The following is a 252,959-nucleotide window of genomic DNA, read 5'->3' as shown; positions in this document are numbered from 1 at the left end:
CAAGTTACAATAAAGAACCACTAAAACCACTAAAAATACATATTTAAAGGTTTTGCTTTCATTCACTTTTCTCCCTAGGTTTCAGCTTTAACTGCTGGAGGTTAGTGGGTTGGAAATCCAGATTTAGTGAATGAACCAAGAGTCTGAGCCAAAACAGAGAAGTTCTGAAAAATGGTGGAATAGAGCTGAGGATCCTGCAGAGTTAGACACAAATTTTTTATGTGATCATGACAAAAAGGCAAGATTTTCACACTGTATTCCATCATTCCCACATATGAATCTGTGTGTATGACTATGTTTCATCAGATTGTGCATCGCTTTATGCATACTTTCTGTTTACAGGTAAATTTGGTGTTTTGGTAACATTGTGGATACCTGTAAGTAAATGACTTAAAATATAGGTTTTATTATTATTACTACATGCATTCGTTTCATTTTCTGTGTGTGTGTGATCAAGCCCAACTGTCTCAAAGAGGTAATACATTTTTATGATTGAAAATTCATATATTAAATATTGATTTTATTCTTGCTCAAGGTTCAGGCATGATGATTTATTTCTTTGGTGCTGTTTGGAGAGAATTAGCTGCAGTCAGAAGTCATGCCATGCAAAGCTTGAGCTTTATATTTGGGATGTCATCTTTCATGATCATTGCTAACACCAGTGTCTCCAAATCTGTTGTCTTTTTTTTTTTTTTTTTTAATCCAGGAGTTATTTTCAGCCACACCATTATTATCGACTTAACAACTGCAGCCAGACTGTTATTGTCTTCACTGCCCACACATCCTGAATGAATGAGTTAATTGAGAAAGTGAATGTGAAGTGAATAAGCAATAATGCTGTACATCAACCAGTCACGACTGATTGTAAGAGCTGCAAATAAATGACTACTCAAACTTATTTATTTGGTGTAGACAAGCATTTGTGCATCTAGGAATTAATGTGCATGTAGCGATTTCTGTCCGTGTGTGTGTGTGCAGCAAATACTGAGCAGGTGCAGAGTTTCACCCATCTGGCCTCAGGAATGATAATGTCAAACACAGAGGGATGGGGGGGGGGGGGTCTCTGAACATGAGATCAAACAGTTTTACAGACCTAGACAGTGAAAAGAAAGAGGAACAATTTACAGAATCACCATTGAAAATGAAACAACCCCAAGCACTGTTAATGGGAAGGAATATCACACTGTGCACAGAAGGTTTTTCTTTTTCAAAGTTCCCACATCTTTTCTCAAGGAATGAACATGTTTTATGTCCAGGAGCAATTACAGACGGCAAGGCAAAGCTTTCATCTAGAAAATATGCCTAAAGTAAGAATACAGTACATTTTAAAAATAAAAGACACAATCGTTCAATATCTGGAACAAGGTAAGGAAAAAAAATGATGTGAAATTAATTTGCAAAAGATCAAATAAAATAGTAAATTATAGCATTACATAGATTCCAGTGGAGCTGAGTAGTTTAGCATTGATAACGTATAAATTATGGAAATGAATTTACCCAAACCAGTAAAGAAACTGAACCAAAAAAAAAAGCTGTAATGTAATCTAGACAAAGGTTTCTGTTACAGCAAACCTCCGTTAGCCCTCATTAAAGACAGAAAAAGAAAAGATGGAATGCTGGGGGAGAGAAGGATAATTGGCTCTCCCTCAACCAGCAAGCAGCCAACGTGATTGCACAGGGTTCTGCTGGTACTGGGAAACACCCTTGTCAGCACAGGGAAGAGAGCAGCTTATTACACAGGGAGCAGCACTGAGTGACATGTACAAAGGTAGAGATTCAGAGGAGTGATAATTATCTTTTAAAATGGGAATGCTCGAAACAAGCTCTTAGGGCCCGGGGTAATGAAAGATTGCTTGACAGTGTGAATACAGCGTTCTGTCAGCGAAGGGAAGCAAGGAATCACATTCCTCTTACACCTGCATGACGATCTCGACGTGAAAATTACACTGGAAAGGTGACGCACTATTGAAATGCATCCTCATGTGTAGCTGAGTTGAGGTGTCAGTACATCTCATGTCGTTGTTTTTACAGAGAAAACTGTTGATATGCAGTGATAATCATTTAGAATTGACTGAAATTAAATTTTTTTTTTTGCTGCTAAATCAGTATGAAGTCAAAATTGAAAAAGAGGAAGTGAAGATAATTAAAATCAGTTTGACTTTTAATGAAAATTAATTGTGAAGACTAAATAATTGATTGTTTTCAGGCTCTCAGCCATAAAGTATTAATCACGTTTGAATAATCTCCATTATTAGCAAAAAGATCACATAATGTACAAACTACATGGAAAGAAAAGTTGCTTAATGTGCTTTACAAAGAAGGGAAATAATTATATTATTCTTGACCTTGGGAACACAAGCAGCTTTCTCCAAAGTCAAAAATCAACTTTTAAGTTAACACGGACAAGAATCCTTAAAGTGCTCTGAACCAGCCTAAATCAATTTGAACATCTTTGTGCTGATGCCCTTGACAGCAACATGTAAATTAGATGAATGTGATAAAAAGTTAGAAGAAACTACAGAGAATGAAAAACAAGATCAGACAGAATCAAAACGCGTGACACCTGCATGACGTGCAAGTACATAAAACATGTTTTAAATTGTGGTGTAAATGATGATAATTACCTTCATTTTAGTTGATGTGAGAAGGGCCTATAGCTTCTCACAGCAGACGATGTCCCTGTTCCATACCACACAAGGATTCTTCTGTAAGGAGGTTCAGTGCTCACACTGAAAACAGAAACATTAATTATATAAAAAAAAAATCATCGTGCATACTGAAAAGATCATTTGACTTTGAGTGTACTGTTGTGTACTGTTGATGTGAAGTGTCCCACAGTGCAAAGGAGATAGAAGAGCTATTCAAAGCTGAAAAAGAAAAAAAAAAAAACAGTAACGAGTCTATAGGTGGTGATCAGATACACAAGCCATGGAAAACAAAAGAAATATTAAATCATTAGAAAAAACATTTTCTTTCTCTCCATGAAAGTCACAGTGTGACATTCATGGAGACGCATATCGTATCATTTCCTGTATTGCAAAAATAAATAAATAAAGAAAAATAAATAAAGTACTTACAGTATGTACACTTAGCATGGAACTGGGAAACAGCACGGCGTTTTCCAGCAGGAAGAGCACAGGTGTAACCAACGCCATAAATGATACCTCCGTTACATTTAGCTGTGGCAGTGAGTCAACATGCACAGTGCACATCTGAGTGGAGAGCAGCCAATGTTAATTAGTTAGTTATTAGTTTCAGCTGTGTCTGACGAGTCAGGATATCTTCTGTGAGACAGGCCCGTTCCTCTCTGACTGTAAGGAAAAATGATCCTTCATCTCAAACTGTACATGGTCTGTGTGGATTACAATCCACCTCAACCTTAACCAAAGATAAATGTCTTGGATTGGTTGTGAGAGAAAATATAAATTTCTACTGTATTTCTTTTGGTCAGTAGTTGTGGTGAATGCATGATGCAGGAAAAAATTGACTCACCAGAAGAAAATCCCTGACTGTCAGAGGAATGGCTTTAACCTTTATTCATTAAATGGGGAATTTAAAAAGTAATTCCCAGTTAAAAAAAAAAAAAAATGATTACAGTGACAGGGTTAAAAACAAATTTGTCACATAAATTGAAAATACATAAAGTTATGCTCTGATTCTGAATGTGAAGGAAGAAGTGCACAGAGTTCTCAGCACAGACCACAGGTCTTTCTCACAAAGGATAATGTCCCAGATCTGTGCTATGTAATGATACGAAGAGGGTTTTGAGCTTGAAGCGTGTTCGCATTGGAAAAGTGACTAAGTATCAGTTATTTAAATTAAAAATAATTCATCTGAATTTCCTTCACATTGTTTAAATATGTATTACAGTGTGACAGTGCTGCCTGTTTCTGCAGAAGTATTCTCTACATCATTTCCACTTTTCAATGCAGGAAATTATAGTTCTCTCATTTCTTACTCATAGCGCTGACTGTTAAGTCTCAGCTCTCCTGAGTATGTGTGGAAGGCTCTGGACAGTGAGCCAGGAAAGGTAACCAATGTGCTGATACAGGATTCTGCACTGTCACTGGAGTGTGTCATTGTCATTTAATGGTAAATATTTTGAAGATTTATCACTGTAGCCCATAAAGTTGGAATAAAATATATATTTGACCTCTTCTCATGAAATGACTGTGACAATGTGATTTATTCTTGATAGATAAAGTGTATATCTTCTCAAAGCTTTATTGATCAATCTCTTCCAATGTGATTACTGATGTGTATAAATAGGAATAAAAAGAGGAATTTGTCTGAAAAAGAATTATTCCAACTTTATGGGCAACAGTGTTTAAGGAGAGAGACTTTCTGTAAAAGTCACCACATGCCACTAAAGAACATTTATAAAACATTAATGAGAAGATAAGATGTAGCCTAGATATTTGGATGTCTCAAGTGCATTTCTGAGTTATATTTCAATCCAAAATTACTCCAAAGTGTGTGACCATCAGCTGTGTGCTGGTAGACAATGAAGATTTCCAAAGATTGTGGTACCAAAAAGCTCTGAACTCATTGTGTTGCAATTTCTCTCTCTCTCTCTCTCTCTCTCTCTCTCTCTCTCTCTCTCTCTCTCTCTCTCTTTCTATCCTTCATAAAGCATAAGCAACTAAACAAACAGTGTCTTTGTGAATAAAATCAGAGAACACGTCCCTCTTGGTCCCACAGCACAGTGTTTCTGAGCTCCTCTGGCGGCTGTCAGGAAGCCCGTCTGGCTCGGACTGGACGAGCGCTTTCTGCTCTCCATTAGAAGTGTCAGCTCCGCTGAATGACTCTCTTTAATCACTTCAAATATCATTTCACACAAGGAATTTCAATCCCCTCCAGAGCAACGGAGAAGACAAAGGCACATCAAGAGAGGCCTTGCAAGAGCATTTGCTGGCTGGCAGCTGGGAACGTCACACATGCAAGGAATTGTGACTTTTCAGAAAGAAAGTGCGAGGCAGTTTTGGTGTGAAACAGCTAAATGAGAAAAGATGAAAGAATCTGAATTTATTACCGTAAAATCACATTGAGTTTGACTGCTCCTATCAACACAGCACAAGTATCCCGCCTTTGATTCATGATGTGCTCTTGCATGCATAACACATCCTTTGAGCCATGATTTTGATATGACCAACTGATCTCTCATGATGGAACTGATCAAAGACTCAATTTTCTGCTTGTCTGATATTTCAATGTCAAAACTATTTGCCGGGAAGCTTTGTTTCAACGTTCTTGCAGGCTGACCACCCACCAGAATAACTATCTGCCCACACTGATGTTTGCCACAGACGAACAGTTTCTGTAAATCCTGGGGTTTATATCATACTCCATCCTGTATTTATACACTTCCCCAAAGTGAATTCCAACCCAGGCACTACCATAAAGCCTAGTGTTACATGTTCCGCTTGCGATTGCTCTATTATTGACCTTTAACCCTCACTGAGGGCAACAGTCACGAGGTTGAGGAACTCGCTGATGCAGTAGCTTTTCTCCAGGGGCTATCAGCTCCAGCATGCACTCTCTTATTTACACAGCAGCAGGGTAGAAAACTTGCATTGGTCTTTTTTCTTTTTTTTTTTTTTGAATTTGAGAGAGGTCAGAGGAGAGGGTTGTGTGTAGAGAAGCCGAGGCGTTGTTCTTGGTTAACTGAATGTTAAATCACATCTAGTTTTTCCCTTTGTTTTAAAACAGCAACTTTAAAGACGTTTTTCCCTTTTTCGAATTGAACTGTGGTTTCAAATACAAAACATGAACTCTGTGACTCTCAGACCAGTCTCTTGACTGAATGCAGAGACCAAACTGATATCAACCAGTCACCAAAACTCCCAAAAGATTTTCACTTTTTAATCGCTTCCACTTGTTCCTGAAAAAAAGTAATTACATTACTCTAACATGTGGCTAAGTAAAGCCTTACTGCCCAACACTGTGTCATAAAGTCAGTGGCTAATGTAAGTTGTACAGCAATAAGCTGATCCTGCTAGCTTCTAGAAAAATGAGCCCAGGTAAAGAGACATGCTTTTTGTTGCTTCTGAATTAAACCTTTTATTTGTGTTAGGAAGAATGTGTCATTGCTGCTTATCTCGCTTTAACTGAGAGTAACTGCACTTCTCGAATGAGAAATGATAAATGTCATAATGTCTGACTGACAATTGAGTGTCAGTGGTGGTCTGGGTTCTTCCTGTCATAAACCGGAGCTTGCAATATCTATTACCTCTGTCCTCTTCAACCTTTGAGGAACGATGGCCCGTGTTTCTGTGTGAAAGGACATGGCTCCAGCATCAGGTGGCACATTCCTCCCTGTCTCTGCAAGGCCTGCTGGGACCTCTTAGGTGACAGCGTCACTCGAGCTGAGGTTGAGGGCTTCCTCCAGCCGGCTGCTTGGCTGCCTGCCTGCCCCTCTTCCTCCGTACTCAATGGACATTGATCCCCCAGCAGCGACACCGTGTCCCAGGGAGGGGTAAGTAGATCCACCTCATTGCCTCCAACAATCATTCTGCCCCTGTAGGGACAGGTCGTGGTAAATTAATAGTGTGCTTGCAGCGACTAGATATTGTTAATGTATTTGCTATTGATGGAGTGAGATAACATGAGTAGCTTCAGCCTTACTTAACACAAAACATAAATCCTCCAAGGCCATAGAGGAGGAGCAGCATGGGCAGTGAGTTATTTCAAGCTTTTAGCAAAGTACAGCACAGACACATTAATTTAATTCATGACAATATTACCACAAGCAGCATAATAACAGGTTTAACTTATTGATCTTCACATGATTTTCATCATAAAACCAAAGTCAAGTGTTGAATAAATACAGTGCTATTTTAGAAAATGTGGCTTCATTCAGGGTTTTTTGCTTTCTTGACAACTGAACAGTAAAGTGGCAAAAACCATTTAGTGAAGAGGAGTGTGCAGGGGAGAGGGCAGGAAGTGCTGGGAACAGTGAAAATAACCCACTAGACCTTATAATTCTCTACTCAAAATCATGACAATCTTCTGTTCTGTTGAATGGATAAAAGTGCTTGAAAGCAAAATGAAAACACGCTCATGTTTAAAAATGGAACCTTCACTGTGTGACTGAGTGCTTTATTCATTGTCCACATAACGCTTAGGAAAGGTGGTGGTATTTCTCCTTTATGAGACTGTTAGCTAAACACTCGTTTGCAAAAACACCTACAAGACACATTTTCGTATTGCGGGCAAGAAAAAAAAAGAAAGCACCTAGTCGTTCAGTTCATGAAAGGTGCACTCCAGCTAAAACTGGGGGCGTAATCCACTTGATCCTTCATAAGAGCTGTCACAGAGCTGCATATACACTGTCTAAGCCCACTTTGAACTTTTGGATTTGACAGGCTTTGGTGTGCTGTAACATGACTGACTGATCAACTTTAAACTGGCTTGCAGATGACGGAATGAGAGACCCCTGGGTAGGTCCATCACTGCTCACTTGCTCCATAGCAGGCTGTGTGCCCTAATGAAGCAGCTACTGTATATACATACACCTGGGCACCAGCTGTGTTTTGATATTAGGCTTTTGTCAGCCACCTTTGTCAGGATCCTCTAGATCCCCAGCTCACCTGAAACCAAGCTGCATCAGAAAAGGCATCAGGCATAAAAGCTTATGTTAAATCAAATACGCGGATGACGATCCAATGTGGTGACCCCTTAATGGAAGCAGCCAACAACATTGTCAAGGTGCTCTATATGTTGTCTAGAGGTTTTTAAAAATGTGAGAATTTCTCACACACTCTGAAGTCCAACCAGTCCGACTCAGTATCCCATAGGAATTATCTCCATTGGGCAAGTCTGCACTTTTTATTTACATCCCCCTTTTTTTGCAGAAGCAGTAAAGTAAGAACGTAGAGGTCAGGATCTCATTTACTGTGTGTAAGACAGTCCTGAAAGGTCCCATTTCTATGTAAAACTGAGAAATACTAACTGCAAACACTTATAATAAAGCATAAGTCTAATCCAGTTGTTGCTTGTCAAAGTTTGTTGTCAAGTTCCAGAGTGTGTTTTTAACCTTCTGGTCTCAGGGGGCAGTAACAACTCTATTGGTGTACCACAGTGAGGCAAAGAAGACACCACATTTGAAAACATAGTTTGAAACAGTAGATGGGACAGTCCTGAACTGAGCTAAATGGCACTCTGACCTAAACCAAGCATTCTATTTACCTTAAAGCTTCTGTAATCAGTGTGTATATATTACCAATGTAAATACGCGTATGATGAACCCTTAGAGACCTCTGCAGTTTCCCTCAGCTCTGCTGAGCATTTAGTGTCTTCCATCAAATTATTTTGGTTTTGGCAGCTGCTGTTCTAGGTCACCCTCACTTTTCTCATCAGCCTCTTTTCCAACAGCAACAAGCAACTAAAAAATCTGATTAACCAACTGGACACTAATAGTCCGGCATCAAAAGGCAGAGAGGCAAAGTTAGCCACTAGCTAGTAAACACAGCGGAGCATTTAACACCTAAAGAACCAGATATTTCCCTTAGGAGTTGGTGAAGAGCAAAGCAGAGCTAAAAGGAGAGTGACTTTAGGACTTGCACTCCTCAGGTGGCCGGAAACTTAATTCCAAATGAACGCTAAATGTCACTCTGTGTCTGCTAGATATGTAACTGTCCACAAACATATTTGCTGTAGCAACGGTAGACAGTGATAATGTGTCAGTGTGGTGTGCTGTGCAGGTTTAAAGTAACCAACCAACACTTAGAGTACTGATGCTTTTGAACCACTGTCTGAGGTTGTAATGTTTCTATCTCGATTGCTGGAATTTAGCTTAGTAGTACAAAACTTGGCATGAAAGGTTTGTTAGTGTCTCTAAGCCTCAGAGTGCAAGGCTGTGCTATTTCCTGGAAGAAGTACACACTGAACTTGAAAAAGACACCTACATGAGGCCTCTGTGCACTATTATGTCTGTTGGGTCACAAGGTCTGTAAGTGGTTTTCTCTGGTTGTATTGGGAATGAATGTATACTGTAACTCCCTGTTCCCTGAATATGGCCCAACGCATCCCACTCCCCACCTAGCCCCCAAGTAACCCACTTTCTGTGAAGGAGACTGAAGGGTACACAGAGCAAAAGGAATGAACACCATGGCTGATATGTGTGTTAACCAATCAAATTTAATGGGTGAAACTGCCCAGTGTAGAAAAAGCTCCCATAGTCCTTTGGGTGTGATTCTAGAAGTCCACAGAGTGTCTAAAAACACACTGTGGCTTGAAAAATGCCCCAGTGGTGGGCACTGTGCAGGATGGAAATCAACCATTATGACCATTACGGCTATATACTACAAAATGTAATTGTCAGTGCTGTTTCCATGGTAACCTTGACTTTAGGGTGAACATGAAGAGGTTTGCATTACATATATATTTAACAGGTCAGTCAAATACCATTGTGTGATGGCACACAGCACAGTGCCTCAGTGATCAGCACTGTCCCCTCAGCTAGAAGGTTTTCGCTCCCCACCTGCCTATGAGGGTGCTCCTGTTTCAAAGTCCAATGACAAGCACATCAGCTGAATTGGATACTTGGAATTGTCCATAAGTATGAATGTACTGCATTTGTCTCTTTGTGTGTGTCAGGTGTGTGATAGACTGGCTCGTCCAAGGCGTAACCTACCTTTTTCTCAGAGCATGCTGGAATAGGCTCTGGCCCTGACACACTGAACAGGATGTAGAGGATGGTTGAATGGTTTATAAATTTTTCAGATATTATTGAATTGCACTTTTACTATAAATACATGGAAAGCCGTAGGGGAATAGTTGGAGTAGCTTAGCCGAAACAGGCAGTGAATCTTCCTTTTTAATAACAAGAAAAAAAAAAACCTCTTAAGCAAAATTCTTTGCAGGACAAGACAAGACAAGCACATGCACAATCAATGATTACAAAACACACAAAAAAGAAACCAAGATATAAGATAGTGTCAGCATTGCCAGGGCCCCTACTGTGTACTAATAGACAGGAATAAAATGCATCACTGTATTATTCTGCTTAATCATGTAAACCTACAGATACTTTTGACTGAATGAGCACAGCTTAAAGTCAGTTCAGAGCAAATATGCAATCTAACTGAGGAAACAAATATTACACTGTGTGTTCATAAATACTAGGGGAAAAAACCTGAAATTATAAATTGTGAGTGAGCTTCAATTAACACTGACTGGCAGGACTACCTTAGTTTTGAATCATGGTCTATAAATGCTGGTAAACACTACCATGCCTCTATAAGACTATAAATCTCTACAGTTTCTACAGAGAACAAAATCCTTCTGTCTTTCCTTGAGGAAAGCATCCCGGCCTTTGAAGCTGCATCCTAACAATGATGTTTTTTGTCCTCAGGTGATCATGCTTACACCAACAAATGCTGAAACAGAAATTCAGAAAAAAAAAAATACTACTGGCTGAGCTGCTGTAGCTAGAAAGCTTAGTCAGTCACACTAGTCTGTCACAATCCTGTAATTTCTCTTTATTTTCTCTCTATTGCTTTGCCTACTGTACTACCATGTTATGCATAAGTCTATTTTCTGATTTGTTACTAAACGAAATTTCTCAGTTATGTGTGTGTGTGCTCTACAATCAGGCTCAGTGTAACTGGTATACAGCATTTTCAGTTTTCAATAAGAACTTTGATCTTGACGTGACTCCTTTGTGTATGATTGAGTAGCACAGAACTGAGGGCTTGCCTCTTCTAGGCTTATTTCAGGCTTTAAGATTTAAGTCATCCTTGCGTCACTCAATTATGTGCCAGGCCCACCATCACAATATTTCTAATCACACTACTGCTAAAAAAAGAAAAGAAAAAAGTGTGCACTGTGTGTGTTCTGAGCTACAACAAACACACTTCCAAACATCTCTATTGTCTTTCAAGGTAAAATAATACACAGAACTAAGTGGGAGCATGGAACTAAGGTGTGGGGAAGCAGTAACTACCATAGCTAAGTGTTCAAGCTTGAGAGACCTGTCCAAAATATACATATGCCCCCGAAATACACATTTTTGAAGTCCTGATAGCCTAAGTAATTTCTAGCCTCCAGTAAAACCACCCAGCCACATAAATAAAATGAACTTTATGAGGAACATTATGGAAATGAATGAGCCATCTGTCTATCAATCTATATACATATATGAAGTCCACCTTTTTTCAGAGACAACATGGTTAAATAACGTTAAATCACTCCACAGAGTGCAACATGTTTAGGATATCTGGCTGAAAGCACATGACAACATACCTCTTTAGAAGTGCTGTTGCTTATGAATCTGTTCACATCTCGCAAAAAGCTCTACAAGGAGAGAATGTTCCACTCCACTGCACAGAGAAAATCAGTCTCTCTCATAATAGCTCTGGGCAATTTCAGACCACACAGAATGACAAGGGAATCAATTTCCCTGGTTAGGTTATAGATGGATTTTCTTCACCCGGTCTTCTCATAAGAAATAACTGAGATATGTTATATGAATTATTAAGAAATCTTCAGCAGTGTTACATACTGAGGGCTACACCACTTCTCTGAAACCTAATGAATATTGTTATTATTATATATTCAGAGAGAATCTTAGAAATTTGCATTTGCTGATCTTGCTTTACATTGCTGACCGGGTACTTAGAGTAATCTACAGTAGCAACACATTCACGTGCACTGAATATTAAATAGTGAATAAATGTATTGTAATCCATCACGGGACTTCACAGTGAACTTGGTTCCACTGCATAAGGAACTAATGGTGAGAAGATGGATCCAGCCTGACCTCATGTGGAAGATACTGTTCCATGCACTTTACAAAAAAAAAAAACCCAACTCAGTCCAGACAGAGACTTGATGGTTTTCTTACAGTATTTCTCTGATGATATCAGTCTTGCACTCAGAGCACTCTCTTCGTCAGTGCGTCCTTGAGCAAGGCAGCATGCTCATGACAGTGCCCCCTATGGTGAAGTGTGCGTGTCTACAAAGACACATGCCAAGGAAAAGGGGAGACACAAAGTGTCCACACTGATCACCCTGATGCTTAAAACACAACAATTTGTTCTAATTAAGTCGTTAATTAAGCTAATGAATTCCCTACTTATCAAATATGTCAAAGTGCTTATCATCATTTAACACAGGGGTGGGTTAAAACATCAAGGAGACAGCCATTAGCAGGGGCACATCAGCCTGGTGAGTGCTCAGAGCTACAAGGTATTTGCCAAAGTACTTTTCACCCAGGTGGCATGTCAGAGGGATGTTAACTGTTAGTGACTGTTAGCTGGTTATTGACAGACTGCATAACTATGTCAGACTGAACTGAACATTTCCCTCCAGCACTGATTGAACCAAACAGTGGACTGCATTAGGTAAGTACTGGAAGCTAAGGCAACATGATCAAATATAGATCACCGTGCAGCCACTAACAGAGTTTGAATGCAGTTATATTTCAGGACACTTTTGTTCCAAAGCTCACGCAATAGTGAGATTTGAATGAAGACTACACGGAAGAATTATTTTCCTCTAATTTGTCTCTAATATAATTTAATTTAATATAATATAAATAAGGCTGCAGCTAACATTTTTATTATTGATTGATCTAACAATTTATTAGTGAATCTACTGATTATTGTCTTGTTTAAATGATTAATCATTTAGTCTATAAAATGTCAGGAAATATTCTACACTGATTATAATTACAGAGTATGTTTCCCAGCTGTGTAACTTCACAGACATTTCCCATACTGTTTCCTGCCCCCGTGAAACTGACATCTGCAGGCAGAAGCCCACACAGTTTTTAGCTTTGATAGGGATAGAGGCCTTCAACTTTTGGGTCCTGTTCTTGCTGTTAGTTCAGATTTTCCATTACTTGTCAACACTGTGTTTTTGTCTGCTATCATGTAATTAGGGCTGCAACTAATATTTTCATTATTGATTGATCTACCAATTTATAAATGAATCTAGTGATTATTGTCTTGACTAATTAATTAATAGTTTAGTCTATAAAATGTCAGAAAATTGTAAAAAAAAAAAAAAAAAAATCCAAGATAACTTTTTTTCAAATCCCTTGATATGTCTGACCTACAGTCTAAAATCCAAAGACAATCATATACAAGAAAGAAAAAGCAAATGAAATTTTTATATTGTTAATATGTTCATAAGCAATGGTGAAATGTACACTTATTCCAGTACTGTAGATAAATACAATTTTGAAGTACTTGTGCTTTACTGCTTTAGTATTTCTATTTTTTAAATTCAATACTTGCAAATTACATAAAGTACATAGAGTACAGCACAAATATGAGTTTATTATTATGTCATTAATCATTAAATGATTATGTTAATACATCGGTGATAATAGTATTTTAACACATTTTGCTCACAATTATTTTTTACTTCTACTTAAATATTGTTTTGAATTCAGTACTTTCTTCTACTTGAAATCAAACTTATTTACACTGTTGTGTGTCTGCTTTTACCTGCTAACAGGATCTCAAATTGAGATACTCAGTACTTTCTTTGACCATTGCTCACAGCCAACTGGAGTTCCTGATCTGGTGGCTGCAGCTTTGTATTTTCTTGCCACTGTTAAGCGTTTCACCTTCAGAGCACTGTATTTGGTGTAAGACGCAGTTCATCAGTGTAAAGTGAAAGGCTAAATGTCCGGTGGAAAATGTAAATGCAATTATTGCCCTCTGTCCAGGCTCTGGGTAGGCGGGACTCTGTTGCTATGACAATGACGTCAATGTTGGTGTCGAGTAACCAAAGGTCAAAATAAAGACAAGTGAATGAAAACGGAAGGAAACTTAACTGGCTGCCCAGAATAGGACAGAACAAGACTAAATCTGCTCAAACTTCAAACTAATTCATTGTAGCGGGTGTCGACCTAATGTTGTCTGGGAATGATCGTTTTATATGCGGGTAAGGAAACGTCAGACAGCAGAAGGTTAGGGTCACAGACAAGCTAACAGAAGCTAGCTATGTCATCGAGCTAGCTATAGCCTAGGTCGTTGGCTAGCAGGAGCTAGTGCTAACAGTTACCACATTATATTGTTTGCTTTGGCCGGCTGCCTGACAAGTCAAAGTTACTTAAAGCGTTTCGATAGCGATTCCCATGTACTTGCGGCATTTGACGCGTGTTACTACAGGCTATTTTGCTATTTAAGTTAGCTTTTTCAGTGTTGCACTCAGTCAGGATAGGACACAGTTGCTGGCCTTGCAACAGAGTATGTTTTCCAGCTGTGTAACTTCACAGACGTTACAGTACCGTTATAAACTGCAACTCGCTGTCTAATAACTATGAAATTGAAAACCTAACCATAGGATCATAGCTATTATCATTTAACCTGTGCTCAAGTTAATATGTGACAGCAGGCTTAACATGTTAATCTTTGAAAAGCAGTGCACTGAGTCGAGATGAAGTAAGTTTAGGTCTTTTTTTTCTAAATTGACTTATAATTCATGCTTTGCAGTGAGCTTGCAGTTGAATATCCTTATGTGTTGTTATTGAAAGGTGTCTTCAGGACCAGTATGATAAGAGAGTTAGACTTACACTATAATGGAAATGAAGTCAGGCAAACTTTTCTTCTTCTTCTGTGTTTTTTATTTGTAGGGAAATACAAGGCTGCAGACAATGATTCCTTTGATGCTGGAGTCTGGATTCACTACAGGCATCATCTACATCTGCAGTCTGTATGTCACCTTGGTCAGATGACCGCTTCCCATACCATTTCCTGCCCCTGTGAAAGTGACACCTGCAGGCAGAAGCCCACACAGGTTTTAGCTTGTTTGATAGAGATGTCACAAGTTGGAAAATATGAGGGTAGGCCTTCAGCTTTTTTTGCTGTCCAGATCTTCCATTACTTGTCAAACACTGTGTCTTTGTCTCTGGCTGTGCACCTTGCTGACAGGGGCTGAGCTTACAACCACACTAGGTAGTTTGGGGCTGTAAACATCCCCGACTGGAAGCTGTCTATCCACAGAGCTTTCAGTCTGATGTTTGCTGCTGCCGACTGCCTCCAGCCCCACAGAAATGGGCAAATGTGCTTTGTCCACTTATGTAATCGGCTCTTCTCCAAATGTGTCTGTTGGGAAACTTTGTATTAACCTGTTACTTTGTTTTTTTTTTGGTGGCCTGTGTCTTCAATAACAGTTGTTCAGACGTAGTTCATGTAAACATCCTACACTCAGCTGTAATCAGTTGCAGCAGAGGCTGAGAGAAGGTTGTTTACTTGAACTGGCTGGAAGTGACACTTTGACATAAAGCGAACTAAGCGATGAGCCTCCACATCATCACCGTCATACATCACAGGTCTATCCCAGCTACCCAACATTTGCTGGTCATGACCTCTTAAACTTATACTTGTGTACATTTAAACTCCCTTTCAGTGTGAAGAAACCTCAAGCAGAACCAGGTTCTGGGTGGGCAGCTGTCTGCCGCTACGGGTTTGGTTGAGAGAGAGCAGGAGGAAAGTCCTCAAAGAGATGTGTAGTAACAGTAACAGTAATAATAATAATAATAATAATAATGGTAATAATAGACTAACCATAAATGGAGGGATCTCTGTCCGTATTTCGATGCTCCTGAGGCGCAGATAGCTGCAGAAAGCTACAGGAGAAAGAAGAAGCAGAGTTAGTAACCTCAAGTGAGCCCAGTCTTCTAGGGCCCAGTATTTTGGATTTTACAGTTAGCTAAAAGAAGAAGCTAAAATTGGAGAAATATGATCTTTTCCTAGTTCCTGTCAGCGCTTGCACTGCAGTATTCTGTATCAGCTGGAGAGTATTTAGACACTAGTTGGGGCAGATAATAAGGAACCAGGTAAAAATCCAGTAAAGAAGTAACCAACACATGGAACCGTTTTTCTGCAGGTTTTTGAGAAAGGATGTGCCTGGTTTTTACTTTGGTAAAAAAGCAGTCCTTGAAGTTTGTTTTACATGGGAGTTAAAGTACTTACCCTGATCAAAGATAACTGAGGTTCCTTGCGGTGGTGCTGGAGGGCAGGGCAAAGCCATCTAGAATAACTACTGTATTATTAGATAATGTGTTTCTGAGGTGTCTGGGGCCAAGTACAATAACTTCAGTTTTGGAGTTTAAGAGAGCTTAACAGCAGGAAATTGCAGGTCATCCAGGTCTTTATGTTCATGCTTGAAATTAAGTTAACTGATTGGTTTCATCTGGCTACACTGGCTAAATATAATAGGGTATCATGTGCATAACAATGAGACTTTATAGATTGTCTCCTGATAATATTACCTAAATGAAGCATATAGAAGGTAAATAGAATTGGTCTAAGCACAGAACCTTGTGGAACTCCTTGACAAATGTTTGCGTGCATAGAGGATTCATCCTTCACAAACTGAAATCTATCTGATAAATAGGACTTAAACCAGGCTTGTGCAGTTCCTTTAATGCCAATTAAATGTTCCAGTCTCTGTAATAGGATGTGATGGTCAGTGGTGTCAAATGCAGCACTGAGATTTAACAAGACATGTATAGAGACCAGTCCTTTGTCTGATGCAGTTGGAAAGTCATTTGCTACTTTCACCAGTGTTGTCTCTGTGCTATGATGCACTCTAAATCTTCAGAGAAGATCCTCAAATACACTATTGTTATGTGGGAAGTCACACAACTGATTGAAGGGGAAGGTTAGATACAGGTCTATAGTTGGCTGAAACACCTAGATCAAGAGTCTGCTTTTTAAGAAGAAGTTAAATTACAGCCGCTTCAAAGGACTGCAGCACAAGGTGCTTAGGGTAAAACTTCCTGAAGCAGCCTTGGAATACATGGATCAACATGACTCTGATATGACTCTCTGTGAAACGCCATACCCTTTCACGTTTTCATGATGTTTGCTTTCATTTCTGGGTCTGGGAGTTCAGCCATGGAGCAAACTTTTTTTGTTCTCTTATTATTTAAAGCGACAGTAGAGTCAACTGTGATTCACAGTAAGCCTGCAGCACTATCAACAACATGATCAATTTAGGATGGACCAAAGTTAGCTTAGGAGTCCTCTGTTATATCGAGATATGGCATTGAATTAAATGCTGATGTAATGATTTGCTTAAATGTAGCTACAGCACCATCAGATCATCTAAAGTTACTGAATAATGGTCTGATAAAAGAGGATTCTGTGCAAAGGCAGTGTTTTTCATGCTATATTTTTACCCCATCAGGCCTGACAAATGAAAAGTTAGTCTTAGTTCTTAGTCTTAGTTTAGAGGATGTATTGAATGTTTATATTGGCATGAAAACTATACAAACCTGTTTAAAGATCATCACTAGTATGATCACGTCTGAGAGAATGTGTCTTGTGTGGAAACAGCATTACTGTCAATGTGGTACAAGTGTTTGGACATCCAGTAACCTAAGATAAGATGTACTGTTGGTGGAAGATAGGAAAACATTATGTTATGAAACAATGCCCTCATAAGCATTGATGGCCCTGGTTATCACTACGAGTAGAGAGGATGAGCTGCATTTCAGCTCCACCAGAGTTCCTGTTCCTGCTTTCATGTTGATCTCTTAAATAGAGTTCTATAAATAGAGCTCCTGGTGTAGGGCCTACCAGAGCAGGATTCATCCATTAATCAGCAAAAGTAGGTAGGTTATTGAAGAGAAGAGTTTATTTTTACCACGTTTTGTTTGTGTTACTCCCGTTCACCACTTAATTGTAGACAGTGATATACGATAGATGTGGTCAGTGTTATCATCATGTGCATGTGTGTCGTTTTGTGCTGCTGTGCCAAAGGAACAACACGTCATTATCTTTCTTACTGAGGAGAACTCATGAGTAGATTTTGTAAATGATAGAAATATATTGACTCAAGATTGATGTGCTGTGCTCACTGAAGTAAGTTGGAAATGCTGAAATTAATAAAACAGTTTGGAAATGGAAAACTTGCACATCGTCTGATTTCTTGAACAGATCATTATCAGTGAAATCATAAAGTGTAAAAACTGTAAAACCCTCCATGTATCAACACAATGGGATTTGACTAAACCAACGCATACTTGGGAGAGTAGTGATTTTTGTAACAGTATAAACCAAATGATTACATGAGCATGAAACATACTAGTGAATGAGTTTCTTTGACTTAAACAAATCTGTGTATCTATGAATAAATACAAATCTGTGTATCTTTATTTATGCATAGTTATTTACTCACATTTTGCAGTTTTAAATGATCAGTGGGCTTGTTGGTCAGGTGAGATACTGTACTTGCAACAAACTGAGGATTTGATTTTCAACATTCACCACTAGATGTCCCACTTGTGCCTCTCTTTGATCAGAAGTGGGTTAGTTATTCTTACAGCTGGTAAAACTCTAGCTACAAAGATCATTGCTGGGCACTGTGAACATGAGCATGGGTGAGATGTGTTGACATAAAAACGATAACACTGCATTATGTCTCTGGGGCACAGTTACTGTGACAGCCTAAGCTGACTGAATGGGCTCTCGCCCAATCAACAGTGGCTTTGACTCATCTATGAATGTAAAGCTCTGAGCTCAGTGGGTTTCATGACTGGACTCTTTGTCGCCACATCGTGGTAACAAGTACAAACAACACTAGATCCAGTTTGGTCTTGCTGGTTTGTAAACACTGGTTGGTCTACAGGCAGTGACACACCTCAACAGATGTCTGAAGTTATGTCTATGTGAAAGGGCTCACGTAGCACCTGTGTATCCGTTATATATCTGCTTATCAGTAATACATAAACCCCACAAAGAGTACTTGCTGGGTTGGAACAGTTCTTAATCATATTGTTCAAGTTGATTAGCTAGAAATAAACTCTGTAGAGAGGAGCTACTAAGCTGGGATTTGTAGTTTAAATTATTTGGAAAACAGTTTTTTGCTGTTGTTGTTATTTGATTGTTAATTTAATTTTTCTAGGTTTTAAAGATTCTAGTTGGTAAATTTAAAATGTACTTGTTACCAGTGGTGAGGATGGTGAAGTGGTGGCTGTAACATACAAACCCATCAGCAGATGTCAACCTTGTGCCTGTATGTTCACAGAGTATTATCCCCTGTTGATTGACGGACTCAAACGTGAGAGGACACAATGTAGTTAATCAATGAATAAATGTCCCCAAATATGATGTCATTCAAACTGTAAAAAAAAAATCTGAGGTGTAGCTGGAGGTGAGGTGGTGTTGAAATACATGAAGACTCTACGTGAATTCCCTTTACTGATGAAGAAAAAAATGTACCTGTGGTATTTTTCAGGAAGACGTGAAATACACCATACCAGGAAACTACTATTTCACAAGCGCCACTGTAGGAAAGACAGGTGTCCTGTGAGGTAATACCCACAGTCCACAATGTACGGATTGTTACCTGGCATACTCGCTTTTACATGTCACTGGGTGCCGTTCCTCTTTCCTTTTTTTGTTTTTCTCCTCATCCTCTTTCATGCAGAGGCTTGTCCTGCGCTGTCTTGCTTCAGGACATGTCTGGTTAGTTGAAACGCCTGATGTTTGGCACGTCAGCACAGAGGGAACTGATTCAATTTCTCAGCATTTCTGCTCTGTTTACCATCAGGTGATGAATGAAAGAATTCAGAGACATCAGACCTCTGTGGTTATTTAGTGACTATGGTGACAATGCAGGTAAAATGCTAAATGAACTTCTTCCTTGCGTTGTGTAATTTAACTATTAACAATTGACTGTGCTACTCTGAGTATAGTATAAAAATCTGGTCAATCAGACATAAAGGCGTACTTAACTTTTCATGTTTAGGAGGCCTCATTTTTAAATAACTGTTTTGATGATAAATATCATTTAGAAAACATCCCTTAGAATTTATGCTAAAGATTTTCACACTGAAAAAAATTACACTGCACAGAAAACAACATATCTATTTACATTATGACTAACCATGTGCAGCCAGAACCCACCATCAACTACAGTTAACAAAATGCCTGTGATTAATATAATTATGTGTATTTGCATCTGTATCAGCATGTCATGAGACTGAATTGTAACAATAAAAAAAGCATTGAAGTATTGATCATGGGAGGAAAAAAAAGGTAAACTGAACCATCACACTTAAAAGAGACATCAGTGTAGTAACACTGACAAAGCATAACCACCACTGATATCATAACTGACTCACTCTGATCAAGTATCGCTCACTTGCTCACTTGCGTACTTTCCATGCATGGGTTGTGCCTGCTCATTTTTACAATCAAGTTAATCAACTTAGAACCAGTTTTATATGGAAAAGGTAAACATCATGTTTCATGGTCTGAACTTTGCAAACTCTAAAAGAAAAAGGAAAAGGAGAATTTAGCCTGTCTAATCCACCCCATATCAAAGGGCAGGTACACAGTTTTCACATCTGTATTAAAACAACAGGTTTCATTATGAACGCGGAAACAGGTTTTACTAGCTGTATTCCTTCCTCCTGGTCATGTTGGCTATTAAGAAAACTATTCCTGATGGACTGTCAGGACTGAATATGAGAAAACAATGGGGAACAAAATCCACAGTTCTTATTCATTCCAACGTTTGCATGAAGCTAATGTGAAGCTTCTGTTGTCTCAGCAAGACAAATCAAATGTTTGTCTTCCAAAGAAATAGTGTTGCTCCACACACATCTATTTTTAAAGCTTTTGACCAAGTCTGTCCTGCTGTTTTTCCCCCTTTTCAAAGCTATACATCCCATCCTTCCCGGTTTGTAAGACACAATGGAAAAGCAAGGCAGATTGCCTTCAAGTTTCAAAAAGGTTCAGGTTGTGGGTCATCAAGTTCCTACAGTAGAAAAGAACTATATGATGCTGGATGGTCCCCCTTAACTGTGAGAAAGGAAAGGTGACAGAGTTAAAATTGTTTTATGGAACTAAGACATGTTGACACATCTTGTTTTAAGTTTTCACTGATATGTCCTTTGTTACTGTTTAGTAGCAGAATTTTCAAATAAATTATGAAATTAATGAGAAATTTAGGGATTCATTAGAGAAAGTCACCAGAGACCCAGGTGCCAAAGAGATTGCGCACATATAGCTATTTCTGTAAATGTCTTATTGTGTCTGACAAAGCCACAATGTCCAAATGACAAAAGTCCATCACTGTTGCGTGCTCCCTGTCTGCAAAGAGCTGTGATGTCCTACCAGGGAGCTGCTTGCATGCTTTGCTAAGCTGGTGAATCTGTTCCTATTTTTGCACATGGCAAACTAAGGTCTAATTTGCATTAACAGTATGGGCCAATCATCAACATTAAACTGAGTTCTGTGACAGTTTGCTGATGGGCATGATAATAGAGAGGTCACACTGATGTCATGACTAGGGCAAGGACTGGGACCCAAACGCACGACCCCACAGACGTAATCAAAAATAGTAGTGTTTATTCTAACAAAGTTTCAAACAAGGATTACCCATAAAGGGGAAAAAGGCACAAAAAAACAAAAATACAAAACGTGAACTCAAAATCACTCTTAGAGAGGAAAAAGACTGAACAACCTGAGAAACCAAATCCAAACAAGAAACAAAGTAACAAATGATACACAACCTGACTTGAAACACAATGACTTTATCACTGGATAAAAGACAAGACATGAGACGAGAACGAACCAACAAGAACAGATGGCAACAACTAGACTTAAATACACAAGGCAAGGGGCAACAGGTGAAACCAATTAGGGCGGGGCAAACAATCACAAATGGAGGGAAACAAGACAAAGACAGGAAGTAGAACAAGACAACATACACAAGGGCAATGATTTCAAAATAAAACAGGAACTATGAACAAAACTTAACAAACTGAATCTGAAAAGGTCCACAAAAGAGATCATAATATAAAAGGGCTCAGAAAACAGCCCCCTTAGGGGCTAGTCATGGTAACTGACAGACCCACAAAGGAAGCTGCCAAAATGATCATCAGACATGCCTGTGTGACAAGTCGCTTTTGTTTTACTCACCAGTCCACTCAATACACTCACTGAGCACTTTATTAAGAACCCCACATTGGTACTGGGTAGTTCCTCCCTTTGCTCTCAAAAAAAAAATTAAAATAAAAAAATAGAGAAAAACAATATAAAAAGAGTTGTATATGAGATATATAAACAGGGTGGATAAAGTGCAGAGAGTGTAAACTGGATTTAAAGGGATTATATATTTACATGTTATTGCAGAGGTAGTATGGGTAATAAATAGTCACAGAAAAACAGGTGCTTGTAAAGAAGATGCATGGGGTGGGGGGGTACAGAGCAAGAGAGTGGGGGGATGGTATGCTAGAAGTTGGAGTTGAGGAGCAGGATAGCATTGGGGACAAACGTGGCCCTCCTCCTCTGGGTTTTGCAGGCAGGGCAGTGGAGCCATCGTCCAGAGGGGAGCCACTCAAATGCTGAGTGGAATCCCAAAGGGGTTCTGCTGGAGTCAGGTCTTGATCTTTTAAAAAAACAAAACAGAAAAGGTGTTTGTGTTTTTTTTTGGAGGGGGGGTGGACAAGTCTTTACAAGGTAGAAGGTGGAGCATGTAGCAGGAAAAAGGCTGCATCCTAATGTTCTATGTCAACATGCAAACACAATGTGAATATGTTAACAGGGTGAAAATGTTATTTGCCAAACATCAGCATGCTACCATCCAACATCCAACACCAATCCCCAGAGGGGACCTGGTGGCTCTGTTATGACCAACGTATCAGACACTTCTCTCCACAACCATCAACAAAACACCGTTGGCACAGCTTTTTTTCTTCTGTGTAAACAACTCATTTTTTAGATAACGCAGAAGAAAATAGCTTTTGGCAATTACACTACTCACAATAAGTGCTGGCGGAATTTCCATGGGGGAGCACCAAAGTGTTTAATCTCAAGTTTTTATTCAAAAGACAGACTTTCTAATTTGTGTTGGATTTCTTTAAAAGAGATTCTATGCTAAATGCTAAATAGCCGTTCAAGTTGTAGTGGTGGTGGCCGATAGCATGAAATTTTTACCATCAGCCAAAGTTTCTAGGCATGTGTACTGGGTGGTTTTCCCACACTCTGGGCTATTCCCATATATTTGCCTCTCCAGTCAAGCACAGTTGAGTCAGTCACTAACCTTAATTTGTAGAATAACAATAAACAACAGCAATAGTACCAATGGCTCTAGACAAATATCTCAACATAACAACATTCCTACTGATCCCCCAACTTTTCCTCTAATGTTTTTTTTTCCGGTTTACTTTTGGATGGACTGCCATGGACTTTCCTTTCTTTATTGTACTTAACATTGTTAGTGGGTTTATTTTGTCTTTACATTTACAATGGGTTTATACAATGGAGGAGGTAATCCAGCCTTACAATTTGTTGCTGTTGCTTCAAATTAACAATGCTCAACTGGCAAAACCCACGTGGGCTTTTGTTGTAAAGCAGTTGAGGGAAACACAGTGTGTTTGTCACTCAGGCCAGCGCTCACATTGACAGCACCTTTCATGTTGTTCAGTTACGGGTGCTATCATCACAGTAGTTTACCTTTCTTACACTAAGATGTGTTTTGATTCTGTTTATTAAACATCAATAAATAATTTTAAAGTAATTCTTGTATTGGGCTTAATTTGTTCCCATGCTCTTGACTATTAATATGTAATTTGATCCATTCACCTGTCCTCTTAGAAAATGTGGATCCTGCCCTAAACCAACCTGCCAGCAGCTACTTTTCTCCAGCAACGGGCTTGAAGTAGGCTATTGGACATTACTGACATACACTCACCAAGCCTTTTACCAGAAACGCCGCACTAATACTGGGAAGTTCCTCCCTTTGTTCTCAAAGCAGCCTCAGTTCTTTGTGACATGGATTCCTAAAGATGTTGAAACTTTCCTCTAAGATTCTGCTCCATGTTGATGTGATTTCATCACGTCATTTCTGCAGATTTATCAGATGAAGATTCAAGCTGCTACTCTCTTGTTCTACCACATCCCAAAGGTGTTCTACTGGTTTCGGGTCTGGTGACTGGGGAGAATGCTAAAGTTCACTGAACTCAGTGTCATGCTCATGAAACCAGTTTGAGATGACTTCTGCTTTGTGATACAGTGCATCATAAGTAGCCATTAAAAGATGATAAACTAAATCCATAAAGGAATGAACATGGTCAGCAACAATACTCAGACTGTGACATTCAGACCATGACTGATTGGTATTAAGGCCTAAAGTGAACCAAGAAAACATTCCCCACACCATCACACCACCACCACCAGCCTGGACTGTTGACACACGACAGGTTGGGTCCATGAATTCATGCTGTTGACTCCAAACTCTGACCCTACCATCTGCAGCCTCAGCAGAAATCCAGATCCTTCAGACCAGGGTATATTTTTTCAGTCTTCAGCTTTGAGCCTGTACCCAGTGCAGCCTCAGATCTCTGTTGTTGGCTGACAGGAGCTGTTTTCATGCATCCTCAAAGTGACTAAACTGGACTATAGTGAAATGATTTCAGTGCTAACAATGCAGTAATCACAGGAAAGCTATTTACATTCTTTGTTCCTGCCTGTTTTAGTTTATTGTACATATGGGGGTTAGGGTCAAACTTTATACTGCTGCTTCCTTCAGCCTGTGGGAGTGACAGTAGTTCTGCAGGTGTGTGTTTCTGTATGTGGTTATTTGGCCCGTGTTGTCAGGCTGTTATACTATTGTGTTCAGTGGGCTTGTTGGTGTTTTTTCCACATGCTTTGTTTCCCATGGCAATCTGTGCATGAGGTTGAACTTAAGTTGCAGTGCATCTGCCAACTGCGTGTGGTTTGTTTTCCCTTTCTTCATTCTGGTTCCAGAATGTGGAAATGTGCTTGGGATCCAATAAGTAACTCTGGTGCAATAGTTGCCAATTTTTGCCCCAACAAAACAATTTCTGAGTGCGCTACTAGGCACCGTAAATAAAATACAGACATGTCTGTAGGTGTCTTCATTTTAAAACTGCACAGGGATGTGTGCTATGATACCATGTTATTGCCAGCAGGTTTTCATGACTGGTGCATATGGAATACAGACACAGACCAGGAAGGAACAGTTCAGAAACAGATTAATGAAAGAGATGGTAAAGGCTTGCACGCAGGCAGGCAAGTATCAGATAACAGGCTGACACGAATGGAAGTTCATGACATGAACAGCACAGATGACAACATATATTACTTTATTCAGTCTTCATATAATATAATAATAATAAATAGAAAGGTCTCCTTTAAATATCTAAATTCAATTCAAGCTTAAAATTGTAAATTGTAAATTGTAAAAATTGTCTCAAAGTGCTTTACAGAGACCCAGAGCCTGACCCCAGAGCAAGCACTTAAGGTGACAGTGGCAAGGAAAACTCCCTTTTAACAGGAAGAAACCTTGAGCAGAACCTGGCTCATATGGGAGACCCTCCTGCTGATGGCCAATTACAGTTATGATAGGAAACAGAGCACAGAAGCAAAAAACTGTCATGATTGGTAATTATTTACATTCCAGTCAGCATAGAATATTAATCCAAAATGTATCTGAAGCAAAGTGGAACATTAAACATAGTAATGTGTTAGAAATGGATAACTGAAGAAAATAAACAGTAGCAGGTGGGTGGAGCCAGGACCACAGACAGAGAACATGCAGCTCCGGAGCCAGAGATACCTGCAGGAAGGTACAGAGAAAGAGAGACCAGAGAGACACAAGCACAGGACTACGGGAGAGAGAGGACACAGAGTTAATGACATGTAATAAAGGTTAATAAATGCCCACTCTGTGACATAAATTCATAGTTCTTATTTAAAGATTTTGTTATTCTTATTTTCTTGTGTGGGTATGTGTGTATACATCTTACACAACTGTTTAATTCTTCATTTTCCATCCCTGAGTAAGTCATTCATTTATGTTGTGCTTTGCATTGCACACTACTACTACTACTGCTACTCTAATAAGAGTTAGTGCACGGTTAGGGAGGGAGTCAGAGCAAAGTTGTCGCTTGAGAGAGATCACCACCCTCTATAAAACTGGAGTTTTTCTTGCTCCGCTAGCTGCTGGATGATTTCATACTCATGAGTTCCAGGATGTGGTCCAGTTTTTAAGTTTTTGTTGCTCAGCAGCTCCCAGTAATGGCTCCAGTTTCCCTCTTTGTCAGCTCCAAAGCCAAACACATGGACCTATGGAAAAAAAAAAAAAGGCAGACCATGCAAATCATGACTGTTTTTCCACAGAAGCTAAGGCAGATGAACAGTATGCTGTCCGTCTTTCTCTTACAGTGTAGTCACATTAGGATGGCATCACTCCAGGGCCAGTGTGCACAGGAGGTGCTAAATAGCACAAGGTTATTTGTCTTTTTTATTGGTTATTGCCAATCATTAGTGTGTTACAGCTAAACAGCTGGCATACACAAACAGACATCCAAATTAAAAATTAACTCACCTCATCACAAATGTGCAAGGCAAGAACCAAAGCCATGAAGCCAGTGGATGGATACCTGCCCTTTTTTTCCAGCCATGTGTGATGAACATACATCATGAAAGCTGGGCTGACCACCATCACCTGTCATAAACCACAATTACTTTGAAGTTACATTTATGAACCAGTACCTTTGCAGCTAATAATATTTATTGTTGAATGCATTGAAAATAACACTCACCAAGTCCTTGTTAGCTTTGATACTTGATTTTACTGGCACATATGACCTTTAGGAGATAATATAAAATGTCAAAATCAAACTAAAACTTTATTATAAAGTTTATCCTATGATGAAGTTCTGTTTCACCTAAGCTACACCAAACTCTGTAGACTTTTTTGAAGAAATTTACACAATGAAATTACCAAAGGGCATGTGGATGAGCTTTTTCCCTCATGTATGCTGGTCGTTAATGGCTCAGATTGGGAGCAACACCAATCCTCAACACTTCCTTGATTAATAAAATTCAAACTATTAGAAGCACCTTGAGGCTTGTCGCAGCTTGTTGATGTGCTGCTTCTCTTGAGTATGGGAATAGTTCATGGTTGTGGCACTGGCATTGAATGTTTGCATTGGATGCAAATTTTATTCTGCAGGGTTAGCTAATAAGTAATATCATATAGTATAATCAGTATAATCAAAAGTTTTAGAAGACCCCAATTTTTCCAGCTATTATCAAAATTTAAGCAGCTCAAGTCCGGTGAATGATATATATATATATATATATATATATATATATATATATATATATTTTTTTTTTTTTTTTTTTTTTTTTAAATTTATAAGTGTGTGTGTGTGTGTGTGTGTGTGTGCGTATGTATGTATGTATATTTAATTATGCCCTATTTATTTACTTAATTACATGATCACATATATAGAACAATAAAAACATGACTCACGATCCAGTAAATCCTGTAGTGAAGGCTTGAGTGAGCCACTCAATATCTTGTATTTTAAATGGAACCAACACAAGATGAGTGGTGTTGTCTAAGTCTACAGCACTCTCTGGATAAATGACACGATGGGTTGTTCTGTTCCCAACATCTGCTTCGTAGCCTTTGGTCCTTGCATGGTTAATTCTAATTAGCACAGAAGGACATATGTCATCTGTTAGTGTACATGGCAGAAGTAGACTGAGGGATTGCTTGAATGTATTTTCTGACAATGAGGAAGAAATGTTCAGAATTTGTCCCAGTGTCTCTAACAAATACTCAAAATGTTGTTCAAAGACTTAAACAGCTTTTCTAAAAACGTACCTTATGATAATGTCATGGAAATCTATCAGAGGTCCATAATGTGATCCCTTCAAATTACCAGAGTTCCCCACCACAGCACAAGTCCTGCAGCGTTCAGGGCTGGGTTCTACAACATCTGGAATGGGTGGGAACAGCTTAAACAGGTTGCCCACTGCTGTGCTATAGGAAATGAAGTTGCGTTTTTCAGCCTGTAAGCCCTGACCAAACAAACATGAAATGCTGTTAGATCAGTCATCACCAGCTGCTACATTAGTTTTCTTTTAAGTTGCCAATTTACCTTCCACCATGTGAAGACATCCTCTGAGAGGTTGCCACTTGCTGACAAAAAGGGCTCAACTGATTTGTTGAAACGCTGCTGAAACCACAGGTCCTCTTCTGACAAACATTTCTCACAAGCACAGGGGCTTGTGTCCTGGACCTGGATGGTGTTTGAAACATGTTCCCTCAAAAACACACAGACACTGGAGATACAGAGCAGGAAAATGAAGCCCAGTTGTAACCTCTTCATGGCTGTGTGATCTTGTGTTGGCTCGTGAGTGTGAAACTGTTTCAATCTGAAGGCAAAGTGTGCAGTAAAATACGAAGTGAGTCTATAGTCATGAATCAGAACAAAGTATAGTATCATATTTATTTTACAGCTGACGACAGCTGAGAGCTGATTACATAAAGTCCACTCATATACACTCACTACATGAACTCATCTCAACTTCAGCAAAATACAGCTGCCAGTTATGAAGAGAAGTGAACATCACAGAACACATTAAGGTCTGAGATTTTATACAAGCAAAAATTGTATTGCTATTTTATATTATAATCAATACTGCTACCTCTAATAACAATAATGATGATCATCATCATATAATAATTAGTTTTTAGTGCTAGTATTTTTCTTGATTCTTGTTCATTTATGAGCCAAAATATACCTGAAAGCTATGAAAATGACCTTCTCAGTTAAATTAAAAACAAAATAGAATCGTCATTCATTCTCTATTAATGTTGAATTTAGTCTTTTTTTTTCCTTACCTGATCAGAGAGTAAATCCGCTTCTGTTCCAGTCAAATGTAGCAGCCTTTTATGCCAGTAAAGAGCACAGGAGGATGATGACAAATGATTAGTGAAATGTCCGTTGACCCATCTTAAATAAATTCCAGGGGGAAGTAATGCGAGAGTGAAGTTACCACATCTGAGGCAAAGGTGTAGGAAGGTGTGGTTTCTAAAACGGTGTCCAAAATACCTGAATACATTAATAATTATTATTTTCACCCTCTTCTCTCTTTTTATGCAGAATATTTTAGTCCTCCAGAGAGAAATTTGAACGTTGTTAAAAGCTATGATTTTTTCTTTTTTTTTTTGGAAGTTTCGTAAACTGTACCGACTCCACCACCTCAGATCTCAGTTTGTTCTGACAAATAAACTCAGATCTGCGCGACGCAGATCCCTTCTAACGGAGTTCGTTTCATCCCAGAGTAATAGACTCTGGGATAGTCAGATCACACTTAATTATCAACGCACACAAAAACTGTGTGCAAACATGCATACAAACATACATAAAATAACAACAACAACAACAACAACAACAATAATAATAATAATAATAATAATAATAAAATATAGAAATAATGTAAAAATGGTAGTAGGACGTGAGAAGCTTTCTGCCAGTAATCAAGGTCCTAAAGAGTCCGGTTCCATGAGGCGGCTCAGAGCCCAGCTCCCCGCTCTGCTTCAAAATTTGACAAAGACAATAAGAAGGAAACCAAAATATAATATGAATTCCACCGCGTGTACTTTAAAAATAAAGCACGTGTAAGTTGATTAAATTCATTCTTTCCTTCATCAGATGACTCCGGGGGATAATAATTCACTTTAACATTAGGAGCTGATGAGATGAGTAGCGAAACTGCAGGAGAAACTGATTCCTACGGATCAATAGTACGTTCATTGATAAGATGATTGATAAGATTATCCTGACATATCAGAGGGGGAAGTCGTGTGATGCGCTTCAGTTGAAGCCGAAAAACTTAAAAACAAAATGATATTTTAAAAAAAAACGAAAACAAAATATAATGGCTGTGGATCAACAAACTAAAGAAGCATGTCGGAAAACAGTGGGAAGTACACACAGACCACTGCTCACAGACACACGGAGATGATGCAGCCGATTGGAGAAGACGCAGCAGGTGAACTTCATTTTCGAGAGCGAGTCTTACACTGAATATTCCGGATTTACTGCAAACACTTATGCGTCTGCAGTAAGTCTGGCATATCCAGCGTAAGGCTAACTGCAAACACGCATGACGCACATGATAATTCCAAATACTAATAATAAGAACAATTATGAATAAACATTATACATCTGTCTGTGAACTTTATGGCAATCTTTTTTTTACTCTTATTTTGCTCAGGAAGTAAGGATTTTCCCAACTGATAAAGGAGATATGAAAATGTTTATTATTGGTTCTGGCACACACTGACATCATTTTCAGCATCTTCATCAATGCAAACACAGGACAATACAAACACTCCCCAGTTAATTAGATGTAATTTTATCCAGTGTCAGCTCATGTGTCCAGCTCTCACTCTAAACAGACATGTAGCTGTTAGTTGGTGCAGATATTTAGAAACTACCTATTTTAATTTTGCAACATATAATTAAGTTCTTTTACTTTACCTATTATAAATTATGAAGCGCATTATGAAGATACAGGGACTCTTTCATCCTTAGACCTATACTGTGCTGAAAGTCTGGATTAAAGAAAACTAGTCTTGTGTAAATAGCAGCAACATGTGGACTCAAATGCTCATTCAGGCTCTTGCAAGGTTTTATTGACCTGTAATCACAAAAGCCTACTTGGCAGTTTACACAGGAGATACGCTTCACGTTGCTGAGAGGACCACACTTGAACAAGATTAGTGTACAGAGTTCTGGTAGCAGACTGTAAATGTACTTTGTCCTGAAGCATCCTCTTCCTGTTAAGTCCTTTGTGTCTCTTGTCATCAGTGCACTCCCTGAATGATGATGTGGTCAATGCTAATTTACATCTTGTGCTGACAGAGCGATACTTTAAAACACATAGCACAAAATGTTTATTAGCTATTAAAAGCAAGTAAAGAACAAACCAGAATGAATCCATGATAAATACCTGTTATGAGGATAAAACAATACAAAATAAGCCGAGAGACATCAGAGGTGAGACTCACCACAGCAGAGACGTCCCTCTGCTTAAACATCATCATTATTACACTGGAAAAACTAAAAGAACAAAATCTCACTTTCAAAGTTAAATTCATTCATTTTCTACCGCTTAATCCTCTGTCAGGGTCGCGGGGGAGCTGGAGCCTATCCCAGCTGACTATGGGTGAGAGGCGGGGTACACCCTGGACTGGTCGCCAGTCAATCGCAGGGCTGACACACAAAGACAGACAACCGCACACGCACACTCTCACACCTACAGGCAATTTAGAGTAGCCAATTAACCTATCCCATGCATGTTTTTGGGATTGTGGGAGGAAGGGAGGGAGAACATACGGGGTCAAACCTGGAACCCTCTTGCTGTGAGGCGACAGTGCTAACCACTGCACCACCGTGCCACCCGCAAAGTTAAATTGTAAAATGTAAAATCAGAACACTCAGCTAAGGAAGCCATTACCACTCACAGAAAATACAGTGATCACCATCAGACTGCACTGAGGCAAATACCAGCCTCTCGACAGGGAATACCTCCGCTCACTGCCTACCCCAAACTGGCGAAATCTCAACCCTAGTCTTCATGTGATACTTATGGTGGGTATTTACTCACTGCATTGCCCGCAATAATCATGCAGGCGATGACTTAGCCCAACAGCCCGGTAAAGCAAACATAAACTGGCGACCCACCTGCAGCAGCGGATGTGCCCCCGAGACAACTGCTCTCGCCACGTTCTCACCACAATATACCTCCCCCCAAAAAAACCCCTAAAGGACCCAATCCCTAAAGGAAAGTGCCCCACAGCCTGCTGGAGAATTCCCTGTCTAAAAGTCGGTGACACCAATTTCCTGATCAGTACCAACAAAACACGAATCACAAAATATGGCTCTTAGAAAGCACAGGGTGTAGCTCCCACAATGAACACAGACAACAGATCAAAACATGCTCACAAACTGCCCAAGTATTAAAGCAAAACCAAAACCAGCATGTGGCTGGACCAAAACCAGCTGAACAAAAAAAAAAACATACCACCCCAGGTCCACTTCCTAAGGCAACAAACAAAACCTACCTCAAAACAACCTTAAATGGATGAACCTACATTTGTCATGACCTGGCTCAAAGTGTCACGACAAAAAGGGAGAACACACCATGTAAATGTTCAAATAAGTACTTTATTGAACCAAATGAAACCAAATTGAACCCAAATTAAATGATCAAATCAGATATTTACATTGTGGGATGTGGAAAATCAGTGGAGTCAGCAGTGTAAAGTATGCATGAGTGAAGAGTGTGAGTATACAGATGCTGAAGGATGTAAAACAGGAGGAGACGGATGCGTCCTCACCTGTTTGATAGAAACAGAAAACATAAAGGTAGGAAGCAATTAATCCAAAACAGAAGGTAATGAAGTCAACTCAGTCAGGAGCAGTAACTCTTCAGCTGTAGAAGGAGCAGAGGGTGGTTTAACATGAAAATCTATATGAAGGCAGTTCGGACACATTTAACCACCACCTTACACCACACACTGAAGACGAAGGGAAAAATGGACCAATCAGAAACTGGACAGTGTTTAAAGAGATTCTATTATCTTCCTAATTTTTTTTTCCTTTTCAAATTCTGACTACCTGTAGGTGTCCCAAGAACTGATGCTGAATCAATCCATTTCTCCACTGCACTTCCCTTTCACTGGAATTTCATAGGTGCCACAGGTTTCACAATGTGATGTTTGAATGACTAGAAAAAATGTTAATGAATAAAAAGTTAACATTATGAAAACAATGACTGTGCTACACAGCAAACTCAGTGAAATATTAACAGTACAAAGTTCTGGTCAATACTGCATTGATGTTCTGGTGACTCTCAATAGTGATAACAGTATTTAAACGCTTAAAATCAATACAGAGATATTGTTAAATGGGAACAGGAAGAAATACTTTCAGAGGACATTCAGGTTCACCCGGTTGAATCCTACATGCATTTAGCTTCAAGAGCTAATCTAGGGGGGCTGCTTTCTTGCAATAGATTGCTGCAGAACTGCAACTACTCCAAAAGGTCTGTTATGCTCACAGACAAAACTTATTAAGTAATTACAGTTTGAATTTTTTTTATTTTATTTTCCCACATTAGATTGAAAGTTCACATTTCAAATAAGTGGTAAGAGCCCACACATCAAATTTGTGAAAACAGATGGCATGGCGTACTGCAGAAACATGTGAATGTAAGAGCATGGATCAGACATAAACGCAAATATCTGCGAGAAAGTAGCATGCATTGAGCTGGCCATCCATTCATGATGATGGATTAATAACAGTAGTGGCAGTCAACTGGTCTGATCATGTCAGGCTACGTAAAATATATATTTGTGCACTTCACATGATTTGCATTGTTTTTCATCAAATTTAATGATAAAAATGCATATTATGTTGAAAACTTGATATTTTGCCATATGACTTTTTAACTGAGTGTCACAACCCAGGTCATGGACCATGACAAAGATGGAAATGCACACAGTTGTACTGGAGGAATCAGTGACATTTATTTACAGAAATAAAATCAGAATACATTAACTAAATGTATGAAATGGTCAGGCAGGAGACCAGTAGTATCTGTGATGGATCATAAATGCATTCAGGATGGACGGACCAGGTGCACTAATGTAAACTCCAACTCCCAGAACCTGAAAGGAGACACAAAACAAACAGCAGCTAAGGACAAGACATAGCCCTAACCAGACAGGGAACCACAAAGGGCAAGAACACTTTCACATTGGGCTCAACCAACTAACATGCACAAAATATGGTGAGGATTTGGTTGTTGGCTTTGCCTACCAGTTATCTGATATAAGGCATGTCATTTTAACTGTGGCTAAAATAAACGCCTTAACACACAGTTGTAGGTTTTCCTGACATCAGAGTGTCCAAATTCTTCATGTGTGTGTTTGAGAACAGCCTCAAAACTTGGACAGAAACCTTTTCAACCTCGACAAGCAACACCTGCTCAAATAGACCTTTGAGACAGACCATTGAAACAGACAGTGGCAGGACAAACAACTAAACATGAACATGCTTCTACTGTTTTGGTGATTTTTCTCAGAGTGGTGTTAGTGAGTGGATGTAAGATGAAGAAAAACACAACTAACCAAACAAAAGAAAGTATGTGGTGCAAGGGGGAGAATGAAAGAGAGAAAACTGGGTTGGCTGGTCCTTAATGCATTCTGGATGGATTGGCCAGGTGCTCCCACTTTCACTAATGTGAACTCCGCCTACCAGGACCTGAAGGGAGACACAAAATACAAGCAGAAGCCAAGGAGGGGGGTTATGACCCAGACACACACACACGCACACGCACACACACACACGCACACACACACACACTATGGCACTGCATCTAAAAACTTTGTATGAGAACAGACATTTATTTACAAAAGACCAGATTTTTTAGAGACTTACTACCCGCATAATCTGCTCTGTTACACGAGAGTGTCAGATCTTATGCTGTTTTTTTCTGTCAACATTAAAGCAGTAAAAAGTTTGTTTGAGAAATTGAGAGCTGAGAGACTTGACTTCGGTCACTCAGCTGTGGTGGAGTTGGCAGCCCAACACAGGCACAGGCTGAACACAAGTGTATCCAAATTTCCTGCCTTTCATCCTCATCATTTGTTTTATCTAAATAAGTAGCCCTGCACTCCAGTATCCCAGGAGTACCCACGGCAGGGCAATGCAGCAAAACATCTTCCTTGGAATCTGCTGTCATGTCACAGCCACACTGAGCTGAACGAGTGCAGGCTCTGGTCATGGATGACAAACTAAGCTTCTCTTTGAATGAGTGGTAATATCATTTCTTTGGTAAGATGAATGATACGGTAATTGTTCACCACTGATGGATGGTGATGCAATGGCCACGACTGATGGAGTTGTCAGTGTGGTTTAGTGAGCACAGCCATCTGTCAGCCCACCGCGGCAGAGCCCATTCCTCACAGACGCACAATGACAACTTTTTATTAGGTGATAAATAAGCTTTAGCTAACTGTTGTTTTACTGGAGATTTGCTGCAAAGAGCCATGGGCCAAATTAGTTTCTGAGATGGTAAAGATCCATGGATCACCCCAAAACATGGATCACCTCAAAGATCTGCAAGAGCTATTCGAAGACCAGGGAGTCCTGACTGTCGTGGACTTCCCACATTAGTGGGGGCATGAAAGACTGTGCATCCTGTGACAGCACAAAAAGCTCTCAACATCTTAAGCTCCTATTATCATTTGTAATGAAAAAGATCAATATTACATCCAAAACAAATGCATATGTATGTATATAGGCGAGGTGTCTTTTCACAGAATTGCATACAGTCATACAACAGCACTGTAAATGGCACACAAAGGGTATTTTACATAATTCTCCAGTGTTGTGCATACATGCAAACAGAGCAGGCTGATGCAAGGGCGTAGTGTGAGCAGGGCTGGAGCACGGCAGTGAAATGGGCTAGGTGCTGTGAGGTTAGTGTGCCTGTAGCGTGACTCAGCACATTGGCGTGACTTGCTCCATTGTTTACAGGCACAATACAGGCTCTCAATTTTCAGTTTCAGTAATGGTTAAAGAAAAGGCTCACCCTAATCATCTTAATATAACACAACACTTGTACTTGATTTACATCCACTGGCTCCTCTCGCTTACACCTTCACTGCACTCTGCTTGTCATATTCTAGTATAACGACAAATAGCATAACCTTGAGCGCTAACATGGGCTGGAGTTGTTTATTTTATCAGTGTCCAGCTCATAGTACGATAAAGAAAGTAAGCAGCATGTGCAAACCTTCACCTGAGGGAAACCAACTCACCTAATAGCAGTCGGTCACATCAGGGGTGATATGTGCATGTGCATTTTCGTGAAATCAGGCCTTGCTGTTCGTTCAGCCTGAGACACTGGTGGTGGCTGAATTAATAAAATCAGAAAAGCTTCCACTTGCCTGAGAGTCTTTACTACAGAAACATCCACCACAGCACTCACGGCAACCGTGACACTCATTAACCTTAACCTTAACAAAATACAGAAGAGGCGTGTCATTGAAAAGGATGAAAAACAGTCGCTTGCTCGCATCGTTTCTTTTTCTTTTTAAATGTAAAGGGAGCTTTGGACGTCAATGACAGGCTTTTAAAAATACACATCAACACTGTAACATTGTCATAGTGAACAAAATGTTATTTCTGTAATGATGATAAGGGGAATATGGTGCATTTGTTGTGGTTTTGGCCACATATTATTACCTTTTGGGTGGAAACAAGGAAAACAAAATGATTGTGATGTTGTTATTGTTGTTTATTTGTTTCTTCTTTTATTACTATTATTAGTATATCTGTATCTGGGGTATCATGTTTTAGAATTTGTCCTCAGTATGTCCAGGTAGACATAGGGTGAAATACTGAACTGTGCCTGAGGAGCTCTGTAACCAGAAACCTGCCCAGGTTGTTTACCAACGTTTTGCATGAGAATCCACAGCAATGTTGAAAAAAAAAAAAAATGCAGAGTAGGATTAAATCCTACTCCTCTCAGCAACCCTTGGCTCCTCCTGGTCAGAAACTGCATGCTGATGTACTGGTAATGACAACAAAGAGGAATCTCTTTAAGCACATCTTTTAATAGAAAATTAAAGTGTGACAATCTTAGATAACAGTAATATGGCAAAGGGATTTGGAGGAAGGTGTAACATAGACTCATTGCATGAAAAATATATATATATTACTTGGGAATGTTATATTATAGAAGGTCGTTCATTACAGTATGATAATATAAAATCAGTGGATCAGTGGATAAAGCTGCAGTTTTGTCAGCAAGGCCTGACTGCTGTCTCAGACCATCAGTGAAATGATTAGAGGAAAGCCTTATTGTGCCCCCACCCCCCTTTTTTTTAAAATACACACACATTCATACTTTTGATCAAGCTGAGAGTGTGGTCCAATGGATATTATTAGACAGAGTGATTGTAGCAGAAGGGCCAGGCTCTTCCTCTGAGACACATCCATCAGTCACGGAGGGAGAATCGCCGGAGTCCAGCAGGAGAACCAGCCGTGCTCAATTAGTTCTGGCTCCAGCTCTGTCTACCTGATCTATGGGACGCATTTAGAACAGAGCCCAGTGAAGACCTAGTCATTTCTTTCTGCCTTGCCAAGTGCACCAGTGTGACTGCCTTGTCATTGCCTTATTATAAGCTATAAGCTGAAATTTCTCACTAAGAGGCCTTTGGTGGCAAACAGGATGTGATTCATCTTTCCACATACAATCATCTCTGAGGAGAAGAGATGCAGCTAACTAGACCTGAATGCAGCAGAAGTTAGTGCGACAGGTTGAGCTGGTTTCAGCCCCGTAGCCAGAGAAAACTGCTTTATACTGATTCTAATATTAATCACAAGATTTTTTTCAGTGTCATTTTCCTGCGAAATCAAATAACCACAGCATTACACTTGGTTACATTTCTCAGGCAACGTTCATGCTGTCCCTGCAGCATAGTCAATCACATCGACTGCCATAACATCATCAACAACATCACAGAGAAACAATATCTATAACATAGTGATGAAAAAAAAAGAAAACAACACTGACTGAGTCTTCAGTCGTGGCAAAAACCATGCTTTTAATGTGCTGCTGTTGGTTGATTTGGATTTGAAGAAGATGTCTGAGTCTGGTCTAAAACTTCTGACACAATAGATAAATAGACTCACAGACACATTGCTGTGTTGTTCACAATGATATAAAAAAGGACATGTCTATAGTGGGTGGCAGGGGCAGGGAGAGTGGGGAGTACCATGACAGCAAAACAATGATAATAATAATAATAATGATTATAGAAACAACAACCACCTGAACATGGGGTTTAGGGTTGCTGCAGCACATTCACCACTCCTGCCTCCCACAGGGTGGGGATTGGGTGGGGACTGCACCCCAGTCTCCCCCCAGAGGATGAAGCTGATTGACTTTTTGGGTAACCCCTGACTTTTCATCTAACGCCAATAACCGATCAGCATTATGAGTTATATAGTTGTGTTTAGTGCTAATAAGCAAATGTGGGCATGCTAACGTGCAATACTAAGATAGTGATCACAGTGAATATTATCTGCTAAGTATCATTGTGGTAGCGCTGGCATCGAGAGCATGTTGCAGTGCTGTCATTTAGCTCAAAGCATCAGTGTTCCTGTCACAGAGCTGCTATTGTAAGTGTGACAAGTCTTAAAAAGCTGCGATGGCCTACCTGACGAAGGTTTCTCTATTCAAATATATACCCGCTTTCACCTCATTCTCGCCTCGGTGGCATGCAGTGTTGATTATTATCCCACAAATAAGTGCAAAATGAGCTCCAATTAAGAGATAATTGGAGTTTGAGCAGTGACAAGATGCTAATGAAAATCCCAGGCTTATGATGGGACCTGGAGATTGCTTTTAAAATTAGGCTGCTTCGCCAGTTTTGCTCTCTGTGGATGAAGGAATTAGACAGCATGGGTCTGGTTAAGGGAAGTCGTGGCTAATTACTCTGAAATCCCAGTGAAGTCCATTTGTGGCAATAATGGCCCTGTGGTTGCCTTTGTACCCTCTCATCTCACAAAGCTGCTCACAGTTTCTATTTGAATTTCCCACAGACAGTGGGATCAACAATCAACAATACTGCCATACCTACAAAAGTAAAGGACAGAACAGTGTCAGAGCAGACAGAGAAACATGGCTTCAATATGTTATCTTGATTATCTCCTCCTCCTTCCTTCTGCAGTATTTTTAGGACACGATCACCGATCGATTTCTTTGTTCATGTGAAAGACCAAACATAGTTTCTTTTGGTTTTAATGTATCAATGGTCTCATAGTTTGATGTGTCATTGGTATATTATATTTGACATCAGGGTGTTACAGCAGTTGACGCTGATCCTAATCTCAGTGTTTGCTCAGTCCATGGCTCATTTTCCTTTGAATCAGATAAAAGCAGAAATATATTTCTTTATTTATATTTGTTGAGCTTTCCTCACCACAGACTTGTTCAAAGCATTGGCCCATAAAGAAGTAGTTGTTGATGTTAATATCCTGGTCCAGACCACGAATGGTATTCCCCTGTCATGAATGGCATGTAACCAGTCATCTTTAACTAGACCTTTTTCACACAGATGTGAGGCATGAAGCTGGGAACTCTGCCTAAACATGCAAGGTAGCAGTTGAATTGTTTTAATGTTAGTTAGTGGCACCTGAGGCACACCTGTTTTGTTTGTTTGGCACCACCGCCCACTGTTATGTACTGATGGAAACAATAGTTTAATGAGTGATATAAAATGGAGGCTGACTTTTCTGTGGAAATGTTTCACCATTCAACCCGAACGAGCACAATTATTCAGAATTTTGCTCTAAGCAGCTACGTCTCCTTCATCCCCACTGGGAGGTGTGTCAGCCATCTGAGTCAGTCTTCACCATTCGGTGTAGCAGTGCCTCTGGCTCTGAGATAAGCTGATAAAGTGATGGGTATAGGTTCTGCTGTAATCAACTGATAAATTGTGGTAAGAATTTATAGGCAACAGACAAATAGGAAATTTCCAAAGCAAAGTGTTTAAGTCACAGTTATCTGATGTCATGCCACCATAATGCAAAGCAATATAATATAATGTACCTAAAGGAGAGAAGACAATAATCTCATTGAGACCTAGATCACAGTATGAGGAAGTGCAGGTCTGGTCATCAGAATAGATTTGGGTATAGGTTTGTGTATTCAAATTGTAATTAAAAAAAGAAAAAAAAAAAGACAGGGAAATCTCCCTTATCGGTGTCAAGATGTTGCTGAATTGTGCCCACCAGTATTTTTACCAATCTCAAATGATCCTGCCATTTTAACTCCACATGGTAAAATCCATGCAGGTTATTATGTTAAAGAGTGAAACATTTTGAGATGAGGGATATTCAAAAATGATCTGGCAACCATCAGATGTCACAGAATTAGAAAAATCGTCACTGAACAAAACAAGCATCAGCTGATATTAAATTTAAATTTCAGGGTTTTAGTTGTTGTCAGCTCGTTTGTGTGATTGCTACAAAAACATGTCAGTTTGTGTGTGAGAATGCAAACAGATGAAGACATCAGGTCCTTGTGTGGTGTTCACATTTTTGTTACTCAGCCAGTCTTCGTGGGTCTGGTGGACCTGCTGCATTTTTGGGTTTTTAATTCAACACAATCAAACAATTTTATGTTAAAATACTCAACAGATGTTTACTTCATCTCAATTACAAGCAATATAAACAGCATATATGGTTAATATATTTGCCTTTTACTTTTGTTAGAATTAAAGTGCTACTCGCTTTTTGTTTGTTTTTTAATAAAATGTAATAAAAAAAAGAAAGTCAGTTACAATCAAGATATGAGTGGAAAAAAATTCAACAAATGAAACAAAGTTTTTCATAACTACCGATTTGTATTTGAATTTCTCTAGAAATTCAGCCCATTCAGGTTAGTTTACACAACAGAAGCGTGCTCTGTTCCACAGTCTCACTTGGGATTTGGTGACAATGAGTTTACAGTATTTCATGCTCTGTAACAATTAGTATTTGGTCTTTTTTTTTTTTTTTTTTTTTTTTTTTAACAGAAGTACCTTAAATGCTATGAACATTAATTAACAACACTAATCATATAAAACAGATTGTATTGAAGCAGCAGGTTTGGTGTTACCTGTCCTCACAGTGGAAGTGTCCCCCATGGGAATCCCCACTCAACATTGTGCTGGTGTTTTTTATTTATATATTGATATTTTTTTGCATTTGCTTCTTACATTTACATGGGTAGATAAATACATACATACAACAATTAAAATAAATACATAAATAAATAAAAAGAAAAGGTCAAATTATATAGATTGACTAAAATACACTTAGGATATAAAATAAAAACTAAGTGCAGAGACTAAAGATAGGATTATAACATTAATGCTAACGTGCACTGAATATAAACTGTGCAATGATAATAATGCTGTACTGTAATTACAACTGTAATAGTTATAATAGTAATTATTGCAGTTGACCTCTCTTTGCTTACCCTCACTTGTTGACACGTAGGTAGGTTGACAATAGAAACATTACAGTGAAAAACATTACAGGTCACTGAAGTTACAAAAAAAAATATATTGGTAAATACAGTTTCACATAACAGTGAATTTAATGATTCATTAAGAATCAGTCATTTAAAAATAAAGAAAATATAGACATTATAGAGTCAGTTAAGTATGTCTATGTTGTTTTTTATAAAGCATGCCAGTCTTTTTTATATATTTCATTATCTCAACATTATTTCTCCTTTTAGATGGAGTGTGTAACACACGGTGGAAGACGTGATGGTAGGCAGTGCTTGCACTGTCCTCTGGTGGTGTTTGGTGCAAACAGCAACAGAGTGCCGTTTTAATTTAAGTGCTTCCCACATCTACACACAACAATAAAGCTTTGTTAGCAGGTCCAATTTAACCAGTACCTAGACTTTTATGACTATGACGTGACCTCAAATTGTTCCTGCGGGAAGGGAGGGGAGGCAGGGGGTAAAAAGGCATTCTGGGTAAACACAGTTAATCATAAAGTATTTCCGAGGGTGGCATTTTCCTTTGCGGTGAAGTTATTCTTGCATCTTTAATAATCTGTGCCTTTTCGCTGATGAGCTCGGATGCACATGCAAGATTTATGATATTTGACAGGGTATTTACCTTCCAAATGTCACCCAGTCATGCAGGTTATTCTCAGAGGTGGATACGTTTGTTTGAGCACTTGAGACTTCAGGAGATGTTTCAAACAGATTCTCTCTTACTGACTCTTAGACAGGAGGCAGCGTGGTTACGTGAACATGGATTTCAGGTTTCTGGTTTTTCATCAGATAGTGCGATAAAGAACTCATTTTCTCTCTTCACCTCTTCTGCCCTCATTCTCTCATCTCGCCTGACCAGCTTTTGTCACCAGTGCCATCACTGTCACACAAAACTATGGCTTCATGGCGTGCACATTTGTCACGGCACATAATAAACTTCACTAATGACAGTGAGATTATTGTCTTCTGCCGCTTTGTTGCCTCTAAACTAAGCAGGAACCTTGATGTCTACACAAACAGGTGGCCCATCGGTGGCAGGTAAAGAGTTAAATTTCTAATTAAGGCAGCGCTGATAGTGTTGTCTGAGAAATACAAAGCACTGGAACTTTTACTATTGCCATTTAAAGTGCAAGTCTCCAGTTAAACCCTGCATGCGTTTAATTAAATAGCAGTCAGGAACTCATCATACTAATGTTTAATTTTTTTTTTCTTTCCTTTTGTAGTCAAGGTGATGACAAGCAGAAATGGAGGGAAAAAAAGACATGAAAATGATTACATAGGCTGCTCCTTCCTGTTTTATTAAGAAACAGTCAAGTGAACAATCAAGGAAACTTGCAATGGATGTAGGTGTCTGTTTAATTCAAGCATCACAGCAGCGAGTGCGTATAGGGCTGAGCTCCTAATTTAATCACATTTAACAGAGTTGATTGTAAGGCTAATCACTCTCATTAAAAATTGAAACTTTTTTTTTTCTGTAACACAAATACATTTATGATGGACGTCCGTATACATGAGATACTTTGAGTACTCACTCACTCCTGATGACCTGAGCCTGTGCACCTGCTGAGACTCAGTGACCTCTGTCACTGAGTGCAGCATGAGACAAGCCTAAACATACAGAATTTGTCAGTTTATTTTCAAAGGTTTCGCTGTTATTTTGCCAAGAAAAAAAATCAGGGAAATCAGCCCAGCTGCACATAAGGATATATATATTTAGTTCTGCTTTGATTTATTGCTGACAAGGCTGGTTTATCAATCAGGCAAAGTAGGCAACAGCCTCAGGGATCCAGACCCTAAGAGGCTCTGAAGTGTTCAGTAGATGGCAATTAGTATGTGGTAATTTGATTAACTGCAAATTTATGGGATATGCACCACAGGTCCTGCATTTTCTTAGCAGCGTGGTGCATCTTTTAGGGACGAAAGTGTTGGTCTGCTGATCCACCACTTTGGTCCATACTGAAATGTTTCTACAACTATTGGATGGATTGGTACAAAATGTTGTACAGATATGAGAAGTATAGTAGCAAGCTAAACTAAGACAGTGACAGTGTCCCTGTAAGCATGTTGGCATGTTCATGTTAGCAATTAGCTCAAAGTAACTTGCCTGGCTTGCCCAAGTACCCAAGGCTGTGATTCACATCCTGAGTTCCATGTGTGATTCCATTTAAAGCAACAAATAAGCGCTTTGGTAAGGTTAGGGCAAGGTCGTTATGTTTTTATGTTGATTTAAAAAAAAAACATAATTGGAGCAGCATAACATTTTTTCTCAAAAGGCTGCAAATTGAGCATGAGTAAGAACGCACTTTCTGGGATAGGCTACAGGGTTGGATATTATGCTTACAAGGGATTAAATTACCTCAAACAAACTGGCACAAAGAACAGCGAGAGGTGTGTCTCATTACTTTGCTGATGGGTACACAAAGGCAACGGAAAACTTGCAAAATGAAAAAAAGGATGTGATTTGAGGACATGCACATCAGGTTTTAAGTGGTTATTCTGCGGCGCTCGTATCAAGTTTTTAACCCGTGTGGATAAGAACAATCACAAAGACTTCACACTCAGCGTACATGGTCATGCATACATATAAGGAAATGAGAATGAGTCAACTTTGACTAATGCCACTGCATACTGTGTCATCTGTACATTAATGGTCACGCTGTATGAAGGTTACTGAGGCTGAGGAGGCAAAAGAGAGCCAAGATTTTAATAACCGTGGAGCTGCAGCAGTGGCTACTTGTGTGCAGAGAGACACTTGATGCAAGGTCAGAGCCAGGAGTGCTGTGACCGTTACATCGATGGCTTTACAGAAACAGAATTAATTTACTATTTCAGGATGTCAAGGGCTACTTTTAACTTTTTCTGTTTGGAAGCGCAGGCCCCATGATTCAGATGGTGGAAGGTCACATTGACACAAATCAAATATGTGTGATTTGCTTTCAGTCCACGTAAGTGGTCTGAATTAGAATAAAAAATGTCAGCTCCTGTCTTTCTGGGTTTTTTTTTTCCTGCTTCTGAAATCTGTTCGCTGTGACAGCGACAGGACCTCACAATATTCTTTCTACTTTAAATAGTCAATCACCATTCACTGTCAAATAAGCAGAGAGCCGTTCCTAAACAATACTGAACACAATGTCACTTACATTCGAACACAGATGCATTGTGCACAGTTGCAAGAACGAAGATGAACTGTGTGATCAGCCTGAGACCAGAGAGGAGGACAGAGCAGCAGGTGAAAGAGAAAAGGAAAATTACTCATCTAAAAGACAAACTTAAATTCAAGTCGTGTTCCTCTGCTGGAAACATTAAGTGACAGGAAGACCTTTACTCTTTCATTTAGCCAAACAGTTTTGACACATTGTTCCATGGTCCATCACAAACGATCATTTCATTTGTTGTGAGGCTGGCACGAGTCATAAATCAGTATTTATGAACATGCCGTGTAGCTGCAGTCAGGCCTTATGAATGTGTTAATCATCAGGTCATTAAGAGAGCAAGTTTAATTCCAGGCTCAAGGGACATTTAAAGAGCTCCTGCCTTCCTGTCGCCCATTATTTATAACTGTGCTCTTAGAATTAACAGCCTCATATCATCCATATTATATATCAGATAGTGTTTTAAAGGGCGGACTTTCCACTTTAGGACTGGGTCTTCATTTTTCATTGACCTCACCCTGACGTGAACTTATTTGCTCCTAGAGGGTGGGTGTGTCTGCCAATCATCAGCTTTTTTTTTTTTCTTATAGATGTAAAGTAAAAAAAAAGCTGCAAGCATTAGTTGCTGTTGACTCACAGACCCCAAACCCATATTACACAAACTCCCCCCCAAAACAAACTAATTAAAATCAGGTTTAAAACTGAGCTTGTTTTTTGAGGAGAACGCTTGGTAATCTTGTTGACATTTTCAGCAAAGCTCAATAATAGCTAAAGGAAATATCCAGTCATCTCTGTTGCAAATTACAGTCCTTATGGCAAATTCTCAAACAATAAATTGTGAAATCCTCCAGAGTGTGAAGTGTTTAATTGAACATTTGCTCATCCAGAGGTAAGTACCAAATCTTTTTTTTTTTTCAATGAAAGCTTTTGTCATGTTTACGTGAAATTATGAAAAATGGAACAGCTGCACAGCGTGTTACAGCACAAGACCATCAAACAGCTTCAGGATCTCCACAGTGAAAAAAAAAACACAGCTACCCTCAGTCCTGGAGCATTTTATGTACTCTTTAGAACACTGTATACAATGATGAAGGGGAGCGTTTTTTTTTTTTTTTTTCACCCTTTAGTCATTCAAGACCACATTGGCTTTGGCTGCGCTTTTATAACCTTATACCAGCCAAGTCCCCTCAGATAGATGATTAATGTTCCACTGACTTCCTTTGCCAGAATAGGGCCATCTACATAGTGACTCCATCACGTAAGACAGTTAAGGGCAAAGCCCAATAACATATGTTGCAGTATCAATGCAATGGCATTCACACCAAGAGTGTGTGTGTGTGTATATATATATATATATATATATATATATATATATATATATATATAGTGGTATTAAAAACAGTTTTAATAAACCACAGTATGCTACCTGCCCAATGCCAAACAAAAAGAGAAGACAAAGGTAGAAACTGGCTGGTGGAAACATTTTTTTTTTTTTAGGTGTTGGTGGAGACTGAACAGCGCTCAAAGGGAAGTGAGAATTTATCTGGACTTTCATTTGCTTACCCAGACTCCACAGTTCCCCTTAGCGCTTAGCTTTGTTTCGGTTTTACTTCCCACAGATTTACTGTTTGTTTCACTCTCGCTGCTCTGAACATCACCGCCAGCAACCGGCAGCTGTTTTCAGTCATTTTCGACATTTAACAGACAGACAAAGTTAGCATTTAGCAGCTGGAGAGTCAGATAATTCCTTCAGGAGCTGATGGAAACCAAAATAGAGCTAAAAGAGGAAAGTCATTCACTTGAAACATGACTCCAAATGAATGCCAGTTTGTCAGCTGGGTCTTTTTTTTTTTTTTTTTTGTTAACATGTTGACCTCAAAAACTTGTAATAATGTGATGATATGTCAGATGTTGGGCTCTGCTGCCCCAAAGTGACCAAAAGAATCAGTTACTGCTGCTTGAAGTAATAACTCATTGTTCTCTCTCCACAAGTTTCAAAAATGGAAACAACAGTTACAGGCTCCCTTGTGTAAGTTACGCTCGCATTTCCACACTAGACAAATGTAAAATGTCATCAAAGATACAACAGAAATGTATCATATTCCTAAATACCAAAATAGCAACACAGCTGTCAGCTGTAAACTGACTACCAAGCATGCATGTTGAAGCTGTAGCCAGCACAGACAGACAAAAAAAAAAAAAAAAAAACATGAATGGGGGACTGCCACCATGTGCTGCATTCAATGATGCAAGAGAATCCATTAAAAATGAGCTCATGTTATGCTAGTGCATGCTTTCTGCTCTCTGCTCTCTCTGTCTTTGTTTCTCCTCCAGCCTCTGCTGTTTGGTCAGCGCCTTCACTCAAAGTGGCAATGTACTATATTATGAGGTATATTTCCGGGAGAGTCGGTGGGGAATGATATGAAATGACCTGTGTCCATCGTCTGACACGAAAATTGCTCAAGTAATTGGTTTTGTCTTCAAAAGGCACTTTCCTTACTTCATCTTTATGTATTACTTGCAGCTGGAGGCTGATGCTTCCTTCCACAGCACTGTATTCTCAGGTGAGCAAATGAGTTATTAAGTCTGGTAAACACGTCCCACCTCCATGCAGATGGGGGTGGAGGGGCTGGCAGGGGGGTGGTGGAGGGTTAAAAGTGACAGATAACAAAAGAGATTAAAAATAAACAAACCTTGGGTACCGCATGCCTAAGAATGTTTGTTTCATTTATGGAAATCGTTCAAGGCGTATTTGGGTCCTCTCAAATGAAAAAGCTGTGCTATTCATTTCCTGCTGAACAAGCGCTGATTATGCAATATCCTTGAATATCAGTGCTTTCCATGTGGTGATTCTAGACGTGGATTACAGCTACTGTGTCAGTCACAGAATCGGCCGTCGCCGGTAGGACGTTTGTGGCCTAGCAGTGCAGAGGGAAACAGCATGGCATTGCCTGCTTTGATCATGATGGCTGCGAAATAAATTATGCACATGCTCCACATCAATTATTCCTCTTGTCCCTCCAACCTGTTGTGCTGTAGGATTTTCAAGCACCAAAAGCAACAACAACAACAACAAAATAAAAAAACACTCACAGTAAACAATCTTGAGATGCAGGATTTCACCAGCCAGGGCCTTGCATGTCAGCTGTAAACACAGTGGGAAGGACAGAAACCCATCTGCCAGAACCATCGCAGCTCAACACTGCAAACTTCTTTCACTTGTCAATTGAAACTATTTTTCACTCCTGACATCTGTGTTGGCTTTCCATCTTGTCCGTAAATTGAATCTCAGATCCTCCTCCCTCCCTCCCTCCCGGTTTTCTCTCTGTAAAAATGAAAGACACACATTGAATCCACAAACAAGACTGAATCCACAGCACCCAAGGATGAATTTCTTGTCCTGTGGTGCAGCAAATTGTATTTTTTTTTCCTCTCCCAGCTCAAGGATATATTGCTTGTAATTAATAAACATGAAGCAGAGCGATTTCTTTCTGACATCTGGAGACATTTTGAAGAAGAGTTTACTTTCTTATGATTTCTAATTGGAGACGAGTGCTCTAAAAATAGAGACATACAGGGAAGGAGAGAAATGAATGGACTGTGAATCTCACTTATAGCAGAAAGCAAAAAACAATACAAGCATGCAGGTGGACTGTCTGTCTTAATATGTACTGTGAATTGTATATTTCATTCTCCCCTGCAAACACTATGCATCAGATTGGATGTGCTGACAGTTCTTGTTGTCTGGCTCACCTGTGCCTCCAGTCATACATTTATTCCAGAGCTGACACTGAATCACGGCGGAGTTAAAACTCAAAGAGAGTTGGTGATGCACCTTGGTGCTCTCCATCTGTGAAACCCATTTCGGGGAGCAAATAGGAAAAACAGAACCGAAGCCACACACCGGTTCGGAATGAATGAAGTTTCACATTGTTTATCAAGTGTTTTGATAACTAATGAGGTGTGTGAGGGGTGGGGTGGGGGAACGGGCAGTGGGGATGGGTTAGGAGACAGACCACAGTAGCCAAATGTCAACTCTGGGTGTTGAATTAGTGCATTGACAGAGTGGAAGTGGGGACAGGGACAGCTGTGGCGCCTGAGGATGGAGCTAGGACTGATGGGAAGCGCTGAGGCGGTTCACTGCTGCAACAGGAAGACAGTTAGAAAAAATGGACGTCCCTCTTTACGGCGGTGTAAACCAGGGCGATGCAAATGACTTTATTACTCCTGGGAACGTAATTCATACAATCAGTTGACTGGTGAACCGTTGAAAATGCTTTTCATAATAAGTGAGAATGACATTACAGCATTGGATTGAGTTCTCTCTGCGAGCTCAGCTTTCACTGAGGTGCAGCCTGTGGCCCTGGGCTGGCGTTTATACTGTCACATTATTCAAAAAGGATATTTGTTTGCATGTTTGTAAATGGAAAACTGCATGAAAACTGATCTCTGTTTACCCTTGAATGAACAATGCACGTCCCGAGCCTTCATTGTGACTCACAAGGCTTTACATCACTATGCAAAAAAGAGCTCAGAGTAAAAAAAATAAATAAATACCACCCACTTTCACATCTCTTCGAGACTGTCATCCTAAACCAAAGACTATTTTCTTGCTGCCAGTCATGTAGGGATAGCACTTCAAGGTCTGCCAAGGTTGAAAGCAAAAGATGTAGCAGATGTAAGGGGCCTCTCACGCGCTTCTTTGTTGCTCTTGACAATGTGTATAACCTTCTAGTCTCCTTTAATTTCACTTTTACAAATGGGCAGATCAGTGCTGCACATAGAAATTGTGCAGCACTGAATGTGTCACACACACTGCGCACTTTGAGAAAAGGTCACCGGAGCAGTCTGTGATGTGCACAGATCTGGATCTTTATTATAAGTGACAATGACATCAAGCCTACGTAATGAAATGGATGGAAGGGGGAGGTGGGGGGGGGGGGGGGGGGGGTGTAGCGGCCGCTGTTTATTTCATGGCTGTGTAAAAGGACTGTTGTGTTGTGTAAGTTGTGTAAGGATTCTGTAACAAGCCCTGAAGCATAGCTTTCCCTTCCAGCGCTGCGGCAGCGGCAGTCTCTCCGCACATCACGCCGAGGATTGATTATAACGTACAGTAAGAGCAGACTTTAGAGCATCATTTTTCTCACAAGCTTCAAACAGAAAGAAACAATCACAGGAAAAAAAAATGTGGGTCGCACATGACAATCTTGCACATGCAGATCATTAATTCATTATTGTGATGTAGAGGCTGCTTTTGCAGTTATGTCTAAATGCATAATTAATCAGCGGCGCTGAGGCACTGGATGAAAATTCGACTAATGAGAAACAAAGAATGTATAAACCGTATTGAAATCAAATGGCGAACGAGTGAAGAAAAGGAGAAAGGTGAACATCATACATGCACAGATTTCTGAGGGACTCTGAGGGTAGGCACGATTTATTTGCAAGCCAAGGTCCTGCTTCGTAGTCTTCTCTCCGGTTAAAAAGGGAAGTCAAGTAGCATGACAAAATTACACGGTTCGAGGGGATTGCTTTTCACACTTGTGGAGCCTGAAGCTAAAATATGCAGGTATACAAAAAAAATCCAACTCAAAGTAAAGGAAAAAGAAGAAGAAGAATTTCTCCCAGCAAGAATGGCACTGGAGTAAGAAAAAAAGACTTGATTTTTGCTGTGATATGCTAAAGCAGATCAATGTAATACTGAGAAAAATCATTGGCTTTGGATTACGTTCTCTCACAGTTTACGCTTTATTGATCTGCTGCCTCATGTCTGAGATACAAAAATTAGAATCTCTGGTTAGATTGGAGGGTAATGATGTCTGCTATCATTTGTGTTATGTCAAAGGGATCAAATAGTCACATTAAGGCATGAAGTTGTCCCTGCTTGTGGTGTATAATGGAGGATGGATAAGCCCTCGTCTTGGTTCTATTTTCACGTACTCAGTCCCAGATCCCCAGAGACCAACAGGCAGGGATATAACCCCCCGCTGTGGGAATGCTCCCATAAACCCTTGGTGAGATCCCGTGCTTCTCCTTCATCCAATCTACTTCCCCCCAACTACAGATGTGGGGAATTAAGAGATAAACAGAGTAGAAATAATCCAATTACCTCTAATGGGCATGTATATCTGAGGAGGAAGTGACTTGAATCCTCCCAAAGCCTGCTCTAATTTCTGTGGCAGTGCACCAGTGTTTACACAGAGACACGTCCAAGGTGAGTTACAAAGTAAAGCATGCAAATTTTTATGGAGCAATAAAGCAGTAGCTCAGCTGTTAAAGTTGCTTTTATTATTTTATTACTATTGTCATTATTATCTTCTGTATCTTCACAGCATCTTTGTGTTGATTGGTGTTGCATTTTTTGCACAGTATTTTTTACAGTAAAAGATTAACCTAGACTTTAGGCGTTCGAAGTTAAGGTATCCCTAAAGTTATTACAATTCATCCTGAGGGAGGTGTAAGCATCTGTGAAAAATTTCACAGCGACCGTGGCTAAAAACGTTATGAAGGCTTTGCTCCGGGGGTTTTTGGAGCTGGGGCATTTCTTTCCTGCATATGAATCAGTCAAGCTAAAAGTTACACTTTAACTTTTTTCTTTTTTTTTTTTTTTTTTAATTAAATTTTTAATTTTAATAGATGAGGCTGACATTACTCTGTGTTTCTCTGGCTAATTATTTCTCAATACTTCCCCACCCTGTATGTGACACTAGTGAAAAATACGTGGTTTCATTTTTAAAAAATTGTCAGTAAATTTCAGAAAAAAAAAAACCTGTGCACTGCAGTTTTGAGCAAACGTTACTCAAATAGCTGGAAACAGTGTAAATATGTTTCCTGGTGTGAGACATTAGACATTATCCGGCTTTGGAAACGTGCACAATACTTGTCAGTGTTATCGTTTCATTGTCGGGTCTTTTTGTAGAGTCTGCTGACAAGAACAAATCTGAATATTTTAAGCCTTTTCCTTTAAATTCTGTTACTAAACCCACATGCTGAGTGAACCTGTGCATCCACCCCCCCCCCCCCCACACACACACACACACTGGCTTTTGTTGTTAGGCAGGAGGTGATCACGTTGACACACTGGTCCAAACACATTATGACCAGCAGCCATCAGGTAGCCCAATCCTCTCTGTAATGCTATTAGGACAGCATGGGACACCCAGGGTGATGCACACATCATTAGCTTCTACGCAAATCTCATCCAGCAGGACGGTAAGCAGAGACCAGGCAGGAACTCTTTACTGACTAACACAACTGCTTCATATTTTAAGGCATTTCACAAAGACACCTCGGTCTGTTTAGTTCTAAAAAACCTTTTCACATGGTAGTCATACAGTAGATCTCAGAAGGAATCTTTGAATGCTTCAACAATGACGTGGTTAGCTAAATAAAATACAAACCAAAGCTCAATTATTTTAGTAGTTTTCACTGGAGGATTTTAATCCTGCAAAAACACATAAAATGTTTGACATTGCTTCTCCAAACAACACGATGGCCATTGTCTGCTGAAACCTTCGGTAATCCTGCTATTAAAAGCTTTGTTCAAAGACTTTTTCTTGTTATGTTCACATTTAGGGGGATGAAAAGAGGATCAAGTGAAATTGTCTATTGACCATTTTTTCCCCCTGTGGTGTTTGTCCTCCACAGCCAGGTGTTCAACATGAGAAATAATAACTACAATGTAGAAAACCGCTCAGACAAGGGCGCACTGCTACCAGGGACATGCTCACAACACTTATTCATAAGAGCCTTGTGTGTCATTATGTGCTGAAAAACTGTTTCTGTTCAGTAATTTACCTAACATTTATAAACCACTGACACATCCTTCACATCTTAGAACGAGGGACATTGCTTTATACTGACCAGTTCTCCCCAGTGGCATCACAACAGTTAGTTAATATAACAGTCATGGTGAATTTTGAAAGCATTTGGGATATGGTGAAGGTTGCAAAGAAAAATACCTTCAGTGAGAATGGAATTTTTTTCATATTCAATACAAGTATTTTGAGTTTTTTTTTCTATAGTGTCTTTGGATGGCAACTACTCTAATCAATGTTTTTACACTAACAGTGGATCGAATAATTGTGTGTACTATGTAGTGTGTTTTGGTTCCGTCTCATCGATTTCATCAACCTTGTTTCTGGTCGCAGCAGGCAGCTGTTTTCAGCAAAAAGTTATAAAAACTCACTGTACACTGCCACCAAACAGTGGATAAGCAAAGTTAGCAACTAGCCAGTAAATGAAGTGTAGCATTGAGGATGGGTTTATATTCATCATGTGGCTGGTAAAGTGTTCTTCACCAGCACTTACAAATGTTTATCACAGAATCTGAGCTCTGCTTTCATAGTACGCTACCTCCTTGATAAAAACCACATAAACAATCATCATGTGATAAACTGTTGCAAGGAAGTGACCGCTGAGTTATTTGTATGGTCTATGTTTGTACTGAACTGAACTGTTGCAGTTTGATGTAGCAACAAACTACTACTGAGCTTCTTTGAATCAACACAGTGATTTATAATTTACACCTTATTCATGATTTTATGAATAAGGTTCTGACCATGAAAAAACAGCTCCATAGGATGTTGGTGCAGATTTTACCACCCATCTGGCCTCTGTGTTAGACAGCTGTCGTCTTTTCAGTAAATGCCCCAAAACATGTTTACGTTCAAGTGACAAAGCCCTCATGCGGCCATGGCAAGTACAACAGGAGTAAAGGAGGAAGTCCGCTGAACTTGTCGTGTAGATCCAATTGGGAAGAAACTGTATGGTTTAAGCAAACACCATTTGTTTGACTGTAGTGGGATATAAGTTTTAGGATTCTGGGAAGTCAACAAGGACAAAAAATGTTGGGGGGGGGGGGGGGGGGGGGGGGGGGGGGCGGTTGGGAGTTGCCAACTTTTGCTTACCAAGCAAATCACAGAACTGATCAGAACGCACCTTTAATTTGACAAGTACCAATAGTTAAAAACCACTTTTAATTTGTCATATCCTCAAGCCCACCACAACTTGGACATCCATCCATCATCTTCAGGCTCATTTATAACATTGGAAATTAAAAATATAAGTCATTCTGTTTCTCAGAAACATAAACAAAATTTTGAGATTAGAGATTTTTACTGAAGTATAATATCTCAGTGTTTAGTGAATCCATTACTCATTTATGCTTTATCTAGTTCTTAATCCACTTCTCTGCACTTTTCATGTTTTACAGCCCTCTTGAGTATTGTTGTAAATTGAGAGTTGTGACCAGTCAGTGTGGGGGCTGCAAAGATAAAAAGACAAGGCAGAAAAACCCTGGTGTATCGTGATGAAATAAAAAGATCTCAAGTGCACTGAGAGGATTGAAAGCTTTTTCTATGCAGACTTGTCATCTTCTGTGGAAGAAGTGCTAAATTAAATACTGAACAGGCATAACCCCCTTTAAAACATCCGCTGTCGGGAAAAATTAAGGCTTGCCCTCTCAGTGCCTCTCCCAAAAGAAAAGGCACTTCAAATTACAAAGGACAGACACAAACATGGCAGCCGGAACAAAAAGGTGCCTCCAGTGTGTCAAATGTCAAACGAAATGCCAGAAAGAGTTCCTTAATTCATATGTAGGCTATGAAACCTTTGTCTTAACACTCCTTGTCTGCCAGGCACTGCAGTATAACCCACAGTATATTACTGGAGCTGCTGTGACAGAGATGACACATATTTAATTGAAAGGAGCAATGTAAAAGTCAGCAAAGCGCGATCTCCTTTGAATGTTAATAGTGCAGATACACACGGTGCTTTTAAGACCCGTCCTCAAGTCTCAGCGTGAGACACACTCACTCCCAGTGAGGGACTCCCAAGTGTACATGTCAAACACACTTTGAAGTTCTTAGCAATCTGGCAAAAGAGGCTGTTAGTACCTCGGCAACACCGCTGCACACTCCGGCTAAGAAGTTGAGAGGGGAAAAAAAGAAAAGAAAAAAAAAAACAGGAGGAACAGGAGACGGGGTGGAGGGGATGGGAGGCTGTGGGGGGGAATCTGGTCCCCAGAATCCCCACAAAGTTGTTTTGATCCTCAGGTATATGTTGGGGTGTGGGGGGTGCTTCTGTGTGTCTGTGTGTCAAAGTGGTTTTGTTTTGTTCTGTAACTCTGACCTTCTATGCATACTACATTCAGTCTACTGTCAAAATAACAGCTGGATAAACTTCTAATAATTAGTTGTTGTTTGTCTATGATTATAAAAAAAAATATGACAAGATGTGTCTAATACACAGATGCTGATTTACTGAATCTTTGAACATTTTCCTTCATATCCTTCATATCATTGTTATGTTGTAGGGTTTGGGGATTGATTTCCCTAAAGTGAACCCACACTACACACACACTTTTTTCTTTTTTTTTCTATATTATTGACTAAATGTTGTTTCAGACTAAACTATTCAGAACACTTTTCTTTTATTCATTTTTGTTTTTTTTTTTGTTTTTTTTTTTGCCTAAAAAGCTGGTAATAATCTAACAATCCACAATTAATACAACCAACCATGTGTATTGGGGCATATAATTGTAGAAAGTGAGCTCCTCCTTTTATCATTAGAAGAGCACTGATTTAGCATTTCACTCCTTTAATAATGTTTGACTCTTGATGGACAAAACAGTCTCAAAATCAATGCAGCAGAATTGGAGATATTGTCTTTTTTATTCAACACATTCTTCTTCATTGTAAAAACCTAAATGAGTAAGAATGCAATGAAATGAGGGTGGGGATGTGTTACAGTGGTAGCAGCTGATGTAGCCTTGAGCCATGTGCCTCAAGCAGAGATGAGCAGAGGACTTCAGAGGTCTGGTAAACTCTCTTCTGTCTAACTCCACACCCCTAGATTTTTGTTCACCTTCAAACTTGTGGTCTTCAGACCAAGCAGACTTTTCTAAAGACATGACCTCAGTTTCCTCACTCGTATGTGAGTGAGTTTAATAATGCAGAGTGGACAACTTGGTGTGGAGTGGCAGGGAGGGGGAGGTGGTGGTGTGTGGCCGACATTTTGACTGACTTGCGAATTAGGGAGCACATTCATGCTCCCAAGTGGATAAACTCTTTTGATTTTAATGAACCCATGGTTTTACTTTAGCTCCACCCTGAACAACAAACATCACATTTTAGTGCCATTAACAACAAACCTGTACAGACCAAACAGGGCTTCTTCACACTTTTCAGTCTTGTTTCACATTAACAGTTAACAGTCAACTTAAATTTCCACAATAATAAACAATACTGCACAATCTCAGAGAGACTGACACATGGCAAGTGTCACTCCATGCCAGTAACCCACGAATGCCCACGCTGTGATTCCAACGCTGAGGCGCTTTCACTGATCAACAACACCAGCCTTCAGGAATAAAAACTACTCTGAGATCAAAGATAAGGGGACCTCTGGATCAGTTTTCACAAGACAACACAAAGACACCTGCTGCTGTAGATGGAGTTGACAGGCTGCATGTTTTTAATACTTTGTCTCTGGTCACCCGTGCATCTATACTAGCACCACACTGGTAGAAATAAATGTCATTTAATGTAGTAACAATCCATTTTTTCTCCATACTGCAGGAATTAATTAACCCACAGATTTAATATCTATCCAATCTGTTGGAGGTTCTGTCGGTCGTAACCATTTTCGTGTTACAATTTTCTTGCTGGCGGCTAAAAATATCTTAAGAAATGTTTGTCTTGCACCTGCAAATGAGTTGCTATATTGCCAAAATAGATTGTAAAAAAAGACCAGTAAATTCCATCACCAAAAATGTTGTGTATTGCTCATATTGCCTCCTGCTACTATGACCGAATGGCTGGGCAGCTCCAAAATATATGAAAATAATCCGCCAGCTGTTCTCCACATTTCCTCCAACACAGATCCCATCCCAACTCACCCGTCTGTGCACATTTTATCTTGGGGGGGTTACAAAATATCTGTTCAAATCCCACCAACTGAATTCACTCCAAAGACCCGAACTGGTGGAAGTGAACTGTACAGAGCACATATTCAACCAGTCTTCCCCTGAAAAGACAAGTCCAGACTTTTTCTCCCATGTTAGTCCTAACCGTATTTGTTGGCTGTTTCTTAATGAATTAAATACTGGAGTATGATTTTGAAATAAGCTTTCTGCTGTCCTTATTTTTATCCATGTTAATAAATATGTCAATTACATTGGGATCATATTTCTCTATAGATTTTATCTCATCATTAAAATAAGCCCTGGTTTGTGAATACCTGAAAAAAAAAAAAAAAATCCAAACCACATTTGTTCCAGGCTTTCTGAAAGCTTTGCATTTCTCCCTGTGATGGGACTGAACAGTAAGAAGTGATGCCAATTCTATACCAATGCTTAAAACTCCCATCAGTCCTTGCTGGCTTGAAACTGGGGTTAAAAGTGACCCATGTCAGCAGTCTAGACTGTCTCTCAAGTCGTGGTGATTTGCATTTCTTAAAGGAGACTTTGGTCCATTGATTTAAGCTATGAGAGAGCTTCCCACGCTCAGTTTTGCTACAAAATACAGACTATAATGGTATATCTGTGAGAACTGTGACAAACCTTCAGCTCCAGACATCTAACTGTTCTTCCTTTTATCACCTGCTCATCCCTTATTGACAACGCTAAAGGGTTTAATAAATAAATAATAAATAAGAGAAAAGCATGCAACACCCATCTAATATTATCTTATGTCTGTGTATCATGTACACTAAAACAAACAAAACTGGGTGGCTGTTATATTTACTAAAGTGTTGCATGTATTCTGTGTGAAATAAATTCATGTTTCCAAGATGAACGTGATTACATCTGGTAGTATTTGCATGAATTTCAATAACCCAGCATGTATTAGATTGAATCACATTCAGGTGAACTGAGACTAGTTTCTAGTTTCTACACATAACCGGGGAAATCAAGGCCTGTTGTATGATGCATTAAGTATGAAATATAAAATGAACGATTTGAACCGAGGGCGGATTGTGAAGGACTTTGCGATGCATGAGACACAAAATGTTGTCGAGACAGGTGAGAGCAATAATAAACTCGCTTTGACTCTCCATCCTGACAAACGTTAACAACCACTGCTTTGCCTACCGACATATTGCTTTGCATGAGTGTGCCATAACAAAGTCCTTCTAGGTCTTACCATATAATGTCCCTGTTGGTATTTGGTGTGTAAAAACTGCAGTCTCTCAGTTGCTTTCCTATGTGTGTGTACTGTTAATTCCATGAGAAATGTCAGGCTGATTCATTTATGTGAATAATACCTGTTGCACTCACCATGGTGTCCATAGCTCTTTTTATTTTTTGTGTCATCTTTGTTTAACTGAGGCTAGACTGAAGAAGGTAGTTGTTTATTTATAAACTGTTGTGTGCACCAGCTGCAAAGTGCTATATGTAAATGTAATGTATTATGTTGGATACTGTTAGAGTTTGCTTGCTAACCACATCAGTGACTGTGGGAAATTAGAGCAACTTAATATCCCAGTGTAATTTTAGGAATATAAAATTAGTTGGACCAACCCTATTAAATTAAGTTGGACTTAACTCTAGCAAATAAGTAGTATCAACTCTAAGAAATCATGTTGACTCGACCCAAGTAAATCAGGTTGAAGCAACAGAACGGCTTAATGCTGAAAGAAAGCCATTTAATTGTGTGGAAACACTTTCCATGATTTATTTAAGTTCATTTAAAGAGTTTGGTCTGGATGCACCAGTTCTGGGATTATATGTTCTAATCTTTCAGAACACATACAATTTATAGTCTATGTTCAATACTTGGCTTAAAAATTGGCTTCAGTGCTCTACACTCTTTTCTGTCCTTCCCCTCTTTAGGAATAACTGAAGGTACTGACTTCCTACATGTTCTTGGTGGTTCACCTTCCTTAAGTAATTAAAGTAATCAAAAAGTATGGGCACTATTTGATCTTCACAGGCCTCGTACCCTTTGGCTGGAGAACTGTCCGTTCCCAGGGCTTTTTTAGCCTTTAATCTAGAAATTGCTTTCGCTATTTTCTCCTTTCTAATCTCTGCCTTTGGGACTTTATTCTCTTTTTCAACAAAGGAGGGTAAATCTAGTTTTTTTTTTCTTTCCCCCTGAGGGATAGTTTGGATATTTGGTTCCTTATATACTGCAGGTCTCTGTAGTCATTTTCAAAAATGTGTTGGGTATTCTCTCGTGTACGACACACTTTTTTAGTTTTAGGATCCCTAATTTATAGAAGTCTCTACCTGTTGCTTCCATGGCTTCGGGGCCCTTTTCATAAAATCTCTGCTCAGCAAATTTGGCTTTTTTTGTCTAATGTTTAATTTAATGTCTCCTTCGATGTGTTCCTTTTCTGAAACCTTCAGATTTTCTTATAAATCAAACAGCTTAGGGTTAGGGTTAGAGTACCTTTCCTTTATTCTGTGAGACATGAAGGCTATGAGGTTTCCTTTGATTACTGATTTTGTAGTGTCCCACAAGACACTTCTCCATTAACGTTGTTACATACATACATTACATTGCTTACTTACATATATACATAGAGTCTTTAAATTCTTCCTGCACATATTGCTTGCATCTACTATCATTCAGGATACTTGTATTAAGTTGTCAGAGCTTGTTCTTTTTCTTGTCTAGATGCAAAGTTAAGTAAACAGTGAGTGGTCAGAGAGATGCTGCTTGAGATCAAATTCCCTTCTCCCCAAGAATCTAATCTAATCTGTGCATATGACTTCATTTTGGATAGCGTCCCTGCCGAGTAGTCCTGACAAAGTAGATCCTCCTGTCGTGGTAGTGAATCTTTGTCTGCTTCTATGTAGAGTGAAACGCCTCTTAGGGTGGTTTTGAAGTGGGTGCTCTGTGGCACCTCTGTATTCACAGTTCAAGTTCAGCGAGAGGTTCCAGCACTTTTTTAATAAAATTATCAATAAATTGCTGAATGTTATTTTCTTCAGTTCCTTCTGGGATGCCATAAATGCAGACATTGTTACGCCTCAAGCATGCTTCCAGGTCTGTTAGCTTCATCTGTACACTTTCCTGGGCTTGCAGTGTCTGACTCAGCGCTTCTGTCCACAGTCCACTCTTCAGTGTTAGCTCTCTGACCCTCTGCCTCACCCACTCTATCAGTTGAAGTTTTAAGATCCATTAGCACTTCCCTGAGCTTTTGTTGAATTTCCTCTCTGATGTGTGTTAAGTTCTTTTTCAAATAATCTCTGATTCTGTTTCAGAAATTGCCCAGTTCGGACTTCATCTCCATGGCCATCGTCTGTATGTTATTTAAAGATTACTTGCATTTAAACTGGGGAATAAACTCCATGTGCCATGTGCTTTTCAGCTCTCCACCAGAAGAACACAGGCTGTGTTTTTGTCTTCACACTCGCTGCTCTTAATGCTTTTGATTATGATTTTTCCATCAATAAGACAGATTCTGACACCGTCCTCAGGGACCCTGCCTCTCATCTCTCTTCAGAAGCCATGCAGCTCTCCAACTATCTTTACTGACTGCGAAACACTTACTAGTACTGATTATATCCCCAGCACTCAGTGTCCTCCTCTCAAGCCTGCCCAATCAACCTGCAGGTATTGCATGTACGCGCACACGCTCACACACACACACATACATACACATTGCCCCTACAAGCGTAATATAATTGGACAAAGATTTGAAATAACGGCATCTCCCAGTAGAGAGATAGTTTTTCTCCTGGCAGCAGTGAATTGATAATCTGCTCTGCAAAATACTCCTGGGGTCCTCGCTCTCATGTGGAGCTGCTGCTGCTGAATTGGTAGAGGCAGCATTCAGGGCCGCAGCACTTGATTCTCCATATCTCACATCGTCTAATCCTCATTGCCCGTAGCTGCACAAAACAGCTACATGCCAATAAAGCAATTAATTACATGACACAAAGTTTAATGTATTTGTTACAGTATTCACAAATCTTGAGTAGTTTGCCGCTGCGAGGCTCAGCCGGAAAAGTTTTGCTCGATAATCGGAGAGTTTTTCTCCCCAGATCACTAATGTAATGTTGCAACTTTCACAACAGCAAAGATTACCTGCCTCCACAGTAATCTTTGGAAAAGGTTGCCGTGTAGATTCTTCTCCTTAGAGACCATTTTATCATCCCAGCTCCGAGACGGATCATTTTGTTTGACTGTACTGGAAGAGAAGCTTGAGAAAGAACTACTGGGAGGAAGTAATATATATGAATTCAGCACCTGACAGTTGAATGTACACTGTTGGAGAAGTGAATGAGAAAGAGAAGGAGTGGGAGGAGGTGAAAGACCCATCCTTGGAGAACAGCCAAAAAAGCATCCTGGTTCATTTTTTTTTCCAGAGGTGTAATTAGGTGTGCATCTGGAAAACACAAGAATGAGAGCAGCACTTTACACACTGAATAACGAAGGACACGCAACCTCGGCGTCGACAGCCTTTCATGATGAAGGGTGTGTTGAAGAAGAGCGATAGTGATGAAGCGTTCCCCCACTAGAGAATAGCCCAACAAACTGGTAGTCCTTTTGCATTGTGAGATGAGATACTGTAGTTAGCCAAGTGACCTTGGCTCTATGTGAGAAGGATATTGCCAGAGGGCTGTACGCCTCATGCTGGGAGATATTGCTATTTGGCGCACAGATACTGCAGCTAAAGCCCAGCATGAATTTCACTCTTCTGAAAAAAAAAAAAACACAAGCACATTCTTGTGAGAGTCTTTTATTCTGGTGTTCTACACTGTAAACAGCACAGAGCATCTTTTTTATATTTAATGTTATTTCAGTGGTAATTATCCATCTGTTATCATTCTCTCATGGTTAAACCAGATTTGCTCCAGTCTCAGGATGTTCAAAGCCCATGTGACCCAAAATTACCGCCGCAGATTTTGAAATTAATCAACTTATGCTTCATCAACCTGCCAGACACTGTACCAACTTCAGACATGGAAAAATTGCTAGCATTAGAAATTTAATCAAATACTTTGGAGCTGTTATTCTGCAAGTATCCTGAATGTATATTAATTTTTCCTTAGGATTGGTCACACAAGTCTTCAGTACACTGACTTACTGCCATACCATTACATTGTAGATTTATACTCCTGTGCCTTCGGATACTTTGGTCTGCATAATTGACTTGAGACAAGTGTAAAAATATTGTCCTGGCTTATAATCTATGATGTGTAATGGCAAAATGAAATTATGAAAATGCTGACTGCAAGCTGTGCTGTTTCTGTGGTAAACACACACCCTAATTCACAACTGATAGACATAATAAAAAAATCTGTCTCATTTGAAGGTACAAATCCTGACAAAGTTTGAGACCACAAAATCTATCTTCCATTCGTTGTCAATTGAACATCTCCAGGCTAGCATTTGGAGAGAATTGTTAATGTTCATAGTATTGATTGGCCCCTTCTGGGCCCTCAGAGTAACACTGGCAGCCCTGCACAAATCCAATTTTGCCCCTTTTTTGGTAATTACGAGCTGACATTATCCCCTACATTAAAATTTCATGACCTAGGGACAAAGGCATGCCACTGAAAAATAAATCAGCCGAGGCTGTCAATCGAACAATGAGCCAGTTTAAGCTAAATTCTAAAAACTTTTTGAAAAGGTAACCTTCAAAGCGACTTTGCTGTATGCACAAAGTTTTAACTGACAATAATAATCTCCAAGATTAAGTAATCCAAGATACGGTTATGTTTGCCAAGCATATTTATTAGTCCTCATCTTTTACACTTTTTCTAGGGTAACACTGAAGTGAAAACAAACTGTTTATGAATATACGATCAGCTACATGATTAAGCAGACTTAAAAGTCTAATCTTATGGCCTATGACTAGTTCCGCACTGTAACACAACAACAGTGTTCTTCTACATGGATCATCAGCTGATAAGGATGCTAACTGTTTTCCTGCGACTATGTAGATGCACAGTCTCATGTATGTGATGTCTTCGCAACTCCAGATAGCAGAGAGTTAGAGTTTTATTAGAGTTAGAGTTTTATTTCTGTCATAAATATAAGAATTTAAGTTACAGGTACAAGAAGTCATAGTGAGAGCTGTTCAAATTTATAATACGATATTTTGAGCCAGCGGCTGCGATCGGTGTGAAAACCATGGCAACAGATGTCACCAAATCACACCACCATCACCACCACACAGATTTTACAGTGCATCACACTGCATCCAGCTCTATTTCTACTGCCCTGCTCCCAGTTTAACCATGTTGTCTGCTCCTCCCCACACACACTCCATTCTCACCAGCCCCCTACACACACACACACACACACACACACACACACACACACACACACACACACACACACATAACACACACTGCCAGCAGCTATCATTCCCCCTGTATGTTCAGCTGGCCTGTCAAGTCCCCTTCCAGCCAAGAGCCCACCCATCTGTTGAGCCAGCATGCAAATCTCAACTAGAGAGGAAAGGTTCTATCAAATGAACTTATCTGCATGCAAACAGTGGCTTTCAGGGGTCTCTGGGGGTCCAGGGCCCCGGGGCAAGCTGCAGAAATGCAGGCATAGGCATCTCATTGCAATAGAAAATTACACCGATGTAAGAAGGCTAGATTCTTGCCCTTGGTTAAGCAAACCATGCACTGCCTTTCAGTTTAATATATTGCTCTTTTCATCTGCTTTTATGGTAACTGATTCAAATTGCAAACAGGGATTAATCCAGTTTGTTCTCGTGTGTGTTCAGAAAACATCTTTAACTGAAAAGGTGGTTTGTTTTTTGAACAAACTGTATTTCATGTTTCTGAAAAAATGGTCAGTCAGCTTCAATCACAGGCTCTGTAAGGACACAGGAAGAGTATATTTCTTGACATTCACACTTGACAACTTGACAACTCACTATGGAAACAAAACAATTTCAGGTACGCCAGGGCCCTGAAATACCTCTTAGTGTTAGATAAAGGCGGCGTGTAAAGGCTGATCGAAAGAATTAGTGACATTATAAATCAATCCCTCGCTGAGGATTTAGTCTGAATGTTGCTGGTTTTCATGAAGCAACCACATTGTATATTAAGAGCAAAATGGCTTTTCAGTGGCCTCGGGGGATAAAGGTAAGCAGTCACCTAGCCAAGGGCATAAATCTGACCAACAGGTCTCTGCAGGCCCCAGGCTATTATGGCTGAGTGAACTTTAGCTTGAGTGAGTTCACCCAGCTTAGACTCACTGTAGTTAAGCTACCAGTCACCTCTATTATCCTATTAGTCTACAGCACTTATGGAAACAAGCTGTAGTGATCCTGTAAGCAAACGGACCAAAGACGGACCAAACCTGATCTAAATATGACTATAAACTCACACAGTCCCATTGGGGACATTATGGGAATAATATAGGGGGCATGTAGAATATTAGCTTTTATCAATCAGAGCTCCTAATCAAAGTATAATTATTCCCAGTTTGTGTTTAATAATAATAATATAAGACCGTTGCAATTACAGTAAAAGCAATGAATGTGAGATATAAAGGTGGCTATTAAACAGAGATAAATTCTTTATTACTGTATAGGAAGTTATTGTTCTTTCCTGCAGTAATAAGCTGGAGGCTAACAGCAGGACTTGGTCACGCATGCCAAAAAATCCTGATGTGCATGTGCGTGTGTGTGCGTGAGTGTGTGCGCGCGTGTGTGTGTGTGGATGCTGAGGGGCGTAGCAGTGTTGTGCCCCTCATGGTCAGCGCTCAGGAATTAAAATGCATGCCTCTCATTGCCTGGGAGCGAGTAACGGTATACGCGAGGAAACTGTTCCCGTCCTCCTCCTTCTCCTTCTCTTCCTCCTCCTTCGCAGAAAAAGAAAAAAAAACACAGAAAAGAAAAACACAAAAACGCATGGATGTGCTTGTTGCAGGAGGGGAGTGAACCTCCTCCCGGTGTTTTCATATTCAAACAGGCAGCGGTGTGAGGTTGCCAGTTTGGAGCTTGTTTTCCTCTTCAAATTGGAGCCTTCAGGCTGTGACGGGGCTGATTCGCTCGCTTTTCGCTCTCTCAGCGGAGCCGCCGCTGCCACAACCGCACGGAAATAACGGGACTTTCACTGGCAGCCCGGGCTGGACTTGAAGTGAGTACCGAAACACAACGTATGCTTTTAACTCTACAGACCCGCGCTACTATCACCTTATATTCTAATTATAGCTTTTTAATCTCAGTACCTTTAACAGAGTAGCTCACATGCGGGCTTAAAGTATTAAAGTGCTGCTGACCAGGTGTTGTACTGTAACTTTCTTCTGCAAAAAATCTGTACAGTTATTGATACTTGGATGATTAATGGAAAGCAGCTGTTGTTTTTTTTTTTTTGTCACATCTGCAGATTAATAAGAATACCCCTCAATGCTTATAATTAATCTCAGAATTCATAGCCAACGCTTTCAAGATCTCAGTATGCGCATGTTTGCGCCTGTTTCTCTTCATCTTTGAATGTTTTCAGTCGGCCACCAGCCTGTACTGTGGTGCCATGTTGAGAAAAAGCAACTTCTCCCTTTGGAGGACTGGTTTTGATTTCTTGCCTTTAGATTCTTTGGTTGGGGGTGGTGGTGGGAGAGGGGCTGGCTAACTCGTGCACTGCTCAGCTTTCAGACTTCAAAAAGACCATATACCATCCACTATGTTCAGCTGTGGACCGAGCCTGAGCAACTGTTGAATATACAGCAGATGTGCAGAAGGCAGAGATATCTGTGTTGTACACATTTTACAGTAAGCCTCTGATGTCCTGGAAGCAGCATCATTAAGTAAAACAACAATTTCCTGTGACAGAAGTCGTTTTTATTTGTTGTAAACATTAATCACTCTGTGTTTTATTGTCGGCTTAATATCCCAGCACGAGTAAACACCGGGTTTACGGGTTATGAGTTTTGTAATGATCCCCTCTGTTGTGTACTTTGTATTGGATGTCACCTCTTTGCTAATGAAGGTGTCTGCAGCGCGCTGGTCAATTTTCCACTGAATCCTCTCTTCTCCATTATAAATAATAAGCAAGTAGAATACATTAGCTCCGTCAGTTCCTCATCACGTCTCCAATCAAATTGGATGGCGTGACCTTGGGGGACTGCGCTGCAGTATTTAGAGAGGAGGGTGGCAGAGATGGAGATGGGGTGCTTTGGTGGCGTCCATTATCAAGGAACCCAATTACATCTGGAAATTGTAGTTACCACAAGCAATTGCCATTTGTTACACTACACAATCACGGAGGAGCTATTTTGAGAGAAATATGTGTCATTCTGATAATGTGCACTTCAGTTTGTCTTCAGTGCAGGGTTTCTCATCTGTATGTACTTTGTAATTTTAAAAGATCTGTGTGATTCCTCTGAACGGAAGTCCTTTGTGGGATCTTTTTTAACAATGCAGAATGGAAGCAGCAATGAGTCACAGTGAAACATGGCAACTCTCAGCAGCTGCCAGCCAGATGAAGACATGCTGCAAGGAAAAGTCTGATGAAACTGCAGTCGCAGTTGTGCTGCTGTTTCCACTTCAAAGGACGCCACGCTGAACAAGAAACGCATGGCGTTCCACAAGGGCGACTAACATCTCATTCAAAGTTTGTGCAAGTTTCTCTAACGATCCAGCTTCCAGTTTTAAGATCTATCCTGCGAGGTATTTCCTCTGGTCTTTAGGTCTTCGTGGCACGAAAGGCTGAGTTAAGTCAGTGCAGGCTTTGCCGTAATCAGTTATTCAGCTCTGGCATTCAGACTCCAGACAGAGGAATCCCCGTGGCTCACCACAGCCCCAATCAGACCCTTTAAGTGCACGGCTTTACAACAGGGTCTGCGACCAAGACTGCAGCAACAACAGCAGAACTGTTTCTAGTCCCTCGGGTGGTGGTCTGCATGTGTCTATAGCATGTACAAGTATATTTCACTAATAGTTAGTGTCTTTTGTTCCGGCCTCTCGGGTCGGTCACACACTGTCTTCCTCCTTCACAGTATTCCCCTTGGGCTTCTCCGTGGCTTTTTGATTTGCCCTCTGTTTCCATTTAACAGTCCTGGCTATTTTCCAAGAAACACCTCAGCACCATTCTTTTTTTTTTCCATCCAAGCTTGAGCAGACTTCTTATACTCTGGACACACTCTGAGAATACATGGCATTTACTGTATGTGAGCATTTACTAAATAACATCTTGCTTTATTTTGCTTGCATTTGCGCCCCCCCCCCCCCCCCCCCCCCACACACACACTTGGGAGGTTATCGCAGATGATTACAAAATGACAACTTAAACACGGCTGCCTCCTGTGATTGCTGTCGTAATCTTTTCCCAGTGCAATCAGCGACGTCGAGACTACACATCACTCCTGCAATTAGGCTTGTCAAATTACTGCGCGGCTTTTATCTGCAACTGCGTGTTTGATAATGCTTATTGGCAGGTGCCTTTGGAGGAAGCAGAGAAAGGGAATCCACAGCTGGTGCATTTGAGGAGGGATGGATGCATTATGTAAAGCCATACTGTACTGTGCAGCAGATGCTTCTTCCATACATCTCCATATCACGGCGTCCTTAGGAGTTTTTCTCGTTTCTTTATCCAGTGTGATGGACACGGGCGGTGTCCTTGACTTTCACCATTTTGTCGTCAAAACAAAATCAAATTGTGCCCTGCACCCCCGCCCCCTTTGCTATCCTAATCGTTTTCTGGTACAATCGGTTAGGTAAGTGTGCGTCACTCCTGCAGTGTCATCATCAATGTAAAGCATCTTCTGTACCATGTATTCTCCTTACAGCCATGTTGACAGGCCTGCGGCATCTTCGACCTTGTCGGGAAAGCTGCCTTCATTCTTTACTCAAATAGACTCTCCTATACAATATGTATGCAGTTCATACACTCTCATTCTACAAGGCTTTGTGCAGGATTACTGTTACTTCCTGCATGTCTTTTTTTAGATGCTGCGAATGTCTTCAGCAGGGTATTATTTGGCAGCTGAAAAGGAAAAAAGGATTTTGTCAGTGGGCTTGACATGCATCCTATCTGTGGGTTTATTTGAAGGAAAGGCTAATTGTTATGCCTCGGAGGTCCATTGTTAATTAGAAGTTATCTCGGGCAGCTCTCACATGGTCAACGCTCTAATTGGCAGTCAAAGCTGTGTACCACCTGGCCTAGCCTTTAACTCACCAGGTGCTCCCAGCAAAACCGTCGGGCTTGGCATTATGTGGCTATGGCCTCTTAAAAGAAGACAGGCAGCAAGAGGGAGAGCAAGAGAGAAAGAGGGAGAGAGAGAGAGAGAGAGAGAGAGAGAGAGAGGCTGGAAAGGAGAGGACAAGACACTGAAGTGTGTGCGACATGCTGGCCAACTTTGCTAAAATGGTGGTACAGCAAAAAAAAAAAAAAAAACAGCAGTAAAAGGCTATTTCATGCTACGTAGCTAAACAAGCCTTTTGAAGCCGGCATGAAAAAAGGGTTCGGAGAAATTAGTGTAATCTTTTGATACACACATCGTTGTACATCACACCTCTCTGGTTCATTTTTCTGAGACCGCGGGGGATGTGGGGTGGCAGTACAACACTCATGAAGAGCCCATGCAGGGTTGTTTACCTGTATTTTCTGGGAAAAATAAGTTTAGCCTGTGAATATGAACAATAGCTGGCACTGGAAAGATATTTAGTGAGGGGTTTTTTTTCAGCGTCTGTGTATACAGGGTAAATTAGGGATGGTGGAACAATCAGGTGATTAAGTCTTTTTTGCCATTCATGAGAAGGATGAATGTTAAAATCGGTTCAAGTTAAAGATTTTCACCCTAAAACAGAATCCACATTAAGTCTTTTGTTCTGTGCACTTATAACACTGAGCTGGGAACTGTGGTGAAAAGGCTTATTTAAGGCTGATTTAATCAAGAGCTAGTGCAGCTGCTTTTCACAATGAACTGGAAACTCACACCAGAAACTCACAGGGTAACATGAATAGTGTGAGATTGTTCCACATGTGTATGATTGAGACTCATGTTGTGTCTCCACTGTGGGAGAAAATTCACCGGTGACCTTCCTAAGTCTTGACTAACTGATCCAGAAGCATGGGAATCATAATGTTTTGTCCTACACAAACAAACCTCAGATAAAATGTGCCTTGTGCTCGTGAGGACAAAGGACCTTTGTCTTTTCTCTCCACAAAGTCGAAAGATTTGTTTTGTCCTGCCGCTCCTGCATCTAAAGTTCACACAAATTCCCGCGTGTGCCGTCCCATTGTTCTCCAATCACAATGGGAATCTGAAATGTAAAGCGGATTGCAGCAGTGTACTATATCTTGATGTGTAGAGCAGAGAGTGCTTCTCTAAAAATGCTTTGTAACTGTGTGTTGTGTTAGCAGCCCAAGGCAGAATGTGTTAATGTAGTAGAGCAGAGCAGAGGATGATCTGGATCTGTGTGATTTGTTGTTGCCATTTATTTTTCCAGGAACTGTTGTGTTTAGGCCGCGAGCTTTGGCAGCATGTGTTTCCTCACTTCAACCTGCATGTATGTTACTGTATATACTACTACTGTATATACCATGTACTGCATACACACATTGAGACACACAGTTCATTAGCCAGGAGAAAATACATTTTTATACATATACAGTATTTTTATCAGTAAGTCAGCAGCAGCCACAATAATAAATATTAACGAATTTGCAAACATCAATTAAACAATATATATAAAATAATAGACCGGCCAAAAAGTATAACAGAAATAGTGGATCACTGGCTTATACGGACTAATCATAATAAACAGGCCTATCACTGCTATAATTACTGACAGTAGAATCATTACTTCCCCTAATGCTCCACTGCTACCATCGTTAATAACGGTTCATTAATTAAACATACTATGGAAAACAGCAGCTCTATTCTGTGAGAAGGACTTCTCCTTGACTGGACCCACAGTTACTGAGTGTAGCTTAATTTTGCTCTGGAGGTCATTCCAGGAATAATGAGAGGGAGAAATGTAAATACTCCTCTTTGCTTAACTGCCAGAGCACTTAGAATACCTAAGACAAGCCAAATTTGAGATTTAGCCTGATAATGAGCTGCTTATTTTAATATAAACCAGACCAGTGGAGAGAAAATGAGACTTGTAAAAAAAAAAAAAGAAAATGCTGTGGAAAAAAAATATTTTTTGCAAGTGTTGTATTGATGAATGCAGGTTTCAACTGTGCATTTTTTTTCAGTAGTTTTGGGAGACACTGCAAGGATAAGACATTTTAATTTAATTAAAGTAATACGTTTTAGTAATACATTTCCTGAACCACTTACTTGCATTAAGCGAGATAAGGATATGTCTGTGTATTAAAAGAGCACTCAACTGATTTAGCATTTCATTCCTTTAACACTGTCTGGGAGGCCTGTGGCTCAGGTGGTAGAGCAGGTTGGCTGCTGATCTCTGGGTCTGCGGTTCAGTCCCTAGCTGCCAAAAGACAACAACAACTCCTGTAACTCTGTGTGACTCACGATGGATAGTCAAAAAAAAGAGAGATTTTTTCTATGTGTAGTATCTACTATCCAAGACCAATAAACAAAATTTAATGTGTACAATACAAATAAACAGGAATATAGCAACAATTTGTGGGTTTAAAAAATGGGTATTTATTGTGCGTTTGCCCGTACAGAGACCAAAACCAAAAACCTTGCTCACTGGCTGTACCGCACAGAGGTGCAGAGTGGATGGATAAACTACTGTTCATTGAGAAGAAGCTAAAAACCATTACTTACCTTTAGTTTTCCCTCTTACATTTGTATTAATTAGATTAGATTAAACAGATTAAACAAAATTTTAGAAAGAGCCCTGCTAGTTGTTCCATCAGCGAGACTGAACCAAAACAACAAGCTCAAAGACACTAAAATGTTCTACAGCATTAAAGCTGAGAACTGAGGGGGAAATCCAGAGCTGGGTAATAATCTTCTGTGGATTCTTCACCACCCAGCGACCCCTTTGATATATATGTAGTCATGTGATCCGTTGTTAATATGAAAATATCGATTATAGCTGCCTTCCTGCACAGACATAAGATTGATATTGATTTTCTCATTTGACTCTTGGAAAGAAAGGAAAGAAGTGCATTTCCCAAAATGTTGAACTGTTCCACAAAGCTTCACCTCTACACACATCCTGTATACACATTCACACTGAGGCAGTTGTTTTCAGATCGTTCATAATAATACTGAGCGTTAATCGTTTCTCCAAACTACTCAGAACTGTGTGATAACTGAATAATGTTTAATTGACTGAACAATCTTTCTGTGCACAGTCCAGTTGGGTGCTCTTCTAAAGACGAGACTAGAAACACATCAGAAGCGGTGTATGTCTTCATCAGAGCACCACACACATGCTAGTTGGCTTCTGTAATGGTCATGAATAATTACTGTCTTCAGTAATTCTGTAATCAGTATTGGAAGTGCATTTGGCTGTGTGGATATACCATGGATATCAGACGTCTACAGACTTTGTCTAATTTTCAAGTTTTTATTGCCTTGAAGGCTGAAATGAAAACCTATTAAATCAAAGTCTTTCCATTTTCGTTTGGATGGGGTGACGTAACAAGCAAACGGTAGAAGTGAGAAGCAGCTAATTTCTGAAAATGAATAAAAAATGGAAAATGAAAATCTTTTTGGTCATGCAGTGATGACACCCGTAACCTTTCTGGATAAGTTTCTACCACGTACATGTGAGTATATCTGAATCTGGGAATGGTTCCTCATTCTTCAGACTGAAAAAGATTTCTCCGCACACACACCTCGTTGGACTAATCCACAGTTTGTACAAAAGTCCAGGATAAAGATCTTCCTTTTGTCTCGGACAGTGGTTGATTTGACTGTGCACTTTGGTTTGCTATCAAGTTGAAAGATGGGATTCTTCTTTGACTTGAGCATTGTGGTTTTGTTCCAGAGGGCAGCTGATTTTTTTTTTTCCCCCCAAAAAATATCTTGTTTTTTGGAGCCATTTATCATCGTCTCTGCCCCGACCAGTCCCTCTGTCCAGCCTTGTACATGCAGCAGCAGTGCACTTAAAGAAGAATACCGCTGTCATTTAGGTTACAGTTATAGATTGGTTACCGGTGGCTGGAGTTCACTTACACCCAGTCATTTTTTTTTTTTTGAATATTTTCAGCATGTAATCTTTCATTTGTTTGCTCACACATTTTTTCAGTCGCTTTTTCCATCACTGTGTCCCTGGGCTCAGTAGGAGGCATTGAAATGTCCACAGATGACACACTGACCGAGGGTCATTCACTCAGCTTCTCCTTGCAGCACTGCTGAACTGTGTAGGGTTATTGGCGTCTGTGGCATTGTGTGTCCTTGCTTACTGTTTCTTCATTTTTCATTGTGTTTAAAAGACAACGCCAACCCAACAGAGGCTCCATGGAAGAATCCATGGGATGAACGATTAACTGCATTTACATTCATTTTCAAATCAGGACTAATTAACAAGCTAAAAATGTCTGGAAATTTCAAACAACAACTGTGATTCCACCAGCTAAAGTGACACCTGTCACCTGATTGTGTACTCAGCTGCAGTCAGTTAGCGTTTAATTACATGAATTAACAGACAACAAAAAAAGGTATCTCTCGGCTGTCGTCTCGAGAAGAAACAATCTGGCTCATAGCTTTCCATAAAACCACAGTGTACGTCGTCTGTGTCAGTGTCAGTGAGCTTAAGTGCTGGTAGGCAGACTTTGTAAACTAACTCGTGGGAAGAAAGCGAATCAGTGTATTTCCCCAAATGCCGAAATATCATATAATAAGCACAGGATCCAGAGCTGTGAAGCAGTCTGTCATGTCACTCTGTGAAGCTCATATTAACATTGGCATTGCAGAGCTGTCAACGGTATTATTAGCTGTCTTCCATCTGGTATCAAAACATTTTCAGATGTGACTTACCAGCAGTCATTAATACAACCACTTCCCAGCTATGCAACTGTTATCAGTACATATATTTCCACTTTTAAATGTCATTACGGTATTTCAATATTATCAAGTAACTGTTATTTATCACTATAGTAAGGTCTTAATACATGTGAGCTGTTCCCAACAGAAAACTAGCCAAGTTAGAAGTAAACTTCTATACTGGGTACAAAATACATCTTCTTTGTAGACCACAAATTCAAGCCTGAGATGTAATAAATTAATCGTAGTAGAATAATATATGTAGTATGAAAAAATATTGAAACAGTATATTGGTCAGAAAAAAAAACTAAAAACTTTTTATTGCTTCACACCGGCTGCTGTATTCTTCAGGGGTAAGGCAACATTGTCTTCACCATCAAATCTTTTTCAGACTGAAAAGTTAAAACTCCAGTTTCGTCCGACCCTAAGACGCATTTTCACATCATTTCGAGACACTGAGTGCATCCTCCTGCATAATTAAGATGAACTGAATGTTATTTTTAGGAGAAAATGGTGTCTGTCTTGCCACCTGACTGCACAGCCCAGAAACCTTGCAAACATGCAAATGAGCAGTTACATCCACAGAACGAGAAGACTCCAGCTCACAGTATGCACTGTCTTTAATATTGCTTCTGGCCTCTTTGGCTCCCTGATGAGCTTCTTTCTGCACAGTCATTCATCTCAGAGGAACCTCCTGATCTTGGCGAGATCCTGCCACTGTATTACCTCCAGCCTGTGATTGCAGTTTGTGTTTGTTGTGTTTCAGGCTGTGATAACAGACTTAGAAATCTTCTAATTTCCTTCTTTCAATCCTTAAAAAAAAATATTTAAGATCTGTGAAGTCATAGTTTTAATTAGAGTATTTAGGACCACTGTTGATGCCTCATAATACAGCCAGCCAATTATAGTGTAATTTTGGTGTATTAGAGAATGTAAATAAACCAAACATACAGGGGCACAGTAATATAGTTCTGGGGTTGATGCTTATTGTCAATTTGATAACCATCAATTGTCAAACACTGGCTAGTCAACCATCCGCCTCAACCAACCATCAATCACCTCAATTCCATCTGCATTTAATGTTTATTTCCCAGTCTTTATTAGCATTAGCATGTTCATCTTTGCCACAAACAAAAGGCCAAACCTGAGACACAGCCAAGTAAGAAGACAGGTGTTACACTGACAAGATGTCAACACGTGGGCGATAGCCTACTGTTTCATTTCCAGTTGTGGCCATAAAACTTTAATCCAGTGAGAGAGCGAGTGAATTCGCAGCTTGTGGTGTTTCTGCACCTTTGATTCACTTTTTGTGCTGGACTCACCCACCGAGTTTCACAGCGTGACAGACTTCATCTCATTTCTTACAAATGGAAGCACAAACTAGTGCCCGTGTGGCTTTCAAACTGTGTGGTTTTCATTTTCACTGATCAAGAAGCTGAATTTGTCTGTGAAGCTCGTGTCACAGATGTTGCTATCAAAGCTGAGCTGAAGAGAAGTACACAGAATGAAGGAAATGAAACGGACAGATCCTCACCTCCAGTTAATCAAATGACCTGAGTTCTTAGAAAAGGGAAAAAAAAAAAAAAGTTACTTTACTGTTGGATCCAGTAATAAATGAATCACACCTATAACTTTCTCATCATCCAAGTAATCACACGCAGTCTCTTTGTCAGTTTAGGCCAAGCCATCTCCAAGGGGCTAGTAATCAGCTTAAAGGATAATACCACCATTATTGAGTTTTTCCTTATCTCTGGTGGCTAGTGATCCTCTGTATCCACCCCTGACGATTTCACACCGCTTTCTACAAATTTGAATTAACTTATTTTATTGCTCCCGTTGCCTCCTGAGTGCATCAAAAGAATCTGTGGAGATTTAATATTTTGTAGTTACCCGCCAGAGTGAATGTGATGGAATTAAGCAAAAGAGAAATCACCAGTCACTCGAGCTCTTCTTGACCGTGCAGCGCTGATATTCTCACTTCCCCCTCATGAAAGATGTTTTTCCATTTGAACGTGACCTGAGGGTGAGTTGCTGTTTCATGATATATAATAATAACTGTGACAATTAATATATTGACACTGATGGAATCGGGCATCGACATGCAGAGGATGTATGGGGCTGACTGAATGAAACAAATGCCATTTGTGTATTTTATTACACCATAAATGGAGTTTATGTCCCCAAACTGTTAGACATTTGACTTGCATATATTGATTGCGGGTAAATAAAAGCCTATAATGCACATGTGCTCATCTGCCAGTACCTTTTGCTTCCATCGGGTTTTTCCTCCTCTGAATCTTAAGATCACCACATTTGATCACATCCTTTTATCGACAGAAATCTTCATGATTAAAACACAGATATCTCTATACCTACCACACCAACAGTAAATGCAAACTGAAGGTGTCTTCAACAGAGGAACGAGAGCGGCGGCCATTTGTTCAAATTCCCAAATGACCTACAGTATAAGCAGTAACGTTCAGTGTTGACCTTGATACGAGTAATGTGACAAAACAATCATGCATGAAATCATAACAGCTGCAGAGCACATCCATCTCCATGACAACCAACCAAACACCTATTGCTTATAAATATTAAGTGGCATGACTGAAAGCCCCCAAAACCACTTGCAAGTGGACCTTGAGTTATGATTCTTTTGTCAAACAACCTACAGTATATTTACATTTACCTGGCAAGGTCTTCTTTTGGCAGTGTAGATTGGAAAATAAGTTGACACTGTCATAGCACAGTAAATCGTCTTGGAATTGGAAGACTGTGTTCCCATGTTGTCTTTCACCAATACTCAATACTGGTTTCTCCTAACCATGAGTATGATTTTCCCCTGAAGCTCAATCAGATCCGAAAGATATTGACAAATGATGTTGTCCTTTTGATCCTTCGGAACACATTGAGTAGTGTGTCCTCTGTGTAGCATAATGAAAAGGAGGGGCAGGGAGGTCAGGTGTATGGGTGAGGAGCACGTCTGACTGGAGTAATGTTAACCTTTCTTATTAACTGTAGACATGTTTGTCCTTAACCAGCTGACTTAGTTACCCAACCCTAATTATAGCAAAACCATTGTTTATTTGCCAAACTGCCTCAGACTTTCCAATGTCAATGCACAGACCAGGGGAAAATAAACATGTGAGTGTAAGACAGGTTTTTGCAGTATATTGATTTGGCCATAGGGCTGAATAAAGTATTCAACCCTATGAGTAGTATTTTAAAGTAGTATTTTAAATGTTTTAGTCTTGACTGAGACTGAGGCTTCACTGCAGAACAAACCATACTGTCTGCATCTGTCCAGCATTTTCCACTTCATAGTCCTCTGTTTTATTTATTTATTTATTTTTTAACTTGCTTTATTTTAAAATGTAGACTTGCACAAAGAAACAATACCCCCCTCTTTCTTGACAACATTTTTGATGAATAGTTAATGCACAGAATCATTGGTTCCATGTTTACGTTCATTGTAAGCAAAGAAGTTGTAAGATTATTTTTGTGCAGAGAGGGTGATTAAAATGCGTAGTGAGAGTTAAAGAAAAAAGCAGGCAATCTTCTACATTTTTTGCTATTGTCAACAATTCTCATGTAAAGACTAAAACCAACAATGTGTTCATCGGTCTCTTAATACATTCTGTCTTCCTCAGCATTTCTTTGGCTCCCACTGTTTTTGTTTTTTGTTTTTTTTTTTCACCTCTTCCTACTAAAGACATTTCTTTTAAGACATGTGAAACAAGCGAACAATACATGGTATTTATTTATTTTTTTTTAAGAAAAGTAATGTTCTAAAACAGCTACACATACAGTACATGCTACTACATGTGTGGAGCTGATATGAAAGAAACTGCAATGCCCAGGTTTATGGTAATGAAGAAACATGTCACAGTGCAGAGGTGTAGCTCTCTGATGAGCTCTATGGCACAAAGGAACAGGAGATAACAGGATGTGCATCCACAGACAATACTTGTTAAAGGCATAAATACATTGTTGGTTTTGGTATTTTCATCCATTTTGGTTGCAGAAAAATATAGAATATGAAATTTATCCACTGTACAAGATTAATAAAATCTTAGTGTTTGCATAGTTTAAGATGCTGTGCTTCATAAGCACCCTTGTCCATTTTTTAAAAATGCATTATAGTGCAATTAAAAACATACATATTGAGTGCTGCTAATCAGTCTAATCAACACAGGGAGGTACGATACTGATGCGAAAGGCAAGAGCAAAAAACATCCTCTTCATCTTCGATATCAGAGAGAGCTCAGTATGAAGAAACTAAAAACCAAATGACACAAATTGATTAATCTAAGGAAAAAAATAATACTTGCTTCTACATTTTCTCATTAATACAGAGTGTATAGCTAATGAACTGTGTTTACATCCATCAAATAGTCTTTCAAATAATCCGGTCGTCATGGACCTCAAGGCAAGCATTAACAATACAGACACACACTGCTGTTTTGATCCTCAATTTTCACGCACACGAAGCATGATCGCAAATACTGCAACATGATCAAAGCCTGTCAAAGGTTCCCTGTTGCTCAGGACTACTTATTGATCAGAGGTATGGGATGCGCATGGCTGCACATTGGAGTGGGTTGAAGTGTTGTCAGTGGACGAAAAATATAAAGCCATGTTGTGTATACTGGCGGCAGACATGTGCTACAAATTCAAATTAACTCCATGTTTTATCTGCAGAATCCATTTTCTCACTGGATTCCAGGCTGATTCGTAATGATCACAATATGCATCTGTGGGGTTCATGTTTTAGAAGGACAGGATCTCTGACAAGGGCCTAAAACCCAGAGGAGGTACACATTTAAAACAAGACTGCCATACACCGGAATACATCACTGTGAAACTGTGTGGGATTGAAAACCCATACAGATAAACTGTTGACTATATATTCAAAAAGCATTTCCAGTGCCCTGTGGAGCTGTATTAAAAGTTAAGTGAGTGGAAAGGTGAGCAAAAAAGCAAACCGTCCTTCAAACAACTGGAGAGGAGCCTCAGAGGGTTCCTCTTGGAACCGTCACAGCCCCCCCCAAAAAACCATTGAAGCACCCTACTTATTACAGGTACACTGAGGTATACATTTACTCAGAGTGTATATGTGCCAGGAAGCTATGGCATGCCAAACAGAGACTGCTGACAGAAACTGGCAAAATACATTTCCTGCTAAATATTAAAACTGTCTTCTCCAGAGGATAATACCTGCACCTCGAGCTGAAAGAAATCCCCAGAAATTCCCCCTTTGAGCTGAAAGGTAGATTATATAAGATTTATGTAAAATAGCACCCCCTGCAGGCACAGCAAAGAGTGACGAATCAAAATCAAAACAAAGACGGCCTCCCACTCTGTGCTCTACATTTATCTAGAGGACAGGATACAAGAGGCTAAATAAATACACAGTCAAAATCCAAGTCCTCGGCTAAGACTCTCTCAACAAGTTACTCTGCTGAGCATAGACACAGTTAGTGCAACAAAAAAGACACAAACTCGGATGGTTCAAAGTGACAGTATGAAGATGGTTTTCCTGCCGTTATAGCGGTAGCTACACAACAGCAACAGGCTTAGATGTCAACATCTGTGCCATTGTACCAATAAACCCTTACAACGTTTTCTAGTTTTACATAATCTTGTGTAGAACCAGACATGAAAACTGGCTAGGCCATTACATCACTTGTTGGAAATATACCTTTACCAGTGTACATGTCAGCTGATACCTAATAAGAAACTGAATAATTGTTAACACATTACAATGCAGAAATGTGATTGTGGCCTCACCATGGCATAGATGTTTTTGGATTTCCTTTAAATTTTGTACAGCAGTCATGGTCCTGAGGGGATGAAGTCTACTGACTTAAGTGATTCCCCAACAAGGTTTTCACTTTCCGGTGAACTATCGCAATATCTGTTAGACAGGTTTTGGGGCAAAATAATTGTACAGACATTACCGTACAATTTTCTACTTTACCATGTTCTGCTAACACTTAAAACAAGTAGAACTTATGTTTACAGGCAAAACGGAAAAAAAGAAAAAACACCACTACATACATACCTTCATACCAATTTATTAAAAATAAAAATAAAATCATTGGTTCTCAAGGTTTAGTTCAAAAGGTCTTGGGATCCATGTGTGACAGCAACCAATAGAATATGCCTCAGACACTGAGTCTGACAGACAGAACAGATCATGGTATTATCAAATAAGACTGGGTGAAATAGAAAAAAAAACACAATATCAAAAAACACCATTTGTTAGATAAGCAGCACATACGTTGCCCACCCCGCATGTTGAGTGAAATATTATGTAATGATACCATAATTTTACAATCAAAACATCAGTAATGAACAAATCGTGCATTAGGTCTCTAAAGTGACCAGTTTAGATGCATTTACAATCTAATTTTAAGTTTTGCAGCCCCCTTAAATTTGGTTGTACTGGTGTGGTTAAATTTACTTGTGTTGGTGGCCTGCACTTCTTTCTTTCTTCAGCCTATAGTAGGAATAATTTGCTCTCAACATCTAATAACAAGTACTCTTAAAAAGGCTTACATAGTCATTTTTGGATTATGGATCCATCACACAAGGGAACATTTCAACCTTGCCTCTGGCATACATCTCTCTCACACACCGTCTGTCAACAGCAGACTGAATTTATATTAATTTCAATGGATACAATAAGTTTCAGAGCAATTAGAATTAAAAGAATGACACTTAGTAAATGCTGGCGTTTTCCCCACAAGCATGGAAGAAAAGTTTGGTATAAAAAAAAAAAGGCATCTGAATTACCCAAGTGTTCTAGTCATGTCTGCAGGGAGGATGGAAACCATCTGTTAGCCTGAGGAGTCAGTCAGACCCAGCGTCCAGTTGTATTCCTTGACAATAAGGTCTCCATCAGATTTTTTGGTTGGCACAGATTCATCCAGCTATAAAAGGACAGAGTAGAAGACAAGCCAATATTCATTAAAAAATTAAACAAACTGGAAGAATTGACAGTGAATACACCTAAAAAAAACCCCATAACAATCATCAATCTCCTGCATTCAATCCCCAGCAAACCCCAAAGGAAGCATTCCATGGACTGTCCTGAAAGAGATGGAAATCAACCGTAGCTAAATCTGATAGTCTGTGCTAACTCCTCAAAGACGTCTGCATCCACCTTAGTTCCTGGCTAATCGTAAACTCTGATGCCAGGTGGGATGAAGAAGTTCGTGAAAGCTTAGGGAAAAAACAGAAACAAGGAGTCAGACCATATGGAATGATCAAGATTAACAGGTCACAGTGTCTGACCTACCAATTTTCAGTCAGCTTTAAAAAAAACAATGGTCTTTAGATATTACACCAGTCAGGTGAGAAAGAAAACTCAACAAAACAAAAGTCAGCCCTTGATTAATAATGTGCATAACAAACCCTGTCAAAACGTAAATATATAGAGTGTCAAGATGTTACAGTGTCTTTAAGCTTAGATAATTCCAGTATATGTCATGAACAGTCCCTAAGTGGGCTGTTTTCTGAACTCTTCTGGTTTGTTTTTTGAATTCTTCTTCTCTTGTTTAGTTTCTTTTGTTCTGTCTGTAGTTTCTTTAGTCAAGTTACTCTTGTTTTGGGTTTTTGAGTTTTGGTTGTGTATTTCCTGTTTTATGTTTAAGACTTGTCCCTAGTGTATCTGTCTTAGTCTACTTCTTGTCTTTGTCTGGTTTCCCTCCTTTTTTTGATTCTGGCCATAATTGGTTTCACCTGTTGCTTGTTACCCTAGTGTATTTAAGTTATGTGGTTCTGTGGTTCACCTGTTTGTCAGTTTGTCTGTAGTCATGCTGTCTGTCTGTGTTTGCTCTGTTCTCCTGCCTACATTTCCTCCTGGACTTGTCCTCAGTACTTTTTGAATTCTCTCTTGTTGGTTGACCTAAAGTAAGGAATTTTGAGTTTTTTGGGACTGGTGTTTGTTTGTTTTTTTTTTTCTCCATTATGGATGACTTTTGGTTGCTTGAGTTTTGATTTCCTGCCCCTGGTCTTGTTCCAGTGACTTGTGTTTTGCAATAAAAGACATTAGTTCACTCATATGTTTGTCCTGGGGTTACTACATTTGGGTCCTCTCCTGAGTTTGTGGCAACTGCCCCCTCATTATAACAGTATACTTGTTGCAAGTTCCAGTTCATTTTACTTACAACCACAGATCAGGTGTGAGCCCCCGCCCCACATCTGGAGTGTATATTGAACATCAGTATAAAGTTATTCTATAATACTGCTTCTGCTGAAATGCCGCAGTCTTTTGATGAGAAGGAAATAATGATGTGATAATTGTGGTCGGTTTGCACTGACATTGAGGTGGGTACGTACTTTGTACACCTGGCACTCAGGGGCATCTTACCCTTGTTGCTGTTGCAATAACTCTGAAAGAGTCCACACACTCTGACACTATAAACTTGAGACCATGTCTGGTATAAGAGCCCACTGTCTAAACCTAGTTTTAAAACCTTGAGCACTTCAGCTGTCATGCGGCAAACCTGTGGCCAGGTAGTATCCACAGGAGTGTTGGTTCATTTCTGGGGCCAAAGGCAATATATAATAAACCTGCCAGTCAACTGTGTGGACTGTGCTGTACGGGCACTTGAAGGTGTTAAACCGCAAGCCTTGTTAGTGCAGAGTTAGAAGTGTAACTACATACTGGATGTTCCTCAGACTGTTTGTTATGCAGCTAAATTACAGCTGGTCCGTGGGGTGTGATGAGGACATGTCCATAGAATTTGGTGCACAAGAAAGGTAATTATCCAGAGGGATTAGAGCAGAGCTAATACTCTGGAAACGTGCTTATTTGTCCTTTTGGTTTAAGACATGGAAAATGGTTGAAAAAACAGTATTAATAAACAGAGACAGGTGACTTATTTAACTTATTTATTTGCTCCTCTGTTTGTTTATGGCTTTTTGATTGGTTATCATGTTTGGAGAGCAGTGAATTGAAATGTGACTGCCTGCTGTTTGTAGATGGTGTTTGGATAAATGGACTGGAGTGTCAGGCATATGGAGCTGCTTAAAGAGTTTGTCGTTATTATCGCTAACAAGACAATTCTCAGTTCTTATTAACCCAGTTTGGAATATTCATGTAATTCATCATATTTCATAATTACTAACATCAGTGAACAGAACAGAACAGAACAGCTTGACAGACTTAATGCAAAAATTGAAAGAGTAATAAAACAATATGCACAGTGCAGAGTTTCATCATAAAGCCTTGTCACTGTCTGACGCTGAGCACTTTGAAATTTTTAAAGGATTAGAAAAGAGAATCCAGGGCATTTATGAGAAGAAGACATTCAAATATTACTTTGTCAAAACCAAGTAACATGAACACACTCAAAGTTTGTCATGAATAATTTTGTTCGAGAACACATACATAAGACAGAAATGTGTAAAAAGCACAGTGGTCTTCAGCACATCCAACATTTAGATGTCTGCCCTTTTTAGGTATCAGCTCTGTCCTGATCCCCCATTTTATGAGAGATATGTCTGCCTGAAAAAAAAAAAAAAAAAAAAGCTCTGGAGAAATTGAAATGGTTGAAAATGTATCCTGTAACCTCAGCTTACAGTCCCATAGCTCAACCAGAAAAAAAGTGTTCTGTTTGCACATTGTCTTGTGCCACAGAATGAAATACATTTGACTTTTGGTTTGACATTCAGGCAGAGTACTCCATCTGAGCCGAGAGGGGGATTCGACAAATTTAGGTGAAAAAGGAGAAAAGTGGATACAGAAATATTCATCCACTTCAGTCCATCCACAGAAGGGGGGCTGAAGTGGCTTGCTGGCAAATCACTTAGCACCGCTTGATCATTCTCCATCTGTAGTTAATAATAAGATGCTCCTCGTGTCTTTCCAGGATTGCTCTGACCTTTGTGGCACTGTCAAGCGTTACACCAGAATATTGAATGCAGAGTTTCTCTTTTCATTCAAATGAAAAAACATGAAATATCATGACTTATCGATGATAGACATTAAACCTTTTCTGAACAGAGTCGGGGTTCAGTTTCATAAAAATCCGAATCCAGTGTTGAGCCCACTTATCCTGTCTGAATCCTCACTTTTCTCTTATCAAATCCACTTAATAAAAGCTTAATGAAAGTTTTACCGGAAGGTTCCAGCTCCTAGGACTGATACGATCAGCGAGATCATTTCCAAAGAGGAGACTCGCCATTCTTCTTGTTTTCGGATTTATTGAATTGCGGCAACACAAAGCCTGCCCTCGATCATGGAATCATGTTAGAGAGATGTGCTTCTTTCTCTGACAAATGATCTCTGTTAGAGTTCAGCCACTGGATGCGGCTGTGTTGCAGTGTGGTTGTGTGTGTGTGTCGCTTCTTTGTTGTGGCTCTGTTATCTAAGTTTAGCATCTCCAGGCAGGCTGTTCTTCAGCAGCCACCTTTCCAGTACTGTCCACAGCTGTTTTGCCTACATTTCTCCTGTTTTACAAATACATTCATTATTTACGACGTTGAGATCTATGAGTTTGTGCAGATCCTGATAACAATCTGGATCTGGTGGAAGAAAATGCTGAATCTGCGTTACATACAGAAAGGTACTTACTATGTTTATTAGAAGAGTCAGACGGACGTGTGGGATTGTTTGGCCTGAGCTGAGTGCCATTCTGGTTTTGTATCTGTGTTTACAGATAAGAGTATGTTATCTGAAATCAAATCATATTCCTTTTCTTTTTTCACAGACTTTGGGAGAGAAATGACACAAACAACAACAACAACTGTTTTTTTTAAGTTTACATAAAGATAAGTCAGCAAAAAGTCAAACAGAATAACTAAATATTCATTTGAAAGGCTATAAAATACAGAGGGTGCATGTATTAGTGGATGTTTAAAAAAATGATTCCATGGTTTTACTGAAAGAAAACTGAAGGAATATTGATTTACTGTTAGCAAAGAAAAATGTGCTGGAAACTAAATGGTTGTGAACTTTGTAAAGTAAACAAGACTGTTCTGTAAACAGAGATATCAAACATCTCCAGTGTGCCAGCTCGCTGCACTGAGCCCCCTTGGTGCATTTATACAAACACAACTTTGGATTAGTGGGAATCACTGGGATCAATGTGATTTCTAATCCATTGATTTGGTTTTCTAATAGGTTCATGTAACTGAACCAAAGGTCTGAGAGGACAAAAAGATTAAAAGCAGTTTTACCAGGACTTGCTAATCATAGTTGTTCTTTTTTGTTGTATTTGTATTTCTATGACTTTTGTTTTGCGCCTTACTTTAGAAATAAGGTGCATTCCTTTGTCATGCTCAGATAAGCCTTTCTTTCTTACTTTGTCACTGTGCGCATTTTTAAAGACTGAAGTTCAGCTGTGATTATAATGGAGTGCTTACTCTAATGAAGCTAATCAGATAAAGAAATCTAAATGATAATGTTGCAGCTTTATTAGGTTAACATTGATTATTTGAGTGTATGCAAATCCACTCAGTGACTGTAGAGCACTGGTTCGTTTCTCCTTGACCATCCCAGACCCCTCTCGTGACTTTCCCTGGACGCCCTTCTTCAGTTTGCCTGCCAGGCTCAAACCCCGATGGATGATGCCATCGCCCAGCTGCTCCACAGTTCGTCCTCCCATTTGATAGCGAGGCCTGTGCCTTTAACAGCATATTGGCGCCACGTAGGGACTCCTGTGGCGTCCTGGATTACAGACTATCTTGCCAACAGGCCGCGGTTGATGTGATTCCAGGGGCCACCTCAAGGCGCCGTCCTGTTATCTCTCATTTGTCTTCTTATCGCCAATTTGAGCTTCACGTCGTCCCAGATTAAAGAAGGACTCTGTCTCTGGACCTCAGTCACAGGATTGAACACTGATGAGAAGGAGGATGACTCTAGGTGGTGTCTGCGTAGACTCATATTAGTCATCCAGGTAGTAAGATGTCAAACACAGTTCAGAACAATCCAGTGGAGTAGTTATTAAATGGTTGAATGGCTCCTTAAAGGCTGCTGTCAGCTGGGATTCCTCTGCATTTGTCTCTGCAGAGGCACCACGCCTCCTGATGAATGAGAACATGTTTGAGGAAGGAGGCACTTAATAGCGATCAAGTCGCTTCCTCCTCAATTGCATTTGTCCCTTTTTACTAAAGGAATACACTAAGGTAACGCACGAGTGAAATGACAGAACAGCCGGGTTAGAAATTGTGTGTTTAGGCTCATGCAGTATGTATTTTAAGGCGTTTGTCTTCAGAGGCTCAACTGAAGTGTGATGTCTAAGAAAAGCTTGTTTTATTGTATATACACGCAGACAGAAAGAAAGAGACGAGTGGAAACCAGGTCTCTGAAAGAGTCAAACAGTGAGTCAACATCATTCAGACAGTGGAAATTTTGGATTAAAGAATTTTGCAGCAAATTAAATAAACACATCACAAAGTGACTTTACAGTAGCTTTCCACTCCAGTGACAGAAGAATAAAGAGCAGCAGTATGTGACATATGGTTTTACATATGATTTTACTGCTGTTTCCTTCAGTGACATCCTGCTTAAAGTTTTAATATTTATTCCGACTTTTAATGACAGTGTAGCCTTCATCATGCATCAACAACACTACATTGTAGTTCCAATACTGTCCTGTCTTCACCTTGTTATTTGTTGTTTTGTGTGACTTTGTGGTGGTTTTGCAGCTCTTCGTAGTTGATTTGCATCTTGTAATACTTATATATAAGCAACGATTTGTGGTCTTTTTGGGACTTTTGTTTTTTTGTCTTTTATCTGAGCTCTGTTGCTTTCCAAAACTAAAATATTAACAGCTACTTCAACATATATCTATTGTTGATGAAAGTCAGTCAGCCCTGAAACTGAACTCAAACAAGAAATGTGAAACCTAACATTTCATTCGAGTCAACGATCTCTCGCGTAGGAGAAAGTTAGAAATAATTATCATGCGTGAATAGTAAAATTATATCTAGAGGTAGCTTATTTGTCCCCTAGATGGAAAAATAACAGCCCTCAGTAATGATACTCATTAGTGACGATGATCTTGGTTGTGCGCTTTTCCAAATTGCATACACCTGCATAATGATTAAAACACACATTTCAGCAGCTGTTTCCCTCACAATTAATGCTCTTAAAGTGCTTACACTGTAACTCTGTGGGTTTTCAGAGAGGCCAGAATACTTCAGGCACAAACGTTCTTTATTGTGTCCATTTGAGGCCAATTTTTGATGCGTCAGGAGTTTGAGCAACAGCTACCTGGAGTGACTTTAGAAATTTCATATGTGTAAGCACAAAGTGGTTTTTAGGCTGTAGTGGTGAGGTGTGAGCTTGTGTAAGAAGCATCTTGTATTTTTTTTTTTTTTATTTTGCATCAGGTTCTTCCAGTGCATCCTACATGTACCTGTGTGCAATATGTATTTATTTGTTTGTCATGTCCTCGTTGTGCAGCATGTCAGGAAGTTATTGCTCATTGATAACTGAAATTGCAAAAAGAAAATAATGTTTGGAATTAACATTCACATGCCCATGACATTAGACACTATCAGTGTTTTTCTAGGAAACTGCATAGTACAAAAAGACCTCTCTGTGGCGGGTTGAACAGACAAGGATACAACACTGATCTGAATGAATCCATTCCACATCATAATTAGAATTATATTTATAAAAATTAGAAGAAGAATTGCTGATTACACCTTTGTACTTTCATGCAAGTAAAATTTTGACTGTAGGAACTGACGGAATCTTTTTACAATATGGTGTTTATACTTTTATTTAAAGACACAAATGAAACTGTAAAACTGGAATGTTGGTCAGGAAGCATAGCAAAGCACCCAGCTAGAAATGCAGGGTTTGCAGCTCACCAGCCTTGTAGGCGGACTGCTCGGTCTTTATTAGTGGTCCATGGTCGGCCTGTTCTTAGAGTGTCACTCAGAATACAAGCACAGGTTTTAGATGGAGCATGAGAATTTAATGGGGATAAACTGAAGTGAAATTGATGTCATAGGTCAATGGCTTGTTTATTTTTTCTGTTTTTTAGTTTAAGATCGGCCCTGAAAACGTGTATATCAGTCTGTTAAAACTGGGCTTAATTTTTTGGGACATTCTTTAGATTATAACCTTTATTTCAGTGGCATTTGATGACTATATTTTCTACTATATTATGTAACACTGTTGCTGTGATTTGTACCGGTCCGTAAAGGTCAACAGATATCGTACTGAATGTTAAAACACTGTTCATTAGCCCTTGACTAACACATTTTATTACTGACTCACACACACAGATTCCACCACTCACTGATCCCAGCACTGCCACCACGCTGGGACACAAACAAACTTGCTGTTGGCAGATTTCTGACACAGCCAGAAGGCTCCAAGTCCATCCAACAATCCACATGGAAGCCCAGTCCCAACTACGTGGGGGGGGTTCACATTATTAACAACCTGCAGTGGTCCGATAACACTGTGGCAATAGATTAGACAGGGCAGAGCTGGCTGTCCTGAGGAGGTTCAGGTTATTTAATGCAGCCTGTCTTAATCCCACACACTGTAACGGAAAAGTCTGCCAAAAAAGTCCATCTGTTCCCTGCATATAGGCTTCTCGAATGTATAAACTTCTGAAACTTTGAAAAAGTTTTGGGGTCCTTTTATGTTCCTGATTTTGGATGGGATTACAAAAAGAGCATCGGTGATGAAGAAATAAATATTTGGACATTAATTCTCCAAAAATATTGTCATTATACTGTCTCTGGAAATCAAACCGTTGTATGTAGTGTTCATCAATTTCTCTTGGGGACCAGAACAATTTGTAACAACACTGTTAGAAACGATCTCCTCCTACACAAGCCTCTACACTGTCTCATCCATACCTCCCTCCTTTGTTACTGGCACACATACTATGTCAAATTTTCATACAAGGAGGAGATGAGGACGCTGGAGGCCTGACTGAAAGTTCTCGTGAACAGCTTGAAAAATACTGTAACTGTTTTGGCTTAAGAGCTTTTTCTTATGGGCACGCATATCTACAGTACTGCTACAAATCCAAAACAGGAAGTCAGTAATATTCATTGGCAGCTTACTTCATGTGAAGACAGCAAAGAGAGTTTGTTGGTGATATCTGCTAAAATTGAAAACTATAAATTCTTGAATAGTGGTCTTCATGAGACTGTCCTCCTCTAAAACAACGACCCCACAGGTCGTCTGTGCAAGCAGCTTATTATGACCCATAGGTAATGTTTTATTGTTAGGCCACCTCTTGCGGTGGAAGTAATTATTACGGGGGCAAAGGAGGAGGAAGTCAGGTTACGTTGTATAAAGAGTGACAAAATCCACATAGGGAGGAAGAAGTTGAGGTGGATGGATGTGTTAACAAAACACAAGACTTTGACAGGAAAGGTTGCTGTACATTTCCTGTTTCCGCTCCACAACCTGAACCACGTATTTATTATTGTAGCCAACGTTAACAAAGTACTTATTTTAACCCAATCCACAATCTTTCCCTGTGCCTAACCAAACTCTTCCCGTCAGTGAAGGCTGGTGGGAATGAATGTCTGTACAAAAATGTCATGATGCCTCCTGATGCTGGTAGAGGAAAAGTAAGGGCATCGCGAAAGCCATCAGAATACATCTTCAGGGGACACTGAATGTCTGTGCAAGTACTTAAGTACTCTCAGTACTTAATATTTCAATTTGGATGGGCAACTGAATGAACTGACTGCCATCCCTGGAGCCATGCAGGCTGCATGGCTAACCAAATCAAAGAGCCCAACATGGCTGAACGCTACACAGAAGCACAGGTTATTGGAGCGAATTCAGGATTATACGCAATGATTTCAGCATTAAAGTATAAGCTAAATCTTAAAAGAGCTTTACCACTACAGTTTAGATGTGTTGCCTACTGATAGCACTGGCGTCTAGTAGGTTGGGAGAGAGGATTGGGACCTTTGTGAGCAGTGAAAGCTGAAAATGTCAGCACTCAGACACATAATTGTCAAGTCATTGGTATTGATCAATAACGATATCAATTCACTGGTCACTGGGCTGATTGACTCTGTAACTGCTGGGTGGAGGGTTAGAGTCAGTCAAGTACTTAAACCCTGAACAACAGCATGTACTGTTAAGCCCATGAGATCTGTCATCTCTGTATTTAGAGGTAAAAACTGCTTCATTCGGCTTATAGGAAAAAATCATGGTTAAATGAAACCACTACTGAGTGTTGGTAGAAGATATGATGCCGTGTTGGTCCTCTGAGTCAAAGTCAAAGACTTTGTACCATCCACCCAGGCCTCCACACGCTTAATTTTCAATCCACTTTAAGGACATCACACCACCTCCTGCTGCGCTACACTGCTGAACATAAACATAGGTTCTTTTAAGTATGAACAAACAACCAATGCTGTCGACCTCTGGAGAGGAGAGTCTCCTTTTCATGTTCTTTTTGACAGAAGTGTTTTTTTTTCCAAATGCAGAAGTGGATCTGGAGCAAGATCAGAGACAGACTGAACTCCTCAGTGGATCTGACTGACATGCTGATAGAGAAATCACTCAATACAGGGGAAAGAAATCCGCCCTGCTCATGTACTGTAGTGACAGATCTGCCATCCTGCCTGATGTCTGAATAAAGATTGTCAGAAATTAAACAAAGACAGCGTCCTTTTTGCCATGCAGTTGAATAGAATCGCTTGCACTTGGAAACAGGTTGTTTGAAATGTGTCTCCGAGCTGTGTGCCAAATCTCTGAAATCCCTGGAGGATTCCTCCACCCTGTGAGCTATTTCATTGCAACGTGTAGTCAGTCCTCAGTAAACACACTGCCTTGGCCTCTGATCTCCTTTTGTGGCTCATATTTTCACATCTACATAAAGAGGAAAATGTATCCCTCTGGTGTGAAACTGCTCTGAATAAAAACCTTCCATGATCAAAAACTCTGAACATAAAGAACCATCAGTATCATGGGAGACATATTTATGTTGACAAAAATGCAAATGGACTGGTTTATTTCATTCGAGGTTTCCCTCCCCTTCCCATGATTAATGGGACAGACACTGCCTTTTGGATAGAGAACTTCCTCGACTGAACACATTAATACTGAGGCCTGTTTTACACTCTTTCCTGGCTGCATCGAGCTATCAGTGGAAGTGCAGGAAAAGCATTTGTCTGCATGCAAAATGGCCTCATCAAAACAGAGAGATAAAAACATAGGGAACTGGGAAAAAGAAATCGCCGGTATCATGGGAGCACGTATTTTGTGTTGACAAACGTGCAAACTGACTGCCCATTTCATTCCATCGGAGGCATCCCACATCTTCCGCTTTGTTAATGATTAATGAGACAGACGTCTCATTTTGGACAGAGCGCGTGCCTGACAGCACACATCAATAATCAGAGCTGCTTTACATTCTGTCCACCTTGCTATCAGTCAAAGTGCAGGAAAAAACATTTGACTGCATGCAAAGCAGTTGGAGATTTTCAATTCGAGAGTAAATATCAAAACTGGTTTTCAGGAGCTGCAGCTTCCTTTACCTGCATTTTGGTTTTACAGCATCAGGGGATTCTTCAATCTAAAAATCACCAGCTTTGAAAATTGTGCTCTTTCACATTTCAGTTTGCACAGAGCTTCACCACCTTGAGACTTTGTAAATTTATTTGAATTACGTATCATCTACATGCCATCTATGTATAAGTTCCCCGACACATAGGGGAAGAATTCAGCTTTAACTGCGTTAATTAAACGCTTCGTGTTAGATCAGCATTTATTACAGCCTGGTTGGTAGTAACACGTTTTAAACCTGGGTGATCCTCCAGTGGGTCGGTCATTACAAACTTATGCTGTGCACGTAAACTTTGTTCAAACCTGACAGAATTTCATTTTGTATTCCAGTGGAGATGCTGAAGTATCCACAGATACCAAACATGTCTGAGTAAAATTTGGGGAAATGTAAATTAAATACACAAGACAGGAATATGATGGAATAGAGCAGATGTAAAAAACAAACACTGTATGCTGGTTTTAAATATTTCACCAAACATCACATAGCTGGAGCTGGAACATGATGATATATAATATACAGTATATGATAGTGTCAGACAGTAGGAAATGAGATAGTTTTTTTTTTTTTCCCCAAAATTAGAGCTACTTAAGGAGGGAAAAGAATGGGGGCTGTGTGTTAAGGGGTTTAAATGCTAAGCCTGAGCTAGGGGAATTGCTCAAAGTCATAGTCTGAAGGTTCATCTCAAACTACCCTTCTCTGTGCTTGCATTCAGCAACATGGGCCTGAAGTGAATAAGGCCGCCTCACAGGGAATTAACGCACCGGGGAAACTTTATTGCTCCTGGCAACTGCAGGTACATGGATGGATGTGAAGGACGTGATGAATAAGAGTCAGCAGTAATCAGCGGAAATGCAATAAGAGAATGTCTAAGTGAGTAATACAGTTTTACAATAATAAAATTAGAGTTATAATCAACTGCTGAGCTAGGAGCAAATGAGTAAAGGTCTATTAGAGTTATGTTAATAACAGTAAAGCTAACAGCAGCAAGGACATAAAGGAAGCAGGGGATGGTGTAAATGGAAAGATCAGTGATTCATTTTTTTTTCTGCTATCAATGTAGCGATCACTACAATCATTCACACAAATAAAATTTACAGAGAAACAAGGGCACGGAGAGCATTTTTCTTTCCCCACAGATGATCCCACGCAGCACTTAAAAGCATCATTTCATCATCATCCTCGTACAATACCAGCCTGTGAGGGAGCATGTGAACATGGACACAGGACACTGAAATGATGGGCTATGTGCCCTGACAGGGAGCATCGTGTCATTTGGAAAATGTCACAGAGCAGTACTTAGGTTCTCTACATTTCAGCTGAATGTAGTTCAGCAAATGCTGTGCAGGCAAAACAGATCCAAAACCAGAGTCTTGACTACTAACAACAACAGAAATAAACAATAAAGCACGATTTTCAGTCACATGTAATTTCACATGACAGGTGCTCTGTCTTTATTTTGGTTTTGGTTTGGGTTTGATCAGATCAAAGAATACCCACACAGTCCTGATCAAGCCCATAAGCTGTAGTTTTAATTGTTAAACTCATAATAACTAATACTTGAGTATGTTTTTAGTCCAAACTGTAACTATGTTGTTTACGTAGTCATGAATTTTTAATATCACTGAGAAAAACCAAGTTTTCAGAGGCTTTAAAGTTTTTCCACAAACCAAAGACAGAATTTAGCTGGAGGTTATTGACTATGTCGTGACTGGCACACTGGGGTTATTGTTTCTGGAATAACACATAAGCAGTGAAATCATAATACCTGTAGTAAACCCTAGGTGTAATATATTTTCATATATTGTTCTTCATATATTGTCAATAAAGCTCATGACCAAAACCAACAATGCATTAGTCAATTCCTCAAAACTATCTGACTTTACTACCCTGTCTGTGGCTCTCAGTTAAACTCCACTGGTTCCTACTGAAGGAAAAATTTAAGTTTCATTTTCAAAAAGAGGCTCAGTAATTATCTAAAACATCTGAACACTACAAACATTTTTCATCCTGGAGTAAATAATGTATTTGTTGGGAACTATTTTCAGCTGCGGATTAATGCACATGTTGTGCACTTGTGGCAGGATAGTGTGTGTTGATTGATTTACCATAAACATGTTCATGAAGGAATAAATCATCGATGTGTTTTTTAATAGTTTTTGGACCACAATGAAATGATATCACACAGAGGAATGAAGTGTAGTTCGTTCCCTCTGATGACCCGTGCGAGGATGCTGGTCACATACACAAATCCGGACGTGTAAACATCGAAAGCGAGGAAAAAGCACATACTCCACAGCAGTTTAAAAATGTATAAATAACACAGCGCTGTTGGGCAAAATAAATAAATAAACAAACAAAATAAAACCTCTCACCTTCGATAAGCCAGGACCTGGGTAAACAGCCACGTTTTAAATTTCCACCATCCGCTGGATTGTGAAAGGGTTTCATGAAACCAGGGGTCACGTGCTGTTTCAGTGAACATGGCTTTAAGAGCTCAAAAATGAATGCTTGTTATTTCATATGGATTTTCACACTATCCCTGTTCAGTTTAATGAACTACGTCTAACAACTGACCCAGTGTTATTTTCTGCAATCAATCTGTGAATTGATTGCAGAACCATTTCTTCGTCTATTTAAATGTTGAGAAAAGACCTTGCCTGCACCTTTCAGTCTCTCCATGATCTTCAAATCCTCTTTATGTGCTTGAGCAGCAAACATAACCATGTCTTGCCTTTTTATTAAAATAAAGCTCTGACTGAAAGTCAATGTCTGTGAAAATGAATTACTTTCCACCAAAGCCAGAGACCAGACCATGAAGACTCGTCGATGTGATGCCATCACATGTAAAAAAGAATCTGGAGCCTTTTCATTTTATTCTCTGAGTGATATTATTAGTTGTGGAGCAGGAATTTCACAGAGAATCCCTCTGGATTTCTTCTGGGTTGCCTTTAACATCTTTTCTTATTCATCCCATCTGGTGCAGTTTCAGATATTGAATGTTGATGATAGCAGAGAGCGAGATTTTCTTATTTCCAGCTTTCACATAGTATTGTTCATATTGAGAAAATGGCCAGTCAGGCTACTTCATTTCTACATTAAAGCATCTCTGAAGCTCTTTTCAGGCACAGAGTACATAACATTGCTGCTTTCATCTGTGTGTAAAAGCAATGCTTTCTTTGTTGCTCAGACTTTGTCGGTTACAAAAATCCTCTTCCCGCCTTTAGGCCACGTCAAGACCGACTTTTGCCACTCTGATAACTCAGCAGGGATGCCAGTGCAGCGGTGATTCAACAAGTAGTCGCTGAAAAAGAATGTTTTCTCTTTTCTCTAACAAGCTGCATGAGTGATGGATTTTAAAACTTATTCTAATTTTAAAGCCTCAATCAATGACTGCTGTGAATGTGATGGACGTCCAACCTCATTTCTCACCATTGTCTCCCATAATGATTTTATCACATCGTTTCTTTATCAGCTGCACATTCAAGCTGCCAATCTCCTGTTCTACCACATCCCACTGGTGTTCAACTGGATTCATGGATCATGAAACCAGTTTGAGACAACATTTGCTCAGTGATATGGAGCATTATCACGGTGGAAGTAGCCATTAGAAGATAGTGAAATGTGGCCATAAAGGGATGAACACGGTCAGTAACAGTAACAGTATTCAGACATGGCATAGCATTCAAACCGTGACTGATTGGTATGGAGTCGAGAAAATATTCTCCACACCATTATACCACCACCACCACCAACAGGGACTCCATGGATTCATGCTGTTGACTAGCATCTGCACCCTCAGCAGAAATCCAGATGCGTCAGACCAGGCTATGTTTTTCCAGTCTTCAGCTGTCCACTTTAAAGTGAGCCTACTTTGTTTTGGCACCACTCTGAGTTAAACTCTAGAGACTGTTGTGCGTGAAAATCCCGGGAGATCAGCAGTTTCAGAAATACCCTGGCACCATTAATCATGCCACGGTCAAAGTCACTGAGATCACATTTTTCCCTCATTCGGATGTTTGATGTGAACATTAACTGGTGCTCCTGACCTATATCTGCATGATTTTATGCATTGCACCGCAGTGCTATTATTAAGGCGAACAAGCCGTGCATTTAATTTCTATCTGCTTTCGCCGCTAATATGACAGCGCTCGAGTCAGACTGTGCCATGTTTGAAGTGTTTCTAGGACCGACCTACTGAGATTTCCATCTCCTTTGATGTAAAAGACATGACGCTGACATATTAAATTGCCGTCGCGTTTATGTAACAAGGTGCATGTCTAACTGAAAAGGTTACTCCTGAGAGTTAACTCCCACTGAGAGGCTTGGTTCAACTCAGCAAGCCCACTCTCTCAGCTCAGCAGAGATACCTCTCTGAAGTGTATAATACATAGGAGTCTTCAAAACTGCAGATTTTTGATTTCTTAAATTGCTCACAAGTATCAGAGGTAAGCTGGGGAGAAAAACAATTTCCACGAAACATAAACTGAAAACACTTTACTGTAGCTACACACTGAAAAGTTGATGACTTCTCAAAATGGAAGATTAGGGTGAAAATCACAGCTCACACACTGCTGCTTGCCACCCCCTCTCTTCCCCTCTCTCCCCCCTCTCTCTCTCTCTCCCTTCTGAAGTGTGAACAGACGCTTTGCTGTCTCAGCTTGGCGAACTTTGATCAGCGCAGGGTTGCCAGCCTTCAGTCGGACAAGGTCAGGGGAACGAGATGATGGTTGGTGTGTTGTCAAAAGTGGGGAGTCGCCACCTGTTTGAGAATATATTCAGCTTGCTCTCACATCTACCTGCAACCTTAATGCCAAGGGGCTTCAAACTGAGTGGAGTCAACAGCCCGCTTTATAGAAGTAGGCGTAGTCATTGAAGTGTCCATTATAAGCGTCCCCAGGTATCCTTGTCAAACTTGCTGCCTTAGACAATGACCAACCTTGAGCTGCATGCAAATCTGCAGCCCGCTGTGAGTTATGGAGCTCCACACAGCAGACGGGATCACTTATAAGCCTTCCCGTGCATTGGCCTGTGTCAGTGCTGCTGATAAATGGCTGTACAGTTTGTTTTTCTGCTCTGATAGCGAGAACCAAATCAACAGGCAAGCTGTGTCGCTGCACAGTCTTTCTCAGCCGGTCTTAAACCCAATCCTCTTTGCTTCCCTCCAGGGTGGAATTTGAATGACCTGATCAATTTCTAATCAGGAAAGTCCCACAGCCTTTCTCCCGTCATAATGGAGTTTCCCACAAATCTTCTGTATGGAGGGCTCACTCAGAAATTGTTAAGAGCAAAGGGCAGGTAGCATTTTTGCAGGGTTCATTTTTCAGATATATTTCTGTGCGGTGTGCAATGATGATAGCGCTTTATCTCCAATGTGGATCTGCTGTTAGCTAAATATAGAAGTATTTGTTGGATCCTAAGCACAGCTGCACATCTGAATTAAATCCAGGCCCCGTTTAAAGGCAGAGGTAGCCTTTTCATGTTGAAAATGAAACCCCAGGAGGTCTGCTCGCTTTGTCAGTTGTGAAAAGCCAGGGTCTGAAAAGAACATTCCCCTTCCTCTATTTTACTCTGGGAATTTTGTCACAAGCGTTTCTACTAAAGGTAGAAACTGTATAAGTTCTATAGTAGGTCTGACATGGTTTAGGGTTCCCAGCCCTTTTTGTTAAATGTTCCCCTGCAGCCCTGTAAGATGAAGTTCAGTATATACCACCCATCATGTTCCAAATGTGGCAACTCATTACAAATTGGATGTGATTTAACACTATTTCTATAGTGTTACAATACTTTTTTCATACAATAGAAGTGACAGTGTTGTTGGTCGGTTTTGTTTGCTTTCATACTGCTTCCCTGGAGTCGTAAACGCTGGACATTTCTGTTCGCTATTCAACCAAATCCATTATCTTCAGCTTTGCATTTCACTTTTGTGCTGTATTATGTTAAATGTTTAGATTTTCCTGTTTGTAGACTATCTGGTTTTTCATGCATTCTCAATCACAGCATGTAATATTCAAGCGTTACACCAGACTCAGTATATGTATTTTATTTTTCTTTTTTACATCAAATTGTAATTTCTGTTCTTTCACATTAGTTGAGCTACTCCGCAATCTTTCCACATACCTGTGGCATTTGCTGAAGTACACCCTTGGTTATGAATCACTAGTATAAGTTATATAACACAAGACATTTGAATTGGGATGTGTTTAAAGTGGAAGACTGGGTAAGAAACTGTTTCCCAAATGTTCACTTTCTGAACTTGAATTTGTGAATGTGACACTGGATCAATGGCTCATTTCAGTATTATCCCAGTTAGTCAGTGATTTGTGCATTTGGTCTTTGATTTTGTCTCAAATAACAAAGACAGTTTCCAGTTACTGACATATTCACAACAGTGGGATGGAAGGATGATTAACGCTGTTTTGTTCCAGGAGAACAGTAATGATTTACACAATCAATCAAGACTTTTCTGGAGTTTGATGGTATTTTTAAGAGCTGAGAGACTGTGACACATCCTGTGTAATTTGGCTGTCTTCAGAAAAAAAAAAAAAAACTGAAAACAAAACACTTTCCACAGTCATGCACAGAAATTGAAGGGTGATATTACAGAAACTTCAACAGTTTCATCTTGGAACTATTAGTGCTGTGAAACTGCAAGAACACTGAGCAGCTCTGAGTTTCCACTATCTGTGTGCTTTAACAGTATCCAGGGTTCATAGGCTGCTTTCCCTGAGTTTTCGTGGTATGTGTGTCACAAAGATGTCCTTTTCTCTGCCTTCTAGGTGGATCATTAAAGAATGGATGACACATCAGTCACTCACCTCACAGAGTCAACATGTGAACAGTCAGTAAAAGTGGCTGAATCTGATTAACCGGGAGCCGTCAAGCTGAAAGAACAAGGCAGTGGATCCTTTGGTTTTTGTGAATCTGTGAAGAAACCGCATGGATGGATTTTATTAAGGATGTTCATTTAAGCAAGGACTGTGTTTTCTGAAAGGTAACAACAACAGGGTATGCTCATTCAACAACAGTGAGCCATTTGTACCATGTGGTCAACAGGGTAGTTTTTTTCCTCACACTTTCAGGACTGTAGATTTATCATGATGCTATTTTTGTCCATTGCGCTCCCAAAGTTCCCAGCCAACTGATTTTGACTGTGACAGCATGTCTCTACTCAAGCGGAAGAAAATGAGGACTTTTGCTCTGCTGTTTTGCATCATTACATTTACAACCTTCCTGTTCAGTTACACTTTCCGGGACCCGTCGCTCTACTTCTTCAAGTACGCGTTTCACCTTTCGGACAATTTTTTCTCCAAAGGGCTGTGCGCCTGTCAGCAGTGCATGACGGAGCTGGAGGACGACCCCTGGTTCACTGAGCACTTCAATCAGTCCGTCCACCCTCTGATGACCAGAGAGAACAGCGTCCTCTCTGATGAGACCTTTAAATGGTGGCAGGTAAGATTCTGGGTTTTTGTTTAGGGGATTTGCAATGCTATGCTACAGAGGACTGAGAAAAAAACATGCACATTCTGCTTCTGAGAGCAGACGAGGTGCTGAAAACAAAGATCATGAATAAGAAACAGAGATCACACACTGCTGCAAAGCTCCCGAGAAGTGTTTGTTTTCGCCACATTGATTGTTTCAAATCCAAGGGACCTTCACCAGGATCAAGTTGTGAAGCAAACTCCCACGCACAATTTGTTCTCATGTAACAAGCGAGATGGTGGATATGGAAATTGTTGCTTTCTTCCAGCATCTCTCCCAAATCTGTAGATGAAACGAGCTATATTCCATCATAACTTCAAAGAATAGGTGAAACCATATCCCTTAACGCAAAATAACCCCCTGTAATCTGTCTCCATTCCAACAGAAATGATGCTAATATCCTGCAAATATTATGCAAACATGCCCACTCTTCATAAATATGTGTTCTGACAGCAGTTATTCCCATTAGTATGTCTACAAAGGGAAAAAAAAATAACCTGTAATACCTTTAAACTTTTTTGAGTCATGAAAACAACACAAAGTATGCAACACATAAAGCATAACTAGAGTATGACACTGTTTTTGGCTTCTCAGTGGATGTTCTGTATTAGTTCTATCATGTCCATGGAAAAGTCTTGACATTTATGAGTCAGAGAGGGTTTAGCAAAAGACAGAAGACACACAGCAAACTGTTTAGATTCGAAGCTAACAGGATAAAGCATTTTCAGTCTTTGCTTTACAATTTATTAAAGGTAGAAAAATGAATATCCACGAAAAAGGCCATCAACTGTGCTCCAGTGTTTACTCCCACCTGACACCACAATCAGCTGAAGAGTTGTTATTTCTGCCTCCCCCCGTGATGGATTTTGTCACCTGTATGATTCCTGGGTGTCAGTGTTAAATGACTGCTCAAGAGAGAAACCTTTGGATTTGGAGTGACTGTCACAAAAAAAACAAAAATCTGACATTTACTGTTATTCCCTCACAGTGAACGCCAGCTGAGGTCCACTGGAAATGTCTTAATGGATGCAAGTCCGAGTACATTTGGCCTGTCATCCACATCATAAAACACATTAAAATGAACCCAGGATTTTTTTTTTAGATACAATAGCCATTAAAATGTTTTATGGAGGATTTCTTTTTTTAAATCCACATTCTTGAAAATTAGAATTCGTGTCAGCCCTATAACTAATTACACACCAGCCTTAATTTAATTCTATCAAACCAATATATACTGTACTTTCTGTACATCCCATTATTAGAGTACAGCTCTCTAAATTAGAAAAGCCTATTCACAAAATTTATGTCACACAATTATCCTACCATTGTCTGGAAGGTATCCAGTGCCTTAGGTATTCCCACATTCACCTCACACCATGTCCAATTAGAGGCAAGAATAGAAAAATTACTGCAAGGTTGCCTCCTGTCACTACTCATTTCAGGAAATGCTTCTCACAGGGAACTTGATGAGGCAAGTGTCACGTTTCAACGGTAGCCCGGCCAGATGGTTCGGGCTGGGCTCCTGCAAGGCAAGGGCACGACCTCCAGGTGTACCCAGGCTCTTTGTTCCACTGAGATGTCAAAGCTTACATGTTCCATAGCTAAGTGTAATATCTGTAAAGGGGAGATTCTCATTATATGGGAAATATCATATCTGATGTGTGCTGAGTAATCTGGGTTTTAGTTTTAGTATTACTATTCAGAGCAGTATTTCAACATAATTACCCATATTCAATGTCAAATAAAATTCAAAAATGTTAAATGGTATTTACCCAGAATTGTACTGGCATGGTGGAACGGGTTTTATAAAAAAAAATATTTAGACCATGAGTCACTAAAACTCTGCAAATAAAACTCGTGAGACTGTAGCAGAACATTCTGTATCTGTTCTGTTTTCCAACTGCCACAGCACGATATATAGCAGCATACAGTGCGCACACATTCCTGCATTTATTTGCTGTCTCTCTGAGTTCAAAGCCACCAGAAGAAGGCCAGGCCAAAAGAGCCCCTGCAGACTTAGCTAAGCTGCCCCTGAGGTTATTTCAGAAATGTGCTCAGTGTCTCGAGCTTCGCTGCCCTTGTTCAATCACTTCTACTTAAAGTGGCCTTGGAGCCGTGGCTCTTTCTGAGGCCTGTCTCTGCTGTGTCACCAGTGGTTGCAGTCAGAGAGGCAGCCGGCCAACTTCAGTGAAGTGGTGGAGGAGCTGTTCCAAGTCATCCCTGATGAGGTGCTCTACATGGACGCCAGCCGCGAGCGCTGCAGGACCTGCTCCGTGGTGGGGAACTCTGGGAACCTGAAGGGCTCTCAGTACGGCGGCCTCATCGACTCCAGTGATTTCATCATAAGGTCAGTTGACACTTCTTGAGGGGATATTTCCTCTCTTGGATTTAAGATTCAATTCCATTTTCTCACATATTGGGTATTTTGGCTAAAATAGAATGTGATGACACTGTTCCCACTACAGTAAATAATAATTTTGAACAGTTAATATTAGTTATATACAGCAGGATTATTATCTGTGTTAAGGAATATGGACGGAAGTGGAACATTTCTAATATCCTGGCTATTACCCCGTCCTTATTTCTCACACCTATTTGATAAGACTGAAATCATCAGTCATTGTTTGGTATTTTACTTTTAAAATGGTTTAAATGATTATCCAGATTCTCTGTCTCCTAATAGGATTAAAGATGTATCCTTTAACATTGATGCTTTACCAGTTGTGCAAGTGTCTTGAGCATTTTTTTGTTAGGTTTTCTATTTCTCTTGTGGGTTTTTTGCCTTTATTCAAAGGCAGACAGTGCAGAGTTGACAGGAGACGATGGGAGTGACATAAAATAACGATTAGAATTGAATCTGGGGTTCCTGGTGTATGCCTCTAAACCGCTTAGTCACCTGGACGGCCCGTATACTGAGCTTTTACTGGACCTGACCCAACTAAAAGAAAAAAATATGGTTTTCATCTCATTCAGTTCACTCATAAGTTTCAGTTCGTAGGTCTAGACTGCAGGTGGTTGTGTGTGCCTTTATTTTGTCTACTCACTGTAGCACTGATGAGGTCTGAGACAAATATGTAATCAAACCAGCTTCATCATATCCATTATATTAAATGCATACAACTTGTTTTCTGTTTAATAGTTAGTTAATTCAGTGGCAGAGATGTAGTTTTTTGTGTACTGGACTCATCTCACTCTCACATTTATTTTCTGCTGCCTCCCAGCCTGCACTCTGCTCAGAGGTGTGGTTAGAGATTTGTCTTCACACATCCTCGTTCTGCGCTCGATAAACATTTGAGAAAATTATCTTAACAAAGCCGCGGATGAAAACAATGGAGCGTAAGCATTCAAATGTTTATCCTGCTGCCTTAGGGCGGCAGGAAACAAGACAAGAGTTTGTCGCTCCCTGTAATCTGTCACACCGATTGCAGCTCTGCAGAGAATGAATTGGAAAAGATGGAAAACACGACAAGGAGATTTTCTCAGGGGGCCTGTCGGTGTCCTTTCTGCAAAACTGTTGGCTTCGTGATAAAATTAAGCTAATTGGGACGTGAAAGGGTAAACAAATCTTTTTCAGACTTCAGTGTTCATGCAGTATCTCCAGGCTGGACAAATCACAGATCTGAGTCTTGGCCGTCTTGTTGCAGGTTTTGTTAAGACTCAGAATAAATACTGATCTGTAGATTGAGCTGAAGGCTTCAGGGGCAGAAAATGCAAATTCTTACAGAGCTGACTGGTATTCCCTTCAGTTGTTTTTATAATGTTATATAACAATTTTCGACAATGTGACTACTACAAGAATAAAATAAGAAACAAAGACAAAATCAGTATCCTCAGACTGTTTCTACAGGGTGTAGGATGCTGTACATGAATATAGAGTGCACTTATCATGAGCAACAGGAGATGACACCCTTTTTTAAACTAAATGTTTCAAACCAATGACAGTGATAGGATATCAGCTCAGAAATTATATGGGAACACAGTCCAGTTGCTGTGAGCAGAGAATGAAAACCAGTGCCTTTCAGATATCCACAATGCTTTTCACCCAGATCCTCTAAAGCCTTCTTTATAGACTATTATGAATATTGAATGGTATTGTCCTATCGGATAAAGCCTCTTGTTTGCTCAGCAGATTGTGGTGGTAAAATAGATTTGAGTCATGAAAAGAGCCTTTGCGTCTGCCTGTGACAGACAAAAGTAAGCTCTGAGGCTTTTGAAAAAATCAAATTTTAAGAAGGACATGTTGTTTGATGCTCTACTAAGTCACCATAGCTATTAAAATTAATTGGATTTAAATTATGATTGTTGTTCTTCTAAAATATAGTGCTTGACAGACCTATCCACACGTACACTAAAATATTCGGACATCTTATCTTAAAACTCAAAAGTGCACACCATATTCATTTCCAGTTTGTATCTGATTGCAGAGAGAAAGTACATTTGGACAGAAAATCAATGTTTTTATCTTGTAAATGTGAAAATGCAGCTAAGTTTAAGGAGTGTAAGACTCCAGAGATAGTGGAATCACACTTCACCTCTCAGATAAGGGAGAACAATCTGGACCAAACAACAAACCAAACTGACCCTGTAGATGCTCGATCATGATCAATTAAGCGTAATGGAAAGTGGAACATGGAGGTGAAGAACATGACCAAACTGTAATTGTGTATAAGTACTTGCATGAATAATACAGTGAAAACAAATGAGACTTAATTACATGATGCAACACGGTGGAGATGAAAAAACAACAAAGAAAATAAATATGTGAGTCACTGTGCAAACTTAATCCTTCAAATACTTGTACATGTGACATGGTAATATTTGCCTATGCAAAGAGTCTTTGAAGGAAGATGTTACAGTACGTAGGGCTGTGCAGGATATTTGTGTTGTTCACACAGAGTTGAGTTTTTGCTGATGGAAATAGATGTAGTCAGTGTTAATTTCATCAAGGAAAACTACACTCAGAATTAGACAGCTCCAAAAAGGTGAGCTGATGTAACATAATCAAGGCCGTGGATGTGGGTGTAGTGTTAACCTCATTTTCAGTTAGCTGTTTTTCGTGTTGTTATGCTGTCAACAGGAATGAGTGCTGTGATTAATAAATCTAAATCTTCACCTAGGTGCTTACTGAAGGAATACTATTTATGAATGCTGTGTGCAGAGCTACATTAAATACACACAGTGCATGTTGATTGATGTGTGTAGCAAATATGGGCTGATTTCAGACTCTTGAATCAAAATCAGGTGCCACCTTAACACCAGATACAGCAGTCTGAATGCAGGATGTAGATGCTTTAAAGAGGGCTGAGACAATCACTACCCTAACTGCTTCTCTGAGTAAAACGAGGTCTGTGTTAAGATTGATGGCAAAATGGCTACATGATGATGTGGCTGACACAAAGATCTTATCAAGGACGGTAACCAAAGCGCTGCTTAAATAACCGAAAGCAAATTTCACGCAGTATACTTGCATGGCTCTTAATTTATCACAGCATGGCTTCGTCAACCTGCCGTGACATGTTGCCACTGCATAAAGCCACATTACTGCACTTATCTTCTTTGTCAGCCCCCGCTGTGACAGCAGCATGGCATTGTCTCCCAATTCAATTATCGGATGACAGGGACAGTACCAAGACAAGAGTTATTGCTTTGCTATTAGCAGAATAGTTTCCTGCACGAGCGTGCCATGGAAATATGCTGATTTCTTTTTCTTTATTCTAGCCTGAGCATCACATTTGGAGTCATGCTTGGATTGGGAGGCAAGGTGCTAAACCAAAAGGTCACCCTGGCTCCACAGGAACAATCAGTGTAACACTAAGGCGTGGAAAACATATTTCACAAAACTTGGCCAGCAAATTTGAGGGCACCAATCTGTCCACAGTGCATTTTTCAGGAAGTAGAATCACTCACATCTCTTTTGAACCCACTATATCTGATCACATGCATTTACGCTCTCTCAGTACATCTATATGCTCTATGGGCACATCAGCATACTTTATTTGAAAAGAAGCAGACTGTCATGGATGTATGATTGTCTCATCATTCATATTTACTCTGCTGAATTGGGGATCAGTCAAGCTTATATTCTACACGATGATGTAAGCCCTTGCAAATAACTTCATTAAGATGGATCTTAAAGCCAGGAGCATGTAATAGGTAGGCGCATCACATTTGTGACTCAAAATCCCCGTTTGAAAATTGGCTTTTAAACAGGGATTTTCTCACAACTAATACTCAAACTCTCTCTCGCTTTTCTGTCTTCTGAGTTTGCCTCGTAATGATGGTCTTTAAACCTGTGAGCACGATTCAGAAAATCAACTTTTGTGAGTGAGAGTGTTATTACCATGACGATGTGTTCCTGGGGGCCGGTGAATGACCACAGTGCGCCTTACAAGTGCCTCTTACCCGTCAACAAGCCTCTGACTACGGACAGATAAGCTGCACTTTGTGTTTGTAATCAGTGCCCTAAAGCCTGAACAGAACTCAAGTACTGAGAGCTTGTTTTGAATAATTCCTCCTACTATGATGATGATGATAGCACAATGGGAGCAGGACTTTCATTACTAAAATTTCTAATCAAGACTTCACTTTCATGTGTGTCCAATCCATTCTACAATTATTCCTGTCCTTTGCTCAGTGAACCTATTTGTTATAGTGACACAAAGAACAATGGAGTTCAGGAGCTTGATTGCCTCTTGGGCTACCTACACTACAAATGTGTGTCACCGGGGCACTGTAAGAAACAAAGACCATCCATCAAATGTCCACTTTGTGACGTGAATTCAAATTATTATTTTTTTTCAAACTGCACAGAAGAGAAACAGGAATAAAACAGCAACCCTGACATTAGTGTCAGTGAATTTTCCTTCAGCTGGAAATTAGATTGGCCTTGATAATTGAAGTGCAGAGGAACATATGGACGCTTAAGGTGGATTTATACTTGACGTAAGGGGTTAAGGGGAGTGCCACCATATTTAACCCACGGCTTAGGTTTTGATTCATAGGCAGATACAATTCTGTGCTGTAGTGCGATTGCTGTTTTGTTTGATTTGCTGTGATGGAGGAATTAATGGAGTTTGCGGTGGAAATGGCTTCACTGGATCAACAATTTCCCACAGCATTTGAAAAATGTAGAAGAAGACACAAGCAGCCAATCACAGTTCTTGCAGTCTCCATGTGTTATCTCCCCCATTGCCCTAACGTGAAGAGGGCACACTCCAGCTTCACAGCAGCACAGGATGGCAAAAATACAGGGATTCGCAAAAAACTCTGACATTAATTACCATTGGCACAGAGAAATGTACAGAACATACATGTAGGCAAGCAGCTGATTGTTTTTAGCCAGCACTGCCCGTCACTTTCACAGGATAAAATGATTAATTAGCATTCATTAAACGTGTCTGTTGTCTGACAAAAATCCTCTCTGTGGCCGGTGTCTGTATCACTCTACAATCAGAGTGGACTGAGTATTTTTGTGGCTCCATAAAGTCCAACAGAGTGATACATCTTCTTTCTAGCTGATGACGTCAGGTCAGCTTCAGAAGTCACATTCCCCGGTTAAGCTTTCATTTAACATTTTAATAATTTAAACTTAGGAACTTAATATTTTTTGCACCAGGGCCATCAGTATTTGGATTAAGTGTGTGTTTCAGAATAAGTAGGCTACAGCTGTTGTTTCAGTGTGGCAGATACATATGGAGTCAACATTTAAGTAAATACAAGTATCAGATCAGACTCAGTGTTGGCAGATACCCAATATTAAAGATTGGGGCGGACTGGGGCCAAAAAACATGATTGGGATCATCCCAATCATCATTAGTGTTTCATAAAACCTTCACTTTAACCATATTGCATAAACCATTTTTTGAGAGGGGAACCAAAGATGCCCAAAATATCGGCAAAAACTCTCTCTGTCTCCACGCAAGAGAACATTTGTGTAAAAATACAAGATGAGCAAGCACTCGTCAGAGTTCGCTTAACAAGACTGAGAAGTCCATACGTGTTCACACATTCTATCAGACGAGGGCTCCTTTAATAAGATGCACAAGGTAAGACAGGCCTGCACTAGTGCGTTTAATTATAGGGATTCAGGCAGCCAGTAAAAAAAAACATTCATTACTGTCGGCTATCCTACTTGGCAGTCTGACAAAGAGCTAAACCTGCAATGAGTTTACTCCTCCAACTCTTCACTGGAGAACGATTAGATCAAGTATCGATTGCAGCCATCCTGCTGTATACCTACAAAGCTTACATTATATTAGACAACCTTTCTCTTGGTCTCTTGGTCTGCAGAGTGGGGCTGCTTGTGTTACATCAGTTTACATTTATAAAGGGAATAGATAATGTAAACTGTAGTTCCAGGACAACTGGAAGCTGTATATCGCAGAGGCAGGCAGTTAACCACACTGAGTGCAAATGAAGTATTCATCCTGTTAATTACAAAGCCTCAAGCTTTAAAGGGGAAGTGTGTTAGAACTGGTCAACTGTCAAAGCCATACTACAAACAAATAGATGTCAGCATATTACTAGAAAGCTAGCATGTCTACAGCTGTTAGAAACAGTGGCACACAGTCTTTGGTACCTCGTCTCCCCTCCTGTTTCCCTGTGCCATAGTCAGACTGGCCATTGGTGTAGTGAGATAAATCCCAGTGGGCCAGATGACCATCTCCAGCCTGCTCTGTGAGCCTGTCATTCGGGCTGCACATGAGAGCATACTGCATTCATGTTCCAGGACTGGACTCACTGACTGATCACAACCAAGTCTGAACCCATATTTTCATGCTGACCTAATGCATGTTGCCAAACCTACCGGTACATGGATTGGGGAATAATGTTTTCCACTGAGGTTTAGCTTGCAATCATTTGACATCTTTGACATGTCAAATGTTCACACTCTGTTGATGGTCTGTTTATATTTTGTTTAGTTTAGTTTTAAATTAAAATACCTGCATATTACCCTTTAAAACCAGACCGTCATCTCATCTGTTGCCTCATTCTGGCCCTGCCTGATAAAAATGTGAACAGTGTTTATTCCTCATCATGATTATTCCTCAGCTGGAACTCTACAGGCATTTTGAAAATGTACGCACTCAGGCTTAGAAAGGAGAGCGGTGGTAACAGCAGAGAGCACGTGAGCATGTGAAGAAAAGAGACAGGACTGAAATACAGCTGACCTTTAAAGTGTTAGTTGGCTATTACATGCAGCGTGATCTGCCTGCACCTTGAAGCACGGGCCCGTGTTATGGAACATCATGGTTCTTGGCTTTGAGCATTTTGAGAACAAATGAATAATAATTAGACAAACAATGTCCAACACCCTGCTGGTAGGCAAACAGTCCTGACATTAAAGATGGTATTAATCATTTATTAGCATCACACTCACACTTTTGAAGAAGAAGGGGGGGGAAAAAACAGAGGTCTGAGATTTCAGACCAAACCCAACTGTAAAATAAATGTTGGCCTGAAATCTATGATCACTGATCAATAGCCCAATAATCACACTGCATTGCCTTTTTTTTTTTTTTTTTACTAAATTCAGCTCCACACGTCGTGTCCGTATCAGCTGATTTCTGTATTTTGTTGCCAGGAATGGTTACATTTCTTTTTAAGTTTTAAGGACCCTGTCTTACACCTGATGCAAAGCTGCACCAAGCACGATGCCAGTGTCTTTGTTTGTCTCAGCACTCGTGCTGTTTACCCTTTGGAATCATACACCTGGACCTTTTTTCTGCTATTAAACTAGCTAAATTGGATTTGGACATGTCCTAAAAGCACTTGCTCCATGTGATTCAGACCATACACTCAGATTGTTAAAATAGAGCCCCAAGAGTTTGAGAGTTGCTATTTGTGCAGATCGACTGACAACAACCTGTGTCAGTCTCATGCAGTCATGACACTATTTTTGTTTCCATTTTCTGTCTGTCATGATTAGCCCCTAAGGGGGCTATTCTCTGAACTCTTTGGGACTCTGGAACTCTTGTTTAGTTTAAGTTTTGTTTATAGTTCCTGATTTATTTTGAAATCACTGCCCTTGTGTATCTTGTCTTGTTCTACTTCCTGTCTTTGTCTTGTTTCCCTCCTTTTGTGATTGTCTGCCCCGCCCTAATTGGTTTCACCTGTTTCCCCTTACCTGTTGTGTATATGTAGTCTGCGTTTCCCCTTGTCTGTGGTCAGTTTGTTTTTTGTCTCATGTTTCGTCTCATGCCATGTTCCATGCTTTTGTATCACGCTGTGTCCCATGTTTTGTCTCTTGCCCTTGGCTCATGTATTTTGCTTCATTTTGGATGTCTCGTCTTCATAATACCCCAGGTCAGGTTTTGTATTAATTTGTTACTTTGTTTCTTGTTTAACCTTTTCTCCTCGTTAAGAGTGATTTTGTGTTCACGTTTTGTAACTTTTGTTTTAGTGCCTTTTTCCCCTTTATGGGTGATCTTTTGTTTGTTACTTTGTCCAGTTGGTTTGCCTTCCTCCTTCGTGAGTGATTTTCTCTAGTTACTTTGTTTGAACAAATAATTATTAGTTTGGACTACATCTGTGGGGTCGTGCATTTGGGTCCTAGTCTTTGCCTCCCATAGCCGTGACACTGTCCCTCTCGCCATGGATGTGGTTAGGTACCTAACAAGCTATGTTGGAAGATGACGTCCACTGTCTTGATTGTCTTGACACCGATAAAGCTAGAATTTTATGGGTATGGTTAAAAGTGATCGAGTACACTTTGCATGGCTCAGCAATAAACTGGTTCATAAATCAAAAGTGATTCACTACTTTGCCACGGTGTGAGAAATGGAAGCCGGATCACAGATATTCCACAAATCACCAACTAATGGCTAAATGATCAAAGAGACGTTTGTCAATGCACATAGTGAAATTTGCCAAAAGTTGTAAGAGCATTCCTACTGAAACCCAGCACTAATGTTACTGTGAATGATTGTTTATGCATATCATTAGGTCCTAACTTTCTGTTGGTTTCATCTGAGTGTGAGAGGGATATCTGTCACTGCCTTCAACCAAATATTATAAACAATAGAACTCACCACTTAATGAGAGATTTGAGCATATAAAACAACTTTAGTGGAGGGTGTTTCTCTTTAAAAATTCCATTTTTATGGCGGCCCAGAGCTGTGGAGTTGTGAGCAGGAGTTGGCAGCAGGGGACAGTGAATAAGAGATGTCCATTCTAGTCTAAAAACAGAATTGCCTAATGGTAACCATCACAACATGGACCATGGAACAGTTTGCAGCTCGGTCGCTGCTGATCACTGATCAACCTTCAAATCTGCCATCAAATCCGCAAATAATTTACACACAGGGCCACAAAACAAAAACTGAAAGCAGCCGCACTGAGTAGTGCGGCACTTAAAACCACAGATCAATTAAATTGATTAAATTGATAATAATTATTTCTTAAAGTTATTAATCATTTCAGCATTTGAAATGCTAATCTGACTGATAATCCTTCTGCCACCATCCTCACTCACCCCTGATTCCCATGTCATTCAAACACCTTTTTATATTATGTGTAAATAACAAAGCACTGAGGCATGATACTAAGGCAGAGTGTAAACGCTCAGGCTTTGCACAGACAGCAGCCTATAATCCACACTGGCAGGTGGACTGAAAGTTATACCCACCCTAGTTTACACAAGAGTGACACTAAACTGAGCAATGATACACTGATGTGAAATCTAATGAACAATTAAAATGTCAGTCTCAGTGATATTTCCGTAATGGATGTTTCTTTCTTTCTGATCTGATCTGATGCAGGTCCATGATGGTATTCACCCACTGATGTACTTAAATAAATTCTGAAGAACATAAGGGGGAAAATACAATACATTTATTCATTTATTTATTTTCATTCTCCTTTTATAAAGGTAGAAATCCACATAGGCTATCCATCAAACATTTTGTAGACCATTGCACATTTCAGTCTGAGCTTTAAGAGCACATTTAAATTCAATTTGATTGATGCTTAAAGTGCTGGCACTTTATATTTGCAGCCCCATGTAGTTCTGCCATAAATCACCGGTCAAGATATCTGTCATTAGCAAAAAGACCTGCATTCTGAATTTCACTCTTCCACTTAAATATCTTATGAGCATCCTTCATCTGACACAGTTGTAGTGCGTGTTTTTTGAGTGGTTGTGTACGTAGGGTAAAAAGCCTTGAGCAAACTGTCTTGTTAGCGAGATGGGCTTTTCAAAGGCTCAATACATCCGCTCCAGTTTGTTTCAAGTCCATCTGGTACAAATTTCCAGTGCCAGGGTGGGAGTTGGAGCAGAAGTTGAATATTGATCAGACCAATCTGAAATATTCGCCTGCTTAGAGCAGTTGACACCACACACCCCCACAAGATTAAGAGAATGAGCAGCTCACTGAATCCACTTAGCAACTTAAGTTAACTTCTTGAGTGCAGGAACCAAACAGTCTTCTCAAATCTCAAGAGGAACTTTAGAGTAACATGAGAAATGGGTAAAAAAAATTTAAGAAACATTCGAAGATGTGTCCGTTCAGTTACACAAAAGCAATAGATTGGTGACTTTGGGCATATAGAAAAAGAGTAGAAGAATATATATATATATATATATATATATATATATATATATATATATATATATATATATATATATATATATATATATATATATATATATATATATATATATATTTTGTTGGGCAAATGTGGGTCAAAAATAACATTTAAATACAACAGATATTTATATTGGTGATAGCAGAGGCGTAGATGAAGAGCTAAGGAAAGCTAACCTCACCTTTAAGCACTGACACAAAATACGCTGGTGTTACAGTGGAATATCTCTGAATGTGCTGCAGTAGTGATGAATTCCTCGCATTGTACTCTTTGATATGTGGCGTGGTGTTCCTCTGCCCCCTCCGCCTCGCTTTTTCATTTGCTTCAGACAGTAAGAAACCATTTGCTGAACAATTTTTAAATTCCCAGATGCTGTAGTTACCACGAAGGGAGGAACCCAACAATGTAGTCCTGTCAAAAGCTGTTCTTTTCTACTGAGATACTGCACCATAAAACCTCTTGCCAACATTTTCTTTCTCCATACATTGCAGTTTTAGCTCAGTCAGAGCCCTGAACCTGGTTGGTTTCGAGGAGTGTGCTCATCCCTCAAAGAGACAAAGCAACATGCTGCGGTGGCAAAAGCTGGTTTTACTTCCCCGAACAGCTGACAGAAGAAACACAACTTATTACTCAGTAATGGCGAGTAAACCAATCGCTCTTCCTCCTCCTTCTCTCAGTTTCTGATGTGGACTGAACAGACTGTGCTGTGAGTTTTGTAGATGTGATCATGTAAAATGACACATTGTTATTCTGTAAAGTACCCGCTCCTTTTTCCCTCCGAGGATGAAACAACTGATGACGCTGTATCATAATAATTTGCTGCTGTGTCGATGATCACCACACACGCACATCTGGTGCGGCAGCTTTATTACAGGTGACATAACACTTCTGTCCTCGAGGACTGTCTGTCCTTCCTACCATTTCACAGCTGTAGCAATGCTTTAGTTAGCGTTAAAGAGAACTGTGCATCATGTCTCTACTTCCATAAGATGATTTATGATATTTTAATAAGCTGATTTAATATGTTCTTAATTTAGTTTGTGTTTAATTCAACCTTTGATTGATAGAAAAACTAAGACATTAACCCTACTCTGGAGTTTGCCTCTGCTCTACAGAGCGTTTCAGCAACTTTCAGCTCTTTGTTTTGGTTTTTATGGCACTCAGCTTCACCCGTCTTGGTTCACGATCACTGCTCTCATCAACTTTGTTTCCAGAAGCAGCAGACAGGCACAGAAAGAGACAAACTGGTCAACACAGAGGAATGTCTAGGAGCTCAAGAGCCAGCTGTTTTTCCTCAAGAGTTGGCAGAGGGCAAAACAGAGCATACACACACAACTCTAACTGAATGCTAATGTTGCTCCATGTCTGCTGTATGTGTAAATAAGCAATTTTTAACACGTTGCCAGCTGTCATGTCAGCCATATCAAGGCATTAATATGGCCAAAAAATTAATGCAGATTTAATTAGAGAATTAACTTTAGTCTAAGAATTGATATTGTGACATTATTGTGTTGTATGTAGAATATAGCAGAACAATAAATTGCACATTTTGTGCATATGAATAAAATTGACCAGAATGATGAAACGTAAAGAAGAAACATACAGAAATGAGAGCTTACAAGAGGGGAAATTTGATCATTATATTTATTTTGTTTCATTTAACTTTGGTTCTATTTGCCTAAAACCCAAGAGTTATTTCCTAGTGTACAATTTCATGGCAATTCTTTTGAACAAAAGAGGCGAAAAAAAAAAAAATCTCATCAACCGTAACAGAGTAGAAACAAAATGCTTCTTGCAGGAGGTCGTTTTGAGGCCTGACAGGCTCAGGCTGGAAATGTCAAGTTGTTATATAGCTGTCATTTCAGAGTCAGTAATGAGGAAGATAATATCGCTCAGACCGGAACACCCACATAGGTGATGCTAGTCACACGGGGGGTCAGCTTCATGATTTTCCTTCTCTGTGTCACCTCCTTCCACTGACCGAAGCCAGCTGCCACTGTCAAACCATGTTCCCACCAATTACTGCTCCAGTTTGAGTGAGCATTGTTGGACATAATAATAGGGATTCCTCGTCTAGCCTGCCAAGCGGTAATTGTTGCATCGTAAATGGACACTGGATTGTTCCGAATTGCTGTTTGGATGTCCAAAACATGTTGAAAGCAGGACAAATGACAAATTGTGCTTTTTTTGTTTTTCTCTTTCTCTATATTTAATAGGGTTTTTTTTTTTTTTTTTTTTTTTTTTTTTCAAAAAAAGTGATATTATACCAAGGTTTGCACATCTCAGTGTCATGTGGCTTGGCTGACTTGGAGGATTTGTTAAAATGAAACACATGGTCCATTACTATATCCTGTTTGTAAATTATGAGGATTAGTATAACGAAAGTTAAACAAACAAAAATCTCCTTGCAGAATGAACCAGGCTCCCACCAGTGGCTTTGAGGAGGATGTGGGTACCCGAACAACTCATCACGTCATGTATCCAGAGAGTGCCATAGACCTGGACAACAACACCAGTCTGGTCCTGATCCCTTTCAAGACTCTGGATCTGCAATGGATCATTAGTGCTCTCACCACGGGAACCATTAAACAGTGAGTGTACTTAGTAAGGTGTTGCTCGCAGTGAAGAATCCCTGTGCAGTTCTCCTCAGCTCTGCAGAGCTTACTAGCATGTTTCAACCTGTTGTTTTGGGTCGACTGTCTGAAACTATTGTTTGGTTAATTTTCAGTGCTTACATCAATATCATTTCCAGCTGTGGCAGACAGCTGTTTACAACTTCTAATATACTGTATGCCAGCCTCCCAATTTAGCATTTAGCTGGTGAGAACAGCAAAACATTTAGGCTGATATTTGCTTCAGCACTGAGTAGATAATGAGACAAATGATACTGGACTTGGAAACATGGTTATAAATGAATCCTAATGTTGCTCTAATGCTAATGTTTAGGAACATTTCAGCCATATTAACACAATAAGGTGATGATTTGTCAGAGTTATTGTGCAACTTGTTGCACAGTAATACAAATAAATTCTACAATCGAAAGAGGCCCTATTATGTTGATTTATATATTTTTTTTCCCAAAATATGATCATTGGGGAAAAAAATAAATGTGCTTTTATTCTCATTTGGAAATGTGTGGAGCGGAAATGCTTCATTTACCATCCCATTTGTCGATGAAAGCAGAATTCAAAAACTTTTACCGTCCTAGAATTTTAAAAGTGGTGAAGGCATTACGATGCATCGAGCCCGGATTCATTTCCACTCTTCAAATACCAGATTACCACAACAATCACGCTCACTCAGTATTCCTATTTGTCAGACTGCCATAACAAGGATAATCACTCAGTTTTAATCTTCCAGTACATTTCACCTTCAGCTTATTCATTCTCAATGACCCGTAATCATTAGCTTGATTAGTGGACATCCAGAAAAAAAAAGAAAAAAAAAAGAAGCCTCTGCCAATTAATGGCGCTGCCAATAACTCAAACACGCCAACATGTTAGATGGTAGAAGGACGAGTAAATCCAAACAAATGTTTCCTATAAATGTGCAGTTGTCCTCCGACTCTGCCAAAGCAATCGTTCTGCATCATTAAATTTCACTTTAGTGATAGTCCTGTCAGCTTTACCCCTGCAGCCATTTGATCTTCACTGAGAGTTGTAAATGATTTCTGTTGCATTTTTTTAGTCTTATTAATTAAAATGGGGATCTGTGAGTGAACAGACCTGTGCGAAGGGAGTAACTGTATTCGATACGAATTCACACTCCTGACTTTAGACAGCAACACTCCTGGAATTTAAGCACATGAAAAAATGTCCAGCCTGTGTGTGTTAAAGGATGTATTTTTTAACATTAGTGTGTATAATGTACTGTACTGTACCAGTAAGACAGGTCATTTTGATTTCCTCCTCCACAAATCAGAGGTGGACTGGATGGGCTGTTACACTGTACAGCACACACTAACAGCATTAGACCAGTCTGTATAATCTTTGAGTTCTAATTATTGCTGCAGAGGCAATAGCCTTGATAAACCTCACTTTAATTGGAAACATTTGTCTGGATTGTATCTTTCTGTGCAATCGTAATTTTTCATCTCAGTCGTTAGTGATGAAATCTCCACAGGCTCTATGTAGAATTTGCACGTTTAAATTCTTATCAGTGTCATATGATTTGTTTTCACACACAAGTTTTGCATGTAGGGCTCTACATCTGGCTCCTGTTGCTGTCTATGCTGAGTCTTCTAAAGCCACTTTTCATATGCAAACTGAAAGGCCGCCTCACAGGAGCTGCTCGCACCTTTATTCAAACAGCCTCTCTCATATGTATTTGAGCTTTGCCCTGTCTTCACCAACTTGGACTGCATGTTCTCATGTGATGAAAGATACAAAATACAAAGAACATGACAGTGAGCGTGTTGCTTGACGGCCTTTTAACATGACATGACCTTGAAATCTGCCCATAATATTTAACCATCTCTACTCAGACAGTTGTAATGTTCCTGATGCTGGGTGTGACATGTCCTCAGTACTGTAAAATGTGGTTCTAGTGATTTGTAGAGAAACAAGCGGAACTGTGTTCAGAAGAACAACATTTCCAACTATTTTTAAAGCAGTCAAAGCCCAGACTTTAAGTCCCTGATATTTTTTGTGTTACAGCACATACATACCTGTCATGTCCAGGATAACGGCAAACAAAGATAAGGTAAGTTTAAAAACATTATATGTACTAATCTCATATTTTTTAAATATATTTTAAAGTAAACTTTTGTTTGCTTATGGTGTATTTAAAAAAAAATCCAAAGTTGGATGAAAACATACATGGTCAAAGGTATGCGGACTCCTGAACTTTACACTTAGGACTTAGGTTTACGTGATTATTAAACATCTCATGTGATAGACCGTCCCCGGTGTACCCCGCCTCTCACTTAGTGTTGGCTGGGACTCTCTCCAAATTTTGTCACAAAGAATTGGTATTTAAAAAAATAGCAGTATAAGACAATGCCACTTAAAATTAGAGTGGCACTCTTCAATCTATGTGCTAGCATAGTAGACTGTGTTCTTTACTTTGAACTAAGGAACCCAGTCCAAACCATTAAAAACAGCCCCAGGCCAAAGCTCTCAAAAGTACACTATATTTTTGACTGATTATGGGTTATAAAAGAAAAATAAGAAGAAAAGGAAGAAGAAGACTGCCCCAGTGTGTTTTACACACACAGGAAATTTGACTTCTGCATTTAATTTTTAATTTAAGTAGTGAATACACACACACACACACACTAGAAGGAGTGGGCACACACACTGGGAGCAGTGGGCAGCAGTGCTGCAGTGACCAGGGAGCAGTTTGGGGATTAGATGCCTTGCTCAAGGGTACTTCAGCTGTAGATGATGTGGGAGCGGAAAGCACTGTTAATTCACTCCCCCCCCACCCCCCCCCCCCCCCCCCCCCCCACCCCACCTCCCGTCTTTCTTCCTGCTGATCCAAGGATTCAAGTCAGCAACTTTTTGGTTCCAGACTCGCTTGTCTAACCTCTAGGCCATGGCCGCCCCCCACCCCATGAAGCTGTAAAGCTGATATGCAACATTCATTCTATCTGATATTTCTTTTTCATTGCCTGGTTATTTATGTTACTGTAAAATAGTGCAAGCAACTCAAACCTGAATCTTTTTCTGCTTTCTCATTAAATTGCAAAAAAAGCTGAAATCTATACAATTCTTTTGCAGGTATTAATTTACAGTCCCACATTTTTCAAGTACGTCTACGAGTCTTGGCTCGAGGGTCACGGACGATATCCTTCAACCGGCTTCCTCAGCTTACTGTTTGCTATCCACATATGTGATGAGGTAAAGTGTGAACTATTGTGTTAAGTACACACAGCACATGACCCTGACAAACAAGAGCTACTTAAATTCCTCAGTAAAGTGGGATACCTATACAAGGACGACTTCCTTGATATTTTATTGTTGTTGCATTTTCAGAATAATGCTAAAATGTGTTTTGAAGAATAAATCAAAAATATGTGGATCAGAACTGCTGTGAAAACTGAGCAAAATCCACAGATGAATAAAAGCATAAAGCTTGTGTGCATGATGTTTTGCTGTGGTTGTGACACAGTGGTTTTGTTTCTTGTCTCCTCCAGGTCAGTGTGTTTGGATTCGGGGCCGACCAGTATGGGAACTGGCACCATTACTGGGAGGAGAACCATTTGGCCGGAGCTTTCCGACACACGGGCGTCCATGATGGAGATTACGAATATAATGTCACCCTGCTGCTGGCAGACAAGCACAAAATCCGAATGTTTAAAGGCAGATGATACCAAGCCACCAACTGAACCTCAGCAGCCTTTCAGTGATTATTTTTACTTCACCCCACGCCAGAAGAACAATTTGTCATGATTTCCTTAGACATTTTCCCATGAACTCTTGCAGTCTGTCCAGCTTTCTGTTTGTCACTGAAGCTACTGTTTGAGAAATGTCACTCCCATTGACAAAGCAACTGTTCTTCTCTTTGTATCCCAGACACAGACCATGACAGACTGTCGAGACGAGACAAAAGCAACACTGCCATTTGTTTCAGAATCTGTAATCCCAACTCAAATGTGGGACAGGGAGTGAACAGACAAGAAGACAAGAGACACTGTCTTGTCAGCAAGCATGCTATACATAAAGGCTTTAGTATTATCATAGAGTATGTGTACACACTTTATTTTATTTTCACTGGCAACCATTGTGGCCACCTGAAGCTTTGTATGTTAATGGTCCCACACACTGACACAAAATAAGCTGTGCTGACAGCAGTAGTCAGACAAAGTGCCATAATCACAGTGCTGATGTACAGACATAGAGAGGGGGATTTTGTACAAAATTCATCATTGTCATTTATGAATAGCCACTCAGAAATATAAAATGTGTAGGCTATGTTGGAAGCTTTTTTTTTTTCAGTACAAAAGGACAGGCGACAAACTTACTGTTATAAGCTTCACAACAAAACGCACCACTGACTATGTTGTATATATCACTTCAGTATCATTTTCCACCATATGGCAGTGAAGGTTGTTTCCATTATAATAATGGCAGGTATGAGGAAAATCAGTTCTCTTTTTCATCACTCAGACTGATTCTGAATCTCATAAACTACCTGCACGACAGAGCTACTTGCGTCTTGCTTGTCTGATTGCAGCTGTAAAACACAGCTGGACAAGGCCCAGGGACATTAAAATCAGGCCTAAAATAAGCACCAAAGAACATACACTCGCCGAGCACTCATATTAGGAACACCATACTTATACTGGGTAGAGCTTCCCTTTGTTCTCAAAACAGCCTCAGTTCTTTCTGGCATGGAGTCCACAAGATGTTGGAAACCTTCCTCTGAGATTCTGCTCCATGTCCACATCATTTCATCACATCATTTCATCACATTCAAACTGCCAGTTTTCTTTTCCTGATCGTTCCAAAGGTGTTCTTCTGGATTCAGATGTGGAGACTGGTGAGGCCATTGAAGTTTACTGAACTCTGTCATGCCCATGAAGCTAGTTTGAAAACTACCATTAAAAGATGGTAAATTGTGGCCAAAAAAAAGGGAACATGGTCAGCAACAATACTCAGAAAGGCTGTGCCATGATTGATCAATCAAAATGATTGATGCTTTTCTGCTCAACCACAGTTATTAAGAGTAGTTTTCTGAGTGGCCATAGTCTTTTTGTCAGCTGCAACCAGTCCTGCTGTTCTCCTCTGACCTCCGTCGTCAACAAGGCGTTTCCATTCACAGAACAGCTCCCCATTGAATGCTTTTTGTTTCTGGCTCCAGTCTTCAGCAGTTACAGAAATACTGCAGAAGAGGAAGAAGAAGAAGAAGAAGAAGATTGCCTGAACCAGCCTGTCTGGCACCAATCAACAATCATGCCACAGTCACTGAGATCAGATTTTTCTTCATCCTGATGTTTGATGTGAGCATTAACCAAATTTTCTCACCTGTATCTGCATGATTTTGTGCACTACCCTGCTGCCACGATTGGTGGATAATTTTATGAATAAGCAGGTGCACAGGTGTTCCTGAGAAAGTGTTTAGTGAGTGTATTTTACAACGTTACATTTACAGATTACCCACAATGCCGTAGGCAGGGTTTTAGAAATACTGAGGTTATGAATCACCCCAACACACCAACAACTTCCATTTGGAAAACCTTCACCACATGAGTAAGTGTTTAACATCACTCTGATTTATCATATTCACAAGCTGTGACAGCATGGCTGGTTTTGTTTCTACCTTGTGAGTCAGTGAGTGTTATCATGGCAACATGTGGACCTGGAAACACCTACTGTGGCTGGAACTACCTCAGAGGCAGTTTTGAGTACTTTGGCAGGTGTTTCTATGTCTGTCTGTCTGTCTGTCTGTCTGTCTGTGGACAGATTTTGTCAACACGGAGGCATCACAACTCCTGTAATAATATAATGATGACAACAGAGTTCTCATGGGTCAGAATGTTGACGGGCATCGCAGCTGGTGTGATCCCATTACAAGTTTATTTATTCATCAATTTGTTCAATTGTATCTTCTTTAAATTGTGTCTATCAACATGAAATGGTGTTTCAAAGCCATCTCACACTTCCAGAAAGGAAATTATCGTGGCGATATACTGAAACCCTTGTTTATTAGTTTCTTGACCTAAAAGTTGTAAAATTTAAATTGATGTTAAACTGATATGACAATTAATTTGTCCTTAGTGCTAATTAGCAAACGATTGCTTGTTAACATGCTAAACTAAGATGGTGAAAACAGTAAAAAGTATACCGGCCATCTTCACCATATGAACACTGTCACTGTGAACATGTTAACATGCTGACATTAGCATTTAGCTCAGAGCACTGGCATGGACATGACCACAGTGCCCTCAAAGGCAGTTTCTTCCCTGATCTGATTAACCATGACCTGTTTGCTTCAGAGTGAGCTATCAGCACAGTGTAACAAAGTACAGCTAAGGCTGTGTCAGTGTCAGTATTAACTGTTCAAGGCATCTAAAAGTGAATATGATTTTTTTCCCCCTTTAACTGCATGTCTCATTACAAAGTGAGGAAACAGTGGTGAAAAGAACTTGGGGTTGATTTTTTGAGTGTCCTTAAAGGAGACGTGCAATGAAGTGTGGATTGGGAGTAAAGCTATAGTGAAGCAATTATTATACATACCCATGTATACATATTATATGTGAAGCATATTATACAGCCTACACAGGGGTGCCTTATCATTAAAGTCAATGGCATACTGGATATTTGTAATGTACACGGTGACATATTTTTAATGAAAAGTAGGTGTTAAGTGCCTTTAATGGAAGTTTTTGTAAGACTTAAGTTTACCATCAATTGTACTATTGTAATTATCTTTGTTATTTCTAGACTTATTGGTAAAATTTATGTTATTGTTGTGTAAACAGTGTAAATTTTAAAGAATCTCATGCATGATACATACAATGGAGCCATTTCAGAGATTCTCAGAGAAAAATTTGGGTACGTGTGAGGTGGGTATGACAACATCTCGGGTTTTGAAACACAGCCACAGTGGCTTCGGAAAGCTAGAGCCACAGACTTTGTGTTGTGAATTTAATTTTAAATTGATAAAACTGCCACTTTCAAAAACCAAAAAGCCTCATTTACAAAAGTATTCAGCCCCTTTGCTATGGTCCTCCTGTTTAGTTTGCTTTTACTTTTTTAAGTCTAGAACTTGATTGAAGTCTACCTTGGACATAGTTTAGAAAAGGACACACAATTTACAGTTTGTCGGATGACATTTAAAGGACTCAGAGAGCATGAGGAAAAAGATTTTCTGGTCTGATGAGACAAAATTGAACTCTGTAACAATAACTCCAAACTCTTGTTTTTGACCAGCACTGGACAGTGCTCATCACCTGGCTAACACCACCCCTGGGGTGAAGCACAGTGGTGTCAACATCACAACAGCAGAGACTGGTCAGAATTGAGGGAAGGGTGAATGCAACCAGATATAGAGACCTGCTCCAGACTGCATGTGAAACTAGGGCAACGAGTCACCCTTCAGCATGACAATGACCAAAGCATACATCCAAGAAAATGCTGGAGAGGCTTCGGGACAAGTCTCTGACTGTCCTTGAGTGGCCCAGTCAAAGCCCAGACCCAGACAAACCCCACAGAACGTGTGAAGATATCTGAGGATGACAGCTCACAGATGCCTCCCATCCAATCTGACCAAGCTTGAGAGGATCTGCCTAGAAGAATGAGATAAATTGTCCAAAGCCAAACTTGCAGAGACTTACCAAAGAAGATGCTATAGAAGAAGAAGAAGAAGAATCTATAATTGCTGCCAAAGGGGGTTCCACGAAGTACTGAATCGAGTGTGTCAATGCTTTTGTAAATGAGAGATTACAGTTTTTTAAAACATTTGCAAGAAATTCTAAAAACATGTTTTCACTTTGTCATTGTGAGTTATTGAGTGTATGGCAGTTTTATCCATTTACAATTGAATGGGTCTAAATACTTTCTGAAGCCTTTGTCTGTTTAGTCCAGGCTTGAAATTATTAGTTGCACTTGCTGAACTTGTAGATGTGTTAATTCTGAATGTTTCATAGCTTCAAGAAACACGCAAGCACTTGTCCTGCCCTCAGATTATCATCTTTACCAACAAATCTCTGATCTGAAATGTTGCATCATTTCAGATTCGTCAGGAGCTGAGCGTGGCGGTGCTTTTCTAATAGGCTATGATTTGCTCCATGTGCCTTGGTACATAATGGGATATTTGCCTGGTCAGTGTCCTCATGATCTGTGTCCTCTCCATGTGAGAGCAGACCGATAAGAAAGAAAACCACAATATTTGCTCTATTCAAATATGTCAACCACCTTGTATGTATAACATTTGACACAAAAGATGACAGTGATGAACATTTGTTCTGCAGGGGACACTGTCACCTAGTGGACAAGAACATAAATCAACATGTACATCACTTGATTTGTCCTTTACAAGACTGATGTGATGACTTAGTACTAACTCTTTAAAAACTGTATTCATTGTTTAATAAGCATAATTACAAAGCCTGTTGCACACCTGTATTTCATCTGCTTTTCCAGCCAGCTGAGATCTAAGGTCTTAATTGTTGAGTAGTTATATTAAAACCATTAAAGCAGCACCTTCAGAAAACTCACATTTTCATTTTCATTGATTATTTTTCTCAGTCAGAGAAAGTTCGGGTCACTGATTTGGTACTTGGTACTGTCTTGTGTGGGAGACGTGAATAATGAAAACCTTGCATTATTCAGTAATTCAGTTATACTCACACAATACTGTAAAATACAATTGGAGCTCTTTCGCTGAAATGTGTGAAAACGACACAGAGGTTAATAAATTATAAATAATGCATCTCACAAACTTTATGCAAATTTGGTGGAGGGAGGGGATTATCTGGATGGGTAGTAGCTTGCATACTGAGTGAAGAGAAATGCCTCCCAAATCTATTTCACATGAAAGAGTAAATGAATTAATCTTGATTGCACTGGACAAATGCAAAACAAGATTATTATAAATAAAATATGTCCCTCATTTGAAGAGCAATGCATGCCGTTTGTGAGGTACATGGACAGTGTAATTGTTTCTGAACAATATCCAGCTTCTATATTTCATGGCAACAACTTTTAACTTATTTCTCCTGCTTCTGCTCTTCGGAGGATTCTGTTTTTCCTTGTGGATACTCATCTCATTTCTATCGTTTCATTTGATTTAAAAGATGAAATCAGGAACATGGTCATTAGTCAGCATTAAATAGTGAGGGGATGTTCATTTGAGTGCCCTTCTCTGTGTGGTTGTCAGTAATAAGTTTGTTCATTCTTCCATTGAATAGATGTAATAAAAATGTGTGAATGCCAGCAGGTTCTTATTTCTTCTTCCTCTATAATGCAAAAGAAAACAATTCTCTGCTTTCACATCAGTGTTTTGCTGAGAGAATCAACATAATTGCATAAACACATGATGTGATACCATCGGGATACAGCGTCTGAAAATAATGACTGATAAATTGTTTCAATAGGATGTTTGTTTTTTAAAATTGTGCGTTGAAATGAGATTATCTAAGCTGCGGTTGTTATCCCTGAAGAGTCGGCCCTGAATTCTGTTACGCATTTACTGTCTTTGCTTATTTTTTTTTTGTTCATGATGGAGCAGCTCAGCTTTTCACAGCTTGACTTCACAGTGCAGCTGTTTTGAGGCTGCTGTGGGAGAAACTCATTCATTTTCCCAAATTAATGCAATTAGTGTGGTTGCTGAATCAACACTCACACTTTGTATTAATAACACTTAAACTTTTAAAGGTTTTTTTTTATGCCCTAGACACATTGTTCTCCATAAAAGCACAAACCCTCTTATGAGTCATTATAAGATGAAGAATGCATTGAAGGCTCTGGAGTCCTCTTCACTCCCACTGTATTTATAGTTATATATATATTATAGCCTTTACGCACTGTACATGTTACATTAAATTTTCAGTTTGGCTTACTGATTATCTATGTATAAGATCATGACAATGGACATAGAAAGGTAATGAGAAATAGAATGCACTGCACTGTATGGAGTCTACTTAGCCACCATTTAATTTCTATCTCTTCCAGTGAATAAGGACACACATATATTTTATTTCATATTTCAAAACCCTCAGTGTTGTACACTAATCAGCTGCATCTGAGCACATACTGACGACATTTATAAGTACTCACATGACAAGCTGATCAATCATGCTTACGTTTATAGTAAAAACATTTAGTTAATGAGATTTAAAATAGATCTGAACTTGCTGAAATTGTATTAGATCCCGTTACATGTACACAGTTTAAAAGTACTTGACTCACGGGATGCTCTGTATTGGACAGAATTCAACCACAAGTAACATGTATGGTTCATGAGTATGACTTGGATTACAGCCAATAGGGTCTCATTCAGTCTGAGTGTTTATTATACACTCATAATATATACAGTATGACAGTTGGCACTTGGAATTAATCCATTATATACAGTGTATACTTGTAATATTATGTATTATGTATTATGTATTATAGTGCGTGGAGGTCTGTGGGATGTGCAGCCATTGTATGTATAATCATATAAATCACAAAATCCATTCAAATTACTTAATGCTCAGCACTGCATACTGATCAGCTATATCTTTTTATAGTGATAGCACTCACATTGAATTATAACAGAATTAAGATCACACAGTCTGTGCTGTTACCATTGTACTCGCACTTTAAATCAGTGGTTGGATACGATACAGTTTAAACATCTCAGTGTGGCATACTGATCAAATGATGACTTTTAAGTGAGCCATAAAATGCATGTAAGTGCTAAAGAGCCTCATTCACTCCTGCCTGTAACTAAACCATTTTATGCAGCACAGATTCCATTCAGATTTTACAAGCGTCATAATCATATGGTGCTGACATGTGCTCATGTATATTCTGATCATGTTCAATCAGCGGTGATAGAAAAAGTACTCAGATACCACAATGTAAATTCAGTATAGACTTTTACAATTGAAAGTCTTGCTTTAAGAATTTTACTTACTGGTAAGTAAAAGCACTGAAATATTATCAGAATAATGTACTTAAAACATCCCAGAAGTAAAGTGCTCACTATACAGAGCTGTCCCCTCCCCACCTAAAATTCTGTGACAACAGGATAAAGTCCATTTGCTAATAAAGAGCATGTCATATGATGAAAAACTCCAAAAGATCAACTGAAAAGACAGTGACATTTTGTGATTTTTTTTGACAGTTTTGAGGTACTTGTGCTTTTATTTTTATTTTTATTTTTATTTTATTATATTTTTTTTCTTATTTATTTATTTGCAGATTCAGGTTAACTTAACTAAAAATATAATCAATAAATAGATTAGGATGTATTATTATGCTGTGAATTACGCATGTTGATGATGATGCTTATAAATGCATCGGTAATTATAATCCAAAAATATTACATATATTATTCTGAATGGGATCATTTGCATAAGGAGTACTTGTACTTTGGGTACTTTGAGTATAATTTGACGCCAATACTTTATATATTGTATTAAAGCTATTGAAGCAGGGACGTTGAACTATATATTCATCTATGAATGAATCTGTTGATTTCTCTTAGTAACTGACAGACGCTGTGGTGATGTCATCACGCTCAGGTGCTGACGCCACGCGCCGTTCAACAGACGGAAGTCTTGAGTCTCGAGTTCAGCCCGTTTTATACGGAGCGAGTTTATGAGTAGATGTTTTTCTTATAGCACAGGTAAGTAACGCTCTAAAAAAACATTCAGGTCTGTTGTGTTTGCCTGTTCTGTCGCCAAAATGTAAATGTGTCAGCCTCAGTGTCTAAACGTGGCCGCTGTCGCCTCTGGTTTCACTTTCACGCTGGGAACACACAGAGCAGACAGGTCCATGAACTTCAGCAAAACTGCGCAGTAAAAGAAATAAACAAATTACAGAACAAACAGGGCTACAGGGACTGTTTGGAAACCTGCAAGGAAAAATATGTCTTACAGCATATTTAATACAGCGCCGTGTCGTTCTGGATCTGCTATATTTTGGCTGAGCTTCCTTTAAGGTAGCCACATTTAGTGTATAGTGTAGGCCAAGGGTCATCAATTAAATTTGTTTGAGGGCCAGCTTGTTTCTTCACAGGTGCTGTGGGGGCCGGACTTTCAAACTAAAATATAATTAAGTAAAGTTGAATAAATACATAGTTATATACATACTGTACATGCATACATGCTTTGGTTTGACCAACATATTTTTGTTTTGATATTTGTATCCTCCTCGAAAATGTATGTAGTTTTTAGTAAGATCAGTCTCCATCACCTATGCTGCCACCAGCCAGAAGGGCTCGATTGAGATGTTTAAGGTACATATTTCTCGACCTGTTGGATCATCCATCACTGATGTTGTGATTGTGACCATTGTGATTGGTGAAGGAAATAGTTTTTGGTTTGATTCTCAGAGAAACAAAATGGCACTCTCAAACAGCCTGAAGCGTAAAGCTGATGCAGAAAACCATTGTTTTAATGCAGAATGGACTAATAAGTCCATTCTGGTGTGGTGAGCAGACTAAAGACTGTGGCTCCTGATGTGAATGCGCTTCACTGCATCATTCACCAAAATTAGCTCGATTTCAGTAGTTTTTGAGTCATTTTAATAACTATGTTTATGTTTGAACTCTACCTATTTCCCCCCCTCATATTTTCTGATTTTGATAATGTGCTGGGGGGGCGGATGGTATTGAATGTAGATTGATGAAGGGTTTCATCAATATTCTCTGAACACACTGTACTTTAGTAAAAGTAATTATTAACAGTAAAAATGTTATGTAAAATGTAACCTGGTTATGATCAGGTTTTTGAATTACACTGGTTACTTGTGCATGTAAAACACCATATCCTGGTTTTGAAAAATATGAATATGCTATCTGGAACTGGCAGCAGAAACCTGCTTATCTGCCCTGATAGCACATGTGCCATCAACCCAAGCTGTGTAATAGTTAATGTTAGTAAGCAAAACAAGAAATACGTGAATTATTTCAGTAATTAACAATAATCAGATAAATCCACAGAGTTGAGACAGACAGAAACCAAAATGTGTTCTTTCTTCATGCTTGAGGTAAATAAATTGGTGCAGAAATAAGTGGTTGAATACAGGGATGTGATCAATCAGATTTCCTTGTTCCATGTAAACACTGCATCCCAAATATGATCACACCAGAATAAGACTCAAAACCAGGATTCTCATGCACATGTAAATGTGCTCATAGACTGAGAGCCTCTTTTCTAACAAGAGAACACAATGTGATCTTTCCTATATGTTAATACTTTTTAAAGTTTAATGACATGTTAGATTAAAGCCTCATTAAATTGGATTTAAGCAACACAAAATGTAATAGGTTCAATATGGCCGCTTATTGATCAATATCAAATTGATCCATATTGATATATTATTTACACATATTTTCACAGTGCATATTCGAAAACACATTGTGAAAAAGAAAGATCATGGCTGCTCTATCCAACCATTCAAACTTTTCATGTTTTACCACAATAAAGTCCTATAATTTTCCAAAGAAATAAGTTCATGAGAATTATGAGAATTATGTAAACATGAGAAACTGTGTCAACCATGATTCCTGATATGAACGTTTGGACATACAAATGTCAGAACATAGTGAATAACAATAGTGAATAACGCTCCATCATGATTTCCCAAAGCTCAGGTTGTCATATTTAAATTGCCACCTTGTCTATTTTTTTTTCTTGACTAACATTTCAAAACCCAAATATGTCCAGTTTACAGAGACATAAAACAGAAAAAGTACACCTTTACATTGAAAGCAAATATTTGAGGAAGTGGCGTCTTCCCTAAAACTCAGGCTTCAGGTTTCACATGTAGTTCGGGAGATGTAAGCAAAATCTTGGGACATGTTGGAACCACCTTAACTGACTAAGGACCTACGTGTATGTTTCGGTGTTTTTCAGGATGCCAGTCGAAAACCCGGAGGACAGGACGGTGGAGGTGCAGCTGCTGTCTGAAGGAGTGAGTGAGGAACTGCTGTGTCTGTACTTTGAGAATAAGCGGCGCTCCGGGGGAGGCCCACTCGTCTCCGTGGAGTTGAAGGCTGACCGTGCCATACTGGTGTTTGAGGACGCAGAAGGCAAGTAGAATTTTTGTGATTTCTTAAAGTTTGACTTGGGCTGATTTCAAAATCTTTCATTTTCTTTACATAATAAAAACAACAACAAAAAAAACATACTGAGTAACAGCTATAGGAATAGAAAATGGTGCAGTAATTTGCTGTAAACATACTCTGTACTAAATATTTTATTTATGTTCCTATCATTCTGACAGCTGCAGCCCAAGTGCTGTCTAAAGGGCACCACGTTCTGCATAATGTCGAGCTGAGTGTGAGAAAACCTGCCTCAAAGGACCCGTGTAGGCTGCTGCTGCGGGGGATCAACCCCAGCACCTTCAATGAGATGATAGAGCTCTATGTGGAGAACTTGATGGGGCTGAGCCCGACAGACTACACCCTGTATCCCTCACCAGGGAGAGATCTCATCCTCATTCACCTCAGCCGACCCCTCTCAAAAGGTGGTCTGTTAAGCTCACATATTTTCTTTTTTTCTCAAAAACATATTGATCCAAATATTCAGGTGGTCATTTTCTTTAATATTTCTCTTTTATACATCTGTTTTTGCTGTACAGATTTCGAACAGCTTAGTGCAAAGATCTCCAACAGGAAACTGGATGGGGCCATGGTAACACTTGAACAGATTGAGCAAACTCGCTCTGTTTTGGTGGAGAACCTGAACCCTGGCATCACTCCAGACCTGCTCTCTCTTTACTTTGAGAGCAACAAAGGTGGAGATCAGAGGGTGAAGGAGGTCACCATGCTGTCGCAGGGTACAGCAAAGGTGTCCTTTGTCAACCCTGAATGTAAGTTTTGCGCTGTGCAACCTTTAGAGCTCTTGTTGCATCATTACAGTTTTCTTAATACACAAACTGTCTGTATTTCTTGAAACAGCTGTGGGCCCCGTTCTGGATCTGCAACACAAACTGGACAATGCTAACCTCGTAGTGAAGCCATACTTTGACTTTCTTCAACCACCAGAAAACATCACATTACAAAACTCTGAAAGTGGAAGGCAAGATGTGACGGAGAGAAGCTCAGAGGATCTGAGTGATACTCAGATGCAGACCAGTCCTCCCATGGTGATCAGTGCCAACTGCCAGTCCTCCTCTGAGACGACCTCTGAGCCTCTCACTGCCAGCAAGGTGGTTGAAGAGGCAGCGGAGGAAGTTATGGAGGATCAAACAGAGGATGCAGATACACTATCAAGCCACATTGCTATTGCTGATCCAACAAAATGTGCTTTGCTTCAACTGAGCCCCCTCCCACAGAACATTGAAACGGCTCACCCAGATTTCACCGTTCAAATTAAAGATGGTGGTGTGCACATTGAAGGAACTGACAGACAAAAGTTGGAGCACATAAAACACACTATCTTGGACTTTCTTGGCAATATGGCAGAAGCTGAGTTCACTCTTGAGCCAGAAATGGCTGAGTTCCTTGCAAGAAAAGATGTAAAAGAACAACTATTACAAACCCTGAATCAAACTGGGTCACCCACTACGTACTCTGTAGCAGATTCTAAAATCTCAGTTACATCGCTTTCCCAGAACTCGGCTCAGCAGGCATGTAGCTTTTTAAAATCCCAACTGTGTCGCTTCAGCATACCGTTGAACACGGAATATGAGAGCATGTTATATTGCAGAGAGTGGTCTGAGTTTCTGCAGGCTCTAGGCTTCTCCTCTGTAAAGGTGTCAGAACGAGGAGGGAATATTGATGTGTTGACTCTGAAAGGGATGGAAACTGAGAAGCAGACTGCAATTCTGCAGTTTCTTACTACGCCCATTGAAAGGGAGACAGTCATCTCGATGGAGCCAGGCATGCTGAAATACATCCAGATCCATTGTCATCAGCTGTTGGCTGACATGAACCAAGTGTCTATTTTTCCACTAGAGGCTGAGGACGTCTGTGGGTTTAAGGTATGTGGTGCATGAGCATCACATGTAGAAGCAGAGATTTTTAACTGCTGTGGTTTTGAAGCTTCAGTTTCATCCATTTCTGTCACAGTTTTAAAATAGTTTTTGTTTCATCTTTTGTCACACTGATAGATCCATGGCCCTGCTGTTGCTTGCCAAATGGCTGAGGAAGTGTTGCAAAGCGTGGTCTCCTCTATTTGCACCAGAACCATCACAGTGAACGCTCCAGGAGTGTCCCGGTTTTTAGGCGAGGAAGAGTGCAAGAGCATCCTGAAAGAGATGGAGTCAAAGTTTCAGGTCTACATCAGCCTAAAGCAAGCACCCTGGCAACCTCTGCCTCACCAGGTAATGTAAAGATGACAAACAACAAAGCAAAAGTTTTGTTATATTTTGTCCTTTTGTCCTGTGCTTTTTTTTAAACTATGAAATGCATCTTTATTCTTCCACATTTCCTCTCAGTGGGCCAGTTATTCCAGTTGTCATTTATCTTCATAAGCTGTCATGTCATCATGTCATGTCATCATCTGCTGCTTATCTGGGTCCAGGCCCAGGTCGCGGGGGCAACCTTCATAAGCTGTCTACCTTGAAAATGTATGGAGTTAAACCTGAAGCTAAGTTTACCAGAATACACAGGACTGTAGTAAAATGTCTTTCCCCAGCATTTACCAGCTTCTCAGGCCCTGTTTCAAAAAAAAAACCTAGTGACAAATTTGGTGAATCCTTGGACAAACCTTGGCTACTTTCTGTAGAAGAGAGTCGCCAGTCACCCCATGAACACGAGGTCGGCTTTTCTCTCTGCAGGGACAACTATCTATGCATTTCATAGACAGTAAAATAACACTTGAATTTCTGTAATAATTCATTGAGAGTATGAGGAGCAAGGACTGACATCTGACAGTCTGTTTTTGCTTATCTATTGTATGTAAATCACTCTCTAATCTCGTGTCATACTTTAGCTTTACAGAGCTTCCTTACTCTCACTAACAAGGAAGAGTTTTAAAACCCTCCCTGCTTGCAAAGGCTTTACCACACAGTGATGAAGTGACCCTGATAAGAGTTAGTGTTACGGATATCCTGAACCAATAAGCAGGCTTGAGAACGGTGCCAGTACCTGCATTTTTTATGGGAGTAGTTTAACATTTTGGGAACAATGCTTATTTGTTTTCTTGCTTAGAGATTCAGTGCTCCTGGCCAAGAAAAAGTCTAGCACATAATTACATGTAAAAGAAATGATAGCTTTTATAGTGTGGTATTAAATAAGATCTAATATGTTATAGAGAGTTTTAGGATAGACAAATGCCAAGCTACCGGGTTTCCCCCTGTTTCCAGTCTTTATACTAAGCTAAAGTAATCAGCTGCTGGCTTCATGTTTAATGGACCGATATGAGACTGGTACTGATATTCTCATCTAACACTGGGCAAGCAAATAAGCACTGTTCCTTTCATGGCACTGTATTTCTACATAAAGCCAAATCCATTTCTGATCCTTTGTTCATTGTAATTATTGAACTCCAGGAACACCAGCTGTTAAAAATGCCTCATCCTGATCAGCTGAAACACTCAAATCACTCTCTCAACTAAATAAAATGAGAAAACAGCAGCCAGTTGTTAAGATGAAATATCATCCACAGTAAATGTGGCACATCATGGAAGTACACACACTCTGGGTTTTAAAAAAAAGAAAACAAGGTCATTCTGCCCAGTTCACCAAAGATTTTTAGACAAACACTTTTTGTACAAATACCAAAGTCATTCCATTTTTCAGATGTATTATTCTCCTCAACACCAAAATGGAGCACATTGAGGTTTTTCCTTTTTTTTTTTTTTTGCTACCTTCATAACAAAAAAGCAGAAAGTCCTATGAAAAATGGTCAGCAGTTATGAAGTATTCTCAATAAGCAGTGAATGGCCTATTTTTTTGTAAAACCACTTATGGCCCTTTTAGTATGCAAGAAATATTTATTACATTTATAATTATCATAGCATTAAGTCAGAATCTGCTACTTAGCATGAAAATGTGAAGTAATTTGGTTTCCCTGCAGCAGGAAACATGCAGTGTTCCCAGAAACGTATTTATGTATTTATCATTCCAGGACATTTTTGAAACTGCATGGAAGATGATGTCCCACAGAAACTTTCAGAGAGTGTCTGCAGATGGCCCTGCACCGAAGATCAAATCAGATTCTGTGCAAACTAATCATAATAGAGCTCCTGACAAAGGTACAATCAAGCTCTTCAATAATTTCTCATATTGCTGTGCAGTTTCATAGAATCTGTTTACTTCTTTGTAGGCCTTTTAGAGGAAGCAAAGAGAATCGTCTCATCCATTGATGAAAGACTCGAGGACAATGTGTCCAATTCAGACCAGCTCGATGACATCGATGACATGGACTTGTACACAGCAGGGGAACTGACCAGCCAGAAGGACCAGGACTCTGATGTGATAGCTATCGATGTCTCCCAGGCCTCTGCTGAAGGGAACACTGTGGGTGGGTTGGCCCTGAGCCTTCCCAGCAATCTAGAAGAAGAAGCCCAACTGTCTCTGGCCATCCAGTACTCGATGGAGTCGAGTCATTGGTCCCTGGAAGATGAGCAGCTGGAAAAGGCCTTGGAACTGTCCAGGAAAATGATCCATCAGGAAGAACCTTCTTGTTGTACTGACAGGAGCCTTCTCCATCTGCTCCTGATGGATCAAATGGAGAGGGGCGTCGATGTGGCCTTACAGGATGCCATCAAGGCGGCCAACACCATCCAGATAGTTGTGTTTGCGGGTTATAGCTGTGATCTGATTCGGGTGGACATAGCCTTCGGGAAGAAGGTCGCCCAGAGACAGGCCGAGGAGAAAATCGAGCACAGGAGCGTGAAGAACATGTCCGAGTATCACAGGAAGTGTTTGGAGATGATCAAGAGGAAGCATGCAGTCGAGATTCAGGTTGAGGGCACCATAATCACTGTTTCTGGATTCAAAGACTTTTTGCCTGGAGGAGTTTGGGATGTGAATCTACTGCTGGAGAAAGTCATGACTTCTGTATCCGACCAGGAAATCTTGAGGACTGTCCAGTGGGTGCTACATGATCCAACCTCCGCAGACACAACTCCATATTCACCTGATGCCACAGTATTCATCGAGGGAGCTTGGAGGATGAAGCTGAATCAGGTTGATATCTTGCTAGACAATCAGCCCCATATTATCAACTTTGAAAAGATGCAAGAGTGCAACATAGCCTCTGGGAAATCTGTGAAAATCTCCAGGAAGCTGCTTGATATAGGGGATTTGGATGAGGGTGTACCAGGTAACTGAAAATTTAGTTGTCCAGTGGTTTCATTATTCTGCAGAATGAATGCTTGTGTGTATGGAGCCCAGCAACTGATAAAATGTAGTAAAACATTGTCATACAAGTCAAACATATACCTGAGTGCAGTCAGACAAAAAATATAGCTACCCAACTCAGACCCCATTTAATAACATATTCACATGTATTCTTGACCTGTCTAATAATCCTTTTCCCTTCTGTCAAATCAAACTGAAAAATTCTATAATGGTAAAAGCTCTATCATTTGTTGACAGAAGAGGAATTTTCCCTGCTGTCAAACCTGCCCGAAGCAACCAAAGTCGACGAGGAATCTGATGAATTTCAGAATGTGGTGAAGAACTTCTATGCGACCATTCAGAAATACCACAGCAAGATCAGAATCATACAGGTGAAAAAAAAAATTACCTGCATATTTTGCAGTAAATTATGAGGTGTGTCTGTAATAACATGGAAGTTTTTCTCCAGGTGGAGAAGCTCATGAACGGACTGCTGTACAATCAGTACAAGTTAAAGAAGGCGAGCATACTGCAGCGTGCCTTGTACCCAGAAGTTGAACGGACTCTATATCACGGCACAAGTGAGAGCAGTGTTAAAGAGATATGCGTTCATGGATTCAACAGAAGCTTCTGTGGAAAGAATGGTAAGTTTTGGAATAACACCGTTTTGCTTTTTGACTGAGTTCGTCACATCTTGATGAGCAATCTCTGACATGATGATTTCTCCCCACACAGCCACCGTCTATGGTCAAGGAGTGTATTTTGCTGTCAACTCTGCACTGTCTGTCCAGGATCAGTATTCACCCCCAAACGCAGACGGACACAAGTTTATTTTTGTGTCAAAGGTTCTAACGGGAGACTTCACCAAAGGCTGCCATTCAATGAAGACCGCCCCGCTGAAGGAGACCACTGATATTCCTCTCAGATACGACAGTGTGACAGACGACATTACCAATCCATCGATGTTTGTCATCTTCAATGACACGCAAGCTTTTCCAGAATATCTCATTACATGCCAGAGAATCCACCGCTGAGGAAGCTGATTATCCTTTAGATTATAACCTTTAAATTTGGAGAAGAGACTTTTTTTTGTATTGTGCCTTTATTTAAAAAAAAAAAGTGCATTTGATTTATAAAGGGCTAATGTGTTATAGTGTACAGTTGTTTTTTTTTTCTTTAATCAAAGTTTTATAAAGTAATTTGCTGTTGACTGTCATTAGTTGCTCTACTTTCAGTTCTTCAGTTTAATCAAGTCTGATCAAGAGAAATTCAAAAGGCTGAACTCAAACACATTTTCATTAAGTAACTTTAAACATTCCCTTATAGCACAATAAGGCTCATTGTGCCGATCCTTTAAACAGGTGTGACTTAACACTTATCAAATGACATTGTACTTGTAGTAGTTTCGTGCTGTTTGGCAGTGATCATATATTCCAGTGTTTACAATCTATATTTAAAGTTGGAAGCATCCAAAATATGTTGTAATTGGGATTTTAAACTCAACCATTGACAATTTTGATTTGGAGTGAGCTGGAAATGCTTCTATCTATCTGTTTTTACCTGTAGGAGGTTAATGTGAACTCTTATTTTTTACCAGTTCATTTGTGTTTGTGCATCTAGACAGATTGACGAGCTGAATGTGACCTTATACATATTTTATATGTTTTCTTTCAGGTTCAGTTATAGTTGAAGTTGTCAAACTACAGCATCATTACTCTATTGTACCTTCCTCATTTGTCGCACCGTGCACTCTGAAAGAATGTGTGTTGTTATTTAATAAAACAAAATATGATGGAGCTTGAGTCTCATATTCCAGTTCCCCTATTCCTTATTCTTCATCTTGAAATGAGGAACCATTAAGAGTTTCAAGGGAACATTCTGTGGAATCAGTCTTTGGTGATCGATAGACAGATACTTTATTGATTCAGACAGAAAATAAGGTGTCCAGTAGCTTATACTACACACAATCACATACAAACAATAAAAATTTTGCAAAACACAGTAAAAATGAGCCTGTATAGAGCAACTGCTCTATGCATAAACATAAGCATAACATAAAGACTTGAACTAAATTCAGCTGGAGTGCATAATAAGTAGAGTTAATATAGCCAGAGAAATAAAGCAAAAACAGAGCAGAGCTGAGAACATCAAGCCTCGTGCTCAACTTTTCCCCCCGCCCCCACGGTAAGAGTTGGAAGAGTCTAATGGCTGTATGGACAGAGGATGTCCTGAGTCTGTGCACTGAGCAGCTCTGTGACAGCAACCTGCCACTGAACACAGTCCTCTGCTTCATTATGGTGGGTGTGCAGCGGGTGACTCACTGTCCATGAAAGACAGCAGTGTGCACAGGGCCCTCCTCTCTGTCCTTGTCTCCTTGTCACCACAGAGTCCAGCTCACCTGACCAGCTTGTTTAGCTGTATCTCTCTTCTTAACTGTAGATATAACGCTGCACTGGGCCTGTGGTTTCACTACTGTTATTTGATTAAATTGACTTCACATTTTTACACACTACAAGCTCTAAATAGGAATGTAGTTAGATTAAATGAAAATGTGACTTTTATGTACAGCTTTTCTAGGCATTGTTTCTATATTAAAGAAAGGTACACTTATATGACAGGTGCATCATACTTAATTGTTTTGTGTGTGTGTGTGTGTGTGTGTGTGTGTGTGTGTGTGTGTGTGTGTGTGTGTGTGTGTGTGTGTAAAATGGACAAACCAACCAGTGAAAAACAACTCTTCTCAAAATGTTGAACTGTGGGGGCAGCAATGCGCCTCGGAGCAGCCAGTCTGCCGGAAAAACAAAGGCCGAAGAAGAAGAATCGCGCAGCCGCAAGACAACGACTTCTAGCTGCTAGCTTACTTGGCTATCGGACAGATAGCTTAAGTTATTAAATCACAGAATGACACCCTAAACGTGAACAGAGGAAGGAACAATAAAGCACCAAACTCTGATAACGTGTTTGCTATAGGTACGTTGACAAGTTTAACTCGTGAATTGCAGAGACGTGGTAATAAACTTGAGTCCGGTGCAGGCGCTGTGCCATGCCAGCTAATATGCTAGCTACAAACAGGGACACTAGCCCATAGCTAACATCGCTAAGGATACCGGCTTTTCCATACATTCGTTATCCGAAGCTAACTGATAGCTGTGCTAGAATCACACACTGGTCATAACAATGTTATTGGGCGGCTGGTGCTACTTGCACGTCTCTTTAAATTAATTAGCTATGAGAGCGAAAGCTGATAATCTAACTTGGACAAAATTTAACGCTAAGGCTACATGTAGTAGAATAAGCTAGCGTGTATTTAATGTTGGAGCATGTTTTTTCATCAGTGTCAAGAATTCTTAAAGGATGTTTTAATATTAGTGTATCAAATAGCCACAGCTAAGGATAATATAATGTAGTATATCTTTATGTGGAATCTGAGAGAAGTAGACTGATGAAAACGTTAAGCAAAACGAAACAACAAAATATAAAAGTTTACTCTGTGTTTCAGCAACAACACGTGGCAATAAAACAAAACAACGTTTCTTGAAAGGTGGAGTTTTATGTTATATTCGGCATATAGGTTACTTACCTCAAAGTTCATGAAATAACTCAGTCTCAGTCAAATCTCAGTTCAACACTGTTTCATACTGCTTCCCAGTTACCTCTACCCACTCCAGTTTACTGTGGAGGAAGATGTGGGGAGTGAATGTTTGGTTTGTTCTATGTATAAACTGAACAGTGGCAAACTGTAGAAAACTTGACATGAATGTTCTTACCTGTCAGATGCTGAGAGCAACCATCCAGGATGTATGCTGTGTACAGGCAAGCCCACACCCCCACTGCAGTGGAGTTTTCTGTGTACTGCAACTTTATATCCAGTAAGGAGAAGAACTTGGTCGTTGCTGGAACTTCTCAGCTCTTTGTCTACAGGATTATCCACGATGTGGAGGTAACTACAAGTATTGGCTTGTTTCATTCTGTCTAGTTTTAAAATATGAGCTCAAATAGTTTAAGATTGATAGGTTTAACATTTCTGTCATTATTTCAGAGTACATCAAAGGCTGACAAGTCTTCAGGTAAGTCTGGTCTTCATTCTCAAAGCAAACAAAATTTACTCCTGATAAATTACAAAAACTTACATGAGTGTATCTGTGGTTCAACTTCACTCTGTCCTCCGCCTGCAGATTCCAAATCTCGAAAGGAGAAGCTGGAGCAGGTGGCATCCTTTTCTCTCTTTGGCAATGTTATGTCCATGGCCAGTGTGCAGCTTGTGGGAGCCAGCAGAGATGCTCTCCTTCTCAGTTTCAAAGATGCCAAGGTATCACCATCTAAGCTGTGCACTGAATTGTCAACTGCCTAGAATTGTTTTTGACTTATCTCTGGGTGTGTTTGTTCTCTCACCAGTTGTCTGTAGTGGAGTATGACCCTGGGACACATGACCTGAAGACGCTGTCCCTTCATTACTTTGAGGAACCAGAGCTCAGAGTATGTAGAAACATGAACATAGAGAATATGTAAAATATCTCTCTGAACTGGGGTAAATATTTAAAAGCACACGTGAATGAATTATTTAACTAATTTGGACTCTTGTTAAATTTTCAGGATGGCTTTGTACAAAATGTACATATCCCCATTGTCCGTGTGGATCCAGAGAATCGCTGTGCTGTAATGCTTGTTTATGGCACCAAACTTGTGGTGTTGCCATTCAGAAAGGACACTCTAACTGATGAACAGGAAGGTGGAGTTGGAGAAGGGTGGGTCTGCATTCCCCTACACGCTCTGCTCATTGACATCTTTTAGTGTCTGATGGGCTCCTGTGTCCCAAAAACGAAACTATTCCTCTTTTATCCTGCTGCCATTAGAGTTTACTCTAACACTAACACAACACTGTCTCTGTGTCTCATCTGCAGACCCAAATCCAGCTTCTTGCCCAGCTACATTATTGATGTCCGTGAGCTGGACGAGAAGCTGCTAAACATCATAGACATGAAGTTCCTGCATGGCTACTATGAACCCACGCTGCTCATCCTGTTTGAGCCCAACCAGACGTGGCCTGGGTCAGTGCAGCACAACATTAGCAATAATAAAAAAACTTTATGTTTTTATGTGATATTCTGAGCTGTTAGCAAGAGCGAGTTTCTGTTTGATTCAGCATTTAACTTCTGTTGTTTGTCACTCTGCCAGACGTGTGGCTGTGCGTCAGGACACTTGTAGCATCGTCGCCATCTCCCTCAACATCATGCAAAAGGTCCATCCTGTCATCTGGTCTCTCAGTAACCTGCCTTTTGACTGTACGCAAGTCATGGCTGTTCCCAAACCCATCGGTGAGCTCAGCGAATCCTCTCTTTTGTGTCAACCATGTGGTCTTGAAGTTCCCATTTTACCATAAAGATCATTCTGTTGGAGTGTTAGAGATAAATTTACACTGTGTGAAGAAGTGTGTTGTGTTGTTAAAGTGTGTTCCTGAAAAACCTGATCTCATCATCAAATCTTTCTAGGTGGTGTGGTGGTGTTTGCTGTGAATTCATTGCTGTATTTGAACCAGAGTGTTCCACCATATGGAGTCTCTCTCAACTCTCAGACAACTGGGACCACAGCCTTCCCACTGCGTGAGTATAATGATCTGAAAACACACACCTGTACTATATCTGGCCTTGTTAATATGTGCAGCATTTTCTATTTTTTGATGTTCACGTGTTTTGGCTGCACAGGTATACAGGATGAAGTGAAGATCACACTAGACTGTTCCCAGTCTGACTTTATAGCCTATGATAAGATGGTCATCTCTTTGAAAGGAGGGGAAATGTGAGTCATTGTAATTACCAGTAAGACACACATGAACAGTGTTGATAGTTTATGTTTCCTCTCTGACTATTTTCTATTTGTCTTGCAGTTACGTGCTAACCCTCATTACCGACGGCATGAGGAGTGTCCGAGCTTTCCACTTCGACAAAGCTGCCGCCAGCGTCCTGACAACATGTGTAAGTTCTCTCTGTAGGAAGTCTCTGTCTTAATCAAACATCTGTCCCTTGTGTTACTGCGGACAGACATAAAAGGCTTTTAGAGGATTCATATATAGACGTTCTGTCATACTGATGTCTTATCCTGTGACCTTTTCCTCCTCCAGATGGTGACCATGGAGCCCGGCTACCTCTTCCTCGGTTCCCGCCTTGGAAACTCTCTGCTCCTGAAGTACACAGAGAAGCTTCAGGAGACTCCACCCGAGGAGGGCAAAGAAAAGCTGGACAAAGAGAAAGAGAAAGAGAAGGATAAAGACAAACAGGTGAGTTCTTTTTACTTTGGTCTGTTGTTGTTGTGAAGCATTGCTGAAGTGCCATCTTTATTTTCATTTTGCTTTATGTTTTTTTAGTAGCAGCAGTTAGTGTAGATCAGGTACTTGTTGGTTTTTCAGAGTCAGTGTGTACAGCACACACTGTATGTGGAAGGATTCTTGTTTCATTTGACAGTTTGTCATGAACATATTCTTTGCTAATGAACTCCAGGAGGAACCGCCAAGCAAAAAGAAACGAGTGGAATCTTCCACCAACTGGACCGGTATGTTCAAATTTCTATTTTTGACATGTGCATGATCTGCCAATCTGTGTGTGTGTGTATGGTATTATAACATCTTTGTTTTGACAGATGAGGTGGATGAGATTGAAGTGTATGGAAGTGAGGCCCAGTCAGGCACTCAGCTGGCCACCTACTCCTTTGAGGTAGCAAAACCCTGAAGCATTTTGGCCTTTTTTGGTAAATGCAGATCTTTGTGGAGTGTGACTGAGAGGTCTTTGGTTACAGGTGTGTGATAGCATACTCAACATTGGACCTTGTGCCAACGCCTCCATGGGTGAACCTGCTTTTTTGTCAGAAGAGGTACAGACATTTGAAACGCCTCCGAGAGTCTCTGTTGACAGATCTGGTTAGTGTTGCTAATGCTTTAGCAGATAACTGTATTAGAGGTTGCTGACTTTGATTTCCTCCTACCCACAGTTCCAGAGCAACCCTGAGCCTGACCTGGAGGTTGTAGTGTGCTCTGGTTACGGCAAGAACGGTGCGCTGTCTGTACTTCAGGTAAATCCTCCCCATTGAATGTGACTGTTTCCATGCATGTGTTCTTGGACAGGCGTGTGCATGACTATTGTTACCGCACCGTCCTAAAACCTGAGGTCGTGAGGACCATCTGCCGCAGGTCCAGTGACGGTGCTATAGTGAAGTCTGGGTCTACCAGGGCTGCCTCAGAGATCGACGGAGTAGCCTGTAAACACCCCAGACACAAAGTTGTCACATTTAAATGCACAGAGCGAAATCTTGTGCGAGTCACAGCACTAGAATTTTGTTTCTGTTTTTTTCTTTCTTTCTTTCACATGATTTGATTTGTTTCCATTCTGTTCTCAGAGAAGCATCCGACCCCAAGTAGTCACTACATTTGAGTTGCCGGGCTGCCACGACATGTGGACGGTCATCTCAAATGAGGTCAAGGAGGACAAAAAAGTACTGAGTATTTCTGCTTAATAGCTTAAGGTTTTCACAGTGTTCAGTCATGTATAGTGGCACCTTCTTCTTTTTTTTTTTTTTTTTTTTTTTTTTATAACTGATGTTTTTGATCTTTTCCCAGGCTGTAAAAACCGATGAGGCAGAGGACGGGGCAGAGACAGAGACCAGTGAGGATGGTGAAGAGGGAGAAAAAGAGAAGGAGGAGAAGGAAAAAGAGGAGGAGGAGAAGACTGAGCCTCCCCTGGAGGATGATACAAAGAAGCATGGCTTTCTCATTCTCAGCAGAGAAGATTCGACCATGGTAAAACGCTCACATCATTGCACAGCTGATGTCTTGTGATTTTGATAGGAACAAATACAAAGATAAGAACTTGTCTGTGGTTTTGTGTAAACTAGAACTGTGCTTTTTGTGTAGATCCTTCAGACGGGTCAGGAGATCATGGAGTTGGACACCAGTGGTTTCGCCACCCAGGGACCCACTGTGTTCGCTGGAAACATTGGTGACAACAAGTACATCATCCAGGTGTCACCCATGGGTATTCGACTGCTGGAAGGAGGTAAAATGAGACTGAAAAATTAGAAAAACTTGCAAACAAATGGTGAAAGCTGAGTGATCATTTGATTTTTATGCTCGGTTCTTACAGTAGGATGATATATGTATAAGTAGCATTAATTAAAATGCTGGCAGCCTGTTTCACTGACATGCTTTCTTTCAATTCTGCTTTCAGTGACACAGCTCCACTTCATCCCAGTGGACCTGGGCTCTCCCATAGTGCATTGCTCCGTGGCTGACCCTTATGTGGTAATCATGACTGCAGAGGGAGTAGTCACCATGTTTGTGCTGAAGATTGACTCATATATGGGGAAGACACACCGGCTGGCTCTGCAGAAACCACAGATCCCCACGGTGAGCAAATCACGCTCATCACTCTTTACAGTAGGGTTTTATTAGTCAGACACGCCCCCTGCTGGCCACACTGAAGCTATCAAGAAAAAGTGTCCCGCTCAGCTACAGCTAATCACACTAATCACATCACTTATTTGATTTCTGTGCTTCAGTAATGGCAATATGCATAAACAGAGCATCATTACACTCCGACATTTGGTCCATTTGAGTCTTTTAAATAGCTTTTAACAGAAATAAACTTGGCTGAAAACTGCTTCTCGTTCCACAGCAATCCCGTGTGATCACACTGTGTGCGTACCGAGACGTGAGCGGCATGTTCACCACAGAAAACAAAGTCAGCTGCTCCGTCAAAGAGGACACCGTCATCAGGAGTCAGTCCGAGGCAGAGACCATCATCCAGGACCTCAGGTACCTCACATCACGTCCTTGCTTTAAACACTCAGCCAGCTGCAGGACTTCCTATTAATGTAAGGGCTGATTGTTGTGAAATGTGTGTGTAGTAACACAGTGGATGATGAGGAGGAAATGCTGTACGGAGACTCCAACGCCAGCTCAGCACCCGCAAAGGAGGAAATCAACCGCAGCTCCGTGGCACAAGCTCCCTCTGGAAGTGAGGGAGGCTCGAGTAAAGCAGAGCCCACACACTGGTGCTTGATCATCAGGGAGAATGGCGTCATGGAGGTACGGCGTATACGTAACATCATAAGATTATACACAGTATGTTCTTTAGAGATGGCTTGTTTTAATGTTATTCCCACGCTGACTTTTTTCCTTGTTTTTATTTGAACAGATTTACCAGCTGCCAGACTGGCGGCTGGTGTTCCTGGTGAAGAACTTCCCAGTTGGTCAGAGGGTGCTGGTTGACAGTTCCTCCGGCCAATCAGCAACACAGGGGGAGGGTAAAAAGGAAGAAGTAACACGGCAAGGAGAGATCCCATTAGTCAAAGAGGTGACTTTGGTTTCCCTGGGCAACAATCACAGCAGACCATATTTGCTGGTGAGTTTACATTTGAGGTTTCACTTGACTAAAATGCTTCATAAAAAGAAAATAAAAAACGAAAACTGAATAAACACAGGAGACGATTTAGCGTTTGCTTGTTTTCTAGGTTCATGTGGAACAAGAGCTTCTGATCTATGAGGCGTTCCCGTATGATCAACAGCAGCCACAAAACAACCTGAAAGTCCGCTTCAAAAAAGTAAGAGCTAAGGCTGATAAAGGTGGGCTAAATCGAGTGAGCTCTGGATGAAGTGAACCTTAACAGTGTTGCTCTACCCCTGCACAGGTGCCCCACAACATTAACTTCAGAGAAAAGAAATCAAAGCTCAAGAAAGATAAGAAGGCAGAGGGCGGCGTCACCGAGGAGAGTTCAGCTGTGAAGAGCCGGATTGCCAGGTTCAGATACTTTGAGGACATCTCTGGATACTCAGGGGTAAGGAGGGCAATTTAAAAAAAAAAAAAAAAAAAACTTTTTTCAGGACCAACATCTACGCTTCGAGGGCTTTGACATCCCTGCCACGTATTTGATAAGCTAAGTCGTTTTCTACATTTTCATTTTTGTTGACACAGGTGTTCATCTGTGGTCCGTCTCCTCATTGGATGCTGGTCACCTCTCGGGGAGCGATGAGGCTTCACCCCATGACCATTGATGGCTCCATCGAGTCTTTCTCCCCCTTCCACAACATTAACTGCCCCAAAGGTTTCCTCTACTTCAACAAACAGGTACACAGATGAAACATTCTCACCTCAGTGAGGATAACGTGGGTGTTTGGGCCTTGCAACGCTCTCCTCTCAGTTGGGTCTCTTAAAATTAAAACTCCAACTCTGATCTGAAACAGAAACACGAGAATTTGGATAAGATTTCACACACGTATGACTGAAACCCATCAGTGTTCTTAGTAGCAGTGATCTCATTAGACTTTTAGATTGATAGAAATCTCGAGCTTCTAGTTCTTGAAGGTCTTGAAGTTTAAGCTGCTGTTTTAAAGCAGCTCAGGAGTCATAAGTAATTTCTCACCTTACATTTTGTGGTACCCCTGTTTTTTTACTTAAAAAAGCAGGTATTTTCTAACTTGTTGCTGTAGTGATTCAAGCAGGAGAGATTTATCCAAGATGTGACGGAGCGCCAACGGTAAATCGCATGAAACTGAAATTGATAGTGAGAAAATTAGCTTTAACATGTGGAACTAGGGACACTAAGAATTGCTCCCCCTTCTTGACTACTTTATATCTGTTATCCAAGGTATTCAAACAAGATGCAAAAGCACTTTTAGAAAGTACCTTCTTCTTGTAATTTTCATCACTGATCACCTTGTAGGTGCTCATTTTATTCCTTACCTTTTTTTCCTCTTTTTTTCTCTTTCTGGTTTCTTGAACAGTTCTCATTGTGTGTGTTTTCCCACAGGGCGAGCTGAGGATCAGCGTCCTGCCCACATACCTGTCCTACGACGCCCCGTGGCCCGTCAGAAAAATCCCACTGAGGTGCACCATCCACTACGTCTCCTACCACGTGGAATCGAAGGCAAGGCTCCTCTCCCACGTGCCCACGTGGCAATAGAGGCACCAAAGCAGCAACATGACACAAATTCAGGCTGAGACACATTCCCCGGACTCGCACACCTCCACTTGCATAACGCGATGCAAAATAAAAGCGAATCGATCGGGCTGCTTTGAAAAGTTGAAGATGAAAGCCCTCTGGCCTTAAAGTTTTCTTACTGAAAAAAAAAAATCAATGAGGGTGACTTTGAAAGGATTAGTCTTTGATGTGAGGTTTTTGTGTGTGACTGTGGATTTCCTCCCTCTCAGGTGTATGCTGTGTGCACCAGTGTGAAAGAGCCCTGCACTCGCATCCCCAGGATGACCGGAGAGGAGAAGGAGTACGAAGTCATCGAACGAGGTCAGACAGGAAGATACACACATAATTAAGTTGTTAGCTAAATGAAATGGATAAATGGACAAAACAGTAGCTAGAAGCTGTTAATAAATGGCTAAAAGTAACGAATAAATGTTTGAAATAGTGGTCAAAAGTAATTTCTAAGCAGAGGAAATAATTATCTAAGTAACTTAAAAAGTTGAAACAGATAAAAGAAACCGACGAATGATTGAAAGTCGTTCAGCTAACCCAAGTAGAAGCAGTATGAATGAATACTTTGATGAGTCAGTCGTTTGTAAAGATGCATCGATTTCTAAACCTTTTTAGCTGTTAGTTTATTTTCCTTCTTCACATAATATGTGAATCTGTTGCTGTCATTCTGCAGATGAGCGTTACATTAATCCTCAGCAGGAGAAGTTCTCCATCCAGCTCATCTCTCCTGTCAGCTGGGAGGCCATTCCCAACACACGGTAAAAGCTCTTTCCTTTATACGTCGCAGGCCTTTGAAGAACAGTGCGGCGCAGTTTGCCTTGATTCAGCGGCCATTAGGCGCCTATGAATAAGGAAGTCCACACAGCCTCGTGCCAGCATTGTTTTCTCATTTTCCCTGAATTAATTGAAAATCTTGGGTCATTAATTTAAGCTGCAGACAATTAGTTTAGTCTCACACGGCTGCTCTCCCTCATTTCAGTGAGGATCCGTTGGAAATGTTGGGTCATTTGTCCAAGTCCCTGGTCATTTATCTGCTCTGTATTATCATTAACTACCGAGGGCCTCTCTGTGAGCAGCTGAGGCACATCAGTAAGTCTGGGCTGCAGAGTTTCAGCATCACATGCACTGACTGTGTGGGAATATGTAGGCGGCTCAGTCTGAGGCGGTTTACTGACATGTAATATGAAGCCAAATGTGACAGGCACTGCCATAGATGCAACATGACAGCTCAACCAAAACACATCAAGAGCCAAATAACAAAACATACTAAGTCTGAAGTTGTCTGTGTACAGGATGCTGCTAATAACATGTCACTAGGTTTAGGTTTGTTATTGAGTGGAGTAAACTATCAAATTTAGATGACTTTGCAGCCTTGGGCAGGAAATCGTTAGGCGTGTAACCACAACCCTAAACACCCTTTGTGTGTGCTGGACTTTACACTGTATAATCCTAATAATCTAACACAGGAACACATTGTATTGTTGCTAGAAGCTGGTAAGTGTGACTCTACCCTTCCTCTCTGTCTTCATAAGGATCGACCTGGAGGAGTGGGAACATGTGACCTGCATGAAGACGGTTGCACTGAGGAGTCAGGAGACAGTATCGGGACTGAAGGGCTACATCGCAGCAGGGACGTGCCTGATGCAGGGGGAGGAGGTCACCTGCAGGGGCCGGGTGAGCAGCACACACACACGCGCACGCACGCACACACACACACACACACTCTCTCTCTCTCTGCTTGTGCTGTGGAGCCTCAAACTCTCGCGTCTGTCATTTTAAAGGTTTGATTCTTGTATTCAGATTTTGATCCTGGATGTGATTGAAGTCGTGCCAGAGCCAGGCCAGCCCCTCACCAAGAACAAGTTCAAAGTGCTGTATGAGAAGGAACAGAAGGGACCGGTGACGGCTCTGTGTCACTGCCACGGATACCTGGTCTCAGCCATCGGACAGAAGGTCTCAACATCACAGCAACTGCAATTCACTTAGCTGTAAATAAGTGAAAACGCTGCTGCGTCAAGCTACAGAACAGTATGTGATTCAGGGTGTAATGGCCGCTGTGTTCCCACAGATCTTCCTGTGGGTCCTGAAGGACAACGACTTGACAGGCATGGCCTTCATCGACACCCAGCTCTACATCCACCAGATGTTCAGCATCAAGAACTTCATCCTGGCTGCCGACCTGATGAAGAGCATCTCGCTGCTCCGCTACCAGGAGGAGAGCAAGACGCTGTCACTGGTCAGCAGGGTGAGTGACCCCCACACCACTGTCACCAGCTGATGAAAGACACAATCATGGCTGAACTCAGACCCATAAGTTTAATTCCTCCTTCTCGGAGTTAGAGTTGAGGCCGGGAGAGTTTACAAACAAGCATGTTTAAGTGTTGTATTCAGGAGCAGAGAGAGATTAACCTGTGGGCTGCCGTAGAAGCAGTGGATTGTTTATTGATTAAGATGTACAAGTGAATATTGATGAAGTGCCTCCTGTGGGTATTTGGATTCAGAGCAGTTATGGCAGCTGTATTCAGAGAGCGTAGCTGCCTTTGTTGGGATGTAAGTGTTTTCTTCTTGTTTTGGCACCAGGATGCAAAGCCCCTGGAGGTTTACAGCATCGAATTCATGGTGGACAACAACCAGCTTGGATTCCTGGGTAATGTTTGGAATGTCTTTTGTAGGAAAATTCAATTAAACTTCCAAAAAAAAAATCCCTCTGTTCTAATTACCTTTTATTTATCTTTCAGTGTCAGATCGAGACAAGAACCTCTATGTATATATGTATTTACCTGAAGGTAAGTGTCGACTAAAAGCTGAGATTTGTTGTGCAAAGTATATTTAAGTTACAACAACAAGTTTAACTTCTGATGGACAAATATTACCATGATCACTGTGCTGAACTGCATATTCAAATGTAATGCGAGTCAGCATCAAATGCACATTGAGCCATGTCGTTTGTGCTCCGCGTCCGCAGCTAAAGAGAGCTTTGGAGGCATGCGTCTGCTGAGGCGAGCTGACTTTAACGTGGGCGCTCACATTAACACTTTCTGGCGGATGCCGTGCAGAGGAGCGCTGGACGCTGGCAGCAAGAAATCTCTGACCTGGGACAACAAGCACATCACCTGGTTTGGTGAGACTCCTGTTTCACATGGCTTTGGCGGCACATGGCTACTGTTGACACTTTTTTTTTTTTTGTTTGTTTTAAGGATGTGTTGTGTTGAGATAGCATCTGAAAGCAAGTGTTTCAAGCCAAAAGAGTTGGCAGCACCGTGATGCTGAAGGAGACGGAGCTGAGTCAGGAGGCAGAGCTCAGCTCCTGTGGGCTCTGACCCAGTTTAACCCCACATCTGATGATTAGAAGCTGCCCTGAGTAGGATGTAGAGAAAAGTAGATAGTTTTCTACAGTGATTTGGGAAAGTTAATGTTCTTTCATGTCTGTGTGAAACAAAACTCCATTCAGCTGTTCTCAAAGCACATGAAAATTATAGAACTGTTTATTTGTGTTCCCATAGCAACCCTGGATGGAGGAGTCGGCCTGCTTCTGCCCATGCAGGAGAAAACTTACCGACGACTGCTGATGTTACAGAACGCTCTGACCACCATGCTGCCTCATCACGCTGGTCTGAACCCAAAGGCCTTCAGGTTCATATCTGCCTACTGCACCTTACCAATCACACATTAGGTGTCACTGTTCAAAGATGGGATCATATTTTGATTTGCATAAAGAGGCTGCAAAGGGAGTGTTACTGTGTTACCGCTGACCTGATATTAATTGTCCCCCATGTGTGTCCCGTGTCCAGAATGCTGCACAGTGACAGACGAAGCCTGCAGAACGCCGTGAGAAACATCCTGGATGGCGAGCTCCTCAACAAGTACTTGTACCTCAGTACCATGGAGCGCAGTGAGCTGGCCAAGAAGATTGGCACCACTCAGGACATAGTAAGTAGACTAACAGACAGAAGACAGAATGCAGTCGACTTGGTTTTCTTATTCTGATTTCATTTTATCCGTCCTTACTCTCTAGATCCTGGATGACCTTCTGGAGATAGACAGAGTAACAGCTCATTTCTGAGCCACATTCCCACGTTTCCTCCACTGAATGCTGTTTTATAATCACTGTTTTGTTATAGTCATCTCTGTGAAAACCTCATTTGTTTTTCTTACTCATTAGACAAAAAGAAGAGAGAGGGCAGTTGTGTTTTCTTAGAATATTTTGTATAAAAGTAAATCAGTAAAAAAAAAACCCCAAAAAAACAAAACACAAGCCTGGTGTGAGTTTTTAATTTGTTCACGTTGAGCTTCGAGTGATTCAGACAGGAATGTTTTACAAAAAGGAGGTAGAACATTTCATGAACATTATTAAATAATTTAAAAACATGTAACCTGCACAGTGTACTCATGGCTGTTGTGTTTTATGGCCAAAGTTCAGCCAGCATGATACAGCTTCTACAAAATAAGGGAAATGTTTCCAAGTTTCTCTGAAACGAACTGTACTTTAAAACATCTCAAATTTTGATTTCAAAAGGATTTAAGTTACTAAGATGACACTAAAACAAACTGAATGATGCAGATACTAAAAAAAAAAAAAAAGTTTAATTTTCCTTAATTTAATTTAAAAACATTACAATAGGCTTTTAAGTTCTGAAACTCTGGCATCTGGGAGTCAACACTGGAATGGGTTTGGTGTTTTACAGACCTGAAGATCAGTACATTCTCACCCATTTTGAAGACGTCATGTCTGAGACAGCTCCGGATGAGATTTGGTGTGGAAAACACTTGAGCAGCACCATTACTAGCAGCACTCGGAGCGGCTACATCAAGTAAAGGCTCCTTGCTGTTGGATTGCATTATCTTATGCTCTTATGCTCCTTCAGAGTGGGAGAGCTGTGCATTACCTCAGGTACTCATACATTTCAGCGTCCAGAGAAATGAGGCCAAAGTACGACAGCAAGCTCAGGAACGAACGGGTCAGACGCATCACTGCCATCTCCGACCTGTGGAAGGAGCCGTATCATTTATTTTGGATGGCTTAGTCACAAAAATATAAAGATTAAATAAACATTTACAGACATTCTGACACAAATGAGTGTTTACCTCAGAGCCAGCTCAAACTTGAGGTTCTCCCATGTTGTCCTCACCCAGCGGAGGACCCAGAGCCTGGGCAGTATCCCTGCCCTCTCTGCCTGAATCTTCCCCCAGCCTCGAACAGCACTGGAAGAAAACATGTCACATATATGAAACTAATATTTGACGATGCTTGTGACATTCAGCATCATATTTTTAGCAACAGGGTATCCACGTTGCCAACGTGGTGGTCAACCTGCTGCTCTGAGTCTGACCTCCTTGACTCAGCAGTCCACAGGAGCTTTTACCCATTAACTGCTGTAATGTAAAGACTGGCTGTGCAAACCTCTTGGCCATGACAAAGTATCGGTCCACCGGTGCTCCCAGAGTGATGTTGATGCTTCGGACCGTGTTGATGTTCCGGAAGACCAGCAGCATGGGCCGGGGCATGGACTTCAGCACCTGCATGATGCTTTCGAAGCGGTGGATGGCCATCTCGCGCATGTAGGTTGTCTCCTCTCTGCTCAGGATGTTGGACAAACCCAGCTCCCGCATGTTGATGGGTCGCTGCAGCAGCATCTCGCAGAAGAGGAAGTACTCTGCACAGCAGATGAGGAATGAGATGAAGGCAGAGTATTGTCATCATCGGGAGACAACTGGATTCTCTGATGCTGGATTTTAATAACCAGACTAATTTTTTTTTAGACTTAACAGGGGAATCTGTAACGTTTACTGGCATAGAATAACGTCAAGTTTCCTCACCTTTGACCCCGAGTGCATTAGAGTATTTCTTCATTGCCGCCTCATTGCGTAGGACGATGGACCTCCACAGTTTGCAAAGGGCCACTCTGTTGCTAAGGTCAAAGGTCACAGTTAGAGCTGACAGCAACACATTCTCAGAGGTTATTACTAAAGTGACTCATGCAGCTCTTACTGTTGACTGAGGTATTCGTACAACCCGTGATCCAGCAGCACCAGCTCCGCCTTGTTATCAGGACCTCGTCTCACTAGAACTGTCAACACAAAGAAAACTTTCATACTGAAAAGGAGGAAGATGGCAGATGGGATTTATTTCAGTAAAACTGGACAAACTGTGTAAAAGCACCACTGGTTCTAACCGATTTATCTCCTGCACGGCAACTCCTCGTTACTTACTGGCCAAATTATTTGCAGTAAAAAAAACATTTGATATTGTCCAAGCTGATATTAGTTAGGCTCTGCTGGCTTGTTAATCATTACTATGAAGTTTGACTTTGAGTCCATTGCACAGGGGTGTTCCAGAGACCGGATGATGGTCTACTTAAAAGCAATTGTTAGAAAATACAAATGCAGATGTGCTTGTAGCCAATGCTAAATCTGATTAATAGTATTCCCTTTCATACTGTAACACGTTCATACACACACATGCTGATGTACTCACCATTTCCTGGGTGAGGATCAGCGTGGATGAAACCAGTGTAGAAGATTTGCTCAGCAAATGTTCGAATCAGCTTATCTGCAGTCTGCAAGAAACATATGTAATGAAGCATTTCGGCCAGCATTTCTGTGATAATACTCTTAATATCATCTAGAGAACTTCAACTTACATCTTTCAGACTTAAGCCTTGTCTTTTAATGTCTTCCACATTGTTGATTTTGCAGCCATGGCAAAACTCTGCTGTCAGCACCCTCTTTGGACGTGAGAGAAAAACATGACAGTGATTTAAAGAGAGACATTATCAACGTCCAGTTATTTTGTACCATAACTAATAACCTCACCTTACTAGTCTGCTCCCAGAAGACTTTCGGCACAACTACAAATTTGAAGTGTTTCAGCTCCTGTGCACACCTCTCTGAATTCCTGGCCTCGTTCTCAAAGTCAAGCTCTTGAGCCAGCGTACCCTTCAAGTCCTGCAGACATGAAAACAATATGAACACAAGGTGAAACGTCTTTCTCCTAGACATATACACTATGTCAACAAAGACACCACACCATATCCTGACCTTAAGAACCCAGCGGAATCCAAAACTGGGATGCATGAACTTAACAATGTCCAGCAGGATCTCTAGTGTTCTGATATCACCATCAAAACGATCCCTGAGGTCAATGTACTGCACCTGAGGGAAGCAGAAATGGACAAAAACAGGATTTTGAAGGATTATGTTGGGAATTTTTGACTGTCTACCCCCCCCCCCCAAAAAAAGACCAGAAATAACAACACATTGAATTCATGACTGGAATTGTGTTTTTGGTCTCAGTGCTTACCTTCACTGCGACAGGAGTCCCATCAAACAGCTCTGCCTTATGAACCTGAGCCAAGCTGGCGGCAGCTATGGGCTCATAGTCAAATGATTTAAAAAGCAGCTCTGGGGTTTTGTTGAAGTCTTCTTCGAAGATAGCATCCACCTGTTAAGAGGCACAAACACAATCGTGAAAAACCGTGAGATTGTCATCTCTCTCACTGAGCCCTGTGTCTCTTCTTGTGGCGTAGTTCTCACCTCTTTGTACCTCCTGTTCAAGGCCTTGTCTTCTAGTATCTGCAGGGTGTGGATGTACTCGGGGGGTAGGAGGTGGTTGAAGGAACATAGACCTTGGCCAAGTTTGATGTATATTCCTCCGTTCCTGATGGCGCCCTCCACCATGCACTCTGCTGCCCTCTGGTGGCAGGCTGACATCTCAGCCAAGTAGGATGGGCTGCTCTAGCAGTGGAGGACAGAGGTAAGACATGATTGTCCGGATGACTGACCAGACCAGGACCAGTAGTAACAAAGATATAACACTACCTCTTTCTATGTTGCCTTGAAATACAACTTAAGCTATAAGTAAGATATAATTAAACTTAAGGAGCTTCACATGATGAAAAGATTCATCAGCAGTCACATTCAGGGTCAAACCATACTGATTAAACCTACACTGACCTTATACCATGACATGGAACTTACCTCATCCAGGCCACGGAGAGCCACATTGGTGGTCCACCAGTAGTCCACAGAGATAAGGATTCCCACAGAGAGAGATCTGAGGACACAGATAAGAAGCTCACGGTGACTTTAAAAGCTTTAGATTTGACTTGTAAAGTCAAGTTTGCTGTACAATCATTCATAAACATTTAAGCATTTACTATATAAAGATATTGACGAACCTAAAGAAGCGACCAAATCCTTCAATCACAATCCTCATCTTCCTCCTCTCTCTGGGTTCTGACGCAGCATACCGGACACCCACCGCCACAGGTACGCCAACAGAGATCCCAACAAGTGTCTTCCATAACAGGCCTCGGCGCTTACCTACCCTGGAAAGGAGCAAACCATCCCATTTCATCAAGACAGCAACATCATCACCATGGACAGAAGTTGACCTGGGATTATGGGATGGCTGGTACTTTTTACCTGTGTGAACTGAAGAATCTGTTTTTTTGGAATGACGAGCCAGGATGTGAGTACCTTCGGAGCAGAGCTGTGTGATGCAGGCACAACCCTAACTAAAGAAAACAAAACCACTGGATGAGAATCTCCCCAACACACAAAAAAGAACTGACTTCATGTCAGGTTTTACTCTTATCTCTGCACTGCTCATAATGTGTAATAAGGCCAGATTCTAGTCTCAACCCCAGTTTAGTCCACTGAACTTTGGACTTAAGCCTAGAAATTGATTTTCACAGTGTTGTCTTATTTTATAACAGGAACATCTTCAGTGTAAACTGAACTGCTGACACCATATCAAATCCAAAAAGCCTGTAAGCCCTAATAATCATTGCATTTCCAGTCATAAGGCGGCAACAGTCGGAGCAAAAATACTAACAGTAAACTACCACTGGATAAATCATCAGGAGTGATGCAACATATGTACAGTGTCAGCGCAGTTTTGACAAGGCCGTGAGTACAAAGTCTTTTTACAGCCTCAAAGACAATACCGTTTGTATCCATGACAAGGAATGCCAACTGTGTCAGCATGAGCAGGGAGCAGAAAAACAATTCATATTTTCTTTTCCAAAAGCTGCAGCTTTCTTCCTACACTTCTTTCTGGTCTTGTCACTTTTTAGTACTCATTGTGATTATTGTGATCTGGATTACAAATTTTTATTAATTAAAAATAATTTGCTCTTGTATAGAGGACACAATTGCTCGTGATTGACTCATTTTCCATAACTCGCACTTACAGAGTCTGCTCACCCTAAGCAGTCCACATTGTCAGCTGCCAGTATTTGAAAAACCCATACTCTCTTCTCTGTTTTATTTGTTCCTAATTTTTGTGTTAATGCTAGTTGTGAGCTTGTCTTGTGATCGCGTCTCCCTGCAGAGTTCTACGGCTTTTTGGTGCTACTGTGATGATCTTATTGCAATGCAAGATAGTCATCATATTGCTTACAACAGTGAAGAAAACCCCAAGTTTTTTTTTATTCAGTTTACAGTGATACAAAACACCTGTAAGTACTCACAATTAAGAAGCTGGAACTCAGGCATGTTTCACATTTTTTACTAGTAAAATCTCTTACAACAATTCAGGTGGTTGTCAAAATAGCAGGTTATTTAACACCTGATGACTGACTGCCAGACTGAGTTGACAGCCAGACAGTCACTGACAGTTCAGAGGAGCCAGATCCTACTTAAGATCCAACACCAAGCTACCTTCCCTTAATAGACTTAGATACTGTTTGCGTAACAGTACTAGTGTGCGTGTGTGTGTTGGGAAAGAAACAGGAGGAGGAGGAGGAGGATGGGTCTAGATCAAGGCCAACATAACCAGCCAGGCTACTTTGCTGTTTTGTTTGTTTTTGCTGTCTGCATCTGAGGGACAAAATGTCTCCACAGTTGACAAATTGATGTAGAAATAGCAGTAATGTCAGGGACCTGAGCTCTGAAACAAACTCTCTGTTACACACACACACACAGAGCAGCACAAGTCTGATGACTGTTCCCCAACACCACTATGACTGACACAGCAGTGAATGAGGAGGAACAGCTAGCTGTGTTGGTCCAACTTTATAACACTATGTCATTAACTGTTGACATTAATATAAAGACACAATGCCGGGTCACCTCTAAATTGTAGCTGCCAACAGTACAAGAAAACTGTGAAATATAGCTTAGCGATCTTAATATACATTCATTTAAACGTGAAAATAACCATACTCGCGTATCGGGTTTACTAAAAAATACATCTTAAGCTCTTTAGCACCTTTTACACCAGTCCATTAGTATGTGCTGCCAACATAACCAGCTAGCACCGTTAGCACTTAACTACGGTAACTGCAGATAGCTGTTGGCCAACTAGCTGACTTCATAGTGATTTAGGAATATCGTTATTTTTACCACTCTGGAGGCTTCTCCTGTCATGTTCCCGAGTTAATCAAATAGCTTTGCTCACAGTGATAAATTAATGTTCGAAGTGTCCGTCCAGTTCAGAACTTGTACCGCCTCCTTAATTACTGGTCAGCTACGAACTAGCATGACTCTTAGTTGCCGAAGAGTAGAAAGCTAGAGCGAGTGGGTCCTCCAGCGTACTTCCGCTTTCGCTTGAATCCTGTTTCCGAGTTGGGGCTTTATTTTGTGCGTTGGTCGAACTTCTCTTGCCAGACACTCGCACATTGGACTGGTGTGTGTCCCTCAGAGTAATTAGCATTAAAAACAATTTTTTTTCAATTGTCAGTTAAAAGTAGATTAGATTAATTTATTAATTTAAAAAGTGTAAGGGATTATTTTTACAAAACATATTAATTATGCAATTAAAACTACTTGTAAAAAAGAGTTAAAACTGAACAATTAAAACTGAAAGTATTTAGTGAAAATTCCATTTCATTATTCTCCCTCTGTATGATAAATACACTTATGAGTTATTATGTGGATACCAGAAGGTGATGTTGTGTGGAGCCTGTGAAGTAACAGTGGCTGGACATGCGGACTGGGCAGAGCTGTATCTTGACAGTACACTACTCTCTGGTACTGAACTAATACGTCATTGATGATATGGAGTGGACCGATGTATGCCCTTGTATTGTTATAATTGTTTGATATTCATGTCTCGTCCTTCCCCTTCAAGTCACAACTTCAACACTATAAAACTAATTCTAAAATAAATTATTGACAGTAACCGACAATGTAAGATGTAAAATAAGAAAATTAAAAAATTAAAAAATGACCTTGTGAGTATGTAATAGTAATAAACTTGCTTTAGCTCGGCTGAGTCTAATCCACCTAAATGAAGTTTAATAACAGGCTGGTGTGATTGTAAACTGGAGGGGAATTGCGTGTTTAAAAAAAAAACAGCTCATGGCAGTAGCCTACAATTGTAAAGCTTTCACATATAGTGTACCGCCGCCGACGGTGCGACATGAGACATTAATATAGTATTATTTCTATGTTACATCATCTTACATCATGTAGGTCTCTGTGGCCTCCATGGTCCTCATCTCAAGCTTATGTAAAGTTGCAAAGGAAAAAAAAAGGAGAGGTATTGGATGGCTCGAGAGGATTTTGTCATAATAGCCATATTTTGTTGGTATTAATTACATGTATAAAAAGCAGCTTGTTTTGTGCTTGTCTTAAGTACTGTCAGTACAGAGAATCATGAGCTCTGTCCAATTAGAATAAATTAGCCAGGACGAAACGGAAACTTGGGTTGGCCTTCAAAAGAAAAGTTGTTAAATTGCTCAACTACAAAAAAAGAAAGATGTGCAGGTAATGTCTGTCTTCGTATAGCACTAGAAATATTAAGGTAATATTCACAACAAAATGCACTCCAAATAATCAATTGGATAATTCCATGACATACGTAGTGAAGCTGTAGTTGGTAAACCGTTTCAATAAACAACGTCGCGCTAGTATTTTTTTGAGGGGATTTTATTTTGAAACCTCAGTGGAAATTGTGTTTCTCATGTAGCTGGCTGCGTGGTCTACCGGATGCTGAAGCGACCCGTGTCGCTGCAGTATTGCGCTTTCCTGTTTACGGGCGGGAAGAGCGAACATAGCAGAGTGTGGAAGCTACTGCATTTAAATCGGAAGCACATTTGTTTTAATTCCCCTTGATTCTAATGGTTTGCACGTTTTAATGATTCACGGGGGATAACGAGGTCTAGTGGATACGTTTTAAGTGGACCATTGCTACAAACTAAAGGGATTTTTGGAGAGCGCGGGGCAGATGGAGGATCCTCCTGCAGATTCTGGCGGTGGTGGCGGCGGTACATCAGCGGAGGGCCCCGCGGTGCAGGTGGTAGATATCTGCTGGCCGACCGTGGCTCCCCCGCTACGGCTTCTAGAGTGGAAGGTCAAACCCGGGTCTCTTGTTAACGTTGACTCTGTGCTAGCACTGTGTGCTCCCGTGCCTCAGGAGCAGGGGGCAGAGGCTTCCAGGCTGCCAGAGAAGAAGGTGAAATCGGACCGTGCTGGAGTAGTGAAGGAGCTATGTTGTCAACTTGGACAAGTCATTCCTCCCGGGTGAGTCACACTGCTTGCTATAGCTCGCTAATGTTAGCTGACCTGCCCCCTGCTTGGAACGGGTACAGGTAACATGTCACCTGTAATTTTGTTATCGCAGTGCCAGCTACTGACTTCAAGCGCAGTATAACTTTAGCTAGCTAACAAGCTAACATTGCTAAGTGTATGTGCTAAGTTAATGTTAGCTTGTTTGCTAGCTGTACTCAGACCATCACTCACAGCATTTGCTCTAACCTGTGTCAAGCGAGTCGAAGTAACAAGCAGACCTTTGGTCTGGGCCTTCAAAATAAAAGCGTTCTCTTTAAAAGAATCTGTTTCTGAACATTTTTACTCGTTGGATTTATAGTTGTAATCAACCCAATTGTTACCGAAATTGCGGAAAACATTATATGATTTTATAAGTGGTTACTTTGATAATCTTGCAGCCATTCTTATAGGACAAACAATAAATTACGTATTTACTTTGAAGGCAAAACCACGAGAAGTTCTGTCTCGTTTTGTTTGCCTTGACTCAGCCGTCCCTCGCGTGCACGATATGTGTACCTGTTGACAGGTAGATGACTGGCCTGAGGTTGCTGCTGTCCACGTGAATGGGAATCGGCCGTTGTTCTACCTGCTCGCCTGTTATTTCAGAATAAGGGAAGACTGATGTTCAGCAGCCATTTAGGAACAAGTGGTGTCTCCCGCAAATACTTTATTTAGCGCTATTCAGTTGGTCTTGTACTTTTTAAAAAAATATATTTTGCCTTACAGTAATCCCACTTTGTTTGTGGACTATATATATATAAATATAAAAGAATCGATTCACTCTGCGGTCATTTAAAACTATACTTTTTATTTTCACTCCTTTCATATCGGTGAATATTGACAGTGTTGATTTCATGTCACACCTGTCAGAGTAGGAGGGCTTGTGCTGCCTTCAGGTGCGCCTTGTAAAATCTTACTCCCGACTTTGAAAATCCCTGCTACTCGCTTTGACAGTACACTACTCTCAGTCTGAAATAATATTGAAGCAGACCGTGTGTGAAAAGTGACTGCTTTTAGAAATCAAGTGGAAGCCAGATACTTGGTCCGCAGCAACACAAGGAGGAGGAGAAAGTTTGTCTCAGGGAGGCAGCAAAGTAATTAGACTGAATAACAAAGGATTAGCTATTTATAATGTTTTATAAAGGGTCGCCCCCCACATTTAAAGCATGTAACAACAGAAGAAGAACTTCTCTCAAGTTTGATTTAACACGCGTTTTAATACACAAACTAATAATACAACAGCAACTTATTCCAACTTAGTAATGTTTTCCACTGCTATAAAAGGTCTGTTTACATCAGTAGTGGCCACTGTGGTGCTCTAATGACAAAACAAGCAGTTGTGTGAATTGTGCCAAGATGTTTAGTTGACTGGATTTACAGCTTGTTTTCTGAAGTGATAACTTGACCTGCAACTAATGATTATTTATTATTATATTCAGTTTACAGTGACATAAAACAGAGAAAAGCAGTAGGTCCTCACACCAGAGAGGCTGAAACAGACAATTGTGTGTTATTTTAACTGTATTTCTCCTGACTTACATACACAAGCCACAAAGCCAACATTTCATTTAACATGCTCTTTATATGTGAATCCTGCCAAAAGAAGGAAATAATGCACTATTACTGGTTTACTGTTGCATCAGTAAGTATTTACACTCATGTTTCTATTCTTTTTTTTTCCAGGGGGGTCATTGTCAGAATAGAAGAATGCAGCCATCCGATAGTGATGAAGGGTTTATGTGCTGAATGTGGCCAGGACCTGACTCAGTAAGGAAATACACACAGACCTACACGGAAGATATCTATGTTTGTATTTTCACATCCCTACCATGAAAAAAATGTTTACAGTTTCAACTGCAACTTTCCAGCATCAGTAACTGTAACTGACCAAGAATATTTGTGGGAGATTGTGTTTTATTTGATGCCATCAGGTGGCACCAGAGATCATACAGAGAGAGAGCTGAGTACAACTCAGGTCACAAATGAAGTGTTCACACTCACACTCTGCCTTGTGTCAGTTTGATAACTATGTAAAATTTACAGCTGTCATGAAGAATCCCTGCCAAGATACATTTAGGAGAGTTCACGGATTTAAAGCAACATAATCCCAGGGTATTATAATTATTGCAGTTAAAGTTGTTGCTGGAAAGATAAATGGAAAGTTGTTTTTAGGTTCCAGGGTTTGCATTGATATACAAAAAATGTGAGTCTGAAGTAGCTTAGAACTGCCAACAATCAGCCAAATCACTTGCTCACTGGAGTTTTTTCTGCAAACGTTTGCTCAGATCAAACCAGTAACCAGACCTAAGTCTTACAAATTCAAATGTGCATGTTTGTGAAAGCTGCTTTTCTTCTCAGTCGCAATATGTTCAAGGACCTAAGAGATACACAAAATGCATGACTCCCACTCTTCTTCTTTTTTTTTTTTTCTCTCAGGCTGCAGAGCACGAATGGGAACCAGCAAACTCCCATCTCCACAGCAACAGTCTCCATGGTGCACAGTGTCCCTGAGCTGATGGTCAGCTCAGAGGTGAGTCATATGATGGAGATACCTGGAAGACTGGGCTAGTAGGGCAGATACGCTTCACATTCATTCAAGAGCAATGCACACACAGAGATATTACAATATAATATCTCTGTGTGTGCATTGCTTTTAGAAGCACAATGTACTCACACATTGAAATGTCCTTTATTTTATATTGACCTTTTTTGAACTGTACCTGTATTTTGTGTCTTCAAAATAAACTGGGTTTTATGCCAAAAATTCATAAATAAATACTCAATGTTCAGTCTCTTTTATTTCATTTCTGCTTAATAGATTGTTATTAAAAAAAAAAAAGTACAGAGGCCTTGCACAGACATGAAGTGTGTGGTTGCTCTGATTTTCTAATATTCAATGTTTTATCTTCATTCACTCCAACAGCAAGCAGAACAGCTGGGCAGAGAAGACCAGCAGAGACTCCACCGGAACAAAAAGCTGGTCTTGATGGTGGATCTGGACCAGACCCTGATCCACACCACTGAACAGCACTGCCAGCGTATGTCTAATAAGGTATAATTCCGTCTTATCAGCATACTGTTACCTGGACTGTGCTGAACATAGTAAGGGCGTTTAATTGATATCAATATGAATTAAAGTATTTATTTGTAAGAGGGATAATTCCTCTTACATGTGTAACATAGTCTCACTTTAGTGCTGCCATAATGTCAGTGTCACAAATCATTGTTTCTGTACTCAGACCTTTTAATTTGTGTGCTGGTTGTTACTCGGTGCTGGTTTTGGCTCTTCACTGTTTACACGTCTGCGTTTACGTAACATGTGATGTGGATGGATTCAGAGTTATTCTCCTGAGCAAGATCAAACTGCTGTCTTGTTATAAATGCAAAATCTCAACAGAAATGATTGTTTTTAAGTTTACATTAGTACAGGCATTTTTTCATCTCACATTAGAAACAAGGTCTAGTATTCATAGTCTTGACTTAAGACCAAATGTTTCATCTTAAATCTGTTTTTTTTTTTTGTGTGTGTGTGTTTGACTTTTTTTTTTCCTCCAGGGAATTTTCCACTTCCAGCTCGGGCGAGGAGAGCCTATGCTCCACACACGACTACGACCGCATTGCAAAGAATTCCTGGAGAAAATTGCCAAACTCTATGAGTTACATGTCTTCACATTCGGGAGCCGCCTTTATGCACACACCATTGCTGGTAATGAACTCAACTCATTGTTTTTCACTGTACCACTCTTTCCCCAACATTAGAGGCACTGATAACATTAATCCACATAGATTTATTTATATCAAAATGTAGTAGGAAGTGAAGTATTTAGATTTTGACTGTTTAGGAAATTTTGTGCTGCTTATTTGTGTCCACAAGAGGGAGATGTCTGCTCACGTGTTGTAGTCCATCTGGTGCTGTGTTGGTTCATTGTTGTGCATCCAGTGTCTCCATGTGTCATTTGCAAGCAGCTGGGGTGCTAAATTTTAAAATGCATATTATGCCAGTTAATGTTTTGCCTGAACACTTTGTCTGTTTACATGCTGAATGTGCATATTTCCATTTCCAGCCCAGTGTTCGCAGCGCGTGGCTGCTAGCTGACTGGCTTTGGTTTCCTCCTAAATGAAAATATTTTTATGACAGAAGGATGGATTCTACTGAAGTGTAGGTCGTATGTTTATATGCTGTCTTTTTGGTATTCAGCCTGCAGTATTTCATCATACTGTATATAATAGAGGCAGCCCAGGTCCAGTACCGCTCTGCCTCCATATGATGAATGTTTAATGCGTTTTGAATTGGATTTTACTATTGGCCCTGATTCAGGGAGGTCGGCATGTTTCAGAGCAGTGCTCCAGCTATTGACAGCTTCTCTGTTGGTTTAAGAATCCTATACTCTGACTGTCTTGCTCAGCCGGGGTAGGTCCCTGTTTCTATGCAAGATATCACCAAAGAAGACTGTATATTTCTTTTCAGGCAGTCTTAGGCGCACTCCGAATCTCTCATTAAATGAAGTTTTGAAAACTTTGTCAGGCTTTCTAAGAGAAAATGTCTTAAAATGTGATAAAATGCTGTTTTCTTTGTAGGGGGAGTTTTTCTAATGTATCTAATGGTATATTAAATTATGTTACGTTTCAGCGCAAGAGAAATATCCATTGTGGTCCTAGAGAGGAAGAGCTGAACTTGCATTTAAATATGCCAATTGTTTTCTTCATATACTCTTTTATCCTTTTGTTTTTTAGGTTTTCTGGATCCTGAAAAGAAGCTTTTCTCTCACCGGATCCTTTCTAGAGACGAATGCATCGATCCTTACTCCAAGACGGGGAATCTTAGGTGGGAATCTGCTTCTGCTGAAGATGACAACTACATCAATTGTTAATAGTTCAGTCTGTGTTGATCCTCCATCTGTCTGCTCTCTAGACATTGTTTTACTTTGTTTTGTTTCCTTTTTGTATAGATATAAATTATAGAAAGTCGTCTTCTTCTTACAAGGTTATGGTCGTATGATCAGCACCACATGTTGGCAGCAGTGAATTCATCCATCTCATCTTCTGTAACTGTTTGAATCAGTCATTATTGTCAGTGACTGTGTTGGTAGAGTAGCACAAAGAGCAGAAATCTGTTATTTTCTCAGTGTCGTTTATGAATGGTTGTCAGTGACATTTCCTTACAAATAAAAATAAAAAGAAACTGAAAGATTGATGTTAGAAATTGAAGTTCCCCTCGCTTTGATTCATGAAAAACAGTCACTAAAACAACTCTGCAGCCAAAGACAGATAAATAACGGCTCGTCTGATTTTGGACATCTGTCAAAGAGCTCAGCACTTTTACCAGTGTCTTGTGCATTTTTCCTGACAGGAACCTTTTCCCTTGTGGGGATTCAATGGTCTGCATAATCGATGACCGAGAGGATGTGTGGAAGTTTGCACCTAACCTCATCACTGTGAAGAAATACATCTACTTCCAAGGCACAGGGGATATCAACGCTCCCCCCGGATCACGGGAAGCTCAGATGGCCAAGAAAGGTAAAGTACTCCCACATCTTTGATAAGCTGATGCATTTGTAGAAAAACCCTTTCACCACAAAGTTCCTAACAGTTTATGTAACACAGAGGGTTGAATGTACAACCAAGGAATGTACTGTACCAACCAAGTAATGTTTCCAGTACCCTGCTCATCCTCCTGTGAGAGGCACTTTTAACAAGCAGGGCAGTCTCACTGATCTTAGGCTGCTCTTATAAGTTCATAGTACTAATACTGAATGTTACACAGTCCATTATATAGTTGGAAATAAAGTCTCAGAGTTCACTGTACTACATCTCACTGACAGTCAGCTCAGTTATTTGTGTAACCAATAAAATATAATAGATAAATAGTTTCTCAGTAAGAAGTGTAGTTTCAGATATGTCTAATGTTTGCATGAATCTGGACGTCTGAATAGGTTAACAGTAGGTTGAAGGAAAAGTGGATTTATAGCATCGGCTGCTTTGAAGCTGCAGCCTGTGGGTCTGAGAGCTGCAGGGGTAAGGAGAAGGGAAGTGTAACCAAGGGTCTGGATATCTAAATTTGGTTATTGCAGTTTTTGTTTTGCATGTGTAAAGAGTTTTGTTTAATTTAATGTTTAACAGTGGAACAGAGTTCATTAGTTTAATTATTTTATATGTGTCTTTGCCTGCGCTTTTGATTTGAGATATGTGTTGGTATTGGAAAAACATGATTTTAAACACATGCAGCCCTAATGTGCATTAATTTGGATGTGGAATCTAAATACAGTTTTTTTGTTTGTTGAGGTTGAAAAATGTCTTGGTCATATCATTTATTACAAACACCCAGGCTGGACAATAAATACTCATCAGCACTGCGTTCATGTTCAGCCAGTACCCTGAATTCACATAATGAGCCTACACAGACACATGTCAAAGAACAAGGACAGACCCTCTTAAAGGTTTCCAATACTTTCACCTCTGTACGTCCCCTCTGTGCTGAACTGCTAAGTGATGGCCCCTCATAAAGGGAATCCTTTGAACTGCAGCGTACTCTCTTCATTATCATAGCAGGAAACGTGCTGCTTGGAGCCAGCCAGTGTGTGTGTCCTTGGGGGCTGTTTTAGCCCCACCTCCTTTACACCCACTCTCTCAGGCTGTCACATCAATTATCTGATAACTCCTGGTTGTACTGATCCCATGTTACAACAGCTGCCAGGCTCAGTAATAATTGTTAATATTGTTGCTAAATTCAAAGAGTAAAACATAAGCTCCGACCTCAGTTGAAGTATGTGTAGAGCCCACTGCGTATAATTCATTCATCAGAGACGACTTCTTACCGATTTTAATGCTGCATGTTAGACTGAAGCTCAAAGCAGATTTGGTCCAATGTAAATACAAACTCTTTTTATAAGGTATTTTCTGCCAGGATACTCTCTCGCTGCTTTGAACAGTTGAGCAAAAGTAAAAATAAACTACATTTTCATTCATTTAAATAACATAAAATGTGGTTTCTGATTATCCATAACTGACACCATGTTAAATATTATACCACACTATCTATTAATACACTTTAGATCGTGAGCCATTCTTCATCTTGAGATGATGCGGTGTAAGTCTAAAAAGGTTCTTTGTTTTTGAGAATATATTAAGCAGCATTGCAAAGTTTTGCCCTTAGTCTAAGTCGCTGCCTTCCTATTCTGAAGCCTGGCGTCCACTGGCCCGCGCCCGCTCTGGCGTGCCCTGCCTCCTCAGATTATTTAGCTGCCCTCTCATCTCCGTCCAGCCCTGCGCTTCCAAGTGACCTGCTTCCATGAATAAGCAAACTTCTTATTGTTGATGGAAGTGTATGTTATGCAGAGTTTACAGCACACTTCCAGCTCACTGAAAAAATTATTATGCCTCTAAATCCTTAATTCTCCCCCTCAGGTTTGCCTGTCTCAATGTCAGCACTACTGTATGGGTAAACTCTCTGTGATGTTGACAGGTTATCATTTGGCAATTATATTTCACGCTCAGAGTCACTTGCACTGGAGTGACTCGATGTACCCAGAGGAGTCTGAATAGCCTCAGTGGAAGATTCTGCATGGAGAAGTAGCTTCCTGAGCTAAAATCTGGGTTATACCCTGGGTATTATGTACTAATGTGAAAAGTTAGGAAGGTTGTCACTGACCTTCCAGAATTCATTAATGCTTTTCTCATGGTAAAATCTTGCTAGACAAGATTTGTTCTTTTTGCACTCGTGACATTTTTATTGTTTAACTAATACAGTTAATGCTTCCAGTTATGTTTTTGGCTTGTCTGATAATCTTTTCCTGTCTGTTGGTAGTTTCAGAACATTATATATAAGCACCTCTGTGCAAGATAATATTTGCCAACCACTGGCTTCAACCAAGTTTTCAATTAGACTTTCCATTTCAGTTGTCAGGATAGGGAACTCTTATGTACATTGGCCCGACTGACACCAGAATCCTTTAATCTTAAACTAATCCTGCCGCAGTCTCACCTATTAACCAGTGCGGTGGCCCTGCAAAAGGTGACACGATTCTGATGCACTTTAATTTCTTGTTCCAGCAGGAGGCCCCTCAGGCCGGCCGGCAGAGAGCACAGAATCAGCAGGGACGCTTGGCGCAGAAGAGCATAATAATGGCCTCAGGAAAAGGGCGAAGGACCACAGTGTTTCTGGAAAAGATGAACCCGCAACATCTCAGTCTTCTCAGGGAGTACCAACAAATGAACGGACTCATCCCACAGGGGCTGTGGAGGACGAATCAGGACAAAGTAAAGAGTCAGTGACTGAGGCAGTGCCTGGGGCAGGGTCAAAAGAAAATCAGGGCGGTGACAGAACAAATGTAAAGGAAGATGATAGCAACAGGATACAAGAGGCGCAGGAAGGTGCAAACTCATCGGCACCGAGCCACGAGTCCAATAATTTGGACTTTGACCTTTCCAGTGACAGTGATAATGACTCCATTACAGAAAAGCCTCCCTCGTCAGAGAGTGATAATGAAGGAAAGTCTTGCCAAGGAAAGAAGCATGGACAGGAAGGTGTTACACAAGAGCCCAGTGATGGGGAAGGGGCAAGGTTGGGGGACAGTAAAGGTCGGGGGGAAGGAGAAAACACCTCTGATGTAGCTGAACCTTCAGGAGTTCTTCTCCCAGACCCCGAGCTGGGAAATGGCTGCTCAGATAGGAGAGAGCCAGAAACAGAGTCCCAGAATAGTGAACAGTCTGGGGTCACCATGGGGGAGGAGCTGCTGGACCAGAGTATGGAGGACGAGGAGGAGGAGGAAGAGGAAGCCGATAACGATCAGGACGATCACCTGGTCTACCTGGAGGAAGTGCTAGAACGGATTCATGCTGAGTACTACGCCCGCTACGAGGCCTACCTGAGAAAGGAGGTCTCTGAAATGCCGGACATCCGCAAGATTGTCCCAGAGCTCAAAGGCAAGACACTGGAGGGCACCATGATAGTGTTCAGTGGTCTGTACCCGACCAACTACCCCATGGAAAGGACCCGTGAGTACTATCATGCCAAGGCACTGGGGGCTAAGATCGGCAAGAATCTGGCTCTCAGCTCACAAGATGCTAATCGGACAACACATCTCATCGCAGCAAGAGCTGGTACGTGGTAAATGCATAGAATTTAAGGGTCATGTGAGGCTTGTTAAAGTGTCGGGCTTCCTGACGTGTTGGCAGATTTGTGTGTCTGGGCCTCGTCTAAACTGGCTGAGCAGAGATAATTGAGATGGAGTACGCTGTCATCACAATTAGTGTATGTCAGAGGTCAGCCATTTCTGTACGATGAGCTAACATATGACAGTAAGGGTTTACGGGTGAGCCTCTGTATACCCCTGCTACATCCCCAGCAGCAGGTGTTACCTCTGAAGCAGCAGCAGTACGATGTTCTGTTTGCATTATCAGCAACTTAACACAGCTCTGATATGGTTAGAGTGTAAACAGGAAACACTGAGATTAATATCAGAGGTAAAATTTTGCTGTAGGACATGCATGTCGTTTCCTGTGAATCTGTGGTGAGAAGGGAGGCAATCTGAATACAGCGTGGTAATGGTGGATACTGCCACCATATAAGCCCTAGTATACACTGAACCAATACTGCAGAAAAAAAAATCTCTAATCTCTAATCAAAAAAAGTGTCAAGAAATTTTCTTTCTGTTTTTTTAAATTGTTTGACAGTGGTTACAAACAATTAACCACTAGTGAATCTGGGCCTCTGTCCTCCTCCTCACTTTGTTTTGAAGTTCTCCTGCACAGGAGTGGCCAACAATGGATTAATGATTTAAATAATAATGCTTAAAATTGATTTTCTCATAGTTCCCTGAGACGGCTCCTTCTCTGCAATTAGGTCTACTTGATTGACAGACACACGGTTCACTGCTTCTGAGAACCATGTGAATGCTGGAGACTGTGTTTGTATGTTTTTGTTTTTCCCCAAATGGTGAGGACTTGCACTTGTCAGACCTGGATAACGCTGAGGCTTAAAATAATGTACTGCTGTGCTGGGCTCAGACCATCACGTGTAAACATGTTGGCTGCAAAATGTCCTGTTTTGCTGTGGTGTTGGTCAGGCCAGTTATTTATCAAGCTCCCTAAGCACATAACTGTCATCAGCTGTTGCTGCCATCTGCAGAAACATGCATAATGTCCTTATGCATTTTCTGGTAGTTCACAAGATACAAACAATACATCACAGGGCTCTTCTCCATGGCTCTGGAAATGATGACTGTATTGCTAAGAATCCAGATTAGCTTCTGAAAACAAGCACAGGAAGTGGCACCGTTGCCTTGGGAGCCGGCCCCGCTGAGAGCTGCACTCGGCAATCACTCACCTCATACATCAGGAGCGAAAAATCAGCGAGAGATGGAATAAGGGCAATATGAGCAGGAGGTTGCTTTGACCGGAAAAAGAAAATGTCTGTTTTCTTGCCAGAAAAGCAAAATTGATAGATTAAGATATTCATCACTTGCATCTCACAAAGGTAATTGATTAATTATAGTGTTTAACAACCAGGTCCTCTTCATCTTTAACTCCATGGATCTGTTAAAGAGAACTGGCATAAGATTTTGGACATTATTAATGGTGCGCAGGGGATGAATCCTAGTGTGTTTGGTGATCCCATGACTTTTCACAGAGCGTCACTGGCAAATCAAAATTTAACCAAGTCAAGTCTTTGGTGTTATGACCACAAACTAATAACATTCCCAGCAGCCTCAGCTGCACCTTGACTATAATGCTAATTAGAAAATGTTTGGTGAACATCTTCAGCATTGTACCTGCTAAATATATATAAACTAATAAATAAACTATACAGAGCTGTTAGCATTACTGACTCTTAGAGTATATAATGTTTTTTTTTCTTTCAGCACATTTAAATCATAATGGAATAATGAATAATTAGCATGATGCACATGTTATGTTTTGCTGCTTAAGTTGATGGAAAAACACTGAATATCCAGTTTGTCCAGTTTATGGCAAACAGCCACTCTGCATACTACACCAGCTGAATTGAAAATGTGTCCAAACAGCAGTAGTCAATATCTGAACAAGCATTTGATTGTGGGCCATGCATGGCTAAAATGACCCAGGGTAAATGAGCCTCTGCACTCAAAGATTTATTTTGGTGTCTTTGTGTCAAACATCAATAAGTGTTATTCAAGCAGAAACGCATCTCTCTGTGGATTTCACCCAAACAAAGCACCGCCTTTTGGATTTCTTAGAGAACTGTTGTGCTGGCAGAAGAGTGAAAGGACGCTGGCTCCAAAAGACAAATCCTCCTCGCTATCTTTCTAATAATATTGACCAGGCGATTATTAGACCTCTTTTCTCTTCCAGGAAAGAAAATCTGAGCATTGATCTGAATTATTCAACAGACCCAGAGAGTGTGTAATTGGTAATAGCTTTTGTTTGTAAGGTCAAAACCTTTCCCTCATTCACTCCTGTCACCCAGGCACCGAGAAGGTTCGTCAGGCACAGGGCTGCAAGCACCTTCATGTTGTCAACCCCGACTGGCTGTGGAGCTGTCTGGAGCGCTGGGAGCGGGTGGAGGAGCAGCTGTACCCACTGAAGGAGGACTACTCCAAGACGCCAAGGTAAAGGAGCTGTCTAGTGAGCCGTGGTCTTACAGGCCCCACCAGACCTAGTAGATGTTAACTTATAACTTAAAAAAATACTACAGATAATCCTTTCCAATTCTCTCTCTGAGATCTGTTTTTCTTGTCTGTTAAAAGGAGCAACAGTCCAGCAACTTTCCCTGACAACCAGGGCTCCCTGCAGAAGCCTGTTTTCCATGCAGCTCCCATCCACCACAGACCTTCACCTCCAGCCCTCGAGATTCGGACCTACGACCCCGTCACGGGGAAGCTGATCCGCAGGGGCCCTCAGGTGTCACGGCCACCGCCCTACCTCCAGGCATCAGGGTCTTTGTTGCTCTCTGATCACAGGGAGCAGTCTTCTCTCAGGTACTGCTCAAGAACTGAGTCAGATTTGTGTGATACACATACGCAGTGAATGAGACTAACTCAAATGGGGCTGGATTTGTGTAAATAGGTTTTCTGTTTGTTGCCCATTTTCAGGTTCCGAGTCTCCTTTTTGAAAAATGTAAACCTATTAAATGATATTAATAAAAATTTCCCAAATCATCAAACCATAACAGCCACTGCTGCTTATTTTCAGATAATCCCACATCCGTTCTTCATTATAACTGTGTATTAATCCACTGTTGAACATACTCTCCAGTGAATACAGTTTTTACTCCCTTTGCTAAAAACTACAGTTCACGCTGTTTAGGAAAATCACTGAAACTATACTTGTGAGCGGTTTTTGAACATTTACATCTTGACTGGGGACAGATGAACTTGGGGCTGAGACCGACACGACCAAGGAGTCTGAAAGTATTTGTGTATAAAAGTGGGTGTTATGCTACTGATGTTTCTCTGTTTAGCACTGACTGCAGAGTAACTCGTAACACATTCATTCATGTCATCTGGGCCACATTTCCATCCCTCCCACTTTAGGTATGTTGCTACTGAACTATATGAATTACCCCCAGTGGAGACATGCGGTGTCTTCAGCTAACAACTGAGGACCAATAAAAAAAAAAACCCCAACAAACCTTTTACTGTATGCATCCTTTATAGCGTTTGGTGGCTGGGGAAACCTGTCAGCCTCTGAATGTGAGTGCGTTGCTCCCAGACGAGCCTCAGAGCCCGTGTTTCACATCTTTTCATCTCCTCGTTAGGTCTTAAATAAAAGCACAATAAAATCCAGGCTGCATTACACTGCTAGGGGAGAAGGTTTCTCTTCAACAGTGTAAAATACTCATCTTAAAAATGTTTTATACTCTTCCAGTCATATAAATATTTGATTTTGTAGTCATGTCCTAATTTAATTTCCAACCTCAGTTTGATAAGAATAATGTGGCAGGTGCAAGAAAAGCCTCACAGTTCGTCAAAGTCACCTTCGTGTTTTTCCATTTGATTTGTCGTTCATGTGTCAGTCACAAATGCTAATGAAGAGTGTGTCCTCTCTGTGTGTGTTTATAAACTCCTTCTTCACATCTCTTTACTGGACAGTCACGCTGGCTTAAATGTTTTGAATTGAATATATCAGTGATGATACACTGCAATTAATACTCACAGCATGAAATGAGCATGAAATTGTCCCACTTTATTCATGGATTAGAGGCAGTGTGGAGGTTTAAGGGAGTTGCATAAACTTGGATTTAATCATCAAAGAAGATCTGTTCAATTAAGCACTGCCAAGAGGAAGCAACATCCTTTTCCCTCTTGCATAAGATTTGCATCTAATGGGTTTTTGTTACAGAGATAAAGCCTTTGCAGCTCCTATCATTGGTCTCCAGGTCAGCCTTCACTCTTCCACCCTGCTCTCTGCAAATTGTCTGTGCGGTGAAAAAAAAGTGCTGATTCTGTACAGTGTTTGCAAATGAATGCAGTTTCCTTACAGTTTCTGTGAAGAGTGCTTTGAAAAACAATGCATTGGAAAGCGGGACAAACAAACCAGCAAAAATCCCCAAAACAAAGTAACTATCTCTTACTTCTTATAACAAAACATAAATAAATATTCATTTTCAGTGATGTAAGTGGATTTCTTGGTTGACTCAGCCGATGACAGACTTGTCAGTTTAATTAATTCAGTTCATTAATTGATATGGATGATTAAGAGGCAAAAAAATGGCCTCCTTACGATTTCAGCCAGATTGTGATATGATTGTAAAAACAACTAATATAATAGATGTCACTGCTCAGGTCACAGAAATACCTGATATCTTCAGCTATCTTGTCAGTCCCTCTGTTCGGTTGCAATGAAGCAGCTTGCCTTCGTAGTGTTTTAAGTTATTTGTCTGTTATTTTGCCACAGGGGAACCTCAAAGAGTCAGCAGGATGACGGGGCAGGGTCCAGCCAAGACGACGAGCAGCCGGGACCGTCTCGTCGGAAACGACAGCCGAGCATGTCAGAAACGATGCCTCTATACACACTTTGCAAGGAGGATCTAGAGAGCATGGACAAAGAGGTAAGGAAGGAGGAAACGCTACTGTTGACTCATCCTTCTATTAATTTGCAATTCCAAGAAAGATCACAAAGAGGAGGAATAAAAATGTCCTGAGAGGCTTGGAAATAATTTATATGGTGTACTGTAAAAAAAAAAAAAAAAAGTTAAGGACAGGCAAAAAACCAAAGACTTCATATTATACAGTAATCAAGGTGTTTGAATACTCTCGTCTCAGCAGTGAGTCAGTTATTTTTCCATTGCTACCTCACAGTTTGAGACAAGACATTATTACCAAACTGTGCCGCTCCCCACAATCAAGGAATCTTTGTTGTTGTCACCATAAACAACTTCATTTTCAGAACAGACTTGCTGTGTTTAGCTTTTGGTAGTTTCAAAGCTCCTGCATAATAAGCCTTTGTTGTTTTGGACTTCCAACTTTCCTATTCTTATCTTTATCTGATAAGAGATTTGTGATCTTGCCCCTTTTGCAGTGCTGATGGAGCTGTAATGAAGTATTTATTTACAAACTCAGCACTTAGATTTTACTTAATCCACATTGAAAGTCTTATTTACGTCACTAAGAAACTACTGGAAGGCATTTATTGGTCAACAGCTACATAATAATAATAACTTGTTATATTACTCCTTTCGTGCAAAGGTGCAAGCCAAAGCCATTCACAAAACACGATTAAAGCCAAAAATGAAAATAAACGGTAACCCTGAATAAAACATCCGATACAACAATATGATAAAACATAAAAAGTACCAATAAATTCAACTTAAAAATTAATGCAAAAGCTATAGATTAAGATTTGAGAGCTGACAAAGTTGGATAACCCCAAATTAAAAGCCTCATCAAAAAGATAGGTCTTTAATTTCTTCTTAAAAAGTATCAAGGGAGTTTGCTTTAGTGGCATTAAAACAGGAAGCAGATTCACCAGATCTGTCGCTAGAACTTCTAAAAGAAAGATGTAAAAGTTCTTATTGGAACATAAAATGAAAGACAGTTGCTGATAGTGGAAGATAAACAAGAAAAAAGACCTTAAAATCAGGTACAGGTAGCCAGCGCAGGGTCGTGAGCAGCAGTGTAATGTGATCCCTTTTTTTCTTTGTACTAGCCAAAGTCCTGGCTCCAGCATTCTGAATTAATTGTTGCTTAATTGTTGCTGCTGTAATCTGAGTAACTTGTAATTGAAGTATTTCTCTTCATTTCTGTATTGCTCAGACTTAAAAATGGTCTCATTTTGTCTCATGTTCCTAGCATCAAAAAAAAGAAGATGTCTTTGTGATCTTGTTAATATGGCAAATAAAATGTAGAGCAGAGTCTGAAAGGAGCAGCAGTTCTCTGGTGAAATAGAAATCTCCAACTGTGTATCACCTGCATAACAGTGATATTTGACATCATATGGAGAATATATAAAAAAAATAAGAACAGGTCCCAGAGTCCTTCCATGAGGAACACCACAATCAGTGTGAAACCTGATTGTGCGTTGGCCAAAGTTAGCTGTCGGTTTGTGTGGTTTTATTATGCAGCCCCGGGAGACAGCATTCGGCCAGTTTTATTGACTGACAGAAATAATGTACATTTATAGACATCTTTGAAAACATCAGAGCAACGCGTCCTTTAGTGCAGCATCTTCCTTACTTTTCCAGCCTGTCATATATTCTGATATCATGTCAGCGTACTTTCTGCATTTTCTTTGCCATCCTTGCAAAGCAGGTGAAGTGATTACTAATGTCTAAGAGATCTGCACCTCCTGCTTGGATAATACTCTTTAATGGAGGCTGAATTCTGCTAATGCTTCAGCGGGGGAAAATGTGCAAAGCGGATCCTTGAGATCTGTCAAGAGCCTCTCAGCAGGTGATTATTCTAAAGAAAAGGCTTTGTGCCTTGTTCACATGGGACATGACGTGAGGTCACATATGGGCTAGTGGTAATTATTTTGTCCCTTTTTCATGTAATACGATATAATATCTCACTGGAAAGCTGCACTGGTTATCACTCAGCCACTTTATTTTTTTTAGGTATAACATGAGTCACATGTACAGGAGTGTGGCGTGAGGTGGCTGAACTAGTGTCAGTCGCATCGACTGACACTAGTGTGCAGGGGAGTGAGTGATATATTTGTCCTATTTGTAGATAAGGTATAATGAAGATCATTAATATCATTAATAATGTGGAGTGTATTTAAAAATGCACAGCAACAAATGACATTCTAGTTCTTTATGATGAAGGAGCTTTGTCTCCTTAAACTTTTAGATCTAAGACCGGTTATATATCCTGCAAGGAAATGGGACTTTAAGTTAAATTTAATGATCTGGATGTCAGTGTGATTGGTCATGCTTTAAATGACAAACTGACTTCTGTTACTGGGATGCTAAGCACTCAGCCTGGTTATTAACTCAGCTGAATTCTGAAGTTAAGTAAATCTGTAGCTGCAGGCGACGGCTCAGTCTGAGAACTGCTTTGCCATGCCTTTTTGGAAATAGACTTTTTTCCCTCCCTTTTTTCTCCTACACCTATGTGCTTGAAGATGATGCAGGGCTGCATCACATATCCTATAAGAATTAGCTGCTGGCAAAGCCAACAGCTATGTAACATTTCACTTTATGTTTTATAATCACATCTCCGAGCTTTCAAGGCAATGTCTAATAAAATAATGTCTAAAACAGTCTTTTTTATTGTACTTTAGCTAAAACATTATTTATTGATTTTAACATTTTAATTTACAAACCTAGGAATCATATTTTCCTAATACTGAAGCCTGGATGTATTTGGGTAGAGGTGAGCAGCGTTTGTCACCGCCTTTTTTTTTTTTTTGGTTCTACCACTGGGGACGCCAGATTTGGAAATTCTGACATTCAGCACATACTGGCTTCAAGGATTGAGGATAGACTGTTGGCTGAGCCCTGCCTCCCTTAGTTTCTCTTGCACCTGTCAAGGTTTCTGTTCTCGCATGGCACGTGTGCAGTTTATAACGAAAGGGGGGCAGATTTACCACTCAGAATTCAGAGGTAGATAAAAGCAGGCTTCTCATTTCAAGCCGTGACCATTGTTAACTAAGCAAATGTTTGCTCAATGACTTGGTTAAAGGTGCAGCCTTCTTTTGACCTTCATCCTAAAATGTGAATCTTCTGCATTAGCTGATGATCCATGTAGAAAACATGGAAATAAAAAAAAAAAACATAATTGTTCTTATATTGCTGTGTAGCGTTGGTTATTTCTGTGATTATAATAATTAATGGAAGATGAAACCCTCATCCTAAAGGTAATTGTTCCTGGTTGAATTTGTCCGCTGAATTTGTCCTTCATATACTGCAACTATGGCAAAAACAGGATATATTTTCAAAGTTCAGGTCTGTGTTTGTGCCTATTAGACATCGTGACGACTGCAGCAGGAAGCAAACTGGAAACTGTTTCTATTATTAATCTGGAAATGGTACATTATGTCAGTGGTTGAGTCAGGCTTTTTGTGTGATTGTGTCAGCCGGGGAGGTTAGACTGTAAAAGGTTTTCTCTGTCCCCTTTCTTGAATAATGTGGGGTATTTGAAAAAGAGAGAATGTGCTTTTTTGAAAAACATATTTTTCATGATTATTTGAATAAATGAAAATGTTAGCAATATGTTGTGAACTTTGGAAATAGATGGCTTTTGGGTCATTGTTGACCACAGGATTAAATTTAACGTGTTAGAGCTTTTCAACAGAGAAGGGCAGAAATTGTATTTCTCTTAGAAAAATGGATCTCGATTTTATTTGTCCCCGCATATAAAATGTGTTGTTTAATTATGAAAACATGGAAAATATGTCTCCTAACTATGTAAGGGCTGACCTCTTATGAAGACGACCATGAACAAGCTCAGAGTTGATGTCGCTAATGTGACGATTATTCATCTTCTTTGAACTGCTACAGAGACAAGATCTATCTACTATATATCCTCACTCTCAGTACAGCAGAAAGGTGCCAGAACTACTGTACAAAGTACATTCATTCTCATTTATCACACCTTTGAACCCCAGAGGCCTAACCCTTTAATGCTGACGGACTGTGCTTTTAATAATAATTAGTATCAATCAGTACAACTGTGCAATAAAACATTGTCATTTTAGTACGGCCCTAACATTAATTATCAGTATTAATTAAAGGCCAGCCTCTTGCTAATGTAGCACTATCATAGTTGAAAATCGAGTTGGCTAATGAGGTGTTCAGTTCTCACACCGAGTATTGTTCCCAAAACACCAGCAGCACTTGTTGTGTAAATGTGACATTTAGATGGCTTGAGCATAAAGCTGAGGGAAGTTCACCGACGAGCAGGGAGGATTTGATGATGTTTTTGCACCATCTGGTTGTTTTTTGTTGCATTGGAAGTCACTGACCCCTCCATTGGTTCAGGCAGGACTCATTTCATTCATTATGGAGACTTGGAAAATACTTTTGTTGTAATAATATATTAAAAATGAAAATGTCAGGCTTATTTTCAGATGCTCATTTTAGAGTGAAAAATTTATGCATTCATCTACGTTTGTAAGACCCAGTCTGAATGCAATACGTGATATCCATGCATGCAAACAATAAGCACAGTCAGGGAGAGAAAGAATGATTTTTGTTGATAAATAACTTAAAAATAACTGAACCCAGGTTCTTTCAATAAATACAAGTTGCAAACTATTCTTTGTCATTTAGTGATGTTTAAAATACAGGACAAATAGTGTTCAAGGTAATAACGTAAAAACGTGATGAATCAACACTGAGCCATTAGCACAGAGCACATTTTCATGTGTATTTCCAGTGCAGATGAATAAAGATTAGTGGGTATGTCTTCAGGGGCAGCTACAGGGCAAAGTCTTGATTTTTGATTTAACACCATCAAGGCTGCCGCCCGGTTAGCTCAGTTGGTAGAGCACGAGACTCAATCTCTTGGGGTCGTGGGTTTGAGCCCCACTTTGGACGGTGCCACCTCCCATGGGCTCACCACCCATGGGAGGTGCCATAGGACTTCGGTGCACTGTTGACTGGGCGGCAGTCGCCCAGACCCAGATAAGTGGAAGATGATGACATGACACCACCAAGGCTCAGGAATTTCTGTTAGGCTATCATAATATGGAAGGCGGATTACTTCCTTCTTGCAAGCAGGACTAAATCCTTGTCCAGCATCTTTTGTACTGTAGAAAGGTAAAGAAATTAAGTCGAAGGAAGGGTCCTTTGTAGATACACTGTATTTCAAATGTCATCCTCCTCGGACTGCCTTCGCTAAAGGGCAGTCTGTGACATTCTTAAACACTCTAGATCTTCAGGGCAAAAAAAAAAAGAACCAGTCTTAATTGGCAGGAGCAAGGTACACATCTGAGTCAGGTAGACAGCCTCACATTTAAATGTCACCAATGGTTACATGGTGGTATGTGTCAGTTTACCTGAAGCAACATGTGCAGAGTTGCCCAGCGAAGAATCACGGCAGTGTACCAGCTGCATGACCTTTCTTTGAATTTGCTGTTCCCTTGTTGGTTGCATCATTACCGTATGGAGTGTGATATCCATGTGGACTGCCAATCCTCGATACGCTGTTATTAGTCAGGAAAAGTTGCCCTATGTACCCTGCTTTTAGCAAACCAAAATAATTAACAGAAAACAGCTGATAGCTGCAGACTGTGGTGATTGTAGAAGGTTGATGAAGTGTTACCGTACAGTAGAAAGTACTGCTTAATGAACATTTAAAGAGCACTCCTTCTAGTAGTGAACCATGCAGGATCAACAGCTGAAACTCTCTTCCCAGTTAAACCAAAAATGTCACCCTCAGATACATTCACAGTATTGGTTCACGTGGTGTACTGTATGATGAGTCTTATCCCTTACTTCAAAGATAACTGCCTTGTGGGCGTATTGCGTTATGGGCGATAGCTTCTTTAATGAGAGACTTCTCCCTCTGTACTTGAATTTAACACACGAGTACCACAGGGTGTGTGGAAGCAAGCCCGTGTGCTGATATGCAAGGACTGACACTGAAACTAGAGTATAGACAGTGTATTTGGAGTCGTGTTTCTGGTCACCTGATGAAAGTAAGTTCAGTATTCACTCTTCTTTTTGATCCGTTTTGGTCTCCATCAAGCCCTGAGGGAAATAAAACTTTAACATTTGGGAGCTGTAAAACCAATATGTTAAGCAGAAAGACACTAAAATGCTCCATAGAGTTCAGAGAAACTCCAGATAAAGGCAGTAATTCTATAGTATGTGTTAATCATAGCAAGGAAGCCCATTCACCTCAGTGAATAGGGTTCACAGTCATTTGACCCATTGTTTATTTAAAATTATTGTGAAGGTCCTTTTGAAACTCACTGGTATTTCTTGGAGTGGGCAGGTCATTACATTAAGGACATTCTGCTTTACAAAAGCAACGTAAAGCACAGTGTGATTTCAGCTAGCACTGAATGCTAGCCTGGAGAGTATAAAAAATCACTCTGTTGTTCAGTTTACATCATAATGGCAGCTATAGTGGCTTAACCATGTGTAGTCTAAGGAGTTGTCTAAGGTTGTCTGCTCTCTCCATCTTGCTTTATAACGTTTTCATAACTCCAGGCACTATCCACCATTATTCATCAAGGAGTATGAATTGGCTTGGCTGAGTCTGCATTCTTTGACTATACAGCATCAAGGCAGTACTCCATGTTCATTATACTTGGTGTCAGGGTCTTTAAATATCTAAAACACACAAGATTTTAATTTTTGTCATCTGCACGGCAATATAATATCCAGTTCAAGCTCCATTTCACTCTTTAAACATGCATTGTTAGGGGTTAAAACACAAGTCGATTTGCTTTATATATTTGAATGTGAATATAATATCGGCTGGATTTGAATTCCTGAGGAATTAGCATTTTAAGTGCCCTTATTTCTGTAGAACAGTGGGTTTATCAACACCTTTCAACTGTTCCGGCACACCCAGTCAGAGTTAAATGAAATCCTGATGAGTTCAGGCTCCACGAGTCAATGAACAGCGAATGATTATTAGACCGAGTCAGGTGAAGATTTAGACACAGGGAAGTGTTGGTGTGACACTTGTGACACCATAGGGGCCCTCAGAGACATCCCTCATTAAGCCTGGGATCATAGGAGATCAATCACAGTGATCCCAGCTCTCCCTCCGCCTCCAGGTATTGATCTCTTACGTCCTTGGTGAGATAAAATCCTCAGGAGTTACCGTGGAGAAGAACTTTCTGCATGAGTCTGCAGAATATAGAAGCTTCTTAGGGATTTATTTTGATCATATTATGATGATAGCTCTAGCTATAGAATCACATACCGCTATTATTCGCTGATTAAAAATTGTGTGTCTTTGCAAACAGGCATTTTTTCATCCAGCCAGATTGTGTCCCAGGACAGTGCTTTAGCCGAATCCCCTGCTGCCGGACCCATAGGACCCTGCGTTGTAACCTGCCATGGCTAATAAGTACCAAAGAGTAGACAAATCCAGTGTGCAGTATATGAAAGCCGTTATTGCTCTGCGGCAACAGACTTACAGACCAGTAATTACAGCTTTAGTGTGAAGAATCGCAGCCAGTCCCAGCAGAGCTTCCACAGATATAAAGGGACGCATGGTTCGAAGGATTTGACTCAGCTGATGGTGAGGTTTCTGTTGATTTGAAAACTTCATTTAATTTCTCTCTTTGCAACAAAGTCCCAAGTTTACTTTAACTGTGGCGCGAGGCTCCCCACTCAGCTGACCAAGCTGCTCCGGCCTGATACAAATGCTGTTTGTCAACTTGACATTTCACAGACAGTATCAGCTGAAGAGCCCATGATAAGATGTGAAGAGTGTGGTATGTAGAAATGCTAGGGCAGTAATTGCATTCGTTTGGCACGTGGTCCATGGAGATTAAACATAGGGCGAGCATAGCAGATAAGTACTAGGGGTTATGATGCGGTCATGTCATGTTATTTGGACTGTACCGTGCCTGATAAAGAAATGTCAAATATAGTTTTTTTCAGTATGCTGAGAACACTTCTAATACTCGGGTTTTGACAGAAGTTAAACTTTGAGTTGCGTAGAGCGCTTTTAAAAATCCAATGATAAGATTCCAGCTGTGTGTTTGTACTTGGAAACATCATATCCTTGTTCCATAAGCCCTTACATTGACTCACGTGCATGCAGCTGATCAAAAAAATGGGGACTGTTTAAATGAAAATGACCACAGTAATTTAGTCCTGAAATTAATAGTCTGTTTTTTTTTTGACAAAATGACAAACAATCCTTCCACTTCCACATTGAACTTATTGTTTAAATAAGAAACTGTAAACTTAAACATTTTGGAGGGTTGTCTTTTCTTCCCAAAATGCAACAGTAAAATTGAAATCATCGGCCTGTGGCTTTGAGTGAATGTTGCTGTCCGTGGTGCTGAAGATATTCACATAGATTCACACAGAGTTTCACAGTTTGCAAAGCAGTGGGTTCACAAGATATCAGACCAATGCTGCAGGGTCAGGTTCAGTCACCCATTATGCCGACACAAGCGGCACATTACAGCTCTGAGACAAGCCACTCCATCATCCAGACCAGACTCCATCGTCTGTCCCTAAACCTGGAGCGCTATGAATATTCCCTCTGCTCCGTTTTCCATTCGCACACAGCCCGTTGCAGCCTGACAGAAATATCTCAAGTCATCTGACTGAGGCAAGATGACCATTTTTGCCTCTTGCTCAAACAGTTATCATCCATTCCACTAGAAGTCATATAGGTATTATTTTATTTTTCTGAACCGTACAGATTCAGAAAAAAAGTGCATCAGTGATAGAAAACTCTCTGAAACCTGGAGTCTCTGAATGAATTCTCTGAAGTATTTCATGTTTGATGTTGTTCTCTTCCAAAGTAATGTTTTCAGTTCAGCCTTATGTAACCACCCTCGACTAACCTCCGCTGCAGTGTAGCATTTCTCTCTGAGATGATGGTGAAAAGAAGCCAACATCTTCCTGTTTGCAGAGCCTCTTAAGAATTCGTGTTCTCAAAAGATTGCTGTATTCTCTACATTTGAGTGTTTCAGCTTTCCTTCATGTAGGAGTAGGTGTAGAGGTGGAGGGAAGATGTGAATTCTTGTTGCAACTTTTCCCATCAGAATGGGACTCGCCCTTGACTCAGTACCTGGATGTCATTCGGGGTCTTTGATGTGACCATGAGCTAACGAGCAACTCAGGTGAATACAGTTATGATCACAGTGGCGTCTGAGGTCTTTGTGCTGCTGACTGATGGTCTCACTGCTTCTTACTTCTTACCTAACAAATCTTTTGTGGCTTGATTTAAGCATCATGCCTTCATGCCTACCTCTCTTCTTATACATTTGCATTCATTTCCTTTTCTCCTGGACCACAAGTGAGCTTTTTTCCACAATTGCAAAACCCCTATCTGCGTCTGTGCCTACATCAAATGACCTGTCAAGAGTCTTTCTCCATGCAACAATCACGTGTCTGCCCCACTACCACCTCTGACTACCTTTCACAGATGAAGTTAGTAATTTTGGCAGGGGATAAAGCTTTTATAATCCCCTTTCAGTGAGAATTTTGCTATATAAAATTGCCCCTGTGCAGCCCTGAGTTTGGTGAAGACATAAGCTCCTTGCAATAACCCAGCACAAACAGAAATCGGCCAGGACAATGAGCGCTGATTGACTGGCTGCACGGAAATATGTTGAGCTCTCACTGTGGGCTCCTGCCCCACCTATTCTGCTGTAAGATTTGAGATATGTTAATGTGCTGAGACACTGATGTACCTTAAATGAACCTGTGCTCTTCAAAAAGTTTATCCTCTGCTTCCCTGAGAGGGAACATCTTTTGTGGTGTTACCTGTATGCAGTTGAATAGTCACAGATTACGGAGTAGAAAAGTCTGCTCCTGCTGTTTGTGTTTCTTAACCACACTTTCAACCAGGCATTTTATACATTGTGCAAAAGCCCAAGTGAGAATACAGAGGTGCCCTTGAGCGAGGCCCTGAACCCCAGCTAAAGATTCCCACAGGTGGCTTGTGGCTGTACTGGGTAACTTCCAAGTGTTGCCTGGCAACAGTAACATTAACATTAATGTGATCGTGTTAATTGTTAGCTTACCTTATTATAAATGTCACCATGCTGGTATACCTGTTTGTCTCAGCTGTTTAGTTGCTGCTTCTTGACAGATTTTCAGAGGGACTGCAGATGAATTTACATGTCACACGTTTCCCTCCAAAGACGAACGTGACAAATTCATTACATTACTGAAATACAAGACGGTGCTTGTTAGAGGAATTGGTCTTCTTCAGTGGAAATGTTTTGGACAGCAGAGATGGTGATCTGTAGGACACATGTGATTCTGAGGATGCATGCTGAGTGTTGGTCCATCTCTTTCAAGTTATCTTTTAGATTTTATGTGTTGATGAAAATGATAGTACATTTCATCATAGGTTTTGCTTTTTAAGATTACTCTTTCTTCTGTTCAGCCTCCTTTTTTCATCACATTTCATTTCTGACATGTTTGTGGCAATAAATCAGGATCAAACTGCAAACATCAGTCTGTAAAGCTCCAACTTGCCAAGGTGTAAGAGATGTTCAGCACAGCAGGAACTTAAACAAAACCCTGTTTAGCCACTAATTTTCTTCCCGCTGGCTTCATCTCAGCCGAAGCTCATTGCTCAGGGCAGCAGCAGTTCACTGCTCCCACAGTAACAGCTTTTCCTAATTGCCGCCTTTCATTTAAAATGACTTGACCGTCGGCTTCTTCTGCTGCACATCAGTCTTTCAGTGAAACACCTCAGGCTGGATTTGAGTCTGACACTAAAATATCTATGTCCAGACCTTTGAAGCAAAATCTATGTAGTTTTGCTATGTTTTGATTTGTCACATTATATTCAGTTTTTTTGTGTGTAATTGGCATGTGATCAAACAATCAACACCATTTTGAGGGCACAAAAAAACTTTCAAGCTTGTTTGCTTCTCTGTCATCTTCTTCATCTTTCTCCAAACACATAAATCATCACAGTAGACCACAAATGTAGACACAACAGTGTAGCAACTGAGGCATTTAGTCAAAAATAAAGTCTGTGTCCTAAAATCACACTCGTGCTAAACTCTACTTGCGGTTTGCACTGATGAAACCAATAGCCTGACTCTAAACTGGCTTGGAGATGGTGCCGTGCTGTGCTTTGAAAAGTTTCATGGTGTGCTCTTTGCTTGGCCTTTGATTACAGCCAGGGAAAGGATGCTGTGGAAAGTTTACTCCACTGTTTGAAGGGATTGTTAATGCTTCCATTTCTGCTAAGGCTGTGAGGCCGCTCCTGACAAGGTGATCTGTTGAATGGTTTTTAAAATGTAGTGATCAGAAGCAGACATGACCATGTATGGTACAGTGCCTCCTGGGTACTTTTCAGTAGGAGACAAGAACTGCTTTGATTCATAAACAGAACACTGAAGTGTTTACCTCTTATATTGATCTATTTTGTGCTTATACATAAGCTTTTCTGCTGTTGGTTGAGAAAAGATGTTGGACAAATGAAAATTCAGCTTACAGGCGTGTTAACTCAGAGTGCTCCATGTCAAAGTAGTGCTCTTACCTATTTAAACTTGATTTGTTGAAGCTGCAGGGCAAGTTCTCCATACTTTTTGAGTAAACAAATGCAAATTATGATGATACTGGTGCTGCTGGGCAGATTTTGGGCGGTTTTTGTAATTGTCATGCAAACTGCTTCTAAGTGTCAGGCCTCTATGATGGTGTTTCTAGTGGCGGAAGTTGACGGAAATCTGAGAACAAACACTGCAAGAAGAAGCATTGTAGACAACAGACGATGACCTATGTTTATTTTCTGCAGACACAGATATTACACCACTCTGGTACCCAATAATAACAACGCTGTCAGTCAAACACGAATGTAGGGGGCATTACTCCTGCAGAAAAATAAAACTTTAATTTCTTCTTTTTGCGTATTACAATTTTGACCAAATAACCACACATCAAAACAAACATTATATGTTCACACTGATTTTTATTTTTAAGTACATGGAATCAGCAAGGAATAACCATAGTTGAGTCTGGTTATACCCGTTTTCTGCAGGCCGTTCTGCTGTGTGAAGGCCAGCCTATACCCCTCTGCCCCTTCTATATGTCCAGTTCTCTTTATATCTATATATATATGACAAGGCCCAATAAATTGTTACTGTTAGCGCTCTCGGGAGATAGTGAAGGGGAAAATGCACAAAATAAACAGTTTAGTGTAAAAAATGAATTTTTGTTGAGATGTTAACTTGTGTGTTTCTGACAGACATTGGAAAAAACAAAAAAACCCTGTTTGCTTACATGTATTCCACCCAGTCATTTGTCGGTGCCCTGTGGGGTCATTCCGATTCAAAATTGATTCAGCAAATGGAAATGGACGACGACCAGCACTGACCTAACGTGTCTAGCCTCTGGTGCTCTTATCTTTTGCCTTTACTGAGACTCTCAGTGGCTATCCAACAGCCAACAAGGCTTTAATGAGCCTGGCTTGATGCCAGTAATGATCCTGGTTCTAGCCCCAAGAGAACATCCCTCTGCATTAATCCCAGTTTTCTCCCCAAGGACAAGCTGCTAATAAGTCAGTGGATGGGAGGCTGCATATTTGCTGTGGCAATATTCACCTCAGATGGTTGTCAACTGGCTAACATGTTCTAAATGGTCAATAACCTTGGGGCAGCGTTTATTATGAGCCGCTGAAGGAATACAAGATTGATGAGCTGGTGGAGCTGACAGTTTAGCTTTCAGTAGCTGGCAGGATATCCCACTGGACAGATTTACTTTGTTGGGTTTGGATTGTTGTCTCATGGCAGACATCTGATCCTGATGAGTTTATTACCCTACCTCAAATATTATTCCATTTGTTGTGGGGGGACAAAAATAAATCAACCCCTCTTCATTATGATATATAACCAACACAGTAGAGCCTGCAATAAATGCCACCTTAATTGCTGCTAACAAGTACAAGAGATTTGTTCTTTTTTTTTTCTTTTTGCGCCTGTAGATTGTCGTCTTTCCTGGACATCATTTTATTATACAGGTGAATCATTGTGTTTGTTACCTGAATTGTTGTGTTCATTAGCAGTACATTAAAATGCCAGGACAGAAATGCCAAAGTTAATTTTCCTGTAGTTTAGAAACCTTGATACCTTTACGTAGTTTGTCCACAGAGAACTGACAAGTTTATTTTTCAACTGTAGAACATACTGTATATTGGTCACAGTTCATTAAGAGACTAATCTGGGGGGATACTCAATAAAAATGTTTGTTACAGGTTTTTTACATAAAAGAATATCCGACAATGAATTGACAATGTTTTTCTAAAGCTCTCAAATATTAAAATCAGTGTCATCCTCCGAACTTATCTGCTGCCCTTTAAGAACAAAATTTAAAGTAATAGACATTTTGTTGAATGCACTTTTTTGATATTTTGTTGAGAATTGGGTGAGAAGATTGACTGCTCTCATTTCTGTACAAGAACAAAAATACCGCCAGCAGCCAGGTAGCTTAGCTTAGCACAAATATTGGAATCAGAGAAACAGCTAGCCTGGGTCTGTCCAAAGGTAAGGAAATCCGCCAACCAGCTCATCTAAAACCTAGTTGTTAACACATTGCATCTTGTTTTGTGTCAAACGGCAAGCCTCGTTTTTACATGGGATCATATGCGCGGCCAAAAATGAATGTTGGCTGATTTGTTGATGTTTTTAGAATGCTTAAATACCCTGCAGCATTTCACCATTAAACAATTGTGCATCAGTGAGGCTCCTGTTGCTTAAGTGTTGGCCCCAGCTTTAATCACCTTCCAAGCTTATAGTACATTATGTAACCCAATTATTTATAGAAGGAAAACCACTTTCCTCTTATAATTAGATGCATAATTGGAATCTGCAGTGCATCAAGGGAACTAGCTAATGCATGTGGTTCCTCTTGATGATACTTTGAGCAGTTTTTCACTTAATAAAACGTTTCATTGTTTCTATTTAATGATTACCTACAAATAAAAGCCATGTAATTAAATTTGCAAAAAGTTAACCTGAGTATATTTTGGCTCTGATTTGGTGGATGTCCTATTTAATGCAATGAAATAATAATTGGTGTTCACTGGAAGAAGAGAGTCATCTTATAAACACCTCAGTGTGGTCCATATGAAAAATGCAAGAATGTTTTTGGTAGCTTAGGTATGTATGTATGTATGCATGCAGCAAAGTTTTAATATGTAAACTAAAAAGAAAACTGGAAGTAGAGAGAGGAAAGGATGGATTTTTCTTCATGAGTAAGCCCCGCAATCTGATCCTGACAAAAACCAAAACCATAGCTCACAAAAGCTTTTTCTTTTAAAAAAAAAAAACAAAACAAAAAACAGGTGGACGACATCTTAGGTGAGGAGAGCGACAACGAGAGTGAGGGGCGAGGGAAGGAGAAGCCAGGTAATGAGGAGCAGCAGCAGCAGCAGCCAGAAGCTGGACAGGTGGCAGAAGGAGGGCTCGGTCCCCAGGCACTGAGCATGGAAGAGAAGCTTCAGACACCATCCAATGAGGCCAGTCTGCCAGGTGGTGTGCCAAGGTGAGACACAGAACTTCATGAGAAAAACCACCATTTATTCTAGTGTAGTATTTTCTTTTTATTATTCTGTATCATCACTTTACTGCCCCCTTTCTTTCGTCTTGACTGCTACAGCTTCAACAGTCCATCTGAGTAAAATGAGGTACATGGATGTCATATAACATGTTTCCTTTGTCAGTTTCTCAGTGTCATCAGTGTTGGCACTCTCATCTTTCACTGTTGATCCTCTGCTTCTTACATACACACACATCAGGGTGAGAATGATGCTCAGGTTGCAGTCGGTGAGGATTTAAACCCATAGAGAATCTTTTTAAATGTACTGCATATTTTCAGGTCTTACTTCTCCAGCGAGTATTATCATAACACACCACTTCATCAGCGTGGCTATGCTGAAGCCAGACGGTCTCGTCCGTTGCCACGGAGACAAATTCCAAACAGACAGCAGGCAGTCGAAGAGATCTGAACATATGAGAGTCTCTTATTGCTGAAGGACAGGCCTGAGCTGAGTCGAGCTGTTGGACTGCCAGGATTCTGTCTCTATTGACAGATTATTATTATTGTTATTGTTATTTGTAATGTTCTTAGAACGGAATACATATTGATTACTTGAAATAACAAATTTGCCATAAACACCATTTTGAGTTGATTTCAGATTTATAAAAAAATATCTCAATGTCAGAAACACTGAAATAGACCCCTGAATGTCCAGAATCCAAACACATTACATTACAGAGATCCCTTAATCTTCTCACATTTATTTCAATTCTACTTGGCTGCACCGTTACAACTTTGCATAATGCTGTCTGATCTGAAACTCTCTGGGGGGAGTTTTAGGGTGTCCTTTATCAGAGTGTTTACAACAGCACAGTTGTATGTGATGGTTTTGAATATGCCAAACTGATACTTGTGGAGCAGTAAATTTAGTTGTCAGTTGTTAGTTCTTATTTAGTGGTTTAGTTAAGCCACATGTGGTCAAACCCTAGTGTTTAGATCACTGCACCTCTTTTTCCAGACTCGAGTTTCCTGTCTGTTCAGCTTCACTGCTCTGATTGTCAGAGTTTTAAAAAGGAGAAGCCTTGTTTGGAGTGTGTTTCTACACCCGCATTTACTCTCAGACACCTTTCTTTTGGTTGTGGCTCAGTATCCAAGGCTGCCCAGGCATCAGCAGGCAGCAGCATGATGAGTTTTTCCTCCCTCTCCTCTTCTGGACATGTCAATCCGTCTGTCACCTGGTCTGACACCTTTGGTTGCAGCTAATGAGTCAAGCCTGGAATACGCTGTCCACAGCATTGTTTACTTGCTGTTGAAAAGTCCAACTCCAGTCGGTGCAGCGGTGCAGAGGAGCGGCACATGATTAGACAGCTTGACACACAAGTGGAAGACAGTAAGTTCAATTCTGAGAGCAAGTGTGGGCTCATAATGGCAGGTGGATCTTGGGGTCCTTCTATGGAAAGATACCTGACACACAGTCTAATAATATCACAGCTTACCTGGTCATGACTCTCCTCTGTGACCACTGTTCTTTTACCTCTGTCTCTCTCTAAGTTCTATATGTTTTTTTAATCACTATGGCGCCCTGAGAACTCTGTTCTATTGTTTGTTGTTGCTTGGTGGGTTGAGCAGGATGCTGGCAGTGATGGCTACAGGGTACTCGGTTTGACATGCTGTTAGCTGGTTGTTTTATCTGGAATGCTGCTAGCCGAGGGTGGCTCGAGTTATAGACATAAGTGAATTTACCTTGCTATGGAAGGCTGTGTTTAGTGTGTGTGTGTGTGTATGTGTGTGGGTGCAGCTGAAGAGGGGGTTGGTTCCGGTACACTGGAACACACTGCTGAGCCTTCTCAGTGTCGTGGGCCCAACTCAACCAAACACCAGTTATTGAGAGAGTGCCCTGTAGACTTGCTTGCACTCCTACACTCACAAATTCATATTTAAACTGTGTTCTTTTCTTTGTTAAGACATAACAATGGCCAAAATTCAGAAACTGTTTCTCAAACCAGGTGGGCTCGCGAAGCCGTACATTTTGGTGAGTCTAGTGGTGAGTTGTCTAGTGGCACAACTGTGCGAGCCTTGATATTCACATAAAGGTGCCACTGAAGCCAGCAGGGCCAGCCACTGTAGTTTAGCTGCAGAGTCGACCTGCTGAGTATCAGCTCTTTGTTTACGTGAGAGTAGGATTGAAGGGGAGTTTAAAGGTAGGTCAGGGATACAAAACAGTGTCGCCTGTAGACTCAGTAGATTTATGACAGCACAGCCTGATACCCACAGCAGTGCCCGATGATGGGTCAAAGCATAATTTAACATAAATACTGGGCTTCCACGGGAAAACTCCTTGTGCATTGTGCTGTATATTAATGAATGACCTATTTCTGCAGGACCACTGCAGAAATAGGCATAAAGTTGGTTTAGTGCCCCTTTAACAAAACAGCAAAATAAAACCAGGAGTAAAGGTTTGTCAAACTAAGTATGCGTGTCACAGATGTACATTTTGCATGTTCAGGAGATTTCCAAACACATTTATCATCACCACAATGCTGTCAAATAAAACACTTTCACATATATTAAATGTCAGATTTGAGAAACTTATTACTCTGTACATAGCTTCGGTGAGCGCCTGTCTTGAATTTTCAAGTATACTGTCTATACTGTAAAGCTTGACAGAGATTATATAAGCCTTGTCTGACATCCACCTCTAAATTCCTGCCAGACTGCATTAATGTAATTCTCTTGTCTGTCAGAAAAGAGTCTTTGACTGTATATAGTTTCCCAGCAGGCCATTAGAGGCACTATTTATTTATTTATTATTTATACTTACTATTTATTTATTTATTTTTATATGTGATTTACAGAATAAGTCATATAGCTACTTCCTGGTTTAGATGTGACTCTGTGGGACCTCCACTCCTTCAGGAGCTGGCTTAATAGTTGCCATTCTGTCCGACTCCATCCCTGGCTTCAGCACTTCCTTACATTTGGCACCAAATAGACACACATCTGTTGCTAAGATACAGTAGTGATGTGGCTGTGTGTTTTTGCTCTCACCATCATTCAGTATCTGCTCCTGCCTTTCTTTCTTGTTTCTGCCTAAAGTAAAAACAGCATTGCTCTTATTTCTGTTCTTTCTACCTGTGCTGCTGTAATCCATTCAGCCGCTAACACTAAAGCTAGCACTGCTACAGCAACCATATCCACACTCACATGATTTACTGCTTATCGTGTATAAATTTAGGATAGATTTAGACAGCTAACCGCAGGCAAATAATGTCTTGCTTGTTTTTTTTTTTAATTATTTTTTTTTTCCCCAGCTGAGCATGGAAGAATTTACACCCACAGGGCCAGGTAACAGTGGTTTATGAAGAAATGAAGCAGTACTGTGTTGCCACTGTTTGCAAATCAAAAATAATTAGCCTCAACAAACGTCAGTCAAAGATGGTTTAGTTTCCTTCGCACTCTGAAAAGCATAAGTCATATTCACAGGCAGTTCTTAGCTCCTTTGCCATCACTGCACAGTACTGTGCAAGTCCCACAAATCTTTGCACTCGGATAATTACTTTTTTTTTTTTTTAATCCAGCAATGCATGATTGGCTTACAAGATTATGAACTGGAGTGATTCCACTTCTTGAGGACTTTTTGTTGCTTTTCCAATTAAAATCCTATATTTTGGTTAATCAGTTTTCTGCCACAAGCGTGTAACACATGTAATAATTAACCTACAGAAGCACAATAGGTTTCCAGTAACACAGTAGATTAACGTTTACTGTTTTACAGTTTCAGCAGAATTCTTTCATCATTCTTTTTACAGTCAAACTTAAATTAAAAATTTGCAAATGTGTTTGTGTTGACTTGCATAATTATGTGGTCAAAATCCAGGGCTCACGTTCTGACTGCTCCCTACTTTACTGCGTGTCTGTATAGGTTGCTATACCTAACTTCTGGATGGGTTATCCCACATGTTGAATGTTGTAAACAGACACACAGGTGAAATTGTTAAATGGTTGATAGCTAATGTTAGAGTATGTAAACATTGTTGAAAACGGGGAAAAAAAATCAAATAGATACAAAATATACAACCAAGACTCAAATCTTCATCCTCTTCTGTTAAGTTATTTAAGGCTTAGTAAAACTTTTTTAATCAAAGTTGTTTTAATTATCTTTTTTTGTTTCTTACTGAACTTATGTTGAAGACTTTTACTTATTATATTTCATATAAAGTTTTTTCAAATGGAATAAATAGTCAAAGACAGAAATGCTCACAGTTTTAGGTTCAGTTCTGGATGCCTTTTGAGTAGATACATGAAGATGCTTTGTTGTACCTCACAAAGCTCCCCTTGCATGACTTGAAGATGAAAACAATGAGTGCATTTGGGAATTCGTGTGATTCAGGGCAGAGTCATGGCTAATGTTTTTTCGAGCATAAACCCTTCCATTACTTAGTGCTTTCACGCATGCACTGCAGCCGTGAACTTTTCTAGACATTACCTGGATGAGCTGTATGTGTGAACGCAAATGTCCAAATCAGTTGGACCGGACAGTAAGCCTGCCAGCTCCCTAGTCCGAAGTCCTTGTAATGTCCAATTGAGCCCATGTGTGAATAGAGCAGGTAATTGTCCAGAAAATTCGCAGCGAGCCAGTGGGCGTGTTGCTGACGTTTCTATCCTGCCTCCTGCACAATCTACCCAGACTCCGACCCACACCTGACCCAAACAGAGTATTTCCAGTAGGTGAAAATGCATCTGACACAGACAGTCACCTGCTGTGTGCTACATGTGTGAAAGGGCAACTCTGGAAAATGTCCAGACCTGATACTTCAGACAATGTCTGTACTTCATATGAGAAAACAGCCACTGTCTCCTCTAATAAACTGCAGAGCAAAAGGGAAGAGTTTACTGGACTTGTTCAATCTAAATCAGCCTTGGACTTGCTTAACCCCAACCATCTTAACTTTAAAGTGTCTATCTTGATATTGAATTTCTTTAATGCAATCTGGATATGTCTTAAAGAATTAGGGAAAAGAAAAGATGTAAGCTGTCATTTCAGCCCATTTGTGGATGTGTTGGTGGTGAATGATTTATGACGAGTGAAGGCACTTTGGGCTCCAGCAGATTTAAGATTTAACAAGAAAGGTTGCAGGGTGGATATAAAAGGTGGATGAACTTTTTATCTTCCACCAGCTGTTGAAACTCTCCTCACGTCATGGTTGAGGCAGCGCAGTCACAATTCCAGGCCACCGTTGTAGTGCACTTGACGGGGCTGACGTGGTTAGGTTTTTGTGTCCGACCCAGTGCCTCAGTGTACCACCATGCGTCTCATGCATCAGATCTCAGGTCTGTGAGATCCTTGGGCTGTAAAATTTCAGCCTTGAAATAGGAGGGTGAATTATTTTTAAAGTAATATGAACATAATTAATAATTAATATTCCTCCATGGCAGGAACTGCAACAATGATATATCTAACAAGGCAGAGTGAATGTAAGGCTTTTAATGAATGCTGGGTCAAATCTTTGCCCCTCACCTTGGGATCTGAGGAATCTTTTTCACTCAGACTCTACTGGCTTCTTGTTTCTTGCTCCCTCTCTCTTTTTTTGGATATACATACATTGGCGTCAGTTTGGAAAGACCAGATTTACGTTGTAATTCTTTCCAGATGTTTGTTATGGATAACAGCTCACTGGGTCTCTGTGCTCAGATTCTATTATTTTCCATTACACCAGTGAAACTAAAATCAGTTGCACATTATGTGCACTTGGTTATGGTAATCAGCTGATCATTCATCTTGCAACAATATCATGATTTACACCAAGAAGCAGCATGATGGGCAAAGAGAGAAACAGACCTGATACACACAGGCGAAAAAAAAATTGTGTTGCTACACAAAATGTTTAAGTGCTTTTAACTTCACAACTTTTAATTTATTATCCTCAGAGTGTGGGTTTGGGCCAGAGCAAGTCATTGTTACAATGACACCCTTAAAACATCATTAAATATCCCATCACTAAATCCTCTCTGTGCCCAGTTGTCCCCCTTAAAACCAAGGGCAGAACCAATGCTGTTAGGAGGCTTTATATTATTCTACTTTATAAGCTGCATGAACATTGAGTTTTGTGAGTTAGCAAAAGTACAAAGTGAACTCATCATGGAGCTGGATCACTGCATTGTAGACACCACTAAACAAAATTCTGTTTTTCACTGCAGTTATTAGAATAATTAAAAATTCATTTTAAGTATTACAATGATGTAGTTATCATCTCTGAATGTGAGCTACAGTAAATATACATGTTGTATAATGTCCTAACTTTGCATTTCTTTAGTGAAGTTAAAAATGAAACCAGATACATCTCATATACTGTACTGAATATCATGTCGTATATTTTTAATACGTATATATATATATATATAATATGTGACCACCCCCTCGATGCTCTTTAAGGAAGAAATAATGAAGCTGTACACTGCAGCCTGATTATGGAGCTGTAGCCAAACAACAGACAGAGGCTTCCAGTCGAGGATTAGTGAGTTGAACTTTTGGTGCCAAGTGATGCGTGGCGCAGGGATTTACTCTGAACTACTGCTACACTTTTACCACCAAGATTATCACAACCGAATGTGTCTTTGAACGCTTTCTGCAGACGTGTTGTGTCCCTGTTTAGACAAGGACATGAGAGACAGAAATTCATTTCATCATTAAAACAATTAAAAGTCTTTTGAATAAAAATTAAGGTAACTAATTAATTAGGGAGTCAGAGAGGCCAAGTGACATCCAATTAAAGTGCCAGTTATGTGTGCCTTTCTTTGGAAGTGTACTGTTTTGAGTCAGTCACGTTATTAACATCAAGTTTGTGTTTGCTGTCAGATGCTGCAGTGTTAACTGCACTATGACGTTTCCAGGAAGTTTCTTTTTGCAAGTTTGCAAAGCCTTCATTAATTACCGTCTCTCACTTATTCCAACCCAAACATTCTCTTTTGATTGCTGACTATATTACATTTATTTATTTATTTTACATTTACAGCAGTTGGACCCATTCACTCCTCAAAGACATCTTCTGTTATCAGTTGTCCTCACTTTTAATTTCCTGTCTCTCTAGGTGATGCGCAGTCATTCAGATGCTCCGTCGCTCCCTCTTTTTCCTGTGCTGTGTATTTCTGGAACGTATTTATTTCCGAGTGAAAATGAAAGTGTGAAACTTGTCAGCTTGAGTGAACATGTTATTATAACATTGCCACGGCAGAGGTGATGGAGGAGGCAAATGGGTTGTAAAGTTTTCCATTGAGGTTGTCAGACAGCAAAGTGTGAGATTCAAAAGGTGTTTCATCTTCTCTGACCTACTCTGCCGGACGTTTTTTTGTTGTCGTTTTTTTTTTTTTTTTTTTACCGGAATTTGCTGCGGTGGTTTTAGTGGATTGTGTCTTTGTTATAACTACATGACTCCTCTAACAGTGGAGCTTCTCTGTGCTATGTTTACCATCACTGCCCTGTTTAATAGAACAGTAAGCCTCCTAAAGAAGATGGGAAACAAGTGAGGAATCCAGCCCCTATATAACATTCACCGACAATAGCACTGAAACCGTGTGAAGCATGTTTTTCTGTGAATCTCAGACTGCAGTGCAACCAAGGCTGAATGTGAATTGTAGCTTCTATATAGTGCAAACAATAGAGCTAATAGCGCTGGATGTTTCAATCTATGTGGCAAATTGGCACCAGCAAACAGCATTACCTATATCCACGATTCTTCCATCTGTGGTGTTGAATTCAAAATGCTTGCACACATTCCTTCTCAAATGCTTCAGTGCTGTGAGTCTGTGCAGCATGGTTTGCTAGTTTTCTCAAACTTTGCATTAGCTAAGGTAACAACAGTAAGCCGTTTATTGTCATAGCACGTACAGGGGAATGTATACACTGTAAACTTTGAATTACAAAACATCATTATAAATTGAAAGTTTAATTTTTTTTGTCATTCAACCACAGTTTGAATTTTAATTTAAAAGTGACAGCCCTAATGCATAAATTCAGGTTTGAAAAAGATACTTGTGTCCAGTACAATGCAGAAAATAAAACTGCACTTCACAAGTAGGTGACAGTGGGCAGTGCTCCTCTACAGAGAGAAGCCCCCCCAGCTAAGTCGGAGCTCTGGTCTTTTAAAGATTCCTGCGGAGAAGCCAGTGATTAAATGAACCCACTCATTAATCAAAGGGTAGCTGTGCATCGGGTCGGCGGAGCATGAAGTCATGTCTTCTTTTTGACTGCACCCACTGTGTGATATCAAAGAGGTGCTACAGTCTGAGAGCAGATTAAACATGAATGAAACACAGAGCTGCAAAACGCCCCGGACCTACCAGGAAGCTCAGGCTCAGGCTTTCTTTTCTCTCACACTGTTACTTCCCCGCCTCCGTGCCCTTTCACTGTTAGTCACTCATCGTCCATTTCTCTTGTTGCAGGCTGGACTCTAGTATAAACCTTTTGAACTGATGTTTGACTCCAGTGAATAATCAACGCTGATGATGCTCTACTTTTCTTACACTTTTCTTTTTTACCATCCTCCTCATGTAACATTTGAAGTTTGGGGGTAAGGAGTGCTTTCTTCCAGTAGTTCCCTTGAGATAGACAGATCCTGAGACGAGCATATTGTCGTGGATTATTTTATCCTCAGATTATTAACAGCATAGTCACAGACCTGTAGGCTGTTGAACAAGCTTTTGAAGGATACTGATAATGAAGCAAGCCTCCTCTTCCCCCCTGCAACTCAAATTACAGTATACAATTTCACCCTAGTTCTTCATCTTTTGCTGCTGCAATGGCCCATATTCCCCTGATGGATTCATTCATTTGGCCCAAAATATTCTCCCAAATTTGGAGACCTGGATTGAATCCCAATCATGAATAAAGTTTTTGTTTGTGCTGAAATGTTTGGTTTGGTTTGTAAGCTGTGAAAAGAGCTGGGAAATTCCGCTGCTTTTCACTGCTGATGTCCTACTTTGCTTGCAGTGTAAGATAATTGATTCATTTGCAACTTTCCTGACCAGGATTATAATTGTACTTTATTAAACTCCAGGCCTGTTTTGGTTTACCGAGTATTAAAACGCAAAGTTTATTCCAAGCATATTTGCAAATATGTTTTGTTCCTACATGAAAATAGTCAGATTAAATTATGGCATTGCTTGTTAAGGTCACACCAAGGGTCCTGTTCTCAAACCAGTCAGTTCAAGAAAAGTCAATATTAATTTATAGTTAATATAAACAGCTTCACTTATGGTAATAATGAAAAGCTTCACTGAGCTTTTCAGCTCTGACCATAGCTTAAAATTTCTAAATTCTATAAATTTCCAAGGTAAAGGTTTAACTGTGAAATTCCAGTGACAATCCATTGCCCATGCGTTGCTGCCTATTTCTCTCAGGTCATACAAAGCTACCTGATTGGCTGGATTGTGGATTTAGACTCACACTCTAGTGGTCATTCAACCATCAGAAATCTTTGGCAAAGTGAAAATATTAGAGACACTACTATGCCGAGAAACTTTAATTTTGCAACATTAACTGACTAAATTTGTGAGCAGCAATTGTGATGATAGCCTCAACATCCGCGACTTAAATGTTCACCTCTTACATCTTATTAAGACATTATACTAATGTTTCTTTGAATTGCAGTTCTCAGAGACCTTACTCTGTATCAGCTGCTCCTGTAAATGTCTTTCTTGGTGCTACATCAGCATGTGCCATTGCAAGTAGTCGTGGAGGCTGCTCTTAAGTAACATGTTGTTTGCGAGTAACAGGCGCCCTGGGAAATGTTTCACATAATGGTGCATGTCCACTTTTTTTGCTCAGTGGATGTTCTTGGTGCCACAGCAATAAACCTGAGGCACATTTTAGAAATGGGTTGAACCAAATGGGCCATGTTTGTTCAACTAAAGGGAACACAGCACAGTATGGGATGAAGTCTGCCTCAGGCACCTGAACAGATTTTGAGCGGTGTTACAGTATGTACTGTTTGTGCTGATTTAGCAGTATTTGTTTTACAGTAGGTTTAGTTGAATTATTAAAGCTTTCACATCATTTTTTTTTTCTACGTAAGGGGTTACCTTATGCATTCATAAGTAGTCATGAGATTTCTTTTGGTCTGTCACGCTCTCCAAGGCACTGTGCTATTTCTTTCACTCAAATACCTACAGTAGTCACACTAGCCTGCTTGGAAGAAGGAATAATGTTCTGCTTCTTTGTCATTGTTTAAAGATTAGATTGATTCAGGTGTCCTCAGACATAACACTGACCCGGTGTATAGGATGAATGAATCGGCTTGAACTTTGGTTTCCATGCAAGCCAGGACAACAGAAAAGATTTCTGCCATGAAAATCACGACAGCGGTCATTTTAGCAATGTCAGAGCAGGTGTTCAGATGGAAATGGGACTGATTTAAATAAAACGTTCTGTGTTTTTATAGTTACGGGTGAAAAGATGAAATAGGATGAAATAGGCCAGTTTGAATAATAAGATCCATAAGTTTAAAGGCTTATCAGACACCAAAACAACGCAGCAGTTTTTAATACTTGTAGACAGAATTTTACAACTCTGGAAAGTTATTATTTTCTCATTAGAATTTACCAAGTTCTCATTACTAAGTATTCTCCCAGGAATGTACACTTGTGCTGTCAGACGCTGCCATTGCATGACATTGCCTCAGAAATTAGTGAGGTTCAACATTCCTGCAAAAACAACTATGCATTTTTTCGTTTTTGCTTTGTTTTTTGTTGTTGTTTGCATTGAATTCAGTTCCCTCCAAAAAGGCTTTAGGAGATATTAATATTTAACAAAGTCTTAAATTAAATTTTTCAAAGGTCTTGAATAGTTTTTCATTTGCATTTTATTTTGCATGCGGTTGCTGGCTGTTTAGAGGAGTTTTGCATCTGTGAACTACAAAGTGAGGCTGGTGCGTCAGTGGATTGTGCTGCAGGAAGTTTAATTCTTTGTTGTGGAGTTTCAGTCAGCAACATCAGACCTGTAGCAAACACTACATGGTTGCACAATAGCTAGGAGGCTAATGGATTTATAATGGCCAAGTGTTAGTTTTATCCAAACATTAAATGAACTTAAATTAAGTTTTTTTTTAACTGGTTATTCCAGAGATTCACTGCCACTTATCTGGCTCCAGGTCACATTAATTGGTTAATTATATTACTATACATTATTGGTATACAGGTGGTAAGGAGTAACAAAAATGTGACTATAAATGTCAATAAATTCCTGTACTTGATCAATAATTGCAGGCCTTATTGTCCCTGCTGGACAGTGGAGATTAAATTGCATTCTGTGTGGTATTAAAAGGTTTTTTAAAAGTCTTAAATTTAATGTGGAGAACAATTCAGATACCCTGGAGAGGACTTTGTTTTCTGATGTAGTATTACTGATGGTCTGGACTCAGCTGTAATCTCATTTGAAAGTGTGGCAGAGGCTGAAGTAAGGCTGATGTAAATTACACAACATGTTACACTTCTAATGTAAATCCGTGGTCAGAATTTATGCTCCAATAACTCTCTAAGTTGTATAAGCAGAGTCCATATCTCTTTGCAACTGGTCTACCATGGTGCGCCATGGCATAGGAGAACGTAATACAGGTTGTGTAATGCAGCACATCTTGATGAATGAGGCCCATGGTGTGAAAGTAATTTTTCTTTTCTGTGTCTATAAACTAGAATAACCACTCTCTCCCAGCAGTTCTGCTTCCCAGGATTCATTCGTCATCGCTCTCATGCTGGCATCATCACTACATGTTTTTTTGTGTGGGGAGTGTGTATTTCCAGCAGCAAGAGCAAGCTTGTTGTTCTTGGCACATGAGATTCATTAGAGTAAAATTGCTTGTAGCATTGGACAGTTGAAAATCACACAGATTACTGCAGACATCATTTCTTTCCATTGTATTACATGTTCGTCGATCAGCCACAACATTAAAAACCAGTTTCCAGTTTTAATGTTGTGGCTGAATGGTGTAAGCTACTGATACTCAGTGAAAGAAGATTGTTTGTTTCTCTTGAATAGGAGACCTGATGTTGGGATCTCTCTTTCTCCTGCTCAGGAGCTGCACAAAGCCTATTCTACTGGTTCTTCATCCACACACTTGACAACCTCATTTAGAGCCAAATCCACCCTATCCTCCTATTTCAGCCACGCTTTCAGCTGTCCCCATGTTCCAAAGAAAGCCAATTCATTCTCAACACGTAACTCGGCATCTCTTTTTACTTCTTTCTAAAGTGCAGATTTTCTTGCAGGGGAAAATGTTTCACCTCTATATTGTCTCACAGCTCAGGATATTCAGACGACACACCTCCAACCTGGTGAAGCTTTAGACCTGGGCTGATGAAACAATTGTGGCTGATTGCCCCGTTGTCTCTTGACTAGTCATTTCAGTTCAGGACCCACAAAATCGATTCGCAGAGTTTTAAATGGGCGGCTCCAAGAACTCTTTGAAAAAAGTCTAACTTTGTCTCCAGAAATCATCCAACAGTAAGCCAGATACAGCATGCTCATGTCTGCCAGCCCAGTCAGTCTGTGATGCTTTATGCAAAAGAACCACAGGGAGAAGACAGGCAAAGGATCTAACAGTCTGACTGGACAGTGCTCTTTCTTGTGGTCTGATTAGGAGACAGTTTGTATTTCGCTCTTGAGACTTTTTTTTTATTTTCTACATGTGATTTGCAGGGATTTGTGGATAAAGAAGGCACATTTACAGGATCTAAATATTTGCTGCTTTATCTGTCTCTTTTACCAGCTGCACTCTGCAAAAGTTGAGGTCACCTTTCCCATAACCCCTCTTTTCTGATAACCTGGTTGTCTATGATTTGTAGGCTTGCCTGGCTAGCTGGTGTTGTAGCCCAAAGCAAATAACACACACATTACGAGTGTCTGTCCCAGATATTTTGCAGCATTTGGATGGTGATTTGTTGTCTGTCACCTTGAGGAATATTGACTTTACTAGCTGCCACACTTAGGTAAGCGACTGGTGAACACAGTTGTTGTTCAGTGACCAAGATTTTAGCTTGCTCTTTTTGATGGCTAAGCTAGACATTCACAGCGGTTCCAAAAGTAATTTGGGAACCCCCAAAACTAGACATCGTAACATACAGTGAATGAATCAGTGTGATTGGAACAGAGTATACGTACAATACAAACACATTGTAATGCTTCAAAGACAGTTAATTTTCTCAGGTTTTAATCACTGAAGCAGAGTCTGTGCAGATGTGTATTCATTAAGTCATAATCAGTGGTATAATGGACTGTGTTAGAATGGCAACTTCAAAGCTTTTTCAAACTATAATAACAACACAGAGCTATTACAGAGATCTGTGCTGCCATCACTTCTACAGGGCAGTTTTGTCTTGAGTTCTTTTATTGCATTAGCATGGAATTATGCAAAATGGGACTAAATGTGAATCAGAAGTCAGTTCAGGACGTCGTAAATGACTCTTTACTTCAGTCAGCAAAGTCGGAGAGCGTTTCTCTGCAGCTGACAGCGCTGTACTGAGAAAAGTGCTGTTTTAAAATTATATAACACTTACCAGAACTACACTTTAACATGTCTAAGTGCCATTTTGAAGCCCGAAACTAAAAATCAGCACACAATGGAAACTTCCACCTCTGTTCTGAAACCCGCCCAGCATCTCAGTGCCATCTCGCTGGGTTTCTAAACCTCCCTGACTGTAAACTGTTTGTCAGTGATGGCTCGTTTGTTTGAAGTGAACCCTGACCACCCACCCGAGCTCAAATGTCCCTAATTAAATAATAGATGCTTTCACAACATAGAAGTCCAGTGTCAACTTTTCTCAATACACAGTTTGTGCAACTACAGTAAATTACCGTACTTGACATTCATCACCTCATCAAATTGCAATGCAGCTGCCCCCTCACGACTTAGCCCATATGACTTCAGTTGATTTTGTTGTGGCCTGTCCATAAGTGGTGCTTAGAAAAATAAGATTAAAAGAGCTTACCACATTCTGTGCAAGATTTATTGTTTGAGGATTTTTTTTTTTTTTTTTTTTTTTAAAAAGGCCTGCTGTTTGCTAGACGGGTGAGACACACACACACATAAACACACAGACACAGTGATTGCTGGTAATACATTCATGGTGTTTGCAGCTGCTCTGCCTTGTGAAAACACCTCGGCCTTGCTTAGTGATGGCTTGGTTGCATAACGTGATATGCAGTATTTAGATTTTTCCCTACACATCTGTAAGCAAACATTCGTAATTGCATGTGGGGGAGAGCATATTTCTGATAATCTGATCAAATCATATTGATTAATGGAGGGGGGGGGTGAAACCCTCGTGTCGGTGTGTTAGGATGAAATACTGTAGAACCAGTGGAAAACCTTATTATTTAAATCCCACTGCTTATCTTCCTCCTCTCCGAGCACAGAAACAACACGGGCTGGTTGGTCTCATCAGCGTTTGCTGCCTTTTGTTCAGTGTGTGCGCTTCGACTGAGATGAAAGAGAAAAATAAAAATATAACTCATCTTGGCGTACTGTGAATTGGACTCTCTCGCTTTCTTCCTCTCACTCTCTGTCTTGCCTTACTCTTTTCTCCCACCCGGGTACCTTTCCATTCTTCTTCTCCAGGCTATACTTCTGTGTGGAGCTGGCTATCTAGCCTGCCACCCTGCCTTTATACTGGGGATTAACAGAAAGCCTTGTATATGGACTACATGTTCTTATGAAATGTATGTCTTTGTTCTACTGCTTTTAATCATTCAGTGTGAAATCTCAATTCCCTCACAGAGCCTGTTATGTAATTATTGCTAGTCTTAATTATTCCTGTCTTACACTGGTTATTTGTGGGCATTATACTTTAAGATGTGTAACAACAGGTACCTGTCTACAATATGGTGGCTTAGAAGAATTTTAATATCTTAAATGGACTAATTATTAGCGTTTTTCCTCCTGAGTCAGTGTTTAAAAGCGACTGGATTAAATATGCAACAATCTATAGGTCCTGTCCTTTGTATTTTGTGAGAAAAGAGTAAGAGATCCAGTTTCATAAGGCCAGTAAAACCTTCCTCCAACAGTGACAGCTCCATTTAAATTGTCAGTACATAGCAGATAAACAGTGAAATCTCCTGCCAGTTAACAGAGCAGCTGAAAGCACATTGGCTGAGCTACACAGCTGATATGCATCTTTCCCAGGCAGGCCTTCTGTGCCTGAATCTGTTTTGGCTTTAAAACAACACTAATCATTAGTGAATAAGTCAGTCCAAAGACAGAACCAAAATTAACAATAATTAACAATTTTCTGGTATGAGACGTGTTGTTTTTGAAAACAAGAACACTAAATGACAGAATATTGTTTTTTTGGGGGGGGGTTGCCCCTCTTAGCCTAAATACATGCTTCTTGTTGGAGGCTGTTAGAACTGTACACAGCCTGCATGGAACTCATAAAAGTACTTTTTATACCCAGTTAATAATTTTCCTAAAAAGATGATAGAATCAATATAACACATAAATAAAGGACAAACACTGAAAGTGTCCACTTTTCTTGCAAACAAAGAATGACAGCATTTGTTTATTCCCATTTCAGTTAGGCAAGTATCTTAGAGCACTGCATTGAGGTTTGTCTAATGTTTCTGCATGCTGACTTTGCTGTGGCATCAATTTTTCCTCTGTGAATTATGCAGGATTTACTTTTTGTACTTGCAACACTGAAATTACAGTCACACATTAATATACAAGTCATTTCTCATATGTGAGGGAAAAGTCAAGAAGTGGGTGTCTGAAGCTGCTGTACACTTCATCACGTTAAATGTAGTCTAATGCTGAACACTGTCGCTTCTTGCAGATTACAGTTTAGGAGCGCAACACTTAAATCTCGTTGACATGGTTAAAACGTAATGAGAGGCTCGTTGTGGTGTTTATTACATTTGAGTAGCTGGTGTTTGGAACAGTTCACTCCTTATTTTCTAATTGTGGAGATGAAGAGGGTGTAAAGGGGGAAATAAGGCTGTTATCTCCATGCATGTATTGTAAGTTAGGCTCCATGAGCTTTCCAATTAGAACGTTTGTACCCGAGGGTCCTGTTGTGGGTAATTGTTTTTAAGGATTGGCTGATACCCTGAAGACTGCTGTAATGGCACCGTATCTCTGCAGCATGTGCACAGATTATTCTGTTTGCGCTTATGAAAGCTGTTGTCTTCAACTCACAGATAGATGCAGTTGTGTTATTTTACCAAAGCTGTTTTTTTTTCTTTTCTCTGAGAAGGCAAAGCTTTCATATCTGTCCTTTGCTGCAGGGTATGTTGATTCTCGCTGCAGATTAATTAAATGTCTACCATTACAGCTGGAAGTTATGCAGGTGTCTGACATTCAGGGTGAGAGTGAAACAAACACCCTAATTGAATTTAGCTTGTCACTTAAAAATGTTCTGCCTCACCACCTGATTCATATCTAAACGCAGCTGGCTGCACTGACTCTGCTTTGTTGACATGTAGCCAGAGCTGCTTCTGTTAGACCGGTCTTCGTGATTATGTGATTTGTCAGGTACAAACAGTCTTGGGCAGCACAGTTGTTTGAGTGAACAAATCCTGTTTCTTTCTGCCACCATGGTCAGAGTTTGTATTCAGACAAACTGCTGCTGGAAAGGTGAGTTAAGAGTTTGCTGGAGTCATTATAAGGTCAGCTGTCACATAAGCTGAGGAGGTAAGGTTTGTGAGAGTGTGAGTGTGCACAGTGTTTCCACTAGACAGGAGTACATAGGCACACTGGGTGTTTAAATGGTAAGAAACCTGCTACTCTGTACAACAGCACTGCTCATGTGTGCTTTCTGGTCAGTCTAGGCTTGTATTTGCCCATTAAGTCTGACTGATACATGTGCATTGCTGATATTATCGGCCAATTTTAGCTTATTGCACATAAGAGTAAACAGTCCTGGTCAAAATGATTGGCTCCCATGAATTTTAAGTACATAACTCAGAATATCTTCAGAAAGAAATGTAAATAAACCAATTTTTGTATAATATAATCATATTCAATAAAATGTCCAAAGTTAATGAACAATAAAAAATGCTTTCATATAGTGAAATAAAAAACAGACATAAAATGTGTTGTGCTGGACACAATTATTGGCACCCTACTGATGAATTTAAATTAGTTCCTCAAGCAAAATAAAAAGACTCACCTGTGCTTAATATTCGTGTTTTCACATGACCTGAATTAACCAATGAATGATGGTTTCACTGCGTGAAAAGGGAGCTGATTGTTTCCAGTTTTTGTTTTTTTGTTTTTTTCACAATGGCAGAGATAGGAGAGCTGTCTAAAAGCAACAGAAATGCCTCAAGTCAATCGCCAATGATCTTGAAATCCCTGTTTCAACAGGTCATAATATTATAAAGACTTTCCACAGTCTGTGGAAACAACTGTTAGGATGCTTCCAGGGCATGGTGTTAAGAAGAAACTCAGTGAGAGAACTGCGACGGTTGGTGCCAAGTGTGGAAAAAACACCCCACAAGACATCTGTAGAGCTTCAGATTGACCTGGAGCAGTCTGGAGGTTCGGTTTCAGCCCGTACCACACGCTGCACTCTAAACCAAGTAGGGCTCCACAGATGAAGCAAAGGAGGACGCTGCTATTTAAAGAAAGGCACAAAAAGGAAAGACTAATGTTTGCAAAACCTGTCATAGGGAAAATACAGTCTTTCTGGCATAATGTCCTACAGATGAAACCAAAATGGAGGTCTTTGGGAATGCAGCACATCACTTTCTTTATAGGCAATAAAATGAAGCCCTTAAGGAAGAGAACCCCCTACCTGCAGTAAACCATGGTGGAGGTTTTATCACGCTGTGGGGCTGTGGGACTGCTTTGCTGCCCCCAGCACTTGAGGCATTGAATGTATCAAAGAAATGATGAAATCAGAAGATTACCAAAGCAATTTAGAGTGAAATGTGATACTCAGTGTGAGAAAGCTAGATCTGAGGCAAAGGTCTTGGGTCTTTCAGCAGAACAACGACCCAAAGCACACATCCAGCAGCACAAAAAAATTGGTTGGAAAGGGAAATGGACTGTTTTAAACTGGCCAGCAATGAATCCTGACCTAAATCCCATTGAAAACCTTTGGAGAGAGGTGAAATCTGAAATCTGCTGTTGTAAACAGTACTCCTGCAAATGTAAAAGAGCTTGAACACATAGCAATGGAAGAGGGGTAGAAACTGCCAGCAGAAGGTGCAAGAAGCATGTAGATGGCTGCAAGAAACTTTTAGAGGCCGTCGTTGTTGCCAAAGGTTCTGCAACCAAATGTTAGTGAAGGGTGCCAATAATTGTGTCTGGGATATATTTTGCGGTTTGTGTTTTTCACTATCATGCAAGTTTTGGCTTGTTTTTCTTTTGTTCAGTTACCTTGGACATTTTATGAAAATAGTCCAGTTATACTGACAAGTTTATTGCATTGTATGTTTTTAAACTCTTAAATATCGGCATCAGTAATCTGCCTCAAAAATCCAGTATTGGTATGTTATTTTTGTACAGTGCCACTGTCATTACATCAGTAGAATATGTAGGAGAACAACTTGCTTGGTGCTGTTTGCATCTAAATTTGTTACAAGAGTTCTTATATGACAGTTATATGACAGAGACTGTTGTTTGTAATTGCCCTCCACAATGGCGCACAAACGTTTTGTTCTCTGACGTCCCTTTTGTCAGGACAACATTATTTGCTGGTGCCTTCCAAAAGCGTGACAAATCAGTGTTTTAAAAAAATAAAATAAAAGCATCTTATCTTATCTTACACTGCTGTGGTTTTGGCACAAAAACTAGTTGGTGTTAGAGAAGTATTCCTTGTATTCCTTGCTTGGAGCAAACCAAGGAATAGACCCAGCCTGTATTGTTCTGGTTCCCTACCATACATCTTGGATAGCCAGAGACGCATGCTAATGCCAGGTCTGAACAGGCCAAAAGAGTGACAGTCCATGAGCTTAGCTGATATTAGTGCTTCCATAATCTGACAGTGAGTCAGGAGGCTATATGGCTTTCAGCTTCTAATAGTAGCTTCCTAGCTGGCCATAGTGATAGCTGCCTGTCACTGAATCAGTGCGTTTGTCTGATCCAGTGCAACGTATGTCCTGAGGTATTTACACTCCTGACATATTGTTTGATATAGGTTGTCATCTTCACTCACTTTCAGTGGCATGAAGCACCAAAAATATGAGCTGTCAAGGTATCAAAGTAAACCAAATTGTGTGCTTGTGTTGTGAGGGACAATTTTAAAGCCTTTTGTCAAGTGACACCCAGCTGTTAGTCTGACACCCAAATCCCAAAGGTGCTTTGAAAGATGCCACATGCAGGAGAGGAGGATTATGAATGTAACACGGATTTAAAAGACATTGACAGCAGTCCGCCTTTGCTTGACTGCCCTTTGTGAGTGTACTGAACCCAGCACTATGTGTTTCTCAGCGGAGCAGCAGGGAGAAACGGCACAGTGATCCCTGTGCTCCCTGTCCCTGATAAACACAGCTCAGCCGTGCGAGAGAAGCGTCAGACTGTGAGAAATAGTTATGCTTAGTCAGGCTTTTCACATATATGAAAAGAGAAGGGAAGAGGAAAGCATAAGTAGGAGAAACTAAAACTGCAAGTAATCTGACCCAGTTTTTTTTCCTCCTGGCTCATGGCTGCGAGCTGGTGATGCAGGCAGTTATTCTATTTATTGTTTTTGTTCGCATTGATCTCACTATGAAGCAAAGAGATGGATCTCAGGGGAAGGCTGGCCTGTTAATAGCCATTGTTTCTCACCACCCATACACACATGCATAAGCTATTTTTCCTGACACAGGAAATTGTATACGGTACACCTGCTCTGCATGAGGAAATATAGCTTTTGCTCTGATTGTGAGGACCTTCCATGGATTTTATATCTTCAATCACTGTTAGAATTTGCCAGGTCATGATATGAAGTGCATATGAACAGTTTTGAGATAAAATGTTGAATTGACTTTTTGTCGTCTGTGCACTTTTCTTCAACCTGCCTCACATATTTTTACTTTAGAACGTGATTGACACAAAACCCAGAATAACATTCTGCGTCCCCAGAGAACCTGTTACTTTCAGCCACACATTTAATGGGTATGCGGAAAGAGCAATAGTGACAGTAAGCGCAAGAGCACAAAGATGCATACCCCAAATTCTTAGCAGCGTTGCCGTGTTCACCAGTGAGCCTAAGTCCAGAACAAAAAGGGACTGAAAATAGCACTGTTTTAAAACAACACAAGGGGGCTACTTTGGTGTGGGCCTGTTGTTTCAGATGCCAATAAGAATATGAAATATTTAATAATTAAGTTCAACTTTGGTGAACTTTGACCTACAAATTTGTTCCACTGGCCAATAGAAAGCTGCCCCCCCCCCCCGCCCCAGTGTTTCTGTAGGGCTAAATATTAAGGGATGGACCACCACTGTGTTTGTCAGTAGACAGCTGCCAACAATGGAGGCATAAAGAGAAGAGTGCCTCATTAGGAACCACCTCGTAACACTGGGGCAATTAGTCGGCTTTGGAGGAAATGCTTTGAGCGCAGACACTGCTCAGTGCTCTCCACCCACTGCATGGACTGATGAGCGGAACGGGGAAGGTGGGAGTATAAAAGTAGTCATGGTTTTAGAGCTGTAATGCAGCTTTATTTTAAAATCTCAAAAAACATTTTCACTCACAAACCCATAATTTCCTAGTGAAGACTAATATCTTTGTTGCCAGCGTTAAGTGTGTACTATATAATTTTATTTCACCTCAGTATTGTAAACCTCATGCAGAATCTGTGCTTTCGGTATCTGTACACCACTGCCTTCCTTACTTCAACTCTTCGACGAGAGGCTTCAAATTCTGTTTCATGTCCAATCAAACCACATCCATCAGAGGTTTATGCCTCAGCAGGTATCCTGCATCAGTCAGGCTTCAGTGGAGCAGATCTCAGTATTAAAACGGTGACTCCACATCTAAATTACCTCAGACTGACTGATTGAACTCAATTTGTATGTTTATTTTTTTTCTTCCCATGTGCAACACTACCATAGGTTTTTGTAGGCAGAAGACCCGGTTCTCAATCAGTGCACCCAGATAGATTGGGGAATTGTAAAACTAAATGTTCAGTTTTGCTGTATTCTTGCATTATGGGAAAATATAGGGTCCAGTGTTTGGTCCCATATCTGAGACCAAAAGTCAGGAGATCCCAGGGTTTGCTGCTTCAATTTTGACAGTTGTTTTTTTTAAATGTCGTTTTTAAGTCCTACAGCTTTTCCAAAGAGCAAAAGTAAATTACCAGGCTGCCCTTTTGAACATTTCCCTCACACAATCCAATCACAGCCTTTTTCCAACACACCTATCTTTCATCTAGCAGACACCTTTTCCATTGCTCAGGCATCTGGACTCCAAACTCTTCCCATGCAAATAGATTAACGATTAACTTTACACTTTTCCAAGTGACCAGACTGAACATATGAACAGAGCCACTCTCCAGTGAAAGAACAAACATAAATCAAGTGAAGCGTGCTGTTTTTGTTGATATGCATTGATTACTCACTGTGGCATTCACACTGCCCGGGTTAGAGGTTCCATTGTCACTGAGGGCACTCATGCAGAAATTCGGCAGAGCTGTCTGAGCTTCGGATAGAGGCGTTAAATTTTTCACTTTACTATTTTGAATGTCATTCGTCCGCCTAGCTCACATGTGTCACCTGTCACATTCTGCTCGCTTCAGTCGAATTTAATATTTGTTAGATATGAGAGATAAAGCAGACAACAGGGGCAAAACGGGTGTTTGCATATCTCTGGTAGAGTGTAGAGATGGAGCACCCCAAAGCAAAAACTCACCTCAAATATTTTATGAACAGGGACACGCTGAGCTCTTAAATGAATTAAGCAGCTTTGGAACTAGTCCAAACAGAAGTTTCTTTAAAAAAGTCTTAACTATCCCAGTCCAATAAGTTTGTCTTTTTAGATTCTTCTGTCCTTTCGCAAGGACAGTTGGACATTTTATGGTTGTTTATTGGCAAACTGACTGCTATGAGGATCCAACCAGAATGTTTTTAACTAATGTCCCTCCTTGCCAATCAGTATAAAGTAGGGAGACCATTTAAACCAATTGCAGGATCCAGAGCTCTGGGTCCAAATCCGATTCAGTCCTCTGTAAACATATCCTCACAACCTTGTCAAAGGTGGTGCTACCAGTAAACAGACAGGGAAGAGAAGTGAATTATATGTAAGGACTCCTGGGGGATTTAATCTGATTCTCTGGTCTGTGGTTGAGCCAGAGATGGGGGTAGTTTGATGCAGGCTTGGGTGACTGTGGAGATATAAATGACACTGACAGTGAATTATACAGCTGACACGCTGCATCACACCAGTGTCACACCTGTTGCTCTGGGACGACACAGTCAGCAAGTTTTTTTGTTGTTGTTGTTTTCATCTAGGTGCCTCTGCCCTGTTTCTGATTAAACTTTGTGGAGGAAAATTTTTACCTAACTTTTTTGTAAAAAGTATCAAAACCGTTACTCTGGGCAGCCAACACGATGGTTTCTTTTAGTCTAGGGGACAGTGAATCTAAAGGGCATGACATCCATATTACAAAGTGCTGCAACACACACGGTGTATTGAAAAACAGAACCATTTACAGTCAATAAAGTTCCAGCCATTAAATTCAATACAGGCCACAAGGGTTAAAGCCTCACGTATGAAAAATAGCCATGACCGTTAAAGTTGCAAAGGACAGACTTTCCTATTATTCCTTTATGAGCCACATGTTGCAGCTGACATTGAACAGAGGTGATTTAGCTTAGTTACTCTTTCCCTGTCCTCCTTAGCTGAGCTGACTGTATGTCTCTCTCCTTTGAGAGCCAATAGTGGCTCCAGTTTAGACAAAGCAAAAATTCACCAGCCTGTCTATATATTTAGCTGGAGCTGCTAAAAACCATCAACTACATGCACTGAATATGCTCTGATAAATGCCATCACTTTGTTTTGGCTTTTCTACCACTAGACTAGTGCAGAGAAACCTAACCCTCTCTGATTTGTCAAGCGACACTTCACAACAGTTTCGAAACAATTTAGCACCCAAATGCATAGAACATCTCCACTGTGTGTGCATCCTGCCTGAAATCTTTGTCAACATGTATTTTTCACAAGTGAGGCTTGAAAGCACGCAGCCTGAAAAACTACTTAGTCATTGTGTGAGTGCTTCTCGCTGCACTGTCATGCCTCTCTGTGTTTCTCATTTCCTTCCAGCACTGTTGAAAGTCAGATTGTTTCTGAAGCACAGCCAAGCAAAGCTGGCACGTCCGTTATAAATCCGTCCCCACCCCCACATCAGTGCATGTCCTTTTATCCTCCTCTGTTTGTCAGTTTTCATAGTAAGATAATATAATGAGGGGCAGGGAAAGATAATGTCTGTGTAAAAACAATAGTTTAACTGCAGTGCTTATCAGCGTGCTGCATATGGTGCTGTTGAATCCACAAGGAGGGGAGTATAGATATCTAAGCCTCTGCATTAGACACATCTGCTGTAAATGATATGGAATTCTGGGCAAAATGGAGCAACATGAAACAGGTGACCAGCATTGCTGAGGAGTGTCCTTTCTGCCCTTGTTAGGCGATAACCTGCTAACAGTAAAGATCCTTTAGGGTGGTTGATTTCTAGCTGGTTGATACAGAGACAGAAGCTGCTGTTGCAACTAATTGACCTATATGAATGGAAAACAATTCCGTGTGTAAGGATACCACATTGATGTTGGTCCTGGTCAGTTATTTGGTTCTTTGCTTGAGTGAGTTCTCTTGAGATGAGACATTTGGTTGTTGACCTGCTACATTGGTAGAAACCTTGCAAGAGAACAAGAAGAGTTGGTCTGTGTCCTAAAAGTGTAGTTCATTATTTAGTTCATTACCTCCCTCTTCTGTCTTGCGTGCTCTGTTTCCTCCTCTTTCACACTTTATTTGCTCCGTTTGCCTTTTTCACTCCCTCTCTCTCTCGGCCCGTCTTTTGCTCTTGACGTAAACAGAGCTGTCAGGAGCATTTGAAGTCTCCTCTTTTTACAGGGCTTCCTCCTCTCCTCATTTTTCTCTGCCTCCCTTCTCCTCACCAGTTCCAGACTGGGATGCCCTGGCTAGAGTTCTAGCTTTTACTTCTTCAGGAATAGTTACTCTGCATCACAAGATAAAACTGTATCCTAGCCATTTCTGTAAACTCTTTCCCCAGCTTAGCCCCACTGAGTGCTCCCTTGGGCAACGTTAGTGCTGTCTGGACTTAAACACAGAATCTAATAAAAATGCATCTCGACTTAGGGAAGATGCAGTTTTCCTGACTTATATTAGACATTTTATGTCACTTATTTATCTCTAATGATGTGTTGTAGCAGGGCAACTGCAGGCTGTTGTTCACCAGCAGGCACTCTGTAGCATGTCCCTTTAATGCAATCACACTCCCACAGTACACAGAGATAATAATGTCTCGAAGTAATCACCTCAACATCTGTGTCTGTATTGACACATTATTACCTCCTGCACCCTCATAACTGACATTTCTGGCATTTTCTGAGGAGCAGGATTTAGTTTCATTTCCAAAAGCGTCAGGAGAGATCTTAAAATGTGAGGTTTCACAAAGAAATCAGTTGATAGGCTTCACATTTTCACTCATTTCGAGGTGCTAATAGTTGCTTAAATGGCTGGAGCTGATGATTACTACCTGACAGGTCAGGCCCGCCTTGCCTGTTGTGTCATGGACAGCAGCTTGATTTTAAGTGCTCTCTCAGGGCTTAGGGCATTCATTCATCTGTCAGCATTTCACAGCACAATTTCACACTATAACCAAAGGTTCATCCCCCACACTTAAAAATGGTAAATGGATGCTTTAAAATAGCACTTTTTTAGTCTTATTTACCATTGAAAGAGCTGCACGCTACAAACCACATTCACATTCATACAGCACTTTTTCTGTACATATGTGATTTTTTATCACACACACACTGATGATGCATCTGGGGCAATTTGGGGTTCATTGTCTTGCCCAAGGACACTTCAAACCGGGGGGTTGAACCAGCAACCAAATGATTAGCAGACGACCAGCTTTACCTCTTGAGCCACAGCTGCTCCATTGTTAGCAAATTTCTTTTTAAGTCCTGATGACACATTGTCCTCCACAGTTACATCTTCAACTTTACTGGCCCATAAGAGATCCAGTAATGAGCAGTTTTAAATTAAGTGTCTCATAAGGTCCTATTATCCCAGCACTCACTGTGCCAAATATGCAAAAGAAAACGGGGAACCTTTAGAAAAGCAAAATTGCTTCTGGAAGTCTTACATTTCACTTATTTTGCCTGTGAAGCTGGAGAACCCTCTCACTTTCATCTCTCCCCGATAGCTCTCAGCTTTTCCTGGGTAGCCACTCAAAACAGTGGGACTGCTGGATGTAGTGTAGTATTGGACTTTAGTGCGAGCTAAAGGGCAAATTCATCAAGCCCACAGACCCCCAGGCCACTGGAAAGGTGAGATGGTAGTGATTACTGTGGAGTACAGGTTCAGGCTTAGTGAACAGTGATTATGTAAGTGTTAAGTAATATTGAAGAACAAAAAATGGCTGCATACTCAGAGCATACATACATTTTCGTGAGAACATTTTGAATTGGACTCATCAGCTCGAAAAGTACTAAGACTGTTCATCATTGAGCAGTAATTGAAGTAACTCCTTTAGCAATCATCATCACCACGCTAGCAGTGTGGCTCGACGCTTGATATCACTCACTTGATTGGTCAGTCCACCACTTAAGTCCAGACTGAAATATCTCAGCAAGTATCCAGTGGATTACAATGAAATTTTGTACAAACATTTGTGATCCCCAGAGGTTGAACCCAAGTAACTTTGTTCATTTCCTGCTACATGGACATTTGTGTTTTTTAGTAAAATGTCTTGACATCTATTGGATGAATTGCTATGCAGTTTGGTGTAAACATTCATCGTCTTTGGTTTTCTTTCACCACAGTCTCTAGCAGGGCTGTGTATATAAAATCTATGTGACACAAAAGGCATTCTGCAGAACACTGCATTCATATTGAAGCCAAACAAATGACTTTTTATGTCCATGCTTCCATCGCTACAGTAATTTATCAAATAAAGGTTCCCTCATAAACCGTTTTTCCCACAGTGCTGAAGCCTTAACTATGACCATTAAAATAATAATAATAATAAAATTCCAAGTTAAGTTGAAATCTGCCGTGTGGTAGTTAAAATGGATAAAATGTTAAACAAGTTAGCAAACTGAAGGAAGCTCCTTTTAGAGCAATGCAGTTTAGCATGTGGAACCAGCAAAAACCAAATAAAAATGGATTACATTTGAAGCTCGTTTTGGAGCTGACATGAGTGAGCGTGGTGTGGAGTGTGTGTTTCTGTGGAAATGGGATGGTAGGGAACGGTTGTAAAAGAAAAACAAGAAAGAAAGAGAAAAGAAAAAACAAAAGAAAACACCCATTAACCTTTTACACGCACTCACCTGTAATGACTCATACAGTGTCAACAACCAGCCCAGGGAGCAGGAGCAGTGTCACTGATGGTGGTACATGTGGGTGTCGGGGGGGTGGTGCCTCATTTTCTCCCATTGTCACCAAATAAATAATCATTAATCACTCATCTCATCTCTTGCCGTTATAGCTTAGCCTCAGATTAGCCGCTGACCCCTGAGCCTCGACTTTATGGCTCTGTGCATTAAACTTCTTGTCAATTTGGAGGATCAGACCTTTGCTGTTGTAACAAAAACAAAAACCCTCCCTCCCACACACACACACACACTCCACTCCACACCGTGCGGCCTGCAGGGTTCCACTGTTACCGTCATGTCACAGAGGCTCTCTACTGAAATTAGCCGACATCTGACCTTTAATGAACACACAACCAGAAAACCCTGCTGCTGCGGGAGGTTAGTGAGGCTGTCTGACAGCTGTGTGGTCTAATGAGAAGGGTCTTCTCCGTAGTGCCGTTGTCAGACCTCCACAGTAGCCATGCAAATCCCCTACACACCTCATTAGCATCATGCTAATATAGTAAGCCACTCCACAGAGGATGTCATGGAGAAGTGGGAGTGGAGTGGAAAGAGGTTTGGCATGTTTACAGCCATATCAAAGGATTCTTTAGCCACTGAGGAATGTCTGCTTTCCTGTTTTTTTTTCATTCCATTCTCACCTTGTTTTAAAATTCCAGTATATGTGTAAAATTAATTTATGTCAAGGTTATTTTGCTTTTTTTTTTTTTTGTGCTACAGACACATTTTAGTGTTACACTAGAGCCGAATGTTTGTTCAAAGTCTCGCTCTTATTCTTTGATCAGTCAGTTTGTGATTTGAACAATAATTTTGCAAATTTCAGACTGCATTTTATTCAGGCAGAGTTTTTCTATGGGTGCTTGTGTTTTTCCAAGAGTGACATGAGAAGATAGATGCCGCTCATGTGTGTGTTAAGTGCATGAGTCAGAAGATGCAAAGCCTGAGTTTGTTTTTGCATCTCGTTTTGTTTTTTTTTTAATGGTAAAACAAACAAGATACTCGTCTAATCACTCAGCTTGATCTTTAGAAGTGTTACTAGGCAGATTTTTTCTCTTTGTAGAGACTGAGGCTAGCTGTTCCCCCCTGCTTTCAGTCATTATCCTAATCAATGCTAACTATACTACCAAGCTACTTAATGCACAGACATGAGATTGATATCCATCTTCTCATCTCAGTCTCAGAAAGAAAACAAATCAACATATTTCCCTAAGTGATGAACCATTCCTGCAGTTTTTGAGAACTTATGAGAGCTTTTTAGTCACATTAAAGCATCTTAAAGAAACACATGCTCATCTTCCTCAAAGTAATGTGTCCTTTTGGTACTGGTATTGAAATTAAGGTACCATAGTAGCGCTGGTGTGGGGAAATTTCAGCCAATACTGCCTGTGAACAGTGAACAGATCTGTATTTTCTTTATTGACCAGTTAGATTTGTTTCTGTAATTACATTGTTAATTAGAGACAGTGTTTTCACTTCCATTTAAGGTGCCTCCTGGGCTGATTTACGTTTAAATTTTATGGGATTTTTCAGCTCCTCCTTTTCCCGAAGGCGCCACCATCTTATTCCTTTGTCTTTGCTCTTTTTAACCATCTTTACCTCGGTCTCTCGATTCATGTGTCCTCCATCTCCGTATCTTGGGCTTCCCAATTGTTCTGAATCCCATCTCATCACAACAGAACTGTTTTGTTCTTTAAAAGCGGCGGGCCTTTGCATCTCATGGATACAGTCTGTATGGAGAACAAGCCCTTGTTAATTGCACTGTGGGATTCTTGCAGTGCAGTAAATTATTCTCTTTCCTTTTATGGTGGGGTGGGGGGAGGTCTGTATTGCTTTCATATTCCAGCGAAACAACTGGCCTTTATATTTTTTTTATTATTAAACTCCAGTTTGTTGACTACATCTCAAGAGCTCAGTTTTTGCTGGAAAACGGCCACTTGAGAATCTATTCAGATATATAGAAGACCAGTCGACAGATGTGTAGATGACGGTATATCCACAGATTCCTGGCACAACTAAAACTAGGGCTTTTTCTTGCCTTACATTCATAGGCAGTTTAGAAAAACAGTGATTTCCGGAACAGTCACCATGTCTTTTTAGTTAGAAAAATTCTGGTTCTTTTCAGCCCAGATCTTATCAGATCAAACAAGATATACGATGCTAATTAGTGAGCTTCAGCTCTGCTTGTGGACTTTGTTACCATTAACAAATTTCCCTAAATGTTGAATTATTCCTTTAAATAACAGAACATGTAAAGGAGTCTGTGATCTCGTTATCGTTATTCAGTTTGACTTGCACTTTTTTTCCCCAGTTTCATTCCATGTTGAAACAAAGCATCAAATAAATGAACCATTCTGGCATCAGTTTTAAATGGGACATCAATGTTTGTGATGATGATGATGATGATCCCATTTGAGGCAGCAGCAGAAGAGCAGAGGAGTCCCACAGATTTGGGTTTGCAGAGTCCCTTTTAATTCAGCCTTTGTTATTTTTCTAGGGGCCACAAACGTAAGCATGAAGAAGCCAAGGAGGACGAGGATGACGATGAGGTGGAGAATAAGCAATCTGCCGATGAGTCCTCCAAAGACTCCAATGAAGAAGAAGAAGGCAGTAGCTCAGAGGCAGACGAAATGGCTGCCGCCTTGGAGGCGGAGCTCAATGACTTTATGTGACGTGGAACCTGAAGAGACTCAGTCACAGGAAAAGGACAACGAACTATCAAACCCCAGTCGTCCCTGCAAGTGGTACCTAAAAACTTATTTTTCTGCTTTGGAATTGGTGTGTACTTAGGATGTATGAGCCATGAATGTGTGCTGTAATAAAAATGAATGTCCTGTACATAAATTACAATTGTTGCTGTGTAAATAAAGGCTTAGATTTTTTTGTAGTATTGATATATAGCCTTTTTGGCATAAAACACTGTTGTTAACGTTTTATTGTAAGATAAACAAACTATAGGAGATATGAAATTTGATACCTTTTTGTTTTACTGTTTTCTATTTCAATTTTTATATTGATGGGAAAAAAAAGATAAATGAAATAATTAACCATAAATTTTGCTGGTCGTACATGCCAAAGAGTTTGGAACAGGTTTGCCAAGGCGTGCAGCTAAAAGTTTTACTCTTGACTTCCAGTTTTATTTTTCTTTTGGCCTCCTCAACGGTTTTTTAGGATCATAAATTCAACCAGTGGATCTAGACGTTTGAATGTGTTCTCTCGAGTTGTTTGTTCCTCCTCAGTGTCCATCTGATGACGTAATGGTAAGGAAACTTTCTCTTTTTGTGATGACACTCGGTGCATTATCACTGTATATATTTTACAGTTCAGAAGGACAGAAACTCCTAATACCTGGCCTCTGTTTATGGTGAGACCCTTTTTAAGGGTAAGTTCATCCCAAAAAAATCAGATTTTCTCACTTACCTTTAGTGTTACCTAACTATGCATGTAGTTTTTTTTTTTTTTTTTTTTCTGCCCAGGCTTTAAGAAATGTGTCTGAGGCTTCTGCCTCCACCCCAGGACAATGGTACAGCCTACCATCAACCTTGAGATAGACGGATGGATGGATGGACAGACAGGTAGATAGAATTAAACAAAGCAAATTGATTGAGATATAACTTGTGCTGTCCACAGGACAGAGGAAATAAAATGGTGAATGCTGTCATTCTGGTGCTTTCAGTCTATCAAATACAGTTTATGGACTATCATACCATTTTCTGTATTTCTTTGACACCAGTTTGCTGGTATGACAGTTCAGTTTAAGATTTAGAATTCTGGGTCTTTTAATCTAAATGCCAGATGTATATTGTGAAAGCTGTAGTGGGTGATTAGACTGAAAAACAGCCGTGTGTTTAAAGAGTCTTCGTTGGTGAATGCTTGTTGTTGCTTTTACCAGTGAGACAATGAAATTCCAATTCATTCATCAAATCCAGTTTGAGCTGATTTTCAGATCCTCGAGTTAAAATGCTGTTCAGCAGTTTATTCTATCGTGGGAAAGGATTTTACTGCCAATTTTTTTTTCTTTAGTTGTTACTATGGTGAGGTAAACAAAAATTAGACATCCACATTTCATATGTGATCTGTTTTACACAGGCTCGATTAGCCAACACAGCATCTTTCTGGATGACGGTGCGTTCTGTTGGTGTAAAAGTTGAGCCAGTCCAAGGGAAATGTGCCTGCAGTTTTTCACAGAACAATCTGTAGGTTTTGTTTACAGAACGCACTGTTTATGACTCTGTTGTCATCCATTTACAAAGATTTCCAGACTATTATCAGTTCCCAACACATTTCTGTCTGGTGCTTTTTTTTTATGTTTTGTTTAAATGATGGAAGTGCCCTCAAACTAAATTCCAGTCACCTTCACTGTATTGGTTTGTCAGCAGAAATCTCAGACAGATATCTTTAAACCCAGAACTGCCTGCATGGCTAGATAACTCTAGAAGTAAGTGAGAAAATCTGTTTTTGGTAATTTGGGTGAACAGACTTTTTAAATCTGCACGAGGCAAGATGTGAATACAGTATTAAAAATGTCTAACATTAGCTGGAGTTACAGTTTTTTTCCCCAGACGACATTTTGAACCTGTTTACCTCAGAAAGTGATAAAGTAAAACTCAAAGAGAAAGCAGGACTCACCAGCATATCGTCCCTTTGGTGTCCTATCACAGACCAGCCAACACTGTGTGACCGCACTTTACTGACATCACACATTTATAGGACGTCTGGGTGTTGAAGATCAACAGCTTCCATCTCTTTATCATTAAAAAAAAAAAAATCACGCAAAGTTGCCAACTGTGACTCTAACTGTGTTCGACGTATGTTAAATCAAGGTTGCTCACATTCACTGTTAATGTTTGGCGTCTATCTCAAGTCAAACCATCGCACTGAGTCTGTTTTTGTCTCATTCAAAGTTGAGTCTTAAACAGTGAAGCATCTTTCTTCTGCTTCTAGGCGACAGAAATAGAAAAATAAATAATTGTAATTGCTGTCCTGAAGCAGGAGAGCAGATGTGTGTTTGGATCTCTGTCCACTAAATGTTTTTCCCTTCATTTCTATCCAGTTACTTTACCCGATAAACTCCCATTTTTGTTTTTGTGTTCATGGTGGTTTTACCATGAGTTTCAATCAAAACAACTGACTTGTAACATATTTGTAAATTTCCTACTTGACCCTGACAAAAAAGATACTTTCATTAAATAAAGATGTTTCTAAGCAAAACAACAGAACTTTTAGCCCTTTTTTTTTTGCATCCTAAAGAGGATGACATGCATGAAATATTTTCTATTTCCTGAACATTATCACCAAATCACACTCCAGAGAAAGTCCATTAGTGTTCTGCTGCCTCCTCTTTGCTGGGTTTTAAACATTACCGTCATAATGTGTGCGGCTATACGAGACTCGCACCAGGACATGCTACTCAGTTAATGGGTTGTGTGTCATGAAAACCATACCAGAACCATTAGGCGTGCTTCCAGCTTGCCGCTCGGGTTGATACATGTGTAGAAAATATGTTGCAACCTGCATAAAAACATGTTTTTTTTGGGGGGGTGGGTTTTTTTTCCCTTGTTATTACACAGAGACTAACAGCCTCATTACAGTGGGGACAGCACGACTCATCAGTTTGCAATTTTAGACGAAGGAGGGAAAAGAAAGAAGACAGAAAGAATCATTTGTGCAGGGTAAAACCGTGGCATTTCCATCTCAGCTGCCTTTTCATTAGAAATAAATAAAATGGGATTCTGCATTTAAAATCAGGACATGACCTAAACCAAATATAACCATATGATTGGTGTAAATTGTTGGGGGCATTGCAGTGCCCGGGGGGGGGGGGGCGGGGGTTGGTGGCTAGGAAAAGAAGGACATCTGTGATATTACTCTGTCATCATGTCATTCAGTGAAAGTAATGGGTCTTCAGGTGTGATGCTGATTACAGGAGAAACAGCAGGATAAATCACCGGTCATAAAGTCTATTAAAAGCGTGTACTCTGGCAGCTCTCTCACGCTGCTCGGTGCGTTTCTTTCCCAGAACGGCTGATAATCCACTGCCTTAAAAAGCGAAAGCAAACAGCAATAAATGGTAGAGCTGTTTATCTTGTGATGAGCGTGAGTATTTACCTCCACACTGAATTTCACATACACAGGACCACAGTGCTCAGTAGAGGTTTCATTCCACTTTTGAATGTAAAATGTCCCTTTTGTAGTTTGTTGATTGATGAACAGCAACAGCAATTCTAATGTAGAACAGAGGGTCTAAGAAATGAAGTTGTTTACTAAACTGATTTACAACCTTGTCTTTTAGGGTTTTTTGTTTTTTTTTTATGTAGCATCAAAGCAAGCGTATGGTATAAGAAGTGATCTGAAACAAGCGTGGCCTTTGTTTCATCAACAAATTCACAATCCACAAACTGCAAAGTGATGTTATTTGTCCTGCCCGGTGGGCAGTAACTGCAGTAAACTGGGGATGAATACCATGACTGGGTGGTTGTCTCAGTGGCTGAGCACTGAATTCAATAGAAATATCTAAAGTATTTAACACAGTTCATAAACATAGCTTTTGATGTAAATAAAATAGTATTGTAAAAAAAAAAAAAAGTGGTGCATGTTTGTGAGTCAAGCACTTCTTCAGTGATTTGGGTTTGTTATGACTCATTAGGCTGCAATTAGTGTCATAATTAATTCCTCGTTATAAGATGAAGATCAGACTCTGAATTATAATCCAGGAGTGCGTCACCATCTTCAACCAAACTGAATGTGCTGTTTGACTTTGTGTTTGGTGTTATGATGATTTTGTTACTGCTGTAGTTGATTGGTGGAGCGGTGAAACTATTAAATCACAACCAAAAATGCATCATACACACAAAAGGCAGGACATGTTTCCAGTGTAACTGGTCCCTGTGTTACTGGTTCACTTGTCTCTTGTCACTTTCTTAACTTGACTGTGCACAACTAAGAAACTGCTTATGTCAAAACACCACACCTGACCTCATAGGGTGTAGTAGCTAGCAGAGCAATATCTTTGGTTGGAGGTGTTTTGATCTCAGTGGGTAATAACTTCATATTTACACAGAGGGTAGTGGGTTTAAATCGTTTATTTCTCCATCCTCCTCCTGATCTAACAACTCAGCTGAGGGAGGTATCGCTCTGTATTTGTTTAACCACGGCTTCTTTTGACTGATCCAATCAAATCTGAAGTCGAATCTCATTTAGAGTTCAATCCCTTCTGTTATTCAACTTAAATTACAAATGGGTTATGAAAGCTAAAGGAACTCTGTGTCACTGTATCTATGAGGAGTTTAAAGTTCAAGTGTGAACATTCATTCTCAACCATATCACACAGAAAGGGCCAAAGCAAAGTTTAATAAGGAGTTTGGTAGAGATGAAGTGTAGGGCTGCTTGGAGAATCACAGTAGCTGGTGAGCTAACTCCTAACACGGTGGTTACATAGGAACGTTCTTGCTCTGCTCAGCCACTATAGTTCTTTGATTTAGGCTTCCAAATCAGTAAACTAGCTGTTGGTAGCTCTGCTGCCACCAGGACAATACAGACAACTAGAAATGCTTCTTTCCTGGAGCAGTCAGTATTCCCCCAGCTCTCCTCTCTGTTAAACATCTGCACTGTTAAGATGGTTTGCTGTTAGTCAATGGTGAGAATTTGTCAATCAGCATCTACTACAGTTGACATGATCTGAAATTTGGATTTGCTTCACCTACATGAGCTAATTTGCTAAATGTGGCAATTCAGATGAAATATACTGATTCTGTGAAAATCACTATTTTAAACAGTGGTTTGACCAGGTTTTGAAGTCAACCCAAGTTCTTGAAAGGCTAATAAGTGGACCTTGAGTCAGACTTGCTTTATTTTCCTCCTGCCGTTTAGAAAAATTGTAAAGATGCAGATGAGGCTGTAGATCTTGCCGTGTTTCATCCTAAAGGTTGTACAACATGAAAAACACTTTCTTCACTGGTGAGTGACAGCTCACCAGCCCCTTCCCAAGGATGCGCCTTCATCCTAATTCTGCTGAGCCTGATTTTCTTCTTCTGTGTTCATCCCTAAGGTTTCACATCTCGGATGTGATTGATGAGCCATGAAGCCAGTGAGAGGCTTTGGTCTGATTGGCACTTGAGGTCAGATCTCTGTTCCACCTGGAACGTCTCCTGAAGTATCTCTGCTCAGATGGAGTCTGTAGAGCAGAGCTGGGAGGAGAGCCCCAGTACTGATGAGTGTTGTCTTTCTTTGACACAAGAAATAGAAAGGAGCCCTCAGGGCCTGTTAGCCATTTACCTTCTACTGGATCCCACCTTCACAGAGGTGTCAGCTGCAATGTGCTGCAGCATTACTCTGCAGGTTGTGGTGTTCTTTCCTGGTCCTGAGAAGTGAACATGCACACAAAGACACAGTGAGAACAAAACAAAAATCAGTACTTATAAAAAGGATAGACGTTAATAGAATACATTTATTTGTGAAATGTGTTTGTGTAGTTGTGTGTAGTTGCTCTAATAGTCTATTTTTCTGTCTGTGTAATATAATCATACTTAGTGTGATATGCACATACAAACATACTTCTGCAATTGTGAAACTTCTTAAATATATAACATAACATGCAGGACAAATATAATCTGCCACAAAAAGGCTCCTTTTCTGAGGAACGACAGGTGTTTTACACAATCTTCCTTTGTCCTTGATGATTCAGAGCTGTACTAAAAAGTATGGCCCTAAAATCATCATGAAAGGAGCAATAACACAGGAAATGATCTCCAGTGTTACTCAAATCACATAATAAACAAAGCCTTTTCTCTTCTAGTCTGTTTTTATACGTAATGGTAGTACCTGTACCTGTACCTGTGCCTGATTATTTTTCATGAGACAATATTTATTTGTTACAGCTTGTATTTATTTATTTATTTCTAATTGCAGTTTGTAATTTAGTTTGCACCAAACAGCTATTGACCATCTTTTCTTATGTTCAGTTTGCACTGAGCATAATGAAGATTGCATGAATGAACCTATTTTTAAAATGAAATGTAATGGGTCATGTGCGGATGATGTAACAGTGTAATAACAATCATCCATCCTCATCCAAACATTTCCATACAATATTAACCTATGTACACACTGATAAACATGTGTGATAAAAAATCTGAATGATAGTGATGGTCATCATCTCGATCACCTTTATCATTATGACTGTCGTCATTAAAGCTAACATGTCATTGTAACTGTCCACATTGCCAAGTTAATAGTGTTGTTAGCAGAGGCAGTGTTAGTGGAGAGTACATTTTTAGGTACATTCAAAAAAGCACAGTATGCAGCAGATGTTAAAAAAAAAAAAAAACCTGTGTGTGTATGTAAAAGCAGTGTTGCCAAATTTGGAGCCAAGTGGAGTCACTGTTCCTGTGCTGGGGCCGGTAACAGTGGATTTGGGTGCCTTGAGATAATTACGGCTACAATTTGTCCCATTTGGGCGATGTCCCCCAGTGAGAAGTTATATAATACCTTCCAATGAATCAGCCCCTTCTAGAATATGTAAACTGTAATGGAGACTGACAGGGGAGGCAGTCTGCTGCATGTACCTTTGGGAAGAAGAAGAAGAGACTGACAGACTCACATTTAGCAGTAGAACATAATGCATATGCTCAGAGGGGCCAAGTTGGGTCCAATAGCATACATAGAATAGGCCCCATTAGTGTCTTCTACTGTTACATGTATGTTACACTGTCTGACAATAATATTCAGACGCCCATATTTACAGTGGAACAGATTTTATTTTCTATAAGTCAAGGCAAGTTTTTTTTTTTTTTTTTTTTTATTTATATAGCACCAAACTTTAACAGAAGTTCTCTCAGGGCAGTTTTCATATAGAGCAGGTTTAGACTGTACTCTTTACATTATTATTTACAGAGACCCAACATTCCCCCATGAGCAAGAACTGCAGCAGTGGTGAGGAAAAATTCCTTTTTAACAGTCAGAAACCCTGAAAAGACCCCGGCTCAGGTGGGCGAGAAAGTAAGTGTGGGGAGCAGGAGAGACCCTACAGCAGAGAGGGCCTGTAGCAGCATAACTAGGGGACGGTTCAAGACAAGCCTGAGTTGGCCCTATTTATTCTGTTTCGTTGTAAGAAAACAGACAAATAACAGAACAGAAGAGAACAGAAATTTTTTCCTTCCCACAACGGTGTGACCATTGCTCTATTTATCTGTTACCAGACAGTGGAACATTGATGTGTTTCATATTGAACTGCTATGCTTTGAGTCATGTGAAAGCACCTCCAAATTACCAGGCTCAGATCAAAGGTTGTCCAAACCTTTCACACCTTTGATTAGCAGAGACATGCAGCAGCTGTTTGAGTACAGTATGCAGGGCAGCAGAGGGAGAAGGAAGTGGCTGTAAATCGGTGAGAGCCTCCATTAATAAGTGAATGAAAAGGACTGATTACTCTGATTTTAGCGAGTCATTACAGGCTCCAGCGTCCACAGTTATTGCTTCAATTTGTTAAATAAGCATGAAAATAAATGAGGTAAACTTTGTCACAAACTTAGGATCAGAGCATCATTCATCTTATTTTAAATTACAGACACAACAGCAAATCCCATCTTAGGTTATTGTTGGTTGTAGGAAACAGACAAAGGCCTGTGAGCTTCAACGGCAGCAGGTACTGTCTGAGCAGTGGCAGCTGGACTACATCGTTCCATCATCATTATTATTACTGTACATACCCTACATGATACATATGTTTCCAGCCATGTAATCCTTCAAAACTGGAATGAAGTGGTTATACTTGAAAGTCCTTATACAAGGTCCACCAACATGATAATCAATCATCCCCAGTGTAAGTTAGCAAGACAGATAACAGCATGAGCTCCAAGCTGCATAATGAAACATGATAAATCAAGTCAAATGTGATGTGACCGCTTGAGGACATGTTCAGAACAAGGGATATGTCCCTTTTCAAAGTAGCTGTAAGTCAGGACAGAGACAGGCTGCCTGACTGAAGCCCAATTATAAAACAGGTCAATAAAGTTACCAATAAAGTTCATTTTTAATGGGTTCCAGAAATAAATGAGGGACACTATTTTAATAAGGTGTGTAAATCTATGAAATGTAGAGCTGATAACTGGGCCAGGCCAACATTACGTGCCAACTTCAATTACTGTGATAACCACAGCCTACTGGAAATAGTGTCCTGTTGTTCTCTTTTCATGGTGATCTCACATTTTTATGGTGTCACACTTTAAAGGAATAGTGTGACATTTTGGAAAGTGTAACATTAAAAAAAAAAATTTGTTTGGCAAGAGTCAGATGAGACAGTCAACACCATTCTCATATCTGAACCTGTAGCCTTCCACTTACTGTGCAGAGATGGTATTAATCATAACATCCAACTCTCAGCCAGGAAATTAATAAATAAAATAAAAATTCTCGAAAAAAATCAAACATAAAACAAATACCATGGACACGTTAATTGATGAGCTTTGGAGGAGCTGGAAGGAACATTTTTGAAACTCTGGAGAAAGCAAGGCTGCTTCCAGTCTTTGTGCTAAGCTATGCTAATTATCTCCCAGCTCTGGCTTTAGGTTATGTGCGCAGACGTTACAATGGTGTCGATCTTCTCATCAAAATCTGTGACAAAGTAAAAGTCTTTCACTGCTTAGACTTAATTAGTATCATGAAAAAGGAAAACGCTCTTAAAGACTTTAACAAATCATAATGAATGAATGTTTCTCCATGTATTCAGTTCATATACCTCTCACGGGCTTATCTAGCTTTTACCAGCTCTTTTATCAGCTCTCTGCTTGTGACTGAGAATATTAATCAAAATCCCACACCTCAGCTAATTTCCGTTCCTCCAGAAATACAGCACTCACTAACACCCAGGGTATTTGTGTCCATTGCCATGTACTGTAGTTGATTTCTCCAGCTTCTGTTTTTGCAGTTTATATATTGTACTGGCAGATTCTTCATGGCCCTGTGAGCTATTATGCACTGTTATTGTAACAGGGATTTTCAAAACACCAAAAGAGTTTGCAAAGAAACAAAGCTTGACTGAGCTTCTTACAGGGTAAAAATTCTCCATCTTGACACGTCTGTTTGTCCAGTAATGAGTCTTAAAATGTTTTTCTTTTAAAACATGTGAAAGATATAGGTGGATGAGTTGTTTCAGCTGCTTTCAATTCAAACTTTTTTTTCAAAGGATTTCCTTCCTTATCTCTGTGCAGCTTAAGCCTCACTGAATACACTATGAGCATTTGCAAAACAGATCAAAAACTGCGCTGAAAACTGCTGCGCCAAAGCTCTTGTTCGTATGTGTGAAAGATTTTTGCATCAAGATTTCTCCAAAGATGACATTTGATGCGACAGATGGAGCTGAACATGATGTTTAATGACCAAATAAACAGATTTGAAGGAGCGGGACGTAGGAGGCAAGACAAAAAAAAACAATGCCAACAGCAAGTACATATCCCTTATGAAGCACTAAAAGAAAGCCTTCTGTTGAAAAACATGATCAGACTTGTTTCCAGTGAAATGGTTCCTGCCACCATCCCAAGACAAAAAGAAAAGCTGGTCCCTGCTACTGTTTACTTCTGAGCACGATGGATTTATTAATGGCAAGTGTGTTATTTGTGGCAGTGATATGTAACTGTGTTCACCGATGTGGATGACTGCCTCACTTGACAGCTTTATGATGAGCCAGTGGTATCTTCTGTCCCTCTCTGTCTGTGAGACACAAGCCTCAGCCTGGGATCACTGACTCATGCCTCCTTCACTTACTTCTACGAGCCAGGCTTCAGATGACCTTTAGAACCAGGATCCGTATCAGGGAGATCAGCAATATCATGGGTCATACATATTCCAATCACGTCCATGCCGATGTCTCTGCGTAATATTATTTTGCGCTCCTATTCCAATCCCTCAGAGTTAAAAAGACACGGTTTATGATCCTGCTAACAAGCGGTTTAACAGTAAGGGGAGTAGAAAATGTTTGCTTTTTAATATTATTTTCATCAGATCTGCGTCTCTATGCAGCCTTTCTATCAGGAGAGTTCATTTTTACAGTTCATGAGTTAACTGCACTCCCCTCAGTGATACAAACATCATTATGATTTGATTAGACTGCTGATATTTAATGAGATAATCATATTGGAGGTAATATAAATTGCTAATTATGATTTTGCACAGCAGCTGGCCGCCGGCCTTGATAACAAGAGGAATTATATCATCTGCAGCATTAATGATAGACAGAGAAGTTTATATTTCATTCATTGTATTGTCACCAAAAACAGCAGTAGGTTCACTACCAGAACAATTCATGCTCACAGTTCTCTAATAACAAACAGAACTGTGTGACTTGGTAAAAATTACATATCTGTGCCACTTTGATATACAGTCTTCATAAAGCCAGTGGCCCCAGGCTTATGTCTTATGTGCCCTCTTATGTTTCAGCAATGAAGAGAAAAGGGTGAGGTGGAGGTCAGGGTTAATTAATCAGGAGGTGGCTTTACCAGGTTAATATTACTGCAGCAATTCAAGTCATGCTTTCTGCTTGGCTCTGATTGCCTTAACGTCTGCAGGGGTTATTGGTTCGCTGTAAAAGAACATGCTTCTTAAATACAACAGTGGAAAACTGCCTGGTTAACCGCAGGTTCATTTCGCAGTTTTGTATCAATTAGCCTGATAAAAAAAAAATCTTTACAGGAACTTTTCCATTCATCTGAGTTACAGCTTTATAGCTTTTAGGATTTCAGAAGTGAAGCAGAAAGAAAGAGGACACACACTGTGTCTGTACCAAATTTCACCTCAACTTGTCCATTTTGTTGCGATTTGTTGCACAAAACCACAACACAAATATCATCCTCATGATTGTGCAAAAGGAAAAGTCAGGAGACTAAAAAGGATTTGTCCCCGGGAGATCAGCATCTGAACACTTCAAAATCCAAAAAAAGTTCGGTGACTCCAGAGAAAAAAATCAGTGGATCACCAAAGTCAGCAGGATTCATCCTCTGTGAATAAGGTGCACTCTCCCTAATAAATGGGTCAATATGATGCTTTGATTGCATGTTGTTGGAAATTGGTTTGCTTCTTTTCAGAATTTGCAAATCACTCCACTGAATTCTCTGCAAGTCTGACCCTCTTTCAATGTCATACAGTATGAACGAGCAGGGAAGGAGACAGTGTGGAGACTGATGGAGATCGGAGGTGGGGGGGCAGGCGTAGGCAAAGCTGAATATCGCTGTGTGACAAGATGGACGTCTTCTGACACCCACAGCCCACTCCATTTATGAGTTGTCTCCTGCAGCTGGTGACAGGAGTAACAAATGTGGCAGACAGTGCCATCCCATGAATCCGCCCCACACACTTCTCTGTGGATGGGTCCTGACGAGGAAGGGCATCGGACACAGATGCTCTGACAGCCTGGGAGAAAAAAAAAACTCCAGCTCGCCATGTGACTTTGAAGAATCTAGAATTTCAAATAACTAAATCACTAAAAATCATTTGTGTTAGCTTTGATATTCAGACTACATTTTGCGTTCTGAAATAACATACATCGTACACAGAGAATATGTAGACACCAAAATCGTTCTTCTGTACCTGGTAGTTTCTTGACTTGTCTGCAGTCAGTCACAGTGAAATGACAGATGCCAAACAAGACAAGACCTGAATCTACAGCAACGTTAGCAGCTCTGAGACACTCCTTTGAAACTGTACTTTGAGTTAAATGCTGAGGTCAGCATGCTAACATGTTCACAATGACAGCATGCTGATATTTAGTAGGTAATGTTTACATAATTCCTGATCTCATTTTAGTGTGTTAGTATGCTAAGATTTGATCATGAGCACCAAACATAAAGTACAGCTGAGCATGACAGGGATACCATTAGATTTGCAGGTATTTGTTTATAAAACAAAGTATTGGAGAAAATTTGACCTGGTGATGGTGTGAGATTATAATTCATCCTCTATCAATCTATCTTGTTTTTGTTGGGATATTTTAGTCTGAAATACAGTCGTGGTACAAGTACAAGGCTTTTTAGTTTGCAGTCCTCCAACCTAAACAAACGTATCGACAATTTATTCCTGTTCTAGGACACAATAAACCATAGCAGCCGCAGGCATACCAGACCTCTGGACCTTTGTTGTCAGGGTAACAATAATGAACAGTTAAGGTTGTGGTACAGTCATTGGTTTCACATGGGAAACGAACAGTGGTCTCCTGTTGCCCTATAACCTATGTCCCCTAACTTCCTCCTTTACTCTCATCATAATTACTACGTCCACTAGAGGTCGCTTAACAATATAATGCATGAGCTGGTGGCACAGATGACCTATGAGCTTGTGTTTTTTTTTTTTCTTTCAACAGGAAAGCAGTTAGTTTGCCGTGTAATTGTACCAAATCCAATTACCTTTACTTGCCAGTGCTTTTCTTAGAGTTTATTTCCTTTAAGGAAAAGACAGGAGGAGCTACTTGAGTCAAGTCATATTAAACTCTGATGTGAAAATGATGGAATTGGGCTTTGAGTTCAGCTGGCTATACTTACTGCGAATGCTCATACAAGAGATAAATTTGGTGATAAAGTCCCCCCCCCCCCCCCCAAATGTACACATGCATGAACGTTAAACCTTTGTTAAATCAACAGTGCCAGTGTACTAGTTGACTAGTACACTGGCTTGGAAAACCAAGCAGCTGATGAAGGAGCCACTGATGTGAAGTGCCATTTTCTTCACATTTATATGCCTTATTACAGATATATATATGTTGTGTTCATTTGTACAAATTTCCTGGAACAAGAGAAACTGCACTGGCAGCAAGTGGAATCATCACACTGACAACAAATCATTCCTCAAAGGTCAATGTGAGACTTGTACAGACAGATTTTTTTGTCATGTGTGCCAGCGTGTGTGTAAAAACGAAGCAGTGCAGGTTTTCAGTGGCCACAGGTTCATCCAGAGATCCAGCTGCTGCCGAAGCTGCTCTCCGATGCCGGCAAGGCTCCTCTTTGTGCGTGCTGTTTGACAAGGGAAGTCAGATTCTGAACACAGTGCCTCCTTCATCTCTGACTTGTGGGGCTGTTGCAAGTGGAGGATGTGCTGAAAGAGCAGCTGCTGTAAGCTGTGCAGTAAGCACCCGCGTTTCCCTGTTCTTTAGATGCTGGAGACATTTTCCTCTCCTGCCTGTTTCTCTCCAAATCAAATCAAAACATGCTCAAATCTAATTTAAATTCCTGTCTTCTTCTCTGCAAATCAAATCACATGCATGTTAACGCACATGTGTACAACGTACACGCTGCTACGCATGCAGGCATCATTAAGGCAGCCTTGAGAAGTTCCATTGCTGCAGTTCTGTCTGTGGCGGAGGGAGGAATTATTTCATCCTCTGTCACTTAAGGGTCTGTAAAGATTTGATTTGTCCATCTGAAGAAGATGTGATAGTGACATAAAAGAAAAAAGATATCACCATATAGTTTGATGGTGGGTGGAGTGGGAATTTCTTCCCTCTGTTCCTCTCCCCTCTCTTCAATTTTGCACAACAGCAGCAGAGCACTTGTCAATCTGATGAGGCCAATAAAGAGGGAGAAAGGCCTGATGGGATGTGATACCATGAAGAAAACTCACCAGGAGATTCTACATTATTTACTCTCTCCGAACACACTCATCTCTGCAACACATGAAACGATCTGCTTCACTGAGATTACTGCAAACTACTCTGCTCTTCTATTTCCCCTCAAAGCCATGATTCTCTTTCCAAACAAACCTACAAACAGAAATCAGAAATCCACATCTTTGGTACTTTAAATATCACTTTCTTTTTCAGTGTGTGCACATTTCTTGAAAAATAAGAATTCTTTAAAAAAAAAAATGATTAAGGCTGTGGAGAGCTACCAGCAGCGGTCTGCTTCGTGTGGGTGCTTTTTGCACTGTCTTTCAGGATAAAGACACTTTAGGAACCTAAAACACTGACTTAAATTTACAGCTTGAAGGTATTTCTTTTGGCAAATAGTCATGAAATTTTCAATCAGAGCCAATCTCAACAAACGGACCCACTGTTTTTTTTTAAAAAACACACCTAACAATTAAAGCCTCTGCTTCCCAAACAGTTTTTCACATGCATGTGGAGTACAGTGGGTTTTAGCATTTCTGCTGATAACAGCTGGCTGGAAATGAGCAGTGAGACTGAACCACATTAGTAAAGATGGGTGCTCCAAAACAAAAACATTGAGCTAAAAGACACCAAAGAGCTCTGTATAACTGAGCAGAATCATGTGATCATTCTGTGTCACCACAAATGACCTGAGTTTTTCACAATGAGTAACCCCCTTTCACATCACACGTAGTTATTTGATCCATTGTTACCATAAACATATTGATTATTGCAGCTTTAAATGTTGCATTTGGGTGAATAACACTTTAATCACCATGCACAATCTTGTTTACAGAGCTGGATTCAGGTGTTTCCATCAAAGGTACAAAGTCTGACCTGGATTGATGCTTTCCTGAACCCACCATCTGTTCAAAGTTGAATGACATTTATGAAAGTGTGTAGGAGAGAAAAAAGTGCACAATGAAATGCGTTTATGTAATTTATTCAACTCTAAAGTGCCTTTTTTTTTGTAAATTGATTTGACCATTATGGCTCATTATCTCATAATGATTTCAGGATGCTGGAGACCTAGACCTTTCAAACCTCGGCAGAAGGAGGAATGTATCTTTTCACTTAAAGGGAAATGTAATGAGAAAGGTAAATGGCTGAAAAGCTTTTATGGGAATAAATGCCACTCAGAGGTGACATTTGGCTTTTTTCCCCACTCAGTTTAAGCCTTTATTTTACAGCTTTATTTCTGCTCAGATCCTCATTAGCTGTGGCAATAGCGACTGCTTGTCTGGCCGTTGTCTTCAGAATGAAAAAATAATGTAATGGCTTTAATCAATTATGTTTGACAAATTATATCTGCATGTCTATTTAGGACCCGAGCACGAAAAGCTATGATGTTTTTTATGTCATTTTGAGGTCATACTAAAGTATGACTTTTTTTGGCCGATTTTGACGCCTTACTATAGTATGACGTTTTTTATGACATTTTGAGGTCATACTAAAGTATGACTTTTTTTGGCCGATTTTGACACCTTACAATACTATGTTTTTTATGACATTTTGAGGTCAAAAAAAATGTTGACTTTTTTTGGCCGATTTTGACGCCTTACTATACTATGACGTTTTATATTACATTTTGAGGTCATACTAAAGTATGACTTTTTTTGGCTGATTTTGACGCCTTACTCTACTATGATGTTTTTTATGACATTTTGAGGTCATACTAATTTATGACTTTTTTTTGCCGATTTTGACACCTTTCTATACTATGACATTTTTTGGCACATTTTGAGGTCATTCTAAAGTATGAACGCCATACTATACTATGACGTTTTTAATGACATTTTGATGCCCAAAAAAATTTTGACTTTTTTTGGCCGATATTGACGCCATACTATATTATGACGTTTTTTATGACATTTTGAGGCCAAAAAAATTTTGACTTTTTTTGGCCGAAAAAAAACGCCATACTATACTATGACGTTTTTTATGACATTTTGAGCTGAAAAAAAAATGTGACTTTTTTTGGCCGATTTTGACGCCATACTATACTATGACGTTTTATATGGCATTTTGAGGTCATACTAAAGTATGACTTTTTTAGGCCGATTTTGACGCCTTACTATACCATGACTTTTTTTTATGACATTTTGAGGCCCAAAAAAATTTTTTAACTTTATTTGGCCGATTTTGACGCCTTACTATACTATGACGTTTTTTATGACATTTTGAGGCCAAAAAAAATTTAGAATTTTTTTGGCTGATTTTGATGCCATACTATACTACAACGTTTTTTATGACATTTTGAGGCAAAAAATTTTTTTGACTTTTTTTGCCCGAAAAAAACGCCATACTATATTATGACGTTTTTTATGACATTTTGAGGTCAAACAAAATTTTGACTTTTTTTGGCCGATTTTGACGCCTTACTATACTATGACGTTTTTTATGACATTTTGAGACCAAAAAAAATGTTGACTTTTTTTGCCCGAAAAAAACGCCATACTATACTATGACGTTTTTTATGACTTTTTGAGGTCAAAAAAATTGTTGACTTTTTTTGCCCGAAAAAAACGCCATACTATACTATGACGTTTTTTATGACATTTTGAGGCCGAAAAAACTTTTGACTTTTTTTGCCCGAAAAAAACGCCATACTATACTATGACGTTTTTTATGACTTTTTGAGCCCGGAAAAAAATTTGACTTTTTTTGCCCGAAAAAAACGCCATACTATACTATGACGTTTTTTATGACTTTTTGAGGTCAAAAAAAAATTGGACTTTTTTTGCCCGAAAAAAACGCCATACTATACTATGACGTTTTTTATGATTTTTTGAGGCCAAAAAAAATGTTGACTTTTTCTAGCCGATTTTGATGCCATACTATACTATGACGTTTTTTATGACTTTTTGAGGCCAAAAAAAATGTTGACTTTTTTTGCCCGACAAAAACGCCATACTATACTATGACGTTTTTTATGACTTTTTGAGGTCAAAAAAAATGTTGACTTTTTCTAGCCGATTTTGATGCCATACTATACTATGACGTTTTTTATGACATTTTGAGACCAAAAAAAATGTTGACTTTTTATGCCCGAAAAAAATGCCATACTATACTATGACGTATTTTATGACTTTTTGAGGCCATGCTAAAGTATGACTTTTTTTGCCCGAAAAAAATGCCATACTATACTATGACGTTTTTTATGACTTTTTGAGGCTAAAAAAATGTTGACTTTTTCTAGTCGATTTTGATGCCATACTATACTATGACGTTTTTTATGACTTTTTGAGGTCAAAAAAAATGTTGACTTTTTTTGCCCGAAAAAAACGCCATGCTATACTATGACGTTTTTTATGACTTTTTGAGGCCAAAAAAAATGTTGACTTTTTTTGCCCGAAAAAAACGCCATACTATACTATGACGTTTTTTATGACTTTTTGAGGTCATTCTAAAGTATGACTTTTTTACCCGAAAAAAACGCCATACTATACTATGACGTTTTTTATGACTTTTTGAGGCCATTCTAAAGTATGACTTTTTTTGCCCGAAAAAAACGCCATACTATACTATGACGTTTTTTATGACTTTTTGAGGTCAAAAAAAATGTTTACTTTTTTTGCCCGAAAAAAACGCCATACTATACTATGACGTTTTTTATGACTTTTTGAGGTAAAAAAAAATGTTGACTTTTTTTGCCCGAAAAAAACGCCATACTATACTATGACGTTTTTTATGACATTTTGAGACCAAAAAAAATTTTGACTTTTTTTGCCTGAAAAAAACGCCATACTATACTATGACGTTTTTTATGACTTTCTGAGGCCATTCTAAAGTATGACTTTTTTTGCCCGAAAAAAACGCCATACTATACTATGACGTTTTTTATGACATTTTTAGGCAAAAAAATTTTTTGACTTTTTTTGCCCGAAAAAAACGCCATACTATACTATGACGTTTTTTATGACTTTTTGAGGTCAAAAAAAATGTTGACCTTTTTTGCCCGAAAAAAACGCCATACTATACTATGACGTTTTTTATGACATTTTGAGGCCAAAAAAACTTTTGACTTTTTTTGCCCGAAAAAAACGCCATACTATACTATGACGTTTTTTATGACTTTTTGAGGCCAAAAAAAATGTTGACTTTTTTTGCCCGAAAAAAATGCCATACTATACTATGACGTTTTTTATGACTTTTTGAGGCCATTCTAAAGTATGACTTTTTTTGCCCGAAAAAAACGCCATACTATACTATGACGTTTTTTATGACTTTTTGAGGCCATTGTAAAGTATGACTTTTTTTGCCCGAAAAAAACGCCATACTATACTATGACGTTTTTTATGACTTTTTGAGGTCAAAAAAAATGTTGACTTTTTTTGCCCGAAAAAAACGCCATACTATACTATGACGTTTTTTATGACTTTTTGAGGCCATTCTAAAGTATGACTTTTTTTGCCCGAAAAAAACGCCATACTATACTATGACGTTTTTCATGACTTTTTGAGGTCAAAAAAAAATTTGACTTTTTTTGCCCGAAAAAAACGCCATACTATACTATGACGTTTTTTATGATTTTTTGAGGCCAAAAAAAATGTTGACTTTTTCTAGCCGATTTTGATGCCATACTATACTATGATGTTTTTTATGACATTTTGAGACCAAAAAAAATGTTGACTTTTTTTGCCCGAAAAAAATGCCATACTATACTATGACGTATTTTATGACTTTTTGAGGCCATGCTAAAGTATGACTTTTTTTGCCCGAAAAAAATGCCATACTATACTATGACGTTTTTTATGACTTTTTGAGGCCATTCTAAAGTATGACTTTTTTTGCCCGAAAAAAACGCCATACTATACTATGACGTTTTTTTATGACTTTTTGAGGCTAAAAAAATGTTGACTTTTTCTAGTCGATTTTGATGCCATACTATACTATGACGTTTTTTATGACTTTTTGAGGTCAAAAAAAATGTTGACTTTTTTTGCCCGAAAAAAACGCCATGCTATACTATGATGTTTTTTATGACTTTTTGAGGCCAAAAAAAATGTTGACTTTTTTTGCCCGAAAAAAACGCCATACTATACTATGACGTTTTTTATGACTTTTTGAGGTCAAAAAACATGTTGACTTTTTTTGCCCGAAAAAAACGCCATACTATACTATGACGTTTTTTATGACTTTTTGAGGTCAAAAAACATGTTGACTTTTTTTGCCCGAAAAAAACGCCATACTATACTATGACGTTTTTTATGACTTTTTGAGGCCATTCTAAAGTATGACTTTTTTTGCCCGAAAAAAACGCCATACTATACTATGACGTTTTTTATGACTTTTTGAGGTCAAAAAAAATGTTGACTTTTTTTGCCCGAAAAAAACGCCATACTATACTATGACGTTTTTTATGACTTTTTGAGGCCATTCTAAAGTATGACTTTTTTACCCTAAAAAAACGCCATACTATACTATGACGTTTTTTATGACTTTTTGAGGTAAAAAAAAATGTTGACTTTTTTTGGCCGAAAAAAACGCCATACTATACTATGACTTTTTTATGAATTTTTGAGGCCAAAAAAAATTTTGACTTTTTTTGCCCGAAAAAAACGCCATACTATACTATGACGTTTTTTATGACTTTTTGAGGTCAAAAAACATGTTGACTTTTTTTGCCCGAAAAAAACACCATACTATACTATGACGTTTTTTATGACTTTTTGAGGCCATTCTAAAGTATGACTTTTTTTGCCCGAAAAAAACGCCATACTATACTATGACGTTTTTTATGACTTATTGAGGCCAAAAAAAAAGTTGACTTTTTTGGCCCGAAAAAAACGCCATACTATACTATGACGTTTTTTATGATTTTTTGAGGCCAAAAAAAATGTTGACTTTTTCTAGCCGATTTTGATGCCATACTATACTATGACATTTTTTATGACTTTTTGAGGCCAAAAAAAATGTTGACTTTTTTTGCCCGACAAAAACGCCATACTATACTATGACGTTTTTTATGACTTTTTGAGGTCAAAAAAAATGTTGACTTTTTCTAGCCGATTTTGATGCCATACTATACTATGACGTTTTTTATGACATTTTGAGACCAAAAAAACTTTTGACTTTTTTTGCCCGAAAAAAACGCCATACTATACTATGACGTTTCTTATGACTTTTTGAGGCCAAAAAAAATGTTGACTTTTTTTGCCTGAAAAAAACGCCATACTATACTATGACGTTTTTTATGACTTTTTGAGGCCATTCTAAAGTATGACTTTTGCCCGAAAAAAACGCCATACTATACTATGACGTTTTTTATGACTTTTTGAGGTCAAAAAAAATGTTGACTTTTTCTAGCCGATTTTGATGCCATACTATACTATGACGTTTTTTATGACATTTTGAGACCAAAAAAAATGTTGACTTTTTATGCCCGAAAAAAACGCCATACTATACTATGACATTTTTTATGACATTTTGAGGCCAAAAAAAATGTTGACTTTTTCTAGCCAATTTTGATGCCATACTATACTATGACGTATTTTATGACTTTTTGAGGCCATGCTAAAGTATGACTTTTTTTGCCCGAAAAAAACGCCATACTATACTATGACGTTTTTTATGACTTTTTGAGGCCATTCTAAAGTATGACTTTTTTACCCTAAAAAAACGCCATACTATACTATGACGTTTTTTATGACTTTTTGAGGTAAAAAAAAATGTTGACTTTTTTTGCCCGAAAAAAACGCCATACTATACTATGACTTTTTTATGAATTTTTGAGGCCGAAAAAAATTTTGACTTTTTTTGCCCGAAAAAAACGCCATACTATACTATGACGTTTTTTATGACTTTTTGAGGCCATTCTAAAGTATGACTTTTTTTGCCCGAAAAAAACGCCATACTATACTATGACGTTTTTTATGACTTTTTGAGGTCAAAAAAAATGTTGACTTTTTTTGCCTGAAAAAAACGCCATACTATACTATGACATTTTTTATGACTTTTTGAGGCCAAAAAAAATGTTGACTTCTTCTAGCCGATTTTGATGCCATACTATACTATGACGTTTTTTATGACATTTTGAGACCAAAAAAAATGTTGACTTTTTTTGCCCGAAAAAAACGCCATACTATACTATGATGTTTTTTATGACTTTTTGAGGCCATTCTAAAGTATGACTTTTTTACCCTAAAAAAACGCCATACTATACTATTACGTTTTTTATGACTTTTTGAGGTAAAAAAAAATGTTGACTTTTTTTGCCTGAAAAAAACGCCATACTATACTATGACGTTTTTTATGACTTTTTGAGGCCAAAAAAAATGTTGACTTTTTCTAGCCGATTTTGATGCCATACTATACTATGACGTTTTTTATGACATTTTGAGACCAAAAAAAATGTTGACTTTTTTTGCCCGAAAAAAATGCCATACTATACTATGACGTTTTTTATGACTTTTTGAGGTCAAAAAAATTGTTGACTTTTTTTGCCCGAAAAAAACGCCATACTATACTATGACGTTTTTTATGACATTTTGAGGCCGAAAAAAATTTTGACTTTTTTTGCCCGAAAAAAACGCCATACTATACTATGACGTTTTTTATGACTTTTTGAGGCCGAAAAAAAATTTGACTTTTTTTGCCCGAAAAAAACGCCATACTATACTATGACGTTTTTTATGACTTTTTGAGGTCGAAAAAAATTTGACTTTTTTTGCCCGAAAAAAACGCCATACTATACTATGACGTTTTTTATGACTTTTTGAGGTCGAAAAAAATGTTGACTTTTTTTGCCCGAAAAAAACGCCATACTATACTATGACGTTTTTTATGACTTTTTGAGGTCATTCTAAAGTATGACTTTTTTGCCCGAAAAAAACGCCATACTATACTATGACGTTTTTTATGACTTTTTGAGGCCATTCTAAAGTATGACTTTTTTTGCCCGAAAAAAACGCCATACTATACTATGACGTTTTTTATGACTTTTTGAGGTCAAAAAAATGTTTACTTTTTTTGCCCGAAAAAAACGCCATACTATACTATGACGTTTTTTATGACTTTTTGAGGTCAAAAAAAATGTTTACTTTTTTTGCCCGAAAAAAAACGCCATACTATACTATGACGTTTTTTATGACATTTTGAGGCCAAAAAAAATGTTGACTTTTTTGGCCCGAAAAAAACGCCATACTATACTATGACGTTTTTTATGACTTTTTGAGGCCATTCTAAAGTATGACTTTTTTTGCCCGAAAAAAACGCCATACTATACTATGATGTTTTTTATGACTTTTTGAGGCCAAAAAAAATGTTGACTTTTTTTGCCCGAAAAAAACGCCATACTATACTATGACGTTTTTTATGACTTTTTGAGGTCGAAAAAAAGTTGACTTTTTTTGCCCAAAAAAAACGCCATACTATACTATGACGTTTTTTATTACTTTTTGAGGTCGAAAAAAATGTTGACTTTTTTTGCCCGAAAAAAACGCCATACTATACTATGACGTTTTTTATGACTTTTTGAGGTCATTCTAAAGTATGACTTTTTTACCCGAAAAAAACGCCATACTATACTATGACGTTTTTTAGGACTTTTTGAGGCCATTCTAAAGTATGACTTTTTTTGCCCGAAAAAAACGCCATACTATACTATGACGTTTTTTATGACTTTTTGAGGTCAAAAAAATGTTGACTTTTTTTGCCCGAAAAAAACGCCATACTATACTATGATGTTTTTTATGACTTTTTGAGGCCAAAAAAAATGTTGACTTTTTTTGCCCGAAAAAAACGCCATACTATACTATGACGTTTTTTATGACATTTTGAGGCCAAAAAAAATGTTGACTTTTTTGGCCCGAAAAAAACGCCATACTATACTATGACGTTTTTTATGACTTTTTGAGGCCAAAAAAAATGTTGACTTTTTTTGCCTGAAAAAAACGCCATACTATACTATGACGTTTTTTATGACTTTTTGAGGCCAAAAAAAATGTTGACTTTTTCTAGCCGATTTTGATGCCATACTATACTATGACGTTTTTTATGACATTTTGAGACCAAAAAAAATGTTGACTTTTTTTGCCCGAAAAAAACGCCATACTATACTATGACGTTTTTTATGACTTTTTGAGGTCAAAAAAATTGTTGACTTTTTTTGCCCGAAAAAAACGCCATACTATACTATGACGTTTTTTATGACTTTTTGAGGCCATTCTAAAGTATGACTTTTTTTGCCCGAAAAAAACGCCATACTATACTATGACGTTTTTTATGACTTTTTGAGGCCATTCTAAAGTATGACTTTTTTTGCCCGAAAAAAACGCCATACTATACTATGACGTTTTTTATGACTTTTTGAGGCCAAAAAAAATGTTGACTTTTTTTGCCCGACAAAAATGCCATACTATACTATGACGTTTTTTATGACTTTTTGAGGCCAAAAAAAATGTTGACTTTTTCTAGCCGATTTTGATGCCATACTATACTATGACGTTTTTTATGACATTTTGAGACCAAAACAAATGTTGACTTTTTTTGCCCGAAAAAAACGCCATACTATACTATGACGTTTTTTATGACTTTTTGAGGTCAAAAAAAATGTTGACTTTTTTTGCCCGAAAAAAACGCCATACTATACTATGACGTTTTTTATGACTTTTTGAGGCCAAAAAAAATGTTGACTTTTTTTGCCCGAAAAAAACGCCATACTATACTATGACGTTTTTTATGACATTTTGAGGCCAAAAAAAATGTTGACTTTTTTGGCCCGAAAAAAACGCCATACTATACTATGACGTTTTTTATGACTTTTTGAGGCCAAAAAAAATGTTGACTTTTTTTGCCTGAAAAAAACGCCATACTATACTATGACGTTTTTTATGACTTTTTGAGGCCAAAAAAAATGTTGACTTTTTCTAGCCGATTTTGATGCCATACTATACTATGACGTTTTTTATGACATTTTGAGACCAAAAAAAATGTTGACTTTTTTTGCCCGAAAAAAACGCCATACTATACTATGACGTTTTTTATGACTTTTTGAGGTCAAAAAAATTGTTGACTTTTTTTGCCCGAAAAAAACGCCATACTATACTATGACGTTTTTTATGACTTTTTGAGGCCATTCTAAAGTATGACTTTTTTTGCCTGAAAAAAACGCCATACTATACTATGACGTTTTTTATGACTTTTTGAGGCCATTCTAAAGTATGACTTTTTTTGCCCGAAAAAAACGCCATACTATACTATGACGTTTTTTATGACTTTTTGAGGCCAAAAAAAATGTTGACTTTTTTTGCCCGACAAAAATGCCATACTATACTATGACGTTTTTTATGACTTTTTGAGGCCAAAAAAAATGTTGACTTTTTCTAGCCGATTTTGATGCCATACTATACTATGACGTTTTTTATGACATTTTGAGACCAAAACAAATGTTGACTTTTTTTGCCCGAAAAAAACGCCATACTATACTATGACGTTTTTTATGACTTTTTGAGGTCAAAAAAATTGTTGACTTTTTTTGCCCGAAAAAAACGCCATACTATACTATGACGTTTTTTATGACATTTTGAGGCCGAAAAAATTTTTAACTTTTTTTGCCCGAAAAAAAACGCCATACTATACTATGACGTTTTTTTATGACTTTTTGAGGCCGAAAAAAAATTTGACTTTTTTTGCCCGAAAAAAACGCCATACTATACTATGACGTTTTTTATGACTTTTTGAGGTCGAAAAAAATTTGACTTTTTTTGCCCGAAAAAAACGCCATACTATACTATGACGTTTTTTATGACTTTTTGAGGTCGAAAAAAATGTTGACTTTTTTTGCCCGAAAAAAACGCCATACTATACTATGACGTTTTTTATGACTTTTTGAGGTCATTCTAAAGTATGACTTTTTTTGACCGAAAAAAACGCCATACTATACTATGACGTTTTTTATGACTTTTTGAGGCCATTCTAAAGTATGACTTTTTTTGCCCGAAAAAAACGCCATACTATACTATGACGTTTTTTATGACTTTTTGAGGCCAAAAAAAATGTTGACTTTTTTTGCCTGAAAAAAACGCCATACTATACTATGACGTTTTTTATGACTTTTTGAGGCCAAAAAAAATGTTGACTTTTTCTAGCCGATTTTGATGCCATACTATACTATGACGTTTTTTATGACATTTTGAGACCAAAAAAAATGTTGACTTTTTTTGCCCGAAAAAAACGCCATACTATACTATGATGTTTTTTATGACTTTTTGAGGCCATTCTAAAGTATGACTTTTTTACCCTAAAAAAACGCCATACTATACTATGACGTTTTTTATGACTTTTTGAGGTAAAAAAAAATGTTGACTTTTTTTGCCTGAAAAAAACGCCATACTATACTATGACGTTTTTTGACTTTTTGAGGCCAAAAAAAATGTTGACTTTTTCTAGCCGATTTTGATGCCATACTATACTATGACGTTTTTTATGACATTTTGAGACCAAAAAAAATGTTGACTTTTTTTGCCCGAAAAAAACGCCATACTATACTATGACGTTTTTTATGACTTTTTGAGGTCAAAAAAATTGTTGACTTTTTTTGCCCGAAAAAAACGCCATACTATACTATGACGTTTTTTATGACATTTTGAGGCCGAAAAAAATTTTGACTTTTTTTGCCCGAAAAAAACGCCATACTATACTATGACGTTTTTTATGACTTTTTGAGGCCGAAAAAAAATTTGACTTTTTTTGCCCGAAAAAAACGCCATACTATACTATGACGTTTTTTATGACTTTTTGAGGCCAAAAAAAATGTTGACTTTTTTTGCCCGAAAAAAACGCCATACTATACTATGACGTTTTTTATGACTTTTTGAGGCCATTCTAAAGTATGACTTTTTTTGCCCGAAAAAAACGCCATACTATACTATGACGTTTTTTATGACTTTTTGAGGTCAAAAAAAATGTTGACTTTTTTTGCCCGAAAAAAACGCCATACTATACTATGACGTTTTTTATGACTTTTTGAGGCCAAAAAAAATGTTGACTTTTTTTGCCCGAAAAAAACGCCATACTATACTATGACGTTTTTTATGACTTTTTGAGGCCATTCTAAAGTATGACTTTTTTTGCCCGAAAAAAACGCCATACTATACTATGACGTTTTTTATGACTTTTTGAGGCCAAAAAAAATGTTGACTTTTTTTGCCCGACAAAAACGCCATACTATACTATGACGTTTTTTATGACATTTTGAGGCCAAAAAAAATGTTGACTTTTTTGGCCCGAAAAAAACGCCATACTATACTATGACGTTTTTTATGACTTTTTGAGGCCATTCTAAAGTATGACTTTTTTTGCCCGAAAAAAACGCCATACTATACTATGACGTTTTTTATGACTTTTTGAGGTCGAAAAAAATGTTGACTTTTTTTGCCCGAAAAAAACGCCATACTATACTATGACGTTTTTTATGACTTTTTGAGGTCATTCTAAAGTATGACTTTTTTTGACCGAAAAAAACGCCATACTATACTATGACGTTTTTTATGACTTTTTGAGGCCATTCTAAAGTATGACTTTTTTTGCCCGAAAAAAACGCCATACTATACTATGACGTTTTTTATGACTTTTTGAGGTCAAAAAAAATGTTGACTTTTTTTGCCTGAAAAAAACGCCATACTATACTATGACTTTTTTTATGACTTTTTGAGGCCAAAAAAAATGTTGACTTTTTCTAGCCGATTTTGATGCCATACTATACTATGACGTTTTTTATGACATTTTGAGACCAAAAAAAATGTTGACTTTTTTTGCCCGAAAAAAACGCCATACTATACTATGATGTTTTTTATGACTTTTTGAGGCCATTCTAAAGTATGACTTTTTTACCCTAAAAAAACGCCATACTATACTATGACGTTTTTTATGACTTTTTGAGGTAAAAAAAAATGTTGACTTTTTTTGCCTGAAAAAAACGCCATACTATACTATGACGTTTTTTATGACTTTTTGAGGCCAAAAAAAATGTTGACTTTTTCTAGCCGATTTTGATGCCATACTATACTATGACGTTTTTTATGACATTTTGAGACCAAAAAAAATGTTGACTTTTTTTGCCCGAAAAAAACGCCATACTATACTATGACGTTTTTTATGACTTTTTGAGGTCAAAAAAATTGTTGACTTTTTTTGCCCGAAAAAAACGCCATACTATACTATGACGTTTTTTATGACATTTTGAGGCCGAAAAAAATTTTGACTTTTTTTGCCCGAAAAAAACGCCATACTATACTATGACGTTTTTTATGACTTTTTGAGGCCGAAAAAAAATTTGACTTTTTTTGCCCGAAAAAAACGCCATACTATACTATGACGTTTTTTATGACTTTTTGAGGCCAAAAAAAATGTTGACTTTTTTTGCCCGAAAAAAACGCCATACTATACTATGACGTTTTTTATGACTTTTTGAGGCCATTCTAAAGTATGACTTTTTTTGCCCGAAAAAAACGCCATACTATACTATGACGTTTTTTATGACTTTTTGAGGCCATTCTAAAGTATGACTTTTTTTGCCCGAAAAAAACGCCATACTATACTATGACGTTTTTTATGACTTTTTGAGGCCAAAAAAAATGTTGACTTTTTTTGCCCGACAAAAACGCCATACTATACTATGACGTTTTTTATGACATTTTGAGGCCAAAAAAAATGTTGACTTTTTTGGCCCGAAAAAAACGCCATACTATACTATGACGTTTTTTATGACTTTTTGAGGCCAAAAAAAATGTTGACTTTTTTTGCCCGAAAAAAACGCCATACTATACTATGACGTTTTTTATGACATTTTGAGGCCAAAAAAAATGTTGACTTTTTTGGCCCGAAAAAAACGCCATACTATACTATGACGTTTTTTATGACTTTTTGAGGCCAAAAAAAATGTTGACTTTTTTTGCCCGAAAAAAACGCCATACTATACTATGACGTTTTTTATGACTTTTTGAGGTCAAAAAAAATGTTGACTTTTTTTGCCCGAAAAAAACGCCATACTATACTATGACGTTTTTTATGACTTTTTGAGGCCAAAAAAAATGTTGACTTTTTCTAGCCGATTTTGATGCCATACTATACTATGACGTTTTTTATGACATTTTGAGACCAAAAAAAATGTTGACTTTTTTTGCCCGAAAAAAACGCCATACTATACTATGATGTTTTTTATGACTTTTTGAGGCCAAAAAAAATGTTGACTTTTTTTGCCTGAAAAAAACGCCATACTATACTATGACGTTTTTTATGACTTTTTGAGGTCAAAAAAAATTTTGACTTTTTTTGCCCGAAAAAAAACGCCATACTATACTATGACGTTTTTTATGACTTTTTGAGGCCATTCTAAAGTATGACTTTTTTACCCGAAAAAAACGCCATACTATACTATGACGTTTTTTATGACTTTTTGAGGCCATTCTAAAGTATGACTTTTTTTGCCCGAAAAAAAACACCATACTATACTATGACGTTTTTTATGACTTTTTGAGGTCAAAAAAAATGTTGACTTTTTTTGCCCGAAAAAAACGCCATACTATACTATGAAGTTTTTTATGACTTTTTGAGGCCATTCTAAAGTATGACTTTTTTTGCCCGAAAAAAACGCCATACTATACTATGACGTTTTTTATGACTTTTTGAGGCCATTCTAAAGTATGACTTTTTTTGCCCGAAAAAAACGCCATACTATACTATGACGTTTTTTATGACTTTTTGAGGCCAAAAAAAATGTTGACTTTTTTTGCCCGAAAAAAACGCCATACTATACTATGACGTTTTTTATGACTTTTTGAGGCCAAAAAAAATGTTGACTTTTTTTGCCCGAAAAAAACGCCATACTATACTATGACGTTTTTTATGACTTTTTGAGGCCAAAAAAAATGTTGACTTTTTTTGCCCGAAAAAAACGCCATACTATACTATGACGTTTTTTATGACTTTTTGAGGCCATTCTAAAGTATGACTTTTTTTGCCCGAAAAAAACGCCATACTATACTATGACGTTTTTTATGACTTTTTGAGGTCGAAAAAAATGTTGACTTTTTTTGCCCGAAAAAAACGCCATACTATACTATGACGTTTTTTATGACTTTTTGAGGTCATTCTAAAGTATGACTTTTTTACCCGAAAAAAACGCCATACTATACTATGACGTTTTTTATGACTTTTTGAGGCCATTCTAAAGTATGACTTTTTTTGCCCGAAAAAAACGCCATACTATACTATGACGTTTTTTATGACTTTTTGAGGTCAAAAAAAATGTTGACTTTTTTTGCCCGAAAAAAACGCCATACTATACTATGACGTTTTTTATGACTTTTTGAGGTCAAAAAAAATGTTTACTTTTTTTGCCCGAAAAAAACGCCATACTATACTATGACGTTTTTTATGACTTTTTGAGGTCAAAAAAAATGTTGACTTTTTTTGCCCGAAAAAAACGCCATACTATACTATGACGTTTTTTATGACTTTTTGAGGCCAAAAAAAATGTTGACTTTTTCTAGCCGATTTTGATGCCATACTATACTATGACGTTTTTTATGACATTTTGAGACCAAAAAAAATGTTGACTTTTTTTGCCCGAAAAAAACGCCATACTATACTATGATGTTTTTTATGACTTTTTGAGGCCAAAAAAAATGTTGACTTTTTTTGCCTGAAAAAAACGCCATACTATACTATGACGTTTTTTATGACTTTTTGAGGTCAAAAAAAATTTTGACTTTTTTTGCCCGAAAAAAACGGCATACTATACTATGACGTTTTTTATGACTTTTTGAGGCCATTCTAAAGTATGACTTTTTTACCCGAAAAAAACGCCATACTATACTATGACGTTTTTTATGACTTTTTGAGGCCATTCTAAAGTATGACTTTTTTTGCCCGAAAAAAAACACCATACTATACTATGACGTTTTTTATGACTTTTTGAGGTCAAAAAAAATGTTGACTTTTTTTGCCCGAAAAAAACGCCATACTATACTATGAAGTTTTTTATGACTTTTTGAGGCCATTCTAAAGTATGACTTTTTTTGCCCGAAAAAAACGCCATACTATACTATGACGTTTTTTATGACTTTTTGAGGCCAAAAAAAATGTTGACTTTTTTTGCCCGAAAAAAACGCCATACTATACTATGACGTTTTTTATGACTTTTTGAGGCCAAAAAAAATGTTGACTTTTTTTGCCCGAAAAAAACGCCATACTATACTATGACGTTTTTTATGACTTTTTGAGGCCAAAAAAAATGTTGACTTTTTTTGCCCGAAAAAAACGCCATACTATACTATGACGTTTTTTATGACTTTTTGAGGCCAAAAAAAATGTTGACTTTTTTTGCCCGAAAAAAACGCCATACTATACTATGACGTTTTTTATGACTTTTTGAGGCCAAAAAAAATGTTTACTTTTTTTGCCCGAAAAAAACGCCATACTATACTATGACGTTTTTTATGACTTTTTGAGGTCGAAAAAAATGTTGACTTTTTTTGCCCGAAAAAAACGCCATACTATACTATGACGTTTTTTATGACTTTTTGAGGTCATTCTAAAGTATGACTTTTTTACCCGAAAAAAACGCCATACTATACTATGACGTTTTTTATGACTTTTTGAGGCCATTCTAAAGTATGACTTTTTTTGCCCGAAAAAAACGCCATACTATACTATGACGTTTTTTATGACTTTTTGAGGTCAAAAAAAATGTTTACTTTTTTTGCCCGAAAAAAACGCCATACTATACTATGACGTTTTTTATGACTTTTTGAGGCCAAAAAAAATGTTGACTTTTTTTGCCCGAAAAAAACGCCATACTATACTATGACGTTTTTTATGACTTTTTGAGGCCAAAAAAAATGTTGACTTTTTTTGCCCGAAAAAAACGCCATACTATACTATGACGTTTTTTATGACTTTTTGAGGCCATTCTAAAGTATGACTTTTTTTGCCCGAAAAAAACGCCATACTATACTATGACGTTTTTTATGACTTTTTGAGGTCGAAAAAAATGTTGACTTTTTTTGCCCGAAAAAAACGCCATACTATACTATGACGTTTTTTATGACTTTTTGAGGTCATTCTAAAGTATGACTTTTTTACCCGAAAAAAACGCCATACTATACTATGACGTTTTTTATGACTTTTTGAGGCCATTCTAAAGTATGACTTTTTTTGCCCGAAAAAAACGCCATACTATACTATGACGTTTTTTATGACTTTTTGAGGTCAAAAAAAATGTTTACTTTTTTTGCCCGAAAAAAACGCCATACTATACTATGACGTTTTTTATGACTTTTTGAGGTCAAAAAAAATGTTTACTTTTTTTGCCCGAAAAAAACGCCATACTATACTATGACGTTTTTTATGACTTTTTGAGGTCAAAAAAAATGTTGACTTTTTTTGCCCGAAAAAAACGCCATACTATACTATGACGTTTTTTATGACTTTTTGAGGCCAAAAAAAATGTTGACTTTTTTTGCCCGAAAAAAACGCCATACTATACTATGACGTTTTTTATGACTTTTTGAGGCCATTCTAAAGTATGACTTTTTTTGCCCGAAAAAAACGCCATACTATACTATGACGTTTTTTATGACTTTTTGAGGCCAAAAAAAATGTTGACTTTTTTTGCCCGAAAAAAACGCCATACTATACTATGACGTTTTTTATGACTTTTTGAGGTCAAAAAAAATGTTGACTTTTTTTGCCCGAAAAAAACGCCATACTATACTATGACGTTTTTTATGACTTTTTGAGGCCAAAAAAAATGTTGACTTTTTCTAGCCGATTTTGATGCCATACTATCCCTGTGAGACCTGAACTATGAAAGAATGGTCAGAAAATTCTAATTTTTCAAATATGAACTCTTTATTTGTCCCTTTGACAAAATGTAAAAAAAAAAAATTAAAAAAAAAAAATTCTAAGTATATTTTTTGTTTGTATCACACATGTCAAAACATTTAGAAAAGTGAGGAGTGTCTACCAGGAGTCAGTATACGAGCATAAGAGTTCATCTAAAAGGGTTAAATGCAAAGTTTATGCTTGATGGTGATGCAATGAGTCCCAGAAATGTGGGTATCATATATGATACGTACGGGCTCACAGGGCTATACTATGACGTTTTTTATGACATTTTGAGACCAAAAAAAATGTTGACTTTTTTTGCCCGAAAAAAACGCCATACTATACTATGACGTTTTTTATGACTTTTTGAGGTCAAAAAAATTGTTGACTTTTTTTGCCCGAAAAAAACGCCTTACTATACTATGACGTTTTTTATGACTTTTTGAGGCCGAAAAAAAATTTGACTTTTTTTGCCCGAAAAAAACGCCATACTATACTATGACGTTTTTTATGACTTTTTGAGGTCATTCTAAAGTATGACTTTTTTACCCGAAAAAAACGCCATACTATACTATGACGTTTTTTATGACTTTTTGAGGCCATTCTAAAGTATGACTTTTTTTGCCCGAAAAAAACGCCATACTATACTATGACGTTTTTTATGACTTTTTGAGGTCAAAAAAAATGTTTACTTTTTTTGCCCGAAAAAAACGCCATACTATACTATGACGTTTTTTATGACTTTTTGAGGTCAAAAAAAATGTTTACTTTTTTTGCCCGAAAAAAACGCCATACTATACTATGACGTTTTTTATGACTTTTTGAGGTCAAAAAAAATGTTGACTTTTTTTGCCCGAAAAAAACGCCATACTATACTATGACGTTTTTTATGACTTTTTGAGGCCAAAAAAAATGTTGACTTTTTTTGCCCGAAAAAAACGCCATACTATACTATGACGTTTTTTATGACTTTTTGAGGCCATTCTAAAGTATGACTTTTTTTGCCCGAAAAAAACGCCATACTATACTATGACGTTTTTTATGACTTTTTGAGGCCAAAAAAAATGTTGACTTTTTTTGCCCGACAAAAACGCCATACTATACTATGACGTTTTTTATGACATTTTGAGGCCAAAAAAAATGTTGACTTTTTTGGCCCGACAAAAATGCCATACTATACTATGACGTTTTTTATGACATTTTGAGACCAAAAAAAATGTTGACTTTTTTTGCCCGAAAAAAACGCCATACTATACTATGATGTTTTTTATGACTTTTTGAGGCCATTCTAAAGTATGACTTTTTTACCCTAAAAAAACGCCATACTATACTATGACGTTTTTTATGACTTTTTGAGGCCAAAAAAAATGTTGACTTTTTCTAGCCGATTTTGATGCCATACTATACTATGACGTTTTTTATGACATTTTGAGACCAAAAAAAATGTTTACTTTTTTTGCCCGAAAAAAACGCCATACTATACTATGACGTTTTTTATGACTTTTTGAGGTCAAAAAAATTGTTGACTTTTTTTGCCCAAAAAAACGCCATACTATACTATGACGTTTTTTATGACATTTTGAGGCCGAAAAAAATTTTGACTTTTTTTGCCCGAAAAAAACGCCATACTATACTATGACGTTTTTTATGACTTTTTGAGGCCATTCTAAAGTATGACTTTTTTTGCCCGAAAAAAACGCCATACTATACTATGACGTTTTTTATGACTTTTTGAGGTCAAAAAAAATGTTGACTTTTTTTGCCCGACAAAAATGCCATACTATACTATGACGTTTTTTATGACATTTTGAGGCCAAAAAAAATGTTGACTTTTTTTGCCCGAAAAAAACGCCATACTATACTATGACGTTTTTTATGACTTTTTGAGGTCAAAAAAAATGTTTACTTTTTTTGCCCGAAAAAAACGCCATACTATACTATGACGTTTTTTATGACTTTTTGAGGTCAAAAAAAATGTTTACTTTTTTTGCCCGAAAAAAACGCCATACTATACTATGACGTTTTTTATGACTTTTTGAGGCCAAAAAAAATGTTGACTTTTTTTGCCCGAAAAAAACGCCATACTATACTATGACGTTTTTTATGACTTTTTGAGGCCAAAAAAAATGTTGACTTTTTTTGCCCGAAAAAAACGCCATACTATACTATGACGTTTTTTATGACTTTTTGAGGCCATTCTAAAGTATGACTTTTTTTGCCCGAAAAAAACGCCATACTATACTATGACGTTTTTTATGACTTTTTGAGGCCAAAAAAAATGTTGACTTTTTTTGCCCGACAAAAACGCCATACTATACTATGACGTTTTTTATGACTTTTTGAGGTCAAAAAAAATGTTGACTTTTTTTGCCCGAAAAAAACGCCATACTATACTATGACGTTTTTTATGACTTTTTGAGGCCAAAAAAAATGTTGACTTTTTCTAGCCGATTTTGATGCCATACTATCCCTGTGAGACCTGAACTATGAAAGAATGGTCAGAAAATTCTAATTTTTCAAATATGAACTCTTTATTTGTCCCTTTGACAAAATGTAAAAAAAAAAAATTAAAAAAAAAAAATTCTAAGTATATTTTTTGTTTGTATCACACATGTCAAAACATTTAGAAAAGTGAGGAGTGTCTACCAGGAGTCAGTATACGAGCATAAGAGTTCATCTAAAAGGGTTAAATGCAAAGTTTATGCTTGATGGTGATGCAATGAGTCCCAGAAATGTGGGTATCATATATGATACGTACGGGCTCACAGGGCTATACTATGACGTTTTTTATGACATTTTGAGACCAAAAAAAATGTTGACTTTTTTTGCCCGAAAAAAACGCCATACTATACTATGACGTTTTTTATGACTTTTTGAGGTCAAAAAAATTGTTGACTTTTTTTGCCCGAAAAAAACGCCATACTATACTATGACGTTTTTTATGACTTTTTGAGGCCATTGTAAAGTATGACTTTTTTTGCCCGAAAAAAACGCCATACTATACTATGACGTTTTTTATGACTTTTTGAGGCCATTCTAAAGTATGACTTTTTTTGCCCGAAAAAAACGCCATACTATACTATGACGTTTTTTATGACTTTTTGAGGCCATTCTAAAGTATGACTTTTTTACCCGAAAAAAACGCCATACTATACTATGACGTTTTTTATGACTTTTTGAGGCCATTCTAAAGTATGACTTTTTTTGCCCGAAAAAAAACGCCATACTATACTATGACGTTTTTTATGACTTTTTGAGGTCAAAAAAAATGTTGACTTTTTTTGCCCGAAAAAAACGCCATACTATACTATGAAGTTTTTTATGACTTTTTGAGGCCATTCTAAAGTATGACTTTTTTTGCCCGAAAAAAACGCCATACTATACTATGACGTTTTTTATGACTTTTTGAGGTCAAAAAAAATGTTTACTTTTTTTGCCCGAAAAAAACGCCATACTATACTATGACGTTTTTTATGACTTTTTGAGGTCAAAAAAAATGTTGACTTTTTTTGCCCGAAAAAAACGCCATACTATACTATGACGTTTTTTATGACTTTTTGAGGCCAAAAAAAATGTTGACTTTTTTTGCCCGAAAAAAACGCCATACTATACTATGACGTTTTTTATGACTTTTTGAGGCCATTCTAAAGTATGACTTTTTTTGCCCGAAAAAAAACGCCATACTATACTATGACGTTTTTTATGACTTTTTGAGGTCAAAAAAAATTTTGACTTTTTTTGCCCGAAAAAAACGCCATACTATACTATGACGTTTTTTATGACTTTTTGAGGCCATTCTAAAGTATGACTTTTTTACCCGAAAAAAACGCCATACTATACTATGACGTTTTTTATGACTTTTTGAGGCCATTCTAAAGTATGACTTTTTTTGCCCGAAAAAAAACGCCATACTATACTATGACGTTTTTTATGACTTTTTGAGGTCAAAAAAAATGTTGACTTTTTTTGCCCGAAAAAAACGCCATACTATACTATGAAGTTTTTTATGACTTTTTGAGGCCAAAAAAAATGTTGACTTTTTTTGCCCGAAAAAAACGCCATACTATACTATGACGTTTTTTATGACTTTTTGAGGTCAAAAAAAATGTTTACTTTTTTTGCCCGAAAAAAACGCCATACTATACTATGACGTTTTTTATGACTTTTTGAGGCCAAAAAAAATGTTGACTTTTTTTGCCCGAAAAAAACGCCATACTATACTATGACGTTTTTTATGACTTTTTGAGGCCAAAAAAAATGTTGACTTTTTTTGCCCGAAAAAAACGCCATACTATACTATGACGTTTTTTATGACTTTTTGAGGCCATTCTAAAGTATGACTTTTTTTGCCCGAAAAAAAACGCCATACTATACTATGACGTTTTTTATGACTTTTTGAGGTCAAAAAAAATGTTGACTTTTTTTGCCCGAAAAAAACGCCATACTATACTATGAAGTTTTTTATGACTTTTTGAGGCCAAAAAAAATGTTGACTTTTTTTGCCCGAAAAAAACGCCATACTATACTATGACGTTTTTTATGACTTTTTGAGGTCAAAAAAAATGTTTACTTTTTTTGCCCGAAAAAAACGCCATACTATACTATGACGTTTTTTATGACTTTTTGAGGTCAAAAAAAATGTTGACTTTTTTTGCCCGAAAAAAACGCCATACTATACTATGACGTTTTTTATGACTTTTTGAGGCCAAAAAAAATGTTGACTTTTTTTGCCCGAAAAAAACGCCATACTATACTATGACGTTTTTTATGACTTTTTGAGGCCAAAAAAAATGTTGACTTTTTTTGCACGAAAAAAACGCCATACTATACTATGACGTTTTTTATGACTTTTTGAGATCAAAAAAAATGTTGACTTTTTTTGCCCAAAAAAAACGCCATACTATACTATGACGTTTTTTATTACTTTTTGAGGCCATTCTAAAGTATGACTTTTTTTGCCCGAAAAAAACGCCTTACTATACTATGACGTTTTTTATGACTTTTTGAGGCCAAAAAAAATGTTGACTTTTTCTAGCCGATTTTGATGCCATACTATACTATGACGTTTTTTATGACTTTTTGAGGCCAAAAAAAATGTTGACTTTTTTTGCCTGACAAAAACGCCATTCTATACTATGACGTTTTTTATGACTTTTTGAGGCCAAAAAAAATGTTGACTTTTTCTAGCCGATTTTGATGCCATACTATACTATGACATTTTTTATGACATTTTGAGACCAAAAAAAATGTTGACTTTTTTTGCCCGAAAAAAACGCCATACTATACTATGACGTTTTTTATGACTTTTTGAGGCCAAAAAAAATGTTGACTTTTTTTGCCTGAAAAAAACGCCATACTATACTATGACGTTTTTTATGACTTTTTGAGGCCAAAAAAAATGTTGACTTTTTTTGCCCGAAAAAAACGCCATACTATACTATGACGTTTTTTATGACATTTTGAGGCCAAAAAAAAGTTGACTTTTTCTAGCCGATTTTGACGCCATACTATACTATGACGTTTTTTATGACATTTTGAGACCAAAAAAAATGTTGACTTTTTTTGCCCGAAAAAAACGCCATACTATACTATGACGTTTTTTATGACTTTTTGAGGCCATTGTAAAGTATGACTTTTTTTGCCCGAAAAAAACGCCATACTATACTATGATGTTTTTTATGACTTTTTGAGGACAAAAAAAATGTTGACTTTTTTTGCCCGAAAAAAACGCCATACTATACTATGACGTTTTTTATGACTTTTTGAGGCCAAAAAAAATGTTGACTTTTTCTAGCCGATTTTGATGCCATACTATACTATGACGTTTTTTATGACATTTTGAGACCAAAAAAAATGTTGACTTTTTTTGCCCGAAAAAAACGCCATACTATACTATGACGTTTTTTATGACTTTTTGAGGCCATTCTAAAGTATGACTTTTTTTGCCCGAAAAAAACGCCTTACTATACTATGACGTTTTTTATGACTTTTTGAGGCCAAAGAAAATGTTGATTTTTTCTAGCCGATTTTGATGCCATACTATACTATGACGTTTTTTATGACATTTTGAGACCAAAAAAAATGTTGACTTTTTTTGCCCGAAAAAAACGCCATACTATACTATGACGTTTTTTATGACATTTTGAGGCCAAAAAAAATGTTGACTTTTTTTGCCCGAAAAAAAAAAACGCCATACTATACTATGACGTTTTTTATGACTTTTTGAGGCCAAAAAAAATGTTGACTTTTTCTAGCCGATTTTGATGCCATACTATACTATGACGTTTTTTATGACATTTTGAGACCAAAAAAAATGTTGACTTTTTTTCCCTGAAAAAAACGCCATACTATACTATGACGTTTTTTATGGCATTTTGAGGCCAAAAAAAATTTTGACTTTTTTTGCCCGAAAAAAACGCCATAGTATAGTATGACGTTTTTTATGACTCTTTGAGGTAAAAAAAAATGTTGACTTTTTTTGCCCGAAAAAAACGCCATACTATACTATGACGTTTTTTATGACTTTTTGAGGTCAAAAAAAATGTAGACTTTTTTTGCCCGAAAAAAACGCCATACTATACTATGACGTTTTTTATGACTTTTTGAGGCCAAAAAAAATGTTGACTTTTTCTAGCCGATTTTGATGCCATACTATACTATGACGTTTTTTATGACATTTTGAGACCAAAAAAAATGTTGACTTTTTTTGCCCGAAAAAAACGCCATACTATACTATGAAGTTTTTTATGACATTTTGAGGCCAAAAAAAATTTTGACTTTTTTTGCCCGAAAAAAAACGCCATACTATACTATGACGTTTTTTATGACATTTTGAGGCCAAAAAAAATGTTGACTTTTTCTAGCCGATTTTGATGCCATACTATACTATGACGTTTTTTATGACATCTTGAGACCAAAAAAAATGTTGACTTTTTTTCCCTGAAAAAAACGCCATACTATACTATGACGTTTTTTATGGCATTTTGAGGCCAAAAAAAATTTTGACTTTTTTTGCCCGAAAAAAACGCCATAGTATACTATGACGTTTTTTATGACTTTTTGAGGTCAAAAAAATTTTTGACTTTTTTGGCCCGAAAAAAACGCCATACTATACTATGACGTTTTTTATGACTTTTTGAGGCCAAAAAAAATGTTGACTTTTTCCAGCCGATTTTGATGCCATAATATACTATGACGTTTTTTATGACATTTTGAGACCAAAAAAAATGTTGACTGTTTTTGCCCGAAAAAAACGCCATACTATACTATGACGTTTTTTATGACATTTTGAGGCCAAAAAAAATGTTGACTTTTTTTGCCCGAAAAAAACGCCATACTATACTATGACGTTTTTTATGACTTTTTGAGGCCAAAAAAAAATGTTGACTTTTTTTGCCTGAAAAAAATGCCATACTATACTATGACGTTTTTTATGACTTTTTGAGGTCAAAAAAATGTTGACTTTTTTTGCCTGAAAAAAACGCCATACTATACTATGACGTTTTTTATGACTTTTTGAGGCCAAAAAAAATGTTGACTTTTTCCAGCCGATTTTGATGCCATACTATACTATGACGTTTTTTATGACATTTTGAGACCAAAAAAAATGTTGACTTTTTTTGCCCGAAAAAAACGCCATACTATACTATGACGTTTTTTATGACTTTTTGAGGTCATTCTAAAGTATGACTTTTTTTGCCCGAAAAAAAACGCCATACTATACTATGACGTTTTTTATGACTTTTTGAGGCCAAAAAAAATGTTGACTTTTTTTGCCCGAAAAAAACGCCATACTATACTGTGACGTTTTTTGACATTTTGAGGCCAAAAAAAATGTTGACTTTTTTTGCCCGAAAAAAAAAACGCCATACTATACTATGACGTTTTTTATGACATTTTGAGGCCAAAAAAAATGTTGACTTTTTCTAGCCGATTTTGATGCCATACTATACTATGACGTTTTTTATGACATTTTGAGACCAAAAAAAATGTTGACTTTTTTTCCCTGAAAAAAACGCCATACTATACTATGACGTTTTTTATGGCATTTTGAGGCCAAAAAAAATTTTGACTTTTTTTGCCCGAAAAAAACGCCATACTATACTATGACGTTTTTTATGACTCTTTGAGGTCAAAAAAAATGTTGACTTTTTTTGCCCGAAAAAAACGCCATACTATACTATGACGTTTTTTATGACTTTTTGAGGTCAAAAAAAATGTAGACTTTTTTTGCCCGAAAAAAACGCCATACTATACTATGACGTTTTTTATGACTTTTTGAGGCCAAAAAAAATGTTGACTTTTTCTAGCCGATTTTGATGCCATACTATCCCTGTGAGACCTGAACTATGAAAGAATGGTCAGAAAATTCTAATTTTTCAAATATGAACTCTTTATTTGTCCCTTTGACAAAATGTAAAAAAAAAAAATTAAAAAAAAAAAATTCTAAGTATATTTTTTGTTTGTATCACACATGTCAAAACATTTAGAAAAGTGAGGAGTGTCTACCAGGAGTCAGTATACGAGCATAAGAGTTCATCTAAAAGGGTTAAATGCAAAGTTTATGCTTGATGGTGATGCAATGAGTCCCAGAAATGTGGGTATCA

At 39.3% G+C, this 252,959-nt stretch overlaps 6 protein-coding genes across 14 annotated transcripts; 4 read left to right on the top strand and 2 right to left on the bottom strand.

Moving 5' to 3' along the window:
* Positions 1 to 25,805: 25,805 nt before the first annotated feature.
* LOC121191934 (CMP-N-acetylneuraminate-beta-galactosamide-alpha-2,3-sialyltransferase 1-like) lies at positions 25,806 to 29,569 on the bottom strand. Of its 3 annotated transcripts, none has more exons than XM_041053404.1 (8): positions 29,478 to 29,569; positions 28,639 to 28,750; positions 27,893 to 28,033; positions 27,616 to 27,812; positions 27,259 to 27,438; positions 26,543 to 26,588; positions 26,326 to 26,445; positions 25,806 to 26,063 (listed from the first exon to the last, which is right to left on the bottom strand). In XM_041053404.1, the coding sequence occupies exons 1-8, from the start codon at positions 29,552 to 29,554 to the stop codon at positions 25,896 to 25,898; spliced, it is 1,041 nt and encodes a 346-aa protein (XP_040909338.1). In that variant the 5' UTR covers positions 29,555 to 29,569; the 3' UTR covers positions 25,806 to 25,895. The 3 variants fall into 3 exon arrangements, with proteins under 3 accessions (XP_040909338.1, XP_040909339.1, XP_040909340.1); XM_041053406.1 differs by having other exon boundaries at positions 25,898 to 26,063; positions 26,385 to 26,445; XM_041053405.1 differs by lacking the exon at positions 29,478 to 29,569 and having other exon boundaries at positions 27,893 to 28,169; positions 28,639 to 28,769.
* A 34,190-nt stretch (positions 29,570 to 63,759) lies between these two features.
* On the top strand, positions 63,760 to 125,808 carry LOC121191559 (CMP-N-acetylneuraminate-beta-galactosamide-alpha-2,3-sialyltransferase 1-like). Of its 2 annotated transcripts, none has more exons than XR_005895120.1 (8): positions 63,760 to 64,088; positions 96,161 to 96,833; positions 99,017 to 99,210; positions 111,860 to 112,039; positions 114,104 to 114,149; positions 115,169 to 115,288; positions 115,585 to 118,160; positions 125,799 to 125,808. XR_005895120.1 is itself a non-coding variant. In XM_041052738.1 (8 exons), the coding sequence occupies exons 3-8, from the start codon at positions 96,543 to 96,545 to the stop codon at positions 115,756 to 115,758; spliced, it is 1,005 nt and encodes a 334-aa protein (XP_040908672.1). In that variant the 5' UTR covers positions 63,760 to 64,088; positions 96,161 to 96,375; positions 96,464 to 96,542; the 3' UTR covers positions 115,759 to 120,609. The 2 variants fall into 2 exon arrangements, 1 of the variants encoding a protein (XP_040908672.1); XM_041052738.1 differs by lacking the exon at positions 125,799 to 125,808 and having other exon boundaries at positions 96,161 to 96,375; positions 96,464 to 96,833; positions 115,585 to 120,609.
* Positions 123,629 to 133,135, top strand: parp10 (poly(ADP-ribose) polymerase family member 10). The gene is made up of 11 exons (XM_041052737.1): positions 123,629 to 123,728; positions 125,962 to 126,137; positions 126,332 to 126,574; positions 126,689 to 126,919; positions 127,008 to 128,032; positions 128,162 to 128,374; positions 130,123 to 130,249; positions 130,321 to 131,322; positions 131,598 to 131,731; positions 131,809 to 131,983; positions 132,075 to 133,135. The coding sequence occupies exons 2-11, from the start codon at positions 125,963 to 125,965 to the stop codon at positions 132,371 to 132,373; spliced, it is 3,624 nt and encodes a 1,207-aa protein (XP_040908671.1). The 5' UTR covers positions 123,629 to 123,728; position 125,962; the 3' UTR covers positions 132,374 to 133,135.
* A 1,038-nt stretch (positions 133,136 to 134,173) lies between these two features.
* On the top strand, positions 134,174 to 146,576 carry cpsf1 (cleavage and polyadenylation specific factor 1). The gene is made up of 38 exons (XM_041053262.1): positions 134,174 to 134,309; positions 135,114 to 135,279; positions 135,379 to 135,406; positions 135,515 to 135,648; positions 135,735 to 135,815; positions 135,933 to 136,084; positions 136,241 to 136,387; positions 136,515 to 136,654; positions 136,829 to 136,939; positions 137,042 to 137,135; positions 137,224 to 137,311; positions 137,458 to 137,613; positions 137,834 to 137,885; positions 137,973 to 138,046; positions 138,129 to 138,203; positions 138,321 to 138,401; positions 138,726 to 138,821; positions 138,946 to 139,125; positions 139,240 to 139,381; positions 139,553 to 139,731; positions 140,000 to 140,139; positions 140,232 to 140,412; positions 140,522 to 140,728; positions 140,838 to 140,927; positions 141,015 to 141,161; positions 141,299 to 141,451; positions 142,134 to 142,250; positions 142,535 to 142,625; positions 142,987 to 143,071; positions 143,846 to 143,987; positions 144,114 to 144,266; positions 144,382 to 144,558; positions 144,894 to 144,960; positions 145,052 to 145,099; positions 145,279 to 145,434; positions 145,817 to 145,946; positions 146,105 to 146,243; positions 146,329 to 146,576. The coding sequence occupies exons 2-38, from the start codon at positions 135,136 to 135,138 to the stop codon at positions 146,374 to 146,376; spliced, it is 4,425 nt and encodes a 1,474-aa protein (XP_040909196.1). The 5' UTR covers positions 134,174 to 134,309; positions 135,114 to 135,135; the 3' UTR covers positions 146,377 to 146,576.
* Positions 146,577 to 146,724: 148 nt separating this feature from the next.
* On the bottom strand, positions 146,725 to 152,801 carry adck5 (aarF domain containing kinase 5). 4 transcript variants are annotated; one of them, XM_041053263.1, is made up of 15 exons: positions 152,661 to 152,801; positions 150,738 to 150,829; positions 150,491 to 150,640; positions 150,291 to 150,366; positions 149,847 to 150,047; positions 149,614 to 149,754; positions 149,352 to 149,465; positions 149,127 to 149,258; positions 148,955 to 149,038; positions 148,789 to 148,870; positions 148,303 to 148,381; positions 148,131 to 148,222; positions 147,715 to 147,967; positions 147,399 to 147,515; positions 146,725 to 147,298 (listed from the first exon to the last, which is right to left on the bottom strand). In XM_041053263.1, the coding sequence occupies exons 1-15, from the start codon at positions 152,682 to 152,684 to the stop codon at positions 147,196 to 147,198; spliced, it is 1,740 nt and encodes a 579-aa protein (XP_040909197.1). In that variant the 5' UTR covers positions 152,685 to 152,801; the 3' UTR covers positions 146,725 to 147,195. The 4 variants fall into 4 exon arrangements, with proteins under 4 accessions (XP_040909197.1, XP_040909198.1, XP_040909201.1 ...); XM_041053264.1 differs by having other exon boundaries at positions 152,716 to 152,800; XM_041053267.1 differs by having other exon boundaries at positions 149,847 to 150,042; positions 152,716 to 152,800.
* Positions 152,802 to 154,299: 1,498 nt separating this feature from the next.
* Positions 154,300 to 214,710, top strand: ctdp1 (CTD (carboxy-terminal domain, RNA polymerase II, polypeptide A) phosphatase, subunit 1). 3 transcript variants are annotated; one of them, XM_041053882.1, is made up of 13 exons: positions 154,300 to 154,781; positions 156,492 to 156,575; positions 157,245 to 157,338; positions 157,732 to 157,860; positions 158,364 to 158,514; positions 159,543 to 159,633; positions 160,159 to 160,325; positions 162,861 to 163,907; positions 166,252 to 166,393; positions 166,532 to 166,762; positions 168,681 to 168,834; positions 183,176 to 183,375; positions 212,395 to 214,710. In XM_041053882.1, the coding sequence occupies exons 1-13, from the start codon at positions 154,486 to 154,488 to the stop codon at positions 212,567 to 212,569; spliced, it is 2,961 nt and encodes a 986-aa protein (XP_040909816.1). In that variant the 5' UTR covers positions 154,300 to 154,485; the 3' UTR covers positions 212,570 to 214,710. The 3 variants fall into 3 exon arrangements, with proteins under 3 accessions (XP_040909816.1, XP_040909815.1, XP_040909817.1); XM_041053881.1 differs by having other exon boundaries at positions 162,858 to 163,907; XM_041053883.1 differs by lacking the exon at positions 183,176 to 183,375 and having other exon boundaries at positions 162,858 to 163,907; positions 212,395 to 212,544.
* The last annotated feature ends 38,249 nt before the right edge of the window (positions 214,711 to 252,959 follow it).

The sequence above is a fragment of the Toxotes jaculatrix genome, chromosome 13 (assembly GCF_017976425.1).
Source record: "Toxotes jaculatrix isolate fToxJac2 chromosome 13, fToxJac2.pri, whole genome shotgun sequence".
Lineage (NCBI taxonomy): Eukaryota > Metazoa > Chordata > Actinopteri > Toxotidae > Toxotes > Toxotes jaculatrix.
The sequence above is the reverse complement of the archived record's forward strand: the minus strand, read 5'-3'. Positions and strand labels throughout refer to the sequence as shown.

Bases quoted from the DNA above. Each gene is read 5' to 3' on its own strand.
- LOC121191559 (XM_041052738.1), top strand. From the start codon at position 96,543: ATGTCTCTACTCAAGCGGAAGAAAATGAGGACTTTTGCTCTGCTGTTT. The intron at 112,040-114,103 runs GTGAGTGTACTT...TTTGTGTTACAG, and splicing joins ACCACGGGAACCATTAAACA to CACATACATACCTGTCATGT. The intron at 114,150-115,168 runs GTAAGTTTAAAA...ATTCTTTTGCAG, and splicing joins TAACGGCAAACAAAGATAAG to GTATTAATTTACAGTCCCAC.
- LOC121191934 (XM_041053404.1), bottom strand. From the start codon at position 29,554: ATGAACGTACTATTGATCCGTAGGAATCAGTTTCTCCTGCAGTTTCGC. The intron at 28,751-29,477 runs GTGAATTATTAT...AATTTATTTAAG, and splicing joins CATCAGCTCCTAATGTTAAA to ATGGGTCAACGGACATTTCA. The intron at 27,813-27,892 runs GTAAATTGGCAA...TTGTTTGGTCAG, and splicing joins ATGTCTTCACATGGTGGAAG to GGCTTACAGGCTGAAAAACG.
- ctdp1 (XM_041053881.1), top strand. From the start codon at position 154,486: ATGGAGGATCCTCCTGCAGATTCTGGCGGTGGTGGCGGCGGTACATCA. The intron at 156,576-157,244 runs GTAAGGAAATAC...TTTTTCTCTCAG, and splicing joins TGTGGCCAGGACCTGACTCA to GCTGCAGAGCACGAATGGGA. The intron at 168,835-183,175 runs GTAAGGAAGGAG...AACAAAAAACAG, and splicing joins TAGAGAGCATGGACAAAGAG to GTGGACGACATCTTAGGTGA.
- cpsf1 (XM_041053262.1), top strand. From the start codon at position 135,136: ATGTATGCTGTGTACAGGCAAGCCCACACCCCCACTGCAGTGGAGTTT. The intron at 135,649-135,734 runs GTATCACCATCT...TTCTCTCACCAG, and splicing joins TCAGTTTCAAAGATGCCAAG to TTGTCTGTAGTGGAGTATGA. The intron at 144,559-144,893 runs GTGAGTGACCCC...TTTTGGCACCAG, and splicing joins CGCTGTCACTGGTCAGCAGG to GATGCAAAGCCCCTGGAGGT.
- adck5 (XM_041053263.1), bottom strand. From the start codon at position 152,684: ATGACAGGAGAAGCCTCCAGAGTG. The intron at 150,641-150,737 runs GTAAAAAGTACC...GCTCCTTTCCAG, and splicing joins AGATTCTTCAGTTCACACAG to GGTAGGTAAGCGCCGAGGCC. The intron at 149,039-149,126 runs GTGAGGTTATTA...TCACGTCCAAAG, and splicing joins TCTGGGAGCAGACTAGTAAG to AGGGTGCTGACAGCAGAGTT.
- parp10 (XM_041052737.1), top strand. From the start codon at position 125,963: ATGCCAGTCGAAAACCCGGAGGACAGGACGGTGGAGGTGCAGCTGCTG. The intron at 126,575-126,688 runs GTGGTCTGTTAA...TTTGCTGTACAG, and splicing joins CAGCCGACCCCTCTCAAAAG to ATTTCGAACAGCTTAGTGCA. The intron at 131,323-131,597 runs GTAACTGAAAAT...ATTTGTTGACAG, and splicing joins TTTGGATGAGGGTGTACCAG to AAGAGGAATTTTCCCTGCTG.